A 202,811-nucleotide genomic window follows, 5' to 3' on the forward strand; every position below is an offset into this window, starting at 1 on the left:
CAAAAGTTGCTTATATTTTCAACACTTCTTTAAAGATGGGCTGTTCCTGCTTTATCGCTTAGTGAGGGAATTGGTTATGGAACCTTCTAAAATGGGTGCAGGGGGGTGTTTCCTGTGGAATACAAGCAAGGCTACCTCATTTCCCTCTGTAATGTCCCACTGTTTCACTAATCTTCCTCCCCATGTGTTCCTTTCTTTTATAAAAATCTTGGACGCATTGAAATATCTAATTCTAAGCCACATGCCTCCTTTCTCCAATGTTGAACCACTGTTTGTTTTTAAAAGTGGTAAATTTTACACTCAAACCTACCTCATAGTCAGCCCCTTCCTACAGGGTAGCATCATCCATTGCTTAGCAAAGGATATTGGACTTCTAGTGGGCTAGTGTAAATACACTGTTGCTATACTTGTACCAAGAGGAAATTAAGTGAGGTTTCAGTCTGAAACATTAGCCCCATGATCACTTGCTTCATAGAAGTGTGTTCACCCAATTGTGTGCCACGTGAGGAATTTTTGTCATGTGCAAACCTCATATTGTGGCCCAGAATCCCTGAATGCCATTCTCCACAATACCATCAATGTATTTGGAGGGGCCACAGCTCAGTGGTAGCGCACCTGCTTTGCATGCAGGAGGTCCCTCCCAACATCTCCAGGTAGGGCTAAGAAAGAGTCTTGCCTGGAACCCTGGAAAGCTGCTGCCAGTCAGTATCAACAGTACTGGGCTAGATGGACCAAGGGTTTGACTCAGCATAAGGCAGCTTTCTATGTTTCTATGTGTCCTTTCCAAGCTGCATTGTGGGTAGGGGTCAGTGAGTGAAGAATGAGCTTTAGGGTCCAATCAGGTGCCACAATTATTATGTGAGGCACTTGGAGGAAGGCATTGACCTAAGTACAGACCTGGCCCAAGGCCTGAACCAGACTGTACAACCAGACTGGCAGTTGAATCTTAGTTCAATGCTCACAGTGGGACAGGGTCCTCCCACTTCCAGGTCAGCTTAGAGAGTGCATGGAAGCCCCATGACACACACAGGTCTGTCATCCAACACGCTGCCACCGCTTCACACACACCCACCTCCTCCCTCAGGCGGCTGTCTCACTTTGCCTAATGGCAGGGCTGGCCCAGCGTAAGTGTTATTCTGCAGTTCACATGTCAGGTTGGGATCTTCCATCCCCAAACTACTCCGGCTTCTTTGCTCAGGAACATATGCAAAAGCACTCCAAGCTGAGGCATCGTTCACACACACACACACACACACAGAGTTCCTCTGGCCCAGGTCTTTCAAGCCATTTTCAAAGCATTCTGCTTCCAGGAAGATAAGAGATGCTCTTGAGAGCATCTTTCATTTCGTGACATCACCTTTAGCCGGCCGTTAGATTTCCCTTGGCAGGATCTGCTGATGTGCAGCGCCCTCTGCTGACCCATTGAGGAATTGTTGTTGTTGTTGCGTCGTTAAGTCGTGTCCGACTCTTCGTGACCCCATGGACCATAGCACGCCAGGCCCTCCAGTCCTCTGCTCTCTCCCGGAGTGTGCTCAAGTTCATATTCACTGCATCGGTGATGCTATCTAGCCATCTCATCCTCTGCCGTCCCCTTCTCCTTTTGCCTTCAATCCTTCCCAGCGTCAGGGTCTTTTCCAGTGACTTTTCTCTTTGCATTAGGTGGCCAAAATATTGGAGCTTCAGCTTCAGTATCTGTCCTTCCAACGAGCACTCAGGGTTGATTTCCTTTAGGATGGACTGATTTGACCTCCTTGCAGTCCAGGGGACTCGTAAGAGTCTTCTCCAGCACCACAGTTCAAAAGCATCAATTCTTCGGCGCTCAGCCTTCCTTATAGTCCAGCTCTCACAGCCATACGTTACTACTGGGAAAACCATAGCTTTGATTAGACGGACCTTTGTCGGCAAGGTGATGTCTCTGCTTCTTACTATGCTGTCTAGGTTTGCCATAGCTTTCCTCCCAAGGAGCAAGCGCCTTTTAATTTCATGGCTACAGTCACCGTCTGCGGTGATCTTGGAGCCCAAGAAAATAAAATCTGTCACTGCTTCCATTTCTTCCCCTTCTATATGCCAGGAAGTGATGGGGCCAGATGCCATGATCTTAGTTTTTGTAATGTTGAGTTTCAAACCAGCTTTTGCACTCTCCACTTTCACCCTCAACAAGACGCTGTTTAGATCCTCTTCGCTTCTGCCATTAGGGTGGTATTGTCTGTGTATCTGAGGTTGTTAATAATTCTCCCGGCAATTTTAATTCCGACCTGTGATTCATCCAACCCGGCATTTCTCATGATGTACCCTGCATATAAGTTAAATAAGCAGGGTGACAATATGCAGCTTTGCCGTACTCCTTTCCCAATTTTGAACCAATCGGTTGTTCCATGTCCGGTTCTTACTGTTGCTTCTTGACCCTCGTACAAGTTTCTCAGGAGACAGGTAAGGTGGTCTGGTACTCCCATCTCTTTAAGAATTTGCCACAGTTTGTTGTGATCCACACAATCAAAGGCTTTAGCGTAGTCAATGAAGCAGAAATAGATGTTTTCCTGTAATTCTCTTGCTTTCTCCATGATCCAGTGAATGTTGGCGATTTGACCTCTAGTTCTTCTGCCTCTTCAGAACCCAGCTTGTACTTCCGGTAGTTCTTGGTTCACATACTGCTGAAGCCTAGCTTGTAGGATTTTGAGCATCACCTTGCTGGCATGTGAAATGAGCGCAATTGTACGGTAGTTTGAACACTCTTTGGCATTGCCCTTCTTTGGAATTGGAATGTAAACTGACCTTTTCCAGTCTTGTGGCCACTGCTGAGTGTTCCAAATGTATTGGCATATTGAGTGCAGCACTTTAACAGCATCATCTTTTAGGATTTTAAATAGCTCAGCTGGAATACTGTCATCTCCGCTAGCTTTGTTGTTAGCAATGCTTCCTAAGGCCCACTTGACTTCACTCTCTAGGATGTCCAGCTCAAGTTCCTTGACCGCACTATCATGGCTATCAGGGACATTCAGATCTTTCCTGTATAGTTCTTCTGTGTATTCTTGCCACCTCTTCTTAATCTCATCTGCTTCTGTTAGGTCCTTGCCTTCTTTGTCCTTTATCATGCCCGTCTTTGCACAAAACGTTCCCTTGAGATCTCCGATTTTCTTGAAGAGATCTCTAGTCTTTCCCATTCTATTGTTTTCCTCGATTTCATTGCATTGTTCATTTAAGAAGGCCTTCTTGTCTCTCCTTGCTATTCTCTGGAACTCCGCATTCAGTTGGGTATATCTTCCCCTTTGTAAAGCCTCATCAGACAGCCACTTTGCTTTCTTGCATTTCTTTTTCTTTGGGATGGATTGAGTTGCTGCCTCCTGAACAATGTTACGGACCTCCGTCCATAGTTCCTTAGGCACTCTGTCTATCAGGTCTAATCCCTTAAATCTATTCCTCACCTCCACTGTATATTCATAAGGGATATGACTGAGGTCATACCGGAATGGTTTAGTGGTTTTCCCTACGTTCTTAAATTTAAGCTGAAATTTTGCAAGAAGCAGCTCATGATCTGAGCCACAGTCAGCTCCAGGTCTTGTTTTCACTGACTGTGTAGAGCTTCTCCATCTTTGGCTGCAAAGGACATAATCAATCTGATTTCGATATTGACCATCTGGTGATGTCCATGTGTAGAGTCGCCTCTTGTGCTGTTGGAAAAGAGTGTTTGCTATGATCAGCGTGTTCTCTTGGCAAAACTCTATTAGCTTTTGTCCTGCTTCATTTTGTACATCAAGGCCATGTTTGCCTGTTATCCCGGTGATTTCTTGACTTCCTACTTTAGCATTCCAGTCCCCTATGATGAAAAGGACATATTTTTTTGGTGTTAGTTCTAGAAATTGTTGTAGGTCTTCATAGAACTGATCAACCTCAGCTTCTTTGGCCTCAGTGGTTGGGGCGTAGACTTGAATTACTGTGATGTTGAATGGTTTGCCTTGGATTCGTACTGAGATCATTCGATCGTTTTTGAGATTGTACCCCAGTACTGCTTTCCCCACCCTTTTGTTGACTATGAGTGCTACTCCATTTCTTCTCAGGGATTCTTGCCCACAGTAGTAGATATGATGGTCACCTGAATTAAATTCGCCCATGCCTGTCCATTTTAGTTCGCTGATTCCCAAGATGTCGCTGTTCAATCTTGCCATCTCATGTTTGACCACCTCCAGCTTACCTTGATTCATTGATCTGACATTCCAGGTTCCTAAACAATATTGTTCTTTACAGCATCGGATATCCAGGACAAAAGGAATGAGCTGGCTGCCCCTGAAAATACAGAAGGTTGGCGACAATGCTTTTGGCGCTGCATTCAGAAGTGGGGGCTGCTGTTCCTTCACATAGCCCAGCAGGATCATGTCATTTTCCTGACCTTCCTAGTGATGCTGTATCTTTCCCCACCCTTGCTTTTTATAGCCTTCCCATTCCGCCACTATTGCACCATGGCTCCTCTTGCTGCTGGCAACTCCTAGTTCAATCACTCGCTCAGTGTGCCATCTAGACCAGACTCCCACAACCTGGTGTTCTCCAGATGATTTATTATTACAATTTCCATCAGCCCCAGCCAACACAAGCAATGGTCAGAGATTATGGTTATTGTTGTCCAAAACATGGGGGGCACCAGGTTGGGGAAGGCTGATCTAGGCATTTATAGTGTAATCTTATACATGTCTACCAGAAGTAAGTTCCACTAAGTTCAGTGGGCTTATTCCTGGGTAAGTGGATATAGGATTGCAACTTTACTTAGACACCTTCACCTTTATTTATTTTTTAAAATACATTTATAGCCCATTCTGAGATTTTCTACATGAGGCTGTTGAGCCACTATATCTGCTTTCAGTTTCATCACAGAATCGAGATCCCAGCACTATTTCCTTTCCTGTTTTTCTACTATATCACCTCTAGATGGCACTGTGGTATAGCAGAATAGTGCAAACACACAAGTGAAAAAAGAAGTTTCTTTTGTTTTCATAATTAAATTCTGCATGATCCCTGTTCTAAAAAAAAAATTGCTGAAAGTGTCCTTTGGACAGAAAAGTGAAACTGGAGAGTCACAACATCATCTACAAAACCCATAAACAACCATGAGTAGGGCTGAATGATGAATGATGAGCGCATGATAAATGCCTCATGTAAAAAGGCCCTCTGTCCAGAAATATTCAAGGCAGTCAGCACTGATCATGGGAAGGTGACAACCATGAGAGTGAGCTGTACATTGAGGAAATCCCAGTTCAAAACTCATTTTGCCATGAACTCATTGATTGGCCATTGAAGATTCAGCTTGCACTTGCATTTGGCAAAGATAAAAAGATGGGTGATGTGTTGCAGGTTATGACCGGCACTTAACCTCAATTGGACACTGACAAGCTAGAACTGGTTTCAAACTAAGAAGGGCCTGCAGAGTTGACAGAATTTTAAGAAGTAAGAGGGAAAAGAGGAAGTGTGGTGCATGGGGGAGAGGTGCATAGGAGGTGATTGGGGCAGGGCAGGGGGGCAGTGGGAGGACTTATTGTTCTGAGAAACTAGTAGTGGTAGAGCTCATTGCTATGGCCTTTTGTCTTGTGTTTGGGGAGACTTCCACTTTCACACTGTGGCAAGTATTTACCACATATTTGTCACAACACAGAGGCTGACAAGGACATCTATGCATGTATGACTGATTTCTGTAACCCATATAGCATGTACCCAAAAAGTTGCATAAAGGCACAAATGAGACAATGAATCCATTTTAGCTCCAGGGGGAGGGAGGCACAATCTTGCCCAAAGAGGAGAAAGGGGTATAAGAATAGGTTGAGGAAAGGGGAAATTAAGCACATAAGAAGGCAAGAAAAGACCACTGATCAGACACCATTCGCTCTAAGTGCGTCAAATCCAGACTTTTGCACTTTGACTCCGTGACTATCAAGAGTCAGGAGCAAGTCTGATGCATTACCATCGAAGCCTTGTCCTGAGCTGACCAGAAAAGGCTCAGACCTTGCTTCCACCTGAAGACTGGAGAACTGGCCATCCAGTTTGCTGAAAGTGTCACGTTAAGTTGAAGAAACCCATCATTGTTGGGTAACTATATCCTCTGGTGTGGTTGGAGCCTTGTGGGCCATTGCATTATATGGGGGCCTTGGGGGCCAATGCATCCTATTAGTGCCCAATAAAATTGAGTTATACCTTTTTCCCTTTTGTGATTCTGGATCTCTGTTCCTATATACATGGTCTGAACATTATGCTGACCAGTGTTAGCGTTTACGTATAAATACTGAGTGTTGTTCTTACCAGATAATATGCATATATACATTTGTCAAACACTTATGAACTGACTGATCCATTGTTTGAATGATCATTTCAATTTGATAGTGTATTTGTTAACAATTTATTTAAAATAATCCTAACAAATGAATTGTTTCCGAAGGATTCTAGTTGAAGTAATTGCTGGACAGTTTCATATTATTGTTCCATTTATATGGATGATAGTTTGATTAGTAATTAAGGAATTGTTTTGATTTGGGGGGGATTGTTAATTAGGATGGGGGGAAGGAAATGAAGCTAAAATTGTACAATATCTTGAAGGAGGTACAAGGGGCTGTCATGGGGAGGAGGGGGCAGGGAATTCCAGTTGCACGAGTGTAAATCTGGATCCAACCCAGTTTGTCCAGTTGAAGACAGCAGCCCAGCAGTTCTTTATCTGCACATTTAGTAGCAGAATGATTAGCTCTAGTTCTGCTTTGCAGCTCTTGTTGCTAGCATAAGTGTGGGCACAGCCCATCTGCCAATACAGAAGTTTCCATGGGCGTATGGCCACCTCTGCTCTTAAACAGCAGTAGTTTAACCCCACAGTAAAGTATTGCACCTTGCCATCTGAATTCACCACTCACTAAATTGATTATATGGACAGTACAAGACTGAAGCACTTTACTGAACAGGTTGCTGCTGGAGTAAGCTAATGCTTTTGAGAACATAGGTACAAATGCACCCAAGGAGTGCTTTAGATCAGGGGTGGGCAGAAAGTAAATCTCCAGATATTTTAGACATCAGCTCCCAGCATTTCTGACAATTGGCCATGCTGGCAGGGGCTTATGGAAGTTGAAGTTCAAAACATCTGGAGTTCTACCTTCTCCCACCCGTTTTGCATCACCTCTGGCCTAACCTTTCCTTACCTAGCCACCAGGTGGTAGGCTTGTACTTCCAATGGTTCGCTACCTGCTGGTGGTGGCAAGAAAAGGAAGAGGAAGGAGGAGGAGAGGAACAGGAGCAAAGCTGTCATGGACACATGTAGCTGTGAAGGTGAACCTTTTCTTCTCAATCTTTTCCTGAAAATAAGTTAGGGCTTTCCTAGAAGAGACATTTATTGTGTGCTCATTATTCCCTACTCATGGTTATTTATGGGTTCTTTAGGATGATGTCGTGACCCTCCAGTTTCACTTCTGTGTCTAACCAGCACTTCCAGCTGGAAGCACCATAAGTTTGCCATGGGTTCCTACACACCATCGTAAGACTGTGCCCATTGCAAACTCTATGGTAGGGGTGAGCAACTTGTAGCCTTCCAGATGTTTTCGTCTACAACTCCCATCAGCACAGCCAATGAGGGATTATGGAAGTTGTAGGCCAAAACATGTGGAGGGCCACAAGTTGCCCAAGCCTGCTTTTAAAGTGTCCTGGAGAACTCAAATGAACCTTGTGACACCTTAAAGTTGAACAGATGTAATGTGGCAGAAATGTTTGTGGTCTCCAGCTCACTCTGTCAGATGCAGGATGGTCACCTAATTGGTGGGTATAAAGAGGGATGAGACCAAAAGTCCAAGCAGCATAAGATACAGCAGTAGCTGTGTCACATTAGTATGAAGAGCACAAATGAAGATAGTATTAAATCGGATGAATCTCAGATCCAATTAGAGTGGGTGTGATCTACTCCCAACTAGAGGGCACTGATGATGAACTGGTGCAGCAACAGGAATAGTGTAAATAAACAGTGTAAATAAAGGGCCAATTACTTTCTGTAGTAAGCTAGCCATTCCCAGTTTCTATGGAGTCCAAGTTTCACCATGTGAAATTTGCTGGTAAATTCTGGTGCAACAGCTTCAAGCTGGAGTTTCCCTTTGGAACTTTGTTGGTGAAGAACAGCACCTTGAAAGCGGGCTATGAAATGTCTCCCAGCTTATGTCACCATCAATTTATTTAAAATCATAGGTCCGTTCCAAAACAAATTAAAATCCAAAAGCTACAACAGGGCAATCCCTGCATTAAGGCTAAGTATCACAAAACAACAAACAAGCTTTCTCCACAAGACTCACCTTCAGGCTGGATATTACGCAAGCCTACAAAAGTGTGGGCAGGGATGGAGGGAGAGAGAAAGGTAAGCTGGGCCTGATGGAGAAGACCCCAAATCTGCACTTCATAATGGTCTTAAGACGAAGTGTGAGAGGTGACATGCAGACAGTTAGATTACACCAGCCTTCCCCCACCTGGTGCCCTCCAGATGTGTTGGACTACAACTCCCAGCACTACAACTCCCAGCATCCCCAGCCAGCCATGCTGTCTGGGAGTTGTAGAGATGGGAGTTGTAGTCCAACACATCTGGAGGGCACCAGGCTGGGGAAGGCTGATCAGAACATGCTTGGTGCAAAACAGATTTTAGGCTGCTCCAATGGATGCTGGGACAAAAACGCAAAAATGACAACAGCTGTTCCCCCATTACTACTGCTACTACTTCAGTAATGATGATGATATTTGTTCGTTTTTACGGTACCTCAAGGTTTATTTGTTTCTGCTGCAACAGACTAACACACAACTCCTCCTGGAATTTAGCTGAGTGCCTTGGCTATGGTGCTTCTTGAACTAAGATGGTTGAGGATGTAGCATGGAGGTCCTGTCTCAGATGCTATTAGTTCTGTCCTCATCGCTAAGCCATGGAACCACCCCCCACCATGCCTTCATGGGATACTCCACTGGGGCTCTGACTTTCTTGATGAGCTCTTGTCCAGAAATGGCTAGATTTCAGCCTATACATCATTTTGGTGTGTGCACGCACATGCACACATACACATGGAACATCTTAAGTCTTGGGGTAGAGATCCCAGGGATCCTGGAAGCAGCAAATGGGTATGAGTTCCAACATCCCATGACTCTGAGGACCTGGGGTTGCACTGACAGAAGTGGACTACCCTGCCCCCCCCATGGCAGCCCCTCCAGCCCCCTGAAAATGCTACACAGAGGGCCTTGGGACCCTGCTGAATGGGGTGAGCTGTGGTGCGTGTGGGGGAAAGGGGGGTCCCTGAAAATCAGGCAGAGGCACCATGGAAGGCAGATCCTGGATCCAACCCATTATTTTAAGGGAGCCTTCCTGAACCTGGTGCCCTCGGGATGTACTTGCTGGAGGATGCTGGGGGTTGTAGTCCCACACATCTGGAAGGCACCAGGTTGGGGGAGGCTGTTTTAAGGGATTCTTCCCCTGCCCCCATTACTCCAGACTACCCCAACTCCACAATGTCTTTTTTGCTGGAAATTTGATGCTGAGAGTCAGACCCATGTGCGTGCGTGCGCGTGCGTGCATGTGCGTGCGTGCGTGCGTGCGTGCGTGGACTGCATGCAGAGAGAGAACAAGACACTCACAGACACCCAGCATGGGTCAAGAGATTTATTGGACTTCTCACCTGTTTGGGACATTTACATCCAGTGAAGAGACAAAGGCTCTGTGATTCCCTCTCGCGCTCCCAACCATCCCATAAAAACTGTGCTTCTCTGAAATTATCCTTAAATACTTTTTTATTATTAGAAAAAAAAAAAAAAAAACGCCTTCCCCACCCCACCCCTTGTGGTCTCCTTTAGCAGAAGGCTTTATTCACCAGGGAAATGTTTTTGCACACCTGCAAAGTACAGGTCAATAAATAAATGCAGTTGACAGGGGAGGAGACATCCCGACCACTACCACCCCTGGGACTGTGGAGGAGGCCTCATGAGTCATGCTGCTAGGAAGGGACATGGCCATCCTCCTGTCCTTATGGCTGAACTGAGGAGAAATGCCAGTGTCAGACAGGAGGGTGGGAAAGGGCAGTTCCTGGTTCTGACTGGTGCAAAGTGCTCTGGGATTCAGTCAGAATACTCTCAAGGAGATACCTGAAACAGGGGCTATCTGGGGCCCAACTCCAAGCTGCTTCACATGCAACTGTTTCCAACATGGATATTACTTGCATGTCGCAAAACACTGAGCACAACTCAAAAATTACTAGCTTAGGGGGGGGAATTATTAGCCAGTCTGCCCACACAAACACACACACACACACACACACACCTGTCAGGGTGCAATACTATGCATGTTTAGACAGAAAAAAAGGCCTACAACTCCCAGCATTCCCCACCAGCCACACTGACTGTTGAATGCTGGGAGTTATAGGACTTTTTTCTGTCTAAACACACATAGGACTGTGCCCTTAGTTGTTTTGGGTACACTGACAGTTGGGTGGGGGGTGGGGGGAGGGAAGAAGGAGCGTACTTTCTTTTCTAATTTAGGAGACTTTACTGCCTGGTTGCCTGGAAGCCGTTCTTATTCACCACAGACAATCGAGTCAGCGGCTATTGATAAGCCTGCTGTAGACATGTGTCTGCTACTCTGCATGTCGGTGCAGCACAAAGCCGCAGCTTTCCAATGCATGTGTGTACAAGCCACAAAATAGATTTGTGAGTGCTCATCAAACACAACTGAGTATGTGTGGTGTACATGCCTCTTCCCCGCCCCTGCCCCCAATGTACAGAAGTATCCTTGAAGGATTTTTTAAAAATTTACTCATGAAGCGACCCTGGGTGACACTCCACATTACCTTAGCAAAGTCACCTTCCCAAAACCATGCTTAGTAGGGTAATGTGAATGCTGGTGTATATGAGTGGGTGTGAGAGACAGAGGGTGAATGTGCAGGGGTGAACACTCCCCCTTTGACGGGGAGAACACTGCCCACCCCTGCAAGTGCCCTCCCAGGTTATCCCCCCCCCCGCCCCCCAGCATGGCTGACTTAAGAAGCAGCAGGGGAACCGTCACAATGAAAATTGGTTGGTTGGGGGAAGGGTTACGCACCCCTTCCTCCCCACTGATTCTCCCCTGCAAATGCCCCACTGCCACTTTAGTGTGGTCGCATAACATGCACTTCCACCCTGAGAAGCCATGCTGTTTATGAACGTATCTCGGACAGCTATAGTAGGGCATGTAGTAGGCAACGCAGCCCTTCCCTTTGCTCACATAAGCACGGGTATCGGAACTGCTGCCTGGTGCTATACAGTTCTGCTGCTAGGGTCTTGTGAGAGTGGAAGCTGAGAGCCCAGAGGAATGCCTCCCCCTCCAGTACCTTCAAGAAGCAACCAGAAGTTTAGAAAACCATAACAGAACCCATCTCTCCCTACCCCCATCGAGCGCCTCCTCCTCTTCCTCACCACCACCACCACCTGCCCTACCACAAACAAAGGATTCCCAGTTCTCCTCTCTGGTTTTGTGCCTCCATGTGATCTTTCAGGATCACTTGACATGGGTGAGTTCTCCCTCATTAAACTGTATTATTAACCACCATTGATCAACACCGTCAGAGTTGGTTACTTAAAACAGGGTGAAAGGTTATTTTTCTCTCTCCCCCCACCCTGCATCTCCCATTCTTTCAGTGCATGTTGATGATAGGAGGAGTGATTCCTTTACTTTGTGTTAGTGAATGTGAGGACAGACAGTAGGAGTTATAATTGCTCCCGGCCAAGTCCAGCTAATCCAGAGGAGACTGCGTGAGTTCATAACCCTCCCTCTCTACTGCAGGGGTGGGCAACTTGTGGCCCTCCAGACATTTTGGCCCACAACTCCCCTCAGCCCTAGCCAGCATAGTCAATGGTGAGCCACCATGGTTGTAGGCCAAAACGCCGGGAGGTTGCCCACCTCTGCATCTACTGCCTGCTCCCTTAATATAGTAGATGCCCCACACACACACACACACACACACACACATACACACACTCCTGAGCTGGTTGGTGCACTCCTCACTGAACTTCATTGCCCAAAAGCCCAGTTGATTGGTGGCTGGAGGTAAGGCTTCACCTCTCACCATTCTGACAATGGGAGAGTCCCACAAGGGTCTCCCTTACAGCTACCTTGCATGTCACAGTCCGATTGGCCACAATGAGGCAGGACTAGGAGAGGTGCACACAGCCCTGAAAAGGAGGTCCTTCTGTGGATTGATGCCTCGAGCAAGTCCCACCTAGGCCCCATACTTAGCCACTCCCAGCAGCCTCCTTGCAGATGCCCACACGACCTTCTTCCCCGGTCTTCACACTGGGATGCAGGATTCCCCTGCCCCAGTTCATTCCTCCCAGGCTTCAGGACCTCTACGCACATGCTGCTTCCACCTGGCTAGCTCCCCCCACCCCTTTCCCCCTTTGCATCAGAGGCTCTTGAACCAAAATAGCAGCATATGGCCCTGTCTTTGGGCATCCCATTCTGTAGCCAAAAAAAAAGACCCCCATCAGAGACAAAGGAGGAGTCAAACCCTCCCTTCAGCCCTTGTGCTTGGGGAAGGCTATAGGAAGCCAGTGGCCACTGGCCCCACCTTCCCCCCACAATCAGGATTCTGGCTACCATACAGTCCCTCCCCAGAACCACGGGAGAGGAGCTGGTTTCTCCCTCTTTCAGGGGTGGGGGCATCAGATGGTGACATCAGCTCAGCTCTCAAACTGCGCTGTGGCCAATGGGTGGAAGCTGTCCGAAGCCAGGAGCAGTCGGCCCAGGCGATAGAGCAGCCTCGAGTACCAATGTACACCGTCCGGCTGGGTCTGCTCGCCCCCTGCCAGGCTGTGGAAGAGTCGAAGGGGCCAGAAGGCCAGCTGGGCCAGGTGCTGCTCCTGCACCAGCGCAAAACAAGACGCCACCACTTCGTCCACCACCAGGGTCCCGTGGCTGGTGAGGGGAGCGTAGGCCCCGATGTCCATCCCAACAGAGACAGCCGCCACCCTGGCCAGCCGGATCTCGCCCCCCTCCGTCACCAGTACATACTGGCCAGGGCGGACCAGGCTGGCAAAAATCGCCTCCACGGGTGCTGTGGCATTGTCCCCCACAAAAAGGAGGTGCGCTGCAGTGAGGGCAAGGCGGCGGGGTGGGTCCCGCGTCTCAATGACATGGAAAGCAATGTGCGCCGATGACGCCTTATCCAGAAATCCCAGGAATTCACTGTATGTGGGGCGGCCTTGCTCGTCCATGGCTTGGACCCGCTGCCCAGGCCTCAGTGCCCACACTGGCATCTTGGTCCCGCTTTCTAGGGTTGCCAGTGCCCGAGCTGGGAAGCAGCCTCCTGTCTTGGCTGCTGCTGAATGCTCTAGACAGAGAGAGAGAGAGAAATAGAGAGACCAGCCCAGTTACTCAAAGGAGGCAAACTCCACCAGAGGCGCACAGAATTCAACAGGGAGGCAAGTTGGCATCAAGATGTGGGTGGGAGGAGGCAACAGTGGCTGGAGGAATCTTTCAACTGGGACTGAGAGGCATCTGCCTCTGCAGGCTGCGGGTGGTGGGTCATGCACAAGTTCACATCCTACAGTCATCTTTTGGGCCTACAACTCCCATCAGCCCTAACTAGCACAGCCAACGGTGAGGGATGATGAGAGTTGTAGGCCAAAACATCTGGCCACATATTCCGTGCTCTGGAATAACTAACATATCCAGGGTTCCACTATAGGGACCAATGCAAAAGAGGACATCTGGTCCCACTCCTTCAGTGTTTTGTGCCATGCAAGCTGCACCTGCTGGGACACCTTCTTCTCCACAAGTATCAAAGGGTCAGGAACTCTGTCCTCTTTTGTATTTGGCCACCTTAGGCTCTGCCTTCAGAGTGAGTATATCTCTACACAACACATTGTCGTCATCATCATCATTGTGAACTGTCATGGCTTCCCAAAAGAATTTGAGAATTATCATTTGGCAAGGGTACAGGAGGGTGATCTTGATTCCTACGCCTTCTCCCTGGAAGTACACTTTCCTGGGGAGAGGGAGAGACTTGCATTCATTGGGAGACAGGGCTCCTGCACCTTTAATACTTGTGTAGAAGAAAGAATTTTAGCAAGCATTTGTCATGCAAGCTACCCCTGCTGAAATGCCCTCTTCTAAACAACTATTAAAGGTGTACGATCCCTGTCCTTTTTGGCATCTGGCCACCATATGAACTAAGTCCATAGCACAAATAAGTCTCAAAGATGGGTGATAGAATATCTTTTGTTTAACACTGTACAAAGGCCTTCTCCAACCTGGTGCTCTCCAGATGTGTTGTGCTGCAATTCCCATCATTCCCAGTCAGCCATTCCCATGGCATTTGCAGTACAACACTTGTGGAGGGCACCAGGTTGGGGTGGACTGCTGTACAACACACGCAACAAATACTACTTGAATCTTCAGCAAAGATGCCTTTACTTAAAGGGTCAAAATACTCATTGTGGAGTAACTCTGTCTAAACTTCCTTCCTTTGGGCAGACCCAGTGCTTCTCCAGTTAACATTTGTATTTACCATTTTGCTTTTGCTTGGAAGTAGACAAAGTGAGAAATAAACTAGGTGTAAAGCAAGAATCCCTTCTTTGGCTGTCAGCTCCCAATGAAAGGGTGGGAAAATCCCAGGCTCTGATCCAAGGGTGGAGAGTTTGTGATCCCCATTTATTTATTTCTGTATTATATTCTTTATCCACCAAGTAACACACATTTATCTGGGTCAATTACAAATGTTGTTGGACTACATCTTCCAACATCCCTGACCACTGGCCATAGTGGCAGGGGCTAATGGGTGTTGGAGTCCAACAACATCAGGAGGGCCACAGGTTCTCCACCTCTGTGCCTAATCCAGGGGTGGGGAACATGTGGCCCTCCAGATGTTGTTGGACTTCAACTCCCATGTCCCCTCACCATTGGCTGCAGTGGCTAGGGCTGATGGAAGCTGCAGTGCACACATTCCCCCTCCCCTGGTCAACTCCCACTCTAAGGAGAAACATCCAGAGTGGGGCTCAGCAACTGATTAAGAGCAGCAGGACAGCTCTGTTCAGTGGTATAGTAGTAGACCAGCCTTCCTCAGCCCGGTGCCCCCCATATGTGTCGGACTTCAACTCCCATCAGCTGCAGCCAGCATGGCCAATGGTCAGGAATGCTGGGAGTTGTCGTTCAAAACATCTGGAGGGCACCAGGTTGGGTAAGGCTGTAGTAGACTGAGAAGGAAGGCAGTGGAGGCTGGTAGCTCCAATAGCAGTGGGCCAGCAAATCTGCGCTGGGTTTCAGTCAGAACTCGAGCATATCCAAGGGGCAGAAGAACCTTGGAGAGCTCCTTTAGAGTTTTGACTGAAACCCGGACACATCTGGAGAGCCACCAGCCTCTGCTGAAGAAAGGACTCTCAAATCTCAGGAAGAAGAAGGCTGTTGCTTCCAAAGCTCACACGGCCCAGCAAACCCACCAGAAAGCCAGTGTAGCATACGCAGCAGCTAAGAGTACTGGTTCAGATCTCATCTTGGCCACAGACTCTCCAGATGAGGTTAAATAAGTGCATGCTCCCTTCATCTGCAGGATGGGGTAATAAATAAAGGCAGTCCAGCTTGCAGGGGTGTGGTAAAGATCGCTAGGAGAATGCAGGTGAAGGGCTTTGAACACGCCACAATCCCGCTGCATTTCTTGCTATTGCACACTGCCATGGCTGCTCTTCCGCTGCAGGGGGGACAGCAACAGGCAAACCAGTCTGCAAGCAATGGTCCACGTGACGTATGCCACACCAGCGGCACTCTACCAAGTGCTGCGCGCTCCTCGTGTACTGAGGTGCATCATAGAATAGTAGGGTTGGAAGGGGCCTACAAGGCCATCGAGTCCAACCCCCAAAGAAGGGGAAGGTGGAAGGGGAGCTTCCCCAATGGTAAGTGGGAGGCATCCAAGAAACTCCCCTTTCCCCAGAAGCCCTTCGGACCCCCACCACCCTCACTCTTAGCACACCAGACTCGCTCTCCTCCACTTCAGCAAGGATTGATTCTCAGCCACCCACCAACAGGGTCATGCCTTGCTTTTGCCTCACCACTTGCGAGGGTGGGTTCCCTTTCCATAGAAACAGCCAGGCCAGCCCTGTGCTCAGCCTTGGCCCTGGCATGCTACTGAACTGGGGAAGCACTTGCAACAGGGCGCCACATCAGCTGCTGCTGGGCTCGGTCCATTTCAGTCTGATCAAGCCCCATGTGGAGAGATGTTGGCATGCGGAGAGCAGTGGAAGCCAGTGTGATAAAGCAGCTAAGAGGCTGAGCTCTCCAGCCCTGGGCCCAAATGATACCTCAACCACAAAATTAGGCAAGTGTCTCTCCCTCTCTTCCCCCTGCTCTCTATCCTACACATACAGTATGTCAATGATAATACTGAGAGACTATTTGAATTGCTGTATATCAGGATGGGCAACTTGTGGCCCTCCAGATGTTTTGGCCCACAGTTCCCAACATCCCTTGCCACTGGGAATATTGGCTAGGGCTGATGGGAGTTGTAAGGCAAAACATCTGGAGGGCCACAAGTTGCCCACTGCTGCTGCATATTAATACTCAGGATTATGATCATGAGAGGACAAAAGTGTGAAGTTTAGCAGACACCGTTCCATCATCATGCTTCTGCATATCTTCATTTGTTCAGGCTTGACCATGAGTGTACCATCCGGGAGCCAAGTGACCAAGGGTGCCCTCTGGACTGTACCATCCAGGTGCCAAGTCTAATAAGTGAAGATCCATTATTATGCCTCTCGGGCTCTATGTATCTGTTGTTTGGACTTGGCACATGGTTGCTACAGTCAAAAGGACACTCTTGGGTCACCTGGCCATGACATATATGTGCCAAATCTAAATAATGAAGATACACAGAAATACAATTAAGGAATACACTCCCAATGGGTGCCTTCCAGAGTCTGAGACCATTTTCACATGGGACATTAAAAGAGTGCACACTAGTTGTGCAGTGTGTGAATGCTGTTAGTCCATGGAACAAAAATCAAAAGGGCATTTTAGCCAGGGTAGGATTTACTTTCATCTGAAAGTAGATGGATTTAAGCCTAAGTTGATTTAAACTCTTAGAGGTGAAAATACCCCATGTATGTCCTAGAAGACCTTTTTGCCTATGGGATTGTATTCAGTGGCCATGGTCAAGAAAGGGGAGGGAAGGGTGTGGTGATTAAACTGCTAGGTTTAGTTTTTAAAGGTTGTATCTTAATAACCCAGCTCTCCATGAAAGGAAATGTTCATATTTTAAAAGGTAACATGATCCATTAAAAAAAAAGGAGGGGTGGATGAAGCAAATATATTTACCAAAGTGATGTGAAGACAGACACACCAGGCCATGCAACTGGTACAAAAATAAAGGCCATTTAATCAGGTACTTAAGGCAGGCCAGCTGCCCAGGACATACACCATTTCCAGCCACATAAAAGCCCTCCATTAAACCACAGCGTCTGGTTCCCACCCACCCCATGTAACATGGCCATGGGCATCCTTTCAGTACTGAGTACATCCCACTATACAATGTCTTGGACCATCCATCAGCTTGACATTCTGGAGCAACACCTCCTCCTAGGTTAGCCTCCACCCACGTGCCAGTCCCCATCCCCAGCAAAACCAGCAACCTCCTTGATGTTGGCTCTCGCTCAGCATTTCTACCCATCAAAACTGTTGTCAACACCCTTTCAGTATCCAGCACTTCCAGTGGTGTGGGGTATATTTGGAAGTGCAGGCGCTCCTCGTGGTAGTCCCCATAGCCACACCCCCAGGAGAGTCCAAAAATGCAGGCAGGGAGCTTGATCCATATCTGGGAGCTTTCATCTCCACCGGGAACAGGTCTTTTGTAAAGCTAATTACCCATTCCAGACCAAGCCACCCCAACATACTTTACACTGTAGGAAAGGAACAATATACTGTTGCTGGGAATATGTATCCCCACCACCACCACGCCGCCCTCCTTCCCCAGCTACTGTGAGAACTGCAGCTAAGCTCAGAGGGAACAGGGGATTCTGAGAGGGGTGGCAGATGACATCAGCATCTCTGCTGATAAAAAAAAGTACTGGGGCTGCATCCCTGTGAGCCCTGCTGCCACTACACCTCTGAGTACTTCCCCCCCTGCAAGATTGGATTGGTAGTAAATGGCTGGAGAAGCACAATTTCCCAGCCCTTGGGCATCTCGTAACACTGCAACATCCAGTCAGACATGTGGGCATCCGGAAGCAGGCACAGCATCCCAGCAGCGTCAATGAGACCAACGAAAACCGCTTTCCTGCTCCCGTTAGTGGGGCTCAGAGGAAGCGGGTGAATGCAGTCTGGAGAGATCACCCAGCAGTCCAGGATCCCAGCTTGGCCGGGGACTGATCACAGCACCCAGTGCAACCGTCCGGCCAGTCCTGTATCCATCTAACTTGCTGTTCTGTAGATCTCAAGGCTTTGGGTACCAAGTCCAAGGGGGCAGAAGCGGTTTGACAATGTCTCTTGGCCACTCGGCTGGGACAGCTCCATCGACCAGGAGAGCACAAGGCGGCACAGTCCAGATTAGCAGTGCCAGAGGGGAGGGGACTGTGGTCCACTCTGGCTGGCTGGGCCAGTTGCTTTCTCCAGCGCCGTTCAGTCCTGGCATGCCGCAGTCAAGACAGGCGGAGATTCGGCTGCTGGGCCAGGCACTGCGTAATCTCAAGGCTGGGCAAAGGCGCCTCCTTCCCATCAGCCAGAGACCCTGTGGGTCTGGAAAGGGCCGGGACACCAGCAGGTCATGCTAATGGTCAAAGGATAGGAACAAGAGGCCACAGTCAAAGCGTGGTACTCTGGCCAACAGGAGGAGCCCTGCGGCGCCTAACCCCAACAGACAACGCAGGCCCTCGCTGTTATTACCAAGGCTGATCCGAGCTCCAGCTCCGTGTTGCCCTCCGCTGGGCAGAATCCACATTTCTGCGAGAGACTCGACTCAGAAGATAAAGACCAGCCCAGCTGGGAGAGGGTTTGCAGGGCAGCCTTCCCCAACCTGCAGCTCTCCAGATGTTTGGGGCCACAACTTCCAGCATTCCTGACCACTGGCCCTGCTGGCTAGAGCTAATGGGAGTTGAAGCCCAACACACCTGAAGAGGGCACCAGGTTGGAAAAAGCTGTTGTAGGGCAATGTCCCCTGTAGCTTTAGCAGCTGGGTCTTAGAGCAGGTGTTCCTGGTTCTGGCCCACTGGGGGAGAACATGAGGGGAGACAGGCCAAGCCAAGATGGCTGGAACCCTCACATGAGGCAATGAGTTACAGATAGTGCTGCCTTTTGCCAATGGGGAAGGGGAGGCGGGTCTGGCTGATTTCATATTTTCCCTGCAGCCCCTGCACTATTTGCTACACTGCTCAAGGGAAGAATTGTGGGGTGGGGGTGCAAGAGGAGGGGGAATTGACAAAAACCTCCTCCTTCCCTCCCTTTCTTTAGCAGAGGCCACAGCTAGACGCAAACCCCTTCCATGAATGGAAGGACAACATTCCTTCCCAATGTTGTGTACCTCCCCAATGCCAGAAGTAATTAGATCCTTGAGATAAGGTTCCACTAGCAGCCCCACTCACATCAGCTATGAGGACAGAGTTCCTGGAAATCATACACAGCAAGATACTAGTCCTCTTGGCCCACAGCGACACAAACAAGCAAAAACATATGGCATACTAAGGAACCATGCTCTTTGACCTTACAAGCCACCCACTCACCCACCTCCCATTATCCCAAGGCTGACATTTCTTCATTTGTGCTGGGTGATCTTATTCCTGACCCACAGATATCCTCACCACCACCACCACCTCTCCTGATGCCCATCAACCCTGTCTCAACGCTGGTCCTTACCAGATTTTACAGAGCAGTGGATATGAGCCTTAGACTCATAGTAGACCCAGTCAAAACCAGCCTCCACGGCCAAGCGTGCCAGCATCCCATACTTGTTGCGGTCACGGTCAGAGGTGGTGATGTCGACAGCCCGGCCTTCGTAGTGCAGTGACTCCTCGGAGTGGTGCCCATCTTCATCCCAGCCCTCCGTCACACGCAGTTTCACCCCTGGCCACTGGTTCATTACGGAGATGGCCAGAGAGTTGAGGCGATCCTTGCAGCGCTATAGGGAAAGAGGTGACAGAAGAGGAGGAGATCAGCGCCACATACCCACACCCAGAAGAGAGCATTGCCTGGGAGTAGAGAATTCAGGTGGATTCCCCCCACCATAGCAGGCATTGCATAGTCACAGCAATAGTGAGTCAGATCCTGGTCAACACACATGCAGCAGAATGAGGTGATACAATCCTGAAGTGGTAGAACGGACGGCACCACTTCAGAGTACAACTGAGAGTGTCTTTTATGAATGCTCCCAATGTAAAATAATAATGATGATGATGATGACGACGACGACAACGACGATGGCGATGATGCTGATGCTGTTGCACTCATATCCTGCTTGTAGGTTTCCTGTCAACAGCTGGTGAACAGAATGTTGGACTTAGTCTGATCCAATATAGCTCTTCTTGTGTTCTCATGTTCTAATAATAATATTGATGATAACAAAACAACAACAACAACAAAGACCTCTCTGCAAGTAGGAAACTTGGACATCAGGGGGAAAAACTTGCCCATCAAGGAGAAAAATAAAATCACTGGAGTCATTATTATTAAAGAAGTGCACATCAAGGAGAAAGATAAAATAATGGGAAGCAGAAAATAAATATAAGAAGCAGGCTGAGCTGTTACGATTTTATTAAAAATAATTATGTTCTTTCTTTTTAACATCATGGAGCAATAAAAAAATACAATTCCCCATCTGCAGTCTGAAGTGATACAGTCTATTCTATGGGCAGAGGACTCTTCCATCACATTGTGCTGAGTATGTAGACCAGGCTTTACTCACAGGGAGAGAGTCTGCAATTTAGAAATCACTGAAACCTAACCTAGTCTTTGCCAGATTTAATAGAATTTAACAGAAACCAAGAAACCAAAAGGTCTCCTCTTCTAAAATCAAGCATCATTCCTATGCTGCCGGCTTCACCCCGTTGGCAGCTGTGTTGTCAGTTCTGAGCCTCAACCCAGCTTCCCATCTTAAGCAGCAAGTGCAGGTCAAGATAGCACGCTATCTCAAAATGGGCTCCTCTCAGGTACTATGTGGGACCATCTGAATAGTTTCATTTCCCCTGCTCTTTCATTTCCCCTCTCAGACCCATGCCCTCTAGTGGATTACAATGCATATCAGTGGAAGAATTCCCACTTCTAGAGATATCTCAAGGACATTTCCTCACAGTCACAAAGAACACTGAATACATGGCACACATTAGAAGATTCACACAATTCAACGTTCTAAGGCAGTAGAAAGTCAGTCAATAGTATTTTGGGATCCTCAGTTTCTTCCCTAGAACTTTCCACTGCTTAGAAGGGTTGATCTAGATCAGTCTTATTTCTGGCCCATGTCACTTTCAAGTGTGTTGACTCATAAATCTGTCCTGTTTCTTCATTAATCTGAGAAAACATATATTTTTAAGTCCACATCAAAATCTGCATTTCAATATATAGGCGTATTCTAGAAGTATTTTCTCTCAAAACACACATTTCTAAATTTCCAGAGGGATGTGTTAGTTTGTTGGAGCAAATATAACAAAACGTCTTGTGGCACCTTAAAGACTCATTATTAAGTATTACAGCATAACCAAAAAAAAGAAGAAGATACAATGATCATTACGAAAAAGCAAAATAAGTACAGTGACAATTAACGAGGCACCATTGGTGATAATACAAACATCCTGGCAACAGTAAGATAATTAACAGATGTAGGTCCACTAAAAACACTTACCCTGTAATCCTGATTCAAACCACAGATGATAGAATTGCATTTCCTGGTGAACTGCAATTCAGTGGTTTCATGCTGGAGATTCCCTATGAAGTCCCTTTTTTCAAGGATGGCCGCTTTGATGTCATTTCTAAATGTATTTCCCCCCCCCCCTCAAAACATGCATTTCTAAACATGTTTTCTCTCAAAATATGCACTTTGGAATGCGTTTTGATATGGGTTTTGAGCTAAAAACTGTGTCAGAACATTCAAAAGTGCAAAAACAGTTGGATAATTAAGCTCCAATTTGCATATTAGTCCAGAAGGTGCAGGTCAGTTCATTTTGGAAGTTGGAAATATTATTATTATTATTATTAACATTTCAATAGCCAAAGTTCTCTGGGCAGTTTACGCAAGATTAAACTTTAAAAAGACAATATAAATATTGAATTCCTCAAGCATTCATAATCTATATCAGTTATAGCCAAATATATGCAGCTCAGTTCTACTGCTAGGGGCTAATATCACTTTTCTTTTTGGAATGTAGGTTCTTGCTGGCTTGATCTTGGTTTAGCAAAAACCAGATTACACCAGCCACTGTGAACTGGATTATTTCCTTTACAATTTACTGAGGCGAGGGGGCGAGGAGTGTTAACAGGGAGGCAGAGATACCCCAAAGGGTGTTGCACACATACATTACTCAAAATGTTGATGCCTTGTTGTCATACCAACAAAGTGCATGTGAATTGAGTACAGAAGTTGCACAGAAAACTGTGAGATGTTGCCTCTGTTCATATACATATCATATCAGCCTGGGGCCATTGGGTCAAAAATGGTCTCAGCACCATTCCAAAAGAAATCTTGTGAAGATTACATGGAAGCTGGAAATGGCAGGAGCAAAATGAGTTAACAAGTGAAATGGACCCAGATAATCACAGTTCAGGCTGAAAGGAACTCGGGGGAGGGGGCAGTCTTCTCCATCAGCATTGGTTAGGGCAGCCTTCCCCAATATGGTTCCCTCCAAATGTATTTGACTACAGCTGCCATCATTCCCAGCCAACATGGCTATGCTGGCTGGGGAAGATGGAAGATGGGAGTTATGGTCCAATACATCTAGAAGGCGCTGGATTGGGGAAGGCTCGGTTAGGGACAGTAGAAAAATGTGAATTGGAACAGTGAGGCAACAGCAGGTCCTGATGACCAATTTCACTCAGATCTTAGACAGACACATCAGGGACCTATGGGCAGCCCTGTGGATAGAATGCAAAGCTTCTAATAACACCTTCAGAACTGACTCCCATCTCACCCAGTGCCACCAGCAAGTCCACACCTAAATCCCTCTCCATTTCAATTCCTCATCTGTAAAATAGGTTGTATGGAAAAACAACAACCACCACTTCTCAAAATAGCTGTGCAGGTCAAAAAGGAAAGGATTGTAAGACACGTGTACCAATGGAAGCCCTTGCATGTTTTGCACAGGGCTGTTATTGTGATCAGTGCTTTCTGACTAGCTCTACTCTGAGTCATCCCAATCCTTACTCTTCTTAGGCCACCAGACTTCCCATGGTTCCAGCCTACATTGTACCTTGAATGCTCTGGCCTCATCTCTCCATGCTTACAGCATCCTTTAGGCCAAAGGTAGGAAGACTTCAGGCTTGTGGGATCTGCTTTGTTTTTTACTAGAACCCAGAAGTCCACTAATCAGAGCCCAGTGCAAACTAATGGGGGGGGGGACAGTGGAGTCAGTTACCTATTGCACCCTATGAGCCATACACTATACAAACCTACATCTGAATTACTATAGATTAGGGATTCTAACATAAAACTCTCAATGCAGCTAGTAGAGCTGAACAAAGACCTGGTCAAAGGCAACCAATGAATATTCCCATTTTACAGGCGATGAATTCCTGAGGCTATGAGATAAGCCAGCAATGGCAGAGCTTTTTTTTTCTTTCTTTTTTTCTTTCAATTTTACTTGCTGTGGTTGTTATACAGTTTGGAGTCAGAACCCCTTATGGATCTACTGCAAATCACTCAGAATTCTACCAGTAGATCCCAATGTATCTTCTGCTCACTCCTGCTTTAGGCTGAAAGGGCTGAGGAACACGTTGGGGCTGTTCACACAACACGCTAACCCACACTCAGTGGCTGTCTGTGGGTTGTTGTTGAACTGTGGGTTGTTTGTTTAACCAAGTCACACAGCACGGTTAACAAGCCACACTGCAGAAAATGTTTGTTTATTTTTTTCTTTATGGTGTTATACTGATTTTCTTTCTTGGGTGCCTTAATGCCTTGGCCCAGACTGTGTTCCTGTGCAAGTAAGACTGGTTCATTTTTCACTTTTACAAAAACTTTAATGCATGGGGATTCATAAGGAAGCTTTTGTCAGTCAGTGGGTTGGGTTTTGTTTGTTTGTTTTGTGAAGCGGCAGCCACTTTGCACATAGGCCTCAGTAATTTCTGTAGGATCATGATAAGGCTGTTCTTGTATCAGGAGTTCCTTATTAGGATTATTTATTTATTTTTAATATTTTTATGCTACCTTACAGCAAATCAGATAAACAATAACACAGAAAACATCTTCAAACATTAAAACCACAGAAAACAATGTGAAAGGCCAAATTGAAAAATATATATTTGTTTATTAGTATTAATAAATACAAATATTAATATGTATTAATATGCTACATGAGGACACTTATGTATGCAAGCATACCATGCTCCCTTACCTCTTAACCTCCCTGCTGTGTGGTCCCATTTTCCCTCCCTGCCCTATCATGGATCTCACTAGTTTAGTGTGAAGTAAATGAGTCATGAAAGACGTCACTTGTTCTGCACAGATGTAAAAACCTGCATTAAACCTGGGATGCCTACACAGACCCTTCTGAGGAGCAGCAGCCCCCTCAGTTCCCTGCAGGATGCCAGTTGAGTGGTAAAGACTCAGACAAGCAACTCAATGCACATGACTGCAATATTCATACATACTTTCCAAAAAGCTCAATGTGGAAAGAGTTCTTGGGATGGAACGTGATCCTAAGCTACAGCAAGACCCTTCCAAGTGACCTTGAAATGTGGCCAAGAGACTGCAAGGAAGGATGAAAGGCCTCCCCTCCATCCCCCCCACCCCCCTGCTTCTTAGGTCCCATTCAGATCAGCCTTGAGAAGAGGGCAAAGAGCAGCACAGCAGCGCATGGACGAAGCAAAACCTCCCCACATTCAGAGGAAAGGTCATACGGCCAGTACTGGCCTTTGTCCCTAGCAGAACAGGGCAGGCAGAGCACAAAGGGCTACTCCAGTTTCTACAACCACACACACTACTTGTTTGTTCTGGGCCTCAGAGATAAGGTGAGATGGAAGACAACAAACAACTCACATGAAAGAGAAAGAGAGAGAGAGAGAGAGAGAGACTCGATCCCCTCCAAATGGCCAGCCATAGGAGAGGTGAGTTGGAGCTGCACAGCTGCATTCCTGTCGCAAGCTCTCTGGCCCCATTAGACAATCTGTAGTAACAAGTACCAAACAATTCCATCACCTTAATTGCATTTCCCCCCTGCAGAAGCAAAGAGGTTGATGAGACCCATGGGTAGATCAGGCTGCATCAGCTTTTATGGGTCTGCTACAGCCTGCCCCAACCTGATGCCCTCCAGATATGTTGGACTGCAGCTCCCATCACTCCCAGCCAGCATGGCCAATGGTGGCAGGGAATGATGGGAACTGCAGTCCACCACATCTGGAGGGCACCAGGTGGGGAAGGCTGGTTTGTTACAAACCAGGGCTGGGGACTCCAGTCCTTAGCTCATGGGATGACAGGGCCCCAGAGCACAATGTTAAAACACCGTTCCTGAGGCAGTGAGTTGCAAACTGCATGCATTTCTTCATCTTAATAGGACCGCCCAAAAAGGAGTCTGCATGCATGTGATCCCCTGTAACCACTTAAAAAACATTTTGCCCATCTCTTTGACAGGAGTTTGGCTCACAGCCAGCTCCACAGAGAATAGGTACTGTACACACACCCTACCAGATCCACGTCCCTCCAGGTTATACCATTTTTCCAGGTCAATGACTGAGCTCATGGGAGAATTACACAGAGGGATCTCAGGGAACAGAGCTGCCTTCTTGGCAATCCTATGGGCAGTTCAGAAATGATCCACTGCTTAGCTAGTTCCAGCCGGAGCCAGCAGGTGTCAGGGTAGAGCTGCAAAGGGAAAGCCACTGGGCCTGGGGCCTGGGCACTTTCACGTACACACAAGGCCGGGGCTTTAATTCCTGACCGCAAGGCATGTCCCAGAGCGATCAGGGCTATGAAACCCCCTGGGCAGCTCGGACATAGGAACAGGCACTTTCTAAAAAAAATCACACACACACACAGTGCTGCTTCTATTTTATGTATATATGTATGTATGTATGTATTGCAATACCACCCAATAGCCAAAGTTCTCATTTGCTGGAATTACTGGACCATAGTGCTGGTTTAGTTGTGGGGGGGGGGGTGCAAGGTAAGAGGAACAGGTCAGACTGACTAGGCAGCTACGGATGCCTTGGGGGCCCAGACAATCCCCCCAAGCCTAACAGTGTATGGCCTGCACGTGGGGAGAAAAAGAGTGGGGTTTCTTTAATTGGGTGTCAGAGCACTGAAGAAATGCACAGGCCTTCCCCACCATGTAAGGAAGAGTAATAAATGCTTATATGCAGAAAGGAACAAGCCGAGCATATGTGGTACATAACCCAAAGACGAGGCCGGCAAGTAGAGTGCGGTGTCCACTTCAGGATGCTGGGAACGGGGGCACTGGGGGCACCCCCTGGCTGTTCCTCCTCCTGCACCTCCCCATCCCCCTCTGTTGGAGGACAGAGCCATGTGTGCCCTGCAGCCTTCCTTGCACCCCCTAAGCTAGTCTGCTGCCCTCAGGTGCAGTGGATGGACGACACCGTCTAGTTGTCAGTGCTGAGGTAAGATTCATCTGCCAGTCTGCTCGGCTTCTGTGATTGGAAGGGGGGGGGGCACATCTTGTCCTTTCCTCAGGCAGTAAAATGTCTTGGGCCAGCCCTGTCCACCGGGGGTGGCCATGTCCTGACTCCTTGCCTTTTGATATTGAGTCACATCCCTCACTGGTGAGAGGAAATACAGTAAGGCCTCCCCCACGTACACACACCACTCCCACTGGGCCCACGTATATTCAGGCAGGAGGATTCTCCAGGATTCCCTCCAATGCCAGTAGCATGGAGGCACCATTCCAGTGTGGGCCATGACTGCTGGGAAGAAATCACTCAAGGTGAGCTATGTATTCGGGTTACATCACGCCGATGGCCATGTCACTCCTATGGAGTTAAGAATGGAAATTAGGAACGGAGTGGGCCTTGGACAACCCTCTGTCTGTCACCCTAACCTCACTGATTTGGTGTGGGAGTAAACAAGAACTTTGTATTCTGAGGAATGCTCTGGAAATAATTGATTTTATTTATTTATTTGCTGCTTTTCAGCTCTAAAGCAGGCAGACACACACACACACACAGACCCCTCAGTAATAACAAACTCTATGCCTACATCTTTTCCTGTCCCCCTTGGGGGAGAGGCCTGCCCCTTTTGCTTATGTCCCAACATAGAGTATGTGCCATTTACACAGATGGCCTCATACAAATAAATGACAGCCATGTTCTATGGGGCATCAAGTACTGAAGAAGGGGGCTCTCTAGAATTGTGAGGACTTTCCTTGAATCTCTCCTAGTTTCCAGGCTGGCTGGCCAAAGGCATTTTACTGCCTGAGGCAAAGGGCGAGATGGCAGCGGAGGTGTCCCCCCATCCCCATTCCATGTACGGAAGCTGATTGGACTGACAGTGGAATATTAGTTCAGCACTGGAAACACTGAAAGCAGGCTAGCTTAGTGGGTGCAGGGCAGGCCGCATGGCACACACAGCTCTGTCCTCCAACACCTTGCCACCACCTCCAACTCCAGGATGTGCTGCCTGAGGCGGCTGCCTCACTCTGCCTAATGATAGGGCTGGCCCGGCCAGCCACTTCTTGCCTGCAACTCTGTGGCCACCCTATTTTTGCCTGCCCCCACCCCACCACTCTCACTAGTCATTTGCCAATACCAGGCTTGCCCCCTTTACATTATAAATGTAATATAAATGGTAAACCTACATTCTATGGTCTACATTAAAGTGGACACGCCTACAGTGTACCTGAGAAAAGGATGGATTTGCTGAGAGCTAGTGTGGTGCAGAGCCTACTAGACCAGGGAGACCGGGGTTCAAATCCCCACTCAGTCATAAAGCTCACCAGATGACAGTGGGCAAGTCACTTTATTTCTCAGTCTAAACTACCTCACAGGTTATACAAAAAACAAAGGCAGCAGTGTTGGCCATAAGAAAAATGCCTAAATCCTTATAGTATAATACCTTTATTAGGCTAACTCAAAGATCACAAAAAATGTGCCAGCTTTTGGGATCTTGAGATCTCTTCATCATCTTGCCTGATGAAAAGATCTGTAGATCTCAAAAGCTAGCACAATTTTGTGATCTTTGTGTTGGCCTAATACAGGTATTACACTATGAGGATTTTGGAATCTATCTCACAGGGGTATATTGTGAGGATAAAATGGTCAAGGGAGAAGCATTATGCCACCTTGAACTCCTTGGAGGAAGAGTAGAATTAAAAAAAGTTGGCAAGTGACCCTTAAGGACAGGAGTAAGGAAAAGTCAGGTGTCAGGCAAGGGTCAGGACTTAATTCTTTCTGTTCATACAGCACCGTGCATGTTGCCTGTACTAAATAAACATTAAATCTAGCCTGCATGGGCAGGGCTGACAGTTTCTGCTGCTCGAGCTCTTGGGACATTTTCCGAGGCTCTCTCGGCAAGACTTAGATGGGCAAAAAGGAATCACCCACCTATTCTGCACATTTCTGTGCTCCCTAGAAAAGCACCCACCGCTGTAAAGGTTCCACCCTCAACCCCAGCTAAGGTGTCCACACCCCAGACATTTTTGCTGCCCGAGGCAGACAAGATGGCATCCCCTCCACAGTCAATGTACCAAAGCTGACTGAACTGGCAGCTGAATCTTACTTCAACACTGGCAATGGGATGGAGCCCTTCACCACGTTGGAGGCAGCAGGCCAGTTTAGGGGGCCCAGGACAGGTTGTGTAGTATACACAGCTCTGCCCTCCAGCAGTGGGAAACAGCTGAGGAGTTCATAAAGAATAGCCAGAAGGCTGCCACAGCTGCTCCCCCCCCAACAGCATCTGCCACCTGAGATGGTCACCTTACTCTGCCTAATGGTAGGGCAGGCCCAGTCCACATCCTTTGGTTCAGAAAGCAAAGAATGGCCATTATCCCTACAGGAGTAGTGGGCATTGGATGGGCATAATGGGGACCTGGAAAGCACACACTTCTGGGAGGGAACAGGTGCCTTTGAGATGCCTAGAAGATCTGCTGCCCTGTTAGAGCAGAAGAACGCTGTCTGGAACTGAGCACAGACAGTGTTTGGGACACTAGGATTTGAATCCCTTCCCCATATAGCCCTGGTGGAGGGAACACAAAAACCAGCAGCAGTGCCCCAAACCCAAGCTTCAGCCTATTCAGAAACAGATGGCTGCAGGAAATCATGCGGGGGTTGTCCCGACTTTGGCTCCCTGCAGGCCACTCAGAGAGATGCCGGGGTTGGCCCAGGGAGCAAGGAGAAGGAAGCCACAGAAGGGGGAAGAGGTGAGGCAACCATGCCCGGGTCTTATCTGAGCTCAGGCACCACGAGCAAACAGAGACTGGAATTCTTAAGATGGAGCGATAAGGGCAGGGGGCGGGATCCCGTTGCCCAGGGATATGTAGACCCTTGGACTTGACGAAACTCAGTCAAGAGCAATAAGAAACCAGCAAGGGAGAGGGAAGGAGGGGCTGCTGAACAGGAGCAGGGACCCCACCCCTACTGCTCAGGTGCTGTCCCTTTGAACCCCAGGCTGACCCAGAAGCATCTGCTTCCTGCAGGCCTGCATGCTCGACCACCACCCATGCACACGCGCACACACGTGCACCATCTGGAGTAGCTGGAGGAGGGGGGATAGCACAGAATGCAGCCTCCCTGAACCTGGTGCCTTCCAGATGCTCTGGGCTACAACTCCCAAAAGCCCCAGCCAGCATGGCCGGCAGTCAAGGGTGATGTCAGGTATACCCCAAAACATCTGGAGGCCGCCAGGGTGGGGAAGGCAGGAATCATACCAACAGCACTGCATCCGAGGGCTGGGGTCCCGCATTGCACAGCCCCACAATGACTTCAGTAGCTAAACTCCAGCAACAGACACTGCATGGATAGGAAAGGACAGAAATGCTGCTCCCGCTATATGCCACTTCGAGGGCTTCCGTTGTAGAGTGAGACAGAAATTTCAATGAATTGATTGATAGAATCAATCATTCATTATAATACATTATACTGAATCAATCAATCAATCAACTGAATTATAACATTATGCTTCTGGCAGAGTCTCTGGAATGGGGAGTCCTGTTGGGACCCCCACTGATCCCAAGCCTTACGAAAGCCACACGCTTTCATGTTCGTCTGCCTTTTTCAAGGCTGAGGGCCTAAGCCGCTCAAAGCCTGCCATGCACAAAGCTCATCAGCCTTCGCTTGATTTTGCTCACCCCATCGTGCTCTCTGTACTTTAGCCAGCTAGTGACCCCACCGCCCCACAGGTCAGGTGAGTGGACTGACTCAGCAGACCTCCAGCTCCATCCTGGAGACTCCCAGAGACTCACCTGGACCATAACCCTGGCAGGCAGGCAGGCCACGAAGGGTGCAGAGCTCCTTATCTGCATTCCTGGAGCCTGCAGGCATTTCCCCGGTGATACCAAAGAGCCCTACATAACTTTCGGTCCCACACTGCCCCTCCCCCAACTGTCACCATCCCTGTTTCCTGCTCCAATGGGCAAGACCTGTGGAATTTACAAGAGGGAATCGTCCCCTGTGTAAGCATCTCAGTCATGCTTATGTCAACATCTTCACAATGCTGCTCAGCACTCACCTTGCTCAAATACCCTCCCAGCAACCCTGGCCTGCAGGGAGAAGGGGGAAACTGAGGCATGGGGGGTGGAGGGAAGGGGGAGGTGTCAGAACCAGAACCTATAGGTCCTGGAATCCTGCCAGCGGAGCCTCCTCATCCAAGGAGGATGAGGGAACAATCCACCCCCATCGCTGTGTTTCAGATCACTGCAGTTATTCCACCCATATCTCCCTGGGTCTGTACACGTCACCAAGTGAATGTTCTAAGACATTAAATGGGCCCAGGTCTCTCTCTCTCTCTCTCTCTCACACACACACTACAAGGGGGCCGGCTAGTCCTGTGATGATATAATTGCTCCAGGTGTTGCAAGGTGCTAACAAGAAAGAGAGAAAATCCTATTTGCTTTTGCTACTTTTAGTATGCTTTTAATGTTTTATTGTATCTTGATCACCTTTGCATGTTGTCCTGGAAACTGGACTGAAGAGCAAGGTAAAAAACTTTATGATTAAGTAAGACTGCCGCCCTATACACACTTACCTGGGAGTAAGTCCCACTGAAGTCAATGGGTCTTAGTTCTGAGTAAACACATGTAGGATTGCACTGTAAGTACCCATAACACATGCTCTCAAAATACTCCACTTTTTTGCAATTTAATCTTGAACCTATTCAAGATCTTTCTATGAATTTCCCCAACCACCATCATGAATTTCAGTCTGTCTCTCTCACACAAATTGAGACCCACGCTAAGTAATGCATGAGAGGGCCTCAGGAGGCATTTTTAGTGTCAGATGTATTAACATTCTCAGAACTCAGGACAGAAGGCAAATCCTCGCCCCTTCCCTTTTGTCCACTCTACCTTCAACTACATCTGAGGTTGGTGTGGAGGAGAGACTTCCCCACACTGAGCTAGTCAGATCTCAGAGCAATCATGCTGACCTTCATCCATGATGGTCTCATGGGGATAATAGGTGCTCCTCAAAATGTTGCTGACTACACCAAGCCTCCGAAGAAGTACTTTATACAGAAAACTGTACAATAATAACAGCAGATTACACTTCTCCTCAGACTGAATCTAAAATGTGGTCTACACTTTTCAGTGCTGGTACAAGCTCATACATCTATGGATAGTGAGCTCTGTGCCCATACAATAATGCTTTTCTGCACCGATTATGCTCTCCTGGACTATTTCTGTTGGCATTCACCTTGTTTTCTACAACCAGCTATGTGCACTACCTGGCATGCACATGAGGCTGCAACAGTAGTATTAACTGAAGTACGATGACTCAGCAGATCTTGTTAAATTTCGCTTGTCATTGCACCTGACCACCTGTTAACTTCCAGGTCCAGCTTAAGGTGCTGGGGTTTACCTATTTACCCAGGGTCCTGCACAGGTAAGGGCACACCTCTCCCTGTGCCAACCTAACCAAGAGATATATGTGTATGTGTCTAGTCCTGCTCCTACCTACATAAGGGCTTAGGTTGGCGGCAGAGTGGAACAAGGCCTTCTTGGTGGTGGCCCTGGCCCTCTGGAACATCTGGACCATGGAGAGCTTTCTGTGCCCTTCCTCACAGTTATTCAGCAAACATGTAACACTTTCTACTTAGAAGGGCTTTTAATCTAAACTAAACAGCTTTCTTGATTATATTATTTGTTTTAACCTGTGTTTTATTTATCGTTTCAGGATTTTGAAAAAATATCAGCATAAACTGCCTATTTTTTAATTAAGTAGGATAGAAACATTACAAATTCCCGATTCACCACTGAACCTAGTCTGAAGCAACCATCTCCCAATGACAGACTGAATAAAGGACCTGAATGGCTTTGAAACAAAGATGGGTCTTTGTGTCTGAAGACATAGCTTTGAAGGTGGTGTAGTGAGCCTAGGCTGCATGTGGATAATCAAATCCTTTCATTCCAAATTATGAACTAGGAATTGCTACCATTTTCTGACTCCTAATTAACAAGCATCACATCTACATGTTCACTGAAAAGTTAGGGCACCCTTTCTGAATCATCTCTACCATGAGAGCAACAGGATAATTAAGACTGCTGTCCTATGCATGCTTAGTAAGCTGCACTGAACAGAGTGGGACTTGCTTCCAAGCAAACATGGATAGGCGTGTTCTGCGTGGCTACAGTTCTAATCACACTTCCCAGAGAGCAAGAACCATTGAGTGCAGAGTGGATGAATGACATGTTACCATGGCTAAGCGGATGTTTCCCAAATATGTGTTTTCATATAACAATTATGTATGGGGAGGGGCTTTTGCAGGGGAGAATCAGTGGGCAGCTGGGAGAATATATTTACCCTTCCCCCAGTCCACCAAGTCTCCCCCACATCTCCTTCCCCTAGATCAGTTTTCCCCAGCATGGCCTATCTCTAGTCCAGGTTCGAGCTGTAGAAAAAAATGGAGTGGGGGAATGCTGGGAAGATCTAAATGCCTCCCTCCTGCCTACTGATTCTCCCTTGCAAATTCACCTTGCCCCTGGATTAGCATTCCATGGTGAATGCAGCATTGGAAACCCCATGTTGGCTGTGTAATATGTTGTTCCAATCTCAGCGGGACTTAGTTACTTCTGAGCCAGCGTGCTCAGGACTGTGATTGAATAAACATCCCCCAAGATAGAATTTTTCACCTGGGACTTATAACTGGGTAACCTAGCATGAGATCCCTGGAGAGTCTCTATGGAAGGGAAAGGAGGGAGTTTTGCTTCCAAACAGATATTGCTTGTCCATGGATCCTACAGGCACAACTAAGAAGCACATCCCACTGAACACACTGGAACTGGCTTCCAAGTAAACATGTTTAGGACTGGCCTACAAGAGTTTATCCCCCTCTTTGGATTGGGAAGCTGTTTTCCCTTCCCAAGGTCAGTTGGGCTGGGGACTCTGAGAGTGAGGTTTGGGCTTCCTCCTCTGTGTGCCATTCTTTGCTCCCTTGAGCCTGCTGGGCGTGTTTTACAGTGTCTGCTTATTCCTTGTCCTACAGGCATTTCTGGCATGGCACATCTTGACCCCTCCTATGCTCTGGGCTATGATGCTGTATTGTGTCCCAGATCTTCAGCTGCATTTCTCTTTTATCACAGGTTAATTGGCTGGAAATTAATGTTAGAGGAACATAAGACACACTATGCTACATCAGGCCAGTGGTCCCTCCAGCTCGGCACTCAGTTGTCCAGCAACAGCCAACCAAGTGCAATGTCTCTGGGAAATTCATAAGCAAAGCAGGATGAAAACATCCACTGTCTGCCATTAACCCCCAGCATCTGATAGTCCGAGGTGCACCGCAGCCTCTGAAAATGGAGGTTAGAGCTCTTGGCTATTGTTGCTGGCAGCCACCATCAAACATCTTCCCTGCATGCACCCAAGCAAAGAGTTGGCAGAAGGCAGACCATGATCTACCAGTGGGCCACTGGCCAGTTTCTGATGGACCATGGAGCACCTGCTGGCCACAGAGATCCTTGCAAAGGAGGTTGAACTAAGTGGACTTTGGCCTGATCCAGCCAGGCATTTCTGATGTTTGTTTTGTTGATTTATTTAAATATTTATAGTGTGCCTTTCAGGCTGAAAGTGCATGCTGAGTGCATATGCACTTTATTTCTTCAACTTCAAAGTTGAAGAAATAAATAATAGGCCGTTGTTATGCCACAACATTTAAGGAGGTCCTGAGCGTGCACTCTTGCTTTGTAAATTTAAAGCACATTTGTCGACTGCTAGAATTCTTTTTGTTGTTGTTCTTAAGTAGACCACTCAAGACTTTTCTAAGACTTTTTTTTAATGCAATGTCTGCTTAGGACATGGTGGCTTCTGCCTCTTGCAGAGTGGACTGGACTAGATCGTCATTAGAGTTTTCCCAGTTCTATTTAAAAACTAAATAAATACTGTCATAGGCATCGTCTTTAAGTTATGGTTTTCCTCCCAGGTCAAACATCCTGAATATGGAGTCCTGCATCTTGAAATCAAGTTTCTGGGGCTGATTATACCCACAAGGTTTCCATCATGTGGAACGTCTTGCTCAGGTGCCTGCTTTGCTTCCCAGGATATTTTCCACATTAAGGCTGCAGTCCGAAGCCCACTTATTAGGGAGTATGTCCCACTGAACCTAGTGGGACTTACTTTTGAGGAAACATACAGAGGATTGCACTGCAAGGCTACAATCATAATCAGTCCATTTACTCTAGAGCAGCTGCCAGATCCCCTTTGTGGAGAATGAGCCCCAAAACTGCAGACAGAACTCTCAATAAACCCAGTCCTTCAATGGCAGCATTTGAAAAAACATATTAAAGGGGCAGAGGAGTGAGAGGGGGCCCAAAACAGTTTCTGAAAGACTCTGCATTAACCGATGCTCGGGAAAATGGTCTCTGTAGTGATGGGGAAGGCAAAGAGATGGTCAGAGGGCACATGTCCACCCTGGCTCCCTTATAAGGCCACATATGTGCAATCCCTTGAGATGCACACCAAAAGCATTGCCCCAAAGGCATAGGTTGTCCTTGCTAGCAAGAAGATGCTTTGCCTGTTACCACCACCACCTTCTATTCAGTATCCATGCAAACTCACTGGTGGTGATGGGAGTTATACTCCAACACATCTGGAGGGCACCAGGCTGGGGAAGGCTGAGCTGGAGAGTTGGGTCTGGATGGGGAAATTCCAGTCTGAAATTCTCAGTCACAAAGTTCAGCTGGGTAGTTTTGCTTCACCTTTCAACTTACACTACCTCACAGACTTGCTTAGAGGCTAACATGAGAAATGGGTATACTGTAAACCAGTGCAGTTTATCCTGCTCCCTTCGGAGAGGGCAGGGGAAAAACCAGTTTAAACGTGTCCGTTTTGCCGTAAAGAAAGTTGCTATTGTTTTTGTCGACCTGGTGTGCAACGCATATGCATCTACTCAAAAGTAAGCGCCATTGAGCTCAATGGGCCTTACTCCCAAGTAAGCGGGTATAGGATCGCAGCCTAAAACGAAGAGATTTCCCGGTCTTTGAACGTGTGTGGGATACTAGCGACCTAATTCCCCAACAGTGGGGAACAACAGCGAGATTCACCTGCTTGGAGAAGAAAGGGCTTTCATTTTGTCTGAGAGCCTTTATGAGGGGGAGGAGATCCCCAAACATTTCCACTTCTCCCCACCCTGCCAACTTTCCGCATCCCACTGTGTCTAGCGGCTAGCGCGCATCTGCAGGATCGGGACCACGCGCACGTGGAACTTGTCGTCGAACGCATCCGCCGTCCCGGCGCGAAAAAGGGGGCGATTGTACCTTGCCACTGGTGTCAGACAGCCAAAAAAGGGGTGCAGGGCGTTAGTAGGCAACATCGCTCTGAAACCAGAGCTTCCTCCTGAACTTCGGGATCGGGAGAACTAGGAGAGCGATTGGAACCCAAGTTGGGCTCAAAGTGACTTCCAAAGGGAACCATTCCTAGGGTCCTAGTAACCTCTCCAAGCCTGCAGCATCCTTGCGCCCTTGGCTGCGTTTTGCTTCTCTCAAGAGCCGACAAGGGCTGGCCGCGGAGGCAACAGGCAGACAGGTGCCCAGAGCCGGGATGGGACAAGCAGGTGCCCCGGAGAAGGGAAGACGAGAATCATCGATGGATAACTTCCATTCTTCCGAAGCGCTCGCCGGGAGGGCGGGCAGGCAGGCATGGAGCGGATCACGGGAGCGCGGAGCGCACCGTGTCCGATTTGGGCACCGCAGAGGGCACGTGGGTTAGGAATCAAGAGGCACGGAAAGCAAGCGAGGTGTCCAGGTGAAGCCAGGAGGGGGGCCGCCTGGGTCGGGCTGGGCTGGTGCCTACCTGGGTCATGAGGCGGTCGGCGCCGGTGTTCTCCTCGTCCTTGAAGATGATGTCCGGGTTGTAGTTGGGCGTGAGCTCCTTGAAGCGCTCCGAGTTGCGGGCGATCTTGCCCTCGTACCTGCCGCTGGCGCCCAGCGTCTTCTCGGGCACGTTGGGGCTGAACTGCTTGTAGGAGAGCGGGATGAGCTTCCTGGGAGGGCGGCGGCGGCTGCCCACCACCCGGCCCGGCCCGCAGCCGCGCACCGCCGGCGCCAGCAGGAGCAGCGCGCAGCCGCTCAGCAGGAGTAGCAGCCGCGCCGCCTTCATGGCTCCGACGGCGACGGCGACGGCGACCAGGCGCTCAGCAGGAGCGGCGGCAGCAGGAGCGGCGGCAAGAGCAGCGGCGGCGGCCGGGCAGCCCCGGGCAGGGAGCAGCGGCAGCGTCCATGCGGCGGTGGCGAGGGGGCAGGTGCGCTGGGTCAGCCGCTCTGAGCCGGCCCGCTCCGGCCGCCGCCAATAAATAGCGAGGGCCCCGTTTGTTTTGGCTGCCGCCGCGGTTAAATCGCCGCCGCCGCGCTCTAGCGGTCAGCGCTGCAGCCGCCGCCGCCGGAGCTGCTGCTCTCTCGCTGCCTCTTGCCTCCGCTCGCGGCGCACGAGTGAGCGACAGAGAGGGGAAATTGAAGAGATCCGGGATCGGGGACCGCCAGGACCGCACCCAGCCCCTGGCCGGCCCTCCCTCCCGCGCCCTCTCCTTCCTTCGCCGCCGCCGCCGCCGCCTCCTCCTCCTCCGCGCGGAACCTGCCTGCCACTGCCAGGGCCCCGCCGACCGGGGGGTGGGAGCGGCGGGAGCCCGACCCACCCCCGCGCCTCGCTCACCTGCTGTCATCGGGGGAGGCGCGCGGCACCGCAGAGAGGGCCGCCCTCCCCCCCCTTCGGTCTTCTCCTCCCGCCGGCCAGGAAGGCACCGTCCCAGCTCCACGTGCGCAGGGGAGAAGGTGCCAAAAGGGGGCCCGCCGCCGGAGCTGCGGCTGCAGTCCGATGCGCGCTGGCTAGGGGAGCAAATCCCGTGGGCGTCCAGCGGGGGAACTTCCGAAGAAGCCGGCGTAGGGTCGGGCTGCAAAAGCCCTTCCCCGCCACCATCGCCGTGCTCGGGAAGCCTCTCCAAGCATGGCCCCCCTCCCACCCACATCGGTGTCCCCGGAGTTATGGCTTAAGAAAGCGGGGCGGGGGGGGGGTGAAAGTGCCCCCCAGTTCCTCCTCGGCGAATCGAGGCTGTCTCGCCGGCCCAACCTCTGACGCCTCGCCCCTTCACCCCACTCGCGGGGACGTGTGCGTGTCTCTCTCGGGGTGCCCCCGGCTGGCTCGCGTGCCCGGCTCCCTGGGCTCCGACGGGGAGGGAGGGGGGGAGGGAGCTAAGCTGGTTGAAGTTTAACCACCACCTCCGGGGGCCTATTGTTCGGCAGGAGGCCCGATATTTCCACAGCGGCTCGTAGGATCTGATTAACCGGCTGAGACAACAATGCCGCCTGGGCCGGGCTTCCCCTCGCAGCTGCCAGCGGGCAAAGTCAACACAACGCCCGGGAGCGCAGCAGCCCCGGAGGAGCCAGGGGCCTTCGCCGGAGCCGAGGCTCAGCCCCGGGACCTGTTTCGGTGCCAGCCAAGGCTCGGCTCTGGAGCCACGTGCAAAGGGACAGGACGCATGAGACTGGCCCGGAGCATGTGCAAAGTGATTTTCGGTGTCTTTCGTCCGGCCGAGAAGCTTCAGCCAGCCTCGTGCACATCAAGTGGCAGGGGGACACGACACACAGGAATCCTAAAACAGATTGCAGAGCTTGAGTCCCCCCCCCCCCCATTATCTCTTTTAGAAATAAATGAAGGACTTCCCGGGGCATTGCCCTCCTCTGGACCCACCTCCCCGCCCCCGGCCGCTCCTTCTCCCGGCTGCTTGCCCCTTCTCTCTGTGCTACCCTTCCTCCTTCTTTGCCAGTTCCTTGGCCCCATAGACGGCCCCTCCAGCCGCTTCGTTTACCCCATTTAGCAGGGATGGGGAACGTGTGGACCGTCAGAAGTTGTTGGCCTACAACTCCCATCATCCTTCACCGTTAGTTATGCTGGCATAACTAACTGGCAGGGCTGACGGGAGCTGCAGTCCAACAACTTCTCTCCCCACCCCTGCCGTTTAGGCCCCATACAGGATATCTGCAGGAGCCCTCCGATTCTGGCCTTCGTTGGGCCTCGGACAACTCGTGGCCGATATCAGCACCCTCATCTGCACCACCAGTTCCCCCATCATCATCATCCTCATCAGAAACATTCCTCGGCCGCCTGTCAGGGCTGTCCCCCCCCCGCCCCCAATCACTGGAGGCAGGGCCCTACCGCACCTCCTCCCTCTCTGCTGTGTGCGCGCATGCGGAAAGAACTCTAAAAGTGTAAGAGCCCGCGTGGCGTAGTGGCCAGGGTGCTGAACCGCCCATCGTGAAATCCGGGTTCTAGTCCCCCTCAGCCATGAAGCTCCCTGGGTGACTCTGGGCCAGTCACTGACTCTCGGCTTAGCCTACTTCACAGGGTTGCTGTGAGGGTGAAATGGAGAGGGGGAGGTGCATGTAAGCCGCCCTGGGTTCCTTGCAAGAGGAGAACAGGCGGGATATAAAAGTAATACTAAAGAAATAATAACTAACTAGCTCTGCTCAGTCATGCGGGAAGTTCTTCCTGGGGATGCCTTTCGCAGGGGCAAGAGGAATCCTTGAGTTTCTGAAGCCCATTACCAGCAACCCTAACAAGCCAAGATCTGGTACATTTGGGGTGCCATGTCGCTTTGGGGGCATGGCACCCTCTTAGTGCCTTTGCAATTGCAGGGCACTCTACAACCTTCGCCATATTTCCTCTCACAACAATGATGGGAGATTGGGACTTGCCTTAAAACCCGCAGTGAATCCATGGCAAAAGTGCCCAGGGACGGACACACACACACACACACATACACACACAAACTCTGGTTCTCCGATCCAACTCCGACTTTCTCGGTACGGAGATGTTGCAGAAATCAGAGTCAGAGAGACCACGGAGTGAAGGAAAAAGAGTTCTTTATTTAACGTGCGGGCTTAAGGCTGGAATAACTTCCAAAGAGCATTCCAAAGACACATTTGTTTCCTAGAGCCATAGCGTTGGAAGAAGTGACCACAAAGCTCATCTAGTCCACCCCGCTGGCGATGATACAGCAGGAGGCCATTCAGCCTCTGCTCACAAGCCTCTAGGAAAAGGAGAAGTCCAAACAGCCTCGGCGACGCCACGGCACCAAGGCCTGGACGCGAGGGTGCATCCGGGCATGTGGAGTAGAGCAATGTCAAGCATCGCTTGTCTGCGGTGGAGACCAGAGGGGATTCTGCGCGGAGGGCAACAGGTGCCAGTCCATCCCCATCCACTGGATGCTTCCCATAGGACATTTGCCCTAGGGTTCTTTGGACTACAACTCCCATAATCCCCGAGCACTAGCCATGCTAGCTGGCGCTTATGGGAGGTGTAGTCCAAAAGTCTGGAGAGCGCCAGGTTGCCTAGGAGAAGCGGCCCTGCCTTCAGAGAGGACCCCAGAGCCAGTGGCTGCCCCCACGCCCAGTGCATACTGGGTGCAGGCAGCAGCAGTAGGGAGATGGAGCGGAAGCAGAGCAGGACGGGGCCACAAGGCAGCATCGAGGCCAATGGCGACACCACCATGCGGGAAAGGGCGTGACGAAGACGAGATGTGCTGAACCGGAAGGACTTCAGACCTATGGCCCTCCTGGCTCATCTCCGCAGGCACCTCGAGCCGGCGCTGCTTGCTACACCCAGGGCCAACATCATCCCTTGACTTGCCTGGAGGCTTGCTGTGTGCAGCAATCCGGCAGCCCGCCTTCGTCGGGCGCTGGGGCAGCTTCACGCAAGTGCTGTCCGCTGTCTCTCCACCTCTCTCCGCCCGCCCCACCAGCCGTGGGAAATCTTTCTTCACCATAGTTTAGGGGCAGGGATGGAGATGGGGTTGACCTACAATTCCGTCACCCTTCATCACTGGGTATGCCGGGTATGGCTGATGGGAGTTGCAGCCCCACGATGGCTGGAAGGTCGCCCGTTCCCCACCCCCGGTTTAGGCAGAGACCAGGGCGTGAGGACCTTTGCTCCCATCCTGCTTCCGCGCGATCAGAGCGCCGTCCTTCCCGATGGCCTCGGGATTCCCCGCTGGAGAGAGGGCATGATCCCTTCCCTGGCAGGGTGTGCCGAGAGTGCATTACGCTGGCAAGGTTGGGGGTGGAGAGAAGAACGGCAGGTAGGCTGGGCCCCCGGCCTCCTGGGACCCAGCAGTCTCCGCAGCTCCTGTCAGCCCCAGCCAACATGGCCGATGGGCAGGGATTATGGGATCTGTAGTCCTAAACTTCTGGAGGGCACCGGGTTGCCTAGCCCTGGGACATGACAGAGAGCATACAGCCAACGAAGCTAGGCTCCCATCCTGTGAACCACCCACGTTTGTTCCCAAATCGCCCCAGGCCAACTTCTTGGGGCTTAAAGCAATCCTCCTCGGGATGACCATACCGGGGGGAGCGTGGATGTGGCCCTAGTATAGTTTGAGACTGGGGCTCAGCACAGCCACGGCTTCGGATGCAGGGGCCTCTCCCTGGTTCTGACGAGTGAGGGAAGGGGAGGGTTTGACTGGCAGAGACGCGGCGGGCACACGGCGCAGGCTGGCGCATGCGACGGTAGCCGCGGGGAGTCCTCGGGTCTCCTGGCATTGCAGCCCAGGGGGCGCTATTTCCTTACTTTTAAACCAGTAAGAGCGCGCCGCGCTCTTCTAGGGGAGGGGAGGGGAGGGGAGGACGTTGCCTTCGCACGAACGTTTGAACCCTCGAACAGAGGCTGCGATGATGCTGTCGGGTGAGCGGGGAGGCACGTGCGCTGGGCTCAGGCAGCATACAGACGGTCTCACTGTCCCCAGCGCGCAAAGCTCGTGCGCGCAAGTGGCAGATCTCTGTTCTGCCATTCGCTTCTCCTTTGCCTTCAGACGATGCTTGGAGGTTAAAATTTAAAAAAAACAAAACAAAACTAGCAGGAGCAGGTAAACCGAGAGATAAACTGAGATGCTGCTACTTCTTGGAAGCCTTGGTCCCAGGTTCAGTCCCTGCCATCCGCAGGTAGGACTAGGAAAAATTCCTGCCTGAAACCCTGGGGAGATGCTGCTGTCATTCAGTGTTGACAAAACCGGGCTACATGGACCAAAGGTCTGACTCGCTATAAGGCAGCTTCCTATGTTCCTGTCGGTAACCCAGGAAGAGTAAAACTGTGCTTGCTCCATGTTACAAGAAAGATCAGCACTTCTCTGTGCCAAGACTTGTGGGTCCTGTATACAATTTGTATACAATACAAATTGTATGCAATACAATAACAATGAGTGTTGATAGGGATTTCCGAAATAAGTAAACGAATAAATGGCCAATGAGGCAATGTATGCACATTGGCACATATCATTGGCTCATTTGATACTCTGCTAATCAGGGGACGGGCAATAAACCAGCCAGCCAGCTTTGTAAGTCCTATCTGCAGTCTTAAGGCACAGCGATGCATTGAAAAAGAAACAGAAAAGAAAAAACTGAGATTTCTCAGAAACCTGAATTCTCTGTGCCCAGCAGCTCTTTGTATTTGTGTGATGTTTTCTTGGAAGACACACTGCACCGAGATCCAGTCTAACGCTTGGTATGAGGATGACTGGAGCTTAGACCTGAGGAAGAGGCGGGAGAAGGAAGACTTCAGGCTGATGGGAATTTGGGACTTCAGCCAAGGAAGAGCTGTGGGTTGGTACGGAGGTGCATTCGCAGAGATCCCTCCTATTCATCCCAGGGCCTTTGCACTCAAGTCACAGCCCCACCTCAGGGCAAGCATTTATGAATTTTTATGATGTAAAAGCAAGAGCTCACTCACACAAGATGCAGAGTTTGTGAAAGAGAGATCACAGCCTTCCCCAGCTGGGTGCCCTCCAGATGGTTTGGACTGAAACTCCCATCACCCCCAGACAGCATGATCAATGCTCAAGAATGCTGGGCGCTGTACTCCAAAACACCTGGTGGGCACCAAGTGAGAAAAGGCTGCCACACTCCCTTTGCAGGTTCCAGCACAACCCTATGCTATCTACTCAGAAGTAGACCCCTTAGTGTGTGTGTATAAGATTGCAGCCTTGATTTCACCCTTCAGCTGGGTGGGGAAACCTGTGGCCCTCCAGGTACTGTTGAACTACAACTCCCCATCAACCTTGATCATTGGCCATTCTAGCTGGGGCTCATTCTCATAGAAGTTGGAGTCCAACAACTTCTACAGGGCTGCAGGTCCCCCCATCTCTGGGCTACGGGAACAAGTTGTGTAGATAAGGAAAGTGAGTTTATATTTCATTTTGCTGTGCAGCTTTCTTCTGCATTCCTCTTAACTCTCCCCCAACTGTTTCTCCTTATCTTTAATAAACGCCGTCCTCAGTTTACTGTAAGTGGTCATGAAGCCTTGTGTGGTTATTGGGTGGGGCACTGAGGCAAGCTGTTTGATTTGGGGATACAGACTCTATGGAGGCAGTGGCACTTTTAAATAATAATACAAAAATACCCACCCTCTCCTTCTGTATTTTGAAGGGTTCTCTGTATGCAGGGCAAAACAGCAGGCATTGCTGTGGATCAACCTTCCTCAACTGGGTGCCCTCCAGATGTGTTGGACTGCAACTCCCATCATTCCAGAGTTGCGGTCTAACACATCTGGAGGGCACCATGTTGGGGGAGGCTGCTGTAGAAGCTAGTAACACAAGGCTGGTTAGAGTACAATGCTATGCATATTTGGACAGAAAAAAAGTCCTACAACTCCCAGCATGGGCAATACCTTGATTAGGACCAACCAAAGTGCCACAGAAATGTACAAGCTTTCAAATTCCTCTAGCCTGATGAAGAGTTCCTGAGAGTGCGAAAGCTTGCACACTTCTGTGGCATTTTGGTTGGTCCTAATAAAAGTATTGCCCAGCTGTGGATCTCACATTTGTTCAACAGAAGTGCTTAAGTAGCCTGAATGCAGCCATGGGTATGGAACCCTAACAACAAGTACTAGTTCTAACCCAAAGCTTCAAGAAATTACTGCTTCTGCTCCCACCCTTAACAAATATATTAATAATTAAAAACATCTTCAGATGGTGTTAAAGAGCAAACATCTTTAAACAGATTGTGCAAATCACTTTCAGGCATGATGTCCTCACACCAGTTGTTACCAACACATCTCTGAATATGGAACTGTAGGATTTACACTTGGGCTATCCCACACCACACACACCTGGAAGCCCCTTATGATTTGGGGTTGCCCCACAGCATATTTGGCTTGATTTGGGGTGGCTCACAGCTTATTGCAAGGTGCAAAATCCACTGTCCCTTTACTTGTGGGTGTACTGGCAAGGGGGGAAATATAATTGGGTGTGGGAACACCACCCAAAATGAAGTGTAGAGTAGTTTCCACTGTTAGTCTTACATAGAGGAGACCCACTGAAATGAATGGGACTTGGCTTAGTCATGACTAACTTAGCTCTCATTCATTTCAGTGGGTTTACTCTGTGTAGGACTAACATTGGATACTGCCCTTAAGGCTGAATATAAGGCTTGGATTCTAAGAAAAGTTAGCTTAGGGCACAATCTTATGCATGCTTAGAAAGAAAAAAGTGCATTAGGATTGCACCTTTAAGGAAATGGAAATCCATGCCAGTTGACTGCAAATCAACCATAGATATACCAGTAGATCCACATCTGCCTTCTGCCCATTCCTGCAGGGAGATAGCATCCCTCCCAGCTCTCATGCTGCTTTTGAGAAGCAGAGGAGAGTCATCAGGACCTGTGGGACCAAAGGGGCTGATATAACATCACTCTGCAAGGTTATGATTCTCAAACCCACAGGGGTAGGCAATCCAGTGCAGTCCAGATGTTTTTGACTACAGCTCCCACAGTACTTGAACATTGGCCATGCTGGCTGGTGCTGATGGGAGCTGTAGTCTAAAACATCTGAAGGGCGCCATGTTGTCTGTCATATACATTGGATTCAGCACTAGAATGGGATTTGGTGGGGCTTGATGGAAGTACCAGCTGGACTGATAGACTTGCCCAAGGCTATGCAGCTATCCTCAACTCTCCAGAGGTAAAATGGGAGTAACAGTGATCAGTCTCATGGGCTTGCTGAGAGGACAAACACTACACACTTATGGAGCTTTTAATTATATATAAATGAGCAGGGACAGTCAGATTAGTACTAGGAGCTGGGTCCCCCACCCCCTTCCTCCACACTAATACCATGGGCAGCTTTCTTTTCCATTATGTTACTTATGGCCCAGATATTCTTTCATCTATAGCAGAGGTGGGAGATGTTCAACCTTTGTTTTGAATTTCAGCTTCCAGAAGCCCCAGCCTGCATGGCCAGTGTTAAGGGACTGTGGGAACTGTAGCCCAAAACATCTAGAGCACCAAACGTTCCCCACCTCTGATCCATAGACTCAGGGGGCTTCCACACAGAAGGTTCCTAGCGCTACCCACCAAAAGACATTCTGCAACTATTCCATCTTCATGGATATTTTCCTGGTGAAGTAAGAACATAGGAGCAGCCATGCTGGATCAGACCAAGGGTCCATCTAGTCCAACGCTCTGTTCACATCATGGCCAACCAGTTGCCTATGGGAAACCCACAAGCAGGACATAAGAACATAAGAAGAGCCATGCTGGATCAGACCAAGGGTCCATCTAGTCCAGCATTCTGTTCACACAGTCGCCAAGCAGCTGTCGACCAGGAACCCACAAGCAGGGCATGAGTGCAACAGCACCCCCCATGCATGTGTCCCAGCAACTGGTGTACATAGGCTCACTGCCTCTGCTACTGGAGGTAGCACATAGCTATCAGGACTAGTAGCCATTGATGGCCTTTTCCTCCAAGAATTTGTCCAACCCCCTTTTAACACCATCCAAATTGGTAGCCATCACTACATCCTGTGGTACCAAATGCCATAGTTTAATTATGCACTGTGTGAAGAAGTATTCCTTTTATCTGTCCTGAATCTCCCACCAATCAGCTTCATAGGATGACCCTGGGTTCTAGTATTATTCTACTGTACTTTTAAACCACCCAACAACCAAAGCTCTCTGCATGGTGTACAGTACATTATAAGCATAAAATACAAACAAAATAAATGCTGCTTGTCAAGAACAAATCCTGCCAGACAAATCTGATTTCATTTTTTGATCAGGTAACCTCCCTTGTGGACTGTGGGGATGCTGTAGACATCATATACCTCGACTTCAGCAAAGCTTTCGACAAAGTGCCCCATGATATCCTGATGAGCAAACTAGCTCAAAGTGGGCTAGATGAAACAACGATCTGGTGGATCCACAGTTGGCTTCAGAATCGGACTCAAAGAGGGCTTATCAATGGGACCTTCTCAAACTGGGTAGAGGTAATGAGCGGGGTACCGCAGGACTCAGTCCTGGGCCTAGCGCTCTTCAACATTTTTATTAATGACTTGGAGGAAAAGGTGCAGGGAATGCTGATCAAATCTGCAGATGACATAAAATTGGGTGGGATAGCTAATACTTTGGAAGACAGAAACAAAATTCAAAGTGATCTGGATAGACTGGAGCTCTGGGCAGAAAACAACAGAATGACATTTAATAGGGATACATGCCAAGTTCTGCACCTAGGAAAAAGAAACCAAATGCACAGTTACAAGATGGGGAATACATGGCTCAACCACACTACAAGCGAGAAGGATCTTGGAATTGTTGTCGATCACAAGCTGAATATGAGCCAACAATGTGATGTGGCTGCAAAAAAGGCAAATGCTCTTTTGGGCTGCATTAATAGAAGCATAGCTTCCACATCCTGGAAAGTACTAGTTCCCCTCTACTCAGCACTGGTTAGGCCTCATCTGGAGTACTGTGTCCAGTTCTGGGCACCACATTTTAAGAAGGATGCAGACAAGCTGGAGAGGGTTCAGAGGAGGGTGACAAAGATGACCAGGGGACTGGAAACAAAGCCCTATGAAGAGAGACTGAAAGAACTGGGCATGTTTAGCCTTGAGAAGAGAAGACTGAGGGGAGATATGATAGTGCTCTTCAAGTATTTGAAAGGTTGTCACAGAGAGGAAGGCCAGGATCTCTTCTCCATCATCCCAGAGTGCAGGACACGGAATAATGGGCTCAAGTTACAGGAAGCCAGATTCTGGCTGAACATCAGGTAAAACGTCCTGACTGTTAGAGCAATACAACAATGGAACCAATTACCTGAGGAGGTGGTGGGCTCTCCCACACTGGAGGTATTCAAGACGAGGCTGGACAGCCATCTGTCAGGGATGCTCTGACCTGGATTCCTGCACTGAGCAGGGGGTTGGACTTGATGGCCTTGTAGACCCCTTCCAACCCTACTATTCTATGATTCTATGATTCTAACAAAGAATCAAACCAGTGCAGAATAAAACCAAGATAAAACCACCAGCAGAGAATAAAAACCATTCTTGCACATAAAACCAAATTAAAAACACCAGCAGAATAAAAGCACTAAAAAAAGTTTTTAAAATGCCTGGCAGAATGAAAAGGTCTTCGTCTTGTGCTGGAAAGACCATAATGCAGGTCTCTCTGGGGAGGGCGTTCTACAGATGGGGTGCCACCACTGAAAAGGCCCTTTCCCTGGTAGCCACCCCACTCGCCTCATTTGGCGGGTGCACCTGGAGGAGCAGCTCAGATGATGATCTTAATGTTCAGGTAAGGAAATATAGAAAGAGGCCTTCAGGCAACCTGGCTCCAAGCTATTTAGGGCTTCAAAAGTTAAAACCAGCACTTTGATGATAACAGACTCATCTAGAAGCAGGCACCCTCAATATCCAAGTCAGTATCTCAGTTTCAGGATCGTAATAGTGGCTGCCTCCAGACTCAGTTTAACGAACAAATTGTGAGTGCCATCATCGATGTACATGCAAATGCATCATAGTGTCAGCAGCTCTGTGCTGGGCTGCCTTTTCAGTCTCTCTCTGCTACTGAACCTGATGAGCAGGAACTCCTTCTTAACAACAACACTCCAAATCCTCATTGTAACGGCTGATGTTGGACCCTTCCCCATGTCACTTGCAACCTGATTTCCTAGCAGGAAACATCTAGTGCATGGGTGAAAGTAGCTTAGCCTCTGAACAGGAATGCTGGGCCACTCCAAACCAATCTTCGGCTTTTCCTTTTGCTGATGAGGGACCTTTAATGGCAAACGCAGATGCTCGCCTGGGGTGCGCCACTTGGGCAGGGCCATGCAGTGGTCAGAGAACGTGTTCTGCAGACGGAGCACACACCCATTCTGCTTGTCGCCTGCATAGTGTTCACTTGGAATGACAGCCTTTAGGACACACTTGGGCTGGAGCCAGACAATAATTTTAAAGAGATCTGGAAGTGGTTTGAGAGAGGTTTAGCTTTCTGTGGTGTATTACCAGACTGTCTCTGGCCAAACAGGTTGTGCAGGTTTTCGATATATATATATTTTTTAACAGCCAGACTTGTTGGGGCAAAGGTAACCATGGATACACTCACAGAAACCATGGTCCCTCCTTCAAACTGCCTTCAGCTTTCTGTGTGTGTGTGGTGGAAGTGGCAGGGAGTTTGCCCCTTGCTGTCTCAGTACAAATCTTTGCATACACTTTGCATATAGGCATGATTGCTTTGCCTGAAATGGCAGGCTTCAAGTTTGGGGGAGTTTGTTTGTTTTGGCAAAATAAATGCTGCTTGTCCACTATTGCCCCCATAAGCACTGGCCTGAATGAGATGTACAGTCAGGGCCAGAAATATTGGAACGAGGATAACTGTTTTGGCAGTTGGCTTCTGTACACCACCATACTGAAGTTGAAAGGAAACACACCCAGATGGGAGCAAAGTCAGGACTTTCAGCTGTAATTCAAGGGGTTTGACAAAAGTGGGGCACTACCCATTCAGGAAGTACAGCCAGTGGCATGCACACACACCCATCGTTGGTGGCTCATAAGTAATGGAACCAATGGCTAACAAGCAGCTGCATAGCCAGGTGTGACCTGTTTCCTGGGTACCCCATGACAAATCAAGCAGATAAAAGGCCTGGAGGGGGTTCTGAGTGTTACATTTGCATTTGGTAGCTGTTCCCTGGAACTCCCAACATGAGGTCCAAAGGGGTGTCCATGCGAGTGAAGGAGGCCATCATTAGGCTGAGGAAACAACATAAACCCATCAGAGAGGTAGCAAAAACAGTGGGAGTGGCCAACACAACAGTTTGGAACATCCTGAAAAAGAAGGAATTAACTGGCAAGCTCAGCAACAGCAAAAAGCCTGGAAGACCACGGGAGACAACTAAAGTGGATGACTGCAGAATTCTGCTCATGGTGAAGAGGAACCCGTTCACAACATCTAGCCAGGTCAAGAACGCTCTTGTGGAGGTAGGCATGTCATTGTCAACATCTACAGTGAAGAGACAGCTTTATGAATGTAAATACAGAGGCTTCACAACAAGGTGCAAACCACTGGTAATGCTCAAGAACAGAAAGGCCAGATTAGCCTTTGCCAGCAAACACCTAAAAAAGCCTGCCCAGTTCTGGAATAAGATTCTTTGGACTGATGAAACCAAGATTACCTTGTGCCAGAATGATGGGAAGAGAAAAGTATGGAGAAGGAAAGGAACAGCTCATAATCCAAAGCATACCGCATCATCTGTCAAACATGGTGGAGGCAGTGTTATGGCATGGGCATTTATGGCTGCCAATGGAACCGGGTCACTGGTGTTTATTGATGACCTGACTGCTGATCAAAGCAGCAGGATGAATTTTGAAGTGTATAGGGCTATACTTTCTGCTCAGATTCACCCAAATGCTGCCAAACTGATAGGATACTGCTTCATATTGCAGATGGATAATGACCCAAAACATACAGCAAAAGCTACCCAAGAGTTTCTCAAGGCAAAGAAGTGGGATGTTCTTCCATGGCCAAGTCAGTCACCTGATCTCAACCCAATAGAGCATGCTTTTCACTTCCTGAAGACTAGACTGAAGACCCACAAACAAGCAGCAGCTGAAGGCAGCTGCAGTAAAGGCCTGGTAAAGCATCTCGAGGGAGGAAACTCAGCATCTGGTCATGTCCATGGGTTCCAGACTTCAGGCAGTCATTGACTGCAAAGGATTTTCATCCAGGTATTAAAGGTGATTCTTAAGTTTGAGATGATGTTGGTTTGTTCCATTACTTATGAGCCACCAACGACGGGGGGGGGGTGTATGCCACTGGCTGTATTTTCTGAATGGTTAGTGCCTCGCTTTTGTCAAACCCCTTGAATTACAGCTGAAAGTCCTGACTTCGCTCCCATCTGGGTGTGTTTCCTTTCAACTTCAATGTGGTGGTGTACAGAGGCCAACTGCCCAAACAGTTATCCTTGTTCCAATATTTCTGGCCCTGACTGTAGCTTGATAAGCAGTACATGTGAAATTAACAAGGGGTCTAGATGCCAGGGAAACAGTGTTGCAAAGTCACTATGACAAATAAAGGAAAGGGCTTCGGTAATGAAAGAACAGGGGTACAACAATGGCTATGAAGGAGGACAGTGCAAGACTTTTCTCAAGAGCCTCTGGAAGAAGAAGAGGAAGAAAGACAACAAATCCGGGTGGTTAATAAAACCATGTCAATCAATGCAACCTACAAAATGCAACCCTCTAACATAAAAAATCAATTTAAAACAATATTGGTACAATATCACACAGCTAATGTAAAGCCAGCAAAATGACCATAAAATCAGCTCACAGTCAGCATAAAACCAGCACAAAGGCAGCATAAAGTTGAGATAAAAACGGCCTTAAAAAACAGCAAGGGGAAAGACAGTGCCAAGATTTTAAAAGGCACACAAAACAAGATTATGCAATAAAGATGACGATGATGATGCCAGGCTGAACCCACCTTGATTATATGAATAGCCCAATTGAAGTGACCGAAGCCACAGATTTACAAGAGCTGGGGTTCACGGTCAGCAGTGGGGATGGATTGACATAGACATCTTTACAAATCTTCAGGAACAGATTTCTGAATTCCCTTTTTTTAATATAGAGAAGCATATTCATTTTTTTCTCCTCAAGGAGAATTGTGTTTGGTGAAGTTGCGGTGTGAAGATTCTAGGTTTTTCCTCCATGATGTCTTTTTGAATTGGAAATATCTCTGTTCGCTGGAAGGAACAAAGAAGCCTTTCTAGACAGGGGGAAAACAAAGAAACTCAGAACCCTTGGATTGTTTTCCTTTGTGATCTACTTACAATAAGCTGAATCCAGCACCCATAGTGCAATATTCCATCTTCACATGATGGCAAGTGGCACCTGTGCGGCAGCTGGATGACTGCACTCCGTGTTCGCAGTTTTAAAAGCATCAGCAGGGCAGGTAGCACGCTCCAGCCCTAGGAGGGCAGAGTGTACAGCCTTCAAAGATCAACAACATTTTCTCAGAAGAAGCAGAAGGTATGCAAAATGGCACGGTGTGGCTCTGTGGAGTGTAGCTGCTGTGCTTGTGCCTGTCTTTACATAAACAGGGATGTGTGCTACCATTCCTGATTGGCGCAGCACAGTGGTGCTCAGTCTGAAGAACTGCAGTCCAATTCTAGGCATATTTATTAGGAAGATGCCTCTTATCAGCCTTCCTCAACCTGGTGCCCTCCAGATGTTTCCAACTACAACTCCCAGCATCCCTGACCATTGGTCATACTGGCTGGGGCTGATGGGAGCTGAAGTCTAAAACAACAGGTTGGAGGGTGTGGTTCTATGCCATGGGTGAGGATGCTTTTTTTTCTGTTGAAGGTCACATGCCAGTGGTGGGAGGGGCTACGGCTGGCAGGGGAGGACTGGAGCAGCAGTGGGTGGAGCTTAACCCTCTTTCTCTTTCTGCCACTTCCTTCTCTCCCCCCTCCGCCCCCACTCCTCTCCACTCAGCAGGCTGCTGGGAGATGATAGATCACTCTTGCCAGAGGTCTGATTGTGTGCAGAGAGCTTTTGAAATAGGCTCTGGGGCCAAAAGTTGCCCACCCCTGGTCTACACTGACTGACTGTGGTTCTCCAAGGTTCCAGACAGAATCCTTCTCCAGTCATTCCTGGAGATGCTGGGGATTGAACCTGCAGCCTTTTGCATGCAAAGCAAATGCTGTGAAGGGCTGGGTTACAGCCCTTCCCAGAAATTATACTGCATTCAATGGGCCTCATCCCTAATGGGTGCCCTTTGGACTGCAGTCTTTAAAATGCCCCCTTTATGTCTTCCTGGAGATCTTCAGGACTGGGAAGAAACATTGGATTTTCTTACATATAAATTCCAGGGCATCGTGAATGCTCCCAAGACGCATTCTGCATCTATATTTGCCCAACTGCAGAATCTCTGGCATTATCAGATGCTGCAAGGAGGTTGATTATTAGTCCGAACAAACATGCTTCATCCTGACTGAACACCTGTAATGTTCCAAGGCTGAAGGGGGTCTCCCCCAGGATGTTTGTATGTCCAATGGGGTGCATCACCATCATATTTTTTGTGATGAATCACTCCCAGTCACATAAGTAGAGAGGAGCTGGGGCACCACTCTTTTTTTAAAGTAGAGAGTTGCTGGGACACTACTCTTTTTCCATACTATTTTGTCAGCCCTGGCAAAGAGCTGGAAATCCAAAGTAGGCTGTCTTTTCTGGCTAGAAGTCCTTGCCCCTATACAGTCACCATGCCCTATCCCCAAAATCCAAATCTTGATCCAGTTGAAAGTAAAGCCCAGAAAATTAGGTCAGGGATTTGCATACCTTCAGATTCCTAATAATCCTGTGTTAAAAAAGCAAAAACATAAAGAAACTTCCTATTGGCATATTTGAAGGCTGAACTGTGACCTTGTTTTGGCTTTGTTCTATTGGCAAGCGTTACTCTTATCTGACTTCTTGCAAAGCTTATCTTGCCTACTTGAACTTTTAGAAGAGCCAACTACTTGCAAGGAGCTCCGATATGATCTAACAGTGCAGCTCTTGCAAAGTTAATCTTGTTTACATCTCATAAGCAATTAGGCCTTTTAGGTCTAGGAAGCTGCAATGTAGAAAGAAAACACTCTGTGTGAGATTAACTACAACAAATGCAAAACTGAGTGGATAGTAAGATTCAGTAGGCAGGGCACTCAGCCCTGCTTTGAAAGGTACGGCACATTGACACAGAGTTGGCAGGACTGCACTGCTGCATGGTGACTCATGTAGATGAAGGTAGAAAGTTGGATCTGAGCTCTAGGAGGCTTACATGATTGTTACTCCTAGCAACACATTTTCCCCTTTGAAATACATTCAGATGTCATAAACTGAATCCAAATTATCGCTCCACTGCCCCCCGCCCCCAAGGGTGGGTAGAGAAAGATCCCATTGCTAATTCAGAAATGGAAGGTTAGGTGCCTGGGTATAATACAAGTGCTAGAGAAACCCGTTTCTCATTTGGGATAGGGGCTGGATAGACACCTTTCCTATGAAAGAAGGACTCTGCACTACATGGGCTAGAACAGCAGAAATAATTTAATATAGGCTTGAAACTGCATTATGTGTTTGGCTATGCAGTGATTGGAAAAGACCCTGATGCTGGGAAAGACTGAAGGCGAAAGGAGAAGGGAACGGCAGAGGATGAGATGGCTAGATAGCATCACCGATGCAATGAATATGAACTTGAGCACGCTCTGGGAGAGAGCGGAGGACAGGAAGGCCTGGCATGCTATGGTCCATGGAGTCACGAAGAGTCGGACACGACTTAACGACTGAACAACATGCAGTGATTTCCTTTCCTCTTACATCATCCAATTTGGTGTTTAAACACCTTTCCCACTTACTATAATTGGACTCAAAATGTGCTGGGTGGCTATCAAGTAGGGCACTGAGAGGAACTGGTCACCTCTGAAGAGACAGGATCTTGGATTAGAGTGCTGCCATCCAGGAGAAAGCAGATGGGCGCATGTGTGTGCCAATCTGGGCAGCAGCAAAGTCAAAGTAATACCAGTCCAGTTGACTTCCTGGTTCATCTCAGGAGCCGGTGAGCCACTGTACCCACCAAAAACAACGAAGAGCCTTGTGGCACCTTAAAGACTAACATGTTTATTCTGACACAAGCTTTCGTGGACTATAGCCCACTTCCTCAGATGCATGGGGTATTATAGAGAGTTTCAGGCTTATATACAGTACATGCAGGGGTGATGGAAGAATTATAAACAGTGAGGTCAGAAGCAAATTAAATACATAAAGTACTGACAGTGACAATAAGATTAAGTGTGGCCATTCACAGTGCACTTGTTGCTGATAACACAAACACCCTGTCACTAGGTAAGCCCATTAATGCATGTAGTGTGATAAAAATCCTTTGTCCTGATTCAAGCCCAGCGATAGAATTAAACTTGTTGATGAAGTCTAACTCAGCAGTCTCGTAACTCAGTTGTAAAGCACCTGCTTTGCATAGAGAAGGTCCCAGATTTGATCCCCAGCATCTCCAGGTTGGGCAGGAAAGTGTCCTGCCTGAAACCCTGGAGAGCTGTTGTCAGTCAGCATTGACAATACTGGGCTAGATGGACCAAGGGCCTGACCTCAGGATAAGGCAGCTTCCTATGTTCCCTAAATTTCTTTGCTCCACAGTGGCCATTTTAAGGTCAGTGACACAGCATCCGGGGAGGCTGAAGTGTTCTGCCACTGTTTTTTTTTAATTCCCATTTCTGACATCAGATCTGTGTCCGTTTATTCTTTTCTGTAGAGACTGGCCTGTTTGCCCCATGCCCAAGATCTTCACAGACAGATTCAGATGGCAAGTTTGCTGCCAAGACAGGGCCAAAATACTGCTGGTAGCACAGTATGTGTGGGCATGCATGCATGGATATTGGAATAGCAGAAGAGAGGCTAATGGCTACCCATGCCTCCCTTTCCCCAAGGCTGGCCATGTCACCTGTGCTTTGGGCAGAGGAAATATAAGCTCTGGAACTAGACAGGCCTGGCTGTGCATAAGCCTTTTCATCCTCTCCACCAACAGCAAGTAAGTAGCAAGGACTGAGGTGGGATGTTTTGTTTCCCTCTTCAGAATCCATCAAAGAGAAGGGTGAGAGTAACAACCTGCTCCATCCCTGGCTGCTGGAGACCGGGGTTTTGTGCCCATGACACTGAGATTACAAGAGCTCTCTCAGAAAACCAAAGCTTCACAGAGAGTCACAGGCTCCCCTCATCCTAAGATGAGATGGGTAACTCTTTCTTGCCCTATCTGACTAGCTCACTTCTTTTCTTTGAACAAGTGTGTCTGTGACTCACCTAACCAAGAGAGAAAACTGCGGCAATATGGACAGACTTCACTCAGCAAGAGATGTTTGAATCTCAGCCGAGTGTTTTGGGCTTCAAGAATTAATTTACATGGGTTGTGGTCTCTGAAACTTCTTTCAAGCCAAATAACACAAAATGGCACCACAAAATATATATTTATTGCTCAAACAGTATTCGAGAATAACAAAACTTTGAAATACTGAAACAAGCAAAATACTTTACTACATACAATGCAATTAGAATGATTAGAAGCATAATAGAAATCATGGCTAGTATATTCCTTAGTAAAATTAAAGTTCTGTTCTCTCAACCTACAAAGCAGTTATGATTAAGATCTTATAGTTACTTTTCTGGAAAGCATGATTGGCAGAGCTTAGGTGATCGTGTTTGGTAGGCTTCTTATTCTCTCAGGATCTCTCTGGGAAATCGGATCAAGCTTTTGCTTTTTATAGCTCTTGAGTTGATGACTTCATCCTAAGTCTCGGACCTGGTCATACCACTATTCCTCTTTCTCTCAATGTAGCCAGGTTTGCCATTGACACCAGTAACATCTAGATGAAGGTATCCCTGCTAAGCTAAGCAGCTTTCTGCTTCCAATACTTAACTAGCCCACTTGTGGCAGCCTTCACTCTATTTCCAAGAATGCTTTTTGTTACTCAGTTATCTCACAACACACACAGAACTAATCACATCTGTTACTGATCACTTTCAGTTAGCATACACAGATTATTATGAATGGCACTCCTAAGAAATACGATGAATTCTTATCAACAATCCACATTATATTCATACTGTGTGACAAGGAAAAACATGCAAAATGGTTCCAGCTCCTTGGCACGTAGCTCCAGATACACAGTGAGGTCCATCAGAATACCGGGTCTTGTCCTGGAGGGTCAGGAAAACTGAAGCAATGAGGCCATAGACAAGGAAGGCTTCTAGAATGAAAGGGTGCATGGAGGGAATGGCAGTGAGGAAAACAGCAGAGGAAGAGAGACAGAAGTGTATACAGCAAGACAGAAAGAGGTAGGCTTATGTGCCTAAAAAAAGGTCTCTCTGTGATCAGCATGAGTATGTTGGCATATAGTTCCATACCAAGTGAAATGTATTTTTACCCCAAGAATTAGGACTTTTAATGCATGTTGAAATGTGTGGATACTGAAGACTGACGGGTTGTTGGGGCAGGAGCAAGCAAAGAGCTACCATGGGTTTCAAGAATTATAAGCTATGAGTGATGCACCGCGCACACACACACACACACACACACAAACACACTGCCAGCCAGCAGCTCTAGCCAGCTCCTCTATGGTTTCAAAGATGCTGCTGCCCATGTGTGTCCAACATTTAAAAATAAATAAATGATGATGACAGATCTAAAAGATTCCAAGTTCCGGTAAAAGTACCAGATTTCATGCTTGCATGATATTTTCACAGACATGGCATATACAGCCCAGAGCAAGCAGCCTAGCCTGCAGAGGGATGAATGCTGTCAAGTTCAAGTTAAGTCTGTACGTATCTGTCCTCTGTCTTCCTCACAGAGGTACTTGCAAACTTAGTTTGTGATGTTTGGGTTTGATGTCCTAGTATTTATCAACTTCTAAACTTCCATCATGGCATAATCGGAACTATTAGGGTGCTGAGAAGTGCAGTTTTATCACTCTGGTCAGATCAAATGCATGCAAATAAACAAAAATTACTTTTAAAATATGCTTAACTTTTTAAAGGAAGGGAAGCATGAGGAAGCTGGGAGCAAGTGAACTTCCCAGATATGGTGACTGAAGTATGTCAGTCATATGCAACCGCTGCTTATTGATCAACAGGCATGATGACACATGTATTCAACCGTATACAAGCCGGTCATGAGGGCAACAGCATCCAACTGCTTGTGTTCCCTAGAAATTGGTACTGAGAGGCATCCTGCCTCTGCTACTGGAGATAACATATAGCCATTATGACTGGCAGCCATTGATGGCCTTCTCCTCCATGAATTTGTCTAATCCCCTTTTAAAGTAGTCTAAGCTGGTGGCCATCACCACATCTTGTGGTAGCAAATTCCATAGTTTAACTATGCACTGTGTGAACTTCCTTTTATCTGTCCTGAATCTTTCACCATTCAGCTTCATGGGGTGATCCAAGGTTCTAGTATTATGAGAGATTATTATCCACTTTCTCCACACCAAGCATAATTTTATACACTTCTGTCATATCTTATACACCCACAGCATGAAGAACTTCACCACAGCATGAAGAACTTCATCAGGAGGGCTTTAAACTGAATCCTACGGGGAAGGGAGATGTAATGTTGGGGGTAACAATGGACATAGGCGCATGCACTGCAATGGAGAGAACAGCTCTGATAGTGCCCAATAATAGTCTTCAAACACATGTAGGAAGAAAGCCAGACTATGAAGCACATGGTCTTCGATGTCTATATACTAATGCCCAGAGTATGGGAAACAAACAGAACGAACTTGAACTCTTAATACAAGAGGGAAATTATGACCTGATAGGTATAATTGAGACTTGGTGGGATGACTTTCATGACTGGAATACAGCAATTGAAGGATATAACTTGTTCAAAAAGAACAGGAGGAACAGAAAGGGAGGTGGGGTTGCACTGTATGTGAAAAATACATATCTCTGCACAGAAATACAGGAGGAGGAGCTTGGTAGCCCCATCCAGAGCATCTGGGTTGAAATAAACAGAGCAAAGAATAAAAGGAACCTGGTGGTCGGAGTCTACTACCGGCCACCCAATCAAGGAGAAGACAAGGATGAAACTTTTGAAAAGCAAATAGCCAATGTTTTAAGGAAGCATGATGTCGTAGTAATGGGGGACTTCAATTTCCCCGATATTTGTTGGGAGACAAATTCTGCAAAACATGGCCCCTCCAGGAAATTCCTGACTTGTGTGGCGGATAACTTCCTCCTACAGAAAGTACAGGAAGGAACTAGAGGATGGGCTATCCTTGACTTGATCCTAACCAACAGAGATGACTTAGTGGATAAAGTAGCAGTTACAGGAACTCTGGGGGAAAGCGACCATGTTGTACTTGAGTTCTTAGTTCTAAGGGAAGCAAAAGCCGAGTGTAGTCAAACGCGTACCCTGGATTTTAGGAAAGCTGATTTTCATAAACTCAGAACAATGATCAGTAAGGTCCCATGGCAAGCGATGCTAGCGAGAAAAGGAGTCCAAGATGGGTGGGAGCTTTTAAAAAAGGAAATTCTCAAGGCACAATCACAAGCAATTCCAACAAGAAGAAAAGGTGGAAGACAACAGAAGAAGCCAATGTGGCTTCACAAAAAGCTTAGGGATGACCTGAAAACAAAAAAGGACACATAAAGGAAATGGAAAGAAGGCCAAGTAACAAAGGAAGAGTACAGGCAGATAGCACAGAATTGCAGGGATGGCGTCAGGAAGGCTAAAGCTGAGAATGAGCTGAGGTTAGCAAGGGATGTTAAAAACAACAAAAAGGCTTTCTTCAGCTACGTGCATAGTAAAAGGCAGAGGAAAGAAATGGTTGTTCAGCTATTAAATAAGGATGGCAAAACGATAACAGATGACAAAGAAAAGGCAGAGGTGCTCAATTCTTACTTTGGCTCAGTCTTCTCCCAAAAGAGGGTCTATGACCCCCCTGGCAAAGGCGAAGTACAGGCTGAAGGGGCAGGATTGCAGCTTGAGATCGACAGGCATATGGTCAAGGAACACCTCATTACTTTGAATGAGTTCAAATCTCCAGGGCCAGATGAACTGCATCCTAGAGTCATAAAGGAACTGGCAGAAGAACTCTCAGAACCGCTGTCTATTCTCTTTGAGAAATCATGGAGGACGGGGGAAGTGTCAGATGACTGGAGGAGGACTAACGTTGTCCCTATCTTCAAAAAGGGTAAAAAGGAGGAACCTGGGAACTACAAACCAGTCAGTCTGACATCAATCCCTGGGAAAATTCTGGAGCAGATCATAAAGCAATCCATCTGGAAGCACCTTGACAACAATGCCGTGATTACTCGAAGCCAACATGGATTTGTCAAAAACAAGTCCTGCCAGACAAATCTGATCTCATTTTTTGATCAAGTAACCTCCCTTGTAGACTGTGGGAATTGTAGCCATCACTACATCCTGTGGTACCAAATGCCATAGTTTAATTATGCACTGTGTGAAGAAGTATTCCTTTTATCTGTCCTGAATCTCCCACCAATCAGCTTCATAGGATGACCCTGGGTTCTAGTATTATTCTACTGTACTTTTAAACCACCCAACAACCAAAGCTCTCTGCATGGTGTACAGTACATTATAAGCATAAAATACAAACAAAATAAATGCTGCTTGTCAAGAACAAATCCTGCCAGACAAATCTGATTTCATTTTTTGATCAGGTAACCTCCCTTGTGGACTGTGGGAGTGCTGTAGACATCATATACCTCGACTTCAGCAAAGCTTTCGACAAAGTGCCCCATGATATCCTGATGAGCAAACTAGCTCGAAGTGGGCTAGATGAAACAACGATCTGGTGGATCCACAGTTGGCTACAGAATCGGACTCAAAGAGTGCTTATCAATGGGACCTTCTCAAGCTGGGGAGAGGTAACGAGTGGGGTACCGCAGGGCTCAGTCCTGGGCCCAGTGCTCTTCAACATTTTTATTAATGACTTGGAGGAGGAGGTGCAGGGAATGCTGATCAGATTTGCAGATGACACAAAATTGGGAGGGATAGCTAATACTTTGGAAGACAGAAACAAAATTCAAAGTGATCTGGATAGACTGGAGCGCTGGGCAGAAAACAACAGAATGGCATTTAATAGGGACAAATGCCAAGTTCTGCACCTAGGAAAAAGAAACCAAATGCACAGTTACAAGATGGGGGATACGTGGCTCAACCACACTACGAGCGAGAAGGATCTTGGAATTGTTGTCGATCACAAGCTGAATATGAGCCAACAATGTGATGTGGCTGCAAAAAAGGCAAATGCTCTTTTGGGCTGCATTCATAGAAGCATCGCTTCCAAATCCCGGGAAGTACTAGTTCCCCTCTACTCAGCACTGGTTAGGCCTCATCTGGAGTACTGTGTCCAGTTCTGGGCACCACACTTGAAGAAGGATGCAGACAAACTGGAGAGGGTTCAGAGGAGGGCAACAAAGATGATCAGGGGACTGGAAACAAAGCCCTACGAAGAGAGACTGAAAGAACTGGGCATGTTTAGCCTTGAGAAGAGAAGACTGAGGGGAGATATGATAGCACTCTTCAAGTACTTGAAAGGTTGTCACAGAGAAGAAGGCCAGGATCTCTTCTTGATCATCCCAGAGTGCAGGACACAGAATAATGGGCTCAAGTTACAGGAAGCCAGATTCCGGCTGGACATCAGGAAAAACGTCCTGAGTGTCAGAGCAATACGACAATGGAACCAATTACCTGGGGAGGTGGTGGGCTCTCCTACACTGGAGGCCTTCAAGACGAGGGTGGACAGCCATTTGTCAGGGATGCTCTGACTTGGATTCCTGCATTGAGCAGGGGGTTGGACTCGATGGCCTTGTAGGCCCCTTCCAACCCTACTATTCTATGATTCTATGATCTCCAAATAATTACTTTTATGAGCTAAACAGCCCCAAATGCTGTAACCTTTCCTCATGAGGAAGTTGCTCCAGCCCCTTGATCACCTTGGCTGACCTTTTCTGCACTTTACCAGCTCTACAATATCCTTTTTGAGGTACAGTGACCACAACTGTACACAGTATTCCAGGTGTAGTTGCACCATAGATTAGTATAATGCCATTATAATATTGGCCATTTTAGTTTGGATTCCTTTCCTAATGATCTCCAACATGGAATTTGCCCTTTTCACATCAGCCACACACTGGGTCGACATTTTCATCAAGCTGTCCACCACAGCCCTAAGATCTCTTTCTTGGTCAGTCACTGCCAGCTCAGTTCCCATCAGTATGCACATAAAGTTAGGATTTCCCCCCTCAACGTGCATCACTTTACATCTGCTTACATTGAACTGCATTTGCCATTTTGATGCCAATTTCCCCAGTTTGGAGAGATCCTGTTGAAGCTCTTCACAATCCCTTCCTGTTTTTATTACTCTGAATAATTTGGTGTCATCAGCAAACTTGGCCACTTCTCTGCTTACCCCAGGCTCCAGATAATTTATGAAAATATTTAAAGGCACCAGTCCCAATACAGATCCTTGGGGGACCCCATTATTTACATATTTCCATTGCGAGAATGGATCATTTATTCCTACTATTTGCTTTCTGTTCTTTCAACAGTTATTGATCCACAAGAGGACCTCCACTCTTATTCCATGACTGCTAAGTTTGCTCAGGAGTCTATGGCAGGGGACTTTGTCAAAAGCCTTTGGGAAGTCCAAGTAAACAATATCTAGTGGAGGACGCCTGCCCACATGTTTATTGGCACTCTCAAAGAACACTGAAAGGTTAGTGAGACAGGCCTTACCTTTGCAAAAGCCAATTTCCAGAGGAAAAGAACTGGCAAGGGTTAGAAGAAACAAGACTGAACATAGGAAGCTGCTTTATACTAAGACAGTCTAGCTAGGTATTGCCTACACTAACATGGACATGTTCACACACATAACAATAAGCCATATTAAACCACAATGTGAATGAGCTGTGTGCTTGACACAAAGCTTATTCAATCCTGCTTTGTTCCTCCCACTCACGTGAGCAGGTAAACAAATCAGGCAGGGATAGCTTAGTGTGACATCCAAACCTAGAATAATGGTTTATTGCACCCAAACCAGAATTTGTAAGTGAAAAACAAACCCTGGTTTAAAGCTGGCTTACGACTCTGGCTTGTTTAGGTGCAATAAACCACAATCCCAGGTTTAGATGCTAACCTACCCCTGCCTGGCTTGTTTACCTGGTAATGTGAGGAGCAAAGTGAGAGCAAAAGGGCTGCGGGCAGAAGCAAACTGCTTGTTCACATTTTGCTTTAATTAAGCCAGAATTCCTGGCTTATTGTCATGTGTGAACAGGACCAGTATTGAACGGCAGTGGATCATAAGGATTTCAGTCACAGGTCTTTCTCATACCTACCTGGAAACGCTAGGGATTAACAATGGGCAATACATGCAAAGCATCTGCTCTACCAGAATATGTAGTTCTGTGCTGTGTACAGATTCAAAGTCAGTTTCAAAACCAGAAGTTGGGACCCCAGCTTTCAAGATTATCCTTAAAATTCTGCAATGATATAAAACAGCACTGTTTTCGGATTAATGAGTCACTACAGTCAGCTCAGTGTAACCTTCTTGTCCTTCGGACTATGGTGTGTGAACTTTTGCACAACATGTCAAATGAGTTAATGGACAAAACTCAATACACTTGGATGAAAAAGAAAATATATATACTTGAATAAATCCAGAACTGTGCATGATGAACTTCTGGAGTCCTTCATACTGGTGCCTTGTTAACAATCATAGAGTTGTATTATTCCAGATTAACTGGAGAGAAAAAGAACAACTTCTTAGGTCAATGCCTTCTAAGGTCAGAGGACTTAATTTCATTGTGAATGGTTCCATGGTCATTGGGAGTGGCCCTTCAGTTCAGCCTAGGCATTTGACTGCCAGCCAAAGTGGCAGGTCAGCAATGGGGGGAAGGTAATGCTTTTAGCCCAGCCTTCCCCAAGCTGGCACACACCAGACATATTGGACTACAACTCCCATCATACCCAGCCAGACCAGCCATTTGCTGCACTGGCTGTGGATTATGGAAGTTGTAGTCCAGACATCTGGAGTGTGCCATGCTGGGGAAGGCTGCTTTAGCATCACGTGCTACAGAAGCCTCCTCCATTCCTTGCCCTACAATGTGGTTTTCTAGCTGCAATGACATCCTATAATTTCTCTCAAGAGCAAGCTGTTTTTGTTTTTTGTTTTGCCTTTTGCTCCTGGAAGCAGGTACGAGAAGCAGGAGGTTGGAAGCTTGCTCTGCAGTTGCAGTAAACTTCCCACTTCTTCCTCTCTGAATCCAAGATATCTAAAGGCATAAAATGCTGGAACATTGCCATGGAAATGGAACCTTGGTATACTTGTCTTGGTATAGTGCCTTGGTTAGTACAGCTGTGGTATAGTGAAGCCTTGCTGGTTAGAACGTGGACAGACAGAAGCAGTGTGGTATGAGTAAAAAAATGCGAAAGCATTTCATTTATGATTATCCTTTTTTCTACCATGGGGAGGTGACATTTGGGCTTTCTGCCTCAGGCACCAAGGTCACATCCCATCAACAGGTATATGAGCAGGAGAAGTTTCATTGGCAAAGACTGCGGTCTGAAAGACTGAGCATTAGATATTGAGGACACAGTATAATCTTTGCCTAAAAAGCAAATGTTCATTACAAAGAAGGTACAAGCATTGAACCCAGGAGTAAATACACTTTGTGTGAACTCACTTGAATCAGTACAATATATCTTTCATTTCACATTCATACCTATGCAGAATACTTTTGTGAAAAACATAGCTGAAGAGTACGAAGAGAGAAAGCACATGCTGCTTGGAATAGCAAGGGAAGGGGAACATAGATCAAGAGCCCTGGGCAGGGGACAGAGAGCAGACCAGCACAATCTCAACCTTTGGTAGGCCACACATTTTTGAACTTTTCTCCACCACCAAGAAGGCTTAAGTGTGCATGAAATGAAAGATGGGATTCCATGGGAGCCCATGTATGCACACAATTCTGTATTGTGTAGAAGACACTGCAATGCGGAGCCAACTCTTATAGCCAAGGTCTTTATTACAGACACGTTATCAAAGCAAGGTACAGATTCTACCGATGGGATAGGAGCTCCCACGACTATCACCATTTGGATTCCTACCACTGTCCATGTTCTACCCACTTTCCTGCTTCTGCTTGTTACTTTGCATGCATCAGCTCTAGGCTTCCAGAAGAAAGGGGAAGGGATTAGCAGGGCTAGGGCAGTAGATTAGACAGCTGTAGTGCAGGCTGGGACACTACCTGGCCACCATATTTAAAAATGGCAAGAAGGAGCAGAGTGGCTCAGCTGTGTGTTGGAGTGAGAAGTACAGTTCTCTTCCAGATGTTGCAAGAAGACAGAGGGGTGTTAAAGGCAGCCACAGCATCCCCATCTCTGTGAGCAGGCACCTGCATCAGTCAAATAGCCCTTTTGCCTTCTTCTTTTTGGTCTTGGCAACAGGCAACTGAGCCTTCTCCGTTTGTGAGGGCAGTGCCTGGAAAGAAGAGGCAGCAATCAGAACCAGTCAGTCAACTCATTGATCCAACAGCAGGACAAAACAAAAACTGTTACAGCCACATAGGATCCCGCTGGTATTTTCACTAGACACAGAGCTTCTGGTTGCTTTCTGGGATGTGAACAGCAGCCAGCATGAAGCATTGTTATGTGGTAATGCTGGTCAGGGAATAAGGATGGCTTCTGTACATAACTCATGGAGGACACATTTATAAGGTGAGAGAAGCTGGAGAAACCTGCTGGACCAACTATAAACCCCATCCTCATAAAGAACAGGACAGTTCCCTACTCCAGACACAAGCTAGTCCTCCTACTGTAGGGAGAAGCATGGTTTGACTTGATATAGATCTGAGGTGGGAACCTGTGACTCTCCAGATGTTGTTGGACAACAACTACCATCAACCCTGACCACTGGCCATGCTGGCTGGGGCTGATGGGAGTTGGAGAACTTGCCCCTGACTTAGAATATCCCCATGCTGCCAAGGCCATTTTAACTTTATGCAACAAGACTTTCCAGGAAATCATTTTTTTCATACAATAAATGAAATCTATACATGATACACCTATGTCAGTGCTGCTGCTCTTGGATTTTGTTTGTATTGATATCTTAGTATTGATGTTATGGCATATGACCAAGCAAATAAATTTACATATTTATACCATACACATGCAACTGTTACACGTATGTCATAAGGGGTTGTATCCAGTGACGTTGTTCCATTTGCAGGAGGAAACCACTTGCAGAACAGCTTTCTACCTCCCCTCTGCAGCACACCCGCCCCCACCCCCCAGACCCTCCGGAACAGATTTGTGGCACACGTGGGGCATGCAGAGCAAGAGGAGAGGATGGGGAAGTACCATCATGCAAGATGTATCCAACCCAAGGATAGATACTTTTCTTCAAGAAAGCTCAGCTATTGGGGAGGAAGGATATCACATTTTTCTAGAGCTAAAAATGCAAAACATTGTCACTGGGAAAATGTAATTCTCTCTCCCTGCCATTGCAATCTGGAATGTTGTCTGGAATGTGGCTCCATGAATGTCACAGACACTTATTACCTAGTGCCTGGAACAACACTGCTGACAAACTACTCAATTCCCTGCATCTATGAATGCAAGCCACATTTTATGAACTTTTAAAAATGTGTATGTGTTGGCATGGACAAATCCTACATGATCTGCTTCTGCCTTGTGATCTTGCTACTTCATTTATCACTGGAGCAGTGTGGGACAGAGCCACAGAGAAGTGTCAGCCACACTGTTTATGTCAGGGGTGGGCATTTGTGGCCCTCCTGATGTTTTTGCCTACAGCTCCCATCATTTCTCACCATTGGTTATCTTGGCTAGGGCTGATGGGAGTTGTAGGCCAAAACATCTGAAGGGTCACAAGTTGCCCACGCTTGGCTCAGGTAAACCAGACCTGCTTTTGATTCCCATTGTTTTCCCTTGTTCTGTAAAAACCTGTGAGTCGTCTTCATTCTTTCTCCCACCACTGTCATGTTATTCCATTTGCCTGGAGGAGCCTCTTTCTTTGTATCCTTTAAGCAGCTTTCCCCAACACAGTGCCCTCCAGGTGTTTTTGGCTACAACTCCCATCATCCCCCTCACCAGCTGAATATGATGTTGTAGTCCAGGACATCTGAAGGGTACCAGGTTGGGGAAGGCTTTGCACATTACACGTCTACAAAGACTGCCCTAAACAATTGCTACTATCCTTGATGGCAATTGCGCAGTTCCTTCCTGCTGCCTTGTCACGTGGTTGCCAGTTTTGGACCCTAAAAAACAACTGTCAGAGAAATGAAGGAGGCTGTACCTCAGGGGTGGGCAACAAGTGGCCCACAGGCCACATCCCACCCCCATGGATTTTTTTTAACTTCCCTAAATGGCCACTTTTAGTGCTATGGTGCTAAATCTAACTGTTAGCACTACAAACTGTTACAGAGTTGTTTTCTGCCAAACTTCAGTGGCAAACCGCCAATTTTTTATAACATTTTTTTTGGTGAAAATGGCCCCTGGACCTCCTGCAGTTGCCCAACTCTGCTGTACTTTAAAAAAAAAACCCTCTTAAGGGGAAGGACTGGAGCTCAGTGGCAGGGCACCTGTTCTGCATGCAGAAGATCCCAGGTTCAATCCTGGCATCTCCAATTCAAAGGACTAGGTAGCAGACCCTGGAGAGCCACTGCAAGCCAGCACAGACTTCCGTTTCTGTGTCTCAGCCCCTGCTTCCAGATGCCAGACACCACGGTTCCACCTGGAGGGATTTGGGCCAGAAGCTGCGTCTCCTCATGCGGTACATGTGGCCGCAGGGGAACCACCCGCTGCAGGGGCTGGTGATCTTCTGCCTGATGCTCATGGGGCTGGAGCGAGCCGTCAACGTCTTTGTGCCCATCTACCACAGGAACATTGGTAAGCGGAGTGGGGGCTTCCAGGGAGGCAGAGACCTGGAAATGCACGGGGCAGGGGGCATAATATAAATGCTAGGATTTCTTACGGGGGAGCTTTAAAATAGCAGGGTAGGGGCAGATCAGATTCCTTAGCTGTAGCTCAGTGGCACAGCAAATGCTTTGCCTGCAGAAGGTCACAGGTTCAGTCCCTGGCATCTCCAGGTAGAGATGGAAAAAAATCCTGCCTAAAACCCTGGAGAGCTGCTGCTAGTCCGTGTTGACAAACCTGGGCTAGATGGATCAATGACCTGACTCAATATATTTTTGTGGGTTTGGCCCATGCATTCCTCAGCCACACACCCTGGTGGAGCTGACATATCACTATGGACTGTACAGAGCTGCAGCACCTGGTAAATGTGTTAGGATCTCTGGGAAAGCTCCTGTGTCTCCATCCACACTCAAGGCATGGCCAGCCACCCCCAACCATGCCACCAATGGGCTAACCCTTCCCTAAGCCATTCCCAGGGGTTTACTCTGGCTCTACCCTCACCACTGTGTCTTGCACACACTGTGCAGTTGCTGCCTGGGACTCTGTCTTCTTCTCCTCAGTTGGCAAATCCACAGCCCCTTTGGCAAGATCCTGGGAGATAGGATGTTCAGGGGTCCCAGAATCTCCTGATGCTGTAAAAAAAGGAAAACGTTCAGTGCCAGTATGTAGGCCTGTGTATGTGTGGTGGAATAGGGCCATGGGATAGGAAACAAATAAAGATATATTTGTGTGTTTGCATAATTTAGATAAATAGATACACACACACATACACACACACATGTACACACCAGGGGTACACAATCTGGTGCCCTCCAGATGTTTTGAACTACAACTCCCACAATCCCTGACCATTGGTCATGTTGGCTGGGGCTTATTGGAGTTATAGTGCAAAACATCTGGAGGGCACCAGATTGCCTACTCCTGATGATAGACAGACAGACAGACAGACAGAAAGACAGATCGATCTAAGCCCCTAGAGACCACTGAGCTACAGAGGAAGAGAGGTAGTGACACAAGAAAGGAGAACTTTGGTGTGACAAAAGGCCATGTCTTCTGGGCTCATCCATTTTCCAGGCAGGGGAGCAAACAACCCATAAGTCTATCTTCATACCACCTGGCACCAATATTGTCATCCTTTTGGCACCAGGTTAAAACCTTCCTCCACTCCCAGGCATTAGGTAGCATATGATAAGGTTTTAACTAGTCCTGGAATTTTTATTGTTGATTATTGTAAATTGCTTTTCTATGTAAATGGTTTTCATATTATAGTTTATATTATATTTTAAAGGTTTTAATCTTTTGTAGACTGCCCACAGAGCTTTGGTTATTGGGCAGTATAGAAATGTTGTTATTAATATAGGTCAATGGATGAGCAGAACTTGTGAGGAGAAATGGCAGGGGAGACCAGGAGAATGCACAAGAAAACTGGGGGCATCAAAAGTTTGTTTGGCTCTTTGGGGGCGGGCGAGGCTTCATTTCTGGGGGTAGAAGAATTGAACAGCCAAGTCAGAGATGTCAAAGAATGGGATGGCTGTTCTGGGGCAGTCCGAAAACATCAGAGTTAAAATTATTCCTCTGTCTGTAATCATTTGGCAGAAGTATTCCCATATTTGCAATGTGTGTGTGTATGGGGGAGTGAATGTGCAGTGGACACACCCTTCTCACTCTTTATTCACTCACCTTCCTGGTGCTGTTTGCAAGCTGCTCTGGCCTGCTGCTGGGTCACTGCCATGTAGAGCTCCTTCAGGTTAGAAGTGAAGAGTTGACCATCTCCCAGGCAGCAGGCTTGGGGCAAAGTCTGCGAAGCAAAATGGGAACTTTGAGAAGTGGCCATGGTAGAAACTATAACCAGATTATACAAAACAAGAAACAAGAGCAGCTCATTTCACCCTCAGCCCACAGGAAGGTCTTATCAACTACTGTGGTCTCATCAAGAATTCCTACCTTAGGAAAGGCACCTCAGCGACCACTTTGTGTTACTCAAGAACCATGGTCAAGGAGAGACCATCGCTCAGGGGTAGAGCATGCAGAAGGTCCCAGGTTCAATCTCCAGCACCTCCAGTTAAAAGGTACTCAGGGGATGGGAAAGATCCACATCTGCCAGAGCCCCTGGAGAGCTGCTGCAACTCAGTGTAGACAACATAGGGCAAGACGGACAAACAGTGGTATAAGACAGCTTCCTATGTTCATTCCCCTAACAGAACCTCTTTCAGCCCGAGGGCTGAATTTCATTTTGGAGAAGCTTTCAGGGGCCACTTTCTAGTGATGGGCACAATTTAGTGGGGGGCGGTAGCTCAGTAGTAGAGCACCTGCTTTGATGGAGAAGGTCCCAAGTTCAATCCCCGGCATCTCCAGGAAGGGCAGGAAAAAACTCCTGCTTCCAACCCTGGAGTGCTGTGGCTAGTCAATGTCAACAATGCTGAGTTAGATGGGCCAAGGGTCTGACTTAGTATATGGCAGCTTCCTACGTTCTATGTTCTGACAAAGGCAAAAGAGGTGGGGCCAAAATACCAGCATATTTTAGCTTAAAGCTCTTACTGCCAGAAACAAGACCCTAGGAGAGGCATTTCAACCATTTCAAATGGGGGAAGAAACTGCACAAAAGCCGGAAAACCACCCAACGATTGGTGGTTGGGAGAAGGGAGATGGGACCAGGGAAAGGCGGCATGGCCATCTAGGAAACCTGGAGGGCTGGGCTGGGACCCCAAGCATGGTGAAACGGGACCTCAGCCCTGAGGTTCAGCACCTCTGCTCTAATGGCTCCCGCTGGTAAACCATCAGTGCTGGGAACATCTCCCTCAGCTTGCCAAGGAAAGCTGCCACTGTACCCAACCCCCAAAGGGTCTCCCACTTCTAATATGGCAGCTAGGGTGGAATGGGATGGGGGAGATACCAAGAGTTCCTGCTTCATACCTTATAGTTCCCCTTTTGGGAACTGGAGAAGCTGGGCAATCCCCAAAGGTAGCTCCTTTGGGGACTGCCATATTCCCCAGTTCCAAAAAGGGAAACTATAGGAGTTGGAGCTGGAGCTCCCAGTTATTAGACACATGCACACACATTAGGAAGTGCTGTGAGGCCATTCCCCCTCCCTCCCTTTTTTTCATTAGGAGCACAACAAAAGGGCACGGATAGGTGCTCCATTGTGTCCTGGCGCAGGGAGAGGGGAACAGGGACCACCCCACCCCTGAACACAGTGAGCCCAGAGCCTGGCCTGCTGCTTGCGTTTCAAAGGTTTCCAGAGATAACGTCTCTGTGCACTGTGCCTGCTCCACACCCAAACAGTCGGGAGAACAAAGTGTAACAGATAACAGAGCAGTTCCTCTCCAGGCACTCACCCACTGAGGCGCTCAAGGCCAGGAGTCCAAAGGCATTGCCTGTCACCCACTCCTCCCACTCCAGGCCGCAGGAGGGGCACAAGGCTCCTGGCTCATAGTACAAGGGACAACAGCAGTCGAGGAGGGCAGGCTGAGAGGAGTGAGAGGGGAATGCTACTCTGGCCCTAATGTAACTCCCAAATCCTTTCAGAACCATTTGGAGATCATGGAGGCCTCCAGCTTGTCTCTGGATCAAACCTACAGAACTGCCTTATACTGGGCCACACCACTGCTCCAGTCTAACCCAGTACTGTCTGCTCAGACTGGCAGTGGTTTTCCAAGGCTGCACTTTCCCAGCCCCGCTGCTTGAACTTCCTTTAAACTAGTGGTGTCAGGGATTACACCAGGGGCCACTTTCTGAGATCTAAAGCAGGTACTCTATTTATTGCTGAACTCTGGGGCTATCCCTCTACAGGGGGCAGGGGAGAATGCTTTTACTTTAAATGTAGAAAACTGGTTCTTTCCACACACCAAAACCCTAGGAAAGATCCATGGGAGATTTCAGGGAACAAGGATAGGCTGGGAGCACTGATTTGGGAGATGTCCTACTGGAGGAGGAAAAAAGTGAGTGAAGGCACTCTGGGGACAATCCGGCCTCATCAGTTTCTCTTGGCTGGCATGATCCAAGTCCCATGGAACTCTCAATGCACCTACTTCATAATGCTGACTCCAGCCTTCCCCATAACTCAAGCTTCTGTGACATGAAGCCACCTCCATATGAGCCACCCTCGCTGGGATGCAAGAGTGCTGGTTTCTCCTGATCCAATATGCAGGGAGCAACGAGCAGAGACATTTGCCTACTATAAAGTTTAAAAAGAAAAGGCTCTGCAAGTGCATTGTGACTAGAACACATCCTGCAAATGATACAAATTATGCAACTGATCTTTGATCAAATAAACCTTTCACATCTGATCTATTCAGAAAGAGATTGTTCCACATCAGCAGGAGTGGCAAGGGACAGTACAGCACACACCAAATTCAACTGCCCTGATGGCAAAAGGCTACTACTGAAGAGGGCAAAGGAGACTGGGGCTCACAGGATATAATCATCTAGCAGGAGGCACTGAAAGAGATTTGGGACTGAACCTCCAGGGTATGATAGGGAACAATAGAAGGATGAAAAGATGTCTCGCTATAGCTACAAGAAGGCCCTTCCAGGTAACAGGGTAGCAGTTGTTGTACATAATAAGTGTGAGGAATCCACACGTCTTCCTTCACAGAAGTGCTCCTGTTGCAGGGACATTGCATTTTCCCAGCACTCAAGACCTTATTATGTCACTGAAAAAATACAATCCCTTCTCTCCCTTATTCTGTGCAATTGGAGTGCAATTGCTTACGGATCATGGGCACCTATTGGCTAGTGACCATAACATGACTGGTGATGAGTGTGCCTGTGTTATTTTACTTTGCGTCCCCTGCCTGCCGCAGGAGTTTTGAGTATGGAACAAGAAAGGAGTATTCAAACTCCTGTGGGCCAGGAACTCAAAATAAAATAGTACAAGCATAGCAGGGGTTGTCACTCATCACCAGTCATGGTATAGTCACTAGCTAATAGGTGCATATGATCTGTAAGCAATTACAGTCCAATTTGCAACTCCATGAAGTTAATGCCTTTAAAAACAAAAATAAACCTGCTGAAAAGCAAGGCTATCCATCCCACTCTCTGGAGCACTGCCTTGCCACTTCATGAACCATTTTGTTTCTTTTTCACTTTGGAGGCTGTGCAAAGGAGGACTCAGATGTCTACTGTTGACAATAAAAGTGTAATTAAAGGCTCTCCCCTTGCAACAAAGCTACCCCACCCCACATACTATGTCGGAACAGGATACTATGCCTGACTCTGGATTGAAAAGCATTAAGAATAAAATGTGGTCTCCTGCCCCCAAAGTTTGGAAAGGCCCACACAGTCTTCAACAAATGTAGTGTTTATCTAACCCATGAGGTCTAGAAATATGCTCCTTCAAATGAAACCTAGTGTGCATCCAGATGGAGGGTTCCTAGTGCTACCAATGAAAAGGCATTGTGCAGCTATTCCATCTTATTAGATTTTCTACAGTAAGAGAAAAAACGGAGGAAGCAGTGGGAAAACACAGGAGGATTATGAGTTGAAGAAAATGATGCTTGACTCCCCCATAAAATTCTATGAATGACGCAGGCTGAAGGCACCACAAAAGCCTCACCTGGAAGCACCCCTCGTATTTGCAGAAATCAGAGTGATGAACTACTTCCCTTATACAAATCTATAGTGTGACTACGCCTGGAAAACTGTGTACAGTTCTGGTCACTGCACATAAAAAGGGATATTGTAGAGTTGGGAAAAGTGCAGAAAAGGGGAACTAAAATGATCAAGGGTCTGGAGCAACTTCCCTGTGAGGAAAGATTACAACATCTGGAACGGTCTAGATTAGAAAAGAGGCAAGTAAGGGGAGACATGATAGAGAGGTACACAATCATGCATAGTGTGGAGAAAGTGGACAGGGAGACATTTTTCTCCTTCTCTCATAATACTAGAACCTGGGGTCATCCCACGAAGCTGACTGGTGGGAGATTCAGGACAGATAAAAGGAAGTACTTCTTCACACAGCATGTAGTTAAACTATGGAATTCACTTCCACAAGATGTAGTGATGGCCACCAATTTGGATAGCTTTAAAAGGGGAGTGAACAAATTCATGGAGGAGAAGGCTATCAACGGCTACTAGTCCTGGTAGCTATATGCTACTTCCAGTACCAGAGGCAGTGTTCCTATGTACATCAGTTGCTCGACAACATGGGTGCTGTTACACTCATGTCCTGCTTGTGGGTTTCCTGCTGGCAGCTGGTTGACCACTGTGTGAAAAGAATGCTGGACTAGATGGACCCTTGGTTTGATCCAGCATGGCTGCTCTTATGTTCTTAACTAGCCAAATTACTATTCATAATGACAGTGTGATTTCATTCATACGAAATACCCAAAACTATGTTGTGTTAACCTGCATATACTCCCAAAGGAGTAAGCAAATGTATTGGCACAGGTTTGCCACTGCAGAAAAAGAGGAGAAAGGAATGGCTTGCTAGGTAATCGTGAATGGCCATTGTATCTATAAGTTGTGACTTTTCTTTGTAGCAGATGGTTTGACTTACTTGCTTGAGTCAACTAGGTTGATGTGTGCCTCTGCAAATACTTTTTCTGCAGTGAATCTCCTTTTTCCTTGAGGCACAGTGGATTGCGTCTGTTGGCTTGTTTGCGGGGAGAGAGTAGTGGGTGGGTCTACTTTTGGGCAGGAGCTTGGAGGAGATAACCCTTTGGACCCTGAGCACTCTAGAGTAAGGGCCAGGAACTGAGGGATTTTGATTAAAACAGCTGTGGAGCAGCTCTCTTGTTGTATCCAGGCTGTAACAAGTTGTAAAACTGGCAGGTGAATGAACCCCAAAGGTAGGGCAAGAACAGCCAATAGGCAGCTGGAGGTGCCAGATCAAAGGCAAAGACACAGTCATAACTCAGGGAAAAGTAAACAGCAGGGGACCGGCACAGAACAAAAACAGTGTACCCAAGGCAGGCACCGTGGCGGGTCATTGCTGCCCTTCCTCTTTTCCCCCCTGAACATTCAGCCCTCCCCACCATAATACTGGCAGAAAACAGGGTGGTGGCGAATCTCAGGGCACGGCGACCCCCACTGCTTTCTCTAAGCTACTGCCAGAAGTTGAGCTCTGTGCTTCTCAAAGCCTCCACCCCTTGTTAAGATAAGCCATGCCTCTTTGTCCAAAGCTGAGGCTCAAGCACACGCATGCACAGACCCCCCCTCCATCCAAGTCAGTACGTCCCATAACTGTAGGGGATGGGCACAGTCACTCCATGTGTATCCTCTGGAAGGAGATTCTCCACACATGCCAGAGCTGGTAAAGTATATGGTCCACAGTGATGCCTTCGGGGGACATTAATGCAGCCAAGAAGAGTTCGGGGGTTGCCAGGACAACTCTGCCTAGTCCAGGACTAGGTAACACAGAAGAAGATCATCTTGCCTGTGGAAACTCTGGTGCCACCTGGTGTTGACTCTGTTCCAGATTTGTAAAAAGAAGAAAAAAAGGCGCCTCAAGGCCCAAACCTTAGTAAGTAATACAGCCTTCCATAATCTGGTGCCCTTGAGATGTGTTGGTCTGCAACTCCCATGCTGGCTGGATGATTGCATGCTGGGGAAGGCCAAGGTAACAGATCAAGGGGGTCTCTATGAACCAAGCAGGACAGGGACCAAACACCACCCCAGCTGGGAAACCTCAGCTTGAGATGCCCATCTAGTGGACTCATGGCATCTATGTACTCACTGTTTCCATAGGGAACCCATCCTCAGAATGCATCTTAACATAGTGAAAGGGGAGGGAACAAGAGCACAGAACACCCCCTTCCCTCTTCATATCAACACACGATTCCTGTCTGTTGCTTCTCCAGTACCAAAGCCCTGTTCAGATAGCTATTCACACTTTACATTCAGGGTAGTTTCAAGTGGCACCTGCACAACTTCAGTAATCTCTCCACTAGAGGTAATATCAGCTGTTAGGTATATACCACACATCATCATCCTATTCTCAGTTCAATTCCTGCAAGAGCCCAGGATGGAAGCAGACTGCTGGGGGGCAGTGGGGGAAGGTGGGGAACTGCTAGCTGTCTGTAAAGGCATGTTAAATTAAGCTGTCTGTAAAGGCATGTTAAATTAAGCCCTTAAATCAAGTTGGCTTCCCATAGAAGTGGCGCACCTATGCAGAACTGAGATCAGATGTGTCAAGTACAGCTGCTTTAAATGGTGTAAATCCTTAAATGAACTGACTGGAGGAAATTTATTACACAAAATACCAAAAAACAAACAAAGACATCTTGAACAAATAAAATGACAGCACCACCAAACTGACCATTTCCAAAACACAAATTCTGAGTGGGTGAAACTACCACATAATAGCTCGTATGATGTCATCATGCTTCCCTTCCCAATAAAACAAGGAAACATTTTCAAGGTGGACAGAATGCAAACCTGAAGATGTTTGTTGAGTTTTCAGGAACATGTGCAATAATTTACACACCAAAAATATGTTCCCGTGGTCCCCTTCAGCTCTGGATTTCTGTTGCCATCTTTGTTTTATCACCTAAAACAAAGATGAGAACAACCCTTCTGTTACATGACTGATGAAACCTTGGGCCACTGACACATGTCACTAAGTTGCATTACAAAAGAGAGAGTGAAACAGCCCCAGATCTTCCATGCTTGTTTTGCGCCGGAAAATAAAATCATCATGGAGTCCCACATACGCCTTGCCTAAATCCAGTGAGGCCAGCTCCTTCACAATGTAACCAACCAAAGCTTTCTGGGACATTGCAGAAAGCTGGATGCTGGAGATAAAAAGTGTCCTGGAGATAAAAAAGTGTCCTGGAGATAGCAAAACCGCTACAAAGCAGTAAGATGTCCACAAAGGGAGTCAATGGGGAAAGATGCCAAATAAGAACACATGCCATTCCCTGAGGTGCTACTGAAGTCGAGAGTGGGGGTGGTTTGTTGTCCGTGGATGAAATCAGCATAAGAACCTGCGTTTTAGCTGAGCGTGACGGATGCAGAGCGCCCATCAGCAGGCAAGTTAAGTGGGAGATACGCTGCTGCCTGTGTTATGACTACCTGACAACAAGGCCAAGCATGTATCAGATGCCAGCAGCTCAAGGCTAATGTGGGGAGGAGCACTAGAAGTTTTACAGTCTTGCCAGCCAGGAGTTCAGTGATCTGCAGGGCACTGGGGCAGAGATTCTGAGCCTTCAGCCTTCATGTGAAGAGGGCAGAACTGAGACTTGTCAGGGAACAGGGGAACCACGACACCATCCACTCAGCAATTTCAGGGAAGACACATCAGAACCCTGCTTCCTGGGGCATGGTGAAGAAAAATTGCCACGTTTTCTTCCCCATTGGAAAGAGTTATGCTAGATCTCAGAAGTGGTGGGGTCAGGAATGGAGTGTAGGGGAGGGAGACAGGACGAGAGAGTGCAATCTCACAAGCAGTCATGCACAGGTAACTAGTCTTGGGTGGAAGCCTGATTGCTTAACTCACGTTGCCAGAAGAAAGAGTTACTCTGTACCCTTGATTTCTGCTTGCTCCAAAACAGATCTGCAGAATTACTCATTCCCGACCAGAGACGTGCTGGAGCTCAAGCCGGCCTGGGTGACATTGTCTCTGACCCATTAATCCCAGATGTGTGTAAGCAAGCAGTGAGATGGGGAGGAACAGGCCTCCTTTATTGTTACACTGTCCTAAAAACTGCTGTAGATCCAGTGGATCTTTATTCAATACACCAACACCCACCATTTAGAAAAGGGCAACCCAACCAAACCCCCGTTAGAAATCAACAACCAGGACAAATTTTAAAGAGTTTTGAAGGGGCGGGGGGGTCTGCTCAATTTGCTCTTATACTTTATACTTGCATTGAGCACCACAGAGGCAGTTGTCCTGTGGCACAGTGGTAGAGATAGGATGGCATGGCTGTTTTGTGGGATCAGTGTGCCAGTGCAGTATAATGGTTAGAGAACCAGCTTCAAATCCCCAGTCAGCCATGAAGCTCACTGGGTGACTTTGGGCCAGTCACTCTTCCTAGCCTAAACTGTTCTAAGGATAAAAGGGGGGGGGGAGTGGAGAGAACCATGTAATCCAATCATGTAAACTCCTTGGAGGAAATGTGGCATATAAATGTAATAAACAAACAAATATCAGGGCACTAGCATGGAGAGTCAGAAGAACAGGAGCTTTAGGATCAGGCTGCTGTGTGGGAGAAGAGTAAGAGGGAAAACTCCTCCTGAACCGAGTGTGAAAATTGAGAGTCAATCTGCACAGGTTTAGAATCATAGAATCATAGAATAGTAGGGTTGGAAGGGGCCTACAAGGCCATCGAGTCCAACCCCCTGCTCAATGCAGGAATCCAAGTCAGAGCATCCCTGACAGATGGCTGTCCAGCCTCGTCTTGAAGGACTCCAGTGTGGGAGAGCCCACCACCTCCCTAGGTCATTGGTTCCATTGTCGTATTGCTCTAACAGTCAGGAAGTTTTTCCTGATGTTCAGCCGGAACCCGGCTTCCTGTAACTTGAGCCCATTATTCCATGTCCTGCACTCTGGGATGATCAAGAAGAGATCCTGGCCTTCCTCTCTGTGACAACCTTTCAAGTACTTGAAGAGCGCTATCATATCTCCCCTCAGTCTTCTCTTCTCAAGGCTAAACATGCCCAGTTCTTTCAGTCTTTCTTCATGGGGCTTTGTTTCCAGTCCTCTGATAATCTTTGTTGCCCTCCTCTGAACCCTCTCCAGTTTGTCTGCATCCTTCTTAAAGTGTGGTGCCCAGAACTGGACACAGTACTCCAGATGAGGCCTAACCAGTGCTGAGTAGAGGGGAACTAGTACTTCCCGGGATTTGGAAGCGATGCTTCTATGAATGCAGCCCAAAAGAGCATTTGCCTTTTTTGCAGCCACATCACATTGTTGGCTCATATTCAGCTTGTGATCGACAACAATTCCAAGATCTTTCTCGCTTTTAGTGTTGTTGAGCCACGTATCCCCCATCTTGTAACTGTGCATTTGGTTTCTTTTTCCTAGGTGCAGAACTTGGCATTTGTCCCTATTAAATGTCATTCTGTTGTTTTCTGCCCAGCGCTCCAGTCTATCCAGATCACTTTGAATTTTGTTTGTCTTCCAAAGTATTCGCTATCCCGCCCAATTTTGTGTCATCTGCAAATTTGATCAGCATCCCCTGCACCTCCTCCTCCAAGTCATTAATAAAAATGTTGAAGAGCACTGGGCCCAGGACTGAGCCCTGTGGTACCCCACTCGTTACCTCTCCCCAGTTTGAGAAGGTCCCATTGATAAGCACTCTTTGAGTCCGAATCTGTAGCCAACTGTGGATCCACTGGATCGTTGTTTCATCTAGCCCACTTTTAGCTAGTTTGCTCATCAGGAGATTTGGGGCACTTGGTCGAAAGCTTTGCTGAAGTCGAGGTATATGATGTCTACAGCATCCCCACAGTCTACAAGGGAGGTTACTTGATCAAAAAATGAGATCAGATTTGTTTGGCAGGACTTGTTTTTGACAAATCCATGTTGGCTTCGAGTAATCACGGCATTGTTGTCAAGGTGCTTCCAGATGGATTGCTTTATCATCTGCTCCAGAATTTTCCCAGGAATTGATGTCAGACTGACTGGTTTGTAGTTCCCAGGTTCCTCCTTTTTACCCTTTTTGAAGATAGGGACAACATTAGCCCTCCTCCAGTCATCTGTCACTTCATCCGTCCTCCATGATTTCTCAAAGAGAATAGACAGCGGTTCTGAGAGTTCTTCTGCCAGTTCCTTTATTACTCTAGGATGAAGTTCATCTGGCCCTGGAGATTTGAACTCATTCAAAGTAATTAGGTATTCCTTGACCATATGCCTATCGATCTCAAGCTGCAATCCTGCCCCTTCAGCTTGCACTTCGCCTTTGCCAGGGGGGTCATAGACCCATTTTGGGAGAAGACTGAGCCAAAGTAGGAATTGAGCACCTCTGCCTTTTTTGTCATCTGTTATCGTTTTGCCATCCTTATTTAATAGCTGAACAACCATTTCTTTCCTCTGCCTTTTACTATGCACGTAGCTGAAGAAAGCCTTTTTGTTGTTTTTAGCATCCCTCACTAACCTCAGCTCATTCTCAGCTTTAGCCTTCCAGACGCCATCCCTGCAATACTGTGCTACCTGCCTGTACTCTTCCTTTGTTACTTGCCCTTCTTTCCACTTCCTATATGTGTTCTTTTTTGTTTTCAGGTCATTCCTAAGCTTTTTGTGAAGCCACATTGGCTTCTTCTGTTGTCTTCCACCTTTTTTCTTGTTGGAATGGTTTGTGCTTGTACCTTGAGAATTTCCTTTTTTAAAAGCTCCCACCCATTTTGGACTCCTTTTCTCATTAGCGTTGCTTGCCATGGGACCTTACTGATCATTGTTCTGATCAGCTTTCCTAAAATCCAGCGTACGCGTTTGACTACACTCGGCTTTTGCTTCCCTTAGAACCAAGAACTCAAGTGCAACATGGTCACTTTCCCCCACAGTTCCTGTAACTGCTACTTCATCCACTAAGTCATCTCTGTTGGTTAGGATCAAGTCAAGGATAGCCCATCCTCTAGTTCCTTCCTCTACTTTCTGTAGGAGGAAGTTATCCGCCACACAAGTCAGGAATTCCTGGAGGGGCCATGTATTGCAGAATTTGTCTCCCAACAAATATCAGGGAAATTGAAGTCCCCCATTACTACTACATCGTGCTTCCTTAAAACATTGGCTATTTGCTTTTCAAAAGTTTCATCCTCGTCTTCTCCTTGTTTGGGTGGCTGGTAGTAGACTCCGACCACCAGGTTCCTTTTATTCTTTGCTCCATTTATTTTGATCCAGATGCTCTTGATGGGGCTACCAAGCTCATCCTCCTGTATTTCTGTGCTGAGATATGTATTTTTCACATACAGTGCAACCCCACCTCCCTTTCTGTTCCTCCTGTTCTTTTTGAACAAGTTATATCCTTCAATTGCCATATTCCAGTCATGAGAATCATCCCACCAAGTCTCAGTTATACCTATCAAGTCATAATTTCCCTACTGTATTAAGAGTTCAAGTTCGTTCTGTTTGTTTCCCATACTCTGGGCATTAGTATATAGACATCGAAGACCATGTGCTTCATAGTCTGGCTTTCTTCCTACACGTGTCTGAAGACTATTATTGGGCGCTATTAGAGCTGTTCTCTCCATTGCAGTGCATGAGCCTACGTCCATTGTTACCCCCAACATTACATCTCCCTTCCCCGGAGGATTCAGTTTAAAGCCCTCCTGATGAAGTTCTTCATGCTGTGGCCAAACACATTCTTCCCATCCTTTGTGAGGTGCAACCCGTCCCTTGCCAACAGCCCATCTTCCAGGAAGTATAGCCCGTAGTCCCAGAATCCAAATCTCTCTTGTCGGCACCACCTTCGTAGCCAGTCATTCACCCGGAGAATTTTTTGTTCCCTTTCTATCCATCTTCTAACTACTGGAAGGATGGATGAGAAAACTATCTGGGCCCCAAAGTTCTTGAGTTTCCTTCCAAGAGCTTCAAAGTCTGACGTGATTTCTTTGTAGCTCTGCTTGGCGGTATCATTTGTTCCCACATGGATGAAAAGAAAGGGATACCTGTCAGTGGGCTTTATGAGTGGAGGCAACCTTTCAGTCACGTCTCTAATTCGTCCTCCCAGGAGACAACATACCTGGCGAGTCCATGGGTCTTCATGACATACTTGGGTCTCGATCCCACGCAGCAAGGAGTCTCCCACTACTACCACTCTTCTCTTCTTCTTCTTGTAGGCCTGGGTTTCATCACCTCTGTTTGACTGACCTTCAACCTCTTGCTCACTCTCATGTAGGTTCCCCTGTGATTCTTCCTCTGCAGGCTGTCCTCCAGTCTCATACGCAAGTACCTGGAATCGGTTCCACAGCTCCACTGCTTCCACTGGTGCAGAGTGGCATCTAGTTCTTCTTCTCCTGTCACCCTTTTCCAAGGAGTATCCTCTACTCCATTTTTCTTCACCTCAGCATTTCCCACTGCCTCATCTTGCTGTTGCTCTTCAAGCTTCTGGTCTTCCCTTTGCTGCTGTAGTTCCCCCATTTGTCCAAGAACTCTTCGTGTTCTCTTATTCCCCAGAGGGTCGACAGTCGCCGCTCCAGTCCACTTACTTTTTCTTCCAGCAGCGTGATCAACTTGCACTTGTTGCAGGTGTAGGCCTTGTTGTTCTCAGGCAAGAAAACAAACATTGCACACACCTTGCAGGTCACCACCACTGGAGAGTCTTGTCCTTCCATAGCCTCTTTTCCCTTTTTGTGTCTAGCTTTGTGATTGTTCTAGACTAGCCTGTGCCTGTTCCTCTGCTCAGTAGAGGTTAAAAGCAGAGTCCCACTTGTGTGAAAGTGTGTGTTACAAGACAAATAAATGGAAAAAAGTTAGTTAAAAATAAAATTAAAAAAAATGAAAAAAATGTTAGGGGCCTCCCCCTTGACCTCCCCTGCCGAACTCCCCTGGCCAACTCCTGTTTGCTCCCCCTGTCCGCTCGCTTTGGTCGCTCGCTCTCTGGGAGCTTGCTTGCTTCTGTAGTCCCTGGACCAGCTGGAGCAGCTTGCTCTGCTCTGCTCTGCTCTGTTCAGCTGGGAGGCGGGAAACAGACTCAAAAGAAAGGGAGTCTATACTAAAAGGGAGTTTAAGAAAGGGAGTCTATACTAAAAGAAGGCAGAGCCAGTGGTGAGTGAAAAAAATGAGGACTTGCCCTTTTCTGGGGATGAGAAGCAGAAGTAACAATTAATTGGGGAAGAAATGCATTTTGGGAAGAGAACATTATTTGGGAGGAAGCAATTTGATGTTTGGGGCTCAGACCCTACATAGGAAGCTACCTTATACAGAGTCAGACGCTTGGTCCATCTAGCCTAGTATTGTTGACACTGACTGGTGGTGGCTCTCCAGGGTTTCAGGCAGGAGTTTTTCCAGCCCTACCTGGAGATGCCGGGAATCGAACCTGGGACCTTCTGCATGCAAAGCAGGAGCTCTACCACTGAGCCCTTCTCCACCTCTACTTCATTTGTACGCTTGGGCAAATCACTTGACTCTCTCACTGTCATTACTTTGCCTTCTGCAAAATGAACGTTATATTGCAGCAGAAAATGTTGACTTTAAAGGAGAAGTTTGGTGCTCAGATTCTGCCTCAGTTGAGAGCAGCCTTACCCGACCTGGTCCCTCCAGATATTTTGGGCTACAACTCCCATCAGCCCCAGCCAGCATGACCCATAGTCAGGGATGATAGGAGTAGTAATCCAAACATCTGGAGTGCCCCAGGTTGGTGAAAGCTTGGTTAGAGCTTTGGAGGCACTCCCTTGCCTCCATCTAGTGCATCATTGTTTCCAACAGTGGCCAGGCAATTGCCTCTGCAAAGCCTGCAAACAAGGCATAAGGACAAGAACCCTCCCCTGATGTTTGTCCCTGGCATCTAGTACCCAGAGCTTCCATTTAGCTGATAGAAGGGGCTTTTATGGATAGAGATGGGATGCGACAGGAGCTTTGTGGAGCCAAGTGAATGAGTGGCGGGAAGGCTTGTGGGGCCCCACTTTTTTGCAATGGTACAAATGTAAAAGGCAGGGTGCTAAGGCTTGGTTACTGGTAATAACTGCCTGATAAGCTCAGGTCCATTAGTCCAGATTTCTATATAAGACAGGGATCAAGGAAACATTTCTACACTTTTGCCCCAAGGTACGGCACAAGTTTCAAAGGCTTGAGACAACTGACATTTGAGCAAAGGACATACCAATAAGATTGAGAGAGAACCAACATTAATGAGAGCAACAACAACATGGCCTGCTAGGTCTCAGATGGCGCAAAATCAAAAGCCCATGGATAATCAGAGCACATTACCCATGGGCCATTTGGGTACCAAACTTCATTTCCATCTGAAATCAAAGACTTAATTAAACATGCAGATACGCTAACAATGACCACCAGACAATATGCATTTGCTTTGCAGGAAATCATCTAGGAGGGACCACATCCTACACAGTAGAGATTGTTTATTGTGTTGGATTAATGCTGTTTAACTGGCCAGGAAGAAATATTTAGAGATAAAGCAAAGACGTTAATTTGTTGAACAGAAGGCAAGATGAAAGAAAGGCAATAATGTATACATCTTCATCTTAGCTTAGACTAAGGGGCAGATCAGTCAGAATAAAGAAATGACAGAAAATCTGGATGTCCTCTGGATTAGCAATGGTATGTATGTATGTATGTATGTATGTATTTCTATACCGCCCAATAGCCGAAGCTCTCTTCGGCTGGTTTTCCCAACTATGTTCCTGGGAAATGTGGGTTCCTCAAAAACTTTAGATTCTTCAATGAGAAGATTAGCAAGGTCAGAGAAACTTCCCTGAGAAGACAGCTTGACCACCACTAGCTATTTTCCCCATGCAATGTGTAGCTGTGAGAGGAATTAGAGGCCTGTTCTGGGCTCATTGACCCATGGGAACTGGCAGAGCAGCCTCAAACATGCCCCAGAAGACAGGGGCTCCTTCGAAGGCAATCTGGTGTGGAAAGAGGCTCCTGAAGGGAGAGTAAACTCGATTAGAGAAATACCAAATACAGAACCCAATCTCTAATACAGAGAAAGCCCATTTTTACAGCATCCTCGTTTTAGGCCCAAATCCCACACTTGCATGGGAGTAAGACCCACTGAATTTAACAGGACTTACTTGCAAGTAAAAATGCATAGCAGCACACTGTGCATTAAACTAAGGCTTGGCCTCAAACAGTGGTTTGCTTGACGTAGGGGAGTTTCCTATAACATTTGAATAGTTCTGTCCTAAAGAGAACAGAGTCCATCTATTTGTCAAGCTGGAGCAAGAAGAGGTCCATGTTGCATTCCTAATATAAAAAGGCCAGTTTCACACCTCTGTAGTTAGTATAATCATTCAATGTTACAAAGCCACAGCTGGCTAAGAAGCTGCCACAGCTGGATAGGAAGCTACCAGACTATTTGCCCATCTAGTCCAATATTAACTGCTCTAACTGGCAGCAACTTTCTCGGGTCTCAGTCTGAGTGTCTTTCCCATTGCCTGCTACCTGATCACGTTTCTTTGCTGGAGATGCCAGGGATTGAACCTGGGACCATGTGCATGCAAAACATGTCCTCTACTACTGAGCTACTGCCTCTCCCTCAGGTTCCTATTCTAAGCATGTTACATGAATCTCAGCCGACAGTGGTATCACAGTGGCAGCTTAGCACATGGCATTTCAGAGTGGTACCCCACTCAGAGATACATTTCTTCACACCTCCTCTTATTTAGTTCACCCTGTACCTTACCATACTATGGGATACAATCCTATTGCACATTTACTGTATGTAGGAGTAAGCCTCATAGAACACAATGAGACTTAATACTGAGTAAACATGCGCTGAGTAAACATGTACCTGCTAAAACACCCCCCAGAGGCCAACCATTAAACACTGTCTTTTTCATGTGCCCCCTGAGAAATAACATGCTCTGTGACTAGCATCTAGGGCAACATGGCATGCTGGCACAGACCTCTCAGAAGAACAGGCAGAAGCTGAATTATAGGGAGGCTTAGGACCGATAAAAGGAATTCTTCACACAGCACAAAGTTAAACTATGGGATTTGCTACCTCAAGACGTGGTGATGGCCACCAATTTGGATGGCTTTAAAAGGGGGTTAGACAAATTCATGGAGGGGAAGGATATCAATCACTACTAGTCCACATGGCTATATGCTACTCCAGTTGTTGTTTATTTGTTCAGTCGCTTCTGACTCTTTGTGGCTTCATGGACCAGCCCACGCCAGAGCTTCCTGTCAGCCGTCGCCACCCCCAGCTCCCCCAAGGTCGAGTCCGTCACCTCCAGAATATCATCCATCCATCTTGCCCTTGGTCAGCCCCTCTTCCTTTTGCCTTCCACTTTCTCTAGCATCAGCATCATCTCCAGGGTATCCTGTCTTCTCATGATGTGGCCAAAGTACTTCAGTTTTGCCTTTAATATCATTCCCTCAAGTGAGCAGTATGGCTTTATTTCCTGGAGTATGGACTGGTTTGATCTTCTTGCAGTCCAAGGCACTCTCAGAATTTTCCTCCAACACCACAGTTCAAAAGCATCTATCTTCCTTCACTCAGCCTTCCTTATGGTCCAGCTCTCGCAGCCATAGGTTACTACGGGGAATACCATTGCTTTAACTATGCGGACCTTTGTTGTCAGTGTGATGTCTCTGCTCTTCACTATTTTCTCAAGATTTGTCATTCTCCTAAGAAGTAAACATCTTCTGATTTCCTGGCTGCAGTCAGCATCTGCAGTAATCTTGGCGCCTAGAAATACAAAGTCTGTCACCGTCTCCACGTTTTCTCCCTCTATTTGCCAGTTATCAATCAAGCTGGTTGCCATAATCTTGGTTTTTTTGAGGTTTAACTGCAACCCAGCTTTTGCACTTTCTTCTTTCACCTTCGTCATAAGGTTCCTCAGCTCCTCCTCACTTTCAGCCATCAAAGTGGTATCATCTGCATATCTGAGATTGATAATGTTTCTTCCAGTGATTTTAACTCCAGCCTTGGATTCATCAAGTCCAGCATGTCGCATGATGTGTTTGGCGTACAGGTTGAATAGGTAGGATGACAGTATACAACCCTGCCGTACTCCTTTCCCAATCTTAAACCAGTCCATTGTTCCGTGGTCTGTTCTTACCGTTGCTACTTGGTCGTTATACAGATTCCTCAGGAGGCAGACAAGATGACTTGGTATCCCTATACCACCAAGAACTTGCCACAATTCATTATGATCCACGCAGTCAAAGGCTTTAGAATAGTCAATAAAACAGAAATAGATGTTTTTCTGAAACTCCCTGGCTTTCTCCATTATCCAGCGGATACTGGCAATTTGGTCTCTAGTTCCTCTGCCTTTTCTAAACCCAGCTTGTACATCTGGAGCCAATATGCCTGTGTATGCCAGTTGCTGGGGAACATGGGTGGGAGGGTGCTGTTGCATTCATGTCCTGCTTGTAAGTTTCCCGAGGGTAGCTGGTTGACCACTGTGTGAACAGAATGCTGAACTAGATGGACCTTTGGCCTGATCCAGCACATCTTTTCTTATGTTCTTAAGTTGGTAGTGTTAGCATGAGCTTTGGTACCACAAGCATGTGACTGCTTGTCTGTCACCATGCATTTATCACCAGAAACTCTCATGTCTAACCTTCTTGTGATACTGTACCTGCATAGCAGTTTTCTGAGTGAACACAACAGGCATGGACCTGGGAGGAGCCTGCACTCTTCATACAGTATGCAGCACACACAAAAAGGGACTAGGCTCAGGCCACCATTACCTAAGGCAAATGCCCACTTCCTTCTCCTTCATTTGTTGCACATTCCCCTCCCCGTCCCGCCTAGATTCAAATAGGAAGCTAGCTGCAAGTAACACTATGCAGCGGTTTGGGAGAGCTGTGTGTGTTTGGGGGTGGGAAGGGGGAGCAACTTGGCGAAGGCTCCAGGGCCCAATGACCGAGTCCCTCTGCAAGCGGAGTCTCTAAATCGGTCATTCCCCAGGAGCAGGCCGGACCCTTTCATTATCACACCAGAGCTTGCCAAGTGGTTACAAACATTTTCCCTGGCAAAGCCCGCATTCCAATTTTTTAATATATTTTTAACTGATTGGGGCCGGCTTTGAAATTACAGCCTGGGCTGTGGCGGTGCGACTGTCAGATCTGCCCACATTCCCGTGGGCAACCTCAGCACATGTTCCATCGAGGGAGGGCATGCTTAATAAATCACCCTGTGGCCAGGGGAGTGCAGGGGTGTGGGCTGGGGGGGTTGGGGGTGAGGAGGAAGGGAAACAAGGCACTGAGCGTTGGTTCGTGGCACAGCAGGGTGGGACCCAAGACACAGGGCTGGTGTCCTCCATGCCAAGCCAAACGGCGTGAACTGGAGGTACTGTGGAACAGCCGAGGCTCTGAAGCAACAAAAGGGACTCAATATAAAGCTTCGCCAGCTTCTTCTCAACCATGCTGTGACAGTAAGGTACACTGGGACCACGGAAGAGGCCCACTGCCCCTGGAACGCTTCACTTTAAGTAAATCCTACGGAAACACTGATTTTCCACTACTTACACAAACCATCATCTTACAAAGAAGCTAGGCCATGGAATCAGCCGCTGTGCTAGCTAAAGGCAGGGGTGCCGATCCGCCCACGTTAGCCCACGCATCCCCAGAGGAAGGCAAAGCACAGGCCATGTTCCCGGTCTCATCACCATGCGACCAGGCTCCTGCTCTCCGCACCACCATGCTACATGGACACATTGCCCCAACCCCTCTGTAATGGCTCCCTGAGAACCACTGTCTTTGAGACAAGCAGCACTGTGGTTCAAGCTAGGGGCTGTAGGACTCTGGGTGGCAGGACTCTGGAGCTAGATAGTAACTGAGCTAGTCAAACAGTATGGGGCCCTGCTGCGAAATTTCCCATCTAGCTACCCCTGCCTTGGAGGGCAGAGGACAAAGCTAAGCTAAGAAATGCATTCAGGATAGCCCTACATGCAGAGATGGGGTTAAAGGCCTTACCGGACTTGCTCCATAAAGCAAGGAAATGGATGTTCCTAAAAAAAAGGGACCAAGCAAAACTTCGAGCAGCAGAACTGAAAAAGGCTAGAAGCAATCCTCGCTTGGGGAGGAAAGAAAGTGCAGGAATAGGAAGGCAGCTCTCATTTCACCCTGGCCACGTGCCCCATATGCTCACAGTGAATTTGGGTCAGAAGGGGGCAGCAAAGGCAAACGGGGAAGTGCTGGTCAAGCTGCTCAACCTGACTCCATGTGCCAGGGAAGATTTGCCCAGCAGGCCAATGTGCAGGCAGTTCTTTGCTTCCAGGTCATCCCAGGGACCCCACCAGACAGGAAAGCCCCAGGAGGGTCAAGCCATGGCTGAGGGGGACTGAGGGGTCGTAGGCAGGGCGGCCAGTGGGGGCAAACAGGAAGAAGCCAGCCGGGCGGAAGTGGGGAGCGTGACAGGCCAGCGTGGCCGAGTGCTGCACACAATGTTTTCCTTTCCCCCCAGCAGCCCCGACGCTTGGAGAGTAAATGTCAGGCACATAAAGGCCGGCACTGTGGAACGGGGAATGCAGGGCCGCTGTCCCTGTGTAACTGCCGCATAACACATAATCAAGGCAGTCTTTCCCCACTGAGGCACCCACCTAACAACTGACAGTCTATGCTCGCTCTGAGACCACAGCAGCCCTGCTTGCTGCTCAATAACCTTTTCTTTCCCCTTTTGCTGCTGTTTTCCTGGCTTGGGTTACAGGCCTTTCTCACAGCGCTCCATTTTGAGAGGCTGGGGTTGGGGAGGGGGGAAACATTGTGAAAGCCCCATGTGGAATCATCCCCACCCACAGACCCCCACCTCCACCCTTTGTGCAATTTCTTGCTGTTTATAAGCGAGGTGGAAATACTCCTGCCTGAGGAATCAAGCCAAAAGAAAGGGGATGGAGTTACAGGACCTTGGGAGAGAGTATATCAAGGGAAAGAGGATAGCCCTCTAGTTCAGACCCTGGCCCAGAGTTTAGAGGAAATGAGTTAAGCTCCCTGCTCTGCCACAGAGACCCTGTGTAACCTTAGGTGTGGCACTTAAGGGCAAGGCTTTTTTAGAAATGTTATTCCCCTTTTGGCTAAACAGCACCAAGAGGAGTGTAAGAATCTTACAAAAGCTCTTCATTCCATGAGTTGCAAACACCACCCTACTGGAGCTTCCAGACGAGGCTTTTATTGTGCCATCACCCTTCCTCATTTACAGAGTTTAACAGAGAGGGTCCAGATGTTCACTTCTAATCCCTGTTTTCCCACCAATTCTTCCATGTTTTTCCTTGCTGCAGAAAATCCATTAAGGAAAAAAGACAGAAATACAATGCCTGTTGATTGGTGGCACTAGGAGCACTCTGGGAGCAACCTACGTTACTTTCTTGGGCTTATTGGAGATGGGAAAGTATGGTGTAACAGACAGCGTGTTAGGGTCTCGATGTGGGTGACCCAACTTCAAATCTTGGGCAGGTCCGTCAGTCAGTCAGTAACCTACCTCACAGGGCTGTTGTGAAGATGATTTGTAAAGCATTTTGCACTGGTATGTACTATACAAATTATAATTAATGATTATGGGGACATATTTCAGAATTACATTTGTTTTCAAGGAAATCCTCACAGTGGCCTGTAAAACTGCCTATATAATGAATTATGAAGCCATCTCCACAGCTAAAGAGCAGCTTTCCTTTTGCATCAGCCTCACAAATGCATATGTTTAACAGCATCGTAGGGATCAGAAGAACCCATCAGTTGCCAGTGGGTTCAACTACCCCTTAATCACCAGATTTGGTGCTGCAAACAATAATGTGTGTATGCAGGCAGCAGCTTCTGGGATATGTAAGAAAGAGAAGTCCTATTGAAGTGATACCACCACTTTGCATGGGATATCTGAAGATGATTTGGGAAATGATACTTCAGTAACATGGCCAAAGCTGAGACCACTGAAGAAGGAAAACATGTTTAACCCAAGCTGGGGCAGGGTGCCAGAGTTCCCACAACTGCATCCACCAAACATGGCTTATACCCAAATGAACAACATGACAGAGAATGATCCAAAATGACGGCAGTATATGAGCTTCAGTAACCAACTCAGTAACCAAGTAACCAACTAGTCAGTAATCAGTAACCAGTAACCAACTAGTAACCAAGCTATCAGCACATTCCCTTCAATAATGATGACAGTGATCTCCAAAATGTCACCAATGTGCATGGATGTATGGAAAGCAAGGAATGTCAAGAGCTCCCCATGTGTGTCTATTTATAATACACACGTCTCCCCCTATATGTGTAGTGGGGGAAGGGGGGCAGGCAGACATGATGTCACTGCTTTAATATATTCCCACTTCCCATACAGCCAATGAAATGGAATAGTTCATTGCCAGTGTAGCCAGTGTAAAGCAGCCTTCCCCAACCTGGTGCCCTCTAGATGTGTTCGATTGCAACTCCCATCATTCCCAGCCAGCATGGGAGTGGCAGTCCAACACATCTGGAGGGCACCAGGTTGGAGAAGGCTGGTGTAGAGGGTCAGACTAGATTCAGAGAGACCTGGGTTCAAATTCCCACACAGCCATGAAGTTCACTGGTTGGCTTTGAGCCAGTCATTGCCCCAGTTCAGAAGTAATGACAACTTATGGGTTGTTAAACCCATGGTTTGCTGGGGCTGCGCAGGAGTGGGGGAGCGTGCTGCCACCGAACCGCTTGCCACCTCTGTTTGCTTCTGGATTACAAAACAACCCAGGAACATCCTGTTCCTCGGTTGTGCTCCATGACATGTGAACCTGGAACTCTGGGATGTTGAGGGAGAAACAAACAAAACCATGGTTCGTTGTTGGGTTAAAATGCTGTGTTGTTTCACCCTCAACAACCCCAAGTGCCAAGTTTGCACATCACAGAGCCCAACCCAGGAACAGGATGTTCCTGGACTGTTTTGTAAACCAGAAACAAAGCGGAAGTGACAAGTGATCAGGAGGCAGCATGCTTGCTCATTCCTGCGTGGTTCCAACTTACTAAGGGTTAAACAACCCATGGTTGGTCATTGTTATGAGGATAAAATAGGAGAGGGAAACCATGTATGCCACCCTGAGCTCCTTGGAGGAAGCGAAGGATAAATATCAAATAAAAAATATGCTATACTAAAATATTTATCCCTGTCGAATAGCCAAAATGTAATCAAATTAGCCTCTCCCCTTGTTCTCCCCCACCCCTCCACCTGATAAGGCCCTCCACTGCTCAGGTACTCAATGTGACAAGGACAGGAGGAACTGCCTTTGTATTTGGGAAGGAAAAGAAGTAACTGGAAGGAACCAGCTCAGTAGATTGAATGGAAATTAAAAGGCCAAGTTCTCCTCAACCTCTTCCTTTCCACACCCAGCTTTCCACACACAAAACTTTCCAGTTTTCTTAAGCCACAGTTTTCTGTGACATCCAAAAATCATGGTTTAAGGGCTCTGTAAGAAACAAGGATAATCATGGTTTATTGAACTGTTACATCTGAATCGGGTCAAAGGAACTCCCCAGGAAAACCCACTGCTCTGTCTTTAGGAGATTCACCATGTAATCCTCTGCATGTCTTCTCAGACATAAGTCCCATTGAATTCAATGGCAGTAACTCCAAGATACGTGTTCATTGGATAACAACTTCAGGCTCTCAAGTAAAAGCCAGGGATAACATTTTGCTTTTCAACTGGGTTGAAGTGTCACGTGGGTGCCACAGATCAGCCCCAAGTCTAGTAATGTATCTAGATGTGTACTCACAGTTGGCTATGCTAGCTAGGGCTGATGGGAGTTGCAGGCCAAAACGTCTGGCAGACCACAAGTTGCCCATCCCTGTCTTACATCTATCCTCACTTTCCCATGCTAAATGGAATACTGGCTTTATACAAGATTTCCTTGCTGCCTTATAAGTCTATCTGAGAGGCCAGAGATCAGACATTCGTATGGATGTGTAGTCCTCAGGGTCCTTTGGTTCTGAAGGTGTGCAAATTGGCAGATCAGGCTAACATAGTCATTTCTGCAACTGTTCTGCTGCCATTTGCACAGGGTCAGAAGCACTGTTGGTGCCTGCTCTTCCAGCACCACTGTATCTCTAGTATCAAGAACAAGGTAGCGTATGGTGCTGTATTCCTGCTGAAGCACATAGGACACTAGTCCAAAGGTAGACCTGAGTCTTCAAACAGAAATGGGGCAAGACTCCAAATACATCATTAATACATAAATCACAAGCAAGCTTTCTTCCAATGGCTGGGCATTGCTGGCATTCACTGAAATAGCTATCACAAAGACAGCCACCATGAAACAGATGTTGCAAAGCACAAGATGATCACTTGATAAGTTCAACTGCCACATGCTTGCTTGTTCTTTAAAGTGGTCCTGTAAATCCAGCCATTGCAAGCCACTGGAATACAAACTGTATTGCTTTGTCACCCAGATGGTACAGTTGCTTGTCTCTGGATTGACAGACACATTCTCTACCACCCAAATTCCAGCAAAGATTTCTTTGAATAGTGTTTGCCACAGTTCAGCCCATTTCACAGTAGGTAAGTAACTGTAGGTATAATTGGTCAAAATAGGGAATTGGAAAAGTCCCCAGCTGCTGCTGATTTGAATCTGCCTAGCCTAATGACCGGTATGTTGCCAGCCTAGCAGCCAGAATACTTCTGAATTTGGGAGATGCAGATTTGGGGGATTTCAGTCACAGGAGAGAGGAGTCATAGAATTCAACATTATATGAGTCTCAATGTGGGGGTGGAGGAGGGGGCTGGAGAGGAATGTTTACTCCATTCAAAAAACAGGAAAAAGAGGTTCATCAAGACATGCCAAGGACACCTCACTTCCTTGTAACTGTTGTTGTTGTTGAGTCGTTAAGTCGTGTCCGACTCTTCGTGACCCCATGGACCACAGCACGCCAGGCCTTCCTGTCCTCCGCTCTCTCCTGGAGTGTGCTCAAGTCCATATTCATTGCATCGGTGATGCTATCTGGCTATCTCATCCTCTGCTGTCCCCTTCTCCTTTTGCCTTCAATCTTTCCCAGCATCAGGGTCTTTTCCAGAGAGTTTTCTCTTCGCATTAGGTGGCCAAAATATTTCAGCTTCAGCTTCAGTATCTGTCCTTCCAATGAGCAGTAGGGGTTGATTTCCTTTAGGATTGACTGATTTGACCTCCTTGCAGTCCAGGGGACTCGTAAGAGTCTTCTCCAGCACCTCAGTTCGAAAGCATCAATTCTTCGGCGCTCAGCCTTCCTTATAGTCCAGCTCTCACAGCCATACGTTGCTAATGGGAAAACCATAGCTTTGATTATACGAACCTTTGTCGGCAAGGTGATGTCTCTGCTTCTTACTATGCTGTCTAGGTGTGCCATAGCTTTCCTCCCAAGGAGCAAGCGTCTTTTAATTTCATGGCTACAGTCACCGTCTGCGGTGAACTTGGAGCCCAAGAAAATAAAATCTGTCACTGCTTCCATTTCTTCCCCTTCTATATGCCAGGAAGTGATGGGGCCAGATGCCATGATCTTCGTTTTTTTAATGTTGAGTTTCAAACCAGCTTTTGCACTCTCCACTTTCAACCTCAACAAGAGGCTCTTTAGATCCTCTTCGCTTTCTGCCATTAGGGTGGTATCGTCTGCGTATCTGAGGTTGTTGATAATTCTCCCGGCAATCTTAATTCTGACCTGTGATTCATCCAACCCGGCGTTTCTCATGATGTACTCTGCATATAAGTTAAATAAGCAGGGTGACAATATAAAGCCTTGTCGTACTCCTTTCCCAATTTGGAACCAATCAGTTGTTCCATGTCCGGTTCTTACTGTTGCTTCTTGACCCTCGTACAGGTTTCTCAGGAGACAGGTAAGGTGGTCTAGTACTCCCATCTCTTTAAGAATTTGCCACAGATTGTTGTGATCCACACAATCAAAGGCTTTAGCGTAGTCAATGAAGCAGAAATAGACATTTTTCTGGAATTCTCTTGTTTTCTCCATGATCCAGCAAATGTTGGCGATTTGATCTCTAGTTCCTCTGCCTCTTCAAAACCCAGCTTGTATTTCCGGTGGTTCACATGCTGCTGAAGCCTAGCTTGTAGGATTTTGAGCATAACTTTACTGGCATGTGAAATGAGCACAATTGTGCGGTAGTTTGAACACTCTTTGGCATTGCCCTTCTTTGGAATTGGAATGTAAACTGACCTTTTCCAGTCTTGTGGCCACTGCTGAGTGTTCCAAATTTGTTGGCATATAGAGTGCAGCACTTTAACAGCATCATCTTTTAGGATCTTAAATAGCTCAGCTGGAATACTGTCATCTCCGCTAGCTTTGTTGTTAGTAATGCTTCCTAAGGCCCACTTGACTTCACTCTCGAGGATGTCCGGCTCAAGTTCAGTGACCGCACTATCATGGCTATCAGGGACATTCAGATCTTTCCTGTATAGTTCTTCTGTGTATTTTTGCCACCTCTTCTTAACCTCATCTGCTTCTGTTAGGTCCCTGCCTTCTTTGTCCTTTATCATGCCCGTCTTTGCACAAAACGTTCCCTTGAGATCTCCGATTTTCTTGAAGAGATCTCTAGTCTTTCCCATTCTATTGTTTTCCTCGATTTCTTTGCATTGTTCATTTAAGAAGGCCTTCTTGTCTCTCCTTGCTATTCCCTGGAACTCCGCATTCAGTTGGATATATCTTCCCCTTTCTCCCTTGCTTTCGCTTCCCTTCTTTCCTCAGCTACTTGTACAGCCTCATCAGACAGCCACTTTGCTTTCTTGCATGTCTTTTTCTTTGGGATGGATTGAGTTGCTTCCTCCTGAACAATGTTACGGACCTCCGTCCATAGTTCCTTAGGCACTCTGTCTATCAGGTCTAATCCCTGAAATCTATTCCTCACCTCCACTGTATATTCATAAGGGATATGATTTAGGTCATACCTGAATGGTTTAGTGGTTTTCCCTACATTCTTCAGTTTCAGCCAAAATTTTGCAATAAGAAGCTCATGATCTGAGCCACAGTCAGTTCCAGGTCTTGTTTTTACTGACCGTATAGGGCTTCTCCATCTTTGGCTGCAAAGGACATAATCCATCTGATTTTGATATTGACCATCTGGTGATGTTCATGTGTAGAGTCGCCTCTTGTGCTGTTGGAAAAGAGTGTTTGCTATGATCAGCATGTTCTCTTGGCAAAACTCTATTACCCTTTGTCCTGCTTCATTTTGTACACCAAGGCCATGCTTGCCTGTTATCCCGGTGATTTCTTGACTTCCTACTTTAGCATTCCAATCCCCTATGATGAAGAGGACATCTTTTTTTGGTGTTAGTTCTAGAAGGTGTTGTAGGTTCATAGAAGGTGTTGTAGGTTCATAGAACTGATCAACCTCAGCTTCTTCGGCCTCAGTGGTTGGGGCATAGACTTGAATTACTGTGATGTTGAATGGTTTGCCTTGGATTCGTACTGAGATCATTCTATCATTTTTAGATTGTACCCCAGTACTGCTTTCCCCACCCTTTTGTTGACTATGAGTGCTACTCCATTTCTTCTAAGGGATTCTTGCCCACAGTAGTAGATATAATGGTCACCTGAATTAAATTTGCCCATGCCTGTCCATTTAGTTTGCTGATTCCCAAGATGTTGATGTTCAATCTTGCCATCTCATGTTTGACCACCTCCAACTTACACTGATTCATTGATCTTACATTCCAGGTTCCTAAACAATACTGTTCTTTATAGCATCGGACTTTCTTTTCACCACCAGACATATCCACAGCTGAGTGTCCTTTCGGCTTTGGCCCAGCCGCTTCACTCTTTCTGGCGCTACTTGGAAATTCCCTCTGCTCTTCCCCAGTAGTATATTGGACACCTTCCGACCTGAGGGGCTCATCTTCCGGTGTCATCTCTTTTAGCCTTGTGATACGTTCCATGGGGTTTTCTTGGCAAGAATCCTGGAGTGGGTTGCCATTTCCTTCTCCAGTGGACCACATTTTGTCAGAACTCTCCGCCATGACCTGTCTGTCTTGGGTGGCCCTGCACGGAATAGCTTATGGCTTCACTGAGTTACGCAAGCCCCTTCGCCACAACAAGGCAGTGATCCATGAAGGGGTCCTTGTAACTAGAGAGCTCCAAATTCTGTGATCAGAATTAAATGTCACTTCATAATGTTAGCTAATTTTCCAAATCATTTACACTGCAAAAGCTGGTTTTTGCAGGCTGAAAAGTGTTCTGGAAGGTAATACAAAGTGAAGCAGGAGGCATATGAGGGTTAAAAGTGTAGTGGAGAAGAGAGTGGAGGCTTATGGACTGGTAGAACCGTGCGAACGGTTCTGATCACTGCCCTGAACATTTTAAATATTTTATCTGGTACCATGAGAACAAAATAAGAGAGAACAAAGGTATGATTCTTAAGCTACTGTAAATGCTATCCAATTCCATACTTGCAGCAATTCCATACTTGCAGACTTTCTGAACAAGTGCTGCTCCACAATACCATGAATAATTCAGATAGGATCGTGTGTTACCGACAGCAGTCAATTCAACATACCAGTACTGTACTGTATTGCAACATTGCTGTACTCGTTACTGCTGCCAGGTTGTGCTCAGTGTCATATAATGTTCCTCCATTATTTGACAGGGGCAGGCCAATGGGAGCAAGAGTCTGTGTAAAGTTGGGTTTATAGTTAAATGCGTGATGGTCATTTTTGAAGCAGAAGAGCTACTAAAGGAAGCGGAGCTTGAGGAAGTATTCTCCAGGAGTTTAGCCAGGGGAGGCTGGATTTTATACTGCTTTTAAAGAAGAAAAAAGAAAAGAACGGCAAAGGGAACATGCAAATACATTCCAGAACTGTGGGAAGCTGCAGAACTTTCTACTTACAGCTTCCTGGCCCAGCCAGTTTGCACCAGTCACTGGTCAATGGGAGACCAGAGGTGTGTCACAGTTAAATCTGCACATGTCTCAACTGGTGGCACTTTGTCACTTCAAGATTTGTTCCACAATCCTGAAACCTATAGCCTAATTTTAGGTAACTTGGTATGAGATTTCACCATGAAACACCCCATGCTCTCTGGATTCTTCATCTGTATCCCCCGTATCACCCCCAAATAATCATTGCTTCAGTCCAGCTCAATTAAGCCAGGGTTATTCAAACCTGCCTTTCTCCTATTGGCTGTTTCCTCTGCCACCCTGTATTCAACATAACAAAGCAAAGGTGAAACTGAAGCATTTTCGCCCTGCCTTTGAATTAGGCCTGGTAGGAGAGGAAGCTGGACCAACCGGTTTGGCGAAGGGTTAATGGTGGGGATCTCCATGAAAAGAAGAATGGACCCCCATAGGAAAAGCCTGGAAATTTGGGCTTTACAAAAAGACAACTGCGGGCAACCTCACATCACTTATGTAGGATGGACACTTCAGAGGGAGTTTTCATTCCAAAAGGAAGACCTCAACCCTTCAAAAGTTGGCACTGGAAGGTAACCGTTATGTCTTTATCCTAGGAGGCAAAAGGAAACTAGAGGACTGCATGTATAGTTCACTTTGTTTTGTAACTTGTTGCATATACCATTTACCCCATACAATTGCCTTCCCTATTTTTCCCGCTATGGGGAAGACCACAGTGCATGCAAAAGGTCCAAGATTCAATCCCCAGCATCTCCAAGGAGGGCTGGGGAAGACTGGAGAGCCACTGTCAGTCAGTGTAGAGCAGCCTTCTCCAATCTGGCATCCTGCAGATGTGTTGGACTTCAGCTACCATCACCCTTAGCCAGCATGGCCAAAATGCTGGCAGAGGTTGATGGGAGCTCTAGTCCAACACATCTGGAGGGTGCCAGGTTGGAGAAGGCTCGGGTAGACAATACTGAGCAAGATGGACCAGGGGCCTGAGTCAGTTTAAGACATGTTTATTCATTCATTCTTCACCAGGCTCCTGCTTGTTAGAATGCAACAGCATAAGAAGAGTCCTGCTGGATCACATGAAGGGTCCATCTTTTCCAGCATTCTGTTCACACAGTGGCCAACCAGCTGTTGACCAGGAACCCACAAGAAGCACATGAGTGCAACAGCACACTCCTGCCATGTTCCCCAGCAACTGGTGTACACAGGCATACTGCCTCTGATAATGGTAGCAGCATAGAGCCATCAAGACTAGTAGCCATCGATAGCCTTCTCTTCCAGGAATTTGTCTAACCCCCTTTAAAGACATCCAAACTGGTGGCCATCACTACGTCTTGTGGTAGCAAATTCCATAGTTTAACTATGCACTGTGTGAAGAAGAGCTTCCTTTTATCTGTCCTTTATCTTTCCTCAATGTGGCCTACATGTGCAACAAGTGCAAGTTGATCACGCTGTTGGAAAAAAAAGTAAGAGGACTGGAGTAGTGAGTGGCAACCCTCCAGGGAATAAGAGAACATGAAGAGTTCTTGAACAGAATCATGGAACTACAGCAGCAAAGTGAAGAACAGAAGCTAGAAGAGCAACAGCAAGCTGAGGCAGAAGAGGAAAATACTGAGGTGAGGAAAAATGAAGTAGAGGGTACTCCTTGGAAAAGGGTGACAGTTAGGAACAGAAGAACTAGAAGCCACTCTACACCAGTGGAAGCATTGGAACTATGGTACCGTTTACAGGGAGTTGAGGATGAGACTGGAGGACTGCCTGCAGAGGAAGAATTAAAGGGGAATCTGCATGAGAGTGAACAAGAGGCTGAAGGTCAGTCAAGCAGAGACAATGAAACCAAGGCCTACAACAAGAAGAAGAGAAGAGGAGGAGTAGTGGGAGACTCCTTGCTGCATGGGATCAAAACCCAAATGTGTTGTGAAGTCCCATGGACTCGCCAGGTATGCTGTCTCCCAGGAGGACGGATTAGAGACGTGACTGATGGGTTGCCCAGACACATAAAGCCCACTGACAGGTATCCCTTTCTTCTCATCCATGTGGGAACAAGTGATACCACCAAGCAGAGCTACGAAGAAATCACATCAGACTTTGAAGCTTTGGGAAGGAAACTCAAGAACTTTGGGGCCCAGATAGTTTTCTCATCCATCCTTCCAGTAGTTAGAAGAGGAATAGAAAGGGAAAGAAAAATACTTCGGGTGAACGACCGGCTACAAAGATGCTGGCGTGAGAGATTCAGATTCTGGAACCACAGGCTATACTTCCTGGAAGATGGACTATTGGCAAGGGATGGGTTGCACCTCACAAAGGCTGGGAAGAATGTGTTTGGTCACAGCATGTAGACCTTCATCAGGAGGGCTTTAAACTGCATCCTATGGGGGAGGGAGATGTAAAGTTGGGGGTAACAATGGATGAAGGCTCACAAACCACAACAGCTCTAATAGTGCCCAATAATAGTCTTCACAAACATGTTGGAAGAAAGCCAGACTATAAAGCACATGGTCCTCAGTGTCTATATACTAATGCCCAGAGTATGGGAAACAAACACAACGAACTCCAACGCTTAATACAGGAGGGAAATTATGACTTGTAGGCCCCTTCCAACCCTACTAGTCTATGATTCTATGAATCTCCCACCAATTGTTGAGTGATATGAGTGTGTGTTATTGAAGTGAAGTGGTAAACATGTTGTGATTCTAACTCTTCAGAGCTAGCAGACCTTATTTGATTCCTCCTTTACACCCTGAAGGGCTCTTGGTTCAGGGAAGGCACTGTCGAGGTCCCCCTCTCCTGCACGAGAAGAGCACATTAGGATCTTAGAGCACTGATATTCATGAGAGAACAAGTGGGGTCACAGCTCAGTAGTAGAGCCTGTGCTCTACATGCAGAAGGTCCCAGGTTTACTTCATGGATCACTGCCTTGTTGTGGCGAAGAGGCTTGAGTAACTCAGTGAAGCCATAAGCTATGCCATGCAGGGCCACCCAAGACGGAACAGGTCATGGCGGAGAGTTCTGACAAAATGTGGTCCACTGGAGAAGGAAATGGCAACCCATTCCAGTATTCTTGCCAAGAAAACCCCATGGAACGTATCACAAGGCTAAAAGAGATGACACCGGAAGATGAGCCCCTCAGGTCGGAAGGTGTCCAATATACTACTGGGGAAGAGCAGAGGGAATTTCCAAGTAGCGCCAGAAAGAGTGAAGCGGCTGGGCCAAACCCGAAAGGACACTCAGCTGTGGATGTGTCTGGTGGTGAAAAGAAAGTCCGATGCTATAAAGAACAATATTGTTTAGGAACCTGGAATGTCAGATCAATGAATCATAGTAAGTTGGTCAGACATGAGATGGCAAGATTGAACATCGACATCTTGGGAATCAGCGAACTAAAATGGACAAGCATGGGCGAATTTAATTCAGGTGACCATCATATCTACTACTGTGGGCAAGAATCCCTTAGAAGAAATGGAGTAGCACTCATAGTCAACAAAAGGATGGGGGGGAAAGTACTGGGGTACAATCTCAAAAATGATAGAATGATCTCAGTACGAATCCAAGGCAAACCATTCAACATCACAGTAATTCAAGTCTATGCCCCAACCACTGAGGCCGAAGAAGCTGAGGTTGATCGGTTCTATGAAGACCTACAACACCTTCTAGAATTAACACCAAAAAAAATGTCCTCTTCATCATAGGGGATTGGAATGCTAAAGTAGGAAGTCATGAAATCACCGGGATAACAGGCAAGCATGGCCTTGGTGTACAAAATGAAGCAGGACAAAGGCTAATAGAGTTTTGCCAAGAGAACACGCTGATCATAGCAAACACTCTTTTCCAACAACACAAGAGGCAACTTTACACATGGACATCACCAGATGGTCAATATAGAAATCAGATGGATTATGTCCTTTGCAGCCAAAGATGGAGAAGCTCTATACAGTCAGTAAAAACAAGACCTGGAGCTGACTGTGGCTCAGATCATGAGCTTCTTATTGCAAAATTTCGGCTGAAATTGAAGAATGTAGGGAAAATCACTAAACCATTCAGGTATGACCTAAATCATATCCCTGATGAATATACAGTGGAGGTAAGGAATAGATTTAGGGGATTAGACCTGATAGACAGAGTGCCTGAGGAACTACGGACGGAGGTCCGTAACATTGTTCAGGAGGAAGCAACTCAATCCATCCCAAAGAAAAAGAAATGCAAGAAAGCAAAGTGGCTGTCTGAGGAGGCTTTACAAGTAGCTGAGGAAAGAAGGGAAGTGAAAAACAAGGGAGAAAGGGGAAGATATATCCAACTGAATGCAGAGTTCCAGAGAATAGCAAGGAGAGACAAGGAGGCCTTCTTAAATGAACAATGCAAAGAAATCGAGGAAAACAATAGAATGGGAAAGACTAGAGATCTCTTCAAGAAAATCGGAGATCTCAAGGGAACGTTTTGTGCAAAGACGGGCATGATAAAGGACAAAGAAGGCAGGGACCTAACAGAAGCAGATGAGATTAAAAAGAGGTGGAAAGAATACACAGAAGAACTATACAGGAAAGATCTGAATGTCCCTGATAGCCATGATAGTGCGGCCACTGAACTTGAGCCGGACATCCTCGAGGGTGAAGTCAAGTGGGCCTTAGGAAGCATTACTAACAACAAAGCTAGCAGAGATGACAATATTCCAGCTGAGCTATTTAAAATCCTAAAAGATGATGCTGTTGAAGTGCTGCACTCAATATGCCAACAAATTTGGAACACTCAACAGTGGCCACAAGACTGGAAAAGGTCAGTTTACATTCCAATTCCAAAGAAGGGCAATGCCAAAGAGTGTTCAAACTAACTGTAAATTGCGCTCATTTCACATGCCAGCAAGGTGATGCTCAAAATACTACAAGCTAGGCTTCAGCAGTATGTGAACCGAGAACTACCGGAAGTACAAGGGGGGTTTCGAAGAGGCAGAGGAACTAGAGATCAAATCGCCAACATTTGCTGGATCATGGAGAAAACAAGAGAATTCCAGAACAACGTCTATTTCTGCTTCATTGACTACGCTAAAGCCTTTGATTGTGTGGATCACAACAACCACCCTAATGGCAGAAAGCGAAGAGGATCTAAAGAGCCTCTTGTTGAGGGTGAAAGAGGAGAGTGCAAAAGCTGGTTTGAAACTCAACATTATAAAAACGAAGATCATGGCATCTGGCCCCATCACTTCCTGGCATATAGAAGGGGAAGAAATGGAAGCAGTGACAGATTTTATTTTCTTGGGCTCCAAGATCACCGCAGACGGTGACTGTAGCCATGAAATTAAAAGACGCTTGCTCCTTGGGAGGAAAGCTATGGCACACCTAGACAGCATAGTAAGAAGCAGAGACATCACCTTGCCGACAAAGGTTCGTATAATCAAAGCTATGGTTTTCCCATTAGTAATGTATGACTGTGAGAGCTGGACTATAAGGAAGGCTGAGTGCCGAAGAATTGATGCTTTCGAACTGTGGTGCTGGAGAAGACTCTTACGAGTCCCCTGGACTGCAAGGAGGTCAAACCAGTCAATCCTAAAGGAAATCAACCCTGACTGCTCACTGGAAGGACAGATACTGAAGCTGAAGCTCAAATATTTTGGCCACCTAATGCAAAGAGAAAAGTCACTGGAAAACACCCTGATGTTGGGAAAGATTGAAGGCGAAAGGAAAAGGGGATCGCAGAGGAGGAGATGGCTTGATAGCATCACCGATGCAATGAATATGAACTTGAGCACACTCCGGGAGAGAGCGGAGGACAGGAAGGCCTGGCATGCTATGGTCCATGGGGTCACAAAGAGTCAGACACGACTTAACAACTCAACAACAACAACCATCTCCAACTAAAATGATCTCCTTGAAGAGCCACTACCATTAAGAGTAAACAGTACTGGGCTGAATGTACCAATGGTCTGACTCAGTAAAAGGCTGTTTGCTATGACCAAATGGAAACTCACCCATGCCACTAGGATTCTAGTGGGGCTGGCCTGATCCAGAGATACTGGACAGGCCCCACACCCAACACCTGTGGCAAAGTGATAGCTGAGAGGAGGGGTGTCATTTTGCTCTTCACCTCGAGTCAAGAATCCTCGTAAAGAAAGAGCCATTCATGCACAGCGCTGCGCCATGCCGAGCCGGCAAAGCCACTAGCGACGGAGGGGAGTGCGCATGCACAGTGGGGAGGACAGAGGGTGGGTTATTCCATGCTACACAAGGAGAGAAAGCAAAAGGTAAATAAGTGGCTAGTGGGGGGGGGCAATGGAAAGAAAACACATTGCAGAGCAGCCGGTGGAATCTATCCCGCCTGAGCCAGGAGAGACACCTTTGATCCTGCCGCCCACCCTGAGTCACTCTGCAAACCACATAGCATCAACAGGAGCCAAAGGCAGCTCCCAGCAGCAGTGAGAAAAGAGCACCAGGGCATTGCTCTCATCCCCTCAGCTGGGACAGCCCAGAAGAGGGCACCAGCCTCTCCAAGCACTGGGAGCTTCCACCAGCCACACTGATGCCTGCCAGGGATTGTATGGATTTATTGATCACTGCTCTCAAACTGGTTGGCAGATGGCAACACCCAAGACCTCCAGTTCCTCTGTGCCAGGCTGTACCAACCTTCATTGGACATGGTGTCAACCTCACTTGGCTTTCCTGCTCCCCATCCTGGCCTTTGCGCTGTATGCACAGACGTGCTGCCAAATTCAAGACACTTCAGACTTCTTGCACATGATTCCAAGGGTTGGCAAAACATAATAGCAGTCAAAAGATTACTATGGAATCTGAAGGACAGAAGCCACTGAACATGGAGAGGCAAGATCCCGGAAGGGAGCTCCTCCATCCATTTCAATTCAGTTCTGTTCTGGATCCACCAATAGGTTGAAACTCCATACAAAGTGAACTCTGCATCTTGGGAGGGGGGGTAATTTTAGCTCCTAAGTTTTCAGTAAGGAAGATGGACTCGGAAAATGCCTGGAAGCAGCTTTCTTCTCCAGGCACTGAAATAGTTGCAACGTGTGAAACATTTTCTCACTTAAATCTCCGTGTCATGAATGTGACATTTTTCTGCATTCAAATGAGGTCTGTGCCTCCCAGCTTGTAGCTCTGATTTATGGTCACTGTTGTGTTTGGTGACTGTCTTTTATGCATCTCATTGTGGTGAAGAGTATTCTAGGGGAGTGCTCTTCGAATTTTCCAGACCCAGAAGCCACTATAAACCCTACTCTCCAACACAGAACCTAGTTTTATTTTTTTAAAATCTTATTGCACACAAAAACACCGGGGTTCATTTCTCAGTAGTCAATATCCGAAATAATGTTCTATATATAGCTGCAACAGTATGTCGACTGGAGTCAGCAGAGATGGGCTGAAGACCACAGCATGGCATCTACCCTTCCTGCAAACAAGGAGCCTAATAGTAGTGTTGCATCACCTTGTAACCCCTTGAAGACATGGAATGCTGCAAGAGCCTAGACTGGCGAGACAGGAGCCTAAGAGGTAGAGAGGCAACCAGAGGCCAAGGGGATGGGCCAAGCAACAGCCAGCACACCTCCCATCAGGATTAGGCAAGACAACACAGACAGAGAATGCAGAGGCGTGCAGCAGAATCATCCCAGATTATGGGCTTATCGGGGGGAATTTGGGTGCATTTGGAAATAAGGTGGGCCTAGCTGCCAGGCAAGTAGGCTGGGATGAAGGATTTGTGGTTCTTGGGTAAGCTCAAAGCACCCACTTCCCCTATAGCAGTGACAGGTCTACAAGCAACACAGGAAAGGAGAAAAGCATGTGGGAACAGTGTCCTATCTTGAGGAAGTGGTGGATGCCCAGATAAGTCTGCCACTGAGTCAAGTGTCTCAGCCACCACCACAAAAACAGGGAGGGAGTTGCAGGGCTTAATCACAGAAAGAGACATCTGCCTGAAACTTCCTTAAGACAGTCCCCACATACACCTTCCCTTCCCTCACAACAGAAGTGCATCAGTACCCAGGGCTCTGGGGCACTACACCACCCAGAGATCTGGACATCGGTCTTCAGTGGTGCTCCTAACTGAACACCTGGCCTAGCATTTGGAGGGAGGGCACGGTTTAGAACTCTGGACACCCCGTTTTCCCAAAGAGGCACCCACCCAGCTACTCATCACAGGTCTGGCTGCCGTTGGTGTGGTCTGTGCACTCAGCTGACAAAACCTGAAAAGGCAGCACCATCTGGGCAAGTGGCCTCCGACTCTCAGAACAGGGACACTATCCAAAGCACCTGGCAGCCAACCTTTGGGAAAGCGCACTGTCCAGTTAACTGGATGTCTGCCTTTGGAATGGAATCTGCATTTGGCTCCCAGCTGCTGGGGAGGGGGGCATCACCCAGGCACTCCCTGGCCCTCTGCCCGGTCCCTTGTTGTGGAATGTTAGCTCAGTGTTTTTGGTACGAAGGAGAACGGTAGGCATAAGAGTGCACAGCTGTCTCATTCATAGCCCACAGAGCCAACAGTCTTTGGCCCTGCTCCCCCCCCTCCGCCCCATTTATTCAGGCTCTGGGACACCAGCCCCCATACCTCCTCTAGCCTTCTCCTTCTCTTCGGCAGAATGGCCTTTTCTGTTGCGTAGGTTGCAGTGGGATTCTCCCCTGGCCAAAACACACATAACACAGGACGAGAGAGGTGATGTAAAAATTGTGAATGGCCCGTGAGCAGGGCAGGTCCAGGGGATGCCAACAAAAGCTTGCAACGAGCCACATGAAAAGGAGGCTGCTCCCCCTTGCTCAAGACCTAGCCAAACAGTTGGCACAAGCCCAAATACTGCAGATTGTTTCCTAAAGGGATCTCCCCAACAACAAGGGCTCCACTTTCAAGGAACACTCCGTACTCTGCATCCCAACAGAGATTCCTCCTCTCTGCCATGCACAGGTCTCCCCTCTACACAAAGGTCAGGGCTACACTGCTGGCAAAAGGTATCTTGCTCAGCAACTAATACCTCAAGACCTTGCTTAGAATTAGAGAGGATTGCTGTTAAATGGCCTTTCTACCAACACCTCTACTCACCAAGCCAACCCTTGTAATCAGAACATGGCCACCCTGCAAAGATGCTGCTGAAAAAGTGCAAATCTACCATTTCACCAGAATGCATTTTGGATGCTGACGATGCTACCCAAGTACAGAATCTACACGAGCCACGGAAAAGGGCTGATGCAAACTGGTTGAACTGCAATCTCCATGCTATGAAGTATATTTCCAGGAAGTATACTGTTCCTTGAAACAGTCCCTTGAACTCTGAAAACACCCTGCTCCCAAATGAACAGGAACCTCCCATCAGCAAAGATGGCATAAAATACCAGGCAACACTGGGGGAGCAACCAAAGGGGGAGGGATCTAGTAACAAGGCCAGGGCTTGCCCAAAACATTTTGCTGCCTGAGGTAAAGGACAAGAAAGCATGCCTCCTCGCCACCATTCTATTTACAGGAGTTGACTGGTCTGGTGACTAAATTTACAACCTTAGTGATGGGAGAGCATTCTCAACCTAACCTGAGGCAGCAGGCTAGCTTAGGGGGTGCAGGGCAGGTTGCCCAGAACACATAGCTCTGTCCTCCAACTGAGGGGAACGGCCAGGTGTATGCCACTGCTGCCCCCTCCACACCACTTAGCATCTGCTGCCTGGGGCAACAACCTCACTCTGCAGCAAACAAGACCTGGGGGTGGGGAAGCAGAGTTGCAGTGGTCTCTTATGATTCTATCCCCCTATCCAGGTGCCCCATCCCACAGTCTTCCAATTTTGAGCATGTGTATTTGAAGATGGGTGTTCAGGACAGAATAGGGATTCTGTTGGTATCCCGCCTTCCCACTGCCCAATAGTCCCTTCCTGAGCTAGGCCAGGTGGTCTCGGGGTTGGTGCTGGAGTCTCCACGGCATGTTGTGTTGGGGGACTTCAACATACATGCTGAGGCCACATTGTTGGGAGTGGGTCAGGACTTCATGGACTCCATGGCAACCATGGGTCTGTCCAATCAGTATCTGGCCCCACTCATTCAGCAGGGCACACTTTGGATCTGGTCTTCAGAGTAGAGTGGGATGATTGTGATCTGGAAGTGGAGGAACTTCTACATTTTCATTGTCATGGACAGATCACTTACGTGGTGGGACTCAGAGCCTCTGAGGGGCCAGGGGGGCCAATTAAAATGATCCATCCCAGGAGACTGATGGATCTGGATGGTTTTCTGATGGCTCTTGGGGATTTTCCTGTCACTTCGGCAGGCAGTTCTGTCGAAGCCCTGGTTAACCTCTGGAATGGAGAAATGTCCTAGGTAGTTGACTCGATTGCTCTGAGCATCATCTCTCACAGAGTGGAGTGAAACAAGCCCCGCCGTCTTCCAGGGAACTGTGGGTGATGAAACCAGTGGGACATTGACTAGAGCGATGTTGGCAGAAAACCTGTAACGAGTCTGATCGAACTTGGGCTAGAGCTCATTTTAAAGCTTACTCCATGGTAATGAGAGCAGCGAAGAAACTGCATTCTCTGCCACCACTGTGTTGGCACAGAGTCACCCAGTGGAGGTTTTCAAGTGGTCAGAGGCCTATTTACACTCTGGCCCGCAAGAAGAAAAGGCGGATAGACTTGATAGACTGCTGTGACAAATCTGCGTAACACTTTGCAGATAAAATCGATCATATCTGTGCTGACTTGGATGCCATAGTTGAATCAGGTCCACTGGATGTAACTTTGGCCCCTACTTGTCCAATTACAATGGATACTTTTCAATTTGTACAGCCCAAGGATGTGGACAGGATCCTTGGACAAATGAGGCCTACCACTTGTGTGCTGGACCTTTGCCCTTCCTGGCTTATTAAAGCAGCTGGAGGGGGAACTGTCTGAGTAGGTAAGGGTAGTAGTGAATGCCTCTTTATGGCAAGGTGTGATTCTGTCTTGCCTAAAAGAGGTGGTGGTAAGACCTTTGTTTTAAAAAAAACCCTCCATGAACCCCACTGTACTGGATAATTTCCAGCCGGTCTCTAATATTCAATTCTTGGGCAAGGTGCTGGAGCGTGTGGTAGCTTCTTAACTCCAGGGAATTCTGGATAATGTGAATTATCTAGATCCATTTCAATCTGGCTTCAGGCCTGATTTGGTTGCCTTGGTGGACAACCTACACCAGGAATTGGACAGGGTGAGTGTGTTCCTGTTGGTTCTGCTGAACCTCTAAGCAGCTTTCAATACCATCGACCATGGTATCCTTCTGGGGCATCTATCTGAGAAGGCACTGGGAGACACTGTTATACAATGGCTCCGATCCTTGTTGGAGGGGCAATTTCAGAAGGTGGTACTGGAGGATTCCTGTTTGACACTGTGGCTGTTGGCTTGTGGTGTCCCTCAGTGTTCCATCTTATCCCCCATGCTACTTAACATATACATGAAACTGCTGGGAGAGATTGTCTGGAGTTTGGGGGTTTGGTGCCACCAGTATGCTGATTTCATCCAACTGTATCTCTCCTTTCCATCCAAATCCAAGGAAGCTATTCTAGTCCTAAACCAGTGTCTGATGTCGGTAATGGACTGGATGAGGGCAAACAAATTGAAGCTTAATCCAGACAAGACAGATGCGCTCCTGGTTAGTCAAAAGACCGTGCTGGACAGGGTTACATTCACCCTGAAGACTCAAGCTCACAGTTTCAGTGTACTCCTGGACTCGGTCTTGAACCTGGATGCCCAAGTTTCAGCGGTGGCCAGGAGTGTGTTCGCGCAGCTGAGCTAATGTGCCAACTGCACCTGTTCTTAAAGATGTCTGATCTGGCCATGGTCATGCATGTATTAGTTACATCCCATTTGGACTACTGTAACATGCTCTACGTGGGGCTACCTTTGAAAACTGTTCAGCTGATCCAGAATGCTGCGGCCAGACTGTTGACTGGGGCCAGTTACAGAGGTTACATTTTATTTATGATTGTAAGCCGCCTTGAGTGCCATTTTTCTTGGTAGAAAGGTAGAGTACAAATCAAATCAAAAAATAAATAATGGTAGGGCCAGCCTTGAGCAAGACTCAGGCTGTACTATGGGGAACAATGGTGAAGAATTCCTTAGTAGAAAGGCACAGTTCTGAAGGGTTTCTGAAGCTTGATTCAGACACCATTACAGTCTGGGCCTAACAGTGAAGGATGAGGCCTAGTAATTTTAGTTCCCCCATCTCCTACTATCCTCACATTCTTAGAACTTTGGTTTTGCATGCTGTTGTGTAATGATTCGGGGGGTGGCATGGTGCGCTCAAGATGGCTTCTCTCCTAAAATCCTGTTTCCTGCTCCCAAGAAAACAGAGATAATTGTGTGAAGCTAAAAAGGGCCATTGCTGAGACCTTGACAGGGGCACGCGTCATACTCCTTCCTGAGGAGACAAGAAGGGCCTGGCCAAGCCTGGTCTCCTGCCAGAAACTTGAGGCCAAAGAGAAGGCTGCTGGCTCCCCCTGGTGGGAACCACCACACTGTAAGGGATCAAGGAGCCACCCTGATCAAGAGGGCTGCATCAAGCTGCCATGTGAAGACTGGGAATGTTTTGGTTCCATCACACTCAGCACAGAAGCTAAGACAGCATCACAGATCATCAAGAGGGAACTGGGGACTCTGAAAGGGGGCTCAGATCTGAGTGTGTGTGTGTGGGGGGGAATCAACCTTTGAAAGAATGTCTGTATGTGCTCTCAGGAGACCGTTATCCCCAACCTCAGGAGCATTATCTGAATTCCAGGATTCCAGATTCAATGAAAAGGGGAGAGTAATCACAGCAGGGATGAAACAGCTTGGATCCCTGACTGTCACTGCAATACAGACATCCCTGGGAGGGATGTGGGTACAAGCAAGCAAAGGGTTATTGTAGCTACCAGGGACTGAATGGGCCATGGAGACAGGGTGGGTGGCATGTGGAAACCGTTACCTGCCTAGCGATAAATAGAGGATTCAGTCTCTGAGCCTGTCAGTCAGGGGCACCTTTCACCGCCTGAGCTAAAAATTCCCTTTCAAAAGGAAAAGAAACAAAACAAACTGAAAACACAAAAACAAAAAACAGAAGGTGAAAAATTCCTTGACATTTGGAGCCTAAAAATATCCGTGGCCTGGCTGGCTGGCTGGCTGGCTGGCAGGCAGGCAGGCAGGCGACAGCCCTCTGAATTTGTCAAGCAAAGGCTTTCACACCCTCCGCATGCTGCAACTGGAATGCCAAATATATAGTCAAGCCCCTACCCATCAAAGCAGTCTGCTCGAAGTCGGTCTCGGGCAGCAGGCACTGTGGGTTTGGCCTACAGAGGCGCTGAGAACATTTCATGGGGATGCTGAAGGAAAAGAAACACACACGCACGCACAAGATTAATGATGGCCTCTAAGGTCATGTGGCGGGAAGGTCATGGGCTGGGCACGAGATACCTGCCCCCCCGTGAGGGATCCCAGCCCCACTCAGAGCACTCATTCTTATCACCTCGTGTCGTGCGCTAGGGTGGGGATGTTTGGGCTGGCAGAGGGCCAAGGTGGCTCTGCATTCCAGGGCACGGCACAACCAGTCAAAGCTCAACTGTCTCAGCCAACAAAGCCAGCAGCGCTGGGTCCAGGGAAACAGTGAGGAAGTGACACTTTCGGAGAAGCCTCGCAGCGGAAGAGGGAGGGCAAGCTCCAGGCGGAGTTGTGCCTCGAACTGTAGGCACTGCAATATTCACTCTCGCGTTCTCACAGTCACACACACACAAACAAGCTAATGTCTCAGAGCATATAAATGCAGTTTTTGGCATGGCACAAAGCACAACTATAGCATTATTTCACAGAGGGCACCAACATGGCAGAAGGTGGCCTGAAGAGCAGCCTTCCCCAGCCTGGTGCCCTCAAAATGGGTTGGATGGCAACTCCCACAATTTCCAGCCAGCACGGCCAATGGAGGGCAACGGGTTGGGGAAGGCTCCTGTTGAGAATCACCAGCCCCATAGAGGGGCAGCTCTGAAATTAGAAGCGGCACAGCTAATATAAACTGTACACAAAGCATTTGACAGATATGCTTTAGGCAAGCAACTTCTCGCTAGATATACCTCAGGGGGTAGGTGTAACTTCCCAAGGACAGCACAGTACATGACAAACAGCACAATTCAGAGGTTGCTGTATTATCTGCGACACAGGTGGCCTGATGTCACCATTATCAATAGCAGTTTTCAATACACCAAGTCCTTTACAACCTTATCTCATTTATCTCCACAATGAACACAATTTTCTCCTCTGCGAAGTGAAAGAAACAGGGAATCTCCAGGGAGTTTCCTGCCTTCTGGTCTGCTCACTATCGCAGCATCTTATACAGACTGGGAGCATTCCTAAACTGGGATAGAACTGGGAGAATGCTGCCTCTCACTTCCGTCAAGAGACCTGAGCTGAGGGTCTGCATCTGAAAGCCTCCCCAAGCCTTTCCCCTCCCTAGATTCTCAGCCAATGCCAACAGCTTTGCTCTCTATTACACCTACGCTCCCCTGGGTGAGTGCTTCTCACTCCACTGAGTATGGATGCGACCTCCAAAGGTCAGAGTCCAACCTCAGTGTCTTCCTATGGGACTGATGAATTGATCTTATGTACCAGTGACTGGGAATGAAATGTCACTAGGTAGGATCTGTTCTCTCAGAACTCACGCCTGCTCTGAGGAGTGCCCCCCACCTCACACCAAGTAGGCCTCTCTGTTTCCAGTGCCAATTTCCTTCAAATTCCTGGGGTGGTTTTCTCTTTCGCTTCCTGCCAGACAGTGATCTAGTCCCTGAAGAGGTATTAGTGGCAGCCACTAAATTGTGGCCCTAATCCCAAACTGACAGCATCCAAGGCTGCAGGATGGGGAGGGTCACGATGGATCAGTGCACCAAGCAAACAGAGCGCCATGCCACTGTGAAATTGCAAATTATGCGCCTGTCTCCAGCAGTGGGATGATTTTGTCAGGTTATGGGCAGCAGTAATCTCTGGCACCGGGCAGGGGTAACCCTGGCCCTGGGTTCATCTTCAGGTGAGGGAACTAAGAGAGCTCAGGTTTCGAGAGACACCTGCTGCTAATAAAACACTATGTCATGGGATCACTCTTGTAGACCCTGGGCAAGGGAAGAAGAGATGTCTCCACAGGGCAGGAAGGGGCAAAAGGAATATGCTGGCTTCTATAAAGAGCTTTCAAACAATCCCTGGGCTACAAATTATGATGCCACAATTTCCTGGCCTAAACAGCATGGCATCCTCACCACTCTGGTTCCAGTCTTTAGAAAGAGATAGAAATATCCACAGCCCTCCGAGCTCAGCGGCAAAGGAAGAGCCACATAAGTAGCATTCCTTAAGTGTGTCATCATTTCTGTACTAAGTGCTTCATAACCTTTATCTCATTCATGCCCCGGAACAAACCCTGTGGGATAGTTCATTCATGATTATGCTAAATTTACAAATGGGGCAAAGTGAGGCTGAGAAGAGGCAATTTACCCACTGCTAACCTACTGAGCAGACAAACTAAATTCAAGCTCCCCAGGGCCAAATCCAGCAATAGTCCATATACACTGATTCCCTATGGATTTTCACATACACACAACCCTGAATCAACATGAAACCAGAGCCTAAGATAATCAGGACTACCTTCCTATTCAACTTCCAGAGGAGTAGCCACATTAGCCTCCTGCAGCAAAAGCAACAGTCTTTTAGCACCCTAAAGACTAACAAACTTATTATGGCATAAGCTTTTGTGGACTAGAGCCCATCTCATTAGATGCAAGAAATGATATCCTCAATTGGCAGGTATACACACACACACACACACACACACACACACACGGGGTATAGAGGGAACAAATTATGAAAGGAACCACCTCCATGTCAGAAAATTAGTGTATACGTGATTACAGTCACATCTGTCTGCGTGTACGTGCGAGGAAGTCACAAGTGGCTGTGGGAAGGCCTCCATCCCTTGGCTCTGCCTGGCACCAGCAGCCAGGGATAGGTTCCCCCTGTCTTCAGTGGTGACCCTTGGGCCCATACTGGCTGCAACTAAACACCCTGGAGAACTGTTTGGCATTGCTCTTGGCATTCCATTCCCAGACTCAATAGAGTTTGCTAAGTAATCAAGGTGGAGAGAGAACATTGAACACCGCGTTTGTAACCCATCCCTGTCGCCAATGTATGCCCCACCAGCTGCTCCTCCAGGGAAATCAGGGAAATTCCTCTCCAGGAACAAAACCAACGAGATTGCATTAGTGCAGGAGATCCCCTTGTGCACCCCTACAGTCCAGCTCTGTCACCCCTATTGGCCCTAGGGATTCTTTAATTATTTACTGTTTTTTATTGGAAGGCACAAGGCAAACACCACAAAGATCAAGAATCCCTGCTCCAAAGGAATCACAGAGTCATAAAAATGCACTTGTGTATAGAAGCCTGTTTGCATTACTAACCACCCCTTACACTTTATTCCTAACTTCAAAGGCAAGTGAACCAATGAATGCACTGGCAGGACCTTACACAGGACAACCAAGGGCTTAACTTAAATTACACTAAAAAAGCTAAGTAGTGTTCAAAGAATGTTTCCATTACACAAAATCACCTCTACTGAAGTACCAAGAAGGTAAAAAAGAGTTGCTTCTGGAGTTCAGTGCATTCGCCCGGATTTCTTCTTGCCATTGTTCAGTAAAATTTAGACTGAAGAGATCAGTCATGTGTACGTATATAGTATATATGGTTCCCATAGCATCTTCTGTGGCTACACACACTCATTAAAAGCAGATTGCTCTGTAATGGTAAACTAGCATTCGGCAACTGGAGGCACCTCTGGGCCCGATCCAGCCCCAGAGGAGTTCCACCTCCAGTTAGGAGCACAGGAAACTGCCTCACACTAGGTTAGAGTATTTGGCCATGTAGCCCAGTATTGTCTACTCTGAATGGCAGAGGTTCTCCAGGGTTTTTAGGCAGGTTTTTCTCCATCTGTTGCTACTGGATCCTTTCAACTAGGAATGCCAGGTATTGAACCTGGGACCTTCTTCATGAGACGCATGTATTCTACCACTGAGCTATGGTCTCTCCGCCTGTACTAGTGTAGGCCCAAAGGATGTCAAGGGAGTGGTATCTCTGGCAACAGGACTTGCCACAGGTCAGATGGGCCACTTTGGGAGAGTCAGCACCTTGCCTGACTCACAGAGTCGCTCTTCAGGGAATCTCACTGAACAGCAGGGCACTATGGAGTGGGGAGGGAGGGGGGAGACACAGACTTTATTAAAAGACTAGAAGAAGGAGAAAACATGGCATTCACCTTTATTAATCTACACACAGATTATGCGTCTAAGCAGCCTATTCATATCTTGCCTTCAAACCCTTAGATAGATATATAGGTAAGAAGGCAGGAATGGAAGAATCCTCCATCAAACTAACAGTGCTTTGAGAGATTAATAAGCACTCTTTGCTACAATGCAGATACTTGAAATCAACATGGCTGGAATCTCACCCCTAGTTCAGTGCCCTGGGCATTACCATGCTGATGCAGTCCGGTCTCCTTTCATCACCAGATCCTCCCCTTGATGGATGGTGCAATGAGATGGGTGGGGCTTGCCATTAAAAGTATGTGAATCTATGGACAGCAAAGCATTCATCTGCAGCAAGTAGGCAAAGAAAATCTGCTCCGCCCCCCAGGCCACATTTCCAATCTTATAGGTTTGGGCATGGAAGTGACAGTGCATTCGACTCTTTTGATGAGGTGTCACTGGACAATATTTTCAGACTGAATGTTTCAAAGCCTGATGAGGTGTAACAGTACCTTGCACAGTGATGGAAGTAATATGCCATGTCATTCTCCCCCCCACCCCCAATGAAGCAAAAAACTGACAGTGTGCTGCAGTGGTTAGAATGTTAGACATGGAGCAGCAAGAGATAAGGGCTGGATGTGCCTGATCTCATCTGATCTAAGAAGCTAAGAAGGGTCAGCCCTGGTTAGTACTTGGATGGGAGACTGCCTGGGAATCAGGCTTCCTGCATTGAGCAGGGGATTGGACTCGATGGTCTTGTAGGCCCCTTTCAACCCTATGATTCTATGATTTCTATGATTTCTAGGAAAGGAAAGTTTCCTCCTGTGCAAGCACCGGGTCATTGCTGACCCCCAGAGGGACGCCGCTTTACGCTGGCGTTTTCATGGCAGACTATAGCGGGGTGGTTTGCCATTGCCTTCCCCAGTCGTGACTACCTTTCCCCCAGCAAGCTGGGTACTCATTTTACTGGCCTCGGAAGGATGGAGGGCTGAGTCGACCTGAGCCGGCTACCCGAGACCCGGCTTCCGCTGGGATCAAACTCAAGTCATGGGGAGAGTTTTGGTTGCAATACTGCCGCCTACCCCTTGAAATCCCCACTCAGCCACACATCTTACTCAGGGACCTTAGGCAAATCACCTCTCAGTATAACCTACCTCATAAGGTTGTTGTGAGGATAAGTGGGGGGATGATGTATGCTGCCCTGAGCTCCTTCGGGGGAAGGATGGGCTAAAATGTAATAAATAAAATACTGACTGCAGCAATTTGCTCCATTTTATTTTATATGCTCTGCTACTTAAACTAAACTAAACATCCATTACTTGCAAGGAATAATCAGTGGCTATGGACACTGTCCAGAGAGCTTCTTTATATGTGCAGAAATGCTTGCACACACCCAGCAGGATTTTTAAATTCGTTTTTCTTACTTTGAACAGTAGTGAACCTTGCTCCTCCATGCCATGCCGTAAATAGCACTGGAAATTTCCCCAACTTCCAAAACTATTTGCCATGCAGCCAAGTGGGAGATTGATGTTAACAAGACAAAAGTCCCACTTGGGCGTGTAGAACTAGTTTGTACAGTTCTCCGGATTATTTCCTATATCTAGAAATAAATCCCCTCAGAAGGCACAGAGAAGGAAGGAAGGGAAAGTTGGCACCTGACCATTACAACCAGTAATTGTGTATGTCTGCAATTTACAATCACAATGTTAATTTTACATAGAAAGCTTAGGGGGCTCCAATGGGTAACTACATGTAAGTTTATAAGTGTACTTTGGAAAAGATTCTGTACAATATGATGCTTAAGGATTGACAGTGAAGAAATTCTGTATGAAAGCATAACTGAATATATGAAAGAAAACTGCAGTGATCTCTAGAAACAAACTAGAGGGGGAAAAAACTTAATACAGCCATTCTTTAAGTCAGGGATGAGGAATCTTTGGCCCTCCAGATGTTGTTGGGACTCCCATCAGCCACAGCCAGCATAGCCAGTGGTTGGGGATGGTGGGAGTTGTCGCCAAACAACAGCCAGAGGGCCAAAGTTTCCTCATCCCTGCTTTAGGTCAACATTTCAACCGTTCAGTTGTTTAAATTGCTGCTGTTTAAATTGTTCCTAAGAACATGGACTCCATATGTATATGACAGAGATATAAATGCAACTGAGAGGGGCTGAAAAGCACACTTAAGAGAGTATGCTTAGAATCCTGTACAAACTGAGGAGATGTCGATACCAGGATGAAACACATCAAACAGAAACACAAGAACGCTTACACTGTGCCAGGGTCCACTGATCACCAAAATCTGAACCCCCAAGCAACAGAAACAGTCCTTATTTGAATTTTTGCTGGGCATCGGAACCACTTCTCATAATCATCCAAGCAGCAAGAAGCTTCTCCTGGGCTGCCATTAGGGTTGCTTCAGGTTTCCCTACAAGAGATGTACTCTCTAAGTACCAAATCCCAGGGATCTGCTAGAAATATTAAGAACGTAATGGTCCCAAAGAGCCAAGACACATAGAAGTATTCAGTTTACCTCAATCCCATGCCGCTTTGGGGCCATATTTTGGCAAAACAAATTAATATGTTTATTAAGAAGCCTAGGGTGTTGGGATAAGGTAGAGGAAGCAGAAAGACTTATACAGAGAATAAAAGTAAAGCTCAAAATGCATGCTGTAACCTATCCTTTGTGCTCTATTTCCAAACATCCATTTTGGATTCTGATTACACAGGATTGCCTTCCACTGTCAACAGTGTCCACTTAGTTCTGAACTTCAGTCTTTGTCCAACAATGGCCTTGATTTCCCACTGTATTCATCCCTTTCCTAAGTGATGTCATCTCCTTTCTTTTGGCCATTCCTAGTTGCAGGCATTAGTAAGAGAAATGGTTGCCACATTTGCAAGGTGCAAAAACAGGGTGGGGGAAAAAATTGAGCTTTGCAGCTTCACCACTCGTTTTTTCCCCCAAAGAACTGAAAATGACAAAACCAAGATCAGTCCCCAGGCCTGCTTTTGCTATCTCTAAAGGTAGTGATGACCTCCCTCAATAAAGCCTTCCCTTAGGAAAGGCCAGGCTTGCAAATAGCCCCTGACCTGGGTGTTACCATTTGCCCAGGGAAGAACAGAATGGCCCTCTGAACTAGCAAATCCTCTCGCTCATAGGACCACATGCAGAAATCTAAGCTGGGTGAATAAGTGGCTAGGCAGTAAGCATCATTGCCAGGAAGGATTTAGGGGTTATGATGGATTATCAACGAGAAATGAGTCAACAATGAGATGCCGTTGCTCCAAAGGCAGTGCTGCATCAAAGACTCCAGGAGCAGTAGTATCACTCTTGTAATCACAGGGGCTGCATTTCAAGTACTGCATTCAGTTCTGGGAACCAGAACTCAAGAAGGATGTTGACAAGCTGAAAAGTATTTGCAATGCGTAAGACAGCATCTTATGAGGAAAGATTGAAGAAACTAGGCAGGTTGAGCCTATTGTGGAGGGGAGGGGCAGGAAGAGGAGAACATGTTGCCAGTTTTCAAATATTTTAAATGCTGTTGACATGGGTACTTTGCAAAGAAGTACATTCAAGATAAGAATTAGGACAAAATTTCCAAGTACAACAACACATCAGTGATGGAACAGGCTACCTAGAGAAGCTGTGGCATCTCCTTCCTGGGTGTGTGGGGAGAGAGGTCCAAGAAAGAACTGGAGAGGCCTTGATGTTAATGCATTGCCTTACTACTACTACTACTACTACATTTCTATACCATCCCATAGCCGAAGCTCTCTGAGCAGTTTACAGAAGTTAAAACATTAAATACAATATAAAAAAGTTTAAAAACCATTTTCATAAAAGCACACAGACAATATACATAAACAACATAGAACTAAAGACAACTTTGAATTGTCAGTCATAACTCAAGACACATCCAGGACCAATTAAAACTCATAATGTGCTGCCAAATGCCTGGGAAAAGAAATAGGTCTTAACCTGGCACAGAAAAGATAATAATGTTGGTGCCAGGCAGACTTCATCAGGGAGTTTATTCCACAGATGGAGGGCCACCACTGAGAAGGACCGCTCCCTTGTTGCTGCCTTCCAGGCTCCCCTTGGAGAAGGCATGTGGAGGAGGACCTTAGATGCCAAACGTAGCATATGGGTACTTTCATTTCGGGAGGGGCGTGCAGTCAGGTATTGCGGTCCCAAGCCTTGTAGGGCTTTATAGATTAAAACCAACACCATGAACTGAGCTCAGAAGCATATAGGCAGCCAGTGCAAGTAGGCTAGAGTCGATCTTATATGTTTGGACCTTCTGGACCCAGTTATCAATCTGGCCGCTGCATTTTGCACAAGCTGCAGCTTCCTAATCATCTTCAAACGCAGGCCCACGTAGAGCACACTGCCGTAATCTAACTTGGAGGTTAACAGGGCATAGACAATTGAAGCCAGGTTATCCCTGTCCAGGGTGGCAGCTGGGCCACCAACTGAAGTTGGTAGAAGGCACTCTGTGCCACTGAGGCCACCTGAGCCTCAAGTGACAAGGATGTTTCTAGGAGGGCCCCCAAGCTACATACCTGCTCCTTCAGAGGGAGTGCAATCCCATCCAGAACAGGTTGAACACCCTCCATCTGGTCAGCAGAACCACCCACCAACAGCATCTTAGTCTTGTCCGGATTGAGCTTCAGTTTATTAGCCCTCAGCCAGTCCATTGTCACAGCCAGGCACTGATTCAGCACATCCACAGCCTCACCTGAAGAAGACGAAAAGGAGAAATAGAGCTGTGTGTCATCAGCATACTGATGACAATGCACTCCAAAACTCCAGATGACCACACTCAACCGTTTCACGTAGATGCTGAACAGCATGGGGGACAAAACTGACCCCTGTGGAACCCCATATTGGAGAATCCATGGATCCGAGCAGTATTCCATAAGCACCATCTTCTGTAGCCAACTTGCCAAGTAGGAGCGAAACCACTGCAATGCAGTGCCTCCCACTGCAGTGCCCCAACTCAGAGAGCCGTCCCAGAAGGACACCATGGTCGATGGTATTGAAAGCCTTAGGAATGGTTATTGATTTCATTGACCTATGGGATGCCTTCAGATCCTCTAATTCTATGAAGATTCTACATGACTCTGAAGGACACACAGTGAAATGACCACATCTGCCTTTAGAAGTTAAACCCAGAAGAAATTATTTCCATTCCACTTCACAGAGCAGGTTATGACACCATCTGGCTGATGCAAACACCTTTGGTTTGCTCAGCCCAATAGATTAGGCTGTCATCTACAGCCAGAAGTACTGGAGACAGTCATCCAAGGAGAGACCCATCAAGGAATTGTGGATAGGGTCCAAACCTGTGGATTGACTTCATGCTAGAACTATATATGTGGACAAAATGTGTTCATACAGCATATTCAGACAAAAAAACCTTTCAGGAGCTGCATCAAACCTCACATAAGGCAGAGCTAGGAATCAAGACCACGGATTGGAGAAGGCTGACAAGACTGTGAACACAGGATCAGGAAGACCCAATTGTGACACTGGCATTTGTGACCCTCAGAGCCAGTGCAGTGTAGTGGTTAGAATGTTGGACTGGGACTTGGGAGACCTGGGTTCTAGTCCCCAAGCGTGAGGAGTCCCAGGGACAAAGTGTCGGAGTCCCAGGGACAAAGTGTCTCAGCCCCAGTGACAAAGCAACAGCAAACAAGCGAGTTTAGCAACAGGGCGAGGAAGCCAGGGCAGTTGACTCTTTCCTCCCTATTCCATACTCATAGTAAGTAGCTTTAAATAAATAACTAAATAATTTCCCCAGCTTCTCATAGTAAACACCTAAGTTTTCCAGGTAAAACGCACCCAAATATAAAAACAAGTTATGAAGGTAGAAAACTAACAGGGGGTGGGAGCTATCCAATAGGGATGGGCGGAACCCCTAGCTTTTGTTCTGGGAGGGTTCTGCAGGGTGGGGGGAGGTGATCCATCCCTCCCCCCAGAATCTTCTTCAGCCGGCGCTGCTCCGCAGCAATTCCATGAAGCTGGCTGCCAGCTCTGTATCGCCAGCGATACGGGCGGCCTCCATTGCCGTGCCGTATCAGGCTGACTCTGGATGCAAATGGCATCCACTACGTCATTTGCGTCCAGAGTCAGCCTCAGCCAGCGATACGGTACGGCAATGGTGGCCATATCGCTGGTGCTCCGCAGCCGCCGGCAGGGATGATCTGGCTGGGGAGGATTCCGTGGGGAGGTGGAGGTAAGGGATCCTTTCTGCCATGGGCTCTGGAGGCTGGATTCTTTTGAATCCGGCCTCATTGGGGTTTGTGGCAGAATTCTCCAGCATTCCTACTATCCAGTGTATTGCACTGAGTGCCACATGGACAACTATCTACCTGCTGGATGGAAGTTGTGGGTGTGTGCTCGGTGTAATGAGCTCCTGGCTCTCAGGGAACAAGTGCGGTTCCTTGAGGACTAGTTTGCTGACCTGGAAAAGCTAAGAGAGGCAGAGAAGTTGGTGAATGAGACATTCAGGGACCTATTACCTGTGTCTCACTCCCAGAGTGACAGCTGTTCTGCTGTCATGGAGAATGCAGGTCTCAGGGAAGGAGGGCATCATCCTGAGGAAGAGGGAAATGATCCCGTAGAAGGGACCCATTCCTTGGAAGATTAACAAATATCCTCTCACACTGCGGATGTGCCCCCGAGGGGAGGGGGACTTGTGGTAGTGGGAGATTCGAACGTTAGGCACATAGCTGGGTTTGTGATGGGCATGTAGACCACATGGTGAATTGCCTGACTGGTGCAAAGTTTGCGGATATCACGTGCTATCTAGATAGCCTGGTAGATAGTACTGGGGTGGAGTCAGTGGTCATGGTCCATGTTGGTACCAACGATGTGGGGAAATGTAGTCGTGAGGTCCTGGAAGCCAAATTTAGGTTGCTAGGTAGAAGGTTGAAATTCAGGACCACCAAGATGGCTTGCTCTGAAATGCTACCTGTTCCACATGCAGGGCCAGCTAGACAGGCGAAGCTGAGGAGTCTCAATGCATGGATGAGACAGTGTAGCAGGGAGGAGGGGTTCGGATGTGTTAGGCACTGGGGAACGTTTTGGGACAAGCTGGGCCTGTACAAGAGGGACAGGCTCCACTTGAACCAAAATGGAATCAGACTCCTGGCACTAAACATAAAAAGGGTGGTAGAGCAGCTTTTAAACTAAACCCTGGAGGAAAGCCTACAGGAGCTGGAAAGCATCTGGTTCAGGTTAAATCATCCCAAAGGGATGAAGATGAAAATGTTTTTGCCTATATGTAGAAGCGGAAGAAATAGGCCAGAGGTACAACATAACAGCCCATCAAAGGGGCCAACGTCCCATAGCAAGAGATGCACACGCTAGAGGCATCTGGGGAAGGATACTGTGTAAAAGTGTCTTTATGCAAATGCTAGAAGCCTCTGAGCCAAAATGGGAGGGTTGAAGTGCTTGATTTTAAAGGAAAACCTGGAAATAGTTGGCATTACAGAAACTTGGTGGAACAAAGAGAAACAGTGAGATATGGTTATCTCTGGATATAAACTCTATAGGAAGGACAGGGAAGGGCGTACTGGGGGAGGTGTTGCCCTGTACATCATAGAGGGCATAGTGTCGAGCAGACTAGAACACCTAAAAGGCTCTTCCACAGAAGTGCTGTGGGTGACAATATCAGGCTCCAAAGCTAATTTAGTGCTAAGAACATGCTATCGTGCCCCAGATCAGAATGCTAAGAGTGACCTTGAGATTGGAAACGAAACCAGGCAGGCCTCCAAACAGGGAAGCGTTGTAATAATAGGTGACTTCAATTACCCCTACGTTGATTGGATAAATGCATGTTCCAGCCACGACAAAGAGGTTAAATTTCTTGATGCCCTAAACGATTGTGCCCCAGAACAGTTGGTCATGGAACCGACCAGAGGGGAGGCAACCTTGGATTTAATTCTAAGTGATGATGCCCAGGACCTAGGACGAGATGTAAATGTTGTTGAACCAACTGGAAACCGTGATCACAATGCTATCAAATTTAATATATATTTACGTGGAAAATTGCCCAGGAAGTCCAACACAGTCACATTTGACTTCAAAAGAGGAAACTTCTCTAAAATGAGGGAACTGGTGAAAAGGAAGTTAAAAGGGGGAGTCAAGAAGATTAAATCCCATCAAAATGCTTGGAGATTACTCAAAACCACAGTAATAGAAGCCCAGCTAAAATGTATACCACAGGTTAGGAAAGGTAGCACCAAGTCCAAAAGGTCGCTGGCATGGTTAACAAGCAGTGTTAAGGCAGCTATTAGAGAAAATAGAGCTTCCTTCAGAAAATGGAAGTCTTGCCCAAGTGAGGAAAGCAAAAGGGAGCACAAGCTTGCACAAAAGTGATGCAAGCAGGCAATAAGAGATGCAAAAAAGCATTTTGAGGAACATATTGCTAACAACATCAAGACCAACAATAAAGAATCCTTTAAATATATCAAAAGCAGAAAACCAGCTAGGGAGGCAGTTGGACCATTGGATGACAATGGAGTTAAAGGAGTACTGAAGGAAGACAAGGAGATTGCAGAGAAGCTGAATTAATTCTTTTCATCCGTCTTCATTGCAGAAGATATAGGCCACATACCTATGCCTGAACTGATGTTTTCAGGAAGGGAGTCTGAGGAACTGAGGCAAATAGTGGTAAAAAGATGATGTTCTCAACCTTATTGATAAATTGAAAGCAAATAAATCACCAGGCCCAGATGGTATCCATCCTAGAGTTCTCAAAGAACTCAAATATGAAATTGCTGATCTTCTAACCAAAATATGCAACATGTCCCTAAGATCAGCCTCTATGCCAGAGGACTGGAAGATGGCCAGTGTAACACCAAGTTTCAAAAACAGATCTAGTTGGGAGCCGGTAAATTACAATCTGGTTAGCTTAATGTCTGTTCCAGGTAAATTGGTTGAAGGCATTATTAAAGATAAAATTAGTATGCATATAGAAGGACAAGCCCTGCTGAAAAAGAATCAACACAGCTTCCATAAAGGTAAGTGCTGTCTCACTAACCTTTTAGGGTTCTTTGAGAGCATCAATAAACATATAGACAGCAGTCCAGTAGACATTGTTTATTCGGACTTCCAAAAGAGTTTTGACAAAGTCTCTCACCAAAGACTCCTGAGCAAACTTAGGAGTCATGGAATAAGAGGACAGGTCCTCTTATGGATCAGTAACTATTTAAAGAACAGGAATAAATGGTAAATTCTCCCAATGGAGGGAAGTAAAGAGTGGTGTCACACAGGGATCTATATTAGGACCAATGCTTTTCAACCTGTTCATAAATGATCTGGAATTAGGGGTGAGCAGTGAAGTCGCCAAGTTTGCCGATGACACCAAATTATTTAGGGAGGTTAAAACAAAAAGGGATTGTGAAGAGCTCCAAAAGGATCTCTCCAAACTGGGAGAATGGGCATCTAAATGGCAAATGCAGTTCAATGTAAGCAAGTGTAAAGTGATGCACATTGGGGCAAAATAAACCAACTTCAAGTATAGCCTGATGGGATCTGAGCTAGCAGTGACCAACCAGGAAAGAGATCTTGGGGTTGTGGTGGACAGCTCAGGGAAGATGTCAACCCAGTGTGCAGCAGCCGTAAAAAGGCAAACTCCATGTTAGGCGTAATTAGAAAAGGAACTAAGAATAAAGCTGCCAATATCATACTGACCCTATACAAATCTATGGTGTGACCACACTTGGAATACTGTGTACAGTTCTAGTCACCACACCTAAAAAAAGTTATTGTAGAGCTGGAAAAAGTGCAGAAAAGGGCAACTAAAATTATCAAGGGGCTGGAGCATCTCCCCTATGAGAGAAGGTTAGAACAGCTGGGATTGTTTAGCTTGGAAAAAATGAGGGTAAGGGGAGACATGATAGAGGTGTACAAAATTATGCATGGTGTGGAGAATGTGGATAGGGAGACATTTTTCTCCCTCTCTCAAAATACTAGAACCCAGGGTCATCCTATGAATCTGTTTGGTGGGAGATTCAGGACAGATAAAAGGAAGCATTTCTTCACACAGTGCATAGTTAAACTATGGAATTTGTTACCACAGGATGTAGTGATGGTTACCAATTTGGATGGCTTTGAAGGGGGTTGGACAAATTCCTAGAGGAAAAGGCTATCAATGGCTACTAATCTTGATGGCTATATGCTACCTCCAGTACCAGAGGCAGTGAGCCGATGTACACCAGTTGCTGGGGAACATGAGTGGGAAGGTGCTATTGCGCTCATGCCCTGCTTATGGATTCCTGGTCAACAGCTGGTAGGCCACTGTGTGAACAGAATGCTGGACTAGATGGACCCTTGCTCTGATCCAGCATGGCTCTTATGTTCTTATGAAGGTCACTAGTGACTTTGGGCGAGAGTCACTGGCTCTCAGCCTAATCAACCTCACAGTGTCGTTGTCAGAATAAAATGGAGAGAAGGAGAACCATATAAGCCACCTTGGGTTCCTTTCGAGAAGAAAAAGGGTGGGAAATAAATGTAATAACAAAAAATAAAGTGACAAGCTCAGGATGAGAACACAGCAGAACATAAGAACAGCCAAACTGGATCAGACTAACATTCTGTTCACACAGTAGCCAACCAGCCATCTGTGGGAAGCCCACAAGCAGGACATGAGTGCAATAGCACCCGCCCGCTCATGTTCCTCAGTAACTGGTGCACACTGCCTCTGACACTGAAGGTAGCATATAGCCATCATGACTAGTAGCCATTAATAGCCTTCTCCTCCAGGAATGTGTTTAATCCAAATTGGTGGCCACCACTACATCTTCTGGTAGCGAATTTCATAGGCTAACTATGCACTGTGTGAAGAAGTACTCCTTTTTATCTGTCCTGAATCTCCCTCCAATCAGTTTCATGGGATGACTCCACTGGTTTCTAGTATTATAGGGAGAAATGTCTCCTTATCTATTTTATTCATACCAGGCATAATTTTGTAAACCAGAAAGTGGTCCCTAGACCAGCAAGGAAACAGAAACAGGACTTGGAGCTTAGGACCAGATCGAAGGGCAGAAAAGATACAGGGCTTGGGGGTCCAGGAGCAGAACACAGTGGTAAGCAACCCATTATAAAAAAGTAGCCAGCACCATAGACACAGAAGCGGTCAGAGGCTCTCTACATATTACCACTCCAACAAGACTCTAACACAATCTTCCCCAACCTAGTTTCCTCCAGATATGTTGGACTTCAGCTACCATCACCCACAGGCAGCACAACATGGCCATGTTGCCTGGGGTTGATGGCAGTTGTAGTCCAACACATCTGAAGGGTGCCAGGTTGGGGAACACAGCTCTGAGGAGTACACTTCAAGTTTGCAAGGCAGAGACAGGGGATACAAGGCTAAGCAAAGAATGACCTGACGCAGGAACAAGCAACTTAAGATCTACCAAAAGTCCATGCTACTAATATGAAGCTTGCTATCTCCCAGAAATCTCCCTGCTCTTTCATGCCATTCTACCAAGCACAGGCCCTGGGTACTTGAAAGACCACCTGCTCCCACACAAGCCTGCCTGGCCTTTAAGAGCTTCTCAGGAACCCTGCCCAGATTACACCCACCTTCTGAAGTAAAATGAGGGATAATGAGGAAAAGGGCCTTATTGGTTGTAGTTCCTTACCTGTGGGGCATACTCCCTTTTTTTCTGAAAGGTCTCCTCTTTAATGTCTTTTAGAAAGAACTTAAACACACTGGGATTTCCCACCCCACAGCTTTTAATGTGATCTGATGCTGCAATCTGAGGTTATCTGATTTTTATCTGACTTTTGCTGCTTATTGCTTTACACATTGTGGTTTTAAGAGTTGAATGCAATTTTTTTTTCTTTTATATGTTGTCAGCCACCACATGAAACTTTCTAAAGAGGTGGGCTAAAATGAGTAAATAAACAACCACTCATGTGCACCTCTTATGAGTCCTATATTTCTAGCAGCCAGACTTGAAAACTGGAATAGGTTAGTTTATAGTAGTAATTCAGCCAAAACCCAACTATGACATGAATCCAGAGAAGCAAGGTTCAATCCACCACCTTTAGAAATGTGGACAAGCACCTTAGTCACTAGGGCCACACTGTCTTGCTGCTAAATCACTGTTCTTCAATAGTGTTTTAATGTTTTATTGCTTTTGATGTCTATATGTATTACTGTTTTTGTATTGTTGCACACCAACTTATTTGTGGAAAGGGGGTATATACATATAACAAAATGTATACGCAGCGAAGAGAGCTTTCTACTCTACACTTACTGCGTCCACAAACTTGCACCCAGCTGAGCTGTTCAGGGTGGTTAGGGAGCTGAATCAGCCCCCCCCCCATTTTAGAACCTTCAGTAGCTCACTGTAATGCCTTTAATGAGTTTTTTGTGGATAAAATCTCTCGGGTATGAGCCAACTTGGACACTATCATGGGGACAGAAATCAACAGTGGGGTGTCCAACAACTCTGCTTGCATGATTAAACTAGATCATTTTCAGCTTGTGATTCCTGATGATGTCGACAAGCTGCTTGGTTCTGTCAAAAAGACAACTTGCCCTCTCAATCCTTGCCTATCCTGGCTTGTAGTCCAGAGAGGGGAAATGGTAAAAGCAATTTTTGCTGAATATTATTAATGCCTCCCTAATGGAAGGTAATTTTCCACTGTGTCTGAAAGAGGCAATTCTCAGACCACTTCTGAAAAAGCCTTCTCTTGACCCCCTGGGCTTCAACAATCATAGGCTAGTAAGTAATTCACCATTTTGGGGCAAGGGAATTGAGAAGGCAGTGTCCATTCAGCTCTAAGCAGTCTTGGTTGAAATGGATTACTTGGGCCCATTTCAAACTGGCTTCAGAGTGGGATATGAGCTGAGACTGCCACGGTCGCCTTGGTGAATGATCTCTGCCTGGGAATCAATAGGGAGAGTGCATCCGTATTGGTTCTTTTGGACCTCTCAGTGGCATTCGATCATGCTATCCTTCTGGATTGCCTGAAGGAGTTGGGGGCGCTGCTCTGCAGTAGTTCCGCTCCTTTCTCTCAGGACGGTTCCAGATGGTGTCACTTGGTGATAGTTGCTCCTCGAAAAAGGAACTGTTCCATGGAGTCGCCCAGGGCTCTGTCCTATCCCCAAAGCTGTTTAATATCTACATGAAACTGCTGGGAGAGATCATCAGGAGATTTGGGGCTGGGTGTTATCAGTATGCTGATGCCATTCAAATCTATTTCTTCTAAACATATAGGAAGGTAAGACTCCTCTGAATGACTGCCTGAAGTTGGTAATGGGATGGAAGAGGGAGAACAAGCTGAAGTCGAATCCAGGCAAGACAGAGGTGCTCATCGTGAAGGGTCCTAATTCAGGTATTGGGGCATGTCAACCAGTTCTGGATGGGGTTGTACTCCGCGTGAAGGAGCATGTTTGTAGCTTGGAGGTGCTTCTTGACCCAGCCCTGCTCCTGGCACCCCAGGTGAAGGCAACGGTGAGAACTGCCTGTTATCAACTTCAGCTGATATGCCAGCTACACCCATCCCTGGAATGTGTGGACCTGGTATTGGTGGTGCACGCACTGGTAACCTCTAGGCTTGATTTCTGTAATGCGCTATACTTGGAGATGCCTGTATTTTTAGTTCGGAAATTTCAACTGATACAAAATATGGCAGCCAGGTTGGTCTCTGGGACACCCTGTGGAGACCATATTACACCAGTTTAAAAATCTTTACAGTGGCTGCCAATTGTTTCCAAGAAAAATATAAAGTACTGGTTCTCACCTTTAAGGCATTACATGGTCCAGGTACAAGGTACCCTAAGGAGCACCTTCTCCCCTATGCCCTATTCCACCACCTAAGGTCCTCTGAGGGCTATCTGCTGCAGCTGCCTAATGTGAGATTAGCAGCCACATGCAAGAGGACCTTTTCCTTTGCCGCTCCTCAGTTGTGGAATGACCTCCTGGTTGAAATGCGCCTGCTGACCTCTTGGAAGGTTTTTAAGGGGGAAGTAAAGACTCTATTATTCTGGCAGGCCTTCCCTTTTTAGAACTCTTGTTCCTTTTTGTTGACTCTTGTATGGTGTTTTTATGCTGGGTGGTTTTTATTGTTGGATTTTTTGTTAAATTGTTTTTAACTTTGTACACCACCTAGAGCATTTGCATATAGGGAGGTTATAAATTGAATACATAAATGAATAAAATAAATAACCACAGCCATTTACCCCCCCAAAACCCTCAAGGCAAAGTAATACCTGCCTTATGGTGTCTGCTGAGGACTATACACAGATCTATACACAGGCTCCTAGCCAGATATGTGGTGGTGGTAGGCCTAAGGCTAGACTGAAAGGAACATAGAAAAACAAACAGCAAAAGCTAGAAGCTTCCTTCATGGCACCTACATGATACTGTCCACAAGCACTTTATACAAAAACTGTGGTGCAAATTCAGTTCCTTAATCTCAACTCCACCATAAAGGTGCAGCTGTTTACACAGCAATTTGTAGAATTCGTTCAAAAATATTCTGAACCCTGGCTTGTAACGACTCTACATTTTACAGACTTATTTCTACAACACCTTAGTAGTGTACTTGGGACAAGCTGATCAGCTGAGGCAGTGATAATTCTAAGTCTCATGCATTTTGAAAGGCTGTGAGTTTGGGGCAAGCAGTGCTGTGATTCCCTGGGAAATAGTGAGGCAACGTTATCAAATGCCCAGGGAAGGGTGTTTACAATGTGGCACTGTTAGAGCCCAAGTCTCTGGTGAGAACTTATTGATCCTGGTTTGGAGTAGCAGCAGAGCCAAGCAGGGTAGCAAAAAGATTCATACCAATTGTACTTGCAGTAGGTATAGTTAGTATCCCAGCAGTACAGCTCATTTCATCTTAGACTTTGTTAGATATCAACATTTTCTCCCCATCAAGATCATAATACAGTGTTATACAGTTACCATTAAAGGTTCTTTGTGACCTAAAATTAAGTGAAGCTTTCCCAGCGTTTCTAACAACTCTACTAAAATGTGTGCATTTGTGTGGGGCGGGAGAGTACCACAACAGGAGACAACCTCATGCTAGTGTGTGCCAGTGAAACGTAGAGAGCTCAGAGACAGCATCCAACTCTCTCCATCCCTAGGAATGGCTAAGAACAGAACCATTTTCCCATCCAGCCACACTCACTCCACCCCCCCTCCCCCAAGGGAAGCAGCTGTACAAATGGTTGATGTGGAAGGAACATGCCAACCACTTGAAAGGAGCATGGTATGAAAGCATGGCCACTCCTCTGCCTCTCAAGATGGGAGCTCTATAAATAGAGCTCTTGGTGCCCACCCTGGGTTTTCCTTCAGTCTTTGTGGCACACCCTTCTGCCAAACTATCTCCCCCACCCCCTTGGCAGTGTACCCCACCAGAGTCAGCTGTTACTGAAGGCTAGGGTACTGAAAGGGAGGGACATGCACCCACAACTGGTTCAGCACAGTTTGGAGGAGATTTTTAGGGAGCGTCAACAGAACCTAAATGCTTGCCTGTGTGCACACCTGATCTTTCCTCCAAACAGTACTCACAATCCATCAAATGGTCAGGACTGGGAGCCAACTGGTTTGTGCATAGATGCCCTTTCTGTGCTCACCAAGGGCTGCAGAGTGGAAGAAGAAAGGGGCAGCACTGCCTGCTCACATCCCAACTAACCTGGGTTCATCCCTACCCACCCCCAGGCAGCCCACTGGCTCCCCTGGACTTGGTTTGACTCTAAATACTTCTGAGCCAGATTTGGGTCTTTGCCTGGGCAATAGCCACATTCTGACATTGTCTACATGGCTGCTGAGGCTCTCTGTTGGTATCTGCACTTGCTGACATTTCTACCTCCTTATACACCTGCCAGTTTTCCTGCTTGCTGCTTCCTTGCGCCTTCTTCTAGCCCCCTCCAATCAAACCCCCCAGTTTAGACCTTACTTTCTCTACCTTGACCTCTTGTGAAACCATTTCCAAGGCTCTGCTTCAGCCCAGGAGATTCAGGTGTGAAAGTCCGGGCCTCCCCTGTTCTGATGCAATCTCCCACCGACTGATGCAAATGGTTCCTGCAACAATGGGAGGCGGCTGTCCTCTGTATGGAGAGGGGCAGAGGACAGCGGGGGGCGGGGGGGAGATGACAGGGACCAAGAGTTTCCCGGCCAGACCCTTGCTCCATCTCAGCCACCCTGTGCGATGTCGTCAGCAGCCGGAAGCACTGTCTCCTCAGCACCCACAAATCCTCCTGACTGGCCCCAAGCGGCCCAAGACCTTTTCCTCCCCATGACCACAAAGGGAGAAAGTTTCCAAATTAAAGCACTAAATCTGGCACCGAAGTGCTCACGGCAGGAACCATTTAAACCGGCCATTAAAGTTTATACGTTAGACGGGCACCGGGAGCAGACCATCAACAGCAGGAAAACAGAGCCGCTCCTCTGGGAATGGCTAACCACTGCTTTCCCCTGGAGCAGCCGCAGGCTGGCTGTCACGAGATGAGTTCACTGGCCATCAAGAAGCCTCTGTTTACTCACCCAAGCTGCCCACCCCCTGCATGCTGTCACTGACCAAAGCAGCTTCACTGGGGCTGGCAGCCCAGCACTTGGCAAAGGACAGAGAAACAAGCAACAAAGAATACTAGAGTTGAACACAAACCCACAAACCACAGCACCCACAGGTCAACCTCAGAGCACTGGAGGAGGAGGAGAAAGAGGAGGGGGAGAAATATAACTATTAGCCTCAAGTGGAGGACACAACCTCCCCCACACTTCTATTCCTTATGCTCTTTCCTTCTACCTGCCTCATTCTTTTCCTCTCCTTATCTTTCCAGGACAAATGAAAGAAGCAACACAATTATACTGTAGAAGTCACTGCGAAGTGTCAGATGAGGTCTGGTTTCCTACACACATCTGCTGGAGAAAAACAAACATGTATACATACACACATTCTCTCTCTCTCTCTCTCTAGAGCAGCAACACAGAATGGAATGACATTCCAGGCAAAGCAGCAAATCAATCAATTAATTAATCTTATTACATTTCGATACCGTCCAATACATGAAACTCTCTGGACAATACACAATATAAACTTTAAAGCCATACAATATAAAGAACATAATAAAACATAATGTAAAATTGTTTAAAAACTAAAAAATAAAGGTGGCAGAGCTCATGGAGGACAGGAAAAATGGGAAAGAATGCAGAATTTATTAGGGTGGGTGGAAGTCTTGTAGATGTACAGGAAAACGTAAACCCAATTCTCAGCAATGGAAAGCTTCCAGTCAGTAAAAGCAGCAGGGAGGGAACAGTGATAACCCTTGCACACATTCACTGTGATATTCCAGAGGGGTAGTAGTGTTAGACTGTTGCAGAAAAAATAATGTGTCTTGCTAGCTGTAATTTAAGTTTTTGTGGACCAGAGCATACTTCATGACATGCAGGTGTTAACTACAGTTTGTGTACACATGGATACAAAGGCGGAAAAATATAAATAGTGGAACCAAAAGACTATGAAATGCAAGAGGCCCAACAGGTCTGTGCCATTTCTATGCAAAGCAGTGATGGAAGATAATACAATCTCTCTAGTTTTACAATACAAATTTAACAGCTGTAGTTAAGAATAATATTGAACTGGCTGATACATTCTAATTCAGCAGTTTCATAGCGGAGCCTTCCTTTGAATTCTTTCTGTTGAAGTAGGGTGACTTTGAGGAGAGCAGCAGACTGTCCTAGGCTGGGAGATTATACTACTCTCCCACTGGTTTCTTCATGTTAGGACTGTTTAGGTCAAGGGTGGGCAACTTCAGGGGACTGGGGGCCACTTTCCACATTAGGTCACCCATCTGTCCATTGGTTTTTTAACACAGAGATTGACCTGTCTGTCCTATGCAGACAGCAGAAAGGTAATGTTGTTAAGTGCATAGCATGTTGGAGGATGACAAGATAAATGAGCCCTAGATGGTATAGCCAATATTCTTAGGATGAGGACCTGCTATAGTGCTGCCTGAGCAGATACAGTGGCAAAGTTGGCATCTGGAGAGGGGTGTGTTTGTTTGTTTTTGCAGGCCTACAGAGACTAGATAGGACAGGGAGGTAGATCTCTGTACAAAATAATAAATTTATTGTTATGTTGTATATATTTGAGCTTTGCAAAGAATGTCACAGGCCTACTGGACCTCTTGCAATTAATGGATTTTTGGCTCTACTGTATACAGTTGGTTTTTTCCCCTGTAGTTGTGCATCTGCCAATTGAGGAAAAGATTTCATGCCTCTAATGGAGTGGGCTCAAGTTCCCAAGCACTTCAGCCACAATAAATCTGTTAGTCTTTAAGGTGCCACAAGTCTCTTTGTTGTTTTCACTGTGGTATACAGACCCCATGGTGGCTTCCATGATTCAGCTGGTTGCCAAGAGCCAAGACCCTACAGTTCTGGCCTATGTAGATGGTGAATGAGGACAGGGCAACATTGGAAATAGAAAGGGAACAAGCCCCAACAGAACCTCACTCTCCCTCATTTCCCCCATACACTGAACAAGCATTTCAATAGGCCGGAGGCACTATCCTATTTCTCCACCACCCTCCATGAAGATGGGAAATGGAGCCTTCAGGCTAAAGTAGCAGTCACAGAAACTCCTCAGAGTTAACTTTGGTAATCCAGACATGAAAGAGCAGAGGGAGATTTCTCTCCTCTCCTATTAGGTTCAGGCTGAGCACAAGGTTGTGAGAAGATTTGCTAGCAAATTCTCAATCAACCAATCAATACCAAGATGGACAATTTCCCCCCAAAGTGGATCTACTGCAGTGCACAGCAGCTATGACACTTCAATATGTCCTTAAGCAGAATTAGTGCTTTGTGGGTCACTGCTGCATGGTGTGCATGCTTGGAGACTGAAGTGGGGAGTGTTTGCTGTATGCAGCGGTGTGTCAAACCTCTTTCAGCCCGAGGGCCAAATTCCATTTCAGAGAAGCTCTCAGGGGCTGCATACCAGTGGTGGGTGGGGCCAAAGGCAGGGCCAAAACACCAAAAATACCAGCCTATTCTAGCTTAAAGCTGTTACTGGCAGTAACAAAGCCTTAGGGGAGGCATTTCAACCTTTTAGAATGGGAAAAATACTATGCAAAAGCTGGAAAACCACCAAACAATTGGTAGTTTGAGAGAAAGGGCATGCCATCTGGAGAACTCTGGAGGGCTGGATTGGGACACCAGGCAGGCCAGATTTGGCTCCCAGGCCTGAGGTTCTACAGCTGTACTGTATGGGGTGTACGCGGCATGGCAGGCGGAAATAAATCCTATCCGCAACATGTCAGTAGTGCATATACTTTTACTCAGCTTTGCCTCCTGGGTTTCAAGACAAGCCATTCAGAGTTTCTAGCAAATTTCATGCCATGGTAGTTTGTAGAAAAACAAGACTAACAAATGTCACTCCCCAACCTTCAGGAATTAATAGCAACAACAACAACAACAACACATCCCACACTGTAACTTGCCAGTAGTTTGACATAGTATATGGCTTCTACAACAAAACGAGCATGTTTAGATGCAAGCACCACATTTTAACACTAGAGAGTACATGCAGCTGCACCCAAGGTTGAAAAGTGAGAGAAAATGACCATCAAAAAGGAAGATCCATACACAGGGCCACCTTCAGGAGAAAAGGGGGTTTCCCAAGATCCTGGACAGCTTCCGCAAAAGTGCATCTACTTATGAGCAAGCCTCCTGGACTGGTGATCAGGGCACGTTAAACAGCTTCCTAAAGAACAAGATGTATTGTGAGGAAGCACCCAAACTTCCATAGTGAGCAAAAAGCACAGCAAACCCGGAAATCCAGTTCTGAGAATGTGCGTAAATCGTCATGCAACTTTCCCCACTCCCATGGTGCTACAGAATGTTCAGGAATATTCTGACTGCTTTGGAGTTAGCCTTTCAGCACACAGGGCTTGAGGGCAGAAGGAGCTGTGGGCAGCTGGTGGGAAGAGGTGAAAGCAAGCAAGCAGCACTGCCTCCATAGTGATGAACTGTTAGGCTGAGTATGTGAATGGGGTACGAATGGTGTCTGTGTAAATGGAGAATGTGCATTTTATTTATTTTTATTTCTTGGATTTCTATGCCACCTTTCAATATGAACACTTTCAGGGTTCATGGTGATTGTTAATGGGAAGTGGGTAAAGACGTATTTGCCAAGAAAACACGTCTGCAAATTTTAACAGTGCTCCACTTCTAAAGGATTTTATTAAATTATTAGTATAAATTAAAATGAAACCCCCAATCCAAAGCATTCCCATACTCCCACCATTTAAGACTTTGCATCCAAACGTTTGGGCACACACTGGAGTGTGTAAGAAACTAAAACAAGAGAGCAGCTCAGCAAACAGTTGCTTGTTAAGTTAAAATTAAACTCTGCACAAATATTGACCTTTGGAGGGGACACAAACTGGTTGCAATATATTTACTAGTTTTATAAATGGGGATGACCACATCTGCCTTACGTGCTTGGTCAGATGGATGGGCCAAGGCTGCAGTGCCACCAAGACGTGATGAGAGTGAGTGATTATGAGGGAGAAGGAGGAGCCTGACCTGCTGCAGGCCAGGATGTATCTTTTATGAGCAATGAGAAGGTCCAAAGCTTGGCACAAACAGGAGCCAGATCCTTCAACTTTAGCCACCTTCAAGCCAAAGAAGGGCTCGGCCAGAAAGAAAAGGATTATGTGGTCCAGAAGACGCAGTGATATCACATTGATCTGTATACCAGGCAGGGCCTTAGGGCTGTCTCCTGTTGTTATAGTCTTCATCTGATACCTAAAGCAGATCAGGATAAGAATCGAGGAGATTCCTTCTCCTTAGCTGGCTTGGAACACCTCTGAGTGATGAGCCTCCAATGGTGTAGTGGAGCCAGGGCTCACAGGGTCAAAGTGCTGGGACTTTTTTATTAGCAGACACACTGATGTCATCTGCCACACCCTCAGAATTCCCTGTTCCCTCCGAGCTTAGTTGCAATGGGGGAGGGGGGATTTTCTCCATTGTAAGGCTAACTGCTTGGGGTGGCTTGGTTTTGAATGGGCAGTTGACCCCATTAGCTTTACAAAAGCCCTGCTCCTGGTGGAGATGGAAACTCCTAGATCTGATTTGTTGATATGGATCAATACAGCTGCCTGCATTTTTGGACTCTCCTCTGAGACATGGCTCTGAGGACTGTCATGATGAGCATCTGCACTTCGAAATTTACCACTATACCAGCATGACCTTCTCTCTCCAAATGTACCATTCTGCCCCACAACTGTTTCTGGCCCTGCCTTCGTATCTGCAAGAACAAAGACCAGTCACAGCAGAATTTCAGAAACAAAGGACTCTCTGGATTGAACAATGTTACAGACACAAACCACGTTCAGCTCTTGAATAACATCGAACATGTCTGAAAATCACTACCACCCGCTTTTATATTGCATCCCAGCAGCTGCAATTTGACCTTTAGATGCTGGGTTACTGGTCCCCTGACTGGAGAAAGTGGGGCATTTACAGGTTCCACTTGTGGTTCCTGTGCTGTCATGCACTACCACCTCATGAGCATCAGAACAACCTGGAGCCAACCCCTCAGACAACTTCTGGAGACTGACACTTGATTCACAACAATCAGATTGAATGCTTATTTTCAGTTGGCATCAACTTTGAGGTGGGGGAGGCTATTATTTTATTACATTTATATCCATCTTTCCTCCAAGGAGCTCCTTTGTTTGTTTGTTTGTTTGTTTATTACATTTATATCCTACTTTTCTTCCATTGTGGAACTCAAAGTGGTTATATATGGTTCCCAGGTGGTTTCCCTTCCAAGCACTGAACAGACCCAGACCTGCTTTGCTTCAGCAAGGTGGCTGCCTAATGTGCCTTCAGACCATGTCTTGGGAGCATTGTCCTTTTCTGTTCCATGTATTTTATCCTTACAACAATCTTGTGAGGTAGGTTACTTTGAGAAAGACTGACTGACCCCAGGTCACCCAGTAGGCTTCATGGCGGAGTGGGGATTTGAATCTGGGGCTCCCCAGTCCTATTCTGACATGCTCAGTGCTATACTGCATAGGCTAGGCTAAAGTATGCACAACTAAGCACTCATCTGAGCTTTCCTCTCCCCTGTGCACGCAGCCCAATTTAGGATGCCACCATAAACAGATTTTTGGAAGCATTTCCACTATCACATCAGTCTGTGTGCATATGGAGAGACCGCTTCACTACATAGGTATTCAATACAGCTTTATTTTTTTTTTTTAAGCATCACAGCTTACAGAATAAGCACCAAAGGTGTGAACTGGCCCAGAGTTTCGTCTCCATGAGAGACCCATGGCAGACAACTGGACTGAGTTCTGTCTGGACAGGAAAAGAACATCCCAAAGCGATATGGGGGCCATGGAGGCAGGAGGAGGACGGGGAAGGAGAAGCTTCATAAAGAACCTAGGACAACAGGGACTGTGTACTGCAGAGGGGCTGCAGAGGGAAAGATAAAAAGCTCACCTAGCTTAGGAACAGGAGGGCGATGTCTACTATTTGCAGGAGGAGCAGAGAGGCGAGGAAGGCTGGATTTCACATATTGATTCAAAAGAGCCAGCCTAAATTTGGGGCTACAGATCTCTAGTTCTACTTAATGCCCTAACTGACAACACTCTTCCTAGGTATTTGCTTTATGCCTGACTTTTTTCCTTTTATTTCTAATTGCAGCTACCCACGTCCCCTCTGAACCAGGATGGGATTTTGACCAACGCAACCATCTTTTGCAATTGTGGCTTTCTGGTTGTCTAGTTAACCCTCCCAATTATTGTTCACATTTCCCTGGTGAAATCTGCCTTTCCAGCCCATTTGGCCGGTGATGTTTCCACACCCATCTCCAGGAAAGCTGCCCTTTCGAAGCCCCAAGTAGTTGCTATTTTGCCCCAAACCAGTATGATCAGGTAAGGACTGGAAGCTACAAGCTGTGATCAAGTCACTCGTTAAGACAAGGCCAAAAATGGAGTTACCATAAAATGGGCTAGCAGCCTTCTTGTGTTAAAACAACAACTGCTTGCAGTTATTCATGTATCAGGCGATGCTTTGCACTGGCTTTATGCTGATCCCCATGCAAGGACATTTCTCTGAAAAGAGGTGGCGCACCCAGTGGATCAGACAGTTTCAAACTGGACTAAGGAATATCTCAGTTAAATTGCTGCCTCCCAATAGAGGGGGACCAGAAATGTGAGTAGGTAGCAATCTGTTCTTTACTATTTCAAAACATTCAACTCAGTTTCAGATTTTTAAAATGGGGTACTTCAGTGGGGGACCTAATATTTTCCCAACACTTATTTGGGTTTCTCCATGCTTTCCCCCAACTTGTAAAAAAGCGAACCAGAAAACCTCAGGAACCTCAGTTCCTGATCCAAGAAAATACAATAAGGATACAATATATTTTGGCTGATGTAAAATTTGGGGGAAAGACATTCAGGAAAGACATATTACACCAAGAGGTCAGCAGGCGCATTTCAACCAGGAGGTCATTCCACAACTGAGGGGCGGCAAAGGAAAAGACTGCTTCGGTGCCAGACAACAATTCAGGTTGCAGAACACTCAAGTGGGCCTCTTATCAGGAACAGAGGAGTGGGCTAGAACTAAAATGGAAGGCTCCAATCCAGCTAATGTAGCGATGAATAAAGCTCACTGAACGCAAAGCAATTCAAGTGGAAGAGAGCCAGTACGACGTAGTGGTTAGAGTGTTAGACTAGGGCCAGAGAGATCCAAGTTCAAATCCCCTCTTGGCTATGAGCACGCTGAGTGACTTCGGCCCAGTCACATGCTCTCCAACCTACCTCATAGGGTTGTTCTCGGGACAGAAGGCAACAATGGGAAGAACCATGTATCTTACCCTGATCTCCTTGGAGGAAGGGTGAGATTAAAATGTGATAAATAAATAAAACAAATTAAGTTAGTCACAACTAATTTGTTCTATTGGTTTCAGTGAAACTCCAGTGAAGTTCCATTCAACTCATAGAGCAATATTATCCTCATGTTATGTTGCCTGAACAATGAGGTGACTACTGTATACAAGAGTAACTATAGGTTATGCTAGTGAAGTTATGTAACTTTAAAATTGTGTAAGTGCTCATGAAAGACCTCAGTCCAGCAAATACTGGTCGTGACTAAGGCCTATTTAAAATGGGTAGATTTGGAGATGTGGTAAGAGAAGTGTCTGGATGAATCCAGGTTCTGTGGACTCACTGATACTGTCAGGATGAAGTTATACTAACAAAATAGTCATTGTAACCAAAAATAATTCCACTGGAGTCAATGGAAAACCCCAGAGAGCAGCCCCACTCCATCTCTGTTCCAGCCTCATTGGAGGATAGGATTCAGACCAATTCAGCAGCCAGTCCTATATACATAGGAGCATATAAGCCCCAGGAACTCGTATATCAAGACTTGCAACAGTGTGTGTGTGTGTACATCATTGTTACCCCATCCCAACAAAACCACGCATATAGAAGAACTTAAGTGTGGGAACTTGTTGATGAGACCTTTGGTGAGATGCTCCTGAGGGCAACAGGAGGAGCAATTTGCACAAACAAGCAGCCAAGGGAATCAGTAAAGGTGGAAGGACAGATGGATCATCTGCATTATCAAAACCCTTACAAATACTCTACCTTAAGCCTTCAGACAGAAACAGCTACCAGGAACCCCAACTCCACTGGGCACCCCCAAACAGGTAAGCAAGGGAGGGAAAGCTCACCAGGAAGAGGGGACCCATGCCTGGAATGAACATTCTCCAGCTATCCTTGCAAGAACACCAAAGTGTGCAACAAAACACTCAAGTGCCCATAGCCAAAACATGTATCCCCATCCCACTTCAAATACAACCTGCTTACCTGTAACTGATGCTCTTCAGGTGGTCATTTGGATTTTGCGCCTGCACAGATCTCACCCTGGGAACATTCTGGAGTTCCTAGGACACCATCTCTTTGTTCATGGGGAGAGTCTTGCCTAACTGCGTATGCCTTGAGGGGCAAGGTTACATAAACGCCTTCCCACTCAGTTTCCCCAAAACAGCCATGAAAAGTGTTCATCAAAATGGACCAAAAAGTAGGAACAGAGGCAGTGGGGAAGGATGGCAGAGAACATTAAGTTATAGGTAAGCAAACAGCTTTTCTTCTTTGTGATCTCTGTACAGGCCTACATATGGCTGACTGCTCAGCTACACACCAGCAGAGGGGGCAGGGGACCTCAGGAAAATAATTTATGAAAAGCAGTTCCGCCAAACAACGCGTCTGTTCTGATCCATACATCTAGGACATAGTGCTTCACAAAAGCAGAAGGTGTGGACTGCATAGCAGCTTTATACAGGCCAGTGATGGAAATACCCCAAAAGTTCCCCCGCCCCCATGGTTATAGATGGTGTTATACATCAAGCAGTATATATGTGGTGTATACATGTGTATATGTGGTGGAAATGAGAGCAAGACAGATAACCAAGTCTGCTGGAGGGGGAATGAAATAACATGGGCGGGGGCATGCCTGGATGGGATGAAGGGGGCTGGGCAAAATGAAAAGCATCTTTGGGCCTAAATAAGATAGGCTGTTGCCAAGGTGAGACTATTAGTCCACATGCCAGTCACTCTGATTGGCTTAGCACTGCACTGCCTTAGGAGTTGTTTGTTTTGCCAGCCTTTTCTCCTGGCAGCCCATTGCCAGGAACTGAACTCAGGACTGGCTACGCTGTTCAGCTGAGCTAGAGGTCAACATTGCTCTATGGCACTGCGCCTTATGGATGGGTCCCATAGATGGCCAAAATACTGTGTTGCCTCCTCTTTTAGTTTCTGTCCTCCATTATCCATGCATCCTCGATCCCAATTTCTTGCAAAATGCTTGCTCTAATCACACAGTACAAACATGTTGTGCCTGCAGTGTTATGCAACTGTGGAGGCAGCACTGGTGCATTAGCAGGACACAAACCCTTCTCTGGGAAGCATGTAGCCTTCTACATAGCATGGGTTCTTCTACATATCAACCTCTGGAGCGCTGGGGAATGCAAACCTTTGGCAACAGATGCACCATAGTCTTTTCCTGACAGCCTGCTTGTGCACTGGGTGTGGGATGGGTCACACGATGTCATCTCAGCATTCCTAACATTGCCATGTGCTCACTGGTGCCTTCCATGCATAGCTAATGTGGAAGCATTATCAGTGAGCAACATCACGATTGGTAAGTGGCAATGCAGTTGCCAAGAACTCTATGGGAATGGCAGTCATTATCCTTGTGTCAGCTCTTCTTCTTACATTAGCCCTCTTCGGGCATTATTCATGTGAAAGGGGCATCACATGAGTAATGAGCAACTCTTGGCTCTGGCTTCAGGCATACTGCCTGGCCAAGCCTACAGATGTCCACATGATAGCATGGTCGTCTGCAGTGAAACAGCCTATGCATAAGCAGCTGCTTGCACATGGCACAGAGAAGCTCACATACAAGCAGATGCATGTAAGCTTTTTCCCTATTAACATATGGATGTTGGTAGGCAGGGCTAGGCAGCAAGTCTGATGCAAGGGGTGGAGCCAGGAGCGTGGCCCCATGCCCTATTACTTGTGCAGTGCCCCCTTCAAGCAAGTAATGCATGAAGGGGGGTATTGTGGATGCTTTTAACATTATTGCTAGAGGGGCCCAAGATCTCAACGATGTTTACATTGGTGTTAGCCTCTGTATGGCAGCAGTTATCTTAAGCTGGACCATAGGATTGTAATGCCTACCATGACTAACATTAGCTGGACTGGGGCCAAAATATACAAACAAAACCAAGTAAGCGCACAATCATCATAGTCCAGAAGGTATGTATGCCACAGCTGTGTAGGCTCAGTATTCCTGTGTAATATGAAAGTGAGTGTGCCCAATGCAGAAGAACATGCTCTTTTACACACATTCAAAAAGAGACAAAGATAAATGTTAACAGATATGGGCATCTCTATGTCCTGGATTGACATTTCTTGGGCCCAAACACCACTAAGGGCTCTTTTACACATACACAGTAAGAAAGACTGCTTGCTCTTTATGATACCCTAACTACATACCTTACATATGAAAAATTATGTCTGTGTTTATTATCTTTGAAAGTCCTAATCCTAAACCTATTTACCTGGGAATAAGCCCTATTAACTTCAACAGAAATCAGTTCCAAATAAAGAGTACATAAATGCCTGGAACATAAATCTCCTTTGGAAACAGGATGGCTAATACCCCATGACTGAGTTAGGAAAAAAAGTCAGCAAAGTCTTCCTTGTGTTAAACAGGACTTTGGAAGAAGCCTACCTCACATGGTACCCCAGACTCTCCCAACCCCAAGCTATGGTTGTCTTTGTGGAAAGAGTTTCTGTGATCAGGCAGAGAATATTTTTCTTCTCCCTTTCCCTCTTTTTGGCAAGGCTCCTGGGAGAAGGAAAAGGACTGCTCCCCCCACCCCACTGCTGACTGGGGGTTTCTGACTCCTATTAGTAACACAGCCGGCAAAAAAGGTGTGTACATGTGTGTGCATGCATATATGACATAAGGAGTGTGAAAACGTTCATGGAGGCGTGTGCACATGCATGCAGCCAAGAAGAGTTTCTCTCATTATGCTGTCCCAGGCCTTGGACCATCCAACAACTGGGAGGGGGACACAGCCTGCATGGAGCGGGGAGATGCTTTGCTATCCCAGGCCTCGGAAATCCTGAATAGAGTCTTATTCAGGCTGAAGCAAAACTCTGTGAAACACACAAGAATCCTTTGAGTAATGGGCGTGCGGGAAAGAGGCTTCTATAATTACCAGCAACTGTTTGAGATGCATGCTGCCCAGAGACATGTACTGTGCAAAACCACTTGAAAAGGGGCCCCGTAGGAAAGGCAAAGCCTGGGGATTTTTTTTTTTTCTCGAGGAGTCCATCATGTAAGGTTCCCGGCCGTTCCAAAATAATTCTGCCATATTAAAAAAAAAAACCCTCCAAAACCTCAACTTAATCGCTTTGTCCCGCTGGGACTGGCGAGCCTTGTGAAGGGGAGAAGGGAAACAAAATCGGCTTCCAATTAAAGACTAATCCTAAAGCAAAGCCCGGGAGCTATTACAGAGCCAAAAGGCGGGCATACAGCATCAGCAGCACAGGCAGGGAGCGACCTGGCCTATATGCTAGACAGCCTTGGCAGCACTGCTTCTGGGGGTGGGGAATGGGGCCTAATTCAGCTTCCTCTCCCCACCACCTCTGTCCCACAAGCTGGACTTGGTACCTAAACATCCACCAGCCAAGACAGCCAGTAGGCCCAGACTGCATCACTCATCCCAGGCTGAGTCAAGAGAAATGTCCAGGGCTCTCAAATTGAGGCTGGAAGTGAGGGAAGCATTACCAAAGCAGTAGTTTTGAGCCCAGCCTCTGCAGTTCCTGTGGTTGGCTTTGTGTACTTCTGTGGGTTCAGCATGGGTGCCATATGGCCTGAGGGGGGCCCCAGACCCACTTTGCAAGGACATGCCCTAAGAAACGTGATAAAGTTAACAATTGGATGTTGGAGTGAAGCAGGCAATGAGCTACTAATAGCTGCTTAAGTTTATTTGTACCTTTCTGCAACTGCTATATTGAATGGGGCAACCAGGAAAGGGCTCAACAGAGCAAGGTGGGGAAGGTAGGCATGTGCCAGGGAGAGAGAGACGAGGACCCAGGGCTAAAATAAGGCACAACACCACTCTGTAGTAACACACCAGACCTGAAGCAATGGCTAGCTTAGTGCTAGGTTTAAAGGACAAAAGTGGTAGCCAGTGTGTGTAGTACATAGAATGTCAGACCTGGATGAGGTACAGCGAGCTCAGATTCCTCCTCAGCTATGAAGTTCACTGGATATCCTTGGGCTAGTCACAACCTACCTCACAGGGTTGTTGTGAGAATGGGGATAACCATGTTCACCACTCTGAGCTTCCTGGAGGAAGGGCAGAGTAAGAGGAGATATGACAGAGGTGTACACAATTATGCATGGTGTGGAGGAAGTGGATAGGAGACATTTCTCTCTCTCTCCCATAATACTAGAACCTGGGGTCATCCCATGATGCTGATTGGTGGGAGATTCAGAACAGATAAAAGGAAGTACTTATTCACATAGCACATAGTTAACTATGGAATTGACTTCCACAAGATACAGTGATGGCCACCAATTTAGATAGCTTTAAAAGGGGAGTGGACAAATTCATGGAGGATAAGGCTATCAATGGCAATTAGTCCTAATAGCTATGTGCTACCTCCAGTATCAGAGGCAGTATGCCCATGTATACCAGTTGCTGGGGAACATGGGCAGGAGGGTGCTGTTGCACTCATGTCCTGCTGGTGGCGTTCCTGTGGGCAACTGGTTGGCCACTATGTGAACAGAATGCTGGACTAGATGGACCTTGGTCTGATCCAGCACGGCTCTTCTTAAGAAATAAGAAATGAAATAATAAGATGACATAAGACAACAATCTGGGGTTGGGGTGAGGATAGGAATCCATCTCTCTTTGGAGTTCCTAAACTGGCATAATATAAGTATGGCAACTAGAATGGGTATATGAGGGGAAAGGCGCCCAGGGTCCTCATCCTTCTGGCACAGGAGTTCCAGATCTGGTGTTGGCAGACTCAGCCACAAGGGATTGAGTCGCCATACTTTGCTAGTCATTCCCATCTATGAAGAGCTGTCAAATAGGAATACACAGCCAGAGTTACAGTAAAGGAGAAGATAGTACTGGAATCTAAGGTAAGTTACCCATCCCGCTGTACAAACCCTGTGCTCTGTCTCATGTTTTGTGTCTGCCTTTTGTAAATCACCTGGCATCAAAATTCTATACAATTTTGATGGTAACCCAAGTGCAAACCTTCACAGCTTCTTTTGTGATGTCGTGCCTTGACAGACATTCGCCTCACTGCCTATTTCCCATTTCAACAAGCCCAGCTGTCACCCAAAGCAACTGCCTGGAAATGCTTCCCGTCAACAGCAGGGGGCGTCACCTCCCAGCCACAGCATCAGGAGTTGAGGTGAAACCTGAAAGCAAACGTTTTGTTACTCTTGGTTTGTTCTCTCTCTATCAAGGAGTCAGCGCAAAATGTCAGGATCAGGGAGCACACAGCCTCGAGGGGCATGATGGGAGACAACTGACAAGGCAGGGAGAACGGAAAGTGGGGAGAAAAAGGCTGCCTGAGGTTGCACAGCCTTTCCGCTCTTTCACAGCTCTTGGTCTGGGGCCTGTCCAACGCAAAGCCAGCGTCTCACCGTGGGTAACCACCAGTGCCAGCACCGGGGTGATTTATCCCCCTCTCTGTCCAGGGGCTGCTTTATGAGCCGTACAGTCCATGGGCTTCTACAAAGGATAGGTTTGTGCTGCTGAATCTCCCGGCCCTTGTACAGCCATGCGCCTGCCACGGCACCCTCCGCTATGATGGAAACCCCTCAACCCACAAAAGAACAGTAAACAGCCCAGGGAATAGCCCGCAGTGGGACATGACAGGCTGGGGAGCCACAGGCAATGCCTGGTATTGGGGGTCTGCTTCAGGCAAACAGCGATTGGGATGGAAAGTGGGTTTTCCCAAATGTGTAGGGAGGAAACAGACTATATCCTGAGCAAGCTGTCGGTACTGCTAAGATGGGGAGAACGGTGATGAGGGCGCAGGGAGACCAAACGGGTTTCTACAGGAAATTGGAGAGAGCACCATAGGAAGATGAGGTCACTGGGAGCGATCCAAACATTAAGATCCAGTGGGAAGGCAGACCTGGACTCCCCTCTTTCCGCAGAACACAGCTGAGGCTCAGACCATCACAAGGCCCCAGAAGAGATGATGGTGTGCCTGTGGTCAGGCACTGTCCATGCTAGACTTCAAGAGGTGAGGGAAAGGCACTTCAGACCCCAACTCCCATCCTTACATTCTAATTCATCCCTCTAGCCACATACAAGCTGCCTTCATCTTCTCAATTTTTCATTCAAGGGCCCAGTAGTTTCCTCCTCAGAATACACTGTCTTCAGAAATGGCTTTTTTCTACACTAAGCAAAATATATGCCAGTGTAGCCTCCTGCTGGCTGTTCTCTGCAGAATGTCAGTGGCTGTAGAACTGTCTCCTCTATCAAGGGTCAAGGATCGTCTGCCTCTACCATTCATGTTACCCAAACCTCCTCTAATTAGACTACTGAGAAACACCAGCCCTGCGTATAGAAAACAAAAAGACACTGATGGGGCAGTGTTTGTGTGTGTGTGTGACAGAATAAAGTATGCCAGAGATCACAGTCCAAATTTCGCATCAAGGAAAATCCATATTACATGCAAAGAATGAAGTCTTGCACAATGTTCATATACTGTATGCAGTGTGCATCATTTGCAATAACTGGATTTTTGTAGAACAGTTATGTTTTGGCAAGGGCTCAGGCAACAGAGGAGGAAAGTGCTTAAGGGGAAGGGAAACAAGGTCTATGGTTTGGATTGTAAGACAAATTAACCAAAGGAAGTTCACATTGGGAACGTTTCCTGTACCTTCTTCCCAGCTGCAATCACCTGCAGCCCCTGAAAACCTCTCCAGAGGATCAGGGGTGGGGGGGAGCTCCTGAAAAATATGGGATGAGGCACAGTGGGCTTCTGGAAGGAGGAAGCTATGGGAAGCTTTCCTTCCATAAATGTCCTTAAGTTAACTTACTTTAGGATCTAATCGTATATATCATAAGGGGGAATGTACAATGCATAGAAATCTCAACCTGATCACTGGAAACTGTCTGAGATCTGCACCAATTTCTGAATCATCCAAAAATGTCTTCTACAATTAAAAAAATATACTTTTTCTGCAACAGTGAATGCATGAAACTTTCCTTTTATAAAACTTAAAAGTTGAGATTCTCAGAAATACAAATATAAAACCAGAGTTCAAGTGTTTAATTTGCCTCCCTTGGCTGCAAGTGTATATCACTTGGATGTGCAAACACAAAATAAACCAGTTGTACATGGGAGACACTGACTTTTAGATGTATAAAAGGAATACTCAGAAGGCAAGATGGTGACCAAGCGAACGCATCTGCTCTGAAAAAGGCCATCGAATTACTACTTACCGTAGTAATTAGCTGCACCTGAGTCAGCAGGTGCATAATCGCTTTGGTGGTCAAAATAACTCTTTGTAAGAATCCACTTGCTGCCTGCCCAAAGATGGGATGCAATGGAACATGGATAAAGTCTAGAGAGCAGCTAGAGTATGAGTAGTTATCCTCAGCAGTTTAGAAAGCGGGGACACAGACAATGTTTGCCCTTTCTGAAAGACAAGAGACTGAAAAAGGATCATATACAGCCCATTCAACAATTCAGATATTCACTGAACTCTAGAAACAAGAGTTAGCCTTATGAAGATGCCATCCATTCATTCTCCTTACACAGAGGTAAGGGGTAAGCAACCTTAAGTTATTCCAGGAATGAGCTGTGGGAGGCCTCAAAATAAGCTACTAGTGCCTACAGATTGAGAACAAGATCCTGGAGGAAAAAGAGAAGGTTTAGGTCTACCGCTTAGTGGTAGAGCACATTTTTGTATGCTGACAGTCCCAGGTTCAATTCATGACATTAACAGATCAGGCTGAGAGCAGATGATGGAAATGGCCCTTGCCTGAGATGATGGAGAGCTGCTACCAGTCAGAGGAGACAACACTTGGATAGATGAACAAATAGTCTGGGCTTGGTATAAGGCACCTTCCTATGCTCTTAGGGCATTACCCCAACATTGTCTTGACACCCTGAGTAAACAAAAGCATAGATGAGTTTAAAATCTCTCACATTCCTGTCACTCCATTCTCAATTGGCATCAGACAGACTAGAACTGGTCCTATCATCTCTCAGTGCATGGCCCAGCAGGAACCACTAGGCATTGCCAAACAAATGGTAAACATTCACCACAGAGGAAAACAAAAGCACCCCGTGACTGCAAGGCCTCAGATCCCAGCCCATATGGCAGTAAGACTGCTCCCTTGAGGCCCGGCCTAGCCAGCCAACGTGTCGTCCCCAAGCACATTCTGACACTGATAGAGGGGGAGAGAGAGAAGAGAGCCTTGTTCTTGGGCCAAGACTGAGCCGATTCAGGCTCCATCTCCCCTGGGGTTTCTTGGGTGAAATGTGTCTCTGTAACAGCTGTGTCTGTAAAATGTATGGAAATGCCAATAAAACCTGTATCAAAACTATATGGATATGGATGGATATATATATATATAACTATGAAATTAAGAGTACACAGGGAATTCAGCAGGGCTGCTTCCCTCAGAGCCGTAAACACCCTGAACAAGGGACCAAGCAAAGTCACCGAGTCCAGTAGCTGAAAGGAGCAGCTCAGACAGCCAGGCGCTCCCAGGGATTGGGAGGAGGTGGGGGTGGGGGGGAAAGGCAGATATTCAGAAGGTTGATGGTAGAAATCTGTGGGTAGCATAATGCTGAAGTGTGGAATTGGACAGGCAAAGGAAAATCAAAGGAGGAATCCTCTCACCTATCCACCACCATCCTGCTCCAAGAGGATTCATGTAAGGATCCTGTGCCCACCTCTTGCCCCAACATTACCAAGGTGGCCAATGAAGGCCTAGAGGAGCAAGGTTATGAGCACAAATCCACAGATGCAACCTTTTGTGGAGGGAATGGCTACCACATTAGACAGAAACAATTTCTACAGGGGCAGCTGTCTTAAGGCTGTTGCAGCAAAAACAGCAAGTGTCTTGTGGCACTTGTGGTTACCTAAAAGACTAACAAATGTATTAATAAATGTATTAGTCCTTAGGGGGCCACAAGACTCTTTGTTATTAGAAAAGATCTCTACTAACATAACTGTTAAAGTTGGCTAGTCCTAAGGAGGACAACCCCAGAGCTTCAGGTCCAAAACCAAATGTCTAAAGGTGGGGAGAGTAGTGTATGTCTATAAAACGTTGGCAAGCCAACTTTCTCTCCTTGTGGCAGCAGATGCCAGATATGTTCACAGGGGAGTTGGAGACTGGGCTGGATGGATTGCAGGACCATCCAAGCCTGGAAGTAATCCAAAGGAGGGAGGGAAGGAGGTAGAAAAGAAGGTTATAGCTAGCCAGTTATTGCCAAGGAGGAAAAGGCCAGTTAACCCATGAAGTAGCACAAGCATGTTTCTGCTGCTACACGAGGGGCCATGGCTCAGTGGTAGAGCACATGCTTTGCATGCACAAGGTCCCAGGTTCAATTCCTGGCATCTCTAGGTAGGGCTGGAAAAATTTCTGCCTAAAATCCTGGAGAGTGGCTGCCAGTAAGCGTCAGCAATACTGGGCTATATGGACCAGTGGTCTTACTCAGTATAAGGCAGCTTCCTGTATTCCTGTTAATATATATCTTAGGGATCTTGCATCTTCCCTTATACTCTGCGGAAAAAAATCTGATATGACTTGCTATGGGGCCAATGAAAAATCTCCGTAGTGATCTAAATCTATAGGTTCTTGAGGTTTGGGCAGTTGTTAAAGGAGAAATTAATTCTTCCCTAATTCTCAGCCCAGGTAGGGGTGTGTGTGTGTGTGTGTATTACCAGGAAACAACATGGAAGTTTGTGCCTTCACAATCAGTGCAATATGAGTAGCTGTATGCACTCCACTCGCATTGGTTGGTAGAGCCAATGGGGCAGTCATCTATGTTTAATGGACTTTGTGTTCCCAGAAGATTTTTCTACAAAGTCCTTAAAGCCCAAGGTAAAAACCTACTCTGTGCATCTACAGTTCCCATTCTCTCCTAAGTTAATGGACAGAGCAGGCAGTATTCTTTCCTGCCTTCAGCTCTCTGTTGCCCCAGAGGGAAAGACAGTGTCAGCCTACTTCTGGGACAGAACTCACAGTTCACGTTGCTACGGAGAAATCACTGAGTTCCCCTGATAAAATCTGACTGGATCCCCATCTCCCTTTTTTTACATGGGGGTGCTTCCAGATGAGGCTTTTATCACCCTTCCCCATTCATGGTATGATATGAGGCTCCAGATGACATCATCTTCCACTTGTGACCCTCCTATGTTTTCCCATCACTTCTTCTGTCTTTTTTCTTTCCACAAAAAAATCCATTTAGGAAAAAAAGATGGGATAGCTGCACAATGTCTTTTGACTGGTAATGCTACGATCCCTCCACCTGGAAGCACCTGGGAAGCCACAATCGATGTTCCAGAATCTCATTGCCAATGCTCATTTTACCCACCCATCTACACTGTACTACAGGGATGCAGAATCACCTGTAGCCTGAGGGCAAAATTCCATTTCAGAGAAGGTTCCGAGGCTGCCTTCCAGCAGTGGGCGGGGCCAACAGCAAAGGAGTGGAGCCAAAAATGCCAGCATATTTTCGCTTAAAGCTCTTGGTGCCATTTACTAAGCCTTAGGAGGGCCATTTCAACCTTTTAGAATGGGGTGGAGGGGACTGTGCAAAAGCCGGGAAACCCCCAACTGGTTGCTGGTTGGGGGAAAGAGGAAGGGGGTGTAGCCAGCTGAGGAACCCTAGAGCATTGGGACTCCAGGATGACTGGATTTGGCTCCCGGGCCTGAGTTGTAGTACAGTCATCTATCTTCCAAAACAGCCTTACTTCAGCAGCATTCTGAGAGTCCCCAGTGCTATGAGGACAGGAGAACATCTTAGACATAAGTAGCTCATCTCCTGGGAGAGCAGAAAGCGGGGGGTTGCATCTGAGCAAAGAACCTTCTCCCATTACAGCTAAATTCCCAGCAGTAAAAATGATTCTCACAACAACATTTTAATGATGATTCAGAAACATCTGAGGAGACAACTCAGAGCAGGCCTTAAACCTCAGGACTCAACAGGAAGGCTTCTGTCCCACCAGAAAACCTAGTCAAGGAAGATTAAATTCTGTGGTAATAGTAGGGACTGCGGAGAAGCAGCTCAAATTATTTCCAAACTGCTATTTCAGACTCAGGGGTCATTTTCTTCCTAAACATCTGAAGTTCACAGATTCAGTGTTAAGAAACATTCTCTTCCTCATCCAACATGACTGACTGGAAGAAAGCGGGGGGGGGGGGGGGAGAGACTGCTAACAAAGTTACAGAGGAATCCTTGCCTTCGATGTGTAGCCCTCCAGTTTCCATGCTCCTCTCCAAAACCAAGGCATCTCAACCTCCTGCTGTCCTGTCACCCATGCTGTTTTCTAGAGCAGTGCACAAATGGCCTCTCAAAATTCTCTCACCCTGGCAGAGAAATTGGGGTGGGGGTCGTGGGGAAACCTCCCGTGGGAGAAGAAATTCTCCAACAGTTTCTCCAAGTGGTAGCAGCAGTAGCACAGCTTCTTTTGCTTTGCCTACTTTTATTTTGGCTCTGTTTTCTGCCACTACAAATAGCAGCAGCAGCAACTGTGTTGGCAGCCTTGACCTCCATTTTGGATCCTCCACAATGCCCCCAAACTAGCTTTGTTCTTGGATATTGTGTGTGTGTGGTAGGGGGGAATGATATCCAACACAAAAAGAAATGGTAGAGAATATTTGGAGAAAATTCTGCATCAGATGCATCTGATGAAGTGGACAGCGTCCATGAAGACTTATGCCAGAATAAATGGGTTAGTCTTTAAGGTGCCATAAGACTCTTGGTTGTTTGTGCTGCTACAGACTACTTCCAGGCTAGTCCTCTGGAAATTGCAAGTTCTAGGGGGGTGAGAAAAAGAAGTACCTCACACATTTTCTCAGAAAAATACCTTCTGAGAAATTCTGGCTCAGCTCTAGTTTTTCTCTAACATCCAGAGCCTTCTGGGCAGTGAATGCCACTCTACCGTGTGTCAGTTAGGGCAGCCAGTTGACTTCAAAAAAATAAAGAAGATTTATAAGGGGAAAGCTGCAGGAAAAACTGTCTGGCACAGTGAATGAAAGTTTAGAAGAAGTGGGATATCTTTGCTCAGGGAGATGGAAGGCAGAGGATGGAAAGCCCCATCTCATCCTAGCCCCTGCACCCACAAGTCTTACCCACCTAGAAGATTTGGAAGAAAAGCAGTAAGAGACAGGACTTCCAGTAAGGAAAGAACTTTTCATAGAAATCCCCTCACACAAGGCAGCAAAGCACATAGGGAAGGAATCTGCCTTTTCCACTTGCTGTCAGTGTAACAATTCCTGCTCCTGCCCTGGCCTCACTCTGACAGAATCACTTTGTGGGCTGGTGTGTGCCTCACAGGTGAGGAATGAGTGCACCCCCCCCCCCAACACACACACATTTGGGTATATACCATAGATATATGGAAGGTTCATAAATATGGATGAGACTCTGTGGACTCATGAATATGGATGAGACGCTGTAGGCAGCAGGAACATCAACAAGACTAGTAAGAAGACCTAATATTACTCTTGGCTAGTGAGGATACCAATATCCACTCCAGGGAAGCTAAAAAACCTCAATAACACCAGTGGGAGAACAGAACAGGGGAGTCCCAGCTCACCCTCCCCAACTTTCCTTTCCTACCCCTCCCCAGCACCAGAAAGAACTGCCTGAAGCCTGAACAAGGCTACTTCACTGCTTACCTCTCTATAAATGACCAACATATACCCCTGCCAGTAGAACAGCTGCCTTGCAGGTGAAGGCAGCCCCAGTGGAACAGGTAAAGGACAGGGCAGATTGTAATGCTGGTACACAGTGGGATGGAGAGGCAATAGTGTAGCTCACTCATGGTGAGAGGAAGAACCGCTAATCAACTGCATCTCCTGAAGAGGACCCCATGGTTGATCAATTAGACCAGTCTTCCCCAACCTGTTGACCTCTAGAGGGCCATGATGCCTAGGGATGATGGGAGTTGTAGTACAATACATCTGGATGGCATCAGGTTGGAGAAGGCCAAGTTAGACCGAGGGTATCTAAATAGCTGCCCAAGAAACATTTCCCCCGGGTATCATATTCAAGAACACAATCTCTGGCCTTAAAACAAATCATTTCTGGGAGAAGACATCTACACCCATGTTGGGCAGAACATCATTTAGCTTTTTACTGGATGTACAGCCCCACCCCACCCCACCCCCTTTTACCTTAGACCCCCCATGACTAGGCCAAACACCACAAAGCATTCAAAGTATACGGAGAACTTCTTGTACATGTACATTTATTTGGCTGTCAAGAGACAAAAAAAACCTGCCCCATTTCTGCTGCAGGACCAGCAGAATCTGAGCCATTAAGAACCAGGTGGAGACTGCCCGATGTACATAAAAGGGTGAGATCAACGCAGCCCCAGAGTTAGCAAGAGGGCAATGCAGAAGGAAATATGGTGCTGGACAAATGTGGGAATACACTGGATATTTTTGTGGGACAGAGGGTGGGGAAGAGACAACTGAGTTGTGCCAGAAAGAACAGGGCACAGAGAGAAAGTGAATCCAATATTTAGGAGAACCTAATGAGGAGAGAAGTAGGTGAGCTATGGCAGCCTTTCTGAACCTGATGCCCTCCAAGGGGGGTGTAGACTTATCCCTGACCAGCCCAATGGATGGGGATGGTATGGATTGCAGCCCACACACCTCTGGAGGGCACCAGGTTGGGAAAGGCTGAGCAACAGGAATAGGATAGCTGGCTTGGGGGGCTAAACCTGCTCTGACAAGAGCACTAGAGAATCAAAGCTGTGGGCACCAAGCGTACAAAGAGCACTTGCTAAGCTTGATAGCACTTCCCTAAATGCCCTGAAGCTCCCACATTTCCAGGCCTCTACTGTCGCCTTCCCTCGCAGATTTCCCATCACTATCAGTCATCGGGGCACGGGGTCACACCCAGGAACGTGAACCCCAGACCAGGCCCGGGAATCACACTTAAGCCACACACAATTACTACACTATATCCAGCGCTAATAAAAAGGCTTGAAGTTTTCCTAGTGCCACACAGTAAAAGTATTTATAGAATTCCAGGCGTGAATGAGCTGCTCAGAGTTGCACTCCTCCTCGGCGTCAGTATCTCCAGGAATTATTTGGCTTTTTCACATTGTTGCTTTCACCGAGAGATTGCAGTCGACCTACAGGCACCCAGGCAAACAGGCCAGTAGTGTTCCAGCCTTCAGACACTCACTGGGAAAAGGGCAGCTCAGTATGGGTTAATGAAGCTAGTTTATGTTCAATTTGTTTTTAAAGGAATAATAGGGTATATGGAACTGCAAGTTGGGACTAAACTAGCATATTCAAAACTGTTGGGATTTCAAGATAGTGGTAGAAATGGGGAGCGGGGGAGAGGCAAAAAAAGGTAGAATGTTAAGAAAAAGCAGAGAAAAATACTCTTGGTACAGCAAAGATATTGTAGGCAGAGAAGCAGAAAGCAGTAGAACTCATGGCCGATGTACTGCTTATATTGCTCACTTTTGCCAACTACAAGCCTGGAGATCTTATAGCACCTACAGGTCACCGCTCCAGGGCAGCCTTCCCCAACTTGGTACCCTCCCACCCTCCCCAGTCAGCATGGTCATTGCTGCCCAGGGATGATGGGAGCTGGAACCCAACACATCTGGAAGATTCCAGGTTAGGAAAGGCCACTCTAGGCTAGATTGGTGATCCAACCACAGAATTAGGGGCCATTCCTCAGCATGGAGAGAAGCCCTCATAGCTTGCAGAAAAAGCACTCACGTCACAGTCCTAAAATAAGACCTGCTCTGTGGGTTATGTTGTTGCTACATGGAAAGTGCTTCCTCGTAGAAAATAAAGTCCAACCCCTGTGCAGGTCATCACGTCTCCCAATCCACCACACATGTATTTTGATGCATATGGTGCACATGCAATCAGGAGGTACAGTATACACAGAAGATACGGATGCAGATCATCCCAGAAAATGATCTGTATGTGGGCTGTGTATCACTTCTTACAGGACACGCGCTTTCCATTTAGAAAGAATGTATCAGATAAAGCAGACTTTTGGCTATTCCTCTGCTGCTTGGTTTGCCCCATTCTCCAAGATCAACCAACATAAGAATGTTCCCTACTGGAAACTAAAATTTGGTTCAAATCCCATTGTAAGGCTTCATTTAAGGCTATCTGTGTAGGGATGCCAGTTCCACAGCTTTTGGTCACGCCGCAGAACACAACCACCTCAGAGAGCTAGCTTCCCCATCCCTCTTTCTCTTTGCTCTTCCACTTTACTAAGAACTGCGTCACATTTTACATGGAAGTCATGCTTTGTCTCTTATACACATACAATGTGAAGGGTAGCCATACATCCACAAAACACTCAGGAACACACACCACGGATCTGCAGTTGACGTGGCTTCCAAGTGCATAAGCACTGCTAGTTTGGAGATGAGCATCCTCTGTTCACGCTCTACAGGGCAGTTGGGCCTTGCTACCTATACATGCATTGTATGAACTGGCTATAAGGGCATGTTCTTTCTCAAGTCTCCCAGTCCCTCCATTTGGTAGTTTAATGCAGAGCCAGAAGTGCAAAAAGCAGAATCCAGAAAAATAAGGTGCGATTTTGCATATGGCTTTAGGTGTCCTTTCCACAGTCAGGCTGCAGCATACCCTTCTCTTGCTATTTCCCCAGGTTATGAGGTCCCCCAGGCGGTGTCATGTTGTTTGTGAAATTATTACATTTATATCCCATCCTTTGTCCAAGGAACTCAGGGCAGTATACATGGTTCTTGCCCCCTCCTCCCACACACACATTTTATCCACACAATAACCCTGTGAGGTAGATTAGGTTGAGAGATAGTGACTGGCCAAAGTTACCCAGTGACATCCATGGTTGAGTCAGGTTTTCAATCTGGGTCTCCATGATCTTAGTCTAACTGCTATGCCCACTGAGGGCCACACCCCAGCAGGGGCCCACTGACAAGAGCCTCCTGGAGTTGTTGCTCCTCCTCTTCCCCATTGCAACCTACCTGTTCATCCGCCTCTCACGCTGGTACAGACAACAGAGGTGCTGAGACGGAGCAGCAGTAGATGCCACTGCCTACTTGCTCACTGGCTTTCTCTGCCTGTCAAGCAAGCGGCAGCAATGATGAGAAAGAGGAGGAGGAGGGGGAGCAACAGCAGCTGGTGACAATGGTGGCGAGAAGGGAGACTCCCTGAGGGTGGGGCCCACTGAGGGAGTATTGTCCAAAGGCCCTCAAAAACCTGGAGCTGGCACTGGGTAATCCACATGTCAAAGCATTATGGGGTCTACAGGGAGCCCATGGGTCGGCCAGCCCAACCGGCTTCCCTAGGGCAAGTTAATCAATACAGCACCCTAATAGTCACCCATCCACTTTCCAGGAAAGCCTCTGAGGGAGGGGATTCTGGAATCCCATAGTCACGAAATGCACATTAGAATACACATTTAAATACCTATTTAAATCAGTGATTCACTGCAATATAGTATATTCTGTGAAAGAGGAGCAGTTTTAGGGAAAAACAGAAGAGTTCAGGCTTTCGGCATTCCGCCTTATATGTTCATAGCTTATAAGAAAGAAAAAGGGTTTCCAGAGGGCCTTTTGGTCTGGATCCCTTCCAAAGGCAGGTTTAAGGCAGAAGGCCCTCCCATTCTCTTCTTCCATATTCAGAGATGGGAGCCGACTCTCAGCTGTACATGTTTAAAAGGGAGCAAGCCCACATGGTCCTTGGAACATCCACAAATTCCTTGCTGCCTTCCAATCCCCCTCCAGCTCCAAACGGGGAAAGGCCTTTTGAAAGGCTCCCTGGACTATTACAGGGCAAAGGATAAACAGACGGAATAAATATAGAGTCGCTTTATTACAAGGCCTGCCCACGCTGGTGGCTGGCTGATTCCAGGGCACATCCCTCTTACGCCACACCAGGCCAGACCTCAATAAAGGCCAGATTGGAGATGCCTTGTGCTCATTTACCACTCCAGCATGAAGCTGCTCTTCTTTATGCGCATGTGTAGGATGGAGGCTTCAGCAAATAGGAACGATGCACCAGGCATCTTTCAGCAGGGAATAGCTAAAAATATGGTTTGTTTTCAGTTCCTAAAAGTAGAGATCTTGGGGCGGGGGGAGAGGAAAGTCATAAAACAAATTATAGATCTGGTACAGTGTGGGGGTGGGGAGGGGAGACCCAAGAGAAGGGAAAGAAAAATACCCACAATGAGTAAGAGGTGACGATGAGCAAATAAATAGACAGCTTCCATCACACTGGCACATGTGCAGATTGTGGCAGAGAGGACACATTGGTCTTCTCCTCCTTTTCCTGGGTGTGGTAGGGTGGGGTAATCCTCCTGCCTTTGTGCTATGCTTTTCCAACAGTCCTTGCAGGATTGGTGTACATTTGGAAACTTTTCTGTGCAATGAAAAAGGTTAGTTTCTAACCATGACAGATAAGTTCTCTTTTTTAAAATAAAACAGGGATTCCGATCTCATCCTGTAAAGCAGGGATGGGGAATGTGTGGCTCTCCAGATGTTGTTGGACTGCACATCCTATCAGCCCTAGTCAGCATAACCAATGGTGAGGGATGGGAGTTGCAGTCCAACAACACCTGGAGGGCCACACATTCCCCATCCTTGCAGCAAAGCACGACTGGAGGAAAAACTTATTCCTGCTCTTCTGCTTTGGAGAGATGGAGACTACTATATTGCCAAAATTAAGTTTATCCCACAATTCAGTGGTACATTTGGGTGTCCACCCAGGCAGAACCTCCACTGAACCAGCACTGAGATTCACTGGAGTTCAAACATAATAACCCATGTCATCAGCTGGAGGCCTCTGTCATCTGCACCAAGACCTGGCAGCAATGCCTGGAAAGACCATTCTAGAATCCAGCAAAAGCTACCATCAATCAGGAAGTTTCAGCAGGTTCTGAATAAAGAAATACAGGTCCATCAAAATCTTTCGAGGGCAGAATCAAAGGGCTCTGCCCATCTCTAAATCAGATTTTGGTTTCTGTGACACGCTTGTTGTTGTTGTTGTTCAGTCGTTCAGTTGTGTCCGACTCTTCGTGACCTCATGGACCATAGCACGCCAGGCCGTCCTGTCCTCCGCATTCTCCCAGAGTGTTCTCAAGTCCATATTCATTGCATCGGTGATGCTATCTAGCCATCTCATCCTCTGCTGTCCCCTTCTCCTTTTGCCTTCAATCTTTCCCAGCATCAGGGTCTTTTCCAGGGAGTTTTCTCTTCGCATTAGGTGGCCAAAATATTTCAGCTTCAGCTTCAGTATCTGTCCTTCCAATGAGCACTCAGGGTTGATTTCCTTTAGGATGGACTGATGTGACCTCCTTGCAGTCCAGGGGACTCGTAAGAGTCTTCTCCAGCACCACAGTTCAACAGCATCAATTCTTCGGTGCTCAGCCTTCCTTATAGTCCAGCTCTCACAGCCATACGTCGCTACTGGGAAAACCATAGCTTTGATTATACGAACCTTTGTCGGCAAGGTGATGTCTCTGCTTCTTACTATGCTGTCTAGGTTTGCCATAGCATTCCTCCCAAGGAGCAAGCATCTTTTAATTTCATGGCTACAGTCACCGTCTGCGGCGATCTTGGTGCCCAAGAAAATAAAATCTGTCACTGCTTCCATTTCTTCCCCTTCTATATGCCAGGAAGTGATGGGGCCAGATGCCATGATGTTCATTTTTTGAATATTGAGTTTCAAACCAGCTTTTGCACTCTCCACTTTCACCCTCAACAAGACGCTCTTTAGATCCTCTTCGCTTTCTGACATTAGGGTGGTATCGTCTGCGTATCTGAGGTTGCTGATAATTTTCCCGGCAATCTTAATTCCGACCTGTGATTCATCCAACCCAGCGTTTCTCATGATGTACTCTGCATATAAGTTAAATAAGCAGGGCAACAATATACAGCCTTGTTGTACTCCCTTCCCAATTTGGAACCAATCGGTTGTTCCATGTCCGGTTCTTACTGTTGCTTCTTGACCCTCGTACAGGTTTCTCAGGAGGCAGGTAAGGTGGTCTGGTACTCCCATCTCTTTAAGAATTGGCCACAGTTTGTTGTGATCCACACAATCAAAGGCTTTAGCATAGTCAATGAAGCAGAAACAGACGTTGTTCTGGAATTCTCTTGCTTTCTCCATGATCCAGCGAACGTTGGCGATTTGATCTCTAGTTCCTCTGCCTCTTCGAAACCCAGCTTGTACTTCCGGCAGTTCTCGGTTCACATACTGCTGAAGCCTAGCTTGTAGGATTTTGAGCATCACCTTGCTGGCATGTGAAATGAGCGCAATTGTGCGGTAGTTTGAACACTCTTTGGCATTGCCCTTCTTTGGAATTGGGATGTAAACTGACCTTTTCCAGTCTTGTGGCCACTGTTGAGTTTTCCTAATTTGTTGGCATATTGAGTGCAGCACTTTAACAGCATCATATTTTAGGATTTTAAATAGCTCAGCTGGAATACTGTCATCTCCGCTAGCTTTGTTGTTACTAATGCTTCCTAAGGCCCACTTGACTTCACTCTCTAGGATGTCCGGCTCAAGTTCAGTGGCCGCACTATCATGGCTATCAGGGACATTCAGATCTTTCCTGTATAGTTCTTCTGTGTATTCTTGCCACCTCTTCTTCATCTCATCTGCTTCTGTTAGGTCCCTGCCTTCTTTGTCCTTTATCATGCCCGTCTTTGCACAAAACGTTCCCTTGAGATCTCCGATTTTCTTGAAGAGATCTCTAGTCTTTCCCATTCTATTGTTTTCCTCCATTTCTTTGCCTTGTTCATTTAAGAAGGCCTTCTTGTCTCTCCTTGCTATTCTCTGGAAATCTGCATTCAGTTGGGTATATCTTGCCCGTTCTCCCTTGCTTTTCGCTTCCCTTCTTTCCTCAGCTACTTGTAAAGCTTCATCAGACAGCCACTTTGCTTTCTTGCATTTCTTTTTCTTTGGGATGGATTGAGTAGCTGCCTCCTGAACAATGTTACCGATCTCTGTCCATAGCTCCTCAGGCACTCTGTCTACCAGGTCTAATCCCTTAAATCTATTCCTCACCTCCACTGTATATTCATAAGGGATATGATTTAGGTCATACCTGAATGGTTTAGTGGTTTTCCCTACGTTCTTCAATTTCAGCTGAAATTTTGCAATAAGAAGCTCATGATCTAAGCCACAGTCAGCTCCAGGTCTTGTTTTTACTGACTGTATAGAGCTTCTCCATCTTTGGCTGCAAAGGACATAATCCATCTGATTTCGATATTGACCATCTGGTGATGTCCATGTGTAGAGTCGCCTCTTGCGCTGTTGGAAAAGAGTGTTTGCTATGATCAGCGTGTTCTCTTGGCAAAACTCTATTAGCCTTTGTCCTGCTTCATTTTGTACACCAAGGCCATGCTTGCCTGTTATCCCGGTGATTTCATTACTTCCTACTTTAGCATTCCAATCCCCTATGATGAAGAGGACATCTTTTTTTGGTGTTAGTTCTAGAAGGTGTTGTAGGTTCATAGAAGGTGTTGTAGGTTCATAGAACTGATCAACCTCAGCTTCTTCGGCCTCAGTGGTTGGGGCATAGACTTGAATTACTGTGATGTTGAATGGTTTGCCTTGGATTCGTACTGAGATCATTCTATCATTTTTGAGATTGTACCCCAGTACTGCTTTCCCCACCCTTTTGTTGACTATGAGTGCTACTCCATTTCTTCTAAGGGATTCTTGTCCACAGTAGTAGATATAATGGTCACCTGAATTAAATTCGCCCATGCCTGTCCATTTTAGTTCGCTGATTCCCAAGATGTCAATATTCAATCTTGCCATCTCATATTTGACCACCTCCAGCTTACCTTGATTCATTGATCTTACATTCCAGGTTCCTAAACAATATTGTTCTTTACAGCATCGGACTTTCTTTTCACCACCAGACACATCCACAGCTGAGTGTCCTTTCGGCTTTGGCCCAGCCGCTTCACTCTTTCTGGTGCTACTTGGAAATTCCCTCTGCTCTTCCCCAGTAGTATATTGGACACCTTCTGACCTGAGGGGCTCATCTTCCGGTGTCATATCTTTTAGCCTTGTGATATGTTCCATGGGGTTTTCTTGGCAAGAATACTGGAATGGGTTGCCATTTCTTTCTCCAGTGGACCACATTTTGCCAGAACTCTCCACCATGACCTGTCCATCTTGGGTGGCCCTGCACGGCACAGCTTATGGCTTCACTGAGTTACGCAAGCCCTTTCGCCACAACAAGGCAGTGATCCATAAAGGGGTCTGTGACACGCTACAGCCTGCATTATTTCATAGCTTAAGAAAAGGCGCACATCCCTATTAGTAGCAAGGCTATGTGGATTCTGTGATTGGATTATACAGACATCCTTACCATAATAGCTTTCTTTTCTAAAAAAAAAACCCTAAGGCAACGTTCAGTTCCTCAGGCCTGTGTGAACATAGACTTGATAGTGTGAGCAACAGCTAGTGAAACTCTACAAGCCAAAGAAGGAGTGGAACAGGGAGTAAAACTTTAGTGTTCTGCTAGTCATAGGGCAGGGGAAAATATTTTGCAGATGCAAAATAGAGAGCCGGTGTGGTGTAGTGGTTCGAGTCCTCACTCAGCTATGAAACTCACTGGGTGACTTTGGACCAGTCACTTACTTTCAGCCTAACCTATGTCACACGGTTGTTGCAAGGCTGAAATGGAGAGGAGGAGGAGAACCATGTACACTGCATTGGGCTTGTTGGAGAAAAAGGCGGGATATAAATGTTACAAATAAATAAAACATGCAAAATAAATGTACCTAAATGTTATTAATTAGTATAATGTATGCAGGATCCTGATTCAGCTTTTCTTCACACAGAAGTTTTATTTAGTAGCTCAGAGCATCTACAGCATTGTCTTGGGACCAGAAAGCTAAACAATCTCCTCCTCTTCTCATCCCCCTTTCAACAATATCTGTGGCCAAGTCAGATCAACAGTCCATAGCCCAAATATGCTATCTCTGGTCAATGGAGACTGCAATGTCAATTACATATCGATGGGCAATTCAGTGCCTGGTGCCAGGGAAGCCATAAATCGACTTGTCATGACTGGTGTCAGTCATTCCTAAATGTACAGAGCCATTCCAAGTGTTAAATTAGAAGCTTGGGTCATTCTGAGTAGCATAATCTTTCACAATTCTATAACACCCTTTCAGCTATCAGAAAGAGAGGTGTGTGTGTGCGTACGTATCTCCAGGTTTGATCTCAGAGGCTATGAGTGATAAGAAATGTCCAGGTTTGATCTCAGAGGCTGTGAATGATGGGAAATCCAGCCTTGTGTGGCACCTTGTTCACAAAAGTACATTAATGATATCACTATAGGGCTGAGGAAAGAGAAGAGAGAGAAGGTACAAGGACCCTTCCTTAATGCTATCCCTGCATGTGTCTGTATACACACACACACACACACACACACACACACAAACCATGCTATATGCATTGAAAGGAAGGTGAATCTCTGCACAAGGGCAAGTGTGCGGAAGCTGTTCACATCCCCTAGCCTGAGGCTGCCGGGTGAGGAGCAGGACAGCGCCGGGGTCGCCGGGTTATCGGATGATAACAAGGCAGCACAACCCAAGCACGCGACTTCCAGCAATGCAAGGCCGCTTCCTTTGTTTTGGGAAAACAAGCAGAAGAACAAGACCTTTCCTGGAATGTTGCTGCCCAGCCTAAAAGTGTCCCCCAATTGTATCAGTGCAAGTGCATTCCCCTCTGACCCCCCACCCCAAAAGTCAAGGAGGCTTGTACAGACTGGTAGGGGGAAAGGCAGAAAGCATAAAACTGGTTTCTCTTTCTGAATGCAGAAGTAGCAAGAGGGTGCTGCTGAAAGAACTTTGGTCTGGCTCCATCCTGCTGCATAAAACCAGGACCAACCACCAGGCAGGAAGAACCCCCGTGCCTGAAGATTTGCAAATGCTACGGGAAAAAATATTCAAAGTTCAGTAGGACCTTGATCAGTTGGCTCTGAAAACACTAAAAAGGCTATTTTAATAAAGATAATACAGTAGATCAGAAGTGCACATTTCAGAATAAATGTATTCAGTAGCGTGACGTCAGTGGGATGGGGAGGGTGGGGAGGCAAAAGCCATTTTTAGGCTGAATTAACGGAAATTTTGCATGCAAAGCAAAAGCCTAACTCAGAAATGGTAATCACGTCCAGTTCTGGTGGGAGCTGTGATGACTTTGTGACTGATGGATGGGTTGTGTATCATAAGGGCTCAAAAAGTGATCTCATGGGGTCAGTTATGCTGTTGTCATGCTCTGAATGACTCCTACCATGCATGACAAACTCAACGGAACACAATGGGTGTCTGCTGGGTGTCACTAAGTTATCTCCTATTTAAAGTGGGAATGTTTTGCTATTGACTTTGCTAGTTGGGAGTGCACAGGACTATGGTATGCCAACATTAGCAGCACCATAGGATTACCTTGCAAGAGGATTAATCAAACACTGGCTTTTGCAAGGCAGGAATTGACAACCAGCAGTGAAAGAGTAACTAAAGGTGGCTGTTGATATATCAGTTCCCTCACTCTGTCGGCATACTGGGCTTCACAATCAGCCATAGATTTAATTAAGTTCACCTGCATTTATGGTGGAGCAATGGCCACAGAACAACTGCCCCAAAGTGAAGGAGGTCGTAACGCAGAGGAAAGAACTGGATCTTGGACTTCAGTGCTAGCTCCAGTTTAGCACCTTGCTTTAAGCTGATTTTCCAGCTACCAGGCCAGTGTATAAATATTGTTTAAGGATGATGTGCAAATATAAATATCAGGCAGTATCCTATTAGGTACTAGTGCTAACATAAATTACATTGCACCAGTGTAAGCTACCTCTAGCGCAATGGCAACTGCATTTACTGGCATAACAAGTTTCCCTGGAAAACCTGCTCCACCAGCAAACATTATTGACACTGTGCTAGAAATGGCTTCCACTAGCGCAACATAATTTATATTAGCACAAGTGCGGAATAGGCTACTGCCCAATACTATTTTTATGTTTCAACTATATTGTTTCTTTGAGGACAAAGCAAAAAAACACAGAAAAACACCTCTAATCTCGGAAAGTGAATCCATGGTCCTCTATCAAAAGCACTGAGTTCAACTGGGAAGATACTGGTACTGTTTGACCTCAAAAGTCAAATACAGGTGAAATCCTGTGGATTTTTAGACAGAAAAAAAGTCCTACAAGTATCCCACACGGCTAGCTGGGGAATGCTGGGAATTATAGGACTTTCTTCTGTCTAAACGTGCATAGGATTGTGCCCTAAGACACAATAAATCAAATACTGAATTTATTATTGTGAGAATCCTACTGGACCCAGAAAGTGGCATGTCAACACAGCTGCTAAGATGAAGGAAACATAATCCTGTATCTCATCAGGATAATTCACTAAGCCCATCTGTGTGATCCTGTACTCTTTATTTTATGCTCACAGAGCTTTGCGATGTATTTATTTCTTAAATTAAACAGATATGACTATCAAACAAACAGGAGGAACTTGAATGGAGAAACATTGCTCTGCCCAGTTAACTTCTGGACAAAATAGGTTCGATCCAAAGAACTGCGAGCAAAAGCAAAATAGCCACTAATAATGTTCCACAATTGCTTGAGTACAAGCTCTTGCACAAATGTTCACACAGTGTTTTATTCTATAGGTTCTATAGCAGTTTTCATGTTTCCCCAACTTCTTGTACAAGCAGGAAAAACATCCTTGAATTTTGTTTTGCCAACCCTTTCAGCCCAGTCTTATGCATATTTTTTATTTATTTATTTATTTATTTCTTAAAACGGGTATATCCTGCCTTTCTGTCCCACAATGTGGGACATCCCCTGCCCCCCAAAGCAGCTCCTCCAAAGAAAGCTCCACTCTGTTCAGGTAAGTGTGCATAGGATTGCAGTCTTAGCTTTCACTAAGTGATCGTGCTTAGTGCACAGCACAAAGAAATCCATTAAGTTCACAACTGGCCCCTTGTCCCTAAAACATATATAATTCTGTAGTGCAAAAGACGTGTCAGTTCCATGATCAAAGGTTCTGAAATGTGATCTTAGTAGTATAAAGGCTCTATTTAATGCAAACAAATGTGTCTTAATTATAGCAGCAACCAAATAGTGTGCTCGTTTGTTGAAGAAATATGTGAGTTATAAAATGAGGAAACTTCATTTCAATCGATTAGTTAAATCAGCCTGTTTTGGGGTGGCGATTTAAATCCAACCACCCTGCTGCCATATTTTATGGACTCCAAATTCCTTGTTTCTAGGGAATGGGTGGCCGGTCAAAGCAGACTGGGAGTGAAGACTTTTAACTCCCATTGAGTGCTATGATCTAGCCTTTCCCAACCTGACATGTCGAACTACAACTCCTATAAACCCCAACCAGCCCATCCATCTACAGTGTGACTGTGGATTATGGGAGATGTAGTCTGGCATATCTGAAGTGCACCAAATTGGGAAAGTCTGCCATGATCCATTATCCTGCGGAGCAACAATATTAGCATACCCACAGCCTCAAAGTATATCTCCCCCACCCCACCCCAATCTGATCCCTGCCCTGCCCCAGGTTCTGCCCAAACTCTCACTAAAGCTGCAGCCCTGATGGAGGCCCACAGCCGATCACTGCCCTTGGGCAATTCTTGCACCATTTGGGGAGAGGAGGCAACGTAATAAGAAAAATAAAATGCATAAGGGAAGCAGTAATTACTGCGTGGCCGACAAGAGGCTGCTTCCTCAGGGCCGTCATTATGTGGCTAAATTTAACGCCCCACTCCAAGGGGGGAGTGCAGCACCCGCCCGCCGGCTCCTGCTACCTTCCCCCGGTGCCTGCTGAATGGCAGCCAAGAAAGCCATAAAGCAGGTCAACGGGGTTTTTAATAGACTATTTACCAAGATGCTGTTTTTACTGCCGAGGTTTTGCTCGTTTTATCTCTCCATTTTTACTCCTTTGCTCTTGAACAGACCAGGCTGTATTTTCTGGTTTGGTCTCTCTCTCTCTCTCTCTCTCTCCTCTCTCTCTCTCTCTCTCTCACTCAATCTCTATTTTCAGGACTCTAAATTTATATGGTATGTCCCTTTTTTGGTAAATATTTGCCATGACTATGCCAAAGCCCATCCAGTTGAAAAGGCCCCTCGGCCCACAAAACATCAGCCTGGGAAAGACGCGAATCTCATTAGCACCAGCCATGAAAAGGGGCCATAGAGACGGAACATCTCATAGATCCTCTGAACTCTCCACATGGGGATATATATTTAGCCATGTGTGCTGTACAGTCACAGAATGGGACAGTCTGGGCACACGCACGTTGGCAGAAGAATGGCCACTTCATCTGGCCAAAGGGGCTGAGGGGAAGGCCCTCTGAGGGATGGGGGTCTGTGGCTAGGACTCCTCCAATATCCTCCTGTCTGGGGTTGGGATTTGGAAGAGCTCTCTCCCCAGCGAGCCCACCCTCCTCCCCAGCAAGCACAGAGGAGCCTCAGACATTCTGGCTCAGCCAGTTTTGAATCTCCATATCCCTCACATTTCACCCAACCCAAGGGGCAGCCCAGGAGACCCAAACCATGACCCCAGGATCGAGACTAGCTGGTCAGGGATGACAGGAAAAGCCATAGGGAGGAAATCATCAGGAGAGCCCATATTTAAGTTGCTCAGTCTGGCGCGGTGGGGTGGAGGTAGCATGTGGGTCTGGTCTTGAACAACATGCCACCTCAAAGGCCATTTGAGCAGCCTGCAGCCTCAAAACGATCTCTTTCATTTTTAGCTTCTAGCCATTGTAATAGCAGACATAGGCCTGGACATGCAACGTTTTGTGTTCTGAGCTTATCAGAAACCAGAAGTTGTTTAAAAGGTTAAAAATAAAAATAAGCACACTCATGTTTTCCAAGGCAAGCTGATTTTCTGGTTTCCTAAAGAGAGGGACCTATTTAGAGATGACAATATCAAAGTATCAGTTCAAATCAGAGAGCAAGTATGGTAAGTCCATTAGATGAGGCTTGACATCCATTGCAAATGAACTTCGCAGTGCTGCCCATCATGTTACATGGATGCTGAAAAAGCCACAATAACTAGAACACTGATTACTTGCAAAAGCACACAAAACTTAGCTTTCCAACCTATCACAATTCCCCAATAAATCCCATAAGGTCAATGAAGCCTATGTAATCAAGGGCCTCTTCACACATTTATGTTTTTTTAGATGCACATTTACATTTTTTAAAAGGGTAAAACAAATGTTTGAAAATATGTGTACCATACAGGTACACTCATCAGATATTGGCTGTGGTGTTCCATTGAGTGTACACTTGATGGCAAAGCCAAGTTTGTTGCTTTGTAATGTGTGAATTGGCGCTTTTTTTTTTTTGCAGGGGTGGGGGGAATCCAACAAGGGGATTTTTATAAAAGATCCTTGGAATTACTACATATTAGAAAAATATGGCTGAAATGACCCACTATATGAGAATTGCAGTCAATTTACAAGTTGTGAGAGAAAGGAAATGAAATGTTATTTATGATCTCATATAATAGCAGAACAAGAGTGGATAAGTATACCAATGAAACAAATGAGCATCAAATGTAAAACAAAGGTTATCTACAATCCACTTGTTAGCTTTACAGGAGTCATTCCTCCAGCAGCGTTATCGCTATTGAAACACAGGCATGGCAAATGGTGGTCAACAGCTACCATGAACATTTATTGTTGCATAGTGAGAATTCTGTCTCCTAAATTGCCACTGAATTGTCTGGGCATCTGAGCCCAAACAAGTCACACTGGCACAGGCAGTAGTCACCCCCTGCTGCTGCTAGGAAATGCTGGGTTCTAACGTTATTGGCGATGAACAAGCAATGCAACTGTACCTTATTACTACATTCACATGCATACAATGTGTACATGGGTCAAGAATGGATGAAAGAACAAGGGGGCCTTTTCCAGAGGTGTGGTACACACAGAGTATCAATGAACTCCATTTCAACCAAGTGGGGAATAACTGCTTTAAAGTGGGGGGAAATAGTTCAACAACCATTAAAGTCAAAAAGTTTTTATGTTACACACACACCCCAACAGAGAAAAACAGATGCTGGCTGGGGAATGCTGGAAGCTGTAATACTTTTTCTGTCTAAACATACATAAGATTGTGCCCTAATAGTCCTAACATAGAGAAAGACGGAGATGGGGAGAAGTTTGCTAAATAAGGAGTGGAAGGAGGCCCTATGGAAATAGCAAGGCAGAAGATGGGAAGATGTATACCAAAGGAAAGCTTGGGAGCAGGGGAAAATGATGACTGCTGGGGCAAATTAGACAGATTCAAAGTGGAAAGGAAAAGAAATAGAGCTGATGCAGTTATAATTACCTCGTTCCAGAGTACAGGGAACACAAAGGACCTCACTTCCTGGTTGGTCACAGATATTTGGGAAAATACAGTGGACACAGGCTATCCTCCTGTCTCCCAGCTTTGGGTTACAATTCACAATGGGACAAAAGCCTCAAGCCACTTAGGCACCCTCGAGTCCTAGGTTGTCTAGAAACAGACAAATCCACAAACATGAAGCATGCCCAAGCAAAGAGAAAGAACAAAATTGAACCCTAACTGAAGGGCAGTTAGAACAAAGGCTTCAGAACAAAGAGTGCAGACTCCATGGCTCATGAAATGTTCCGAAGAGCTACAAGCAACACAGCATCCATGCACAGCCCACCCTTGATCCCACAGCGAAATACTGCCAAATTCTGGGTTGTGAACATAAGGCACAGCTCACATACAGCATGTGAAGAAAGATGTTGAGGCAAGAAATCTCACATCACATCAAACCTTTGTTCTCCAGTGACTACTTCCAAAAGCACTGGTTGAGTGCACATGCATCAACCAGCTACCTGGGCTGGCATAACCCAGGGGAAAAGCCAGCTTTTGACTTGATGCTGCTCCCAGCTTTATGTGTCTTGCTGTACATTCTCTTCTCCCATCTCCTAACAGCCATTCATTTTTGTAAATATGAAAACATCTAGCAGGCTTTGTGTTGCCCCATCCCTTCCAAACAAACACAGATGGAGGCCATAACACTGAGGTAGGGCTTACGATCTTCGGAAATGTACTGGTCTCCTCCTTCTGAAGCCAGGAGATGAGGTCTAATATGTCACTGAGGAATCTATACGAAATAGCAGGTTGCAGGGACACACAAGAGGCTTCTGTTGCTTCTTTAAAGACCAGGCAGCTTGTCTGAGGGGTACAAGTACCCCTTCTATACAAGTAATGCCCTACAATACCTTTCTTGTCCAAAAGTAAGTTCAGGTGAGTCGCTATCCTTCAGCCAGCAAGCAAAGGAGACATGTTTTCTTCCCCCAGAGGAGTTCCAAGCGAGCGGGAGGCCAAATTGTCTCCAGTGGTAGCTTGGTCAGCCACAACACCCTTTGATATGGAGGTGTTAGGTCGACTACTACAGCACTCTCCCCTTGATCATATTTACATCTGCATGTCACAGCAGTAAAAGTATATAAATGCTACAGATAAGCTCGCGTGTAGGTCTGTCTCCCTCTAAATAAATATCTGCAAGCTGTATATAAATTATGCATTGTACACACACACACACACACACACACACACACACACACTGGCTTGTCTTGTCTGAGTGGCTTCAACATATATTCCTGCTGGGTGGCAGGGAGAAATCACAAGGCAGCACAGGTAAGACCATCAGCAGAGCAGCTCCTTGGCCAGCATGCACACCACATGTGGAAAGGGAGAGGCACAAATGGCCCAGCCTCCTGCCACAGAAAGTGACATCTGCCAAGGACAGCAAAGACACATGGGCCTAACGCACCCAGTTGCAAACAGATGTTGCTTACCAGGAGAGAGAATTATCTTCCTTACAGTGTTTCCTTCCACGCCCATAAAGAAGACACTGAATTACACATTCTCAGGAAGGCAGATGTCACTGAATGGGAGTGGAAAGGTGGAATGACAGAAAACCAGGGCGGGAGGACACCACTGATGGGTCTCTGATTCAGATACAAGCAAAGGATCCAAATACACTTCTTATTGTGGCCTTGTTTCAGAATCTTGTCCTATTTCATGGAAGAGTTGTAAAAAGTAATTAAACACTTAAAGCACTGAGCTCACATGTGACAGACAAACGTGGACAAATAACTCCTTTCAATCAATGCAACTACCTTCATCAACTAATTGAAGGTTGCCTCTCACCAACCTTCAAATTAAATCAACATGACACCTGTTTTCTACCTGATCAGCTTTCCCTTAGGACAGACATTAGACAAACAAGTCTGCAGTTGTTGGAGTTGTCTTAGCTAGATTTGCACCTCTCACTCCATGGCTCAGATCACTTCCATTCTCTTGGGACTCCCAAAAAGCAGGGGTAAGCAACTTGGTGCCCTCTAGATGTTTTGGATTGTTAGCCACCTTAAGTGCCATTTTTTGGAGGAAAGATGGGATATACAGTAAATTAAGGGTGCAATCCAATGTATCTTTGGACAGAAAAAGTCCTAAAACTCCAATGCATGTTCCAAATCCAATACATGTTTAGACAGAAAAAAAAGTCCTACAACTCCCAGCATTCCCCAGCCAACTATGCTGGCTGGAGAATGCTGGGAGTTTTAGGACTTTTTTCTGTCTAAACATGCATAGGATTGCACCCTAAAAACATTAATAAATAAACTCCCATACACCCTAGCTAGCACGGCCAGTGGTCAGAGATTATGGAAGCTGTAGTCCAAATCATCTCGATGGCACCAGGTTGCTTATGCCTGCCATAAAGTGTTCCACCCAAAGCAGAACTTGGCATGCTCTGCCTCTCCCTCCAGATCTAATGAATTTTGTGCATCCTTTATACGTTTGGGCTTCGCACCCACATTGGACTGTTTTGGCAAAGTTGCAAAAAGGTAAGCAGGGCGGTGACAGGCATGGTGATGGGGGAGACAAAGCAGGTATAATCAGCGACAAGATGACATGAAGAGCGGGAGAGAGCTGGTAGAAATATGCATGCTCTCTTTCAACTGTGGGAAGTCATATTCAAGGAACCCTTTGATTTCTGAGCCTTCCAGAAAACACTTAATTCATTTTAACACTTCTCTGTGCAAGACTGAAGTTAAAAAACAAACAAACGAGCAGGTGCAGCTCATGCTCAACACTGCAGAGCACACACAAAGTTCTGCTCCTGGATGAGGAGGATTATGTGGCCTTGAAGCCTACACAGTCCCCAGCTGCTTCATTTAGAGTCCTCTCATTCCTTTTGCCTGCAATGATTTCCCACACTGATTGTCAGATGCCTTGCCTCATCTCAGAAAGGTCAGCTGCTGCATAGTGGAAAGACAAAAAACCCACAAATGTAGAGGGCTGTGATTTGATTCATTATGCATTTTTTTCTTTATTAAGAAACAAACAAACAAAAACAGATTAAGCCAGCATACTTGCACGAGTATGCTCTGGTGTCACGAGGAAAGGTGGGGAATTAAGATTTCATCTCTTGCCCATGCATCAGAGGGAACATTTGTGCCTTAAGAGGAGGAGGACCGGATTCTATTCAAGGTATGCCTTGGAAAGAAAGGTGATGAGGCAGAGCTCTTCCTGGCCAGCAGTAACAGCTGGGGCATGGCCAGAAGGCCTCAAACACTAAATGATGTAATAGCCACTGCTCCAACTCATGACTTGGCCAGCCCACACATCCTCCACCCCACAAGGAACACAAGCAGAGCACCCCATTCAGATGCACACGCCTGTGACTCACTCCATATTTCAAGAATGGATCCCATAGAAAGGAACCCAGGCTTGGCAGCAGCACACCCCAGGACCACAGCCAATGAGGGCACTGCTGCTCCTGCCATGGGGGTTTATTCTCAAGCCTGCGGTCTGGCCTCTATTTCAGGGGCTGCTGTGCCCAGTCTGGTTTCAGCAACATGCAGCCCAGCTGACTCACAAGCCAGGGTAAACGGCCTGCGGTTGCTGCACCGAGCCAACTCCCTCCTCACCTGATTATGCCTAAATCAATAAATAAATGCAGTGGCTCACCCTCTGACAGAAGCCTGAATGGCAAACAGATGGGGTAGGAGAGGCATAAGTGCATGCCAAGTGGGAGCAGGAATACACACACAGCTCCCTGCATAGCTATAGCTTGGGCAACCCCACCCTGAGTCACTGGGGCAGGTAATCATTGTCCTTGCACAATATTGTGCATTGACCAGGATCACCTCTCTCCTCAGCTTCGCGCTCGTGAGCTCTCTGGCTCCTTTCAATGCCAACAGACTTTTCATCACAATTCTCTTTCCGTAGATCTAGGACTGGCTGTGGGAACTTCCATTTGCAGAAAGAGGGTAAGCAGAACTGTGTGCCCTTTGCACTTAAAATGAAACAGTAAGAGCAATCCACACTGAGAAAGGCTGGATTCTGCAGCTCGTGTCGATGATGCAAATTAAACCTGTGTTAGTCGGGAGGGACAAGTAGCTAGGCAGCCTTACTCCCTGGCCACTAGGTGCCCTGCATAACTTAACTCTCCCTTCTGAGATTTCACCAGGCATTGCCCACACACGTCCAAGCCGGGCCATAGCTCAGTGGTAAAGCACCTGCTTTGCATGCAGAAAGTCCCTGGTTCAATCCCTGGCATCATGGGAGGTGGCTGAAAAAGGTTCCTCTCCGAAACGCTGGACAATACAAACTTAGATGGGCCAATGGTCTGATTCAGTACAAAGAAGCTTCCTGTGTTCCGAGGTCTAGAAACTTACTTTAGAAAAAAGAAAATAATGTCAAGTTTTAAGCCTTCGTATGTGTTGTACTTTGTATATGTTGCACTTTGTGGTTTTAATCTTTGTGAACCACCCAGAGGGCTTCAGCTATTGGGCGGTATAGAAATGAAATGAAATGAAATCAAAAAATAAATAAAGCTGACTGAAGCTGAGCCCAACAGCAGTCTCTGTGCTTGCGTGGAGTCATGGAATACACATACCCCCGAGTACGAGAGCCAATTCAAACGTGCAGAAACAGCACGTCGTACTGCTCTTCTGGACTGGACTGCTTCACGCTACTGGTGGGAGGGAGAGGTGTCCCGTGTTTAAATGCGGTCACGCACAAAAATCCCTATGCTTGGTATCAGCATTTCAAGTGCGAAGAGACTTGTCATAGGGGGACTATTCAAATACATAATCCCCCACATACAGTCTGAAGTGGTACAGTCCAGGAAGAACAGTACCACATGCTATTCCTGCATGTTTGAATTGGCCCTAAAGCACCAATATGAAGAAGAAAGAACCTTTGGAAAGTAGGCTGGCCCCTATTTTCCAGATTCCACCAAAAGTTGTGATGATGGCATCAGGAATCACTGCCCGAAGTGGGATCAGGGTTGGCTAAAAGGGCTGGAGTTAGCTAGAGGCAAGGCCACAGTAGTAAGGAATCTGTTTACAACTTGGAGCAGTTTAACAAGGAACACAAAATCAGTAGGGTTAACCTCACATGATGTTCGTCCAAGATGACCTGACAATGAAACCAGCCCATTAATATGTGAGGCTGTGTGATTTCCTTCTGCCGGCTTACAAGGGTCCCCTTGAAAGGGCTCTGGTGATCACCAGCTTTGCACCACTAAAAATAAGACAAGATATTAAGCTGGCAGGAGAGGGCTGGATACTCTCTGATAACTGGTAGGCACGCCACCCTTTTATCCTACACAATCTCAGTCGAGCTGGAAATCAAGCACCACGACATCATAGGACATAGGGAGCGACTTCTAACCCACCCAGGGCTTTTATGGATGGCAACTGCCCATCACAATTATGACAGGCTGTACACTGTGCATCCTGCCTTCCTGGAAGGAGTTCAAGGCTGGCATATGCAGGCTTCCCCCCAATTTTAGTCTCACAACAACTCTGGGAGCTGGGTTAGGTTGGGAGACAGGGACTGGCCCCAAAGGCCACCCAGCAGACGTCATATGGCTGAGCACAAATCTGAACCTGTGACTCCTCAGTCCAAATCCAATCCTCTGGTCGCTACACCACACTGCCACTGCATAACAAACCACCTCAGAGTAGGGGACTCTGAGTCCTAAAGTAACCACAAAGATAATTTCCCAGCAATGCCTGCTGATGATCCTTTAAAAGGGGGGAGGGAATCAAGATTCAAAAGGCAGTCCCTCCTCCCACCCCTTCATCCCAATCTCAGCCAAGTGATACAGGAGATGGCTAAAAGAAATTCTACAGGCTTTTTGCTTGCCAGCTGCTGCAGGTGGTGCCCCTCAGCCCTGGAAATGGCCATGTTTTCCCAGAAAACCCTGCTTCCATGCCTCTCCAAGCTGCAAACCACAGCCACCTTTTGCTAACGAAAAACATTCCCCCGAAGGAAGGAGGCAACAGGAACAGGAGCTTCCTCTCCCTCCCTCTGCAAATGGAGCTGGCAGCAGATTGAGGGCCACGGCTGTCTGTAACGCATGAGGAGGATCACTCACTGCTGCCAGGCAGACAATAGCCGCTTCTCTCAAGGAGAGTATTTTTAGCCTCAGTAAAAATGAGAGGCCAGAGAGCAGGCAGGTGCTAGGTGAGGTGAGGCTGAGCACCTCAGGACCAGACAAATCCAGGAATAAGAGCGCTTTTCCCAGAACCTTCCCACCCAGAACTTGCGGCGCATGCCACCTCAGCCAGTGTGAGGCTATGCTGTACTATAAGGGGGCATATCCTCACTCTCTCATCCCAAGCGTACTTCCTACCAAGAACGATTCAGGCAACTGCCAGAGGAAAGCCATCCTGCAGTGGGACACTCTACCTGCCTCTGGACAATCCATCCTATCTAGGTCAGTGGCAATATTTATTGATTGATTACATGTCTATACCACCCAATAGCCAAAGCTCTCTGGGCAGTAGTATTATACCTATTGCTTTGGTACTTGATTAACTTTCATGGATTCCCCCAAGTAATCCCGGCAACTGTAATTTGGTGAGGGTTTAAAAAATACTCCATTACGAGATCCCAAGCCTCCCTCACAAAATTACAGTTCCCAGAGTTTGCTGGGAGTGATCATTCAATCAGTTTTTGCCTCGTAGAGCTATGCCTTGAAATAAACCCCACTAACAAGTTACTTATGCCCTCAATCTCTGGCCCCTACAACGTGCAGGGCAAGGTCAAATCAACCCCGTCCCACAACCGGGCCCTCCACATCAGCTCGCCCAACCCCTGCTCTGCAATCCCCATTTAATTTCCAAGACACCCATCGTCTTGTTCCTTTGAACCCGAATCATGCAGAGGGAACCCCCTCTTTCCAGGCAGCCTACCCAGCTTTGCTAACAGCAGCTTTGACCCAGCACTTACTTACGTCAGTGGGTGGGTGCTCTCTCGCAGATGTCCTCGCTCCCCGCTCTATCACTCGCTTAGCCTGCCCAGCCACTACAGTGACGGACACACTGGGGAGCCGCCTGTTTGTTTATCTTCCTCTTCTGCATTGCTTATTTTGATGGCACATCCTTCTGGTCCAGCCCAGGTTGACCCGTGAACCCTTCGCGTCCTGTTTGCTGGAGCTAACTGTGCAGAGACGGACAGAGGTGCAGCACACAAGTCAGGACCACAGTGCATAAAAATATTCGGAAATTTCTCGGGGGACAGGCTATATTTGAATCAACTGTATCCAGGTGACTTGCAGATGAGCAAGTAGCCCAGATTTGTCTCTGGACCAAGGTCCAGGCTTGCCCTCCAGCTCATGGAATTACAGGCGCAATTGTTATTCATGGCCCAGACTTGTGACCACTGATAAGCAGGCTGCAGTACACAATGCCCAGGAAAAAGCCTCCTGCACAGCAACACAGTAGAGTGGAACAGGGAACAGCAGCTGCCTTTACCTGGTATGGATGCTTCAGAGACCCAGGCAACAGCTCACACTGAAGAAAGATTTGTATTTATTTGCCCTTTTTAATATGTGTGTGTGTTCTCCTGCCTGAAACCTTGGAGGGCTGCTGTCAGTCAGTGTCGACAGTACCGGGCTAGATGGACCAAGGGACTGGCTCAGTATGAGGCAGCTTCCTGTGCATCCTTCTGTCAACAACTAGAATCAATTGTTCACAAGGACGTTCAGACGGTTTAGCTGCCAGCTACACCCTAGGCAGGCTGACACAATTTGGGATCTACCAAGATGAATGCAGCCTACCGCATGGGCAGCAAAACCAGGAGCTACACACAGACCTTCATGTGATCATGCCATACATAGTTGGTAGCCTACATTCACAGGTTGTACAGGCCTGCCCTAGAAGAAGCACTAAGCAGTATTATGGCAAGTCTCTGAAAACAATTACTACTGAAGTGTACTTACATCAGCCATTTGATGTATGGCTGATGCATGTACAGCCAGTGCAGGAAAATGTGGAAGGGCTATCTCCAGAGCTTGCCAAGTGGCCATTTTTACAGAAAGCCAAAATCCATGCTTCTTTCCCCTTGCATATCACCTAATATGGCTGACAATTATCCTCTCTGCAATCACCCCTCAAAAGATCGGTGTAGGCTTTTACTTTTTCCCTTATCACTTCTTTTCTACCCAGACCAAATCCAGGACGTCTCAGGCCCTAGATGACTACCATGGGTCACTGTGTTTCCCTATGGAACTGGGGGCTCCAACACATCAGTCATAACAACCCCTCTGGCGTTTACATGATCTTGCAGCTGACCCTCTCTCAGCTTGCCTTAAACTCTGATTCAGATTTGAACACATAAACAAATCAGAGGCTGAACTAACTGTAGAGGCTGTGATCCCAGGACAGCTGGCCCTCAAGACAATTCTTCCAAAACCATCCTCGGGGCCACTTTGCCCACAGCTTTTCTGACATGGAGATTAACCTAGATCCATTTGAACAGCTCAGCAGTTTGAGCGCTGAACCATGCCAATATAACCAACAGGGAGGGAAAGAGAGAGAGAGAGAAAGAGAGAGAGAGAACCCCAACTTTCCATCTCTTCCAAGGGCATGCTAACAGACCTCGCTATAGCCCTCCACTCTTCGGCCTGTAGGGAATAAGAAACTTTCAGTCACGGCACGTGGCACTGGAAAGAGAGCATGAAATCGCTGCAGCCGGTAAGGGTAGGAGCGTGGGAAAATTCCACAAGCCACTTCCTATGCCATGAATTACAAGCTTGTACATTGTTCAGGGCAGTGAAACTCTGGGGGCTTTAATACAAAATGAGCAGGCTCCTGCACTGCAGCCCCAGCAGAGAGGTGGGCCTATTGCTTGTGCACAATCTCTCCCTGAACCCATACCAGCACCCTTGGCTCTGGAGCAAGGATGGAAAGAGGGGCTGTTAAGGGACCTGCTCCAAACAGAATGAGTGCAGAGCCACTAACATCGGCACCCTGGTGGCTGAGCGTCCGCAGCTAATCACAAGCACTCAAAATGCCCACAACCCTCATGGACAAAGGCCGTCTGAAAGCAGCAGCACTGAAGAGCCACATATTCTCGACACCACTAAATGCATAGCACTCTAAATATGCTGGCATTAAGATGGACTTTGTTTGCTGATTGTTTTAAACAAAGAGACAAAAGAAGCAAGAAACCAAGCAACATAGGGATAAGGGGTGGGTAGAGTTACTACCAGGAAGAAAGATGCTAAGAGCAGGAGAAGTGGAGCTGCCAAAGGGTTTATGCTCTGTAAAAACAGTAAGAAGTGTTCAGGGTTCTCAGCTCTGGGTGCCAGAGAGTTTTAACAACTGCTTTTTATCAAGAACAGCAGTAATGCTGATAAGGGCGTAGGGAAATCTGCCTGCACAGAAGAACCCAGAAGCTTCAATAGCATTGGCAGGTAGGAGAAAAATCACTTTGCAAACATCTGCTATACAGACACCATAATTTAGGGCAAATCCATAGCACAAACTTGTATTGCCTTGACACAACCTTAACTGCCATGACTTAGGGCATTTCTACACCAGCCTAAAATTCTGCATTTAAAACAGGGCTTTCTGCTTCCATTTTAAATGCAGGATCACAACTGACTCCCTTTACATGTGCTTTCTTTCCCCCCTCCCCTTCCCCTCTCCTTCTCCCCATATCTGAGTCTTCCATTATCTTTCATTGATCTCACTCCTCTTCTTGCCGCTTTAACTCTTTTCACAGAGGAAACTGAAACGGAACACAACAGGGTAATTTGGTCGCTCATTATCTGCGATCTATTTAAAAACGGAACAAAAGGCATTTAGTGCAGGCGGGTCACAGCAGGGTCACGGCATCATGTAAAGAGCCCACAAACTTCCGTGAAGGAGCAATCTTGGTCGCAGAACAAAAGCTCCGTGTGAAGGAGCCCTTACCCTAAAGAATTTTGGGAATTGTAGTTTGGTGCAATGCTAGGATTCTAATAGTGATCCCTAGCTTCCTCTCGTAGAACTACAGTTCCTAGGATCCTCTGGGGAGAGAGGATGACTAGTAAAGCAGTTTTACATCTGTGTGGGATGGATATGCCCTTAATAAATTCTCACTTAGATTCCATGCTAATCCAGGCTCCATGACACAATCACACATCATGCTAACTGAAGCTTAAGCTAGCACAATACAACAATGGCTCATTTACTCTGGCCCTTCACAGCATGACTGTATAACAGCTCAGAAAGACAGCATTACACAATCCTATGGTAAAGTAACCACACCTGCCTAAAGTTAACATAACCAAAGCCCCCCATGGCGCAACCACAACCATGCTCATCAGTGTAGACCTGCAGCTCATAGGGACTCTTAGTATAACTGCGCAGGACGAAGAGGGGCCAACAGGAGGCAGGGCGGCAGTGGGCTGGAACAAGCACAGAACTGTAGAAATGAGATATTCCATTTACAGCTCATTACAACTTGAAACACTACAACATAACACACCAGCTACAGCCCACAACTTCCCACGATGCTACGATTTGCCAGATTAACTGGGAGAGGCCCTTTCCCAATACAGAAAAACTGAATAAAAGCAGGGAAGTTCTCCTACCTCAGCCTCAAATGTCTGCAAGAAAGATTCTTCCTTGAAAGGTTCTGTCTTTAGACGCTCTGCAACAGAAGCACCAAAGAGAGTGGAATGAGTGAGGTTCCGAATTAGGCAGGTATGCAAGTTCTCTGCCCCAGTTTCTTGTTCAGACCCTATCATACCATAACCTCCTCCATGGCAAGATGACTCAAGCAGTCCTGTCCCCCTCTGAGAACACAACAAAGTTTAGCCAACACCCTTAACCCTGTGTTAAGCCCACAGGGAGTTAGATCAGAAGTCCCCAGTAATGGCTATTGGGCACCTCAACTAAGGTACACCTTTGAATATGTTAGTAACCACATCAGCATGTAAGATGTAACATGTATGGTCTGATGAATATAGCACTGAACCCATTGGGGCTGGTCACACAACACGCTAACCCACACTCAGTGGTTGAGTGTGGGTTGTTGTTGAACCGTGGGTTGTTTGTTCAACCATGAGTTAGCATGTTGTCTGAACCCAGGACATTTTCCACAGGGTGGCTTGTTAACCACCATAAACAACCCAACAACAAACCATGGGTTCTCAAGGAGGCTTGTTCAAGAAAAATAAACCACACTGCATGGTAAAAAAGCCACCTGGCGGAAAATGTCCTGGGTTTGGACAACATGCTAACCCGTGATTCAACGAACAACCCATGGTTCAACAATAACCCACACTCAACCAAGGAGCGTGGGTTACCGTGGTGTGAACCCAGTCAAAACTTGCTGAAGGGTCTGAAAAATTCACTCTCCGCCCAAACCTGAGCCTGTAGGGACAGTCCCAGGGCTACAGTGAAGATAAATGAAATAAGAATGTAGAAAAGGACAATGTTACGACTCCTAAACATCCCAGGAGAGAGAGCTTTACACCTGGCTGCTGGCAAGTGGCACTGAAAAGTCAGTGGTCTGTATAAGCCCTGTATCAGGACCACTGGAAGGGGGATGAGGTGATAGCCACTCTGCCCCAATGATCCTGAGCCAGATTGCTGCGAGGGGAGCAAGGTCAAAACCTCTCTGCCATACACCATGGTCTCAGGCCAGATTGTTCCACTGGGATTGCTGGGATGGGGGTGAGGTTAAAGCCTCCCCCACCCTGCCCCACCAGCGATCCTGATTTGTTCCCCACCCTATAATTGATGGCTGAGCAGCTGGGTGGCAGGGAAAAGTGGGTGGAGCAGCCCAGAGGCTCCTTGGGCAAAGGACTATATGCAGCCTATAGGCCACAGGTTGCCCATATGTGACACAGAGTAACTGAGGACAATTGCAGCACAACTGTATTACATCCTCTTTCCCAGCACTGGGAAAACAGAGCTCCTTCCTGTGCAGGCAGTGCAGATTTTCTGTCCTCAGTGGCTCAGAAAATCCCTAGCCCAACTCAGCTTGTCTTTTCAGACCAATATAAAATAGGAGGTGACAAGTAACATATATACAAGCCTAATGATTGTAATACATCCAACTATGAGAACCAACATGTCTGGCAGTGTTAGTGTGCACAGGTGTGCATCTACAGGGAGGAACCAGACCAGGCCTCTTGATCTCAGAGAAGAATTCACCCTTCCTGCCCCAACCAATCATTCAAAAAAGAAACTGAAATCTCAGAACAGTTTCCCCTGCCCAAAATGAGTTTCAAGCAGATAGCCTGGTGAGTTACTTGGCCAGGATGGTGTAATCCTGGCAGATATATGAGCCACAGAGACCCTTATTCAGGCCTAGACTTCCAAGGGAGCTTCCCATTTCTTCACCCTCAAAATACTGGATGGCTTGAAATGGAAGCTGTAGATGACTGCAGGGCCCCGTTCCACAGGCGGTAGATAGATCTCCCGGCTGTATAAATAATCAGTGGGAACAGTGGTTGGCATCTATCTGATCAGACAACTTAAATCAGATGAGCATGCTGTACCAAATGTGAAGTCCTGGGCCACTTCCCAGCTATTATCAAGCAGGGTGGGGGGAAAGGAGGCTCTGAAGACCATGTGACAAGTGATTACATGGTGTGATGTAGGTGAGGTCCAAGGGAATACAAGCCCATTCTTCTGTCCTACCTTCCAGAGAACTAAACCCTGATTGAAGCATCACTGGTGTTAACCAATCCCTACCTGACCGGCCTGAATCCTTCTGTTCTCTGGCTGCAGCATCTAGGAACGGCATCTACCGCCAGCAAGTAGCTTAGGCAGCAAGCCTGGGAGCTTGGCTGCAACTTTGTAGTTGTGTGGGGGGGGGGAGCGAGAGAAAGGCAAAGGAGCCCCCATTTGCTCCAAGAGCTCGCTGAGCTTCTGCACATGAGAAAGAACAGCCTGACACCATTCAAGCTCCTTTACAAGCTGGCACTGGCCCCAGCCTCCTGGGCAGCAGCCAGGCACTCAAAGAAAAAGAAAGAGCCTTTTGGCTAACCCCCAAGCACTTCAGCTACTGGTCATTGTCCAGCTCTTTCCAGCCCCGAGGATGCTGACCCCAGTGCTTCTGGTTACTAGGATAGAGCAGCTGCCCGTGAAACCCAGGTCAGGCTGGCCGGTGGCCAAAGGCTGCACGCTTGGGGCCAGCCTCGAGGAAGGAAAGAAGGAAGCTTGTGTCCCAGAGCAGCGTGGAGGGCAGACAGCACCTCACCTCGACTGAGAGCAGCCCCACTCTCCTGATAATCTTCAATCTCTGCATCCTTCTGGAGCAACAAGGACGCCAGCTCCCGCACCTGACACTGCAACGCCAAGCTCATCGCCATCAGGGGCCGCACAAGGTGGCAGGACATCTGTTGTGGGGCACAGAACAGAGAGCAAGGGTCAAGCAGCAGAAATGACGGCAGAGGGCCTGGCGCCAGGAACAAGCCATTTCAAAACCAGGTTTGTGGATGCTGAGAGTGCCGGGGAAGTCACAACTGCCTCCGTGCCAGACAGCGGGTGCTGCATGGGCCTGGCAAAGGCAGGCTGCAGGTGGGGAGAAGCATCTCTGTCATCTCATATGCCGTATCTCTTCTTGGGACCCTGCCAGGAGCAATGCTGGTCCGCAGACCATAGTAGGAACTGCCTGCCTTTCTGCTGCCTGCCAGCAGAGGGCTCTGCAACAAGCTTAGCCATACAGTCTTTTTAAAAATAAAGGTTGCTCTGAAGCTGCAGGTTATCTCTGCAAGAAAGGTGCAATTCCAACCCAGTCTGTGCTGTCCCAGCACCTCCCAGAAAGTTGCATGGGAAGGAGGAATGCACATAAGCCAGACCTTCTATAAGGCAGCACAGGGAAAGAGAGATGTAAAGATCAAAGACAAAATGCATCTTTACCCTCAAATCATGACGGCACCAAGGTCTTGTCCCCTCTGTGCACTCCTTGGCTTTACATGCCTTCATGGACTAAGGGTGCTGGCATGTTAGGTCAGCTCCTTAAAGAGATCTGGCTACGTCTGTTTCATCTTGAACAGAAGAAAGAAAATCTACCTTCCTTGGGAAGCGAGAACAAGCTCAGCCGTTGACCACACACACACTGTCCTGCAACATTGTAGACCAGCCACCCCCAACCTTATGCTCCCCAGATATTTTGTACTGCAACTTTCACCTCCAGACAATGGCCATGCTGTAGTCCAACACATCTGGAGGGCACCAGGTTGGGGAAGGCTGACCGAGACACCATATGTTCTATTTCTGTAGATTTAAAACCAAGGCCGGTTCAACAAAAATGGATGTTTTACATATATTGGACACCACAGCGGCTTATTAAAAAGAAGCTGGCTGGCACTGCTAGATTCTGTTGAGGCATATGCTGTGGGCATGTCCTGTAGTGGCTTCTTTCTGGTTGGAAGCCATCGCTTGTATAAATTTTGTTCTTGAAAAATCTGTGATAATAGCAGATGTCCATGCACTTTAAAATTACATCCCTGTGATGCGGGGATTAACAAAAGGACAGCAAAAGTGGATACTGAGAGCCTCTACAGTTGCAAAGATACTTATATTTCAAGCTTGGAAGGAAAAACACCCATCACATATCATTCAGTGGACTGAAGATCTTACTGCTCTTGCTACATTTGAACTTATCTCCTACAACCATTAATCTCATATGGATGCTTATTTAGATATATGGACTGTTTATATTAACGTATGTATTTGAAATGGAAGTGTTAAATCCTTCCCTCCCTCTTTTTCTTTTCTTTCCCCCCTTTTTCCTGTTGTTGCTGATGTTATTGCTGTGTTTGCAAAAAAAAAAATCCTTAAAAACCCTAAAAACACAACAAAACTATCATCTCCACATATTGGCTGTGCTATAGTCCAACACATCTGGTGCTCGCTGCTTGAAGACAGCTGGTGCAGAACGCGGCGGCTCGCCTGATTAAAGGCAGCCACCGGCGTGATCACATCACTCTGGTGCTGAAGGAGTTGCACTGGTTACCAGTTGTTTTCTGAGCCAAATTCAAGGTGTTGGTTTTGACCTTTAAAACCCTATGCGGTTCCGGCCCATTGCGTATCAAGACAAGGGAGAAAACAGAGATATACTACTATATGAGGGACTTCAATCAACCTATCCACGCAGCTTTCCTCAACTCGAGTCATGACACAAACAGGTGAAGCTGTTGAATTACACAGCACAACACTGGCAAAAGGCCATGCTTACCCTAGGGTGCAATCTATGCATGTGTAGACAGAAAAAAGTCCTACAACTCCCAGCATTTCCTAGTTAGGATGGGAGTTATAGGACTTTTTTCCTGTCTAATCATGCATAGGATTGCAGCCTAAGTCACCTAATGGCATGTCCACTAGAGTAAATGCAGGACCCATTCAACCCTTAACAGCCAACAGTTAATGCAAAATAACGCATAAGCAATGTCTAAATTCTAGACCCATTAACTCCAAAGTGCCAGTGCTCTTGAGACACCAGCCTGTACAGAACTGAAAGATTTTCAGCTTTTGTACAGGTGCCATATATTTCGCTTTAAAAAAGAAGTACAGCTCTCATGCTCTCTGAGATGCAAGTAATAATAGAACTGAAGTGACATAATGCAGCCAAATCTTTGTGAGCCAAGCCAACAAAGACCATTGCCCGGGTGCGCTGCGCCCCCTGGTGCACACATGACAAAACTGTAACCAATCAGTGTAAACTACATGATTGGGATATATTTATCCATCTAACTGAGCAAAATTGATCCTAAAATGTCACCAGTTTACCACATTCTAGATGGAATTATGCAAGCAGACAGACAAACCCCATATAGGAGAACTCTCAGCAACCAGTAGGTGGTGGGGTAGACATACAGGGGTACCATCCAGAAACATTAAAGCAAACTCTTTTTAAAAAAATAGAATACAATTTCCCAGCTTGCAGGCAATCTTATGGTGGCAGTCTTCAATCTTTTTAACAGCTGGGACCCACGTTTACCCAAACTTGTATAAGACTCACTTCTTAACTTTTTACCCACATTAGGTCAGGCCATGAGACAGTTTTTGGTCCCAACCCACCAGCTGACAAACAGTGTCTTGAGGTGCTCAAAGGATGCTATGGTTGTATTTATTAAACGGCACCTTGGGAAGACCTTATCCCAAAAGGCAACCTGAAAATATTTGAGATAAATAAATAAATCTGCTCCAGTCCCACATTGCACTAGGTCTCGTGCTCTACTAAAGCCTTCCCGCACCTGGTGCCCTCCCAACGTTCTGCACTTCAGTTTCCATCAGCCCGAGCCAGGATGGCCAATGAGCAGGAATGCTTGGAGTTGTAGTCCAAAACTTCTAGAGGGCAGCAGGCTGAGGGAAGGCTGCCTCTGAGGATCTGTTTTTTGGCAGCTGATGGTCAATGCAGGTACATAGCTGTCCTCATAGCTTCACACGGAGAACAAGCAGATCTAGAGCAACTGCCAATAAACTGACATGCCGGGCTGAAACAAAGGCTGTGGACAGAGAGGTATGTCCTTGCTTCATTTTAGTTCATAGGTAGGGATGCTTCCATTAACCAAAGATGTAGCTGCTCTGTGCCTAGAACACACCCAGTTCCAGGTGGGAGCTCCTGGGCTTCCTATCTTCTGTCAGCCTAAAATCATTACGCTTCACTTGGAAGATCCAGAAACCAAGCCGTAATTGTACTCCACTGATGCATTGACCTTCCTCTCCTCAGTCCATGAGCATCCTTGTTCAACTCACCATCTCAACAGGCGCAGCCAAACAGTGGAAGTCCCAGTAGAAAGGTAGTCCTGAGAGTTCACTCTTCACATGAAGAGTCAGTGTGCTGGGGCTTAGCTGGCAAGAGAAGGAGGTGGAGCTGTTCTTTCGCCCTTCCAGAAGGGGACACACCAGGCTGCGCAAGCGGTTCAGGAAGGAAGATACATGAGCCGTCAACCGCTTATTTAGCTCCTGGGAGAGTGAAGAAAAAGTATATAGCCAGGAATGACGAGGGAAAGAAATCGTCCTCACAGAATGGGCGGCTTTCCCCACCACCGCCTCCCTCTGGCCCTCACAGTTCACACACCACTGCGATGTATGTGTGCACAGATGTGTTGTCCAAAAGCTCCAGAAACCACTTCCAAAGCACTCAACAGTTCATTAGTTTGTACCTGGGAAAATGCAGTCTATCCTTCCTGATAACACATTCTTTACTCAAATACCCAGAGAGCTTCAGCCATTGGGAGGTATAGAAATGTAATTAATAAATTAATAGTAACATACATAAATGTTGGAATATGGATGAATATGAGTGTGACAAGCACCTGCTGGGCATGGGTTGTAAGCACTTCTGACAAGTGACAATTCCACACTCAGGCCAGTCGCATTCCATGCCACTTCATAATTATCATTTTTAATATTTTGTTTCAGTGGGGGCTGGGGAGGCTTTTCCTAGTTGGCTGTGCCTAGAAATAGGGTAGCAGTGCAGATCGCAAGACATTTGCAAAACAGGGCTAATGACAATCAGGGATGTCTTCTCTCTGCAGAATTGCCTTGATAGGAGTTTCCTTCAAGCTGGACTGATCAGATAGCTGCAGAGGCGGGTACACCATATACACATCTCACAATCCCTAATTTTTCACTTACCTTCGACCTCTGTTGTATCACCTCAGTATCTGCACTTTCATACCACATATTGCTGAGGTCAGAGAGGAGCAAGGCATAGCTGGCATCTCCAAACCAAGCTTTGGCCATCAGTGTGGTGGACTCAGCAAAGCAGACTGAAGTCCAGGGCTGCAGAAGGAGTCTGCTGTCTGGACCCTCAGGGCTCTCCATCCTGTAAATTGGATGTAAATTGGTAAATTGGATCTAGATCCTCAATGCCCGCCATCATGAAATGTGCTTTGATAAGTTTGATGTAAATGTGTTGTTTCTTATTTCTATATAGTAAATAAATTGAACGTGTCCCTAAAGAACAGTAAGACCAATAACAGAAACACAGCCCCCCAAAAGTACAGGAGAAAGGAACTTTTGAAAAGAGATCAGGATTGTAATGTCATAGGCTCTTATTTTTAATATTTGAAACTTGTCCCCCTGAGCTTTGATTGTGAAAGGCCCCCAAACATGATGCTAATTCTGATACAATTCATCAAAATGCTCCCAAATCAATGGTAGTTCAAGCACTGAATTATTTACTCCAGACCAGCCTGCCTAAGCCTCCAGTTTCCTTTTTGGACTGAACAGATAATATCAGTTATACAGTCACTGAGCATCAAGAGGTACTTTCAGAGGTCACTAAACTGTTGCAAGATTACTACCCCCTTGCTGAACATGAAGATGGACCCAAAGACTCATCCCAATCATTGTCCGGTCACAAATACTCCCTGGGTAAGGTGCTCAAGACAGTGGAGGCATCTCAACTGCAAGCACTCTTGAATAAAACTGATTATTGGGATCTGGGTTCAGGCCCAGTTTAGGGACAGAATCAGCCTTGGTCGCCCTGATTGATGGCCTTCTTCAGGACAGGGGGAGTGTGACCGTTACTTCTTGGTCTCTCAGTGGCTTTCGATACTGTTGACCATGGTATCCTCATGGACCACCTCCATGAGTTGGGGGCACTGTTTTACATTGGTTCAGCTCTGGAATGGTGTCAGTTCCAGAGAATGACATTGGGTGACTGTGCCTCAGTCCCCTGACAGTTGAACTGTGGAGTGCCACAGGGCACAATTTTGTCCCCGATATTATTTAATATTTATATGAAGCTGTTGGGAGCAGTCATTAGATCTGGGGCAAGGTGTCACCAGTACGCTGATGACACCTAGCTCTATTTCTCTGTGACATCTGAATCAGCAGAGGCGTGCACATTCTGAACCGGTGCCTGGATGCAGTTATGCATTGGCTGAGGGCTAAAGACCCGAAACTTAATCCAGAGAAGACAGAGACTCTAAGGTTCCCAGGTCCACGAATTGGGGCATTTGCCTGTTCTGGACCGGGCGGCATTCCCTCTGAAGGAGCAAGTACATATTTTGGGGGATGCTCCTGGATCCATCCTTATTACCGAAGATCCAGGTGACCTCAGTGGTCACCTATAACCAACTTCATTTGGTGTACCAACTACACCCAATCCTAGATAGCTTAGCCACTGTGGTTCATGCACTGGTAACCGCATGATTAAACTACTGTAATGTGCTCTACGTGGGGCTGCCCTTGCACTTGGTTTGGAACCTGCAGCTAGTGCAGAATGCAGCAGCTAGAATGCTCAGTGGAGCATGCATATTACACCTGTATTAAAATAACTGCACTGGCTGCCTATTAGCTACTGAGCCATGTTCAAGGTTTTGTTGCTGAGATTCAAAGCCCTAAACAACTCGGGATCAGGATACCTAGTCAGCCATCTTCTCCTATAAACACCAAATTGACCCCCATAATCTTCCGAGGAGGCCTTATTGGTCATTCCATGCCCAACAGCATGTTGTCATGCACAAGTGGGCATTCTTGGTAGTAGCAGGTAGTAGCACCACCCTCTGGAACACTCTCCTATATGTGGTCCAAGAGGCAGAAACTGTGGTGAGCTTTAGACACCTCTTGAAGATGCACCTATTTACTCAGGCTGCTGATGTGTAATTGCACTGCTCTGTTTTACTGTTTCCATAATGTTTTAATGTATTTATCATTTTATACTAGTTTGACATTGGTTTTTATATTGTACTTTATGTATTTTTTATGTAAACCCCTTAGACATCTTAGACATCAAGCAGTATGCAAGTAGTTCAAATAAATAAATAAAAATATTAAGATGCTCTGGACTGATTTTTTGTTGCCTATATTTACTTGTGCTCTCACAAAATAGGCTTGTTCATCAGTCATCCCTAGATAGCCAGACTTGAAAAGCATGGTATGACTGCCACCAAATGCTGCTTTCTTTTCACCTCTGAGACTAGTGGTAGCTTCAGGGTGGGAGGCAATTTAAGTTGGGGAATTGGGATGGGGGCATGGGGTAGACCCCTCCCCCTTCCTTCCATGCCACAGCTCTAGTTGAAATCCCCACCCCCACACACAGAGTACTGCTTTTTAAGAAAGAAAGAAAGAAAGAAAGAAAGAAAGAAAGAAAGAAAGAAAGAAAAGAACAATTGGAATTTCAGTCATGGAACTCTCACAGAACATCTAGTTTAGCCCTTAATCAGTATGATTGCAATTCTAAGCATGGCTGGAAATCTCAGTCAAGAGCACAGCTGGAAGAACATGCTGGATGGTTAGGGAGAGGGCAAGTTTTCTCTGCCATACTGCTTTTGTTGCCCCAACCAGGGGTGGTTTGCTGTGTGTCCACCCACCCTATGGCAGCTGATTATGAGACACTGAGTTTCCTTCCCTCTCTGTTTCTCAGTTTGTTTTAAGCTCCTTCCCTCCTCTGACAGTGCCATTGGGGGAATGGAAAAGGGCAATTTTGTTTATCTGTTGTTGATCTTTTGCACAGGAGAGCCAGTTGGGGAGAAGACAGCAGAGAAGGGGAGAACCAACACCGCTTTAAACTAGCTAAGGCAAGAAGGAAAGTGGCTATGCCTGGCTCCCCTGCTGCCTAAGGTGAGAAGGAAAGGAATCTGGCTGCCTGCAATTACTTTCCTGAGGTGAAGTGATATATGGTGTTCGCTGGAAGAAAAAAAAGAGAAGGGGTGAAAGTGCGATGAAGGTTGGAATCCTCGTCCTTGGACAATTCTGAGCAAAATTCCAGAATGTTGAGGTTCTGGAAGAGCAAGGATCCCAAATGGGTACTCTGGCAATGCTGTCTCTGTTGTATTCATTCTTTGCAATAACCCAACCTTCCCCAACCTGATGCCCTCCAGATGTGTTGGACTGCAACTCCCAGCATGACTGACTGGGAATGCTGGGAGTTGCAGTCCAACACATCTGGAGGGCACCAGGCTGGGGAAGGCTGCAATAACCTAGCCAGCACCAAGTAGATGGCATTAGTAAACCAACTATGACATTTGGATACTTACGAATGTTTAATAAAACAAATTCTCGCAGTAGGATTCTATGTAGTTTTACTCTGAAGTTACGTGCATATAGGACTGCAGCCTTTGGTAAAAACAGAAACTTTTGAGCCACCTCTCTGGCATCTCAGGATACATAATCGTATTAGCTCCTATCTCACATTTATTGATCAGTTCACCAATGCAATTATATCAGTATTATCACCCAATAAACGTTTTGTGAATCGCCACTGTGAAGGCAATCATCACTGTACTACACATTTCAGTTTTCTCTGACAACCCAGTTTACATTTCTCTCCCACCGCACTCCCCAGCACATGTATATAAATCCGCCAATTTGAGGTTAATGCTCCACTCGTCTGATGAAGTCGACAGCATGCACAAAAGCTTATGCCAGAATAAACGTGTTCATCTTTAAGGTGCCACAAGACTCTTTGCAGATCTGACTTATTTGGTAATAAATCCAGGGGCGACTCCAGAACTAGTCTGGGGGAGCAAAGGGGTGGCGAAGAGCATTATTAGAGGAGCAAGGGGCGCAGTGGGATGGAGGGCCCGAAGACCGCTCGCAACCACAGACTGTCTCGACTCCGCTTTCGCACGCAAGTCCGCTCGACCACAGCTGGGCCAGAGGGCGGGCGGGGGAGGCTGCCTTGACGCTTTGAAACATTTTTAAGCTGCTTTAACCCTCGACCCCCCCCTTCATGGATCACTGCCTTGTTGTGGCGAAGGGGCTTGCGTAACTCAGTGAAGCCATAAGCTATGCCGTGCAGGGCCACCCAAGACGGACAGGTCATGGCACAGAGTTCTGACAAAATGTGGTCCACTGGAGAAGGAAATGGCAACCCACTACAGTATCCTTGCCAAGAAAACCCCATGGAATGTATCACAAGGCTAAAAGATATGACGCCGGAAGATGAGCCCCTCAGGTCGGAAGGTGTCCAATATACTACTGGGGAAGAGCAGAGGGTATTTCCAAGTAGCGCCAGAAAGAGTGAAGCGGCTGGGCCAAAGCCGAAAGGACACTCAGCTGTGGATGTGTCTGGTGGTGAAAAGAAAATCCGATGCTGTAAAGAACAATATTGTTTAGGAACCTGGAATGTCAGATCAATGAATCAAGGTAAGCTAGAGGTGGTCAAACATGAGATGGCAAGATTGAACATCGACATCTTGGGAATCAGCGAACTAAAATGGACAGGCATGGGCGAATTTAATTCAGGTGACCATTATATCTACTACTGTGGGCAAGACTGCCTTAGAAGAAATGGAGTAGCACTCATAGTCAACAAAAGGGTGGGAAAAGCAGTACTGGGGTACAATCTCAAAAACGATCAAATGATCTCAGTACGAATCCAAGGCAAACCATTCAACATCACAGTAATTCATGTCTATGCCCCAACTACTGATGCCGAAGACGCTGAGGTTGATCGGTTCTATGAAGACCTACAACACCTTCTAGAACTAACACCAAACAAAGATGTCCTCTTCATCATAGGGGATTGGAATGCTAAAGTAGGAAGTCAAGAAATCACCGGGATAACAGGCAGGCATGGCCTTGGTGCACAAAATGAAGCAGGACAAAAGCTAATAGAGTTTTGCCAGGAGAACACGCTGATCATAGCAAACACTCTTTTCCAACAGCACAAGAGGCGACTCTACACATGGACATCACCAGATGGTCAATATCGAAATCAGATGCATTATGTCCTTTGCAGTCAAAGATGGAGAAGCTCTATACAGTCAGTAAAAACAAGACCTGGAACTGACTGTGGCTCAGATCATGAGCTTCTTGTTGCAAAATTTCAGCTTAAATTGAAGAATGTAGGGAAAACCACTAAACCATTCAGGTATGACCTAAATCATATCCCTTATGAATATACAGTGGAGGTGAGGAATAGATTTCAGGGATTAGACCTGATAGACAGAGTGCCTGAGGAACTATGGACGGAGGTCCGCAACATTGTTCAGGAGGCAGCAACGAAATCCATCCCAAAGAAAAAGAAATGCAAGAAAGCCAAGTGGCTGTCTGATGAGGCTTTACAAGTAGCTGAAGAAAGAAGGGAAGCAAAAAGCAAGGGAGAAAGGGGAAGATATATCCAACTGAATGCAGAGTTCCAGAGAATAGCAAGGAGAGATAAGAAGGCCTTCTTAAATGAACAATGCAAAGAAATTGAGGAAAACAATAGAATGGGAAAGACTAGAGATCTCTTCAAGAAAATCGGAGATCTCAAGGGAACGTTTTGTGCAAAGACGGGCATGATAAAGGACAAAGAAGGCAGGTACCTAAAAGAAGCAGATGAGATTAAGAAGAGGTGGAAAGAATACACAGAAGAACTATACAGGAAAGATCTGAATGTCCCTGATAGCCATGATAGTGCGGCCACTGAACTTGAGCCGGACATCCTCGAGGGTGAAGTCAAGTGGGCCTTAGGAAGCATTACTAACAACAAAGTTAGCAGAGATGACAGTATTCCAGCTGAGCTATTTAAAATCCGAAAAGATGATGCTGTTAAAGTGCTGCATTCAATATGCCAACAAATTTGGAACACTCAACAATGGCCTCAAGACTGGAAAAGGTCAGTTTACATTCCAATTCCAAAGAAGGGCAACGCCAAAGAGTGCTCAAACTACCGCACAATTGCACTCATTTCACATGCCAGCAAGGTGATGCTCAAAATCCTACAAGCTAGGCTTCAGCAGTATGCGAACCGAGAACTACCGGAAGTACAAGCTGGGTTTCGAAGAGGCAGAGGAACTAGAGATCAAATCGCCAACATTCGCTGCATCATGGAGAAAGCAAGAGAATTCCAGAACAACGTCTATTTCTGCTTCATTGACTACGCTAAAGCCTTTGATTGTGTGGATCACAACAAACTGTGGCAAATTCTTAAAGAGACGGGAGTACCAGACCACCTTACCTGTCTCCTGAGAAACCTGTATGAGGGTCAAGAAGCAACAGTAAGAACCAGACATGGAACAACCGAGTGGGTCAAAATTGGGAAAGGAGTACGACAAGGCTGCATATTGTCGCCCTGCTTATTTAACTTATATGCAGAGTACATCATGAGAAACGCCGGGTTGGATGAATCACAGTTCGGAATTAAGATTGCTGGGAGAATTATCAACAACCTCCAATATGCAGACGATACCACCCTAATGGCAGAAAGCGAAGAGGATCTAAAGAGCGTCTTGTTGAGGGTGAAAGTGGAGAGTGCAAAAGCTGGTTTGAAACTCAACATTAAAAAAACGAAGATCATGGCATCTGGCCCCATCACTTCCTGGCATATAGAAGGGCAAGAAATGGAAGCAGCGGCAGATTTTACTTTCTTGGGCTCCAAGATCACCGTGGACGGTGACTGTAGCCATGAAATTAAAAGATGCTTGCTCCTTGGGAGGAAAGCTATGGCCAACCTAGACAGCATAGTAAGAAGCAGAGACATCACCTTGCCGACAAAGGTCCGTCTAATCAAAGCTATGGTTTTCCCAGTAGTAATGTATGGCTGTGAGAGCTGGACTATAAGGAAGGCTGAGCGCCGAAGAATCGATGCTTTCGAGCTGTGGTTCTGGAGAAGACTCTGACGAGTCCCCTGGACTGCAAGGAGGTCAAATCAGTCAATCCTAAAGGAAATCTCCCCTTCATGGATCACTGCCTTGTTGTGGCGAAGGGGCTTGCGTAACTCAGTGAAGCCATAAGCTATGCCGTGCAGGGCCACCCAAGACGGACAGGTCATGGCACAGAGTTCTGACAAAATGTGGTCCACTGGAGAAGGAAATGGCAACCCACTCCAGGATTCTTGCCAAGAAAACCCCATGGAACGTATCACAAGGCTAAAAGATATGACGCCGGAAGATGAGCCCCTCAGGTCGGAAGGTGTCCAATATGCTACTGGGGAAGAGCAGAGGGTATTTCCAAGTAGCGCCAGAAAGAGTGAAGCGGCTGGGCCAAAGCCGAAAGGACACTCAGCTGTGGATGTGTCTGGTGGTGAAAAGAAAATCCGATGCTGTAAAGAACAATATTGTTCAGGAACCTGGAATGTCAGATCAATGAATCAAGGTAAGCTGGAGGTGGTCAAACATGAGATGGCAAGATTGAACATCGACATCTTGGGAATCAGCGAACTAAAATGGACAGGCATGGGCGAATTTAATTCAGGTGACTATCATATCTACTATTGTGGGCAAGAATCCCTTAGAAGAAATGGAGTAGCACTCATAGTCAACAAAAGGGTGGGAAAAGCAGTACTGGGGTACAATCTTAAAAATGATAGAATGATCTCAGTATGAATCCAAGGCAAACCATTCAACATCACAGTAATTCAAGTCTATGCCCCAACCACTGAGGCCGAAGAAGCTGAGGTTGATCGGTTCTATGAAGACCTACAACACCTTCTAGAACTAACACCAAAAAAAGATGTCCTCTTCATCATAGGGGATTGGAATGCTAAAGTAGGAAGTCAAGAAATCACCGGGATAACAGGCAGGCATGGCCTTGGTGTACAAAATGAAGCAGGACAAAATCTAATAGAGTTTTGCCAAGAGAACACACTGATCATAGCAAACACTCTTTTCCAACAGCACAAGAGGCGACTCTACACATGGACATCACCAGATGGTCAATATCGAAATCAGATGGATTATGTCCTTTGCAGCCAAAGATGGAGAAGCTCCATACAGTCAGTAAAAACAAGACCTGGAGCTGACTGTGGCTCAGATCATGAGCTGCTTCTTGCAAAATTTCGGCTTAAATTGAAGAACATCGGGAAAACCACTAAACCGTTCAGGTATGACCTAAATCATATCCCTGATGAATATACAGTGGAGGTGAGGAATAGATTTCAGGGATTAGACCTGATAGACAGAGTGCCTGAGGAACTATGGACGGAGGTCCGTAACATTGTTCAGGAGGCAGCAACGAAATCCATCCCAAAGAAAAAGACATGCAAGAAAGCAAAGTGGCTGTCTGATGAGGCTTTACAAGTAGCTCACGAAAGAAGGGAAGCGAAAAGCAAAGGAGAAAGGGGAAGATATACCCAACTGAATGCAGAGTTCCAGAGAATAGCAAGGAGAGACAAGAAGGCCTTCTTAAATGAACAATGCAAAGAAATCGAGGAAAACAACAGAATGGGAAAGACTAGAGATCTCTTCAAGAAAATCGGAGATCTCAAGGGAACGTTTTGTGCAAAGACGGGCATGATAAAGGACAAAGAAGGCAGGGACCTAACAGAAGCAGATGAGATTAAGAAGAGGTGGCAAGAATACACAGAAGAACTATACAGGAAAGATCTGAATGTCCCTGATAGCCATGATAGTGCGGTCACTGAACTTGAGCCGGACATCCTAGAGAGTGAAGTCAAGTGGGCCTTAGGAAGCATTAGTAACAACAAAGCTAGCGGAGATGACAGTATTCCAGCCGAGCTATTTAAAATCCTAAAAGATGATGCTGTTAAAGTGCTGCATTCAATATGCCAACAAATCTGGAACACTCAACAGTGGCCACAAGACTGGAAAAGGTCAGTTTACATTCCAATTCCAAAGAAGGGCAACGCCAAAGAGTGTTCAAACTACCGCACAATTGCACTCATTTCACATGCCAGCAAGGTGATGCTCAAAATCCTACAAGCTAGGCTTCAGCAGTATGCGAACCGAGAACTACCGGAAGTACAAGCTGGGTTTCGAAGAGGCAGAGGAACTAGAGATCAAATCGCCAACATTCGCTGCATCATGGAGAAAGCAAGAGAATTCCAGAAAAACGTCTATTTCTGCTTCATTGACTACGCTAAAGCCTTTGATTGTGTGGATCACAACAAACTGTGGCAAATTCTTAAAGTGATGGGAGTACCAGACCACCTTACCTGTCTCCTGAGAAACCTGTACGAGGGTCAAGAAGCAACAGTCAGAACCAGACATGGAACAACCGATTGGTTCAAAATTGGGAAAGGAGTACGACAAGGCTGCATATTGTCACCCTGCTTATTTAACTTATATGCAGATTACATCATGAGAAATGCCGGGTTGGATGAATCAGAGGTCGGAATTAAGATTGCTGGGAGAATTATCAACAACCTCCGATATGCAGACGATACCACCCTAATGGCAGAAAGCGAAGAGGATCTAAAGAACGTCTTGTTGAGGGTGAAAGAGGAGAGTGCAAAAGCTGGTTTGAAACTCAGCATTACAAAAACGAAGATCATGGCATCTGGCCCCATCACTTCCTGGCATATAGAAGGGGAAGAAATGGAAGCAGTGAGAGATTTTACTTTCTTGGGCTCCAAGATCACCGCAGACGGTGACTGTAGCCATGAAATTAAAAGACGCTTGCTCCTTGGGAGGAAAGCTATGGCAAACCTAGACAGCATAGTAAGAAGCAGAGACATCACCTTGCCGACAAAGGTCCGTCTAATCAAAGCTATGGTTTTCCCAGTAGTAATGTATGGCTGTGAGAGCTGGACTATAAGGAAGGCTGAGCGCCGAAGAATTGATGCTTTCGAACTGTGGTGCTGGAGAAGACTCTTACGAGTGCCCTGGACTGCAAGGAGGTCAAATCAGTCCATCCTAAAGGAAATCAACCCTGAGTGCTCATTGGAAGGACAGCTACTGAAGCTGAAGCTCAAATATTTTGGCCACCTAATGCGAAGAGAAAACTCCCTGGAAAAGACCCTGATGCTGGGGAAGATTGAAGGCAAAAGGAGAAGGGAATGGCAGAGGATGAGATGGCTAGATAGCATCACGGATGCAATGAATATGAACTTGAGCACGCTCCGGGAGAGAGCGCAGGACAGGAAGGCCTGGCGTGCTATGGTTCATGGGGTCACGAAGAGTCGGACACGACTGAACGACTGAACAACAACAACAACAAAGGAAATCAACCCTGAGTGCTCATTGGAAGGACAGATACTGAAGCTGAAGCTGAAATATTTTGGCCACCTAATGCGAAGAGAAAACTCTCTGGAAAAGACCCTGATGCTGGGAAGGATTGAAGGCAAAAGGAGAAGGGGACGGCAGAGGATGAGATGGCTAGATAGCATCACTGATGCAATGAATATGGACTTGAGCACGCTCCGGGAGAGAGCGCAGGACAGGAAGGCCTGGCGTGCTATGGTCCATGGGGTCACGAAGAGTCGGACACGACTGAACGACTGAACAACAACAAACCCTCGACCCGTCTCCTGTGCACCCACACGGCTCACCTCTCGAAACTACAACTCCCAGCGCACCATTCTCATTTCTCAAGGCATGCCGGAAGTTGTAGTCCTGGAGGGGTTTGCCGCCGACTCAGGCCAAGGCGGGAATTCCTGGCTTCCATCCCTCGCGGGATTGCGGAGGCTGGCGGCGGTGGATCCCCGTTGGGAAACCCCGCGGACTCTCCCCTTCCCGTCCCGGGTCTTCCTTACCGTGAATTCCGGCTCCCACAGCAAGGAACTCGAGGCCGCGCCGAGAAGGGGGAGGAGATTCAGGCAGTGGCGGAAACAGTCCTGTTGCCGCTGCTCCCCAGGAGCTGCTTCTGAGGAACTTTTCCACCTATGGCGTTGTCCCGTTTACATTCGGTCACTTGGCGCCAGCTAATAGCGGAGGAGCTTTCCTCTGTATGAACGTATGAACACACACACGCACCGCTCTGGAAATCCTTCAGTACCAGGAAAGCTAAAGGCCGGAGGGTGCGCGCGGTCTGGCTCTGATTTTGTCGTGTGAAGCTTTGTGGGATTGCAGCGTCAAACCAAAAATGCAATAACTGCTATTTATAATTTTTATAACACTTATCATTTGCAAAGTTGTGTGTGTTCTTGTCTACCTTCCGGTGTACGTGGCGGTTGAAAAGAGTAGCACAAACAAATGAGGACAGGTCATGCCAGAGTCTGACCCAAGTTTACAGTCTAAACATTGGGCTGCATCCAAGATTAGTCCTACTCAGAGTAGATCCATTGAAATGAATGGGACTTAGACTACCGTTGGATACAAATCAGTGGAAGTACTTCTTCACAAACCTTATCACCTTCTTCCTCATATTAACCCAAGATATGGGGCGGCTCTGCACCTCCAGTTTATTGCACATTCATGGTCGCTCACTCCCTGAATTGTGTGGGGCCGTTACATGACATCACCGTCCAGTCATTATTCCACTATTTCCGCCCATCTATCCCGTGTTTTCCTCAAACGGAAAAAATGCACAAATATACACAAATGGAGCGCCATGTCCTCCCCATGTATTTCTCCCCTAATGTGAATGAAGCGCTGATGTCAGAGGTGGTGACAAAGGTCTGATGGGCCTTCAGCCTTCCCCCTTCTGCGCCATTTTGGCTCCTTGCCATTTTTAGCCTGTCTGTTCAAAACAGCGACAGAGCAGCGGGGGGGGGGGGCAGCAGAGCAGCAAAGAATGGCCAAAAGCATGGAAGAGAAGGTGGGGCCCGGGGAGATGGGGGGGGGGGGCTGTCAGCATGTCAGTCCCCATCTACCAGTAATATGCAAGGGGAGGGAAAGGGGCAGGAACCCAGGAGCAAGTATCACTGAACCTGGAGAGTGTATAATGCTGTTCAAGGAAACATAATGCTATGGGAATGGCCATCTACAGAGAAGGAAGTGCGTGTAAAGGGAATCAGTTGTGATCCTGCATTTAAAACAGAAGTGGAAAGCCCCAATTTAAATGCAGGATTTTAAGCTGGTGTAGAAATCCCCTACATGACATCATCATCATCCAGTCATTATCCCACCATTTCCACCCACCTATCCCATGTTTTCCTCAAACGGAAAAATGTGGTATTTTTCCAAATATGCACAAATGGAGCTCTGTGACCTCCCCGTGTATTTCTCCCCTAGCGCGAATGAACCGCAGTGTGTTGGCAGTTGTGGGCGGTTGTTTTGGGTTGTTGGGGGTGCGGTCACGATGGCAAAGGCGGTGACAATGGGCTGTGGGGCGTGTCGCCTTCCCTTGCCTGCACCGCTTTGGGTCCTTGCCATTTTCAGCCTGCAGCATTCTGAACAAGGCAGCAGTCGGCAGAGCGGCAAGGCAGCAGAGCAGCAGGTTGGCAGAGTGGCAGGTTGGCCTTCCAACCTGCCGGGGACATGCCCCCTGCTGTGCATTCCCAGTGAGTAAATGGCTGGATAAATGGCAGAGATTGTCAGAAATACTGAACGGGAGGCAGGGGGGCCCAGGAGATCGGTGGGGAGACTGTCTGCGTGTCAGTCCCCATCCACCAGTAACATGCAAGGGGAGGGAAAGGGGCAAGAACCAGGGAGGAGCTGTCACTACACCCCAAACGTATGTAATTGCACCTAGGAAAAAGAAACCAAATGCACAGTTACAAGATGGGGGATACCACACTACAAGCGAGAAGGATCTTGGAACTGTTGTTGATCACAAGCTGAATATGAGCCAACAATGTCATGTGGCTGCAAAAAAGGCAAATGCTCTTTTGGGCTGCATTAATAGAAGCATAGCTTCCAAATCCTGGGAAGTACTAGTTCCCCTCTACTCAGCACTGGTTAGGCCTCATCTGGAGTACTGTGTCCAGTTCTGGGCACCACACTTGAAGAAGGATGCAGACCAGCTGGAGAGGGTTCAGAGGAGGGCAACAAAGATGATCAGGGGACTGGAAACAAAGCCCTATGAAGAGAGACTGAAAGAACTGGACATGTTTAGCCTTGAGAAGAGAAGACGGAGGGGAGGTAGGATAGCGCTCTTCAAGTACTTGAAAGGGTGTCACAGAAAGGAAGGCCAGGATCTCTTCTTGATCATCCAAGAGTGCAAGACACGGAATAATGGGCTCAAGTTACAGGAAGCCAGATGCCAGCTGAACATCAGGAAAAACCTCCTGACTGTAACAGCAATACGACAATGGAACCAATTACCTGGGGAGGTGGTGGGCTCTCCCACGCTGGAGGCGTTCAAGACGAGGCTGGACAGCCATCTGTCAGGGATGCTCTGACTTGGATTCCTGCATTGAGCAGGGGGTTGGACTCGATGGCCTTGTAGGCCCCTTCCAACCCTACTATTCTATGATTCTAATGCTTTTTTTGCGGAAAGGTGGCAATGTCTCCGAGCGGCATCACCACCCCCATGAGAAGGAAAGAAACAAAAAATAACATGACAGGGACAGCCATCTAAAGAGAACGACCCAGTCCTGCAACGATACTGGATGGGGAGAGAACCAGCATTGATGTGGAATTCTCCACCTGTGTGATGGACCCCGTGGTCACTGGTTCTCGTTATGCAAATCAAGAACCCAGAAATCCAAAGTATCCAGAAAGACAGGATTTAACTGAAGTCAGGTCTCACATCCAAGTCAAACTCTCTCCACTGGATCATATGACTAGAATATTTCACATGTTAGCTTAAACACATGGGTGGGGGAAAACAGGACACTATCCCTGCTCCTTACCATCATATGTTCAGCTTAATGTGTGCCTAGCATGATCTTACACACATACCACTGAAAAAGCAGGGCTTCTGATTGTGTAGAAAGAGTCTTAAACGCATACAGTAGTATCTGATAGGATCCATGTATGCATTAAGCGGAACGCCCCCACCCCACATATTCAATGTATGAAGTGAAAAGTGCTCCTGACAAACCTAAGAGATTACTCACACAAAGATATTGGCTGTGTGATTTTTGTAAGCAAAGCAGGTGTTTGCAGAATATAGAGAAGAGGCGTTCTTTTAGATGAAGTAAATGACAGATTCCTTGCCTCTGATTATTGGTACATATAGAAATTCAGATGAGAGAACAGAGATCTGACAGTACCAGGAATTGCACTGAAAGGCCCCTCTTTCTGCCGTTGTATCATCTATAGAGGACGAAGCTAAAGATAACACGTATTTTAGGATGCAACCTTATTTCCCCTGACTAGTTAAATGAACAGACATTCATGAGTTTCTCCATATAGACATTTGAGTGCTAAAGGAAGGGATATCATGCCTTTTTCCTCCTGCAAGAAACCCAAGGCAGCTTACATGGACCTCCTCCTCTCCATTTGATCGTCACAACAACCCTATGAGGTAGCCTAGGCTGAATGTTGGTGACTGGCTCAAAGAAACCCAGTAAGCTTCATGGCCAAGTAGGGACTGGAAGCCAGATCTCATGAGTCCCACTATACTACACTGGCTCTCACGTTTGAGTGTCTTTAGCCTGTGTGCTATGTTAGCATGCCCCCAACTGATGGCCCAGGCACATGCACTGCTGATATGCTACTGTGACATATAAATGGTTCAGCTCATGTGGTAAGCACATTTAAACATGACTAGGTAGATGTAGAAAGTTTACATCAGTAAGGCTTTCCACATGGCCCACATCCTGTATAAATCGGACTCAAATGAGTATATGTAGGATATATGAATGGACATCAAGCTTTAGTCCTGGTCTAGGTTTGTCTATCCAGATTTCTAGAATCAATCTGTAGGTGTGTCATGTTTCATCAAGTTCTACTGACCTACAATAAGGGACATACGTTGTTAATTATTTCCCTTTATTTTCAATATTTATAGGCTACCCCTTCATGAAAAGTTTCTAGGAGGGCTTACAGAATAAAAACAGCTCAAAAACAACAATGATAAAAGAGTGGTACAATAGAATTGATGCAGCATTACAGCAAACTCCAAATTAAGATAAACAAAGAGCGTAGGGTAAAACATACAAGCAAAACTGATTTTACAGCAAGAGTTAAGAGGCCAGGAAAAATGAAAAGATCTTCATCTGGTGCCAAAAGGACATTAAATTAGGGGCCAGGCAGGCCTCCTTATTTATAACTGGGATGCCACCACTAAAAAGGCCCTTTCACTCATAGCCAGCCACTGCACCTCTCCTGGCTGGGCCACGTGAACAAGGGCCTCCGACAATGACCTAAGGTCTGGGTAGGTATGTGGGAAGAGGCAATCCTGCAAATACCGTGGTCCCAAGCCATAAAGGGCCATAAAGTCAAAACCAATACTTTGAATTGGGCCCAGGAACAAACTGGGAACCCGTGAAGATGTCAATGTACTGGCATAATATATTCGTAATGCCCAGTTGCAGTTAGAAATGTTGCCACCATATCCTGTCCTAACTGAGCTTTCTGGGCTGTTTTTGAAGACAGCTCCATTTACAATGCATTGCAGTAATCCAAAATGGGAAGTTATGAAAGCGTGGATCACTGAAGCTAGGGACCCCACATAGGGACATTACCGGTGTACCAGCCTGAGCTGGTAAAAGGTGCTCAAAGCCACAGAGGCCACTTGTGTGTGTAGTGAAATCAGTGGCTCAATGAGCACCCCCCAAACTTTATAAAGTTTACATGGCTAGTCCTTTAGTGCAACCTCCTCCAGAACAGGCAGAACGCCACTCTCCACTTGGATGCTGCTTTTCAGCTACACAGTTCCCAAAGAGGCATACAGCAAGATTAAAACAACATTCAACAATACTATCAGTGAAACATTAAAAGCAATAGCATATAATAATAAAACCAGCATGAGATACTGAAATGATTTGGCATAGCTGAGAAGGTTTTACTGCCCTTCTAAAAGAGGTTGCAGATCTGGCACTTTTCTCTTGGAAGAGAGTTCCACTGGGGAAATCTCGTATGATGCCTGTATTTTCTATGGTGCTGCATATGAGCAATCTGTATATTGCAATTGTATACTGCAATTACGCCGGCTAAGCAGCCTTAGGAAGAGGCATAAGTGCTGTTCTGCCAAAGGAAATGGAGCTACACCAGTGGATAGAGAGCCACATTGGCAAAATATCCCTGGTACAAGGGCAGAAAACACCGCAGCCGCTACCATATCTGCAGCATATCTGCAAGTCACAGGCTGTGGCCCAGCATTACTGCAAGTACAAGATTGCTCTGCCTATCTATCCCACAGATGACATGCGTGCCCTCGGCCAATTTTGCGGCCCCCACTGCCCCACCGCAGCATTTGCTGGCAAAATTCGGTGGCAGGGAAGAGACGCCCTATCCCTATTTCTTTACTTAAAATAAAACACATTATTCAAGCCCTTGACATTACAGCCAAAAGTGCTTCCACCAAAGCCGGTGGCTCACCCTCCTTTGCTGCCATATCACAGGTCAGGGGACCTTGGTGGTAGAGCACATGATTTGCATACAGAAGGTGCAAAGTTCAATCCCAACTTACTCCTCCTGTTAAAAGGGATCTCATGCAGCAGGGGTTGCTTGGTATGGAGAAAGGAGCTATATAGAATCTCTTTCCCTCCCTCTTCCATTGTACTGGAGTTTGTCAAATAAATCAATTGACAGATGCTAGATTCAAGATGGACAAAGGAAGTACTTCTCCATAAATGTATAAGTAACTTAGGGCACAATCCTATCGATTGCGCTCTCGGTGATTGGAAGCCCCCAAACTCAGAGGCGTCTGATCATCCAGTGCAGGGCAGGAGGAACAGTGGAGGTGATCTTCACCCTGCTGTCCTCCTGCCCTGCAGTTTTCACTACTTTTCAGCCTGTCTAAGAGGGGAAGAAGGCTGGAAGAGGCTCAGGACAACTCATATCCCGGCCTCTCCAACCTCCTCCCCTCCCTGCACACTGGAGCGCCCCCTTTCTTCCTCCTCTTCCTCAGTTGCTTTTCTGACTTCGGAAAAGGGACCCTCACCCAGGGACCATAGGATTGCTCTCTTAGGGAATTTGCCACCACGAGATGTGTCAGTGCTTTAAAAGGAGATTCAACAGATTCATGGCAAACAGATCTATTAGTGATGATAGTTCAGTGGAACCTCCATGTTCAGTGGCAGTGTGCCTCTGAATATTAGTTTCATGGAGGGAAGCCAAGTGGGATGGCTGCTGCCTTCATGCCTTGCTTGTTGCTTTCTAGTAGCATCTGGCTTCCCATAGCTGGAAACAGGATGCTAGCCTAGACCCCTGATCTCATCCAGCAGGGCTATTCTTATGGCTGAGAAAGATCTCTGCCTGGGATCTTGGAGAGCTGCTATGAGCCATAGTAATAGACAGTAATGGGCTAGAGGGACCAATAGTCTGACAGTATAAGCCAGCTTCCTATGCTCATATGTCTATGCAGTACTGGGCTTCTACTCTGAGACTTGGTGGGATGGCTCTCATGACTGGAATACAGCAATTGAAGGATATAACTTGTTCAAAAAGAACAGGAGGAACAGAAAGGGAGGTGGAGTTGCACTGTATGTGAAAAATAAATATTTCTGCACAGAAATACAGGAGGAGGAGCTTGGTAGCCCCATCCAGAGCATCTGGATCAAACTAAATGGAGCAAAGAATAAAAGAAACCTGGTGGTCGGAGTCTACTACTGGCCACCCAATCAAGGAGAAGACGAGGATGAAACTTTTGAAAAGCAAATAGCCAATGTTTCAAGGAAGTATGATGTAGTAGTAATGGGGGACTTCAATTTCCCCAATATTTGTTGGGAGACAAATTCTGCAAAACATGGCCCCTCCAGGAAATTCCTGACTTGTGTGTCGGACAACTTCCTCCTACAGAAAGTAGAGGAAGGAACTAGTGGATCAGCTATCCTTGACTTGATCCTAACCAACAGAGATGACTTAGTGGATCAAGTAGCAGTTACAGGAACTGTGGGGGAAAACGACCATGTTGTACTTGAGTTCTTGGTTCTAAGGGAAGCAAAAGCCGAGTGTAGTCAAACGCGAACCCTGGATTTTAGGAAAGCTGATTTTAATAAACTCAGAACAATTATCAGTAAGGTCCCATGGCAAGCGACTCTAACGAGAAAAGGAGTCCAAGATGGGTGAGAGCTTTTAAAAAAGGAAATTCTCAAGGCACAAGCACAAACCATTCCAACAAGAAGAAAAAGTGGAAGACAATAGAAGAAGCCAATGTGGCTTCACAAAAAGCTCAGAGATGACCTGCAAACAAAAAAAGCACACATATAGGAAGTCGAAAGAAAGCCAAGCAACAAAGGAAGAGTACAGGCAGGTAGCTCAGTATTGCAGGGATGGCGTCAGGAAGGCTAAAGCTGAGAATGAGTTGAGGTTAGCAAGGGATGCTAAAAGCAACAAAAAGGCTTTCTTCAGCTACATGCATAGTAAAAGAGGAAAGAAATGGTGGTTCAGCTAATAAATAAGGATGGCAAAATGATAACAGAGGACAAAGAAAAGGCAGAGGTGCTCAATTCCTACTTTGGCTCAGTCTTCTCCCACAAGAGGGTCTATGACCCCCCTGGCAAAGGCAAAGTACAAGCTGAAGGAACAGGATTGCAGCTTGAGATCGATAGGCATATGGCCAAGGAACACTTAATTACTTTGAAGGAGTTCAAATCTCCGGGGCCAGATGAACTGCATCCTAGAGTAATAAAGGAACTGGCAGAAGAACTTTCAGAACCACTGTCTATTCTCTTTCAGAAATCATGGAGGACGGGTGAAGTGCCAGATGACTGGAAGAGGGCTAATGTTGTCCCTATCTTCAAAAAGGGTAAAAAGGAGGAACCTGGGAAGCCTGACATCAATCCCTGGGAAAATTCTGGGGCAGATGATAAAGCAATCCATCTGTAAGCACCTTGAAAACAATGCAGTGATTACTCAAAGCCAACATGGATTTGTCAAGAACAAATCCTGCCAGACAAATCTGATCTCATTTTTTGATCAAGTAACCTCCCTTGTGGACTGTGGGAATGCTGTAGACATAATATACCTCAACTTCAGCAAAGCTTTCAACAAGGTGCCCCATGATATCCTGATGAGCAATC

At 46.8% G+C, this 202,811-nt stretch overlaps 2 protein-coding genes across 6 annotated transcripts; both read right to left on the reverse strand.

The window, feature by feature from the left end:
- Positions 1-12,684: 12,684 nt before the first annotated feature.
- Positions 12,685-36,874, reverse strand: IHH (Indian hedgehog signaling molecule). Its single transcript, XM_084805574.1, has 3 exons — positions 36,569-36,874; positions 19,838-20,099; positions 12,685-13,334 (listed from the first exon to the last, which is right to left on the reverse strand). The coding sequence occupies exons 1-3, from the start codon at positions 36,872-36,874 to the stop codon at positions 12,685-12,687; spliced, it is 1,218 nt and encodes a 405-aa protein (XP_084661700.1).
- An 18,141-nt stretch (positions 36,875-55,015) lies between these two features.
- NHEJ1 (non-homologous end joining factor 1) lies at positions 55,016-194,959 on the reverse strand. Of its 5 annotated transcripts, none has more exons than XM_084805586.1 (9): positions 194,550-194,954; positions 183,818-184,007; positions 182,933-183,142; positions 179,430-179,568; positions 176,809-176,867; positions 68,206-68,323; positions 67,027-67,157; positions 66,192-66,533; positions 55,016-64,072 (listed from the first exon to the last, which is right to left on the reverse strand). In XM_084805586.1, the coding sequence occupies exons 2-8, from the start codon at positions 184,004-184,006 to the stop codon at positions 66,219-66,221; spliced, it is 1,161 nt and encodes a 386-aa protein (XP_084661712.1). In that variant the 5' UTR covers position 184,007; positions 194,550-194,954; the 3' UTR covers positions 55,016-64,072; positions 66,192-66,218. The 5 variants fall into 5 exon arrangements, with proteins under 5 accessions (XP_084661712.1, XP_084661719.1, XP_084661729.1 ...); XM_084805593.1 differs by lacking the exon at positions 194,550-194,954 and adding an exon at positions 194,346-194,543; XM_084805603.1 differs by lacking the exon at positions 182,933-183,142 and having other exon boundaries at positions 194,550-194,959.
- Between the last annotated feature and the right edge of the window lie 7,852 nt (positions 194,960-202,811).

This window comes from Heloderma suspectum, chromosome 1 (genome assembly GCF_057233095.1).
Source record: "Heloderma suspectum isolate Gila_16-S chromosome 1, 16-S_ref, whole genome shotgun sequence".
Classification (NCBI taxonomy): domain Eukaryota; kingdom Metazoa; phylum Chordata; class Lepidosauria; order Squamata; family Helodermatidae; genus Heloderma; species Heloderma suspectum.

What these genes read in the sequence shown, in the direction of transcription:
- IHH (XM_084805574.1), bottom strand. Translation starts at nt 36,874, where the DNA reads ATGAAGGCGGCGCGGCTGCTACTCCTGCTGAGCGGCTGCGCGCTGCTC. An exon ending in CCGACCGCCTCATGACCCAG is followed by an intron (nt 20,100 to 36,568) that starts GTAGGCACCAGC and finishes CTTTCCCTATAG; the next exon opens with CGCTGCAAGGATCGCCTCAA. An exon ending in CCACTGCTCTGTAAAATCTG is followed by an intron (nt 13,335 to 19,837) that starts GTAAGGACCAGC and finishes CTCTCTGTCTAG; the next exon opens with AGCATTCAGCAGCAGCCAAG.
- NHEJ1 (XM_084805586.1), bottom strand. Translation starts at nt 184,006, where the DNA reads ATGGAGAGCCCTGAGGGTCCAGACAGCAGACTCCTTCTGCAGCCCTGG. An exon ending in TGATACAACAGAGGTCGAAG is followed by an intron (nt 183,143 to 183,817) that starts GTAAGTGAAAAA and finishes TCACTCTCCCAG; the next exon opens with GAGCTAAATAAGCGGTTGAC. An exon ending in TTGCAAACAGCACCAGGAAG is followed by an intron (nt 67,158 to 68,205) that starts GTGAGTGAATAA and finishes CTTTTTTTACAG; the next exon opens with CATCAGGAGATTCTGGGACC.